This window comes from Seriola aureovittata, chromosome 23 (genome assembly GCF_021018895.1).
Source record: "Seriola aureovittata isolate HTS-2021-v1 ecotype China chromosome 23, ASM2101889v1, whole genome shotgun sequence".
In the NCBI taxonomy this organism is placed as follows: domain Eukaryota; kingdom Metazoa; phylum Chordata; class Actinopteri; order Carangiformes; family Carangidae; genus Seriola; species Seriola aureovittata.
Window position 1 is genome coordinate 16091238 of NC_079386.1, and position 261814 is coordinate 16353051.

General features: G+C 42.4%; 7 protein-coding genes across 9 annotated transcripts in view; 5 read left to right on the forward strand and 2 right to left on the reverse strand.

Moving 5' to 3' along the window:
- The window catches only part of rasl11a (RAS-like, family 11, member A), an 8501-nt gene extending 5307 nt beyond the window's left edge, over positions 1-3194 (forward strand). The window contains exons 6-8 of the mRNA XM_056368340.1: positions 1-2; positions 550-626; positions 1514-3194. The exon at positions 1-2 is cut by the window's left edge and continues 74 nt beyond it. Of these exons, the coding sequence (XP_056224315.1) occupies positions 1-2; positions 550-626; positions 1514-1660 (226 nt within the window). The 3' untranslated portion in view covers positions 1661-3194. The remainder of the gene's footprint in view (positions 3-549; positions 627-1513) is intronic.
- Positions 3195-14562: 11368 nt separating this feature from the next.
- Positions 14563-24783, forward strand: gc2 (guanylyl cyclase 2). Its single transcript, XM_056369346.1, has 24 exons — positions 14563-15818; positions 16060-16188; positions 16315-16494; positions 16642-16759; positions 16866-17167; positions 17252-17383; positions 17514-17617; positions 17700-17818; positions 18229-18313; positions 18455-18551; positions 18759-18881; positions 19002-19082; positions 19180-19356; positions 19472-19628; positions 19744-19893; positions 20209-20357; positions 20449-20612; positions 21063-21255; positions 21329-21503; positions 21872-21970; positions 22135-22229; positions 22322-22407; positions 23371-23471; positions 24712-24783. Exons 1-23 carry the CDS (start codon positions 15441-15443, stop codon positions 23468-23470), a joined length of 3393 nt encoding a protein of 1130 aa, XP_056225321.1. The 5' UTR covers positions 14563-15440; the 3' UTR covers position 23471; positions 24712-24783.
- Positions 24784-30769: 5986 nt separating this feature from the next.
- LOC130164172 (insulin receptor substrate 2-B) lies at positions 30770-57293 on the forward strand. Its single transcript, XM_056368703.1, has 3 exons — positions 30770-30919; positions 31795-36716; positions 50189-57293. Exons 2-3 carry the CDS (start codon positions 32468-32470, stop codon positions 50191-50193), a joined length of 4254 nt encoding a protein of 1417 aa, XP_056224678.1. The 5' UTR covers positions 30770-30919; positions 31795-32467; the 3' UTR covers positions 50194-57293.
- Positions 57294-67638: 10345 nt separating this feature from the next.
- col4a5 (collagen, type IV, alpha 5 (Alport syndrome)) lies at positions 67639-109984 on the reverse strand. The gene is made up of 49 exons (XM_056369536.1): positions 109672-109984; positions 89074-89130; positions 88543-88632; positions 88382-88426; positions 87969-88013; positions 87804-87866; positions 87407-87460; positions 87268-87294; positions 86888-86968; positions 86677-86739; positions 86528-86563; positions 86357-86398; positions 86104-86196; positions 85523-85576; positions 85360-85416; positions 85019-85063; positions 84835-84888; positions 84689-84730; positions 83506-83599; positions 82802-83089; positions 82531-82620; positions 82184-82254; positions 81650-81841; positions 81384-81552; positions 81074-81166; positions 80854-80958; positions 80610-80707; positions 80249-80399; positions 79983-80096; positions 78314-78481; positions 77475-77564; positions 77082-77231; positions 76831-76929; positions 76612-76701; positions 76250-76389; positions 76029-76155; positions 75733-75912; positions 75593-75643; positions 75294-75479; positions 70218-70351; positions 70010-70082; positions 69813-69884; positions 69589-69717; positions 69253-69351; positions 68907-69119; positions 68642-68819; positions 68425-68539; positions 68054-68226; positions 67639-67780 (listed from the first exon to the last, which is right to left on the reverse strand). Exons 1-49 carry the CDS (start codon positions 109759-109761, stop codon positions 67699-67701), a joined length of 5052 nt encoding a protein of 1683 aa, XP_056225511.1. The 5' UTR covers positions 109762-109984; the 3' UTR covers positions 67639-67698.
- A 2803-nt stretch (positions 109985-112787) lies between these two features.
- Positions 112788-223477, forward strand: col4a6 (collagen, type IV, alpha 6). 3 transcript variants are annotated; one of them, XM_056369253.1, is made up of 49 exons: positions 112788-112852; positions 113027-113152; positions 113320-113365; positions 177564-177641; positions 194853-194987; positions 195166-195210; positions 195359-195478; positions 195578-195640; positions 196210-196245; positions 196434-196496; positions 196995-197030; positions 197171-197212; positions 200189-200278; positions 201835-201888; positions 202082-202144; positions 202327-202371; positions 202784-202837; positions 203413-203482; positions 203593-203694; positions 203814-203978; positions 204963-205001; positions 206117-206209; positions 206434-206591; positions 206673-206855; positions 206979-207162; positions 208865-208909; positions 210843-210914; positions 211361-211468; positions 211635-211853; positions 211970-212128; positions 214139-214309; positions 214396-214539; positions 214660-214782; positions 215680-215861; positions 215951-216014; positions 216135-216209; positions 216596-216703; positions 216808-216915; positions 217027-217098; positions 217338-217457; positions 217562-217678; positions 217793-217954; positions 218074-218172; positions 218337-218489; positions 218643-218759; positions 218989-219180; positions 219305-219476; positions 219595-219709; positions 220030-223477. In XM_056369253.1, the coding sequence occupies exons 2-49, from the start codon at positions 113142-113144 to the stop codon at positions 220288-220290; spliced, it is 5133 nt and encodes a 1710-aa protein (XP_056225228.1). In that variant the 5' UTR covers positions 112788-112852; positions 113027-113141; the 3' UTR covers positions 220291-223477. The 3 variants fall into 3 exon arrangements, with proteins under 3 accessions (XP_056225228.1, XP_056225230.1, XP_056225229.1); XM_056369255.1 differs by lacking the exon at positions 208865-208909; XM_056369254.1 differs by lacking the exon at positions 204963-205001.
- Positions 223478-224188: 711 nt separating this feature from the next.
- ankrd46b (ankyrin repeat domain 46b) lies at positions 224189-232504 on the forward strand. The gene is made up of 4 exons (XM_056369780.1): positions 224189-224312; positions 226575-226917; positions 228582-228740; positions 231039-232504. The coding sequence occupies exons 2-4, from the start codon at positions 226607-226609 to the stop codon at positions 231253-231255; spliced, it is 687 nt and encodes a 228-aa protein (XP_056225755.1). The 5' UTR covers positions 224189-224312; positions 226575-226606; the 3' UTR covers positions 231256-232504.
- A 2995-nt stretch (positions 232505-235499) lies between these two features.
- Positions 235500-241411, reverse strand: LOC130164105 (polymeric immunoglobulin receptor-like). The gene is made up of 5 exons (XM_056368546.1): positions 240699-241411; positions 240477-240579; positions 236182-240036; positions 235859-235877; positions 235500-235646 (listed from the first exon to the last, which is right to left on the reverse strand). The coding sequence occupies exons 1-3, from the start codon at positions 241374-241376 to the stop codon at positions 240014-240016; spliced, it is 804 nt and encodes a 267-aa protein (XP_056224521.1). The 5' UTR covers positions 241377-241411; the 3' UTR covers positions 235500-235646; positions 235859-235877; positions 236182-240013.
- Positions 241412-261814: the final 20403 nt, after the last annotated feature.

Below are 261814 nucleotides of genomic sequence, written 5' to 3' on the forward strand. Positions count from 1 at the left end.
AGGTGGGGCGTCCTCCTCCTCCTCTTTCTGTTTCTCCTTCCTCCTCTTCTGCTAATCATATGTCATGTGATTGTACAGTCATGAACACACATTTCCTTAATTGAGAAGTGAGTGTAAACGTTAGAGTTTACATACTAAAACCTTATGAATTTGCCTTTTACATCAGGTTGAAACTTTAGGTTTTGAGTTAAATGTCTCAAAAGATGTTGTTATAGACAATCGTGGTTCCCAGAAGATGAACCCTAATGACTTTGTTTGTTCCCTGACTTGTCCTCTATCACCACCAGCAAATTTAGTCACTTCTTCAATTAAATATATCTCAACATCTATTTGGAAAATCAGTCGTGTTCCAACATCAGTGACCGATTAAATCAGAAACATGTTTTGTTGTTTTAAAGAAAGCTGATCAGAGAACTGCAGCTTACACATTTCTCTGCCTGCTCCCATGTGTCTCACCTACATCCTGCATGCCGTCTAATGAACGAGGAATGCTGAGAGTTATCTCGGAGATAAGTCCTGATCTTAAAAAAAAACTGCCTCTGCTCACAGGGGGAGTTTACTTTGAGGCCTCGGCCAGAGAGAACCACGAAGGAGTCCACGCCGCCTTCCTACATCTCTGTCAGGAGGTGGGACTTTTTTGTTGTTCTTGTTCTTGTTCATTGGTTCATTGTTCTATAGAAATTTTATAGAAAGATATCATGATGTTGTGCATTATCAGTCCGCCAAACTTAAGGGACTTTCACTTCCTGTGGGATCTCTGATGACAGGACATTTCCCACTGATGCCCCGAGTCACCAGCTAATTCAGAAATACCACATGTTTATCTCTAAAGCTAGAAAGAGCTTTACCAGCCCACAATAGACCGTTCTGTATGTTTGTTTTTCTGTTGAGGTAATGGGACATTTCGCCCAGAGGCTCATGATATTTGAGTGTGTTTAAACTGTGTTTCCTTTCTGGTATTTTTAAAGAGCAGCTTCCTGATCTCTTGTTCTGTTTAACGTCTGCATGTTTTTTACTAATGAGGTGCTTTAAAGGTGCGTTAATTTTTATTAGCTCAGCTTTTGTTGATTTATATTAACGACAGATACAATGATTGTGTGTGATGTGAAATGTATCGCTCGTAGCGACAAACGTGGAGCATTTGAGCATCTTTTAGCTCATTGTTTTGGTTTTCTGGCCCAATACTCAGCTGCTATTAGCAATTAGCATAGTGGAGCATTTAGAAGCTAAACTGCCAGATATTTTCCTCAGGAGACGATAACAACTTTTATTTTGTTCAAAAAAAGTTAAAACATAAATTACACATATTGTATCTGTATCTGTAAGTTTGTTTACATTGGATTGTTGGAGTATTTCAGAAACTAAGTTGGTACAGATTATTATTCTTACTAAAATGCCCTGACTTAACCTGATTTTGAAATTTGATTTTAAACTAATTTAAATGAGAAACTGACTTAAGCAAAGTTAACTTAGTCACATTTTTATTTTTTATTTTGTGCTCTCTCTCCTGCAGGTGATCCGAGCACTGGGAGGAGGTAACGGGGAGAAGAGGAGAGGAGGCCTCCACCTGGCCAGACCCAAATCTCCCAACATGCAGGAGCTGAAGAGGAGGTTCAGGCAGGTCCTGTCCTCCAAGGTCAAGTCATCCACGACTCTCTGATCACAGGGCGGATCAGGCAGGCGCAGGGCAAGGATAAAGAGCTTCCTTGGAAAAATAAAAGTTGTGGATTTTTCTATCATGGAAGGAAGTAGTCATCCTCGGATGAATGGATGAAGACAAAGACCAAATGGAGCTTTCTGGCAGCTGAGCTCTTCTCTGTGTTTTGGACGAGAGTCAACGCGATCAACGCGAGGATGCTGCTCAAAGCCGACACGGTCAAAGACTGCTAAACAAACAGCATGTGTTGTGTCAGGAACTTGGCATGTTTACCATGATGGATATTGAATTTGTCCGCAAACATCATTGTGAACCTCTCGACGTATTAGGAGCCCAATCCTTGAAACACTGACACCATTCATGTCTCAGTTTTCTTGAGGCTGGAAAATCACTCTCAGTGAATTTAATGCATTAAAATCAATAAAGAATTATTGATTTCACCCTGTCAGTCAAAGAAAAAGCAGATGTCACTTGTCATGTAATGTCTCTTATTTCAGGCTCAACATTTTTACTTTTTCATTTATGTTGGTTTTAATTTAGCTTTAGTCTTTTTAACTAGATGATGAGTTAAAAGATTTACAATTCAGGCTCATTCATTCATTCATTCATTCATGTGAGACCGATGCCAGATCTGAACTTCGCTGATACGAAAGAAATGAAAGGCGAGTCTCTGGCCTCTCTGTTGCAGAGTTCTAATGAAGAAAGTAGTCTGAACCAAAACAGGAAATGACCCAAAGACGTAAGGGTTCAAGGCTATACACCGAGACAAATGCTGACATTTGACAGCCGGAAATGAAGCCTGGTTTAACAGAAAAACAGAGCAGAGGGGTGGGAAGCCGATGGCTGCCGATAATAAAAATGCAATCAGACTGACATTTTATTTTCTGTTGATTTGGCATCAGACTTGGATTTATTGCATGATTTATACTGCCAAAATAAACACTAAAGTTAAACTTAATTGACAAATAGTTTTCAGTGTTATCCAGAGACTGAATCTGAATTATAATGTTTAAGCAAATTTGTAATGAAAAATAAACATAATAGCAGTCTACTAAGCCTTTTTTTGTGAAATCTGTTAAAGGCAACCATTTTGAAAATTACCATAAAAAGGGTAATTTCAAGTTTATTGTCATTAGAATTGAGCTAAAATAATTCATATTCAAATTACAGAGTACAGAGATGTCATACATCTTGGGCACACAAATGGAAAGTGACGTTCAAATTTGATTACATCATTTCATTTTAATATTGGCAGCCACAGTCTTCCATACGTTTCAGCTGTTTCATGTGTTTCAGCTGATACGAACAGCGGAGTTTGTTAATTCTTTCCTAAAGTTACGGAAACGGTCATCAGGTTTGTTTCATCTTCCCAGCTTCATCCCCGAAAATCTTTATAATCTGGCAGGATGAGAAGATGCCAAAACTCTATCCAATAAACAACATACCCGAGAATCCATGTGACTCTCATTCACGAGCCCCGGTTTGCTTGTGACCGTGACAAAGTAAGCTTTTCCACCATAACTCAGCCCCTCCAAACAGAGGGTGTTGATTGCTCCTTTTAATGGTTTGCAGTCTGGGGAATATTTCATTTCTATTGTTTTAAACAAAGATTTTATTGTTGTGTGTCGTTAGTGTTGCTCCACAGGCCTTTTCTTTCCCCGACAAGAAATCTCTGGACGAGGTTCTGTGATGAGCTTCAGGAGAGTGGGTCCAAATCCAAAACTACTAATGAAGCCACTCACTTGGCGTTTGTGTGTGTGTGTGTGTGTGTGTGTGTCCGTGTGTGTGTGTGTGTGCTTTCTGCTGTTCTCATGACCTCTCCTCTCATTGACACACACACAACATTCCCAGTAAAGACAAATTCCTCAGCATCTGGAATTTCTTTCTTGGTCACTGAACCACCACTTTAACTCTTCTACACACACACACACACACACACACACACACTGCTGAACCCCTTCTCGTGACCTTATACCCTTTGACCTTTAAAAGCAGCATGGCTCCATCAGAGTCTGGAAAAAAAAAAAAAAAAAGATGAGATAAAGCCGGTCGCCTCGCTCACTGCGTTTCGAGATGAAAATCTGATTAATGCCAATTTGATAAATGCCAAGACAAAAATAATGTGTGCATAAAAGTGTGTGTGTGTGTGTGTGTGTGCAAGAGAGACAAAAATAAGAGAAGTTCTCATCATTTACAGCTACTTTAAGTCCAATTTCCTCGTGTTTTCTTTTTAGACCCTAACTTAGCTTCCCACACACACACCGACTACTACTAACACACACACACACACTCACACACACTATGTCGCTCTTAAAGACCTCTTTCCTGTCTGCCACTGAAACAAGTGCTCCTACATTCTCAAATGAGCGATGAATTCCTCCCCCTTTTTTTTTCCCCCTTGAAGCCAGCAATCATGTAACATGCTCTAAATGTGAGTTTATTTGATAGATGAAGAGTTAATGTGACATTTATGAGGCTCGATTTAGAAAACCGAGCCTCCGCTAAATGTTCCCTTTTTCGGTAAGGACTAAAGGAAGCTGAAGTTAACTTCTGGGTTCTGCTTTAGAAAACATAAAAATCAAAAATAACATTGACATTGTTACTAAATACTAATTTCTACAACAGAATCTTGCCCAACAGTACGTCATGCACTTCACTCCATTCGTCTGGACAGGGAGGTTTTTCAGAGGATCACTGCGAGGAAGGCCAAAAACATCAAATGTTGAGTGAGCACAGCTCTGCACACTTAGGTCCATGAAGCTAATTAAAACACAGAGTTTATTATGACATTAGATAAAACGCACCTGTGCTAATTCACACGAGTACGAGTACACAGCGACTTAACTATCATTTCTTTTGATCATCTTAGAGATGTTTCTACGCCTTGATTGGATGGAACCCCACCTGCGGTAAATTCACATGATGTGGAGAGGCACACACCTGTCCATGCAAGAGCTGTGTCCCAATTCAGGGGGCCGCATCTTTCAGGCAGCTCCATTTTTAAGACCGATTACATCACAGTGACCCCTCGTGGCCCGACCTGTCCCAAGATTCATTGAGCGATTCATCCCCCGAAGACCAGACCGTCACATTTTCGGTTTTAGACGCCCACGAAAGGCCACGCATTCGTGGATCGCGTCCCCGGAAAGGATGCACTGTGCTGTTGTTGTAAACGTGTGATCATTTTACCAGCGAAACAATAAGTTTTGCCTTTAAGCTTTGGTTAAAATATCCCATAATTAGTTTAAAATTTTGAGGATCTAAATAATCAAGAACGTATACTGCGTTTGAGACAACATATCACAAGACCTTTGTTATGTTACTATGTACGGAGGATGAGAGCGGACTTTCGTGACCAGACAGATCTGAGGAAAACACTGCTGGGATTTGATCGTGTGTGTGTGCACATTTGAAAGTACTTCAAGTTTGAGTTGGCACTGTACTGGAGAGAGTATTTAAGGCAGAGTTACAATTGTTTCCACATTACTGAAGTCTATGGAAACACACACCCTGTCAGTGAACCAGTGGCATATGGAAGTCATTCATCCTTCCAGGTACGATAAAGCACATTGGAGCTTCCTTTGAGTCCCCACTGTATGTCACTAAAGAAGCACCATATGGGGAGTTTTTTTCCCCACTCCAGTCCAGTATGTCCCGCTGCCTTTACTCCCTCCGCTTCCCACAGTGTTGTTTTAAATGGCCTTCGGTGGCATTTAGTGTCGTGTTTAAAGCGTTTTAGCGGCAGCTGTTGGCACGTTGCTTCATCACAGAGGAAATGCTTGAAGCGGAGACAATGACGCATTCATCACTGTCTCTTCTTGTCGTTGCAATGTTTGGCATAATCTTTTGCATCCCAAATAATAAATCTGTCCAATATTGATGAATACAAACAAACAAGAAATGGTAAAAAAATTCCCCATCATGCTCTTTGATGTGCCAACTCCTCTGACTTGTTTAGTCTGAGTCTGTGACTCTGGACATAAACAGACAACTTTCTTTGATCTCGTTGGCACAATGAAGACACTGGTTGAATGTCCCAGACTTTAATTTAATGATGGCTGCTTAAGGCTAAAATCCAGAACATGTTTTTTGTTTACAACATATCAATTTATGTCATCTGCACAGCACATTTAAGGAACTGCAGTTTTTGGCACTTTAATGTTTTGCTCCCTTTGTCATTGCAGGAGGTGCCACCCTGGTTCTACCACATGATCAGATCTAGTTCTTGAAACCTTCCCTCTGTGGCACGGTGTAATGTTATTCTGGAAGAAGCCGTGAGATGGTAAATGCACATAGTCCACAACACTCGCGAAGGCTGCGGCACTCAAGCCATGATTGATTGGTATTACGCGGGGGGCCCAGACGTGTGATTGTTGAAACATGGTTGTTACTAACATGCTAAAGATGCAGTAGAAAGGAAACGAGTGGAAAGAGTGAAAACAGCGAAAGAGAGACCTGTCCAGACTAAGGTTAATGATGTCACGGTCAGCTTATCAGCAGCTAACCTCCCCAAGCACCCAAACACAAGTATGTGGGTGTTCTTGTTCTGGTCTCCACTATGGGAAAGCACTCCATCAGCGACAGCAGTGTGGAGGATATAAACCAGCTGTGTGTGCATGCATGCGTGTGTGTGTGTGTGTGTGTGTGTGTGTGTGTGTGTGTTAATGCCCTGTTCTGTTATCTGTCTGTGGAGGCGGCAGGAAGTTAAGGTCCCGTCTAGGATGAAGTCAAGACCCTAAATTCAGAAAAAGAGCAAGACGCAAAGGAAGGAGTGAAATGTTCCAGGAGAGTCTTAAGAAAAGAGAAGGAAAAAAATAACCAGACTAAGATAGCTGACAGAAAACTGCGAAGAGGAGGAAAGAGACAAGATAGGAGGTGTTGAAGGGAGACTAATTCAGACAGATAAAAATGAGACAGAAAGACACAGAAATGGGAACATTATCAGCTCGTTTGTCCGAACACGGAACAAACGAAGGTGTCATCTTTCAGCACAAGACAAACACACGATTATTATTATGTTCTGAGTGACAGCTAAATGTCGCTGCGAAAGGCCGCCAATGCTTTTTGATGATAAAAATCAAGACCGTCGTTGCTCACATGCAAATCAACCAGTTTTTAAAAAATAATAATATCCCAAGAAGGTGGAACAAAGAAACATTGACTTGTAGGTTGAGACGTGGACTCGACTTCCTTCAAGCTTAGCCGTCTAAAAACTCAGCTTGAGGCTTGAAGACGGAAATATTTAAGTTCACAGTCATTGATCTGCGAGTAAGGCATTACAAGACAACAACAAGGTCCACATAATTGTTGTGTGTCTGGAGCTTTTGACCAATACACAAGGTCTTCTTTGAGGCTTACGTGGAAGAGAAGTCTTAAAAGTGACTAGAATCAAAGAAAAATTTATATCATCTTTGAAAGCTAACCTCAGCTACTCAGGAAGACTGTGGGATATGGTCAAAATCTCCAGAACAAAAGAGTAAGTGGATCTTAAATCAAGATTGTTTTGTCAATTATTAGTACAGCTTTAAAGAAAATGTTCAGCCATAGTAAGTGACCATCATTCAGACTTTAACGGCTTGAAACTGGCTGAAGGACTAAACAATCTCAGCTAATGCTCCTTCTTACTCGCTTGTGCCGGAGCTATCGACCGTATCACACAGTCTTCATCGGTTTGTTTAAGTGATAAGAGAGTGTAGATGTCCAAACACTTCATTCCTCTGAGCACGTCGTCCATGTTGACTTAAAGGTTGATCTCTTCGCCCTCCACTCAAGGTCAACTTTCTCTTACTGCTTGTTTTGGAGCTTTTGACCCAAATATGTAATGCATCGTTTCCTTCCAAAACTACACAACATTTTCTGATCTGATGCCCCTCGGGACAAAATCGTTAGTCAGTGCTTTCCAAAACGACTCCTTTTTCTGATCTTCCACTGCAAAGTTTAAGCTCGGTAGGTTTTTTGCTAAAAACTACTTGGTTATGGGAAAGTTCGTAGCCATGGTAAAAAAAAGAAACCAACACTGACTGTTCGTAGGAAAAAGATATGCAAACAGTGGTCAGTCATGTCAAAGACGCGCGCTGTTGACCTAGTCATCCACCACGACCGATCCTTATGAGGTTTTGCGGAGCTATAACAACCTCACAACCTCCAGGATTAAGGTGAAACTGATCGGGAGAACACAAACGTTTGCGAACCACTAACAGACGTGGAAGAATCCACTATCATCACATGCTGCTTCCTCCTGTCTTTAACTCCAACCTTGATCTTTGTTTATGCCTTTTGGCCTCTTCCGCTCCCTCGTGTCTAAATGGCTGAAAACATAGAGTTAATGCACGAACAATATCTGAGGTCTGTTGTTTCTATTTTTGGCTCCAAGGCTCCCAGTGGGCAACTCATTTACCCTCCCATTTCCCCTCTTCCTTCTGCATTTCTCGGGACTCAGCAGGACATTTCAAACCATGGATTTACCAGACATTGCCCATGACTATTTCCCACAGTGGTTGAAGAGCAAATTCTATCCCCTATCTATTACTCATTACCTTATCTTCCCCCAACGGTTTCTTTCCCACCATGTCTCTTAATTTTGTTTCTTCTCCTTCATCTTGGCTTGCATCATGTTTTCAAGATAAGCTAATGATTTTTAAAATGCCCTGATTTATCACCACAAATCCTACGTTGTAATAACTCACTGGAGCGCTCTCAAGATAAGCAACTCCGATGTTGTTCTTGAATGCAAATTGGAGGCTGATCAATTGATGAATGGATCACATTAAATAACTGTCTGTTTTAACAATTGATTATAAAATCATTTCAAGTATATTTAGATTTCTTACATCTCAGCCAGTTGTATCCACAATCTCATTCTTTCGAGTCACTACCTTAAAGCTTGTGACCACAGGCGAGGGGTTTTGAATGATGATCAACTGGTAAATCAAGACCTTTGCCCTTTGGTTCAGTTCCCTCTTCACCACAACGGTCTGGTACAATGACCCCACTTTACGGCTGACACTGCACCGATCCGCCTGTCGATCTCCAGCTTCATCCCACCCTCATTCGTGAGCAAGACCCCAAGATACTTAAACTCCCTCACTTTGGGCAGACACTTCATCCCAACCCGAAGAGAGAAAAAGCCACAGTTTTCCAGCTGAGAACCTCCGACTTCACACTGCAAACCTTTCACATGCTGAAGATCCAGGTCACATAATCTAAAGATGGTTCTTTCCCCAATAAATCACCAGAATTTATAAAAACTTGGGTCATACCGATCTCATCTCCCGGATTATATGCTAACATGCCTGTTTCAGCGTTGGATCGTAAATATATCTTTAACTTTGTGTTCCACTTTTCTTTCAAACTTTTTTCTCTATGGAGATTATCAAAAAGAAAACTGGAAGCATCGCAGGAAATTCTTAAGCATAAACCATCTTTAGATTCTGTGATCTCCGAAGCCGGAGACGCTGTTTCTCTTCAGCACAGTCAGATCAAAAAAAGAGATCGATCAGATAACTCCGTTTAGATTATGATATATGCCGGTGCTTTGTCTATGTGTTTTCCTTGAGTAAATGTTGAATGTTTCAGCGCAGCTCTAAGCGAGGAGTGAGATTAGAGAAAAGCTTTAGAGATCCTCTAGTTGCCATAACAAATAAACAGCAACTGTGTGTGTGTGTGTGTGTGTGTGTGTGTGCGTATGCCCACCAGCCACTTATGCTAGCTGCCGTCTGGACTCTATCTGATGGAGTGATGGGCTACAGCCTCATAAGCCAAAGAAAGTCAACCATCACACACAAAGGGGAATGAAAGCTATGTGCGTTTAAGACAGAAAACACAAAGGTTCTGTGCATGCGCATGTTTTGCAGCTAGTCTGTAAGTTTACACTTTCATAAATGTGTCTTCTCCAGCGAGGCTATCAGCTCGACACGCCTCTGTCTCTCCAAGATAAACAGACAGATGGGAGGGAGAAAGGAGTCGGGGAATGAGTCATGCTTACTGATTTATCAACGCTACAAACACATCCTACAGGAAAGAGGAAATTCTTTGAGAGAGGTTTGCTGCTGGAGTTCACAAAGCTGACATGACAAAAGTCATTTTCTCTGATGAGCCTTGACTGTGTTCTGCAGGGCTTGGCCTCTGTTACTTCAAGATGTTCTTAACCCCCCTTTCCTTTTTTTCTTTTTCTTTTCTTAATAAATTAATTTGAGGCTGTGTGTGGTTGTTTCTGGGTGGCAGGGTCGTGCTTTATCCTCTCCTCATTCCTTGTTTTTTTCATTCATGTCACTGCGCTTTTCTGCATTTCTGACTTTTCATCCTTCCTCCTTTGATGTGTGGTCAAATTGCAGACCACATCAGATAAGGAAACATTTTTTTTACTCTGAGTGAGGTGGGGCCGGCAAAAGAAAAAGAGAGGCTCTGAATGGATGTTTCAACACGCGTCAATGTGGAAGTGACTGCGATTAAATATGGTATGTACTGTAAAAGAAGTAAAGAAAGTGAGGAGTGAATCCTGGTCCTGGAGCTTCGTCCACCAGCTGTTTTTAAAGTTCAAAACTAGTCCGTATCAGGGTTTATTAAATTCAGATTTATGCAAATGTGTTGCCCCACACAAAGAAGTACAACGTGATAAGTTGTTAGTAAAGATTTACACCTAACTACTACTTTTAACTGCATTAGTTAATTGTTTTAGTCACTTAAGGGCATTGCAACAAGCTCTAAACACAACACATATCACACAACATATTATTATCTGATAATGTTGATGTGGCAAACTCGTTAGCAAACAGCTGCCTTACACACTGAGCAGACATTAGCATTCACTTGGACTCCTGATGAATGTTAAATCCAATATTTATTCATCTTTTAGCTCAATTTGTGGTCTCCACCAGCTCCTGACAGAAATATCTGGTTCTTTAGCCACTAAACGCTCAGCTATAATCACCAGCTAGTTGCTAAACCTGCTTGTTTGTGAAGAAATAACATACCTCCATCAAAAACCACAAATTGTCTTCACATCACTGTTCATGTACGAATTGAACAAATATACAACATGCACATTTAGTGAGCTTTAGAGGGGTTGGAAGACGTGATTTTTATAATTTCGGAATTACGAATTAGCCAGGTTAGCTGCTTCCAGTCTTTAAGCTAAGCTAAGCTAATTACCTTGAGGCTTCAGTTACTGCACAGACATGAGAAGAACGTAGGACATAAAAGTCAAAGTGGGACTATTTATTTTAAATAATGAAATTAGTGTAAGCTATTTATATAGATAACGTATGATGCAACGCTTCATCAACAAAAGTCCTTGGAAAACTTTTATTTTGGTGGGAAATCAGAAAGCTAAAGTTGAGAGATCAACTTTAGCTTTCTGATTTCTCTCCCAAGAAAAACAACTGCATCAATCATTTCACAGACATAGCAACTTTTAGTACCTGTGTATAAATTGACTTGACAGAAGTGGTGTAGTTATATTTGGACTTCTTACAATGACCCCGGTCATTTGCTCAGTTTGACCAAGAGGTTTTTTTTTTGTGCGCATGAGAAATGACTTGTTTCATTTCCACAGCGAGTGATTCACAGGGACTGTGGTTTCTTAAATATGGTCGCCAGAGGGACTGTAATGTCACCTGAGAGCCCCGTTGCCATTGATGGAATGTGGAAACTTGTTTTGTCCTGTTCGGGGCCTCGTCAGCCCCCCCGCCCCCGCCCCCGCCCTCAGCCCCCTCCACCTCTACACGCTGCGGTGCCGGTCAGTCTTGAGAACGAGAGGCCCCTTCGTCAGTGACCGCTAAGTGGCTGTTTCATAAAGATAAGTGCCATTCAGAAAAGAAAGAGCTCGTGATCGATTCAAAGAGTTGCTTATGGCAGAGACTGTCATCACCTGGATATAAGGAGAGCGTCTGGATGGTACAGTAACCTGTGGTTGAACTCTGCTGCAGACCTGAGTCGAAATGAACTCCATGGGAGACAGCAAAAACAGAGTCTCCTGAAGTCAAACATTTAAACAGTTAAAGTGAATGAAACTCTTATAATATAACATCAAAAGATTGTAATTTTTTAACCCACATATTCTATTTTGGGTCATGCAACAGTTTTGTAAGTTAACGGGTCACATGGTTAACGCATTGGCTCCACGATGCTGATGATCAATGGCAGCGGCGTCTGACCTTTCTGCCGTGTGAACCTTGAAAGTGAAGTCAAAGGGCACATATGTTTATTTTTAGGTTAAAATCTTATACATGAGTGTAATAGTAATGTAAATCATGATTTTATAATCATTTTCTGTTTAATTCTGGTTTTGTGGTTTATTTTCTCTCTGATGTTCCAAGTCTGTAACTCAGCGTCACTGTTACCCATAGAGACAGACTAAAGTTTACGAATAAAATAAAATCAATTTATCTTTTGACCCTTGGAGACTAAAATTCAAAAGCTTTTATTGTAAAAAAGTGAAACAATATCATAATTCAGCTTAAAGTTTCATCGACTGAATGTTGTAACTAGTAGTTTGATCAAATTTAAACCAAAAGTCACGTGATGTTTTCTCAAATCTGGTATTTCATTTTTGTGCTTTGAATCATTTTATTTAGGTTTTTTTTTTCCAAACAATTCTGTCTGAATTAAAAAGAAAAAAAAAAGCAATATTAGGGTGATAAAGCAGCATGTACTTAAATGTGTGCTGAAGCGTTACAGTAATAGAGTCACGGGGTTCATCTGGCAGGATTAGGACTTCACATCTGGACTGATTTGTCTTGGTTTTGACATAATGTTGGTCGAGTCAGGTTCAGGGAGAAGAGAGAGAGAGTATGATGGAGGATATAAAACGGGATATAACTTTATCATCCAGTTTGGAAAGTTGCTTCAGTAACATAAAACACTCAGCAGTTTATTCTCATGTAGATGCTCGGAAGAAAAGAAAAAAAAAAAAAAAAAAACGCATTTTGATTTATTTACTCTCCTTGATCTTGTAACAACTTCACTTTTGGCTTTTGACATTTTGGGGGGGAAAAAATAGTTAAAGCATGTGTTTGAATGGGAGCAGAGGAGAGGGTGAGTCTGACAAAAAAAAAAAAAAAAAGGGCGAAACAGTGAGTCAGATAATCAACATTAATCCATCAGCCCCATGAAAAGGCCAGAGCGGTGACGTTCACCCTGCAGAAATGTGCAGTGTGTTCTGCCACATTGTGCAACGCCTTGTAACTTTTTATCACCTCCACAATGAAGGAGTGGGACTCTGACGCTCTGCTCTGTGAAGGCCTCATTTCACTTCAAGGAGAAACCTTTGTTGTTGTTGTTGTTGTTGTTGTTGTTGTTGTTGTTTTTCTAGAAAACCCCACCACACACCACGGGACAGTTTTCTGTACAGGACACTGAATGAAGAGGATGGGTGGCGTTTCTGGGTTGTGCTGCCCTCTAGCTTTCAGAGAAGCACTGTGCTGTTCATGAGGGAAGGAAATACAGTTTGTACTCTCTTATTATTTATACATTTTAGAAATGTGCTTTTGTCACCAAGGTTTTATTTATTTTTATAGAAGATCCGTCCAGAGACTCTAAAATCATCCTTTTACCCAAAGATGGTGAATCAGTTGTAGAGCTATTAGGATATCTACTTCCTGTGCTGAGTGAGATACCTGAGAAGATCATTTTAAATGAAATGTTAAATTATTTTGAGTAAAAAATAGATGAATTACAAAGCCACAACATGCCGCTGTGCTACAGACCAGGACGCCGCACTAGTGCTGCATTAGTGAATATCAATGATCATGATGATGTCAGTGGTTATAGTTTCGCTCTCACCTCTCCAAATAAAAATAAATAATAGATTTGAGAAAATCATATACATAATAATAAATATTATTTTAATGTTGTTGCAGTAGGGTACAACTTTTATTTAATTTATTTACTTTTACTGCAAATAAATAAACATTAATTAAATAATGCAGTAAGAGTAAAGCAATCTAAAATATGGAAGATGTAGTCTGCAAAACGTTTTTCATTTCAAGGTATTTTTTGTATAATTAAAAAGAGGAGTCCTGCATCTGTTCGCCACATTGGGGACGGATGATGAATCTACAGTTGAATACCACATGTGCGTCAGCCGTGGCCACATACTGTGTAAAATAATGTGGATTTCAGTTGGACCACATGCGTTACTGCCTCTGAGCCGCCTGGTCCGCAGGTTGGGTCGTAAAACGGAAAGTAAATCACATATCTTCTGGTGTCTGACTGGACAGAACTTCACGGTGTGTCAATGTGTCCATGACGGTTTATTAAATGAACCTGAATATATATATATTAAGTAGTTAAATGGATAAACATTTTTGAACAATTTTTAATTGTTATGTTTTGGAGTTATGGCCTCAGTATTTCTAAAATCCTGTATGTATTCTCTCCTATATGTTATTTGGCTAGAAGGCTAAATAATAAAATAATAATAAAAATATTAATGATGATAATATTAATGGTCATGATCATCATTCTCACTTCTCCATACTCAGTCGGTGTAGCTTACACCTACAATGGTCCTGATTGGATTTGATATAATCTGACAGGACAGGTCACACACTTGTTCTAGGTCATCTCAAACAGACACAGTCACACACACACACACACACACACACGTGGATGAGCTGTAAACCGTCTTGAGATGTATGTATCGTCACAACGCAGTGGCACCATGTTGGCTCCCGAATGTGAGGAAGTAATTCAGCGATTTGTTTTCTGGATGTAAAGAAAAGGGAAAGTGATGAAACTTTCGCTGTGGTGCAGAGGAAGCAAGACCTGTCCATCTCATCAATGCATGGTAGGAAACTCATAGCAATAGCGCAGAGGAAGCGAGGCAAGGACATTTTGTTTCTGTAGCATATTTAATTACAAATAAACCCAGCTTTCTTTAAATTTAAGTGCAAGGTAATAAATCATTCGAGAAAATTCCTGTATGTAACGGCAGGTCTGGCAAAGTGAGTTTTAAGAAGTCCTTTAAAAGACGACACTGACTCTTAAACTTAAGTCTTGATGGCAAAAGCAGAACTGCCGGATTCGCTCATGCTGTCGGTGTGTGACAGGATGACTTGGCTTGTTGTATCTGACAGGACTGAGCAAGACAAACATCATCATCAGATCAAATTATTAAAATTAAACAACTCTCTTTAAAGGCTCCGTAAGTGTCTCGGTTTGTTCATCCACCGGTGGATCACACAGGTTTTAATTCCACATTACAATCAGACATGTAACATCAGACATTTTAGGCCTGACCTATTTGATTTACTGAGTGTAACCATGACGAGATTTCTACACAAGGATTATGATACAGTGCAGGAATGAAAGGGTCTCATCTGATAATCCTGTTACAGCTCCCTGAGCCAGGGACAGTGCTCTTACATGATACAAAATTAGAGTGAAACTCAAACCTTTAAAGTCATTCACAATCGGCTGTAAACTATCCTTGTTCGTCTCTGAGAAAATACATCTCATTGCTGAATTGGTGGAGGTGTCTGTAGAGAGATCGTATTTGAAGCACTCGGAATCGGAAACAGTATTTCCCTCCAAATCAGAGCTGGATTTCATTTGGTCCTCGAGTGTTTTTTGAAAAGAAAATATCCTTGAATCAAGGACTGTAAACAAAATTGCTAAAAATCCACACGTAAACACACTAGAAAATTTGTCGGATGGGTGCTGAAGGTCTTTCTGGAGGTTTAGGTAAAGTGGATAAAACAAAAGTTATGGTACAATATTTCTTCTTCTTCTCACACCTTCCTCCTCCAGGTTCTTGTGAGCTCTGGAGGTCGTGAGCCTTGAGATGCGACAACAGCACCGTGCCTTCATCTCCATACCTCAAACATGGCAGCAGACACCAGACAACACTCGTTCTTCTGCCCCCGCTTTACCCCACCTTCCCCATCCTCCCTCTCCCTCACCTGATCTCTTGCCTCCTTCCCGCTCTGCTCCGCTCTATCCATCCCTCCGCGGCCTCCTGAGGTTCCTCTTGGTTCTCCTGTGCTTACTGCCCCGCCCGGCCCAGGGAGCCTGGTTCCGGGTTGGGGTGGTGGGACCGTGGGGGTGTGACCCTCTGTTTGCCAAGGCCCTTCCCAGTGTGGCGGCACAGCTCGCCGTCAACCGCATCAACAAGGACACCTCCCTGCCCTACGCCGCAACCTTCGATTACGTTGTGCTGCAGGTACGAGGCTGATCTTAACTCTCATCAGAAAGCGGAAGTGTTGCTCAGTATTTCCAGATCCTGCGCCTTCTTTGACTTTGAAGATATTTGGTTGATACGTGGATAAGTCTGAAAATCTGACGTTCTACGTGCAACCAACCTTTTCACAGGATCATAGGACAGATACAAAGGTAGTTCATGACTAGGCTAGTTGGTTCATTGATTCATTTGACTGATTGATTTATTGGAACTGCCTCTTCAGGAACCCTGTGAGACATCAAGGGCGCTGGAGGCGTTCATGGGTTTCAACACCAAGGCCTCGGGGTACATTGGACCTGCCAACCCCGGCTACTGTGATGCTGCTTCAATGTTGAGCAAAGGCTGGAACAAAGTGGGTGAAGATATGAGTGTACACGTTAAAGATGCCATGATGTAGTTGTTTCTCCTGTCTTTTCCTGCTTTGACAGGTTCATTTTGTCATTTGTTCTCTCTCTCTCTCTCTCTCTCTCTCGCCCAGGCATTGTTTCCTTGGGGTTGCGTTGGCTATGAGTTGGACGATGTTCGGAGCCACCCAACCTTCGCCCGCTCCATGGCCAGGCCCACTTGGGTGCTGCTCAGCCTCATGAACTACTTCAGGTGGGCCCACACCGCCATCATCTCTTCCTCAGAAGCCATCTGGATGGAGACGGCCACCAAGGTTTGAATTTGCTTTAGCTTTCGCATTTCTGATTCTGCAACAACAAAAAACAGTTGTTGAATGAGGAAACCACACTTTGCTGAGACATAAAGATCCTCATTGAGTTCATGGATCTCGTCTGGTGTGTGTCGTCCCTGTCCTGTTCAGGTAGCTGATTCCTTGAGAAGCCACGGTCTGCCGGTCAGACTGGTCAGTTTTATGGAGAACACACCTCACGGCATCAGACGAACTCTGGCCAAAGTTCGCAAGATGAGAGAAATTCGGGGTACGGGGACCTTTGTTGCATCATCCCTCCACTCCACCCACTCATATCACTATCACTTCTCAAGGACACAGAGTTTCAAACTCATCAATGTCATGTTTCATCCTAGTTGTGATCCTCTGCATGCACTCGGCGCTGATCGGCGGCGGAGTCCAGAAGCTCCTGTTGGAGACGGCCTACGACATGCAGATGATCGACGGCTCCTTGGTCTTTCTGCCCTATGACACCTTGCTCTACAGCCTTCCCTACCGCAACGTCTCCTACCCTGCTCTGAAGAGCAACAGCAAGCTGCTCCGGGCCTACGACGCCGTGCTGACCGTCACCATCGACTCGCCCCAGACGTCGTTCTACGAGGCCTACAGAGAGGCCGTGGAGAGGGGAGAGGTGGCGAGGACGCTGAAGCCAGAGCAGGTGATGCATGGAAGAATAATGAGTGCGTGCTGTTGAGATGCCCCTTTGATCAAGGCAGTGTGAGCTGAAATCTGTGCCCTGCAGGTGTCTCCGCTCTTCGGGACCATCTACAGCTCGGTCCTCTTCATGGCTCATGCGGTGCATCGAGTTCGGAAGTCTGGGCAGTGGATGTCTGGAGGAAACCTGGCAAGACACACCCGCAACCTGGCCTTTCAGGTACTGAGTGGTGTGAGGAAAACAGTGATCATTCAAAACAGACAGAGAAGCTCGAGAAAAAAATTGATAGGACCATAATAAAAAGGGCAGTTCCAATTATATATATATATATATCTTACTATCGTTGCAGGGCTTCAGCCACCCAATCAAAACCAACAGCTCTGGAGCAGCACTGCTGGACTACCTCATACTGGACACAGACGGACTCTCCTGGGAGCTGAAGCCAGTGTACAGGTACACATACATACTTATACTAATAGTAATATAATTTTCTTCTTCTTCTAATAATAATAATGACCACATTGACTGACGACAGGATTGACATGGAGGTTGGTATGGTGCGCTTCCTGGGTCGAGACATCCACTTCCCTCGAGGCTCCGGACCCTGGAGGGACTCGTCCTGTTGGTTTACTCCTGGAGTCCTCTGCTCAGCGGGTGAGGACACACACACACACACACACACACACACACACACACACACACACACAAATATATATACTTTACATTTATAAGCTATGTGGTGCTGTTTTGATTTAATGTTGAGACATTCAAGGACTCTGTGAATAAACATATTCCTGCACATGCATTTCCTAAAAGCTGTTTAGCATGAATTGTTTATGTCATGCATACATGCATATAAAGGAACTAAATATAGTTTGTCTAAATATTTTCTTTAGGTTTACATTATACAGATGTGCACTCATTTCACTAGAAGGCTGGATACGGTTAGTTATTCAAAGTCCTTGGAAATGCTGACTGACAAATAAAGGTTACCGTTTGTATTCTGTAATCTGTTTTTATTTTCTTCAAAAACTTCAATCAAAACTATTCCTTTTCTGTTCCAGGTGTGGATCCGTTCACGACTTTCAGCATGTTCCTTGGGGCCATCGTCTTCTGTATTTTTGGTGTAGCAGTGATTTACTGCATCAGGTACAAAGTCAGCAGGAAGTCGTGTTGTTTGAAGTGTAGAGTATCAATATAGATTAAAATTGATATTTGTAGGTGAAAAGATTCTGATCTACAGCCGTTAGTTTATCATTCATTCCTTAATCCTTCTCTCTTGTTGCCTAGGCGACGCATCAATCAGATTCGACTGGTCAAGGGTCCGAACAAGATCTTGCTGACTCTGGCAGATGTCACATTCATAAACCCGTCACTTAGCAACAAGGTCAGCCTCTCTTTGACAATTTGTATTCATTACAAAAATAAATAAAACAGGAAGTTGTATATTTTTGATGTATTGATATTGATTAAATACATTTTTATTTTTTAGTGGGTGTCTTCAACTGTTAGAATCAGACGTCATCATCAAAATTATTGGGTTTTTTTTTATGATTGAAAAATCGTCTCACATCCTGAACTTAACTCTCCACAGAAGTTGAGTCTGGACGACAGCAGAATCAGCGGCATGAGGAGCGTGTCGGACCACAGCGTTGCCTCACAAGTCTCCACCCAATCCCCGGCCACCTATGAGAACACCAATGTTGTCATTTACCAGGTGACGCGAGTCATTTTAATAACAAAATCACTCCAATTAGTTTTAGTATCTTGAAAAGACGAGAAAGAAGCCGTTTCTTAATGCGACTGCCTGCGTTTCTTTGGTGTTCCTCCTCTGCAGGGTGACTGGGCATGGCTGAAGAGACTTCCTGATGGGATGTTCAGCAGAATCAACCCCAAAACCAGCGATGTGTTTGAACTGGTGCGTGATGTTGCTGCTGTGAGACAAAGTGTGAATTTCATGTCATTTTTAGTTTGAAAAATTAAGTCACCAACCTTTTTTTTTTTTTAATCTGCAGATGAAGGACATGCGTCATGAGAACGTCAACCCCTTCCTGGGCTTCTTTCACGACTGTGGCGTGTTCGCCATCGTGACCGAGTTCTGCTCCAGAGGCAGCTTGGAGGACCTGCTGCTGAATGACGACGTCAAACTCGACTGGATGTTCAAGTCCTCTCTGCTACTGGATATGATTAAGGTTAACATACATTAAAGGGCAGTGACTTCTTGGAAGTGTTCACTGTTTTTCTCTGTAGGAATACCATCTGAGCACCCTCTGCAAAACAATCCAACCTGTTCGTTTTCTTTCTCAGGGTATGAAGTATCTTCACCACCGCGGAGTGTCGCACACTCGGCTGAAGTCCCGTAACTGTGTGGTGGATGGCCGCTTTGTCCTGAAGGTGACAGACTACGGCTACAATGAGGTTCTGGAGTCACAGAGGTTCCCTTACATCGAACCACCTGCAGACGGTGAGAGAACAGGCCAGATTATGAGCCAGGGTCACATTCGGTTTGTGCCAGTGGAGACAATTTGTCTGAGCTGCCGCTACAGAAGCAAAGTAATGTGAGTTCGCTGTTGTTCCAGAGTTGCTGTGGACGGCTCCAGAGATCCTGAGGAGCGGGCAGCCGGGACTTCACGGGACTCTGCCTGGTGACGTGTTCAGCTTCGCCATCATCATGCAGGAGGTGGTGATCAGAGGACCTCCGTTCTGCATGCTGGACCTCTCTGCTGAAGGCAAGACAATCACTTCCCAAACCTGAAAATCAAGGACAATAGAGGTGCATTGTGCTTTGTTTTTCTGTTTTCTGGTTTGGACAGTTTTCTTTTTATATATAAGTCAGAACAAACTGCAAGCAATCTGAGGCTATGCTAATGGGTAAGCAATCTAATACCAGTACTATGGTGTCGACTGAAACATCGCTGCAAATATTGGATGGATTAATGATGGAGATTTTTTCACTTTAGAGCAACGTGTTCGAGAGCAAAACTGCTAGCATGGATAAAACAACAACAGGGCGATACAATAGCAGATATTTCTCTGTGTTTTAGACATCATAGAGAAGCTCTGTAAGCCCCCTCCTCTGTGTCGGCCCGTGGTCAGTCCGGACTACGCTCCGTTCGAGTGCATCCAGCTGATGAAACAGTGCTGGAACGAACAACCGGAAAAGAGGCCCAGCTTTGAAGAGATCCATGACCAGGTAGGCTGGTTTGATTGTTAGCCGACTCAAGACGTGATTCAAGATACTTCTTATTTCGTGACCTCTGTACTTTTGCCTCCTCTCGTCTCAGTTTAAGAACATCAACAAGGGGAAGAAGACCAACATCATAGACTCCATGCTGAGGATGCTGGAGCAGTACTCGTCCAACCTGGAGGAGCTGATCAGGGAGCGAACGGAGGAGCTGGAGATCGAGAAGCAGAAGACGGAGAAGCTGCTGACACAGATGCTGCCTCCGTGAGTTAACTTGAACACGCACTCGTACAAAACAAAACTGTAGAATATGTATATGTTAATAAATCCGTTATAATGTCATAAGGGGAAGCACTTTAAGTCCAAATACTAATTACGATTTTTGATATGTAAAAGCATGGGGTTTTTTTTTGGCTCAGAAGGCAATGTTTACCATGGTCGCAATCTCAGTTTAGCACGTTAGCATGCTAACATAAACACAATGTAGAGCTGAGGATGTCCAGGAATGTCATTAGTTTTGTAGGTATTTGTCCACAAACCATATTAAAAATTTGATTGGATGATGGCGCTAGATGAAAAGTCAGAAGATCACCGAAGTTATCACACTTCATCCTGAGGGGGGCATGAATGTCTGCACCAAATTTTAAAATAGTTGTCAAGATATTTCGCTTAAAACCAAAAACGTTGAAAACCTGTTCTTCTCCTCCCCTTCAGGTCTGTGGCGGAGGCGTTGAAGGTGGGCGGCACAGTCAAACCAGAGTATTTTGACCACGTGTCGCTTTATTTCAGCGACATCGTCGGCTTCACCACCATCTCGGCCAACAGCGAACCCATCGAGGTTGTCGACCTGCTCAACGCCCTCTACACGCTCTTCGACGCCATCATAGGAAACCACGATGTCTACAAGGTGTAACCTCCACCCTCAGGCTTTAAACCTCTTCGGATCACACTGTTGCTAATTCTGTTTCGTTCTACTCCAGGTGGAGACGATCGGTGATGCTTACATGGTGGCGTCCGGGGTTCCCGTCCCTAATGGCAACCGTCATGCTGCAGAAATAGCTAACATGGCTCTCGACATCCTGAGCGCTGTGGGAACCTTCAAAATGAGACACATGCCTGATGTTCCTGTCAGGATACGCATAGGGCTGCACACAGGTGACAGATGATGGTGTTTCACTACTGTGAAGACTTTAGCTAGAATTTGTGGTGCATTGGGCGTGAAGGTACTTCTGTGGTTGCCAAGGGAGACATGGAAAGCGTATCTTGTAATTTTAAAAAACATAAACTGACAAAAAAAAAAAAAAAAATTTCATTTAAAATAACACATTTGTGTTAGAAATACATGTTATAATTGTTATAAAATGCATTATGTGGGACCACTTTTGCACATCCTGTCATCTCTCCATTATCACCTCTTTAACTAAATGCCCCCAAAGGCTATAAAAAATAATGAAGAGATATTTATTCCATCCAAACCCCTTCATTAAACTTGGTGTGTGTGTGTGTGTGTCTGTGTGTTGTAGGTCCATGTGTAGCAGGTGTGGTGGGTCTGACCATGCCTCGCTATTGTCTGTTTGGAGACACAGTGACCACCGCCTCTCGTATGGAGGCCACCGGGTTGCGTAAGTTATAGACATTAGCTGCAGTCTTATATTTAATATTAATTCTGGTGGGATCAATTAAAATTTAGTCTTGTGTTTTAGACTAAAGTCTTGCGTATTTGGTGCGAGATGCTCGTTGCTGTGAGCTGCATTATGATGCCTTTTCCTTGCTACTTCCATTGAAGCCTACAGGATCCATGTCCACGAGAGTACAGTGAAGGTCCTGCGGGACCTAAATCTCGGCTACAAGGTAGAATTAAGAGGCAGGACAGAAGTCAAGGTACGACCCTCTATCAGGGACAAGATTTATACAACAAGATCAGACAACAGCAACATGCAGTATCTTTGTATCTTTGGTTTTTTCTTTCTTAGGGGAAAGGAATAGAGGAGACCTTCTGGCTTGTAGGGAGAGATGGATTTACCAAACCTCTGCCAGTTCCTCCAGAGCTCAAGTCCGGGTAGGAACGACTGTTCTTTCTCCTCCTCATTTGTACTTGTCCTTACACAGTTTTTATTGCATGCATGAGTTTCACCTCTGTTCAAAGGACATCACACACTGATAGACCTGGGCAGGACAGATTGCATTTGTGGGTTTCTTATTCTCGCAGGGACTGACACTCAAAAAATTAACCGTAGGCTACTGTAAATGTTAGATTTAGTGTCTGCCCTTCAGAATGAGGGAGCATGTTCTTCATCCTTGAGCTGTAATAAATAAATGCATTGACAAAAAGCCAGAGGAGGCATTTCTACGCTCCAAGTAACAGAAAATAAATTCAATGTGTTTGACAGACATAACTCTGGAGCCTGTAGCTTTTACTAAACTAATGTTTCACTAACAAGGAAATGATGAATGAAATTGAACCTGAAACCATTAAAAGGAGCTAAGACATGCATGTTTTGCTAAATTGCTACATAGCTAGCGTTAGCATTAACAGCTGTTTGCTCACCAGTCTTGCCAAGAGCTTCAACCATCCGTGCGTTTCCAAGACATGAGGTTATAGTGCATCCTCTGAGCAGCACCACTTCTTAAGGGCAGACTGGACACTACAGTGACTCGGTATCAGAAAGTGACGAGATGGGCTGACCGGGCTGGGGCTAGCTGGTTAGCATGCTAACTTCAATAGACGAAAACAAGTGAGAGGAATCGAAGCTATACAAGAGGGTTGCTTTTAACCACTGGAGACAACTCTTGGCGAATATACATAATATTTCTTCTAGACTGGTAAGTAAACAGCTGTTGATGCTAACGTTAGCTCCATTTCTTGACTTCTACAGTGGCTACAACCTTCTAGCTGATCTAGCAGGTTGATTGCAGAGAGCAACCGAGTCGTTGCAGGACTACTCTGTATATATATGTGTGTGTTTGTGTGTGTGTGTGTGTGTGTGTGCTGTGTTCATACTGTTTACTTTGCTCCCAACAGGCAAATGGCCCACGGGCTGCAGATGGCCGAGATAGCCCAGTACAAGAAACGGAAAGCCGAGAAACAACAACAGGAACAACTTGCAAAGAAGAAAAACTGAGGTAATGTTATGCATTATAAAAAAATGTATAACATTACTTTCTTGGTTGGCAACATGACTCGTCCTTAGGCAAACATACTTTGGGGACTTGTTAGCATGAACTGTCTTAAGGTGTCACTGCAGTTTGTTTGCATTTAGTTGCATCTTGAACATGACTCATTCAGAGTTTAGGAGGAAATCTTGGCCACAATAAGAAACAGCTGGTACTGCTGCAGTGGCTTTATATCATTTTTATTTATTTATTTTTTTACTTTTGTTTGAAATGTTGGGGAAATAGACACATAAACATTATCTGCTTTCAAGTGATGAGTGTAGATAAATTTCAATAACTTTGGATTTTGGCAAAATGAAGGAGTTTCGGACCAGTAGCTTCTTGCTGCAGGTTTTGCACTAAAGATTTCTTTCGAAATTTTGAGTGGATCATGTTTCAAGAGTACAAGTAAATGCAAATTAAAAGAAGCGACATCTAGACACAGTTCAAGAGAGGAATGTGGGGATTTCGTCCATAAAATCATCAGAGATGGGGGGATCCATCTTGAATTGTTTGTCACTTACAAAACTCAGTTCTTCTACTTTACAAGTTTTTAAAGAAAAGATGTCATGCCATGTCGCTGCTGCCGCACGAAAACTTCAAAATTATTGTATTTTCGTAAGTAAAACTTTTCATCCAGCAGCAGCGACGTGCGCCGACACTGAGCTGAAACGTTTAAAACGTCCACTTTGATGAACTTGTGCAACACTTTCCTCTGTTGTGGCATTAAAAATGTTTGCTTACAAGGATCTCCATCAGGTGTAGAGACGACGAAAGAAACACAATAGATGCAGATACTAAAAGTTAGATGTTAGAGAGTTAGATGAGAAGATTAGTTCCAGTCTGTACAACAAAATAAAACAGCTGGAATGACTCTGTCAGAAGTTCACAAATTTTTTTATTCATCCATCCATTTGTTAGTCTTATTTTTGAACTTTGGACAGAGCCAGGCTAGCTGTTTCCCCTCGCTTCCAGTCTTTATGCTAAGCTAAGCTAATCAACTCCAGGCACTTGTTTCATCTCTTGTCAAGGAAGCAAAAGTGTTTCTCCCTAAATGTCGAGCTATTCCCTTAATGAATCCTTTCTTTTCATGTTTTAGGGGAGCACATTTCCTTTCCCGTCTTGCGTTAATATACTGTCCGTCTTTCCTCCCCTCCTCCACCCCCCCCCCCACCCCCCTGACTCTCTTACCCCCCCTCCGTCCTGTCAGCACCCTAATCAGCATCGCAACAGGCGAGTCAAAGGACATAAAGCAGGCGTTTCACAAGGCGGTGAAGAAGATCGCTCACGTCCGCGTCGTGGCTCAGCTCTACGCGACCGATGAGGAGGACAATGTCATGTTGTTGCACCACTGACTGAGCTGTGATTCACTACTGTACCTGCTCTGAATTTCCACTTCGCAGTCCTGGCTGACAGCTTTAAGACTGACATGTCACATTGGAAGAAAAGGTCTCACGAACATCAGACCAAGGTCTTAAACTCTCTGCTAGTTCAGATTAACAGCAGTCAGTGTGTGTGTGTGTGTGTGTGTTTATTAAGGGCTTGAGCTGAGGAGATGAAGTCCTGTGTGGAGTTATGTATAGAGGCTGTGAGGTGGTGACTCAGCAAAGCGGGGATCTCCAGAAACTGCCCGTCAGCAGCCGAGGAGCGCAGCTAATCTCTCGTTCAGTTCCTCCTCCTTCGCTTCCCCGTTTCTCCATCTGAGGAGAGGAAGAAGAGGAGGAGGAGGATGAGGAAGCAGGGAGGTGAGAGGGAGGAGGAAAGAAAAGATGGCCACTCTTTTGCTGTCACCACTTTCTCTTTATTCTCCATCCTGTTTGTTTGTTGCGCCACATTGTGGGAAAATGAAAAAACTATCTACACTAAACAAATAACTATCTATTTTTTATATTAATATTCACATTTAAAAATTGATTATGAAAAAAGTTGCCAATTAACTAACTTCACATTAAAAAATCATTCAGTTAAAAATGAACCCTTGGTTAAGGTAGTTTTTACTGTTGAATGCTGGGTAAATTTAACCCATTTTTTAACATTTGGTTTGGTTTAGTGTCAAACAATCACTTCAGCATTGTAAACCCTGTTGACCCATGATTATCAATGGTTCTGTGGTTTTTAAGGCAAACTGGTGACACTGGCTTCCATCGAGATTTTCCCTCCACAAAATTAAAATCTCAGCTCTCCAAAAGGCAGCACTCAGACTTCCACTGTGTTCTGGCACAGATCGTCTTCAGCTGCAGCACGGCTCCTCCGTTTGGACCAGCGAGCTGCCAGATGTGAAACTGTGCAACTGAATAAATGTCGGTGACCTTCCCCTGAGTAATTAGAAGCTAATAATAGTCCAGATACTGGGCAAATTGAGCAGGATTGCTCCCATGAGGGCGGAATTTCTTGTTATTTTTCTTTCTCGTGACCAAATCTCAGCTATTTCCAAATGTTAAATTTTGTGATGAATCTTTTTTTTTTTTTTCGTCGTCTGCAGGAAGGAAATTCTTTTTCTTTCTGTCATTTTATTGTATCATCACAAACACTCAACATACACAGATGTTTTATTGGTGCAATCTGGTCGGCCTGCTGCGGTTCTTATCTGTGCAGGCTGGAGTGATTGAGTGAGTGAGTCTGTTTTTCATGCTGTAATAATGATTCCTCTTTAATCAAGTAGTCATCTAAAACTTCTTTCTGAGCGGGAAGCTCTTCGCTGCTCTTGTGCAGATGTTTAAATTCTCGCACTTGAAGGTTTTAATGTGTCAGAGAATTGAAACCGAAACCAAAAAATGTGCGTAGTCAAATAGAAAAGATGAATGTTGTTTCAGTGAGATTGAATTGGATAATTGTCCGTGTTATTTTTACAATAAGATCTTGTGTGGTGCAGCTGTTAATCGTTAAGTGTACACGTTCACATATTGTATTATAATCTGTGCAGTAGGGCTCATCACCATTGAGCACTGTTGAACTTCAGAATCTATAATGTTCAATTTTGTCCTCATGATAGAAATTTATCCTGAATGTAGGTTAGGAATTGTCAGATTTTAGATTCAATAGCAGAATTTAGGGAGTCCACTTTATTTTTGAAACCAAACCTGCCTAATGAACATTTCAATAAAGTCTGAACTCACTGCAAAGACTTTTGTTTGACATCCTGCAGCTAAGATTGAAAACAGTCCCACAGCGCCCTCTAGTGTCCAACAGAGAATAATGTTCAAGGTACAGATGGCAACCAGGAAGCTCTGCAGGATTATCCTCACTGATCCTCACTGTGTGTGTGTGTGTGTGTGTGTGTGTTTGTGTGTGTGTGTGTGTGTGTGTGTGTATGTGTGTGTGTGTGTGTCAGTTTAAAATCCATAAACTGACAGACAGCTTACCACACTCTTTTACAGTATAGATAAATTTTCAAACTGACGAACTCTGACACACACACACACACACATACACACACACACACACACACACACACACACACACACACACACAGGTATCAGTGCATCTTAGCGCTAAGACCCTGCAGAACACTGAGCAAAAACATGGACTTGTGAAAGAAAGGCAATGTATCAGAAAGACACTAGAAAAGTTCAAAACAATCGTCTTCTGGTCTGGTCAAAACAACCAACATGATTTAAAAAATATTTTTAAAAAAACTCTCAAGCTAAACCCAGAAAAACCCTGAAAACTAAAAATAAAATTTTAAACTCAAAAAAAAAGAACAGGCACAGGAGAGTCTAAAACCAAAACATGAGTCATATTGAATTGTATGTATTTGTTTTGAATGCACAAGAACAGGGAGATAATAACAAAATGAATAACAATTTCCTTAAATGAAAAATAGATGGAAAGTGTAAATTTAGATAATTTTACTGCAAGAAAAATGCAACGTTTAATTGAGTGATGACAGCTTAACTGGTTTCTGTTTACCACCACTTTCACACAAGTGTTTCTCACTACACAAACGGTCCGCTATAATTAGTCAGTAGTAATGATACTGGCAGAGAAATATACTTGAGTGTGAAGCATGGACTATATATGAAGATTTTTATATACAGCCAGTATCACATATAGAATACAGGTCAAAGTTAGACTGTAAACTATATTTATTTGAATGCTACTGATCACAAAAACAGTGTGGCATTGAATGCTTTTGAACATGTTCAGATTTTAATAATTTGTCTTCAGTTGTATAAATAAACTGTGTGTCTGTGTCTGTTTAAACTGCAATGTCAACAGCAGCAGCAGCAGTGTTGCAACTGTGCTTGTTCTGAAATAACAGACTGAGTCTGTAACAAAGGGAAGCATGCTTTCCTTTGTGTTTCCTGTGTGTGTGTTTCAGCTTTGTTGGCTCTGCTCCTTTGTTGCAAGTACAATAGCAGCAAAGGTTTGGCTGTAATGCTGAATCCTGGCCAGCAGAGGGTGCTGTGCCACAGTAACAGCAGAGGAGACGAGACGATATAAAGACTCAAGTTTGAGTGCAAGGCCGAAGGGATGGTAAAAACACATCAACAACATAAGCAGCAAAAATAAAATCTACATAAATATGAATGTAATTTTCAACTATTTTTATTATTCCGACAATTTGCTATGAAACTGATATTTACTATTTTAAACACATTAACCAGGCAGGTCTGTGCATATGTTTTTCTGTGCTGGAAAACTGCCTGATTCTCACCTTATTGTGTGAATTTAGGGATTTGGTAATCTGTTAACCAACGGTTATTTAATTTGCTCAATTTATACCATTTAAACCAGGCTGTTTGTGCATGGAAGAATCAATCCATATTAACTCCCAGACAACTGACGTCAATCATTGTCCAAAGCACCGGTGCACATCAACCAAATGAATGATGCGAAAACACAGAGAAAAATTTGCATCATTAGGCATACACAGTGGCTACTAGTTTCTGGGACTGACGCACACACTTTAAGTCATGCAAACACACATCCTTACATGCACAGCATTTGTTCTCTCATCTTCTGTAGCTAAATGGCTGCAGACAGTGTCTGAATTCTCATGAAATTATCGGGAAGCAGCTTGTTATACTCAGAAGCTGAGTACTTGCCTTGACCACACCTATTATCTGGAAGCAACTGAGGGTTACACATGTGGTTAAGGAAAATCAACAGAATTTGATATTCTGAAGAATTTTAGTGGCAGGCTTTCAGATTTCTGCAGAATCTGAAATGCTTCTTCCATTAATACCAATAAAAAAGGGAGGAACAGGGTAAAAGTTTAAAGGTGAAATTAGTTCAGTTGTTCTCACAGAAGCAGAGTTAGCAGAAGAACAGTGCAGGGTGTGACGTTCGACCAGGGTCATGTCAGACGGAGGTTAGCAGAACCAGGCTTCCTTTGAAAAGCACCTGATACTTCCCCGGGGAAGAGTTGGGTTGCCCGTCGGCTCGACTGGTAGTCGGCCGTCACTGCGAGAGCGACTGGAGAGATTGGTATTCCAGCTGTCTCAATGCTGTATGGTTTTTCCGTAACAAGAGGTTAAAGAGGTTAAAGAGTGTGAAAGAGAAACAAGCTAATACAAGAGGGTTAAGGGCCTTTTGATTCTTTGCTAAATTCACACAAGTTTACCCTTTAATGTTAAGTAATTAGCAGAGAGGCCAATTTCGTGCCTAGATTTGGAAGATTTAAAAAGTATTCCAACATTATTTTTTACATGAAAAGATTCACCTGTTTTTCATTTCCATGTGTTTGCATAAGATAAATAAGCCAAGGACATAATTAGCTTTGCTAGCGCAGATGTAGCTAGCCTGTCAAAACAGAAAAAATATGCCTTCTACCTACTCTAAATTTGTCTTATTTACATCTTACATCTTCTAAAATGAAAAGCAACTAATTTATTTGAGATTTACCTGTGATTTCATTAGAGGTGTGAACGTGGACAAATCTGTGTTGCTCCACATTGTAAGCTAATGTAGCCTGATCATCAGACTGAATTGCCATTTCATTGAAGGTTTTTTGTTTTACTTTTCTTTTAATTAGACGGCAGTGAGTCACATTTTCATCCCGCAAATATAATTTTCATTCGACACTGGAGCTTTCGTTGTAGCAGGTAGCACTTAACTTGACGTTTTTGAAGTAGCATATAACTGCAGAGCTGTGGCAATTTAAGAGTTATTTCTATAAAATGGCTTACGCACAAAAAACTACACAGCTGTGAAGATGTTATTCACAATTGTCGATATTTTTCTGTCCGTTATTGTGTTGCTATTGGTCAAGGATGTAGCCAGCTAGCTAGCTATGTATGAAGATGAGGTCCCCACTCTTAATCCTGCATACAAAGTTGCAGTAAATACAGTGGAGTATGATATTTAACGATGAAATGTAGTGCATCAAAATGTTTAATATGTGTAAAAGATGATACAACAACATTTTGGCTGGCTGTGCCGAAGGTTTCAAACTTTGTGCTAAGATAGGCTACACAAGTCCTGGGTAATTTCTGAACAAAATGTAGAAAGATTAAACTGATTTTATGATTAAAAGTTGTCAGCCAAATTGATATTGACCTTAAAGAGTATTCCTTTAAGTCTGTATAATTGTAAGTAGTCCTAAGAATATACAGGATATATGGACAGAAATGTATTCACAATGACCGTAAATTACTTTTTAGGTCTTTCTCATTCCCGGTGACAGATTCAGAGGCACAAACAGACAGGTGGTCCTGCATAGCTCCGTGGGTAAAACTCTGCCAGAGATAAGGGTATGAGTCCCGCTGGGGCCAGCTGCACTACACATGATCCTGCTCATGATACTGAAAGGTGTTTGGGAAAAAAGGTCCAGCAAATTGTTGCATGCAAACTGTAGTAGAGGTTCGGAAAGCCGAGCGTTGCATTCTCCGCAGCGTGGAAGATCACAGATACCTCCCCAGAGCAAAGGGGGGAGTCCTCCTCGATTACTCAAGCTAGGTTCTTGTGGAAAACACAGCAGGGGCTTGAATCACTGCTGTTTGACATGCATGCTCGTTTAATAAGAGTTTAGTACCACATGTAACAAAAAAAAACAACTTAATATCACTCTCAGAGATTAGAGGGGGTGTGGTGGATGGCAGATGAAACAATCTGAATCCACCACCTGTGCCAAAGCTTTAGGCATAGAGGATGTAGGCCGTGTGAGGTCACCCCAGCTGGCTTGACCCTTGCTGACACTGTAGTTGGCCAGTGCCCAAACTCACCAGTGGGTTCTCACATGACTGGAGCAGCAATGTGTTTTAGTAAACCTCAGGCCCTGCAGGCAAGAGGTCCAGAGAGTGGGGAGCTCCCAGCATCACTTTGTATCCTCAAGGAAAAGATTTGAGGACACTTAACAGGCTTTTATCTGCAGGTGGAAATGATTTGTTAATTATCAGGGAAGAAAACAGGATATAGTGTCTGATGAAGAGCTGAGAAGAAAAAAGTGCGCATGCCCATCGACTTACAATTTTGAGGTACTTCTTGTATTTTCATTTTGCACATCATTTCAAAGAGAAATGCTGTTTTTTCTGTATTTATCTAACAAATTATGGTGTCTAGTTACTTTGCAGAACAAGATTTTACATGCACAATGTTAAGAAGATTATACAAATGATGCATTGTTGGAGAGGCCAGGAGTAGATTACATTGAAATGCTGCATTACGAGCAAAACTAATTTAAAATGTTGATGAGTAAAGTACAGCAAGAAAGTAGTTACATTAGATTTGAGAATACCTTGTTTACATGTCTAAAAAATAACTTTTTCAAATGTGCTTTTGCCTACAAACTTTTATATTTTACCAAACCTATAGTTTTATTTGTTATTGTTTGTATATTTACTGTTAACTTTATTCTTTTACTATTATTTTTTTTAAACACTTCTATTATTTGTGTCCTTTTATTTTGTTCTAATTTTTTGCATATGCCTTTTTATGTGTATCTTTAATCTTTTGAGAAGCGCATTATATTGCATCTCTTTAAATGAATTGTGCTTTACAAAAAGATTATTATATTATTAAAAAGTTACTTATAATACCCCAAATAAAAGTACTCATTAAGCAGACTGTATTGTTATTGTTATCCTTATGTATTACCGATGCATTCATGTATAAACAGCATTTAATGGAAATAGAAACCCTCATATTAAGTACAAGTGCCTCTGATTTGTACTTGAATAAATGTATTTCCACCACCGAATGAGTCATTTTGAGAGTAAAAATTACATAAGATTTGATGCCAGGGTAATGGCTCGTGTAAAAGTACCTTTGGGTTTGAATAAGGTTTAATAATAAACTCTAAAATAAAAAGCCAAAATATAAAAGTTGACCGGTGTCTTGTGTCTGCCCACAGCGACAGAGAGAAGACTCTGGGCGGCTCTTCGGCTCGTCTACAGGTCTGGGAACGGTTTTCTACGTCTAAACAGTTGCTGGAGGACCTAACGGCAGACTCCAGATATGCCCTACAAAGTCACCGCCTATTTTTAACTTCAGTAAAACTCTTTGTAGCGCGATTGGTCAGAGCTATTGACGCAAAGCACTAATATCCGCGTGTGATTGGTCCAGACACCTGTCATCGGATGTCAGTTAAAATGACAGACCAATCGGAGCCCGCGTTTGACTCTTTGTTCCTCCCGTTTGGTCGGTGACGCAGAGGGTCATGTGTTGTTTGTGCTCTGGCCCGTAGAGATGTGTACAGGCGGAGAAGCGAGCGGATTGCTAACCGAGCTAGCCGGATCCTCCCGATTATAGAAACACGGCTGAGTATGGTCATGTTGCACACGGTAGGCTTCATTTCGTGAAAAGAGCCCGCACCGGAATACCCGCCTCGCCGCTGAAAAGGCAAAGGGGCTCGTTTTTTTTTGGCGGAATAACAAAGCCGGTCTGTGAGGATTGCAAATCTGAGCCGTGCGAGTCAACGTTAGCTGGCCTAGCCGGACTCGGGAGCTCGTCTCCCAAAACAAGAATGGGGTCTAGGTCCACTCGGATTAGCTTGCTAGTAAAGTGACCTTTGATTGTACTCTCTGATGGCAAATTTCACGAATTACCAGGAAGGCAAGGCAGCGATGTTGATGGTGGAGACGCAGCAGAGGGACGTGGGGACGAAATCTGCGGCCGCCACCGCAAACGGAGACGGCTCGGTCGGGGAACCCCCTTCCCCGTTAATTAATATCGGCGGCGGCGGCGGCGGCGGAGGAGGAGGAGGAGGCGGCTCTCGTTTCCATCAACATTTACCGCCCTCCAACCACCTCCACCATCTCCACCTCAGCCACCATCACCCGCCAAAGGATCAACAGCAGCACCATCACTACCAGCTGGCTCCGCAGCAGCAACAGCAACAGCAACAGCAGCATCTTTCCGGGGAAAACATCGCAGAGTCCCCCGGCAGGAAAGCCTCCTCCTCGTCTCTCAGCCAGGTACACACGGCCGAGGACCCCGCCGCTTCCTCCTCCGCCGCTAGCAGCAGCAGCAGCAGCAGCAGCCATGTATACGCGGCTGTGAACGTCGCAAATACCTCGGATGTTGTGGACGATATACGCAAATGTGGCTATTTAAGAAAGCAAAAACACGGACACAAGAGGTTTTTCGTGCTCCGAGCGGCCAGTCACCTCGGGCCGAGCCGCCTGGAGTACTACGACAGCGAGAAGAAATTCAGGAACAGCCTGCGCTCCGCTGCCGCGGCAGTCGCCAGCGGCGGAGCGGTCGCCCCTTCTCCCCCTAAAAGGGTTATTTACCTCTACCAGTGCTTCACGGTAAACAAAAGGGCGGATTCCAAAAACAAACACCTCATTGCTCTTTATACTAAGGACGAGTACTTTGCCATTGTGGCTGAAAACGAGCAGGAGCAAGAGGACTGGTACGTAGCTGTCAGTGAGTTGATGAGTGAGGGCAAAAAAGGGCACTTGGATTCTGATGATTTAGATGATGGATACGGTACCGTCACCCCTGGTACTGTGTTTAAAGAGGTGTGGCAGGTGAATGTGAAACCTAAAGGACTGGGTCAAACTAAAAACCTCACAGGTGTTTACCGGCTATGCCTCTCTACTAAAACCATACACCTCGTAAAGTTGAACTCTGAAACCCCCTGTGTTAACCTTCAGTTGATGAATATCAGGCGCTGCGGACATTCAGAAAGCTTCTTTTTCATTGAGGTGGGTCGCTCCTCCTCCATCGGGCCCGGGGAGATATGGATGCAGGTGGATGATTCTGTCGTGGCCCAAAACATGCACGAGACCATCCTGGAGACGATGAAAGCCCTGAAAGCTTTTGCTGAGTTTCGGCCCAGGAGTAAGAGCCAATCGTCGGGCTCCAACCCCATGCCATTTATCACGACACGCCGCCACCTGGGCAACCTGCCGCCAAGTCAGACTGGGCTGCAGAGGCGGTCGAGAACGGAGTCGGTTGTTGGTACGCCGCCGTCAAGTAAGAGCTCTGGGGCAAGTGGTTATCGCTTCCGTACATCCAGTGAGGGTGAGGGAACAATGAACCGGCCGTTCCGCTCCGCCACAGGAAGTCTGGTTCACCTTAACTCAGCACGGGCCCATCATGGTCGTCAGGAGGGTGGCGGAGCCAGCAGTGGTAGTGGTGTTGCCACAGGAAACGCTGGCACTAGCACTAGCGGCGGGGGGCGCTATGTCAGAGCCATCCCGGGATCATCGTCCACCTACCACGCCCGCTCCGCCTCTCTCCCAGTCTCCCACTTCCCCTCCACCACCAGTCCCGTGAGCGTCTCCTCCAGCAGCGGCCACGGCTCCGTCTCCGACACACTCACCCGCCCATCGAGCGCCTCAATATGTGGCTCCCCGTCTGACGGCGGCTTCAACTCTTCAGATGAATATGGCTCCAGCCCCGGTGATTTCCGGTACTTCCGGGTGCGGAGTAACACACCAGACTCCCTGGGCAACACCCCACCAATCAGAGAGGAGAACTGTCTAAATGACTACATGGCCATGGGCTGGAACCGGGAGGTCTTTGGCACCAGCGGGGGGTCTGGAAACAACAGTGGAGGCGACACGCCACGGGATGAGAGCACGTCAACAACGGAGGACGAACGCTTTTCATCATCGTCGCTGAGGAGGAGGACGCATTCTTTCTCCAGACCCGCCGGGGGTGCAACCGGCGGTTCTGGAGTGGCAGTTTACCAGAAAATGACCCAGACCAACTTTTCATTGGACGAAGGGTCAGATGTGGTGTTACCATTCGGCAGTGGGCTTCTCCGTGGCGGGCCGTCCTCCTCCTCTTCCTCGCTCCGTTCCGACTACAGTTCCTGCTCCGAGCACAGCCAGCAGAGCCGTCCCTCCACGCTCTCCCGGACGGAGGCCGGTGGTGAGCGCCCTTCCCTTCCTTCCTCCTCCTCCTCTGCCAAGGAAGACAGCGGCTACATGCCCATGATGTGTGGCGTGGCTGCGTCACCGCGGGACACCCCTCCCGACTACATGCCTATGCAACCCAGCTCCTACTCCCACCACGTCTCCCATTCCCCGCAGTTTCACAGTCCAGCTTTAGGTGCCCGTTCAGCCCACCCCCACCCCCAGCCCCAGCCTCAATCCTCCACGGACTCTCACGGTTACATGATGATGCTCCCAGGGGGCAGCGGCACCTCTCCCTCCCCGGTGCAGGCCTCTCCCAGCCCCCACAGTAGCTCCAGTTTGGCAGGTGCCAGTGGGAGTGACAGTATAGCAGAGAGACCTGAGAACGGGGAATATATGGACATGTCGTACAGCAGCAGTGCGGGGCGCAAGCTCTCAAACGAAGGGAGCAGTGGGTATTATACACCTGGGACACCTGAGAGCACCCCAAAGTCTTACAGCCCATATTTCTCGCTCCCTCGCTCCTACAAAGCCCCCACCAGAGAGAGGGATGAGAAAGAGTACGGGGAGTATGTTCCTATGAGTTCTCCTGCCAAGCCAGTCTATTCATCAGTTGCCACAGCGTCCCTGTCAACACCAGAGAGGAGGGTTGGAGGAGGAAGTAGCACCTCCACCCCATCTCATCCACCCCCGCCTTATGGAGCTCATCATGCGACCGCAGCAATGGCCGACAGACGCATCGTGAGGCCGAACCGCCTCCCTTTAGGCAGAAGGAGTTTCCACGGTCCACTGCGGGTTAGTGAGCCCTCCACAGCGTCTGCAGGCACCTCAACCTCAGTCCCCGCCACTGGTAGCTCGTCTGAAGGGCCTTCCAGTCCCGGAGAATATATTAACATTGAGTTTGGAGATCACTATCCCCACCAACAGCAGCCCCCCGCCTACCCTCTCTCTGCCCAAGATGAAGCGCCTTCCCTGGGGTCCAGTGACCACCGTCACTCCCCTCCACAGCCCCAATCTCACCAGGACTATATGAGTGTGGAGGTAGAAGCAGACCAGCAGGACAGCGCTGGATGTCTGGGTAAGAACCAGTCACCAAGGCCCAGCCTTGTTGCCCCATGGAACCCGCCCAGCTACATCAGACCCCTGGCTAGCAATCCCGGGGTGCTGGCCTCCCCCGGAGTCCCTGCCGGAGGTCACTGGAGGTCGATGGGGGACGACTACACGGACATGACATTTAACCTCAGCAGAGGTGAGAGGACGCAAACGAGCCCCACAGCCATGCTGCAGCATCTCTGTGTAATCGAGGGACATTACGGCCATGTTTCCTCTGCCTCCCCCTCATCCATCTCCCCTCCCCTCCCCCCGTCGAGCCCAGGTAGGGCACCGACACAGCAGCTGGAGCCCAAGGTGGTTCGAGCTGACCCCCAAGGCAGGAGGAGACACAGCTCGGAGACATTCTCCTCCACCTCCTCCACTAATTCAACTCCCTCTGCAGGAGGACTCGGCCCCTCATCCTCAGCCGCCCACCCAACACTTACGAACACCGCAGCCCCCAACGGGTCTTACCTATCGGAGGGTCAGGCTTCCAGATGGGCCAGCTCAGCATCTTTCGACAGTGTGTGGATGTCTGTGGAGGGACTAGGGGACTCGCCGGCTCACCACGCTCCAGTCAGAGCCATGGAAATGAGCGCTGCCGCCGGGACCTCAGCATCCTCCTCCTCGGGGGCCGGGGCCGGTAGAATGTGCAGGAACATGTCGGTGGGCTACCAGAACGGACTGAACTACATTGCCTTGGAGCTGAGGGAGGACGGGAGTAATATGGGAGCCATGACGTCGGGAGCCGGTAGCAGCAATGGGAGCTTGGCGGCGGCGGCAGCAACGGTGGGGACGGTGCCTCTGCCGGAGAACGGCGCCTATGCCAGTATCGACTTCACCAAATCTGATGGAGTCACCGCAACAACCAAGGGTGAGTTGACACCAGTGTGTCTCAGTGATGCTAAGTTTTGTTTCCCTGCTCTGACAGCTGTTGTTGAAAGCCTCTGTTCTACTCTCATAATCATATTTGGCAGGAAAATCTTTTGACATCGGCAGCCAGTGTATGGAAAAACATTTTGTAGCTTTGTGTGTGTGTGTGCGTCTGTGTGTGTGTGTGTGTGTGTGTGTGTGTGTGTGTGTGTGTGTGTGTGTGTGTGCATGAGAACGAGCTTTCATGTGTGAGGAGTAGAAGCGAAAAAAAAAAGTGTGAAGGATATTTTTTCCTCACTGAAATCCAAAATAACCCTAAGTGCTGCGTGCTATTATTAGTCACATTATATCAATTTGCACCTCCTCTAGTGAATCTATTTTGGATCAAGTCTCTGTGATCTTGACAAGGCTGCGTTCAGGCGTGTTGAGCAGCCAGCCGTTGTCTTTTGAAGGCATCTGTCCAGGGAGCTGAAGTCTCAGCTATAACAGTGCTGGTACAGGAAGTGGCACCAATATGCGGTTCATCTTGAGGTCTGTGTGTGTGTGTGTGTGTGTGTGTTGTGTGTGTGTGTGTTGTGTGTGCCAGCAGACTGGTAGACGATTAGCTTGCTGAATGAACGGAGGTTTATCTGAGGTCAAGTGTGGACTGAATCACCCAAAAAAGGCCCTGACTTCCCGTCTTTGTAGCTGGTGGTGTCTCTGTGTGCCTGTCTGAGCATGTGCCGCCTGTTTTCTTTGTGTCAGCATGTACTGTAGGCAGAGTGTGCTAATGTGTGGGTGTTTGTGTGTTTAAACATCTTTTTTTTTTCTCTGTTGTGAGGCTGTCACTTGAGACACTTTTGTACACCTTTGAAAAAGAAAATACGGTTATTTATACCAAACATGGAAGAATCCGGCGCCAGCAGGAGCAGCTAGTATGATGGCAAAACACCATGAAACGCCTTACACTGCAGTAACCTGGCAGCAGTGTTCCTCTTCTTGAGGCCGTAGTTTGTAGGGCTTCCACTCATTCTTGATTGAACAGCAGATCATTTTCTCAGGTAATTCATTGGCGTGTTTAAACTTAAAAAAAAAAAAAAAAATCACTTTCCCAAACAGTCCAAAACCCAAAAAGATTTGATTTGTTGTCACATGTGATGAGCAGCAAATTGCAGATACATTTTCTTTAATATAAGAACTTAAAAATCAGTTAACAGTCCTTAAGTCAGCGTTAGTTTAGTTTGGATTGTGACCACCTGTGCTTATTTAGTTTTCCCGTTTCCCCAATTTTGTCCAATGACACATTGCAAAGTGTGTTTAATGTTTTAAGCGTCTGATGCTAGTTGATTATCAGATACATGTTAGCGCTGACACAAACATCTCTAACTTGTATTCCAGACTGAGTAGCTCACTTCTGTAGCTGCTTTGTAGTTGTGATTTACAGCAGTCGCTGCCTGAACTTGTGCAGCGTCAGTCGGAAACTTTTGGAAAGTTGTGTGGTGTTTCAAAAATCATTAGCACCTCTGTCAAACAAACGAAATCTGCATCAGCAAAAAAAAAAAAAACACTTCAAAGGAAACTTTCTTTGTAACGTTAAAAACTCTAAGTTCAAGAACTTCTACTGAGTTGAATCTGCAGCATTGTGAGGTTTTAGGTGTGTGTGTTACATCAAAGTAATTTTACTTTATCTACTTATGTTGTGCTCTGGATTCTAGAGGTTGTTAGTTCCTGCCTTAAAACTTTTCGTAGTGTTTTAAAAAAAGTCTTTGTTTATTATTATTATTTATTAAATGCATAGTGTCTAAAATATCTAAGATAATGACAAATGACCATCCATTGTTTTGGTCAACAGTCAGAACACAAAAGTTTGAGAGCTTAAACTTATTTCGTAGCTTTTTTACTTAATTAGCTAAACAATTAATCAACTATTAATTAGTCACAAAGTTTCTCTGTATATTATCGAATTGAATAATGAGCTAATTGTTTTAGCATTATATATATATATATATATATATATATCTGAACACAGTCATTTCTGTATTAATATTCACAATAAGATTCTGAGTTGATGGTTGGTTTGGTTGAAATCATTGTCACAAAATTAGATTGATTTAGAGCTGCAACAATTAGGAGATTTAAATGGTTAAACAAAACGAACGAGCTGCTGTTTTGATAATCAATTAATTGTTTCGATCAAAAAAGTGCCAAATATCTCCGGCTGCAGCTTCTGAAATATCACAAATTTCTGCTTTGCTTTTGCTAAGAAGCATAAAGACGTCACACTGGGCTCTGAGAAACTGTGAATGCCATTCAAAGAGAGTAAATGATTAAGAGAAAATCATTGGCAGATTAATCAATAATGAAAATAATCATTGCAGCCTTAAATAGATTGTTTTGCTGCAATTTATCTTTTTAAATTTTGTGTTTTAACCAACCAACCAACCAAAACTGAGTCGGACAGTTAATCTGTCATCAGCACAGTTGCATCTTCATTTTCTGTCCGTCAACCAATCGATTATTGGACCAATAATTTCACCTCCAGTGTCACTGAGACTGAACTGAACTCTGAACTTTACATGTGTAAAACATAAATTAAAACTTAGACACATTTAGCTCTGAATCATGAATTTGGACGTCGGGGAGGATCTTCATGATGTGACTGCACTTAAAGTTGACTCACAATAATATTGAGTCATCTCCCAGCACTAGCTTTAGCTCGCCATCTCTTCATCGTTCATTAACGTGCTTTACTTCCTGCAGTAATAATATAAGATAAGACGGTGTTAAAGGCAGTGATGGTGTTTGTACATGGTGATGTTGAGGCATGGGCTACAGGAAGATGTGAGTGTGTGTGTGTGCACGAGAGAAAAGGGGATATTGAGACTCGTAGCGCTGAGGTTAGGTCTGCAGTCGCTGTCGCAGACGGCGTGTGCGAGGATCAAGGGGATGAAGAGAGGATGTTTTGACTCCGTTTTCAGTCTTTCACTTCCTCTTTCATCATCTCCTTCTCCCTTTCACCCACTCGTTCTGTCTTAGATTCGCTCCTCGCCTCCCTTCCCCTCGCTTCCTCCCCGAATCGTCTCTTTTCTCGCTGCGTGTGCGTGCGTGCGTGCGTGTGTGTGTGCGTGCATGAGCATGAGTCAGGATTCTCTGCGAGCGCCGACTGACTCATTTGTTTATCGTGGCGCTGAACGGAGATGAAAGAGCTTGTGTATATGTGTGTGTGTGTGTGTGTTTTAAATCTACAGTGCTGAATCTGTGCCTGCTAGCACAGGAGATCAACTGACACTCAAAGCGCTCAAGCACATCCTATTGTGTGTGTTTGTCCGTCTGTCTGTGTGTACTTTTGTTTTCAGCCGCTGCCAGCAGGTTCATTAAGCATTTCAGTGCGTGTGTGTGTGTGTATATGTGTGTGTGAGGTTCATGCAGTTCAAGGTAACGTTCAGAAATGTTGATTCATACCTATACTCTCTCACACACACACACACACACACACACACGGACTGTGGGAGCATGATCAGCCTGTGCGTGCTCAGCGTGTGTCGCTGTGTGTTTACGGTCTTCGCTCTGCATCGAGGTGTGTAGGCGTGTGTGTGTGTCTTTGCACGCTCTGAGTCATGGCAGGCAGCCTTTGATGTGGCGCTGTAATTGCGGCGGCGGCGGTGGCTGGGCGGCATGTCAAGGCACACAGCGGGGCCGAGAGGAAACGCATCATCATCACTCAGGAATGCAACTTCCTCTCAGCTGCGGTGTTGAACTGATAGAGGCACACCTGGATCCTTGACCTGGAGGAGGGAGGGAGGTTGAGATGAGCTTTTTTCTGTCCAGCTGTCAAGGAAAGTTTGGGATGAAGCGTTGCTCTGGAAATAAATATTAAATAAAGCTTGAATTGGGTGTGTTTACATCAGCTGGCGTTCGGGAAATTACCTCACCTCCTAAAACTGGAAAAACAAGGGGAATATATGTACAAATAATATGAGCACTTGGCGAGAATCACCTTTGCATTGAGGCTGACAGTTCATTCTTCATCTTCGAAACATTAGTGTAGATTTAAGGGCTGCAGCGAATGATTGTTTTCACTATTTCTGTGATTAATCGATGAGTTTTATTGTCTATAAATGGTCATAACGTACTGAAAAATGCTTTATTGCACTTTCAAAAACCCCAAACTGGTGTATTCAGAGTCCTTGTTTTATCCGTCCAGCTGTGCAAAACCCAAATATATTCAGTTCACTCACATGAAAAGTAAGTAAAAGCAGCAAATGTTCACATTTGAAACTGAAACTGGGATTTTTGCTTAAAAATCGACTGGAATAATGAGTCAGTTATCGTCAAAGCTGCTGATTAATTTTCTTTCCATCATATTGACTAATTGTTTTAGCTCTAAAGGTTCAGCATGTTAATTAACAGTATTTATTAGTGTTGTGAATGCGATTTATTTCCTTATTTTTCTGTTCAGCTTGTGACCGCTGCTAACTGCTAACTGCTAACATTTACGCTGACCCTTAAATGTTGTATACTGATGAATTTCTTTACTGTTACGATGCAGAATTGAAGGGATTTTCATGAGTGTTTCTGTAATGAATGGCTGAAACAAATTGATTAATCGATTAGTCCATAGCAGTAATGTTTTAAAGTTAAATGATGTTTCTCCTGCTTCAGTCATCAATGTTCCATCGTTATCGTTAAAATAATATGTGCGCATTATTTGGCCTCTACATTGTTATGAGGTGGGATTTTTAAATGGGCCATGAGTTGGAAGAAGTTGAACCGTCAACAGAAAATCAGTCAATACATGTGATAAGTGATTAGACATTTAAATCATTTTAAAAAAGGAAACATGATGATCATTATTGCCTTTCCTGCTTCTCAAAATGATTTCCTTACACTCAGAACAAGCGATTGAGAGATTAAATGTAACTGACTATAACAATGTAATCGCTTGTTTCAGTCCAGCTGCGATCATTAATAGAATCAGATATTTGCAGGAACAAAGACATTCGGCTGTTTGCTGAGCTACAGGTGGTCGTTCCCTTTCACCAGGCGAATTTGGGAGGGGAAAAAGTTTTAAAAAAAAAAAAGTCTTTAATTTCGAGATTTCTCTGTTTTCACTCGTTTTGAAAGAATCCAGCTGAGAAAGTGTGAGTAACAGTTTGGAAAGGCGCCACGTCTCTATGTAGATGCACATTTATGGTGTGTGTGTGTGTAATGTCTGTCTGCAGCAGGCTTTTCTTATCATAGAGACAGTGACTAGTCAGTGACTCAGACGCTGATGTCTGCTCTGTGTTGTGTTTGTGCAGAGCTTCTTGCGTCGATGCCAGAGCACCCTCTCAGACTTTCCCTGCGCCCGCGGACATGTTTTGTGCTGAAGTGATAGAAGAGGTTTCCCGTATTGTAAACGCCTCTGACACAAACATTTGGCCACGGAGCAGAATACCACTATCTGTAGCTTTTAATGTTTCCAAACTATGGATAAAACACCTTGTTAAAGCTGCTTCTTTTTTGTATACTTGAGTTGCTCTTATACTCCTACTTGCTGAAAGGATTAGTCGTTCAAAAGAAAACTAATCATCAACAATACTGATGATCAATACATTTTTTTTTAGCCAAGATTCCATAAACTGTTTCCAGCTTTTGGAAAGTGAAGATTTGCTGTTTTTCTCTGCTTCAAATCAGTGTAAACTCAAAGAAAACAAGCAATTTGAAGATGTCACATCTACAATTTGTAGACCCAAATGATTTAATCAAGAAAGTAATTAGTAGATTTATTGATAATGAAAGTAATCGAAACAGGAGGAAGATGTTACTGTGATGTTTTCATTTTAAAACAGTGTTTGAAGACAAAAACAAGCGTTTTAGTCCATACGACTGCACCTGATAATCTCATGGCCGTTCACCTACACTGGGCAGGCATGTGCCGGCGTAAACAGGAAGCAGATCATCTACTCTGCTGTTGGTTAGCTGCGGAAAATACAACGAACAAGGACCAACAAAGGCAGCTGTAGTGTAGTGTTAAAATGCAGAATTTAACTGCACAGCAGCCGCTAGCAAAGACAGCAAGGTCAGTAGCGTTTCCAAAAGTCTCAAAAGTTTTTAGCGGATGGAAAACTTCAACAAAAGAGGTGTTTTTAGAACTAAAACGTAGTAGTGTGAACGCAGCCTAAGACTCTTCTGGTCGGGTGGATGTCACCTGGGTCAGGAGAGGAAGTTGTGGAGTTAAACTGTGCAGGAGGAAGGAGGTTTTTTTGACAGCGGTGGGAACCCCCCCCCACCCCCACCCCCACCCCCCCGGGGCCCGGCCAAGTGGATATGAGGTGGTAAAGGGTTAGGCAGAGTGTGAGGCAGGGTTATCAGGCAGAGAGTGAAGACGGTACGAGGCTGCCCATTCCTCTCTCTCGTTCCCACCTCCGTGACCAGGCCCTTCTATATTTACAGGTCTATTTCCAGACTGACATGAATTTATGGGCTGATCGGAGGCATGCGCTGCTCGTAACAGGACCCCCCTTTCTGCTCTGCGTGCGTGTGTGTGTGTGTGTGTGTGTGTGTTGCATATAGAGGTCCCTCTCTCTCTTAAATAGCCAGATATGTACGCCCACAGATGTTAGAATTATTAACCCTCGTGCATGCACACAAAGCAATTTTTGATTTTGAGCAGGCCATTCTGACCGTCACAGGAGAGTATTTGTGGCTCTCTGAAAGCCCCCAAGAGGCTGAGCTTTTGCCTGCAATGCCCATTTCAGTGTCCGTTTAGCAAATAAATAATCTTAAAATAACCCGTGCCGTTCGATGAGCGCCTTAATTCTTGCCACTGACGTGGTAAATGTGCTGTTAGCATGGGTGGCCCGCACTGAGAAGCATGGGAATCTATAAACCCCGGCAGCGTCGGTGTCCGTTGAGCTAAACAGAGAATTGAACCCCTAACCTTGGGGCGTGTTCGGCGCCGGCAAGGCTCCCATTGGTCAATGGATTCTTTGGATTATTGCAGAATTTTTAAGGAGGTATTTCCCAGAGTTTTAAATTTCAGGTTTTGAGCTCTTTGTGATCAGTTTTCAACTTTCCGAGGAAGTTTAGGGTGTTCGGTAACTTCTGTGAAGAAGGGATTAGTGGGAGTTTGTTACTGACGGTTGAGGTTGCGACCCCTGGATGGACAGAAAATTAACATCACCTGTTTTTTTTTTGCGTTTTATATCACTGTAAACTGAATGTGTTTGGGTTTTAGAGTGTTTATCAAACACATAAAGACATTTGAAGCTGTAATCTCGGACTCAGGATTCTCTAGCCCAAACAAGAAAGTGATTAATCGAGGAAGCCATTATGAACGGGCTAATCGTTAATGAAAATAATCATGAGTTGAAGAGAATAGAAAGGAGCTTTTCTTTTCTTTTTAAACAGAGAGAGATTTTGAGTCACAGGCAGTGATTGAGCTCCACGAGACCAAAGAGCTGTGCGTGTACCTTCCTGCGGTGCTTACTCAAAGGGAAACGTTGTGTCTCATCGGAAATAAATGGGCCTTAAACACAGTCAGCTATGTGGTCTCGCCGTCCCGTGGGTTTTCAGTTACTGCAAGTGTAGATTTCATAGGTGGTCCTGAGCATTACTCAATCAGTGAAGCTCCTGTTGCAGAAGCTCCCATTTCTTCTCTACGTCTCCTTCTTCTTCTTCTTCTCCTTCTTTTCCTTCTCCTTCTTCTTCTTCTTCTTCTCCTTCTTCTCCTTCTTCTTCTTCTTCTTCTTCTCCTTCTCCTTCTTCTTCTTCTTCTTCTTCTCCTTCTTCTCCTTCTTCTTTTTCTTCTTCTCCTTCTCCTTCTTCTTCTTTTATTTGTGGCTTTTTCGTCTGTGTCTCGCTGCCTCACCCTCAGACACACGGTAATGATAAAGCAGGGTTTTACTAGAGGACCCCTCGACTTACTGGAATGTGATGTGAGATAAGTTTATTAGACAAAGTCCGAATGTGTGTGTGCGCAAACATGTTTCTGAGGGCGACTGTGTGTGTGTGTCGAGCATTTTACCTTTAACACACACACACACACACACACACACACACACACACCTTTGTTCGTCTTTTCAGTTGCAGTCATCTCCGGGCTCTTGGTGACCTTTTGACATCCACAGTTTGAACAAAACAAATTGAAAACTTGACACGCTGCAGTAAATCTGGGGGTTGAGAATAAATGTCAGATGTGTCCGAGCTTTTCCCGCTAAATTGACAACTTTGAGATAATCAGATAAAGTTATGGACGTCAAATGAAGAGTTTCTTCAAAGTTTTATTTTAGCAGGAATTTTTCATTTGAGTTTTAGTCTCAACTTTTTTCAAAGTTGTCTACATCTTGAAAACCCTGAAAGTGATCACTGATATTTACAAAAAGTCTAATTGTTTTGATGAAATTTTAAGAAAATTATAAATTTCTTAAAATAGGAAAACAGTAAATGTAACTAACTTAATGGTGGTTATGCAGTAAATTAAGAAAAATATATGAATAAAAGTCTAAAATTTGATAAAACTTTTTCAAAATAAGATGAAATATATAAATGAACACAAAAATGACATTAGTGAACCTTGTAAATGTATTTAAAACGAATTAATTCAAGTTTTTTGTTCCTTTTTTATCATATTGGAACTCTTTATTTATCACTGACATTTCAAAAACTAATGACATTTAATATATTAGCCTGATAATTGACCCGTCCTGCTCTTTTCCTTCAGTATTCAGCCTCACGTCGTGTTAATGTTTGTCGTCCCATCAAAGTAATTTTCACTGACACAGATGCGAGTTAACTTTTCATTATTATTTATGCGACTCATCTTGCAACAACCTGTGTAGCTGATTCAGTCTCGTCCACGCTTGCTGCCAATTTTGTGACCATCTTTTATAGCTTTTTTTTTTTGGCTCTGACGCAGGAAGATGACTTCTTCATTCTTTATCCCGTCTATAAAGCTCTGATTGAATGTTTTTCCAACATTGGAAACATCAGAGCCGTTTGAATCACTGGAAAAAACATGAGACGAGGGCAGCGATTCAAAGGTCTGGAAAAAGAGATGAATTCGTCTTTTTATAAAAATGTTTGTTACATTTATTGTTACAGAGCGAAATGTGATGATTTGTCTCTGAGTAGATTTTCATTCCTATCTGGACCTGTCCTGATCAGGGTTCAGCTTTTCACACAAATATTTTTCCACTTTTCAGGGCGTAAAGGAAAAATACCAAAACAAGTCCCCCACCCAACTACTGCTCTAGTGAACTCAAACCTAGAATCTGTGGTTAAGAAAAAAAAAAGAAGAAGCTGAAAACTGTTTTTAAATGGCGATCCGTATCTTTGAGGAGGAAATCGAGAAGTTTTCGAGGCGCCAGATCGAATTGGAGTTCCTCGATATGCACTTAAAAGGCCGTCGCCCCAGCTGTCACACCGGCCCGTGTCAAGTCAACGCGTTACGCTCGCTGTTCACTCCCACGATGCCTTTCATCTGTTGTCCCAGCTGGGTGAATGGGGTTTAGGGAGAGAGAGAGAGAGAGAGAGAGAGAGAGAGAGAGAGAGAGAGAGAGAGAGAGAGAGAGAGAGAGAGAGAGAGGAGAGAGAGAGAGAAGAGAGAGAGAGAGAGAGAGAGAGAGAGAGAGAGAGAGAGAGAGAGAGAGAGAGAGGGGCAGCGGGTCGGGGAGGGCAGGTTGATCCAGGGAGAACGAGAGAGAGAGAGAGAGAGAGAGACGGTCACAGCTCTGAACACCTGCCTGTGTTGCAATGACACAACAAGCTGTTAGCTAATGCAGGTGTTTGGCAAATGGTGTTTTTATAACCCGATTTTGTGGCGAGTGTGTTTGTGTGTGTGTTTAACTGGGGTCAGTTCAGGTCAGTCGGGCCTGTGTCCTAAGAGCGTTGTTTTGATCAAAGTCCACGCATGGACTGCAGAGAAACCCAGAGACCTCAGACTCTCTCTCCCCCTCCCTCCCTCCACGGCTCTCTCAATCGGCCTCTCACACACACACACACACACACACACACACACACACACACACACACACACACACACACACACACACACACAAATTGAAATTCAAGTCCGTCGTTGTTGTCGTGACCATAATTAAGCACAGTTTTGCTGAAGCTTGTTGTTTACAGTGTAATGATTCAGGATGTAAGAAAAACAAAGACGACTGGTTTGAACATTCCCACAATATATATGTATATGTATATATATATATATGTGTGTATATATATATATATTTATACACTACATACACCTTGCACATGATACATCACTGCACACTATACAGACACCATGCTTTTCCAAGCCAAGATCACTTCTCATGTCCTTGTGTGTGTGTGTGTGTGTGTGTGTGTGTGTGTGTGTGTGTGTGTGTGTGTGTGTGTGTGTGTGTGTGTGTGTGTGTGTGTGTGTGTGTTGCCAATACGTATATGATCAGATGATATAAATAGTTTCTTATGTTGTTCTGCTTCTTTTCTGCTCTGACACATTTTGCTCCTTTGGCAGCAAATGTCACTTTTTCCTCAGGTAAATATTGAATTTTATGTTGGAGAGTGTGTTGATCTCTTGGTGTTTGACTTTTAGTTTGGTGAAGAACTTGGGTTTTTCTGTCTTCGTCCAGGCTGCACTGAAGCAGGAAGTAGACCTTCAACTATTAGTTGATTAGTCGAATGACAGTCGAATGAATGTCGCTGACTGACTGAGTGAGTGATCAGGTTACACCATTGGTCAAAAAGCACATTGTTGGTGTTTCCCCATTGGTCGTTGGTCTTCCACAAATGAAAATCAGGATTTTTTAGCAGCAGAACAGCAGCTTGGAAATGTCTTGGAAGTTAACGTGTAGCTTCAACGGGCCACGTTTCAGTCAATACTTCATACTTCTTCTGTTGTCTGACAACAGAAGAAGAAAAAACATGTAAATAGGAACAGCTTTATTGGGAGTTCGGCTGTATTACATTACTGTATGTGTGAGTGCAGAGAGGAGGAGAGGAGCAAACAGACAAAGATAGAAAAGAAACCAGCTGAAACACCAGGCTGAATTCAGATATGACGCTTGGTTTTGACTTGTTTAAGTTAAAATTGACAAACTTCTCAAAAGGGAGAATTTACTTTCCTCATCTTAATGTTGTAAATTTAATACATCCGAGTTTTGAATTGTTGCTCGTACAGAACAAGACATTTCATTGAGAAATAGGGATGTGTATGTTTCACTGAATTCTGATGTGTTGGAGATGAAACAGTTAATCAGTCTGGAAAACGATCAGCAGAATAATAATAACGCTTCGTTTCAGCCGTAGCGGGACGTGTTGTTCTGCCTCTGCCTCTTGTTTTTGGCAGAAATGAACCTGTTTACTCTCGGTTGCCAGGTTTTGTCTGTGTCCACCAGTGTCAACGTCCAGGTTGTGGTTTTCTCAGTCTGTAATTAGTCGATGTCTGTCTCCGTTTCTGGTCACTCACGGTGACACGTTGTTACTGTCTAACCGCCACTGAAGTTTACTTTGAGTGTCGGCGGCAGACGAGCGGTGCTTGGTGTTTTTTCTTTGGTCGGAGCAGCAGATTGTGTTTAGGCTGCGCCGAGTCCGTGCAGCGTTAACTTCTCCTCCTCGCGCGCTCCCGTCTTTCTATCAGTCCGTCCGTTCATCTATCCCTCTATCCCTGTGACAAACAGAGGAGCAGCATTCCAGCAGTGCCCCCTGTCAAAGCATCTGTATTGTGGCGTGCTGCTCACATTGTTGTGTCAGACAAAGCCTTGCTCTCAGTGGAATAACCCAGCTGGACGGCGGCCATCGCCAGGGTCATTCGGGGCCGCCGGGCCGCACCAAAACAGCCAACCTGACAGCCCAGGGCCCGGCCATGATAGCAAGGCAGGAGACAAACTTCATGTGTTGTCTGCAGGAAGCAAGCAGAATCCAAAGTTCACCGGCCACGCTCACTTATTTACCAGACAAACAGTTTTTTTTTTTTACGAGTAGTTTGAGCCAAGCCGCCCACTCGGTCAGAGATGTCTTACATCTGTGCTGCGTCTTTGAAAAGCTCTGACACAGCGAACATACCTCAGTAACTGTTGTGCAAAAGCCAAAACACGATTAGATTTCCCCGTGATTACAGGCGTTTGTTGCTGCCAGGGAACTGCAGCTCGATTCCACAACTTCACCCACTTTTCATATCATTGCTGTGTGAAATAAACCTTTAAGAAAAAAGGACTTTAGTGGCAGTTCATTTACCAGTGTAGCTGGTGGTTTCTCAGTCGACCCAAACACCGCTGTCAGGTGGGGGGAAAAAAACCTCCCTTTCCTGATTTCTGTGATGAAACAGTGGGCTTTTTATAAGGTTTCACAATCCGCTCGGCCCACGGAGGACCTTGTAACCCTTCAGACAACCCCCAGAGTTGGCTGAAGTGAGGTTTCCGCCGTGTTTGAAAGGCCGAGCCCAAAGCCAGACAGATTCCAGTCAAAATTAGTCAGCACCACTAGGCTTCAAAATGTCCAAAAACAACTAATATTGTCAGTCCAAAACCACTGTCAGCGGAGCAGCCACATTCCAGCTGCTGTGTGTGTGTGTGTGTGTGTGTGTGTGTGTGTGTGTGTGTGTGTGTGTGTGTGTGTGTGTGTGTGTGTGTGTGTGTGTGTGTGTGTGTGTGTGTGGGTCACATCAGGCAAATAGAAAACAACAGTTTTTTTTTCCATCGGCCACAGTAGCTGTCACTCCTATGAAAGCTTCCTATTTATAACAACTGTAGCTTGTGATTATTTTTCATTAACGATGAATCTGTCGATTATTCCCATGATTGTTTTATGTCCAACCTAAAGTCTCCCAAACCCCAAACACCTTTACTGTCACATAAGATGAAGAAAAAGCAGAAAAGTGCCGAAGTTTAGAAGCTAAAACTGCTGAATATTTAAATATAAAATCGTTGCTGATTAGTTTTCTGTCATTTGAGCTTTTTTATTTTACATTACCAGAGAAGAGTGGAGAAGAAAATGGAGGAATAAATGACTTGATAACATGATCCTGCTGTCGAATTATTCCTGATAAAAGAACAAACAGCAAAGACACACGTTCTGTGGGTGCCTGTAAAGCTAGGGGTGCGGCGGGCGTCGCAGCTCCTCCACCCTCAGGTGGCCGAGGTCGACTTTTTTTTTTTTGTTGCAGCACAAACACATCTGATAATATTTTAGTTTAATTCAACTCAAGTCAAGATGTGCTCCGTGTCGTGTCATCAACAGAGTCAACATTCAAAGCAGTAAATCCTCCATTTCCTGCCCAGCTGTATTTGATGTTTTTTTTGGGCATTTTATATAACTGTATTTTGGCTTTTATTATGATTATTAGTGAATTTATTGTTTGTAAGTGATTTGAATAATATGTTCAAATGATGTGCTGCCATCTTATAGTTACTCTTACTTGATCTTTATTGTTTATTTACTCACGTACAACCCCTCTCTCTCTCTCTCTCTCTCTCTCTCTCTCTCTCTCTCTCTCTCTCTCTCTCTCTCTCTCTCTCTCTCTCCCAGACTGAGCGAGGACGACAGAGGTTCCCCACCCTCCTCCTCCTCCTCCTCTTCATCATCCTCCTCCTCCTCATCTCTCTGCTCGGGGCACTTGACTCTGCCTGTGACCTTTGGCCTCCCGCGCCGGTGACCTCTGACCTTCACCCAGACTGAGAAGCCGCTCCCTTCTGGACGCAGAAAACAAACAACATCACAACAGATGACAAAAATGCTTGCAGTTTTTTGTTTTTTTTTTTAAAGTGTATTTCATCTTTTATTTTTCTTGCGTTTTATATACATATCTTGTCCTGTTTTGTTTAAAAAAAAAAAATAATAATTTCCCCCCCTTCCTCACAATCGATGCTGCCAGTGTGCGCTGCTCCCCCCACTCCCTCATGTTCAAAAGACTTATTCAGCAGACAGCGGTCAGTGGACTTTGACTGAGGGGGCGTCAACAGAACCGTAGATAGTCTTATTATCAGACTGTTCTACTTCTCCATACGGTATTAAAAAAAAAAAAAAGGGAGGCTGGAATACGAAGCAAAGGCATTATGGTACAGACTTGGAAACTTTTATGTTAAATATTAATTTTTATCTTTTTATTAATATACTTTTTTTTTTTTTTTACCCCATGCATAATCCATCCTCAATACGGTACCGTACAGTTATTACATTGTGGACAAAGTTGTGGTAGAAAATGTATATTTTTTCTTGAATGGATCCCCCCCCCCCCCCCCCCCCCCCCCCTTTAAAGTGATACAAGCTCACAGCTGGATCCATATTAGCTTCAGAGTCAACAAGCGGCATTGCACAAGTACCGTGCTTGTTCCCGTACTTCTCCGCATCAGGTACCAGCAGCCTTTTTGGATCACCGGTTTCCATGGCGTTCGCACGATCAGTGACACGATTAGCACCCATCGCCTCAGCGGGGCCAGTTCTACAACACAGCTGGGGAGCAGAGCTGCGGCACTGCGCCAGTAATAGTGTACTGATTCAATGGGGGAAAAAAAAAACCTTCAAGCATTACTCTTCCTCATATTGTGTAGCACGTGTTATTTATTTGTTGCAGTAGGTACAAATTCTCCAGCGACATTTCTTTTTGTTTGCTATCATGACACAGATGGTACTCGAGCAGGGCGGGGGAATGACGTCAGCCACCAATTGAATGCTGGAAAGTTTTGTCTGTTTTCACTTTTAATTCTGTCTCCTTTTACAAGCCACCATGCAGAAAACCAACTCGAGGTTTAAAGGAATAGTTCAGTATTTTAAGGAAATAAGTTTATTTGCCCAGTTGCCGAGAGAAGATTGATTGTATCTGTACGGTAAATATGAAGCTGCAGCCATTAGCCGGTTAGCTTAGCGTAGCACAAAAGCTAGGAGCGAGGAAATCGCCTGGCTCTGTCCAAATGTGACAACACTTTTAATCTTGTTTGTTTAATCCGTTCAAAAAATTAAATCGACAAATTTTTACAGGGAGTTATGAACGGGACTATTTCCTGAAGCCTTGTCACCACCCGTCCCTCTATAAAACTTCAGCTCCTGCACAGCAACGAATGACATATAATGTTTAATTAGTGAGCTTTGGACAGATCCAGGCCAGCTGTTATCCCCATTGCTACTCTTTATGCTAAGCTAAGCTAACCAGCTGCTGGCTGCAGACTCTGCAGAACAGCAAATAAGTGTCTCTCCTGAAATGCAGAACTATTCCTTTAAAAAAAAAAAAAAAAAGGGAAGGTTTATGAGGTTTATGAAACTCAGCTGCTGTGGCCGGTGGATAGAAGAAGTGGTTTTCCCGCCCTGCCGCCGCCGCCGCCGCTCGGTTCATCTCATTCAGTTTTTTTGCACAAGGAGCTGTTGAGTGAACCGAAGCAGGTGTTCGGTTTGTTTTACATTTTCAGTTTTACCTCATACGGTCCGTAGCACAGTTCAGGTTATAGTGGGAGAGTGGCGTCTATACACACACACACACACACACACACACACACACACACACACACACACACACACACACACACACACACACAGACACACAGAACGCTGTGAAAGGTAAAAGCACAAAGTACAGACGTTGACACTGGGATGCAAACACAAGCTAATGCACATATGAAATCTCTGCAAGTGAACCGTATACTGTACTTTGGAGGCAGTGGCATACACACACATACGCACGCACACACACATGCACACGCACGCACACATGCACACTTGTACATCATGAAGACACATGTCATAGTCATGTGGCGGCTTCCAACGCATACGCACACACGGAGTAGTCATGCAGCCTTATTTAGGCGAGGCCTGTGTCCCCGTTTCGTTCGGCTCTTAGTCAGCGGCTCTTGATGACGTCCGGGATTTTTTCGCACACACACACACACACACACACACACACACACACACACACACACACACACATATATGCATGCTGGGGTGTTCGTCATTGCCTCTGGGTGACGTAAAGACGTTTCCAGTAACCTGAGCTCCAGCCCCAGGTGCAGCGCGCTGGACATACTTGCCCTGTTACAACCTCACACACACACACACACATACACACACACACACACACACACACACACACACACACACACACACACACACACACACACACACTCACACACACACACACACAGAGACATTTGGACAGACAGCGAACACCCACATCAGTCAGTCTTAGCCGAAGCTTGCTGCCTCTTCCCTCTCACAGTTTAACAGACTGAAACGCCCATATTTAGCATTTCTACTCTCGCTACTCTCCCATGACTATTACCCACACCACTGTTCCCATAGAGAGAAATGTGCTTAACACACAGACTGACAGCTAACGTAGGCCCACAGAATTTCAATGTTTTGTTCAGTATTCACTCATCTGATGCTATCTTCACCCTGTTTCTGATTTTTTTTTTCTTTTCTTTTCTTTTTTTTAAAAATCAGCCCACTCTTTTTTTGTTGTTTTTAATTTGTTTGGACGGATAAAGGCTTGTCACTCTCGCTGCGCCTTTGTGTGGGACGCATCATTGTCGTCCTTGCAGCGTCCCGCACAGCAGGGAGGCTGAGCAGGGAGGGAGTGGAAGGATTGGAGCGGAGGTATCTTTAAATAATTGTTAAGACCTGGTTTAACCCGTTTGGAGAGCAGCACGCGCAGGCTCTCGTCGGAAGTTGGACTGGACTCCACAGATGCAGCGAAACTCCGCACATCTGGTTGAACCAAATTCTCAGTTACCGTTTCTGACCATCTAAACATTTTTGGAAGTTCGTCTTAGTGGAAGAATTGGCACTAAAATCATCACTGCTGTGTGATGCAGGTTCTCGGGCTGTAGTCGCTTTAACAAAGATAAGTGAACATAAACTCAAAACTGTCCAGACTCTGAAGACATAAAGATTCACTACTTGCAAAACTACACCTGAGTTTTTGTTGTGACTTAAAGCAGCAGTTACAAATCAGCTGTCAAAACAAAACTAAATAAAATAAAATATTTGCACAAGATTAAACAAAATCTTCCTGGACTTCAGGGGCTTCGAAAGTTTCACTTCAAATCTTGTTGAAAGATATTTTACCAGACTGCGAAACAAATATTTCACATTTAACACTCAACTTGTGTTTTTTTTATTTTATTTTGTATCTTGATATATTGTAGCATGTGAACCAAACGAAGCTATTTACAAGATGATTTCAGTGCAGCGACTTCCATTCACACGTTGGATCGATTAATCTGTTGATTATCCATACGGTTGATGAGTTAATCGTTCAACGGTGCCAGGAAGCCAACAGCGACCCACAGTCCCACCCCCAAAGATATTCAGTGTACAATGATGAACCGGCAGATTCTCACTTTGAGAAGATAAAAAAAAAAAAGGGTTTTCTGCTCGATAAACGATTAATCGATTACAATTAATTACCCGCCGATCATTTAATGGACGAATCTTGGCTCGAATCACCAGATGGTCGGAGTTTACTGTATCGGGGCGTTTCGGTTCATCCATCACCGTGACAACTGACCCATTGACCAACATGTAGCAGTTTCTCGTAATCACAGAAACCCCCTGGACAAGACAAACCTCCGCCCACGAGTAAAAGCAAATTTTCTGAAACCTCCTCACCGTCTCCCTCCATCTTATCTCCCTTTTTCTTTTAATTTATTTATTTCTAAATTCCAGTGAGGACGGAGCCAAAAAGAAAAGAGAAAGGCGCCTTCAGAAGAGGTATTCGTTGTCGGAAGGGTTAGACGGTAGTGACACAAATAGAGGAGATCAGAACTGGAGAAAAACCCCCTTTTATACCCCCCCCCCATCTCCCTTCAGATAATTAAGCTAACCCCCCCCCCCCCCCCCCAGGCAGATCCATGTTTTAAATGGTCTGATTTAAAAGTGAATATCCACAAAATGCTGTTTCAAGATTTTAAGCCTGTGACGTATGTTATGTGTACATTATGAACAATTTGAGATATTTTCATCCCCCCCCCCCCCACTCCCTCCTTCCTTTTTGAACGAACAAAGAATGAAATATAACAACGTTTAGGCTGCAGCGGCCCGAGACAAGAGAGAAACTTTTTTGTTTGTTATGTTTGGGAAATGTTTTGTGTACTTCTGCTACAGCGACGTGTTGTTTCGGGTTTTTAACGCTATAGCAAAAAAAAAAAAGAAAATTAAAAAAAAAAAAGGTAGAGCTAGATTTTGGGAGGATTTTTTGGGAAGAATCCCCCTTAATTTATTTGAAGCATAATTTAAAAAAAAAAAAAGAAGAAAAAAAAAGATATATGTCGTTCTGGATATATGTCTGATTTGCCTTCATATTGAACCTTACCCCCCCTCACCCCTCACCCCCCCCCCTTGTTTAATTCTTTGTCATATCTGAATGACTTCGCACAGAATCTGTGTTTATTTTGGCAACAATTCAACCTCAAAACTGTCCTCAATGTTACCGATTCTGATGTTGAAAATCAGCTGTTATGAGTTTTTCTTGTTAGGGGTGGAGAAACGAGAAAGAAATTAGACTTACGTAATATATATATATATATATATATATATGTGTGTATGTATGTATATATATATATATATATATATATATATATATGAAAAAATATATATAATCCTCGCAGAGAAGACTTAGGGTACTGCATCATTATGCAAACTTTTGTTTCCTTTTTCCTCTAATCTTTTGATTTATTTTGTATTCTAGTTTACAGAGGGAAAATAATCATCTTATTTTTGGTTGTTTTGTTGTATCGGGGCAAACCTTGTTTCTCTGAAAATCAAAGCGATACAAGGGTAGTATTTTTTTTAAGAGTACATAGGCATTTTGCAGTTATTTGTATAAAGAAATGGGTTACAACCTCTGCCTAATGTTTATTTTTTTGTAACTATATTACAGTTTATTTGCTGCTGTGTAGTACAGTTTAACAGTTGGAAAATGCTGTCTATGGCAAGCATAACGATGAGGATGACGATGATGTTCATTGCCCTGCTATCAGGCGCGGGTCAGATGTTTTTGTTTTTTGTTTTTTTTTTCGTTTTTTTTCCCTCCAAATCTCTCCGAAACGTCGGAGGATTTCGGCAGGAGGGCGGGAAAAGAAAAGAAAAAAAAAGAAAAGAAGAAGAAGCAAATCCCACTCTACCCTGCTACCTGTGTTCTTATTTTCCGAGTTGAATGCTGTTGTTTATTAGCTTTACAGGAAAGAGAAAGAGTTAAAAAAAAAAAAATACTGTGGAGGTGTGTATCCTTCGTATGTGCATTATTTTTCAGCGACGTACGTCCTATATACGAAAAAGAAGAAAAAAAAAGAGTTAAAAAAAAAAAAAGAAGAAAAAAAAAGATATATGTCGTTCTGGATATATGTCTGATTTGCCTTCATATTGAACCTTACCCCCCCTCACCCCTCACCCCCCCCCCTTGTTTAATTCTTTGTCATATCTGAATGACTTCGCACAGAATCTGTGTTTATTTTGGCAACAATTCAACCTCAAAACTGTCCTCAATGTTACCGATTCTGATGTTGAAAATCAGCTGTTATGAGTTTTTCTTGTTAGGGGTGGAGAAACGAGAAAGAAATTAGACTTACGTAATATATATATATATATATATATATATGTGTGTATGTATGTATATATATATATAATATATATATATATATATATGAAAAAATATATATAATCCTCGCAGAGAAGACTTAGGGTACTGCATCATTATGCAAACTTTTGTTTCCTTTTTCCTCTAATCTTTTGATTTATTTTGTATTCTAGTTTACAGAGGGAAAATAATCATCTTATTTTTGGTTGTTTTGTTGTATCGGGGCAAACCTTGTTTCTCTGAAAATCAAAGCGATACAAGGGTAGTATTTTTTTTAAGAGTACATAGGCATTTTGCAGTTATTTGTATAAAGAAATGGGTTACAACCTCTGCCTAATGTTTATTTTTTTGTAACTATATTACAGTTTATTTGCTGCTGTGTAGTACAGTTTAACAGTTGGAAAATGCTGTCTATGGCAAGCATAACGATGAGGATGACGATGATGTTCATTGCCCTGCTATCAGGCGCGGGTCAGATGTTTTTGTTTTTTGTTTTTTTTTTCGTTTTTTTTCCCTCCAAATCTCTCCGAAACGTCGGAGGATTTCGGCAGGAGGGCGGGAAAAGAAAAGAAAAAAAAAGAAAAGAAGAAGAAGCAAATCCCACTCTACCCTGCTACCTGTGTTCTTATTTTCCGAGTTGAATGCTGTTGTTTATTAGCTTTACAGGAAAGAGAAAGAGTTAAAAAAAAAAAAATACTGTGGAGGTGTGTATCCTTCGTATGTGCATTATTTTTCAGCGACGTACGTCCTATATACGAAAAAGAAGAAAAAAAAAGAGTTTAAAAAAAAAAGAAGAGAAAACTGGTGGAAATGGAAATCCTGTAAATAAGGAAAACTCAAGTTGTCGCTTTTTTCATGTTATGATCGGTGCCTCGCAAGGTGCCCCCCCCCTCCTTTTTTTGTTTTTATTTCCTTCTCTCTTTATTTCTCTCTTTTCTTTCCTTGTGGAGGGAAAGGGGGGGGTAGGAGGGGTACTCAGAGGCGATTTGAGCATCGGCATAGTGTTTATATTTATCAAAACTTTTTTGCTTTCGATAGAGCTATTGCAATAAAAATGTGTTCATGTAACCGCTGTGGTCTCAGCTGTCTTTTTCTTTTTTCCTTTTTTGGTTTAATCTGTCATCACATGAGTTTATCATGTTGATATTACACAACGGTTCAGGTTTTCGTCATGAACAAGACTTCCAGTCAGTCGGGCCTGAGAGTTTTTGACGTCATTCAAGTCGCATTGTTTAGTCACTCTGAAAGAACTCATGGTTCCTTTGCAGATTGAGAAATTCCCCAGATAACCTTTATTTTAATGAAAAAAAAACCCTTTTTCAAAACCTGCAAAGATGATTGTCCAAAAAATGTATTCAGGGTGGTTATCCTTCGATGAGGATTTCAAAATCAATGTTTGCTGGATGGTTTATGGAGCACAGATAATGCACAGCTTTTCTCTTGTGCCACCCTGAGGCCAAAATGTCAAATATGTGAACGAAATATCTCTTTTTCAATGGCGGATCGCAGTGATGTTTTTTATTTTATATATAAGTCACTGATGTCTCCAAGGTACTGGCTCTTTGTATTGGCTCATCACACCTCAGAAACATTGTATTTGAAAGCAGAAATGCCACGTTAGCCTATATTTATGCCACCGTTAGCATGCTATCATCATCGTGCATCGTTAGTGTGTTAGCAGCTATTTGAGGATAACATGCTAGCGGCTATTAGCTAACATTTAGCGTGTTGTCCTGCTCACTTTTAGCACCTCTAAAGCGATAGTTTGACATTTAAAAAAAAATACTTTATTTGCGTTCTTTCCAAAATTTAGACGAGAAGCTAATCGCCTCCTAGCTTTAGCTTAACTTAGCATTAAAAGCGGAATCAGGAAGAAGTGGCTATAAATTGAGTTGGGAGGTAGATTTAGTTTCACATAGCATCCACTTCTGAAGATGTTAAGTTCATTGTGTGTCGTTAACAACAAACAAACTGACTCTTGGTGGTACACACATCCCGTCATAATATACAATTACTCTTCAGATAAACTCCTGATTGCATTATGAATGAATGATTTAACTGAACTGATAATCATTCATGTGTTTTATTGAGTTTTGACCCTTTGGCCCTTGAAGTCTGTTAAAAAGATAGTTGTCAAGGAGAAAACAAACACTTGTTTCCTCATTCCTGAAGCTCCTTTTTTCTTTTCTTTTCTTTTTTTCTTTGCAGACAGGGGCTTTTAGGGCGATGACACACAGTGTTTATCCAGCTCAGGTGACCGGCCCAGCTATCCCAAAGTCCAACTGTCAAAACAATCCAAAGTCCACTACGGTCATGAGAGGCAGTCAGATGAGAGGAGGGTTTGATTGATTCGTTTGTCTGGTTTCTTCTTGTAAGTCAATAAATAAACAGCTTTAGTTCGACTGTTTTGTCCAGTACTGTCGAGAAAGATTTTCTTTTTACGATATACATCTTGTAATAATGGTGGACAAGATTGTACAATGTCACGATAATACCATTTTGATCAGATTTTTCCATTGAGTTTATTTTTTTAATTTACAAACTGCTCCCTTAACAGAAACAAGATGATTTCTACCTTTGCCAAGGATGTTATGTTTTCCCCCCGTCTGTCTGTCTGTCTGTCTGTCTGTCTGTTTGTTTGTTTGTCTGCAGGATTACGCAAGAAGTTCTGAACTGATTTGCACCAAACTTGCTGGAGGGATATATCATGGGCCAAGGAAGAACCCATTAAATTTTGATGCGGCAATGACTGTAAGATCCAAGGATTTTTTTATTTGTTATCACTTTCTTTAACCTGATGAGATTTGGACGTTTTTGCTCGATTACTCAGGATATAATGTTTGGATATTGATGTAAAAAAAATACGGTGTTGGGATCTTTAAGTTTGTACGATATAGGTGCAGATCCAGATAATAATCCAGATCTGACCGACATGTGTAGGATTGTTTGGGCTTGGCAGAGGTTGGCGCTCTTTTCTAGTTACCACAGGAAGTACAGTGTTTCAAGCCCAGACTGGCTCTTTTGTCGAGTACAGAGGACTCAAAAGAAACAGAATCCTCTTTGATTCCTCTCTACCTGAAAAAGGAGCCAGTTTAGGGTCGAAATGTACTTTTCCTTTAGTAGCGTTTCTTTTAAAAGGATCCTTTCACTGTGTTTTGGCGAATCCCTGAGAGGCAGAAATCACAGTGCACTTCAGTTTGAACTTGATTAAATCTGCAACAATAAAGGTTAGAGTTTGTAGAAATGTTTTAAACACTGAAGACTCATGTGATCTGCCTCATCGAGACTTTGTAGGTGTGGTTTGATCAGGTTTGATTGGCGGGTGGCAACAAAAGACGATCCCACAGCTGTTATTAGTTTTTTAATTCAGATATTCAATCCGATTCAGTTCCATATTTCAGCCTGAAGAGCTCAGACAAACATGTTTACCCAAAATTTTGTGAGCCATTAGTCATTTCTCGGGAAGTCGATTGAGAAAATTTGTTCTCAGCCCTTTTAGTTGCAAGAAAGTGTTGAAATCAAACGTTGACATTGAGTCACAAGCAATCTGACAGTTTCGTCACAGACCTTTTTTTTTTAAATCTGCAGTATCAACTATCCATCAATCATCTGGGAAAAAAACCTGTTCGATGATGATACATTCCTCCATCTTCAGGGCATTGAATCATGTTTAAGAGCAGTTACGCGGCAACGGGAAAAGTTCATGGATACATGAAAGAAACTGGCTGATTCAGTTTAAGATTGATGAAATTATAACATGTCACAGCTGTTACTGTTACAACACTGACTGTCATCGGCTGATAAAACAGAACTGGAAGTGGCTCAATGCTGTTGCAACCCAGCCGCAAATTAGGTAGTCCAGATTAAGAAGATATATACAAAACAGCCTCTCTCAGCCTTTTTAATCTGGTTGTTCACGAGAAACATCGAGACTGACCCTCATTTGCCTCTCAAAAGGTTTCAGAGACTTCTGATAGCCTGTGGGTCTGTTTTTGTTATTTGAGAACACGCTGCCAAACCAGAGCGAATTACAATTTGGCAAAAATAACAAGTTAAACGTCAATTAGTGCTGGGAATTCCCCACTGCAGTACTGGCTTTCTGTGAGCTATCGAAGGGCTGGTGTTCAGCTTCAGGGTTAATGACGCCGACCACAAAAAGTTATCAGCAATCAGATCATCCTAGATGATTCTCTCTGACTAACAAACTGTGGGTCAAATGGTGGTCGGAGTCGACTGTGTCATAGTCGATGGTCTGAAATGCCACATCTGGTCTCTGCACATATTATCAAGCATCAGTCGTTTTAGTGGAAGTTTGATTTCTTTGTTTTCTTACCTCTCTTTTGTACAACTGCCCTCTGATTGCACCAAGACAGTCATTTAACCCGCGTCACTGTGTTGGACTGACTGGGGCATCGGTATCTTTCTTTGACGACATTTACGTCAGCACGAGTGTTTTCAAGATATCGAGCCTTTCTCCTGAATTTTAAAACCCCAACTGCAGAGTAAACCTAAAAGCCACAGCATTGAGATAATAAAGTCAACCTAAAATATTTATGTTATCAAAATTTACATGGCCTAGTAGCTTTTTGTCATGTGTCTGGGATATTAAACCCCACTGTATGCTACCTGCCAGAGGTGGCTGGCAAACAAAGACAACACAAGACACTGCAGTGTTGCCTAAGCACTGGCCAATGGTACTACTTTTACATAACCTTTACCCCCCATACCTTCTAGCCTTGCAACTTTTCTCAGTGACTTTCTGGTTAAAGTCAGTCATCTCAGTCATCAGCCTCTTTTCCATTAACATTGACGGCATTGGCCAATGCATTCGGCCAGTGGAGAGTCTCTGGAAAGACTTCTTTAAGATTATTCTCCATAAACAACTGGAATAGGTCGACAACACCTTACCCAGGAGTTCACGCACTTCCTGTTTGTCTTGGTGAGTTTGCAGTTTAGAAGAGAGAACAAACTGGAGGAAGCTAACTTGTTGTGTCACACCATCCACTTCTATTCAACCTGCTCTGCTGAAGTATAATCCGCTTCTACACCAGAGGAAAATGTTATGGGACAGGAGTTTATGGTACAAATACATCTTTTGAGTGCGAACTTGTTTGCCCTGTTAGCGACCCAGCTAACTAGCTTCTCAACTCAGCTCAGATGGATGTTTTCCCCTCTTCAGTAACCTTTTATAAAAATAAAATTATGTACAATCCTGAGAATAAAAAAAAAAAGAGGGAGTAGATCATACATCATCTTCTATAACCACATATTCAGTTTACTCTCCAGTGTGACTGGGTCTTAAAACCGTAGTTGTGTACTAGTCAGGAGAATACAACTTACTCCTCTGTTATTACTGTATAGGTGGTCTTAAAAAACTTTTAATTGGACTAGTGTAACCGCGTAACAGAGTTAGTTGAAACCCCCTTGAAAACAATCTGAAGACATGACCTCAGAGTCTTCGTCAACAGCCGTGGCTCTGCACGCATTCCCAGCTTAGGTTCCCCAGTATGGCCACTTGAGAGTGAGTTACGTCACCTAATTACACGCGGCCGACATATACTCATTCATATCATTCAGTGAGTGTGCAGGAAAAGGTTTCGGAGTTGATGGAGCAGGTTTGGCTGCTGCACCGACTCAAGCTGTGACCTTTGGGTAATGGGACGTTCGCTTACATAGTCTGTAATCCTACAGATGAAGCCCTGGATGTTTCTGCCCAGTGATCCCCTCTGCAGCCTGGGGGGGGGGGGCTGCCTCCCTGCTGACTGACAGACCTCCACAGTGATGCCTGGAGGTGTGTGTGTGTGTGTGTGTGTGTGTGTGTGTGTGTGTGTGTGTGTGTGTGTGTGTGTGTGTGTGTGTGTGAGTGTGATGAGGGCCAGGCCGGTGGACCAGGCAGGGGGTATTTCAACACCAACATGTGACCCACTAGAGTTTCATTACTGATGGACGAACTGGTGAGCCCACTGGGGATGTAGACTGGTGCTAGAGTTTCAAAACAACACCCAGTGTGTGTTTGTCTGTGTGTGTGTTTGAGTGCATGTGTGTCTATGCGCATGATGTGGGCCAAAGCTTAGATTCCACTTGGCCAGTATAATGAGCAGATCTGATGTACGCGGCTTTTCAGCTATTAGTGCGGCTGCTAGCATCTTCGTCAGCGAGTGTTTTTCGGAGTCCCTGGAATCCCCCCCGGCTAACCCCTCACCCGCACACACACACACACACACACACACACACATAAACACACACACATAAACACACAGATGGTTTACCTAATGAGAGAGGGATGCGTCAGAGTTTCACCAAACCGCCTCTCATTTCAATGTCACCCAGTGGGAGGCCTGACCTCGTTGACGCTCAACAACAGCATCCGTCTTCAAGAAAGACTCCATTGACAGGAGTCTCTTCTCTTCACATCGTAGAAAGTTTCCTATTTAGGCAGCATTGAGGGCGCCTTCCCGTTATCTTCTAGACCAGATCAGATACTATAGATGTCTTATAATCAGATATGTATTGGAAGCAAAAGTGCCTGCCCCGACAAAATAACGGCTGCCATTAAGCTAACGCTTGTAAAAAGAGCTGAAGTCAACTATCAGGCTAAATAAGTATCTACCACTATTGGACAGTAACATCTGGACGGCTTCTCGGATTGACATATGGAGTGATATCATGGGTTTTAGATGTGTGTTTTGTTAACAGGAGGGTGGAGGCTGACAGCCCTCTGCCTCTACTTCATTTATAGGTAGTAAAACTGATTCATGTGTAGGTTCTGTGCTTTGGGATTTCCCACAATCCTCCACAACCACTTGCTTCCCTTTTAGAGAGATGGGAGATTTTCTTTTTGTTGGGCCTCTCAGGTAGAGTCGGGTAAATGTTGCCTACTTTTTCTATATCAGTAGTTCCCAACCTGTGGATCGGGGCCCACTGGTGATTATAAAATACAGATGCCTAAATAGTGTTTTTTAAATGTCTTAAAAACTTTCCCCCTTCAGGTATTAAGGTCTTCAAGACAACCAATGAGTCAGAAAAGGTTGTGAACCTTAACCTTTTAACTTTTAGTGTTCACAATGGTGAGAAAACGTCACACCTTTCTCGCTTGGTAAGCATACTACAATCCGAACTGGGACACCTTGGTAATTGGTGAGGTGGACATCGTAATTGGTAAGGTGGACTTAGCCCAGATGGGGGACTTAGACTAGGAGCAAAAATTGGTTCATTGTCTGAGATGATGCAGATAGAAAGGCCATGTGATGAACTCAGGATGTCGGGATCCTTAAATTGTCCTACAAGCCCCATTAAACCTCTGCTTATAACAATATTAACGTATAAATATTCATGCACATTTAGCTGATGCTCTTATCCTGAGACAGTTATAACCGAGCAGGGATTCTGCATCTTGCTTAAGGACTTGTTGGCAGGACACCTCGGCCTTTGAGCTCAGGGAACATGTAATCCGTTTTTTTGGTTAATGGGATGGGCCCTCTAAGCGCCGGGGGAGCCTCCCAGCCACCGCCAGCCGTGTGATGCAGCGCTTTTGTGTTTTTGTTGTGCGTCCCAAACTTACCTTTGTGCACAGAGCGGAAGCCGGGGGTGGTGGTTGTGGTTGTGGTGGTGGTGGGGGGGGCACACACACGCTCAGACAAAAGATCAGCATGTCTTTCCAGGAACCAGCAGGCAGTGGTGGCTCTAAACAGCTTACAGAGCTGAGACAACAGGCCTGGATACAAACGCAGACCACCTCACCTCCGATCCTCTCTTGTCTCTATTGCTCAGCCAGTACGACTCAGGAAGTAGATGAGCCAAGAAAGCCTGTAGCCTCAAACGACTTATGAAACTGAGACAAAAGCTGCAGCTACCACATGGAGAAAAAGATAAAGGGGAAGAATAAACCCTAATTTTTTTTTTGGCTCTCTGGCTTCACTTTGTATAGTTTCTTTTATTTCTTATTATAAGAACCAGTGAGTATCTTATTTTTTTGTGTTAGTGTTATTTGATACTCACCTGGTGGACAGGTGGGTGTGCAGCAGAGAGAGAAGAAAATGCAGTTGAATTTTCTTACATATTTTCAGCACGTAGTTTATTAGACAATATGAATCAGTGTCTGCTATTTTAATGTGATTCTGTGATTTCTTTTTTAACTATTGTTGCCATTTACCTCCTTTAGTTTTCTTCTTGTTTTCTGCTAATTTAACTCTATGATCATTTCTCCAAGTTTCATATTTTGAGTTTCTTTTTTTTATTTGTTTGCTCTTTGATTTTTGCCTGTTTGACATTTTTTTTTGCATCTTTACTGCGTCTTTGATATTTTTATTGAAAGGAATCTTGGCACTATTTTTTTGGCCTCGAGTTAAGCTATTTATTGGATATTTCCTGAAACAGTTGCTTCCATTGTTTCTACCTCTATTGTCTTTGTCATTAGTGCATTGAAATACTGGCCATTGTGTTAACATCAAACGATTTACTTGAAAGTTTTTATTGAAATACTAACTGACTAACTGCAGCATTTTAGACTCAAATTAGAAGCAGTAAAAGAAGTAATGTGTGCACATGGAAAACTGCCTGAAAAAATATATTATAGCTTCAACATAACGTTGTCATCAGAAAAAAATTCTTAAATTTAAAAATGGCCCTAAACTTTGATTAATGACTCAAAGTATTACCCAGAATGCCCTCCCTTAATGGTATTAATATGGTTTAATATACCGAAGCGTGCAAAAGGAGTCAAGGCATGTTAAGATACGTCCCCCTGTAGTTGGTGTTGACATTATCAGACATCCTGTTGTTGTAATTTTATCCATAACAAAGCTAAGGATTTATAAACCACCTGGGGAGGCATTACAGACAATATACAGTAAATATTAAAGTAGGATTTTAATGTGTTCATGAGGAAGAATTACACCAATATATACGCTCATATTCACTCTGAAGACATATTTTTATTTTCTTTGTTGGAAAGTGTGTGTCCTCTGACTCTGTGCTGTGATGCTGCCATCTGCTGGTCACTGGCTGCATTAGGCCTGAGGTCTTGAAATGGCAAATCAGCAGCAGACACGACACGGCAACAGCCTTTCCATCCGTAACCCCACCCATTCGTTTCACCAGAAACCTGCTGATATAAACCGGATGCACATTAAGTGCATCGTCATCCCCCGTCATGTCAGGTACTAACATAAACTGTGATGTCATCAGTTGAGCTCTTATTTTGGTAAGCCTGCCAGTGCTACTCAACAAGCTGGCAATTTGTGAACAATTTGAGGGCAATACTGCAAAATATCAGTGTCCCTGATCCACATTCGTACGCTTGTTCATTTATATTTGCAACCAGGGGCCGGTGCTTATTCAGGAAAGGCTTCATACATGCTCCACAACATGCAATTTTATATGTTTGGAGGTTTGGTTTTATTAGTATTATATGATTAGAAGAGTAAAATTAACATTTGAAATGAAGTCATGTTCACTGGAAGAGGGAAATTTTGACACTTGTAATGTGATGCTGTTTTTCCACTGTGGGAGATTCTACTATTTTCTCTTGGAGATAAACATTCATTCATTCCCGGGAGACGACACTTTGGACATAGTATTTATTTCAGTCTTAAAAGTTTATAACAACTTCTGGATAACATGACATGAAAACAAAACAAAAAAGAAAAAAAAAAAAAAAAACACAAAACAAATTTTAATCGCACCCCAGTTTGACAAAATTAGAATTCATAAAAGCAGTTTTGAAAAAATAAAAATAACAATAAAATCACAGGAAAATACCCCCCTCCCACCCCCCTCCAACCCCAAAAAAAAAAAAAAAAAACAGCTCTTGTAGACTTACAGTACATCAGGAGTCTGTACACCTGATGTGTTACACCTGATTTCAATGTTCAGACACCTGTGTGAATACTTGAACCAGTTTGGGATTCGAATTCAAGCCAGCGAAAGTGGATTTGAAGGTTTAGGGTGCAAATGGGGGGGGCCCCAGAACCTCAGGCCCTCTTTTTCTTTTTTTACAGCAAAGCCCAGCACCTGGAAATGTGTTAAAAAAAAAAAACACAGAACAAATCTCGTGGTTTTCTAATCAAGGAGCCATGATTTAATCCAAATCCTTTTTTTCTTTTCTTTTTCTCACAAATATCTGTAACATTCCCCCAATCATTAGACTACCTAAAAGCAAATCCCCTTTATTTCAGTTCAACATTTATTAATTCTACACATTGAATACAAAAGGTTTAAGCGATTGGCATCGTTAATATCATACAAGACTGTTATGTTCTAGGGAAAATGGCTCTGTCTGTGCTCAGTAGTTAGCTTTATTGTTCGGTGAAATGCATGACCTTTTTGTGGTTGAAAACAGTGAACAATCTCCCCACAGCCAAATAAAGTTTATATACCTTTTAATCCTCTTTTTTCAAATATATATTTATTATATATAAAATACTGTTTCATTCATAAAAGCCTTACTTTGTACAATGTCTGAGTTGATGTGTGTCAGTGAGCGAATGAAGTGAATGATATGATATATATGTGTGTGTTTGTGTGTGAATGCGTGAGTGTGTGGAAATTGTCTCAAACAGCTGGTACTGACTCAAGACCTAATACACTAAAAACAAAAGGTGTTTTACACAATATACACATTTTATTTCTTACAAAAAAAAAAAAAAAAAGTAAGAGAAAGAAGGTGTCGGCTGATGGTGTTAGCAGGCGGGCTATAGCAGGGTTAGTACCACCAAATGTAACGTAAATCGACAGAAAAATGACAGGAAGAGAGAGAGAGAGAGAGGGTGTGTGAATGAAGAGCTAGTAATACAAATAAAAAGGCAGTCAGTCTCACTAAGGAAAGCTCATCGTCAGTGCATCTCATCGTGGATGTCCCGAAGTCAAAGTGCCGATTTGGTAACCATCCAGTCCTCATCAATAAGGCCAAAAACGAAAAGGAAAAAAAAAAAAAAAGAGCACTTCTGTCTAGAAATGGATGAACAGAATCACATTTTTTTGTTGCACCAACGTCAAAAGTGATTTAAAAAAGAAAGAAGAAGAAAAAAAAGAGAAAGTAAAGAATGATCCTTTTGGGAAAGAAGGGAAAAGAATGAAAAAAATGCACTTTTGTTGTCACACATCCGTCATGGCACCATTTAGTGGATATTTTTCTGCTTTCATTTTGAGGTACTTCTTAGGAAAAACAAAGACTAAGTGTAAAGATATTTAAGTCAGTTTTTTTTTTTGTTTGTTTTGTTTAGTTTTTTTTTTAAGCTGTGTTGCACAGTAGCACCATTGTTTGAGTTTTAAGTTTTTTTTTTTTTTTCCGGAAGACAATGCACCATTGGAATTCCACCTCGTCGCCACGGCGACCACTGCCCCCCCCTCCCCCAACTCCCTTACTTGTCCCCCGGTCATCCAATCATCTCTTGTTATTGATTGGGCGTTTTCTCCCCCCCCCCCCCTCCCCCCCTCCCGGGGCAAAGATGGGTTTGCTCGTTGTCGTGTGCTGTTACGTCCTCTTCATGCAAACCACGCAACGGCTGACGCGTGTCCGTAGGTTACCCGCCTTGAGCGTCTCCGACTGCGGCTTCCTGTGAGGACCAAAGGTTAAAAGGTGGTTAAGATTTTTCGAAGATCCATATGGAAAAATTATATATGATATATGTAATTATATTATTTTGATATATATATGAAATCCTGTTAACCTGCAGTCGACAACAATCTTTAAGCCACATTAGAAGTTACAGAGAAGCACAATCATTCAATCATCCAATACTCTCTCTTTTCGTTCTTTAGCTGCTAAATGCTCCAATCTGTTCAGAGCTGTCTCCCTCTCTGTTTTCCGCCGTCACGTGTCTCCGTACCTGAACATCTCACTGGGTTCTACAGTGGCCAGCCAGAAGCTGTAGGAGTTGCCGTAGTAGTTGCACGTCCCCCTGCCGTGGCACTCGATGAAGGGAGCGCTGCGGAACTCCTCCAGGCAAGAGCCGGGGGAGGCCAGGGCCTGACCGGAGCCCTCTGCACCCGCACTGGTGTGCTGGGGAGGAAAGGGAGGACAGGGGGTATGTAATGCACCGCATCGACAGGAATGCGTAAATTTGCAGATATGAATAACAATGTGTGATTACAAAACATCAGATGTGATTTCAAGGCGTTAAAACAGCTGAAATGCATCGGTTTAGAAGTTCAGAAGGAGAGTACGAAGGCGTAGTCGTGTATATGTATTATGTCCCACCATCATGAAGGAGTATCCTATCCACAGAGCTTCCCAGTTTGTAGGGCACGAGGGGATCTGAATGGTCTGACTGTGGACTGCAATCACCATGGCTGGAGCTTCACACACTGCACACCTACACACACCACAGAAATGTAAAATTAAATACCACACATCCAACTCTGCTCCTGCTGTTTAGTTCTTCATCCGTCTGTCCGTCCGTCCGTCCATCACCCACCTGCTAATGAAAGGCTTGATGCTCTCTCCGGTGATGGGGGCCATGGACATGGGCATGGGCTCGGGAGTGGACAGCCAGTAGGAGTAGTCGTTGCGGGAGGCGAAGTTGCAGACGTTGTTGATGTTGCAGAACATGAAGGGCATGGTGCTGAACCTGCGCAGACAGCTGCCGGCCGTGCCTGGCAGACAGGACGGAGGAAGAGGACGGTCACATATACGGATAAAATAAGGCAGTTAAAACTTCTACAATGGAAACTGCTCCGTACCGAGGTCCTGTCCGTGTGCCCTCTCGTTGCCCTGCACGTACAGCAGGGAGTAGCCGTCGTAGATGATGTTTGTTCCCTCGGGACAGAAGGGCACTTCCTGGCCCTGGCTGTGTCGGGTGATGAGGAAGCCGTGGGCTGCAGAGGCTGTTCCTGGAAGACCAGGAGGACCCTGTGGACCGTCTGAACCAGGGGGACCAGGGTAACCACGTTGACCTGAGAGAAGAGAAGATAAGAGTCATCAGGCCACAAATTCCAACCACTAGGTGGCGGCCTCATATAAAAATGATTGCTTATGTTAATTTTTTTTTTGTCTCGTTGGTGAAAACCGCCGGGGCGCTTTACGTACCAGGCTGCCCGGCGGGTCCAGTGTCTCCCTTCCTGCCAGGTGGGCCGCTGAAGCCAGGAGGACCCTCCGTACCAGGATCCCCAGGGTTACCAGGTTGACCTGAGAACAGGGAGAGTACTCTGTTGTTAAATGAGCAAACTTGGGTTTGGAAAACTTGAAATTCCTCACGGAAAACTTTTAAAGATGCTAACAGGGTTCGCATTTATTCTCTAACTTCTTCTTTTTCTAACCCCCTTGTGTCAGCTGTCTGTTACTGCAATAACAACAGTAAAAGAAAATTATATTCTCTCAGGCCTAACTGAAACTCGTGCAACTCCCAAGTCCAGATTCACCCACCTGGGAGTCCGTCGCGTCCAGGGGAACCAGGTGATCCCGGAGAACCACGTCCGCCCGGAGGACCGGGGGGTCCTCGCTCTCCCTTCACCACGATCGGAGCCGGAGGTATACCGGGGTCACCAGGAGGGCCTAAAGGTCAAATGTTACAGAGGTAAAATAATCAACTTTAAATATGCAAAACATTTAAATTCACTGTAACTTAGAAGGCCACTGTGTTCACCCACCAGTAAGTCCTATTTCTCCAGGGTCTCCAGGAAGACCGATGCCACCAGGGATTCCTGACTCTCCCTTAGGTCCTGGCAAAAACACCAAACACAAACAAATCTCTGGGCTTTGCTTCTGATGAACACTTAAGATGAAGAGTATTTTTGTGGATGGTGGGAAGAATGAGAAAATACTGGTTACAGTATCGTGGACTAACCAGGGAATCCAGGAACGCCAGGCAGACCGATGTCTCCCTTTATACCGGGGGCACCAGGAAGACCAGAGCTACCCTGGTTAGAAAGAGCAGTTACATCTCAGAGGACGATCACATGGTTAATCCCTTTAACCCCACCCCACCCCCTCAAGAAAATGAAGATGCAAATTCTTTTAAGTTGAATTTATCAAATGTAATAAAATGATCTTACTGGGAATCCTGAAACACCAGACTCTCCCTTCTGCCCGGGGAAGCCAGGCTGGCCTGGAGCGCCGGAAATACCCTTCTCGCCTTTAACGCCGCCACTTCCTTGGGGACCACGAGGACCCTCTGGGCCGGCTGGACCTTCAGATGCAGACGGCAGAGGTTCAATAGTAAGGTACAGTGTAATAGAGAAATAACACAACAATATTGTACATACAAGTTTCAGTTCATTATAATCTGGGCTGGGATCAGTTTGATTTCATTTATCAATTAAAAAAGTGGATTTTGTTTAAGAATTGTTCAACTTTAAAACGTGTTTCCATGAATTGTATTTAGAAATGTATTAAAAGAAATTCCTTATTTTATTAACAAGGGAGAAAATCCTACGTTTGCTGCTGCTGATTGTTTAATATCTATTTGTTAAATTACATAAATATTTAATAAACTTATTTAATAATCTGTCATTTGCTGGTCATACAGTTTATATCACTACACTTTGTTTAAATAATTACACATGGCAGCAGACGGAGGATAATCTCAGTTAAACATATTAACTCATTGAGGTTAAACAGATAATATGGACAGCACGACGCCTTCATTCATGTTTCATTCCCAAATTTAGCGTCACAGGCGGAAAAAAAAAAAATTAAACTTATCCCGATAAAAGATGGTGTATTGCTCCCTCATTGATGCATTTTACATGCAATATCAATTCTAATTTTATTTTGTCAAACTTTCTCAGAGGCAGAGCTGAAGTTTCTTTTTTGTTATTCAAGTTTGCCATGTGTTAGAGCAGCTTTGCCTCTGAGAAGAAGGAGAAGGAGTAGAGAAAGAAATAAAAAAAAATCAGATGATCCTGTACAACGACTGGATTATATGTGTGTGTGTGTGCACAGGATGTCCTTTATGTGTGTTTATGTGAGACGTCCAGCGTGTCCTGTTGGGGTAAAGAGAGGGTCACAACACAACCACCAACGTGAGGTTTTAACAGTCACACAAGTCACATGAGATATCACAATATTAAACAATGTATAATGACAGAAATCAAGCGATCGGTGCCGGGATGAATTCATCTTCAAAGCATTCTATGGATGTCCCTGAAATACAATGACGCAAATACATAAGCAATAAAAGCTTTGTCACACTTCAGATTTCAGATTTTTAAAATCTGAAATTTACACCCCCCCCCCCAACAAATCCCATGGAAGAGCATGTAGCACAGCACATATCAAAACCACTGGGGTCTAACCTGGAGGACCTAGGGTTCCCACAATTCCCGGATAAAGCGGAGCCGGGTTGACGGCGTGGGGCAAAAAAAAGAAGAGGAGGTTTAGACAGAAGCAAGCATCAGTACAGAAACATGAAACAATAACTAAATACTCTCTCTTCATGGAGCCAAGAGCTATTAAACAAAAAGTCTACTGGCTTCAATAGCTTTACTGCAGATGGCTATTTATTGTAGCTTGTAGATGATTTACATTAACTTAATAGTGAGGAGCTGTTGTGACCCAACAACATAACCAAATCTCATAATGATAAGTCACATGGTAAAAAAAAAGTAGACAGATAGTAACACTACAGCTACGGAGACTCGCAGGTGTCATAAGAAATATAAACAAATCTGTGCTCATGAATTACTCTTAAATTAAGCATTTGTACACTTAAAATAATTAACATTATAATAATTATATAATATTAATATTATATTAAATGTTATACTGTAAAATACTATTAACTTTTTGCATACTTATACATACTTATACCTGTAATAATAATAATAATAATAATAACAAACACAAATTATAATTCAAGAGCTCTAATTAGTAAATGAACCTACATTTTAAAAATAATATTATTTATTATTATTATTATTATTATTATTATTATTATTATTATTATTATTATTATTTATTTATTATTTCTTTGGTTTTCTTCACATAAATTTAAACATAATTTTTAAAACATTTTTTTAACACCATGTGACCTACGAAGGCTCAGGTGAGCTTGGTTTTGTTGCTGCTGGGTCACTTTAACAAAAGAAGAGTTTTAAGCTCCAGTATGTTCTAATTATAATTATGCTCATGTACAAACTAAATTACTTGCATTTAAATAATAATACAGCAGAACTGTAATTACAGTACGTGACACATACTAAAAACAATGATGTAATGTTGCAGGTGAGGTTGTTATATGGTGTGTTTTTGTGCACAAGCTGTATAATATCATTCAGACAGTTAGATCTGTATTTAAAAGTATCTACACGTGATTCAAATAACATGCTGATTGTGCCAGAGAACTGGGGTGTGTTATTTATTTCATTGCAATATAGAAAAAATTTGTTTCAAAGGTGCTTACTTGTTAAAAGTGCATTAATCTACCATCAGTGTGCATGGAAAGTGAAAGGAGAGACAGTTAATAGAGAGAAATAAAAGAAAAAGGTCACGAAAAGAGAAAATGCAGTGATTTTTGCAAAAAGGTTTTCAGGTGTAATTTGTTCCCAGTGGATCAGAGAGTGAGATTAAACTCAGAGTCAGAGTTGCTGTAGAAGAACGTGCATTAGGAATCTGGACGCCGTTCATCTGACCTGAGGGACCTGCGACAGCCGGATGCAAGAGTCATCGCGCCAAGAGGCGGGGCCACACCACAGTGGGTGGGGCCAAGCCACAGGAAAACAGGAGTTAAAACTTTCATAGCATCAGCATTTATTACCCCCGACACTCTGAATAACACTTGAGTGTTTGTTTTTTCTAGCCGGACACAGTGCTGTTGTGTGGTCAGAACTGACATTTACTTTGAAATAGCACAGGGTGAATATTATGAATGAATATCTTACTACTAGAACCTAATGGCTTCAAGTTATGTTTTATTTCCCGTAAATATTAATTTTCATCTGGAAGACAACATTCATATCAGCTTACTTCCATTTTTGTTTTTTAATGTTGATTATTTAAAATTTATTTATTTTGTTTTTTAATCAAATATTTACTGGCTCCAACATTGAGACAAAACAGAAATCTACTGATTTCAGAATAAAAACAAGTTACATCTATCTTAATAAAAATTATTTATGCTTAAGAACATTTAAAAACACACTAAAATGCATTGTGAAAATGTTTATTTTTCTTAAAGCAGCTATAATCGACTTTCTTCATAATTAAATGCATCCAATGACCATTTAAAGATGGTGGTGGAGACCCAAATCAGAGCTAACAGCAAGTTAACATGAACTACACAGATCACACCCCTGTGCATTGCTTCTTAGCAAATAGGAAAATTACAGGGTTGTCAGGGTTGTCCACTCCTCCCAGCACTGTGTTCGGCTTGTTCTCAGTGTGTGTACGTTGACGTGTGTGTTCGTGTCGGGACAAACAGTGTCCATGCAGATGACTGATTGGTGGGACAAAACACACTCGGGACAGCAGAGCCAGACACAAACCCACAATACTCACAACTAGACTCTGAGGTTATTGTTCCTTATGGTTATAGTAGGGGGTTTGTAGAAATATCAGATATCCAGACTAGCCACACCAGTACCACCACTATTAATTCTAATCAAATGTTAAAATGTAATGTAAAGTGTAAAAATACTCACTAATGTGCATTAATCCAAAAATATATAATTTACTCCTGTTGTGTGACGTTTTCTCAGCTCAACTATTTATTAGTGAGCCACTGTCCTTTATTTATAAGATTTATGTCTTCAGTAGGAACCAGTGTGCTCAGGGTTGATTCTGGCCTTTTCATGAGGTTCGTTGACAGTAAGAAAAGATGCAGTTGAGAGTTTTAGGAGTTTGTTTCAGGCTCGGCTGTTTCACACCAACATTTCTTTCAAAATGACCTCACATGACCACAAACACCGGACGGTTACAATGGCAAGAGGAAACAACAAGCATACACACACACACACACACACATACATACATACATACACAGTACTTCAGGGCTGTGGAGAGATGAATTGATTACAGCTTCCCCCCATTAAGGGATCAGGGGGGAGGGGCAAGGGGGTGAGGAGACATGAGGACAGATGGATTTGTGGATTAAAAAACAAACAAACAAAGAAAAAAAAATGGATGGAAAACTCATGCTCTTTTTTTGGGGGCGTGGTCAAACCCCCTTTGACAAACAGTGATAGGTGCGTGAGGAGCACCCCGACATTTCCTGGTGAGAAGGGGGTGAGGGTGGGTGAGGGTGGGTGGTGGTGGAGGAGTAACACAAACTTTTATCGTCAGTGCTCAGTGTTTATTGACAATGACTGGACAGGCGTGTTGGTGCTCAAACAGTGACGGAGCTCTTACACCGGAGGTAGCGATTGGTGCAACAACGTCCCATGCAAATCAAATTGACATGGAGATGAAAGCATTCACATTTAAAAAGTGGAGTTTCTGTCATTTGCTGCCTGGTTTTCGCTGGATAGGTGAAGAAGACATCAGTACTGTCTTTTCTTAAGTTTGCATCTTTAGTAAACTGAGCTGTAAATTCAGGACTTTACCACCTACCCATTAACCACAAATGTATAGTTATGTTTTCTTTCTGAAGATTTCATTCTGAAACTGTCTTGCAATAAGTAGCCAATCACAGTGAAACTTCTCCCTTTAAGGTAACTTAAAGAACCTCATCAGGTAATATTTTGTATTAAACTCCAGCAACTGAGACTAATATTTTCCTTTCCATTGTCCATGTTTATTGTTTGTTTTCCAGCTTTGACTCTCCAGAATCACACAGCTCATGAAAGCAGTGCTGTTTTCAGCTCCAATCAGCAGCTCCTTAGTGGAAGAAGCCTCACAACAGACCCTGACTGCAACCTGCAGGTAATTATGATGTAACTTACAAAAAGGTAAAGGTAATTTCTAGTTCACTGTGACGTGATCCCTATCATAAGCAAGTACCAACTGCAGTTGCAAGTGCATTAGGACCTGACTTAAAGTTGTTACTGAAAGACTTAATGATAATTGGAATATCCTACACATTAAACCTCACAGACTGAAACAAACCCTTACTTTACCTAAGTCTGAGATCAGAAAACCAGGCAGCAGTTTCTGACAGTACATGTGGTGACAAATACAATATCCAAGTGCTTTACCTGCTCGTCCGGGTGGTCCAGGGGGACCTGGGAGTCCTTTAGGGCCCGACAGAGCTTGTCCTGGAGGCCCAGGAGGGCCAGTGTTTCCTGGAGAACCAGGGCTACCAGGGAAGCCAGCCTCTCCTTTAGTACCGGGGAAACCAGGATTGCCAGAGGGACCGGGAAGACCTGGGTCTCCCTTGGCGCCTGAACAGATAGTGAGGGATAAAGTAGAGATGGTTATATCAGCGCAGAGACAATAATCGTAAAAACACAAAAATGCTGTGCAGGTACATGCACAGTAGTAGATGGTAACTCACCTGGCAACCCTGGAAGCCCAGAAGGACCGGGGCCACCGAAACCAGGAGGGCCTGCAGAGGAAATAAATCATTAGTGAAGTGAACCAAATCAAAAATAGACAATAAATTATTTCTTCTGAGCAAAATGACGAGTAACTTACCTGGCTCTCCTTTGACTCCAGCAGGTCCTGGGATACCATCACGTCCTGCCTGACCTTTCTCTCCTGGCTGTCCTGGTGCTCCTGATCGTCCAGGCTCTCCTGGTCTACCGGGAGCTCCAGTGAGACCTGGACCACCGGGTGCACCGTCGAGACCCTTGGGACCTGGGATACCAGGAGAACCTGACAGAAGAAGATGGACAGTGCATCAGTCAGTGTCGCTTTGTTTCAGCTAACATAAACATCATATATGTACATCACGAATGTCATTGGCTTTTAAGTGTATTTTTTGAACCTACCTTGGAATCCTGGGAGGCCGGGGTCACCTTTGATGCCCGGTCCTCCAGGTAAACCTGGGAGACCGGGAGATCCTGGAGTTCCTTTGAGTCCTGAGCCTCCTGGGAACCCTGGCTGGCCTGGCTCACCCTACGAGAAACATAATAAAAAAATGAGGTGTGAACTTGCACTTGCACTTTGAAGTTTTTCTGAACTAAAAAATTTCAGGGGTTGAGTTCTGCACCTTGATTCCAGGTTGTCCAGGTGGTCCGACTCCTGCAGAACCTGGTTCACCTTTGGACCCAGGGAAACCAGGTGATCCTGGCTGTCCTGAGGATCCTGGCCGTCCCGGCTGACCTGGTAGACCCTTCTGCCCTGATGGTCCTGTAGCATGATCACAGTGCAAGAACAGCATGTTCATGACACAGAAATCAGGTGTTTAAGTCTATTAGTCTGACTAATAGGCATATTAACAACTAAAACCAAAACCTTGTTATAATGTGTGTAAAATTATTTTTGCAAGGAATATAGTAACAGCATTTAGTAACTCACTGACAACTCAATGGAAAAAAAGACTTAATAATGAACTATGAGACATTCAAACACCTGGAAATCCCATTTCTCCCATGCCGCCTTTTTGTCCTGGAGCTCCGGGACCACCTGAAGTTCCTGGGATGCCAGAATCTCCCTTAGGACCTGAACACAATGTAAGCAGCACATTAGAGAGCTATTTGCATGATTATTTGTGTGTTTATGTGTGTGTGTGTGTGTGTGTGTGTGTGTGTGTGTGTGTGTGTGTGTGTGTTATGGAAGGTAAACCTATACCTGGTGGTCCGGGGAGTCCAGGGCGACCATCTGACCCTGACAGGCCGGGGTCACCAGGGAGACCGGAGATGCCTTTCTGACCTGGAATACCTGGTACACCTGTGGAACACGCACAAGAAATATATAAAAAAATACAGTGACTAGTAATTGAATGAATATGTTTACCTACTTTACCTACTATCACTTTAAGACCTCTTAAGACAATTTTAGAATCACTTGTTAAGGGGCAGTGAATGTTTTTTCAGCTGTACCTGGTAGTCCTGGATCTCCTTTGGCTCCCTTTGCGGGTGTTGCTGGTGCCTGGCTGGCTCCTGGGGGTCCCTGGACACCAGGGTCTCCCCTCTCTCCTTTACTGCCGGGACCACCAGGTCCACCGTCTCTACCTGGGAATCCAGATTCACCTGGAGAAGAGAAGGTGAGAATCAGAGGTCGTGTGGTCTATGCTGTGGTCTCTGTCACAAATTACTTTCAAACATATTCTTTTAATTCGTCGGCTAATTCTTCCACGCCAATATTGATAATATCTGCAATGAGCTAATATCGGCTACTATAGGTGGCGTGGCCAAGTTACTGTGTGTTATACATGCTTTTTAAGGTTCATGGCAAAGTTATGAGCGAGGTAAGGTGTGGGTTTATGTGAATACCTTTAAGTCCGGGAGCACCAGGTCCTCCTGGGCCACCTGGTCCTCCAGAAGGTCCTGGAGGTCCCATGGGACCCATGTCTCCTTTCGTGCCTGCATCCAGCAAAGAGCAAAGAAAAGTTAGAGCAGCCTTAAAACACAAGAAACTATACTCAGACAACATTCAATAATCCAACAGTATAGTGCTCAGCCAGATGGTCAGCCATACAGGTAACTACACTTGATAAGCTAACTTGTTAGCCTGCAAACCAGTCAGCTAAATATTGTGATTTTGCTAGCCAGCGAGCCGGCTGCCAAGTGAGTACCACTTAAACAATCTGCCACCTAAGCAACTGGTCAATTAGCAAGTCAGCTAGGAAGCTATACTGTAGCTATCTACAGTCAGTTTGAGACGAATGAGAGCTAGCTGTTGTAGCTGGCTGGTTTCTCGCTAGTTAGCATCTGTTCTACCAGCTTTTATAGCTAATTTCTTCTTTCATTGTTCTTTATGAAACATTTTCTGTCCATATCTTCAGGTAATTGTGTATCTGTTACTAAAACTTGTGCTGGAAAGTGAAGTTTGAGCATCTACTCATTTCAGCAAAGCCAAAACACTAACTAATTTGTTAGCATTCAGCAAGCACAGCGCTCATGAGGCCTTGACGTTACAGCATATTAGCTTAACTTTTTCCCATGTTACTACATTTGTAGCAATTTGTCAGTAAGTGAAAACAGATAGGCGCAATATATATAGCTTTTAATTAGTTGTAACGATAGGATAGTGGAACAAAGGTTGTCTTAAAGGAAGCTGGACTTTCTATAACATCAGATCATTTGCCAATGATGTTAGAGATATATTTTACCCGGCAGTCCAGGCAGGCCATCCCGTCCAGGTCCTCCAGGAGGTCCTGGGGTTCCGATTGGTCCTGGGGAACCTGGGAAACCGGGACTTCCTCTGTCTCCTGGCAGACCTGGGATATCTAGACCTGGAGCACCGGGGTCTCCTTTCTCTCCGTTTGATCCAGGGAATCCTGCAACGATGTTCGGAAGATTTCAGTCTCTCCTTATGGAAACGTTAGAAAAACTCCACTTATGAATGATTTGAAGACCAATTCAGTTTTTTATTTAAAGCTACTTGGGGGTTTTATTCCCCAAAAGATCTGAAGACACATGCCCAACACAGTCAAGATGCAGGATATTATGTGTTCGAAATAGACAAAGCAGTAATCATAAAATAAAATACACACACACAAAGTAAATGGATTATTAATCTCTCGTAAAATCGTTGTCATGTGCGCTATCTTTTACCATTAAATGGCCATCAATCAGCACCAGTATTGGGTGACAATACCTTTCTCTCCTTGGCATCGGAAGGTCACAGGTAAGGGCGGAGCGTTGGATTAAGCCGAAGATGAGATAAGGAGAACAGAGTATAATGCATTAAATGCATTAGAACGTTCTATGCGAAGCCGGTTTTTGAACACTCTGAATATGCACTGAAGCTCTTTAAGACAAACTTGGTGTCACTGTGTCATCTGTGTACCAGAAACACCAGAAGCGACCAGTGCATGCTCAGAGTATTCGAACATTTTGTTGGATGGGTTAGTTTGCGGGGGGGGGGGACATTCGAAGGAAGAGCGGTGGGAGGTTAAAGTGGTGAGAGAGCAGGTTGACGCAAATACTCGTGAAGCGAAACTCTGTGAGGTTAATTTTACGATTGGTGTCCTCGCAAAGAAAGAGCATTGGGTGATGTTAATAGTGAGCTTTTCTCTGTGATACAGATGCTGTGTAATCGGTGCAACAAAGTGCGGAGGATTGTGACGCAGCCAAGAAAGAGGGCGAAGGAAGTGACATATCTGATGGGGTCTCACAAACAAAGGTGCAAGAGGTGGCACTTCAATGAAAGCTGAGACAAGATGAAGAAAGAAAGCTCCCCAGATCAAGGTAAGGTTACCATCCAGTAGTGTGACAACCACTGATATACAAATACTCATTCAGTCTGTACACACATCTCGATCACCAACACACCAAGACAGAATGGTGACTGTGCTTGTAGATGAAACAAACAAACCCTCAACACTCAGTCTGGTGCTCAGGTGCTTTGGGGTGCTCACATGGAAACTGTGCCATATATATAGTTTAAACCCCTGTACCAAAATGACATCCAGACACCCTTACAAACTACAAGTGGGTGGTCATGCACAATTCTTGGTGACTTTGAGAATCCAAACAAACATATATCAAAATTGTAAACACATTAAAACGAGCACAAATACAGTATAGGATGAAAAACAGTGTCACAAATATATCACAGTTGTTCTTTAGCAAACAAGCCTCTTCTAAATTTGATGTGCCAAGGAAATCACAAGAAAATCACTTTATCTAAATATGACTGGAGAATGTAATCAATATTAGTTATATTTAGATATATGTATCTCTTGTCACATTTTCTAGACTACTATATATTTTCCAATGTATCTGAAACCTAAAATAGTGAACAAGATGTACCCAATCCAACCTTAAACATCTTACCTGGTGGTCCCATCGGGCCTGGAGGTCCAGTGGCGCCTGGGGCCCCCAATGAGCCAATGGATGGGGATCCAGGTGGGCCACGAGCTCCAGGGATACCAGGTGAACCGGGCTCACCTGGATAGGGAGAAGAGGATGTGACTGTCAGCTTGGTGTTATGTCAGATGGCTTTTTTGTGCTTTGGTATCTTACACACACAGACACACACTCAAACATTCATGCACGTGTCCCTTCAGATAAATCACACCAGTAACAGAACTATATAATACCTTTGGATCCTGGGCCGCCATCAAATCCAGATCGTCCTGGTGAACCGGGGCCGCCAGGGAAACCAGGATCTCCCTTTGGTCCAGGGAAACCTTTACCTCCAGGCATTCCTGGTAAACCAGGTGGGCCAGGTAGTCCAAAGCCAGGCTCACCCTGTCACATGCACACACACGTAGACTGATCACCATCTTCTTGCAGAAATAAATAGCTATATTATGTGTCTGTGTTCTGTTTCTAAAATAAGACTTCAGGGTTTTTTGTTATTTTATTTCTCATCCATCGTTTCATTTAAGTTTTATTTAATGTGAATTTCCCATCAGTATTACTGTAGTGCTTTGTCTCTATGTCCATCTATCTATCTACCTTGGATCCAGGAAATCCAGGCTGGCCGGGAAGTCCATCCACTCCTGGTCTGCCTGGTCCTCCAGGAGCTCCTGGCTGGCCGGGGATACCTAGGAATCCTGGAAGAGAAAAGAGGAGAGGGTGGATGAGGGAGGACTATGATGTATTAAGAGGGTGATGTGAAAGTAAGAGGTGGGATGAGGAGGTAGAGGGACAAAGGGAAACATAGACAGGCGGCTGGAAGGAGTGACTGTCGTATGTTTACCTTTAGCTCCTGGGGGTCCAGGGAGTCCGATGCCTGGGAGTCCAGGGTCACCCTTCGCTCCTGGTAAACCAGGGAAACCAGGTTGTCCGGGCTGACCTGGGCTACCTGACAACAGAAAATTACAAAAAAAAAGACAATCAGACAACAGATATACTGTATGTTACCTTATCTATGCATGAGCACTGCATTGACAAATGTGCTTCAAGTAATGATTGTATACCTGGTCCACCAGGCAATCCAGGCTCTCCATCCTGTCCTCTCGCTCCTGGTAATCCTTTCTCTGCTACTGTCAGGCCTGGTTCACCTTTAGAACCTGTATGGTGAGAGATAAAAAGGTAAAGCTGGTTCCTGTTCTTAAACTGTGGCTTCATTAATTCAGGCTAACCTGTTGTTGCGTGCTGATCATTTGGCTAACGTTACATGAGGTGAATATTAGGTGGAAGGAAAGGAGATAGATAAAAAATAATATAGAACTTGGATTTAAGTCCCAATGGCAGAAATCAGTGAATAAAGCTAAACTGATCTCTTACCAGGTGCACCAGGACCTCCAGGTCTGCCTGAGACTCCCTGCACTCCCTTCTCTCCTGAGGGCCCTTGAGGTCCAAAGCCGGGGGAACCTGGGGGACCCCTGTCCCCTGGAAGACCAGGGGAACCTGGCTCACCGGGGAGTCCTCGTTCTCCTTTCACGAGCAGAGAGCCCTGTCAAACACAGTCGCAAACACAAATTAGTTAAGAAATGAACCACGGATGGATCGACACATCTCAATATAGGAGAGACTGAGTAAACGCCACGTACGGGAGCTCCTTTGGGCCCAGGAGATCCAGGCACTCCATCACGACCGGGGCGTCCGTCCAGACCAGGCAGACCGGGTGATCCGGGGAAACCAGTGTCACCCTTCTCCCCCCTTATACCAGTGACTGTGATGGCATCACCTGGGTCACCCTTCTCTCCGGGGAATCCTGGGGAACCTTGAGGTCCAGGGGATCCCTGGAAACAAAAGGATCGAAGGTGTAAAGAGGAAAATAATTTACTTTAAATTTTAGATTTTGATTTTTGGCTTGGCCATTTGCCATAAGAATTCAATCAAACTCTGACTCATGACCAGGGATCAAAGATAATACTGGATTTTTGAGGCAGATACCAATATCAATATTTGAGAATATGATATACGGGTCAATAGTAATTGCATCTGCAAATATCTTTTAGGATTTTGAAACTTGTTACTGTTCTCTGGTGGACAAACTATGTAACAGAGTCACTCTTTCTAAATGAACAAACATTTTCCAGGATGATATTTGCTCTTTAAAGAAGTAGAAAGTAAAAACTCACAGGCGAGCCGAGAGCTCCAGGTGTTCCTGGAAATCCTCTGTCTCCTTTGATACCCTGGCCACCAGGCGTTCCTGGTGAAGGACAGGAAAGAAATTATATAAATAAAGTGATTCTTATAGTTATATCTCATTATCTAATTTATAGTCATATCAGTTGTGCAGGAGCAAAACATCTCTGACCGATGTGGACAGATTACAGATTGGATTAAAAACACAAAAAGAACGATCCTACGATTTTCAATGAAGTACCACTGAGCAAGTCAATAATCCACTCCCTGCGCCCTGGTCATACATTGATGTGGAGTCTGTGCAAGAGAGTAATTGTGGAAATAAAATTTACGGTATTACCAGGGAATCCAGGCGATCCGGGAGGTCCTGGGGGTCCTGGGATGGGGCTGGTGCCACCAAAGCAGTTCACACAGGTGTCGCCCTTGTCACCTAAAAGAGCATCAGATCATTAACATCAGTGTTTTCTGCCTAGTGGTGCACAAGCAGGGTGGACCACCTTGTCCTTTAATGTCTTTCAATTATATTTTAGGTAGAGATGTATATTTATGCTTCATTTATGATATAGCTCAGATATTTGTGAATGAACAGCAGCATCTGTATATTCTCTCACCTTTCTGGCCTGTTTCTCCTGGGTAACCTCTCTCTCCCTGCGCGCCGGGACGCCCAGCCTCTCCAGGGATGCAGTTTTGTCCTGCACTGGAAAAGCCCGGAGGTCCAGGGGGCCCTTGCGCCCCCTGGCCACCGGGAGATCCTGGACGTCCTGGGGGACCGGGCAAAGAGATCCCTGGAGGACCAAGCTCTCCTTTCTGACCTCTTTCTCCTGGGAAACCTGGAGGTCCAGGCTGACCACTACCACCGATGGCTGGACGTCCTGGTGTTCCAGGAGGTCCTGTCAAACCTGAACAAGACAATTAAAAAAGTAGTGGTAAGTAATTGATTTTTAATTGTTTTTTCAATCAATCAGCTAAATGACGCCTCAGTGGACAGAGGCACACAATCACTTATCATTAGGTTGTTAGCATAAGTTAGCTAACCTTTTATCTTCAAAAGTAGCCTCACTATCTTACAGGTAGTAGCTACCTATTTAGCTTGCTTGCTGCCCTTCTAACATAATAAATGACACAGTCATGAGTAATTTAAGACATGAAACTTTTTATTTATAAAAACAAATATATGACAATTCATTGATGGTTGAGTGTCAAAATTAGTTTCTTTAGCCTGCTAGCATTGCATGCACTACATATTTAAAAATAAACTGAATGCAAATTATGTATTTGAATATTTTGTCTCTGTGTAAGTGTGTTTTGTGTTTACCTGCGGGTCCGCGCTCTCCTTTGATCCCAGGTGTTCCAGGGTACCCGGGCTCACCTTTAGGACCAACACGACCTGCTGTCTGCCCGCCAATCACCTGAGTAACAAAATAAATGAATTAGATTCAGAAGAAAAGAGTTACACTCAATAAACTGGTCAAAGGCTCTAAATACCTTCTCTATAATTAAATATTAATAACTTTACTGTATTGAAAAAACTCAAATAAAATCAAGGTGAGACAGAAAGACATACCACCATCTAGTGGTCAAAGAATGTAGTGCACTTGATAAACTCTGATCTTTTAATTAAGTCAAAGTGGAAACACCACACGTACAAAGGTTTTAACAACAATATACAAAATACACTTAAAGTCCCAGCAGTAAAAGTAACTATTATGCAGAATGACTCATTTGTGAATAATATACATTATATTATTGGATAATAATTATTGATGCATTAATGTATACATCATTTTAATGTCGCAGCTGGTAAAGGTGGGGGTAATTTCAATTACACCATTCTGCATTGCTGGGTAGCTTGTGAATACTCAAATCAAGTACAAGTACTTGATTTGAGTATTTCCAAATTCAGTAAATGCACTTCTACTCCACTGCTTATTATATTTTCTTTCTATTTTCCCCCCTTATTATAATAATAATAATTATAATAATTCACATGGATACCTGGGTAGATGCTAGTAGTGGTTGAAAGGCTTTAAATATTTTCAATTTATTAGGAAAGAAAAGAAAAGAAAAACTACATAGAGAGAAATGCCACCACCCAGTGGTCAGAAGAATGTAGTGCATCGAGATGTCATTTGTTATTTTAGATATGGAGCATTTTCTATAGATTTTCGTACTTTTTGCCATGTTTTTAACTTAATTTTTTGTTGTCAAGTAGAATCTTTATTTATGGCTACACATATTCCCATTTGTGGAGCTGCCTGTACATTTACAGTCTTACACTGAAACTGCCTTGCTCAAGAGAACTTGGACAGCGTCCTTAGCATCATTTACACATTTTCACTCAGGTGATTATAGATTTGCAAAACTGAGGTGTCGTGGGTACAAATCTCCAAGACAACTGAGCAAACTGAGATGAAAAGCTCGGGATGCTGCTGAAACCCCGATGCATGGACTGTGATTTAGGAGTATTTAGGAAAATGAAGAACAAGGAGAATACACACCACTCCTGGTGGGCCAGGATATCCACGATCTCCTTTTAGACCCTACAAAAAAAGAAGGAGGTGGAGTGTTATTAAAACAACAATATTACCTCATGACTTGTTGAATAATAATTTTAGGATTTATAGAAAATTTGGAGAAAACCTACTCTCTCTCCATCCCTGCCTGGAGGACCTGGCAAGCCTGACTCTCCTTTGATGCCCTGATAGTGAATAAAGACAGGAGAAAGAAAAGAAAGTTAGTCAAGTGAATAAGACATTTAAAAAACATCTTTGGCATGATTTCCCCAAAATTAAGTCTTATGAATTGTCTCGTATATTGGCAGAACTCACAGGGAAGCCTGGAGAACCAGGGTCACCGTCTTTGCCTGGTTTGCCCTGTAAATAGAAGAAAATAGTGAACAAGTGTTTGAGGGAAGTCTGAGAGAGACTTACAAGGATTGTCATATCTCGCCAATTGCTGCATACAGTGAACACGGTTGTCAGATTTTTTCTGAAAAAGTTTCAGGTTGACACAACCTTTCCCCTTATTCCGATGTCCGAAAGGAGGTTCCTGCTTGTCTTCAGTCTTGGTTATGTGTTAGGGTTAGGCACGTAGGATTATGTCAATGAAAGTCCTCACCCTAAGTATCTAAGCACAGCTGTATATTTGTTCGTGTGAGAACTGTACTTACTCGTTTGCCTGGCTCTCCTGGATCGCCCTTATCTCCTTTCTGGCCGCCTGAGGGACCCTACAATCACAGACAGAACACGTGTTAACAATATCGCTGTGAAAAGAGGTTGTTTTTATTTTTTTTTAATATGTTTTTATGATTACATATCATAATAGATACTCACAGGAGGTCCTGGATAGCCTGGATCACCTGGAGGGCCGGGAAGTCCTGGGTCACCCTTGAGAGAAAACACACAAAACAGTAAGTTCAATGTTCAAAGATTTCACTGCTGGTCATTTCTGTCATGAAAATGAAAATATATAAATTTAAACAGCTTAATGCCGCACTCTAGTGGTAAAACTCCTGCATCTGCAACTTTTTTTCTCCAAAGCTCTAGGATTAATGTGGGAATTAAACACTGGAATACACTGATATTAATCTTTAATATTAATTCATTTACACAAACATTTGTTGTAATATTTGTTGTTTCTTAAGTTCAATTTTGTGTCTGTTTACATTTTCTTACATTTGTTATGTTCGTTTTGATTGTGGCTAGTCTGTTTGATGTTAGTTTTTACTTGCATTTAATAGTTGTTGGCTGTCAGTTTAGATCCTAACTAAGTGTGCAACAGCTTAATTAGAAAAGTCTTGACCTTTTGTGAAAACAACTAAACTAAACTTGTAAAAAACTCCCTTGTTCAAGTCCAAATATGCTCGATTACTAAAGGATTGTTGACTAGGTCAGTTTCAGGATGGTTTTATTACCTTGTCTCCTCTCTGAATCTCAGTCTCTGGGGGCCGCTTCTGTTCTCCCACCTGTCCTGGAGGACCGGGAGGTCCTGGCAAACCAGGTTCACCCTGCGTTCACACCCAGAAATGCACAAAGTTAGATTCAAACATAGAAAGTATAGAAACAGACGGAAAAGACAGAGAGCTTGACAGACAGACTGAGTGTTTGTCAGTGGTTTTTTGGTGAGAAACTAGAGGAGAATAACGACAGTCAGACTTTTTACAGTACCTTCTCTCCTTTGGGTCCTTGGAAGTTCAAACCCATGTTTCCCTGAAAAGAAAAAACAGAGAGACATTGTGTCTTTGAGTCTTTGGGGAGAGTCTTTTATGGTCAAGAGGGTAAGAATGATGATGATGATGACCAAAGACATCAGATCAACTGAAACGTGTCTGAACTCACCTTTGGTCCAGGAGGACCAGGAGGACCTGGGCGACCCTGAAAAACAACACCAGAAACCAGTTACCTCAACACCTTCAATTTGATGCCGTTTGTAAAACTAAAATGGAAAAAAGACTTTGATATCATTTTTCACAGCAGCTCTCTTTTACCTCATATCCTCTGGGTCCGGGAGGCCCGAGTGCACCTGGTAAACCAGGGGGACCAGAAGTGCCCTGTTACATGAACACACAGAAAAAGTTTCACACAAATACATAGTCTTTTTCAAGTCACTTTCCTGCGATGATAAATGTATTTAAAGTGTGAAAATCAGATGTTTTGAACAAAGTTTGGCTTATTATTTTCATTTTCCAGACAACCTACAGGAACTCCCGGCAATCCGGGCAATCCCACAGCTCCTTTCTCTCCAAAACGATTTGTTGAGATCACATCGCCTGGGTCTCCCTGTAGACAAAGGACACACAATCAGTGGAAATTGTTAGACAAAAAAAAATGTACTTACTTACTTTAAGAAGCTTAGAAAATACCCAAAACTGCTCTAAGTAATGTTACTTAAATATAGTTGCACTGAAGGAGGATGGAGGTCCATTTTGACCATTTCTAATCATGTGAAACAACATCACCACAACAAGTTCATGTAGACACATACACTATATTTATAATAAAATCCATTTTACAACAACCCAATTAAACAACAGAAACTGTAGTAGTAGTTTTGTATCCAGGTAGAATATTTTACTTACCTTTGGTCCTGGAAGACCAGGTGGACCCTATAAAGGAGACAAGGAGAAGAGAAATCTTCAGGGAACAGATCAAAGTCAGAGAAGTTGTTAATTAATTTGTTAAAAACTCTAAATGAACAAACTCTCATCAGTGACTCACCGGTAGTCCTTGCTGTCCAGGGATTCCTGAACCTCCTGGAAAACCTCTGTCACCCTGAGGAGCAGAAGTTGATTCTTGAGTTTGGAAACAGTAATTTGACAAAACGATAAAAGCTCTCCTTCATGACATCACAGAGGCTTTTCAAATTTAGCAAAGCTTACTCGAAAAAAGATTCTGGGCACAAGGATAATATTGAAATCTGGTACAAATATGTTTCAATGCTAGCTCCGGATTACCCTTACGACACTTTCAGAATTCAGAGCTCATTTATCTGACAACTGACGGAGCATTCTGGGAAAGTGGAGACGGTGAGATCCTTTGAAATAATGTCAGAATAAACAAGACTTCAGAGATATTCATCTGAGTTTTGTTGTCAGACTTTCCCATCAGATAATACCTTTGTCCCGTTGCAACCTGGCACTCCTCTCGGGCCTGGAGGTCCGTCCTGCCCTGGCAGACCCTGGGAGACAGAAAGTAAACAACAGGTTACATCAAACATGCTGGCTTTGACAAAGTACAGTAAGACAGGATTAGTAGGATTTCAGACGATTGGGAAACTCACTGGAAGACCTGGTGTTCCTGGAAATCCTGGCAATCCAGGAGGCCCCTGTTAGGAGGGAAATAATAAAAGTCAGTCATTTAAAGTGTAATGCCTCAATCACGGAGAATCAAGCTTGTAGCTTCTTCATCCTCACTGTCTGTGTTTGAGATACGGAGGAATGAGGACATCTGCTGGCCAGAGGAGGGTATTACAACCCAGGATCATCCAGTGCTGAGACATCTTAGGATAATTCATGCTCATAATTTTTTAATCAACATGGAAAACAACATGCTTTTTAACTAACCCTTAGAAATATGTTAATTAAGAAAAATAAATAAATGAATAAAAAATCTAAACTTGGTAAAAGAGAAACTGCTGTTTGTAGGAGAAGAAACACCAGAAATTTATAAGAGGAACAAACGTGATTTGCTTACTCTAATTCCCTTCGGGCCACCTGGTCCTTGAGATCCATCGCTGCCCTGAGAGGGAGAACACAAAAGCAGACAGACATTATTAACTGGACGAACTAAAGTGGTATTTCCATTTGGTATCTCCAAACCCCAATTGTGTTGCTTCTGTAGAGCCCCCAACCCACCTTCTCTCCTCTGGGTCCAATCGGCCCCTCGGGTCCGGGGAACCCTGGGACTCCTGGCTGTCCGGTGAGACCTGGGAAACCCCGTTCGCCCTGCACACGATGACACAGATACAGAAACCATGTACACAGACATATACAAATACAATATCAAGTTCTTTCAATTACACACAGAAATATACAGTTTACTTTAACCTCCTTAAACACCTTAACACCTTAAAGTGGAGGCTGCAGTATAAAGAGATAATGAATGGGAATAAAGTAAAACACAGTTGTAATGATATAAGATATACCTTCAAAGGAGAAGTTATAACTGTTGACGAATACTGTACATTAATACACACTTTAAAATGTAATTATAGCTGCGTACAATGACATTACGGTGTGTTATAAACCATTTATTAACAATTTTGCGCCATCTCATCATGCAAAAGTTTTTACTGAGGAGTCTAAAGCAGCATTTGTCTGTGCGTTGCCCCGAAACTGAATATTGTACCTCATGTAATTTTGTGTGCCGTGTGTCACGTTGCCTACCTTGGCTCCTTTCACTCCACTGCAGTCACATTTGGATCCCACACATCCATGGCAAGCCTGTTGAGAAACAAGATCGAGGTATATATTAGTGTGTGTTATTTCAGCCCTGAGTGCAACAGGAGAAACTGTGACATTTTTTTTTTAAATACATAAAACGTATAAACTACATCATCAATCACAAAACAGACACCACTAGATAACTCTATGACAAGGTCAGAGTTGAACCATAAAGAAAGAATTTGCTGGCTTTAACCGTCGAGGTCTCTAGATGCAGTGGACAGTTCAGTGCAACTAAAATGCAGCTGTTTAATGTGAAACAACTTGCACCTCAACAAACTACTGCTGCCTCGTGAGGAAACTGAACGTTGCATTTTGTGTATTGCATTGCAGCTGATGCACGACACCACTAGGGGGGGCTCCGTCATTGCTCTTCCCTGCACGCTACAGGCAGCATTTTTTTCCCACAGAAAAAGGAGAAAAGTTTGTGGATTCTCTTCAGATAAGAAGACAGGTGGAAGGTCAGTGAAGACCAAACAACGGATTATTTTTTCTATCTGAAACAAAACAAATTTATCTGCCAGAATGCTTCAGTTTTTTCTCAGCAAAGATGAACAATCAACTTGTGGAAATGCTGATCCTCCGTTTCTTTAGAAGAGCAAAGAGGGTTAAAGGAAAGTGGTGAAAGGGAGGGAGGGGTGGATGGAGGGACAGAGGGAGTGGGAGTGCCAAGCTGTTGATTAACTTTTCCCATGCTTGTTGACACAGTGGATGCCAGACGGGCATCGATTGCACGCATGCCAGGCAGTCAGGTTGTGAGAGAAGACTGAGTGGCAGAGAGAGGGAGAGAGAGAGGACAGACGGGGCAGGCAAGTCAGCATTTTTCTGTGTCTGCAGAAGCTTTTGTGTGTCCATGGCTGGCGTTGATGGTTTTCGTGGTTATTTCTGTGTTTTTGGCCCGTGCACGGAAGATATTCAGTTTACAGTGACGCTGAAACACAGAAAAGCAGCAAATCCTCTCATTTTAGAGGCTGAAACCGGCAAATATTTGAGGATTACTTTTCTGTCAATTAGATAAATCATTACAGCTCAGTGAAACAGGGTAAAGGGAGCAAAAAAAAAAAAGAGGTGTGAAGGACTTAATGGGTCAGAAACCGTGGCATTAGAGGCACATGGCGGTCGTCTCAGCCCAGTGATTCAGAAAAAGTTTGAGGAGGAGGGACGTGATTTCTTTGGTGACGACGTATCAACCCCCAATCTGACTCCAAAAACAGCTTCATCAATTTACTACCAGTCCGGTCTGAGGTCATCGAAGGAAGTGACCCTTGCTCTTTGCCACAATTTTTGGCTGACAGCGTCTGTGCAACCCAAAAATAATTTTTAAAAAGTGGGTAGTTAAGTATTTTGTCAAATCTTAAATCAATGAATGCATATTGTAGATAAAAGAATATCTTTTCAGATATATGAATATCTAGTGAACAGCTGCAAAACAACTCAATTTAATAGATTTAGAGCTAAAAAACTATTAGTGGATTAATCAGTAACTAGCTAGCTACTATTTTGATTATCACTCAATTGATTGCTTCATTTGTTAATTTGGATTTTATGGTTCCAGCTTCTGAAATGTGAAGATGTGTTTTGGATTGATGTTGGAATTTTAAGACGTAAACTCAGTCTCTAGAAAAATTGTGATTTTTTTCACTTTTTCATACATTTGAAAAACTTAAAGACTAATCGGCTTATTGCAAAAAACGGTTAATGATATAATCTCCTTCAATAACAGGTGACATTGACACTTCTGTGACTTCACAGACAAGACAGTGCGAGGTAAAAAAAAACATCTGTTCACATCTGTGCCACATCGCACATCCAGCAGTGTAAATCTTTTCAGAAGCTGCTGCGTACATATGTATCAGGACTTTGACATAGAAGCCTGTGTGATCTGCAGGGACAGTCCGGTCTGTACAACATGCCTGCACACACTGGCATGTGTGTGTGTGTCTGTATTAAGTTACACTACATGTATCGGGTTCAGTGCAGGCCTCTCTGACTACATTACAACACTTCCTTTGACCCGGGAGAGTCAAAGGTCAACATCAGAGCAGACTGACAAAATCTCACTGTAAAATAACTTTGGTTCAAAATTTATAAATCATGAAAATAATTATCAGTTTAAGTCTAAATCCACTTTATTTTACAATTTCCGTAACTAGATTTATATAATCTGGTTCTTCTGCAAAGTGAAATCTGTAAACTGTTTTGATTTACCACCATGTATGGCTTGTGTTTGTATACACACACAGATGGAGAGACAGGTGTGTGCATATGTGTACATTACATTTGTCACATTCCTGTGTGTGTGTGTACAGGAAGTGTCCACAGTTATAAACAAGGTGTTAACCACAGGCTGTATGTGCTCCATGCAGTGGCTCGTCCGACTTCCTGTGCGGCTCGGAGGCTAAAGCGAGACACCGGGTTGAGGGTTTGATTCCCACGTCAAAGAAGACAACATGTCACTGTCAGGAGTTCTGGATTAAAGGATCCACAGGCCGTCGCATGTTGGTAGTAAACATAAAACATGGGTAAACTGCTATCTGGACCAGAGGCTAGAGGGGTTATCCACACACACACACACACACACACACACACACACGCCTGAATACATCTACATGGGTAGTCAAGGTTGTGTGTGTGTGTGTGTGTGTCTGTGTGTGTGTGTGCGTGTGTGTGTGTGGAGCTGTTTTTACAAGCCCTGGATCTCCAGATTAGTCTCTGGTCTGGTTCAGCTCAATGCCGTCTGCTCTCCCACGCCCAGGCCTGCAGCTCACGCTCTTTTTCTCCTCCATCTCTTTCTCTCTCTTTCACTTTCTCGTCATCCACCTGCCTCCCCGTCCTCTCTCTCCCCTCATCCCTCTTTCCCCCCCGCTTGACGTGCATTTATCCAGAAGAGCATGACAAGGCTCATTTGAGCTTACAAGGCTCTGAAACGTTCACGGATGCTCAGCACCAAGTTAAAACCCCCTGTGCAGTGAGAGGGGTTTACTGCCTTGCTCAAGGGCACACGGGGCAGTTGTGATTAAAGGAGTCGGGGTCTGATTGTAGCAGCTTGTGGACACCACCAGACTTTTACGCCTTTTAAACTCAGCTACAGTCATTTCCTGCTTTCTTTCCACTTCTGTATGAGAAGATTATTGATTTGTAGTGAAATGAAAATAGCAAAACAGCAGAACAAAATGAATCAGTGAGATTAGTTAAAACCATCCTCAGCAGATGTCGTTATCTGCTCTACATCATCTCGTGACCCTTCATATATATCCCATGATCCCTTGTGGGGGTCAAGACCCCCATGTTGGGAACCATTGCCTTATGAAACTCAGAAAATAGCCTATTAAATGTGATAATGATTTCCACCGCATCACCCACCTCTACCTGTCATAAACCTGTCAAAAATAAAATGATCACTCCATCAGGTGGGTGTGAAGATGCAATAATAATACTGACTAATGATATTACATCATTCAGCTACTGTATCAAATATTATAAATGCTTTACCGTCTCTGTGATATAATTAGTGGTTAATGTGATCACAGTGTATGATCCCACTCCACAGTCACCACAGCTTTCTACATGTTCGGTTGGTTTGAAACACTCGTATGTGTTTAGCTACAACATTATCTTGATGCTATAAAACATGTTAAGACGACCGGGTGCAGCTGCAGGTGGAGGCGCTGCACTGAGATTTACTGCAAATCTGTTGCCCCCGTCTGGGGTAAAAGAAGCCGAAACGAACTGAAACGAAAAATTCTGCCTAAATACAGCGTTAAAAAGTATATCTCTCCATGCTGTTTGCTCCCTCTCTGCACCCCCTCCTCGCTCACCCCTCCCCACCCACCCCCCAGCACTGACGGGGCATGTAATCCACTTAGAGAGGTCAGTGAGCTGCAGATATTTGCTCCACTCCCTCAGTCTGTATGGCTCTCTCCCGCTCTCTTTTAACTCTCTCTATCATTTCCCTCACTCTCTCTCTCTCTCTCTCTCTCTCTCTCTCTCTCTCTCTCCTCAACAGCGTCCCACTTTTTCCATCAACCTTACAATCAGGCCTGAGGGGAGGAACAGCCGGGCTCGCACTCTGAGGGCTGCCAGCCTGAGCCGACAAGCCCCGGCTGGCCGGCCTCAGCGCCGCTGGAGGTCCGTAGAGGACAGGTAATAACAGTCACGACTGCAGAGGTTCATGTCTGACACTGGGGGGCGGGCGTTCAACAAACTGAGGTCAAAATGAGACAGTTAATGACCCATAAGTATCCTAAATTCATTCATGAAATCACGCTGATCTTAGTGGCAAAGGTGTCTTAGATTTAAAGTCACCGTGAAATAAAAATGTTTTAATCTTTTGCTCATGTGTCAGCTGTTCATTTATTTCTTGTTACATGAGTCAAAAGTGATTTTTTTTTTATGTGTATATATCTTCCTTCTCTTAATAACTTTGATGAATTAACCAAACAAGCTAGCTAACTGAGCAGCTAGCTGCTATTGCTGCAGCTAAAACGCTCTAACTTGTGTCTCATGGTGATTGTAAAGACAGAGAAAAAAAAAAAAGTTTCCCAACATTTAATCCTGTGCCAATCTGTTAGTTGGTCATTTTGTTACATGCTAAACACATGCTAACGTCAACTGAGGAGCATGTGCACACAGTAAATGTCTCCAATCAGCTAACAAAGCAGTATTATAGAAGGAGGTGTGGGTTTGTTCTGTTCTGCTCATTATTTTTTATAATTGCCACAAAGCATGATGGGATGTTAACTGATGAACTGTACCATGCAGTGCACCTGGGTTTTTCCAGTGTAACTACTGGAGTGAATCTGTGGGGTTGAATAAAAGACAATAACAGTGTTTTCTTTTTCCAGGTCTGGGTTCAAAAACATACTGAAACAAAACATTTTTTTAAAAAATAAGCAAAAAGGAGAGACGTGTGTGCAGAGTGATGGGGAAGTGAGCCAGGTGAGGATGGATGAGGTGAGGAGGGGGAGGAGGAGGCGGAGGCGGTGGAGGAGGAGGGGGAGCGAGCGGAAGGCATGCACCCGGGGATTAGACTGGCGAGACTGGAATTCCCCTGCTCATCACAGACTGATGATTAGACACCTATACACACTGCCCTGCCCTGGTAACACACACACACACACACACACACACACACACACACACACACACACACACACACACACACAAAACCATGCATATATACGCATTGAAGCAGCATAGAAACACATATTGTGTAGATACACAAATTCTCTCATAAACAGTACACACAGCTGCAAGGACAGACAAACTAACAGTGTATCTCCCTCTCTTGAAAATCATTAATTCACACTATCACACACACACAATCACACAAACACAAACACACACACACACACACACACCAATGCACAGATTTGTAAAATCCCTGATTTGACCACAGCACCACAACTAATAACTTCTGTTTTGCAACACTGATCGCAGCTCAGCAGTCAGCGACCGCAATCTGAAACGAGAGCCAACATGTTTGCATCAGCCTACACACACACACACACACACACACACACACACACACACACACACACACACAAGAAATACTTGTAACTCTGTTGCATCTCCTGCTAAGTGTCATAGTGAGACGTTAACACCATTTACAATAAGTGGCAGAGAATAAATTGGTTATCTGAGTAACTCATGACATATCTGACCTTTCACTTTTTCAATCGGGTCTTTTTACTTGGAATATATATATATATAAATAAAAAAGAACATGGTGCAGCCTGGTGGTGGAGGAGTTTAAAGCGTCGTCCATGTGTTTGATTAATTGATCAATTGCAGCTCTAGATTTCTCTATCCCCATTTCCCATCAGCTCCTTTTCACTCTCTCATAAAAAAGTCATGAAATTACCACAAAAATATTAAAGAATAAATCTGGAAGTAACCAGAGCAAAGATTTCAATGTGACAAACAAAGAGGATTACGTTGTTGTAATGGTATCGTTTCATTGCTCAGCATCTGTGTGCATGTGTCCTACTTCATGTGTTAAATATCTGTGTGTCTAAGTGTGTGTGTGTGTGTGTGTGTGTGTGTGTGTGTGTGTGTGTGTGTTTATCCAGTTCTGGAGAGTGGCACTCCAGGCTCCGAGCCGCTGCGTCAAACTGCTGATCCCTTTCATCGCGGCTGGACTTTAACTGCTTCAAGGCGCTGACGCCCCGCGAGCCACGACCAAACCAAATGTTTTCACGCCGACAAAAAAATGTGTGTTTTGACTCACCAGCTCTTTGGAAGAGGAAGAACCCCCCCACACACCACCACCACCACCACCACCAACCCCCACCCGTTCAACTGATGAAACCCCCCAAAGTAACACACACACACACACACACACACGCGATCCGGCCACAGCGCCGGTCCAGGAATTCCATTGATATTCCCGGGAATTCTCTTTCTTCTCAACGCAATTTTCTCTCCTCTCTTTTCTTTTCATTCGGCTCTGATGAACGTTGACCCCTGTGACCTCCCACTGAGAGATACCTGCAGGGAGAGCACTCACAGATTTTGAGGCACCAGCTCTGCACAGCCTCCAAACCTGGCTCAGATCGTATGTATTCTTTACCTCCACTCACAGATGAAATGTGACTCAGATTTGATGTTTTCCAATGTAAAAAGCAGAAAAGATGCAAAAGGAGCAAATAATAATAGGCCAGTCAGCAACAGAACCGACTGGGAATTTCTCCTTTTTCTACCAGAATCATTTTAAAGCTCCAATAATCACATAAAAACCCTAAACATAGTGGCTTTAATCTGAAGCCAAGTCAGTGTCAGGAGACAAGGAAACTAAACTATGAATTGATTAGTCAGGCTGTTTTGTTAATTGCTTAGTCAGTTCAGTCACACAATAAGTTTCTTTGACATTTTACACATTAAACAATTTAGTGCTTAATGAAGAAAATAATCAGCGGACTAATCGTTAATAATAATTGTTAGCTGCAGCTTTAAAACAATGATGCGGGTATTCAGTTACATATCAGAAAGTGTGAATTAACTAGTTTTTATCTGAAGGATCACTAAGGTCAACTACTGAAGCGTTTAATAAGTAATAAATGTTTTTAAAGCCACTTCAGTCGCTGTGTGAGAGTATTTCGCGACAACACGCGTTCGAGCTAAAACTACATCAACAGCCGCCTGCAGAGATCACTCGGCTCCCGATGAAGCATTGATGATACACAAAGACACGCTCGCCCTCTGTTTCCATGCATCTGTAAAAACACACCTCGCCCTCTTATCTCATTGCACTTTCCGTCGACTTGTACTGAACCACAGACAGAACGAGCAGCTAGTTTTCTGTGTGAAACGAGAGAACAGATGGAGGGTCTTGGTCTCGCTCAGCGGGACGCGTGGCCGCCCCTGCTGGCCATTCAACGGCGCTGCAGTTCGGCTGATGTTACTGATGTCAAAGTGACCGAAGGCGACGTTTATGCCTCTCTTACAAAAAATACAAACTGTTTAGGGAGTGTTGGGGAATTCCTAAAACTTGGCCATCCAGATGGGACTTTATCTAAACAGATCCAGAGAGGGAGAGGTAAACACACACACACACACACACACACACTGTGCATTTGAGTCCCTAACTGTTCTGCACATGTACAGGAAACAGGATTCAGCATCATTTTAATCTCCACCGCCAGTTTTCAGAACACAAACACAAGTCTGATTTGTTGAATGTTCAGTCTGCTTAATCTAACTCTCCTGTCAGTTCGTGTGTGAAACACGTCTGAAGAGCAGTAAACATGAGAAAAATGTTGACTCCTCCTTTGGCAAATTGCTGCAGGGAAGGTGAAGCTAACCTTTAATTAATATCTATTAAAGTTATGAGCGATCATAAGATCTCTGAGAACTTGTTCAGGGATATAATCATCAGTGTGTAAATATTAGCACCTTTCAGTCACTATATGACTCAAACTGTTGCTACTTGTTGCAAAAGATAATTTCCAGTTTCCTTTAAAGCTCCTGTTGCAGGTTTGCATGTTTATAGGAAGGATGCACTGTCAACTGTTCTACCTGTTGGTGTTTGTTCCAGAAAATGTCCTAAAGGTGGATCTTCTAAGCAGGAGGGGGTTGAATTGCTTCCCCTAGCCCAACCCAGCCCAGCCCAGCCCTGCCCGTCCCGGCCCGGCCCAGCCCAGCCTGGACCCACCTGACCCGGCCCTGCCTAGCACAGGTTGAAACACATCCTGCTAGCTCCCTCTGCAACACTCCATATACATCACCACTTGGCACGCATGTAGCTTTAGCTACAGGCAACAAGAAATTAGAGAGGGGAGCGGCAGCTTGCCAGCTGAATACCTGCATGTGTGTAGCCTGGGGAGAGACTGAGAAGAGGCGGGGAGGAGAGGGAGGAGGGAGAAAATGGGTGAAGTAAGTAAAATGTTAAGAAGTATGAGAGCAGACAAAGAAAGAAAGACAGAGGAGGGATGAAAGAGGTAAAGTTTACCAACTTCACTTTCTAAATATGCTTTAAAATCGAGATAAGATCAGGCCTGTGGGATTTAATCTGTCTGGTTGTTGTTGAAGATTTATGGACGTGTTCAGGTCCACGGAGCAGAAACTAAAACTGCAATAAACAGAAGAAAATGCGAAGAAGTCCGAATTCACCGTAGTTCCACCTCTGAACAAAAAGCACAAGGGTGTGACCGTTTGCATCACACAACTGTGAACTTCTCCAGCAGCCGTGACACGAGGCGCAACCGCGCTGGAACAAATGAATCCTTTTCTTTTATGCTTTTCTACTTGCATGGTGTAGCTCAACAAGTTCCCTGTGAGGATTTGTCTCAATCTGCATCTGCTCAAGGTGTAACTAGAACCTATGTCACGTTGTATATCTGAATCACTGCTCTTATTCACAACCACCTCCCCTTGTAGGAGACTCATCGGCTGTCGAGTCTCCGCAAAAAAAAAAACAAAACCAAAACACATCAGTCCAAACAAATCACAAGTAAAAAAACAAAACAAAAAAAAACTTAATTCCAAACATATCAGACTTTGCCATCTGTATAAACCTTCATGCAAACAGCAAACAGTTCAACGCTTCCATAAACCAAACATCACAACCTGCATGCTGGAGGTGTATCACTGTTTGGATGAGCACCAGTTTAACCTTAATATTTACACAGGCGGTAAACAAAACAAGATAGCACTGGACGTCCCGATGACGTATGTGTGTGATAGTGGGACGCAGAGGAGGGAAAACTCAGCTGATATGACAGTGTATTTATGGTGCAAAGTGGGAAATAACTTATAATGTGGGAAAGGCTTTCTGCAACATGGGATTTGCTCCCATTCAGCCACAGGAGCATTAGTGATGTCGGCTTTTCTTTCCAACTGTTTGTGCATGTCCATTTTCAATATCTCTCACTTCAGGATCAATTGTTGTTTGAGCTTCTAGTATATTAATGATAATGCTTGTTGTAATGTCAATAAAGATAAAAATGAAACATGTCAACAGGTGCGTCCACATACTTTTGGCCATATAGTCATGCGCACAAACGATGCTTCTGCTTGTCCACCTGTAATCCCACGTCTTCACCACATGGGGGTGGTAACAGGAGTGGAAACTATGCAGGTAAAGTGTGAGAAGCACAGTGTTTGACTTCATGCTGTAAAACTATAGGCGGATATAATCATGATGACGAGTTTATTTAGTCAGATGCGTCATAAAGGACAAAATTACTGAACATAACTTGGTTTATGAAGGAGTTACATTTTACATTTTAGTTACTGACTGTGTATTCTTTTTGGGTTTTTTTTAATCTGCAGCTTGATTCTTGATCCTTGCAGCCGAACATGCTCTCTCATGCTCTCTCATGCTTTTCCAGCCCCTTCAGTGTCTGATCAGATCTCAGGAAGAGGCAGGTCGCAGCAGGCTCCGGCCCTGCCGACACCTCTCCTGCATATTATTCTCGCTTTAAAAAAACAGCACTCAAAAAAAAAAATTTTTAAAAAGTGGGAAGATTTACAGAGGAAACATGAATGACCTCAGTCTGAAAACGCCAGACAAAACATTTGCCGTCTGTGCTCAACAAAACCACAACACTCCAGATTAACTTCCAGCGAGCATGTAGCATTTAACATTTGAGGTGATGCAGTTCTCAGATCATTTAAATTGAGCGTTTCATCCTCCATTTTTGAAAAGTGCAACAAATTTCTCCCAGTTTCTAAATAAATATAGAAAAATATCTTTTGCTTTTGTTAAATGATGGGACATGAGGGGTCCTCGATGCTCCACAGCTGTCCAGATGTTTGCCTTTAATATTCTTCTGATCAGAAACACAGAGCGTTTTCTCGTCCTCCTTTTCCACTTCATATTCCTTCGTTTCACAGTACAGCAGCTTCATCTCTCTGTCATGTCTCATTACTCTGTCTCAAAATTGTCTCACTTATCTTTCTCTCTTTACACCCGCCCCCCCCCCCAACCGCCTCTTCCCTCTTCTTCTTCTTCTTCTCCCTGACAGATGTCTGATATTTCCCTTTGTTATGACCAGCGGGGGTCTGTTTGTCTAGAGGAGATGAGGAATGCCACGCATTCACTGTTGACATGCACACACACACACACACACACACACCGAACACACCGAACACACACACACACACACACACAGACACACACTTATAAACTCAAAATAACACATCAGCCAAAAAAAATTTAAAAATGAAGGTATGTCTTGTTCTCATTCTTCAAATTTCATTCTGAATTGTCCCGTGGTGACAATAAAGATGGAAAAACACAAGGACAAGAAAACACAAGGAGTCATCTCTATGCACACACACACACACACACACACACACACACACACACATACACACACAGAGCACACATGTCTGAGGACACGATCTGAAAGAGAAAACAAAATGTCGCCTTCCAAAAACAGTAGGTGGCCTCCCCAGAAACGTAGAGACAGACAGCTGGTGAGTATCTCCTCTCGCATCATCAAATGTACGTAATCACCAAATTTTATTTTACCTCCGATGACGAGGTTGTGTTTTCGCCCACGTCTGTTCATCTGTGGGCAGGAGGAAGTAACTGAACTGATTTGTGCTGAACTTGATGGAGTGATGGCTCCTGTCTCAGGGAAGATCCGATTAAAATTTGGGGCAGATCTGGATCATTCACTAAGAATTTGAATTTTTTTTCCTCTAAAGTCTGGTGTCTGTTTTTCACCAGTGGCCTTGACGGAGGTCTGGAGTTTTCCTTTTTCTTTACCAGCCGTGTATAAATCCTACTGAATCAAATTAAACAAAGAAAGAGAGAAAATGTGGAAAATACATTTTCAATTTTTAGAAAAAGCCCTTTTATTATCACTAAACACGGGCGGCAAACGAAAGGAAACACCTGAATAAATGAGTGGAGAAACTCATTTAAACACTTCACTTTGATGGGTATGAAAATAATGGGAATCATCTATGGGAGAAGGATGTTCATCCCTCCAGTAGAGTTCACAGACTCTACACCAAGGAGCTTTATTAAAGCTGTCGCATCTATGTCTCTACACCTATGAAGAGAAAGAAGACAGGGCTGAACGGAGCAAAGTGCTGTCCCCATAAATATGTCCCTAACATGTGACTGGCGGCAAAAAGCGCTGAAGCGAGAGACAGAGGACAAACAACTGAATAAATGTATAAACAAGTGGTTTAAACAAGTTGCTTCCCTATGTGTCACTCAGCAATGTGAAAAATGCTCTAACAGGCACTTCAACCTAACACACACACACACACACACACACACACACACCTTGCTCAGTGCTGCTGAACATTATCCTCCGACTGCATGCTAAAGGCTTAGCCGCATACCAGCCGGCACATTGACCTGGGATTAACTAAGACCAGGCTTCACCTGAGGAATACACACACACACACACACACACACACACACACACACACTGAGACGCAGCAGTGTACAGCTTAGTGTACGGTGTAAACACTATTTGTGACTACTGTACGTACAGTACAAGATAGCAGGATTTGTCCAGATTCTGATCTGAGGGAAAGGACAAGGAGGAAAGAAAGGAAGGAGGAGAGGAGGATGGAGATAAAGAGAGAAGGAAACTAGAGGAATGAGAAAGTGAAAGAAGGAAAGATAAAAAAGGTAAATAAAACTGAGGAGAAAAGATTAGAAGGTTAGAAGGAAAAGACAGAACAACAACTTTGCTCCACCGTATTAAACGAACATAAATCACAGAATGATGGTTTAGGTTCAAAGCTGCACTAATTAATAAATTAGCAATGGCTAAAACCGGACACAGTTAGCAACTAGCTGGTGAACATAGCGAAGCGTTTAGCAGCTAAAGAGCCAGATAGTTTTCCTCGGAGTTGGAGGTGGAGACCAAAAATCTGACAAAAACACGACTTTAAATGAACGTTAATGCTGCTCCTCGGCTGTCGGATGTGTAGATAAGCAACTGTTTAGCTCACAGCTTTGCCCCTTAAAGCTTTAAAATATAATATGTCACATGTTTTACTTCTGCCTTTTTCTCCACAGAGAGAAGAGTCATAAGTCTCACGGCCACAAGATGTCGCTGTCAGGGAAATGTAAACAGTCTTACGTGAGTAACGAGGGAGGGGATCAAATAATTTGCTATAGCCTGTCTTTTACTTTGAAAGAACTCCATCTGGACAAGTATATAAAAAGTAATGTGGTAACTCTGTACTCTGAAATATGTAAAGAAACAGAAGTCTCTCTCTCTCTCTCTCTCATTCTCTCTCACACACACACATTTAATGTTGGCTGACCCTTTTTCCCAAGTGGTTGTTGGGGAAGCCCTGTTTCCTCCTCTGAAGTGTGATGAAGGAAACAGGTGCCCATAATGGAAGAGAGAGCATTAAAAGTAGTGAGGGAACAAGAGAGAGAGAGAGAGAGAAAGAGAGGAGACAAGGAGGGGGGAAACAAGTGAAGAAGAGAGAACCAGACGCCCTCCCACGCGATTCAGCGACAGCGCGGCCTATTTAACTTCCTTTAGCTTTTGTCTGTCTGTGTGTGTGTGTGTGTGTGTGTGTGTGTGTGTGTGTGTGTGTGTGTGTGTGTGTGTGTGTGTGTGCATGCTATCGCTCCTCGCCATCCGTCTCTCTCGGGCAAACATGGGATTGAACGTGAGATGAACAGATAGGGAGGAGTGGGAGGGCTGAGAGGCGAGAGGAAAGTAGAACAGTAACTTTATTTCTTTACACATGTTCCTGCAGCTGTTTACATTAAGTTTACGGGCAAATCGATCGGCGGATCTCGCTGTCAATCAACATATCGGTAGTCCTGTTCCTTATGAGTTATCTTTCATCGTTGTCATGGCGTTGTTATGGCGATACAAGCAACAGGTCTGCTTGTGTCAATCCCTCCTGAAACTCTGTTCTATCTTTTCTCATTAAATTGTATTGATAGTTTGAATAAAGGTTTGTTCACCGGTGCTAACTGATTATGATTAAGTCACTTACTCCAAAAACCTTCACAAATGTCATTGATTAATTAGATTACAATACTGTGAAGCTTCGGTATTCTTTTTAACTTTATGTTTCTCTGCAAATCTAAATTCTTCATGTAGAAAATCCATTAAAACTGTGTTAATTGGTGTCCTGGAAAAGGAAATGGACCCTACGTCATGGGTTTGTTCACTGTTTTCGGATACTGTAGGTGTAGTGTTGTGTTCTTTGATGGCTTTGTAGCAAACTGTGCACACAATCAACTTATATGAGGTTTGTAGGTGGACTAAAAAAGCCCAAAGAGAAGTTCTTGATACTAGACAGAAAAGGTGGGGAAGTAACAGAAGACGGGGAGTGGGAGCAGGACAGATAGTAATAAAAAGGCGTTGAGCGACGTAAAGACGGCACGAGTCAGCTCAGGTCAGACAGTAGTCACAAATTCTTCTTCATAAGTTCACCTCATTCTGCCGTCCAGGAAGCTGTAAAACACACAACTGTAAACTCAGTGTGTAGTTTATGCAGGTAAGAGGGCAAAGAGAAGAAGACATCTGTAGATCAAGGTCATTCGCTGATCTCAGACAGATTAAAAACCCTCTCCCTCTCTCGCCTCCCTCCCTTCATCTCCTCAGAGAGAAAGAATGCAAAACAATATATGTTCCAGCCTAGAGGGAAATTTAAGTCTTGTATTCCTCCTATTCTTTATTTCATTGCTCTTCACTGCTGTTATTTTTCAATAACTGTATATATAAATGCTCCACGTCTGTTTCTTTCACAGATTTTTCTCCTGTTTCAACACATCTTATTTCACTTTGTCCCTGAGCAGTGCTCCTGTGTTTCCTCTGGGCTGTAAATTTCCTTTAAAAAAAAATGGAAGTGTAACGAAGAAAAAAAAGACAAAAACTGCATGATGTGCTTTCAGAAAAGGAGGTCAGGAAACCAGAGGAAGAAAGGAAAGGTGGGCGATAAGGAGGACGGCATGTCTTGTGACCGGTCTGTGTAGGTGGAGCTGTCAGGTAGCCCACTGGACGGCAGCCACACACACACACACACACACACACACACACACACACACACACACACACACAGACGACAACACAATTCAGATGAAGTTTCTAGTAGGAAAAAAAAAACAAAACATTCAGGAGCCGATGTTTGACCACTACTTCAAGCTCAAGTAGCACTTCAATAAAGGCTTTGAAAAAAAGTGGTTCTCGAAATAAAACACGCTCAGTCAAAACCTGCATCAAAAAAAATGTCTGCTGTTTCTAGATGTCTGACTCTCCCATCGGCACCTGAACGCAACGTAATAATTGAGCAAAAACTACAAAAACACTACATGGATATCTGGTTATGGCCATCAAACAATATGAGTCCAATATACCATTGGCGAACTGTTGCTTTAAAGACATGATTTAGTTTGTTAAATTCAAAGAGTCCAACCGAGTCTTGCTAACCTTAATCTGTATCCTAATTCAGCCAAAACCCGCAGAGAGCTCCACTTTAATCTGAATAGTCTCGCTGGTCTTCAAAGACAAGCTGCTCAAACCTTTAAGTGACCGCACTTTAACCCCCCAGATCAGGGATTTCTGACTTTTATAACCCTGAAGAGATTTCAAGAAACTTTTTAAGTCTCTCACATGAAGCGCAGTCACTGCTGTTGTCATGTGGGGAGCCGTGAATAACATGACTGTGAGCTGCTTTTTGGAGGTCGTAACCAAGTAAAAATAGGTCCAGACTGCTTGGTGGTCTGGTTAGTAGTGAGAGATAAAGAGAAAGAGGAAATGTAATAAGAAAGACATATAGAGGAGGAAGACAGACGGGAAAAGACGTGGTTGACCTTTAAAGCCTCAGAGCAAACAGCGAGGGATGGAGTAAATAAAGAAGTCTCTAATAAACACGCTGTTGTTTACCCTCCTGTTAGCGCTGAATGGAGGCGGGTGAGGGAGGGAGGCAGAGGGGGTGACAATGGGGTTTAAGTGTAAGTGACAGGAAGAGATACCCTGTGCAAAGAGAAGGTTAGCGGGGAGAGATTAAATGAGAGAATGAATATTGATCTATTGATCAGTAATAAGTTATACCTAAATAACAACTGCCTTTATGTGCAATCCACTGCTAGTGCTAAAGTACTGCTAGTGCTGCTAAACTACTACTGAGACTAATGCTATTATTTCCATGGCTACTACTACAAGTTGTACTGACACAACTACTACTTCACCACTGCTGCTGCTGCCAATGAGACTACTACTTCAACTAATGCTAGTTCTACTGCTACCTGTACTACTACTACAGCTACTGGTAATGCTAGCACTACTGTTGCTGCTAGTACTTCTAATGCTACTACTACTTTAGCCACTGCTAGTCGTCCTCCTACCACCACAACTACTCCAAGTTTGCCCTGCCCCAATTGTTACTCATTCTACTACTGCAATACCTACTTCTGTGTTTACTACTACTAGTACTACTACTACTACTACTACTACTACTACTACTACTAAAGCTACTGCTAATGTTAGCACTACTGTTGCTGCTAGCACTACTAATGCTACCACTACTTTAGCCACTGCTAGCCCTCCTTCTACCACAACTACTACAGCTTGACTCTGCTGTAACGCATACTTCTGTCAGGACAAATACTACTACTGCTACTACTACTACTACTTCTACTACTACGTAATGTAAACTATGTAAAGGTACTACTGTTGCCTCTGAAACTATTAATCCTCCTCCTGCTACGACTAAAACCTTTGCTAACTCTTCTTACTCATGTCACTACTACATACTACTACATCGTGTACTTCTAATGGGCTACTACTGCTACAACTCCCATTACTACTACTCAGTGCAACTTCTACAACTGTAACTTCTACTGCTGGTTGTACTTCCTACTATAACTCATTCATTCATCTTTTACTACATCTGTACTCTACTTCAGCTCAGATAGCAGTTGTGCTTCTTCCAGCTGCAATCAGACAGAATGAGGGTGAATGAAGAGGAGGAGGAGGAGGAGGAGGAGGAGGAGGAGGAGGGGGCAGTGTATGTACTGGATCGGGGTAATTAGCTATCTAAACATTTGGTTGTAGCTCTCATTGACTTTTGTCCACCTGTTAAGCCAAACGGCATCTTCAGCTCATTGACACCGCACTGTGAGTTCTACCAGGAAACGCACACAGACACACACACACACACACACACACACACACACACACACACGTTTGTGCACATAAAGTACAGATACCTTCCTTTATCATGTGTACATGCAATGGAGGCAAACATGATGTACATGTTTGGGTTTATTTTCTGAGAGATAAAGATGGAATTTACCTTTGAACACAGATTCAAAGGGAGAGGAGGGAGATACAGATATAGAGGTACACCGAGGTAAATGTCAGTAAAAGCTTGAAAAATGTGAAATGACTCATCGTTCAGTTTTTATCAGAATATCCAGATGTTTTTTGTTTTTGTTGTGATCGCTTTTGGGCAAAAATGGCCGAATTTAACAGATGAATAGATGTTTTTGTTTCATTTTAAGATACATTACTGTAATAAAAGATAATTCTTTTATTAGAATTTAGTCTTTAAGGCAACCATCATGTTTGTTCACTTTAAACTGGGGAAGTTTGGCCCGAGTCCGAGACCTGGGCATTGTTGTGGGGAAACTAAGGTCTCTCACAAGGGACTTACAGATTACAGATTACATTATTTTTTGGCTCATGAAAATGGAGCTAAACTGGATTATGTTTACATGGAAAACTCCAATGATTGGTAAAACTTTAATTCATTCATTTTCTCAGCTTTTCTGCAGAACATTTGAAAACATTTTTCTCAATATCTCATAGATACTCCGAAAACTTGTTGAATTAGCGCTCGCAAGCATTTCCAGACGGAATTCTTCTTCTTCTTCTGTGTTTGTCTACACACATGAAAAAAGAACAAGAGTAGAAGAAATAGAAAAAAGAAGAGGTAGCTATGCAGTGTTCGTTAACATCTCAGATTTATCTCAGCAATCTGAGGATGTTATGGCTAAAACCTCTGTCTCACACACACATAGACACACACACACACACACACACACATACACACACACACACACATACACAAAGAGAGCAGACAGATTCCCCACCACAAACTCCACCTGGGCTGTGGGTCACATGAAAGGTTAGGGAACCCGTGAACCCATGTGGGTGGTTGTGCAATCACGCGTGTGTATATGTCTGTCTATGTGTGTGTGTGTGTGTGTGTGTGTGTGTGTGTGTGTGTGTATGTGCGTGTGTGTGTGTGTGTGGGCGCGTGCACAGGAAAGCATGCATCAAATTAAGTGCATGTTTGTGGTCGTGCGGCATTACGGGTTCAAAGGAAAACCTCCAGGTATACATTACCGCTGAACTCCCTCACCTGGCTGAGTGGAGATTCATATCTGGGTGAGGATTAATACTACACACACACACACACACACACACACACACACACACACACACACACACACTAACAAACAGCTATGAAACAGTGATGTATGAGTTAATGATTGACAACTAAATGTGCATGTGCGTGTCATTCAGTGTTTATTTTGTATTGTTGTTGTACACATTCAGATCTGTTATCCTTGTTCTCACTGTCCTGTGAAAACCATGTATCTCCCAAATGTCAACTTTATAGAAACCAGAAGAAAAAAAAAAACAGCAATGTTTGAACCTTAAAGGAGTTCATTAGAGTTTTACACACCAATGGCATAGACGAGCATTAGATGCTAAAACTTATATGTATTAGTAATATTAAGTCATATACATGGAGATACGTGGTTTTCAGTGGAGAGGGATGTTAAAGGCAGGTTGAATTCCTGGAGACAGGTTTGTGCAATGCACACTTCTTCCACTGGGGGGCCTCAGTGAGAACATTATGAGGGGGAAGTGTGTGTGTGTGAGAGAGAGAGAGAGAGAGAGAGAGAGAGAGAGAGAGAGACAAAGAGAGAGACAAAGAGAGAGACAACCTCCTGCACCATCCTTTTATCAGCGTCTCCTCTTTCTTTCACAAAATAATCTCAACTCAAACTCCACTTACTCATTTTTTTCAACTATAGCCCACAGCCTGAGCTAACCCTCCACTCACTGATGAAGGCCATGGGAAGTGGCTGAAAACTAGTAAGTGGATCAAACTTCTCTTCTCTGCTCCAAGGTCAAGAAATGGACTTTCCCTCTCTTTCTTCAAACCCCCCCTCCCTCTCCCTCTTCATCCTCACATCCCTTCACCTTCACCCTTGACTTTACATCTCCATGGCAACAACATTAACAGCCAGTCTGACCACCAAAAACCAAACATACCTTTAGCAGACTCTTTAACCTCCTCATTTTTTACTTTAACAATATTTCAGACTGTCTCCTATTCGTATCTTTACATATTTTGCCGCTCCTGAAACAGATGTTCAGCCCTCTACAACCACATCTGTCCGTCTGATTATGTCCGTGCCTTTATCAACGTTTCCAGCTCTCTGCAAACGGAAGATATGATGGAGTTTATGCTGCAGGAACGTCAGCAGAAAGGTCTCTCAGGTTCACATGTTCAGTTGTCTACATTCTGGGCAAGATGCATAAACTCAGAGGGAGGTTGTTTGGTCTATGTGTACATTTTCTTTCCTCTATAAACAGGAATGGAGTCACCTTCCTCTTGAAGACTGGATCAGAGCTAACAGAGGGTGGAGATATAGAAAAGTCTGGAAGATTTAAAAAAAAAAAAAAAAAAAAAAAAAAGTCCTAACACACTCACAGGCTCTTTCTCATATCATAAACCTGATGAACTGAGTGTGTGCAGGCTTGATTGGACACGCCTCGTGTGTGGGCGGGATCAAGTCAATCAGCATGCAACTAGTCCTCATGCATTATTAATGAATCGTGAATATTCAGCGTGAACCGTAGAGCCTGTTGGAATATTACATGAGAGGCCAGACTGAGACACACACGCACACACACACACACACACACACACACAAAGCAGACTCACTCTTTACAGAGATGTCAAAGATGGATAGTTGGAGAGCTGCAGCTGAGGGTGAGGAGGCAGTCACTTAAACAAATGCAGAGTGAAGAGAGGCAAAGTATGCACAAACACAAACAAACACAAACACACACACACACACACACACACACACACACACACACCTCCTGGAGTGCATCTTCAGTGCAAAGGCACTTTCACTTTGAATCCCTACTAGAGCCACTAGAGTCCTGCTCCTGCCGCAGCCCAAACCCACAGGGTGTCAGGAGCAAGATCAACCAACACACATGGGTTTTTTATTCACATACACACTTCAATACGCGTCAATAACCAGCTGCTGTCAACATGAAACACACCTGCAAGGGAGAGAAACACCTGAGAAAAAAAATCACAGTCTCTCACTTCATGAACAACAGCATGTCTTATAAGTCAGGTAGCAGCCTGTGAGCGCGCTGACAGAGCGAGGGATGTTATGGCTGATGTTTTAATTTGAAGGCAAGCGGGCTGCCAGCGCGCCGCCGCCGCCGCGTTCCCCCACAGACTTTTACATACTTTAGGGGTCTGATATCAAGGATAAAAGACAGATGCAAGCTGGGAGAAGTCATGTTGCTACAGGACGCCTGCCTGTTGCGTGGAACAGGAGTAGAAGGAGAAACGTGATGCGCAGGCAACGGGACAGAAACACCGTCCGATCTTTGCATGCAACTACAAAGCAGAGCTCGTGAAGGTGCCCGTCGTAAAAAAAAAAAAAAAAAAAAAAAGAAAGAAAAAAAAAGTGCCATAAAGACTCAGCATAATAATTACATGGTTATAATTCTACTGCAACTGAACGGCAGCAGTAACAGGATGATTATGGTTAATATTATAATAAGAGCAGGAGGATAGGCGCGTGTTATAAAGCAGCTTCTCTATTTATAAACTTTAGTTGAGCTTGGAGGGGGAGCCGGTGCTGGTGTCCCGGCGCCGGCTGAGTGAGAGCGGCAGGTCTCTCGGCTTCTTCCCGCTGGGTATCTTTTCGTTAACAGGCTCTAAATCTCTACAAATACACACACACACACACACACACACACACACACACACATACAAAAAAAGGAAAACAAACAAACAAACAAACAAACAAACAGGAAACGCACTTACCGCAGAGTCGGATCGCTGCACCGCGACGCACAGGGCGAGGAAGAGCAGAGGCACGGTGAGCTGTCGCAGGCTCTTCAAGTCTTTACTCATCTTGAGGGGGGAATAAAACAAGGATCCGCCTGCGTTAACACTGACAAACTCTGCGGTTCTCTACTCGCATGTCATAGCCCTGCTCGCCCCCCGCCCCCCGGTGCACACTGGCTCTCAGTGGAATAGAAATAGTCAGAAAAACACTTGTTCTCGGCTGTGCTGCCTGTTGTTGCGCTGGCTTGCAGAGGCTTCTGCTGGTCTTGGCTCTGGCACCCGTGCGCCTCTGTAGTCCCCCCTCTCTAACTTTTCCTCCTCTCGACTTGCAAACCTGCCTAGCCGGAACTACTTCCCACACCCAGGGCGCACTGATATCTGCCCCCGTGCACCTACACCACGGCAGACAATTAATCTAAAATAAAGTTTCAGGATAATTTGCGCGTAAAAACGCGGCTCCAAACAGACGATGAACGCTTGTAACTTCAGTCCTGTGGGCGATTTGTTTCAGTTGTTTTAAATTTCCTCTTCCATTTAAAGAGAAGTGAATAATGTTAGGACCTCCGCAAGGGCGGATGGATATGGCCTTCCTCCTGCGTGCCTATCCAATCCTACCCAGCGCCTGAGGCTGCACAAAAAAGGTTTGGCATTAAACCTTTATTTGACATTTTCTATACGCCCGAACACGTTGCATTCCTGGCAGATTATTAAAGGTCAAATAGTCACTTTTGACTCCTGACAGAGGGATGCTGCTGGCAGAATGGAAGAGAGTGAAATTAACTCTTTTTTTTTTCTTTGTAAATGAAGTGCATCATCTTCTCCTTCTCATTTTACTGTTGCACTCTTTTAAACGGGGTGAACTTACTCACAGCTGCTGATATGGAGTCAAGAGACAGTCAGTGACTAATCAACCAACAGTTTATGGATGAGATCATCAAAACCTCCTCAAACACAAATGAAAGTGATATAAAGACACTTCAGGTGCAGATTTTCTTCTTGCAATGAAACTAAAACTTCATTATGAAACTTTTAATGTGAAGTATTATCTAAAAATTCGATTACATCCTGGTTTCTGATCATGGATCATGTCTATTGGATGTAGACGCTTGTTTTATTGCATTCACAGCCAGTTACAGACCATATATTAAAACCTCAGGTGGCAGTGTTAGACCCAGTAACATCACAGGTTGGGGGAACTCAAGTGATGCCAACTTGTGCATGGGTATCTGTTAGTTTTAGTCTCTGTGGTACCAGGAACTGCAATAAGTTGCTTTTGTATATTAAAAGTACTTAACCAGTAAAGTAAAAATAAAAGGTCAAACAGTGGCCTAACCAAAATCATGAGAGCGTACACTTACCATGCAAACGAAACTGTAACTGTCCATAATACTTAAAAACTTTTTGGGATGTTTGACTGTGATTTTATTGGTGATATAAGTATTTATTAACACAATAAATACTTATATTATCACCAATAAAATTAGTTTTGCTTTGCTGATGGTACGATGTTGCTCAGTCGTCTCGACGATTGCATCATGAAATCTTTAAATCAAGAAGTACAATGGAAATAAGAATCAGGCTTCATTGTCTTCTCCTTCACATTTTTGTTTGTGTGTGAATATTGATCGAATGTGACACATGCACATCTCCGTTTGTCACTGACGCTAGCAGGGTTAACGGTTCCATTCCCACTGATAAGGCAGGGATGTGACAACACAGGATTATGGCTGATAGGATTCATTGTGTTCTCCTTCACATTTTTGTATTTTGTGTGATTATTGATCAAACGGGACACATGCACATCTCCGTTTGTCACGTCTTAACTGTGGAGACCAAGCTTTGCATATTACTTTTCTTCCACCTTATGAGTTGAGAAAATGTTGTATCTGTCTGATACTTTCATGCAGCTCATGCTGTTTGTGAGTCACCCTGAGGAGTCATTGTTGGCTTAGTTTGAGGAAAGTTTTGAGACATTTCTACGAGGCGTTGAGTTTAGGGTCAGGGTAAGAACTGGGAGTATAGCTATTTAGGCAGCAATGAAAATAAACAATGTGTCTGCAAATTATACAACGCCTGATTGAGCCTGATGAAGGTCTTTGGCCGAAATGTTGCAATAAATCGCTTGCTGCAAGTTAGACAGTGTGCAGTATTTTTTTGATTGCCACTTTGGATCCACTCAACCTCTTCCTACGCACCTGAGTCACTAAGTAGATGTGCAAAGTTTTCTCCTGTTTTGCAAATTATATGACAAGGTGCGAAACTAAAGAGGCCCCAGGTAGGATCCTTGGAAACGAGCTACGGGGAGATGACAGTTTGCCTTCGTCTAAGAATCCACATGCAGCTGGAGCAGCAACATGAGCGTCATTTTAGCTAAAATCTCTCATCAGAAGAATGAACCTGTTGTGATTAACAGCGGTGAAGCCTCACTCTGGTCGTGTTGAACTAAAATAGAACATTAACGAGCTAAAAGAGGCCTGTTTGCAACTTGAGTAACTCAGTGTCTGCGCCATGTTCAGAGTGGAGATCAGGACAGAGTATAGTTCAGGCAAAGCTTTTTAATTTTATTTACTTAAAATAGACATGACCCCCACAACACAAAGCCAAGATGACTTGCAGTAGCCATGTTTGTGACCTCAGAGGAAAAACTTTCATTGTAAACTCATGACATCCCACATAAATATCATGCAGATTAAATAAAAGTTATTGTTTAGTCTCTATAGAGATTGGCAGGATTCATTTATTGATTATATTGGTGCTAATGTTGCACAAAATTTCTTTACATTCACTTTTTATTGATTTTATATTGATTTCACATGAAAATCAGTAAAGGAAGTGTATCATAATTGAGTATTATGAACATAAAGTTATTTACAGTGAATAATTTCTTTATTTATTTATTTTTACTTTTCATGGATGAAAACTGGGATTGGAGACTCAACACTGCTCGGGACTGCATGTGTCTCCTCTGCAGGAACCGAGCAGTGAGCAGAGGTTCTGGTGTCTGTGTGCATGGCTAAAAACCTGCTGCTGTATAGCCAAAGGTACGGAGGCATGAATGACATGTGTTGGCCCCTCCTCCCCTTCTGCTGTGTTGCGCTGCTGAGTTGAAGCGCAACAGCCCGGAGAGCGCAGCAGCGACTTCACCGCTGCAACTTTGGTGAGTTGGATAAGCTCTCATATTATGAAAAGAAAATCACCCAGAAAGCGAAGGGGTTGTGTTTTAATACTCGGAGGTGTGTGTGTGTGTGTGTGTGTTGACAGTGGAGGTTTGTGTGTGTGTGGCGGTGGGACTACTTTATCTCCTTCTTTCCCTGTGTGTGTCTCCGGGTAGATGACGGGGTTTTTTTTTGGAGCTGTCGATGTGCGCGTTTGAAGTGCTTTGCTGGTGAAGACAAGGGGGATCGAGTCTCGACCTACGGTTCCCTCTCTGCCAGTCGGATCAAAAAATGAAATTCCTGTAAGCATTCCCCCCCCCCCTCCTCTTAAAAATCTGATTTCTCCAAAGTTTAATTTTCGGGTTCGGGAAGCTCCCGCTGCGGCTCTGGGCTGCATATGAGGCCAAATCCGGCGCAGTTTACCTGCTGGAGAAAAACACACTAACGAAAATGTTTATTTTCTTGGCAGGATTTGTGTCGTAGCAGTCGCCTTGGCGGTGGGATCTGCGCACGGAGTAAGTCCCATTTGTTTACTATTACCCTCCTTCAGGTGAAGTGCACGGCTCTTCACTCGGTTTATTTATAGCGTGGATGCAAACTACCAAGCTGAAAGTTTTTTTTTTTTTTTTTTTTAAATGTGTTGTTATGCATTGTGACCGTCTAATTGCTGGAGAAGACACTTTTCATGCACGTAAATGGTTCATGTGAATCAGCAGCTTGGTCTAATACGAGTAAATGGGGAGCTCACTGTGCCTGAAAGCCACTCAGTTTGAAACAGCAGCAGCCTCTTGTTGCTTAAATTACATGCTGATGTGTCTGCAAAGCGACTTTCATTCCCATGATGTCCAGAGCAGACACCCTGCACCCTGCACCGGTCTTTTTCATGGGTTTAACTCCTCCATGCGTCACGTTGTGGGTGTCTGCAGCCTGCCGCATGAGGAGACACACAACTCTGAATTATTTTTTTTTGTCACTGTACAAAACTTTAAGGACACTCCAGTCAGATGTTTCCCTCCATTTTGATCGGAAATTAAAATTCCAGATGTCTTCTAACTATCCGGATAATGTTTTTTTGTTTTTCTTCTAAAGCTTTGGCTGATATGTCTGTATTTATGTGTGGCCTGAGGGAGTGAAAAGGCAGCTCATATTTGAGTGGGCCCGCTCAGTCATTTGCACTCCAAACCCCGCCCTGCTGAATATTTAGGATATGGAGATTTATTAGGGCAAGAAGCCACACCTATACAAGTATTCCTCAGCTGAGGGACACATGTACTGCAGTGCTAGTTCAATACATTTGCAGATTTCACTCTTTAAACCTTTTTTATTTTATATTATTCCTCAGTATATTATGGTTATTTGAAAGTTTACCCACAAGCGTTTAAAAACCAATTGGATTATGGGGGAAAAAAGAGGCTGAAAACAGGACCGTGTTTCCTGCAGCAGCACATGAAAAGTTAGCATTTTAGAGATACATGGTTTTCACATGACATTGATGACTGAATGAACAAGAAAGCAAGGAGCAATATGGCACAGAAGTGTAAAAAACAAGAAGCATGCAGCAGCAGCTAAATGTACAACAGAAGAAGAGAAGAGTTACTACAGTGCAGTTGATGGTGTGACGGTGCAGGATATTTGTTGGATGCAATTTTTCAAGCACAAAATCAACTGTAATCCTTCCAAAAGCCTTAGCAGAGGGAATTGAACCATTAACCCTGCCAGCGTCAGTGCCTTGCTTCACCAGCTGAGTGACAGGAAATGCTAGTGAGGTCGTCATCAGCTGTGACAGAGATGCTGACTGGGAACATTAAAGCGAATTGGCATCAAAAAGCTTCCTGCGTCTCAATGGGACTCAGCTGATGGAGCTGCATTGACTTTGAATTGACTCCTCCACCCACTTCCCCACCTCCCCGTTGTCCTGTGTTGTGCGCGTGTGGGTGGCTGAGTGGATGGATATGCGTGTTTGGTTGAGTGCGTGACAGATGAGTTCATTGGGTGGTCGGGGTCGTTGTAACCTTGGTAACCGTGTCTTTGGTTGTCACCGTGGTGCGGCAGCGGCCCAGCCCAGAGTTAGTGTGTGTTTTCGGGCCGGACCAGATTATAAAGTTCATTACCTTTCTGTGCTGCTGTACACTGACACCAGACGAATAGTTTTATTTATCAGTATCGGCAGATGAGACTAAACACAGACCCACTTGGTTATCTCTCACTGGAAATAGCGTAGCATCCTAGATGAAACAGTGATGGCTTTGCAGGAAGCATAACGTGCAACCAAATCAAAATAAAAGTTTGCTTATGACTCTTTCTTTTATAAACCTTTATACAGACACCATTTTAAAGTGTCATAGGCCTCTATCTTCATAAGTGCTGTAGAAATCGTCTATTATAATATGTTTAGTATTTCGACAGACAGATTGTATATTCTAATGAGTTTCCATTTTAGCATGAGGGGATAGCGTAAGGAAAACAAGTACAAAAACAAGGAGCGGCGTTAGCATTAGCAGCTGTTTACTTAACCAGCCTTACCAAGAGCTTCAGCCATTGCTGCATTCACAATATAAGATGTTAACGTATTATAACCTTTTGTATCTGAGCAGCTCTACTTCTTCAGGGTAGACTGAACACTACAGTGACTCTGTGTTGGAAAGTGACAAGAGGGACAGGGGTTAGCTGGATAGCATGCTAACTTTAGTAGAAGAAAATGAATGGTAGAAATAGAGGCAAAACAAGAGTCAACTTTCCACCACTGGAGGCAGCTCTTGGTGAGTAAAGAGATTAAGTATTATTCTTCTAGACTGGTAAGTAAACAGTTGTTGATGCTAACGTTAGCTATGTAGCAATAGCTAAACTTACAAATAGCTCCTTAATGTTTCTTTCAAAAATGTTCTTCTCCAAATCTATAACACAGCCTTGGCCGCTGAAATGGAAAGATGTGGTTTTGCCATTTTGGACAAAAATTGTTTAGTTTTGTGTTCAGCTTGTTAGCTAGCTAACCACAGTATGTGTTAGCTACTGTTTACCGTCTGCTTAGCATGTCTAGAAGAAGCTAACGTTGGTTTTGGGTAGGAGTCAGTGTGTTAGCATTAGTTTAGTTTGCTAGTTTGCTGGCTAGTCATGATGCTAAAGCCAGCAGTGTTAGCTACAAGCTAAAGAGCTAAAGACACAAATGTGTATCGAGCCACATTAAACTACAGTAAACTTGGAAATGTGCATCTTTATGGATTACTCAGCCTTATTTATATCTCTAGTACTCAACCACAAACCCGTACCACCACAATTCTTTTAGGTATCCCTGTCTTTTTAGCCTGATTCCAGATTTGTGATGCTGCAATGTCATTTTTGAGAAAAATGCTTCAGTGAACATACAGAAAGAGCATCTGTAGGAGCTTACCCAGAGTTACTGTAAGGGCTGACACAGCTGTTGGCACAGGGAAAACATCACACTCAGGTGAGGAGGAATGGTGAGGAGAGGGGAGGAGGCGTGACGGGAAGGAGAGGAGGGAGTCAGAAGTTGGACCAAATGATTCTGTACAACCTGGGCAGTTTTTACATTACATTACACTCTTTACATTTTCTAGTAAGAAAACTTTGAAGAGGTTTGGCCTCTCGGATATGTTGCAGGAATGGATCTATTTGCAAATTTAAGTTTGATTATTCAAACCTTAAAGGACCACAACAAGTTTATTTTGCAAGTTTAAGCCATTGTTGAATGGTGTAATACAGTTTTAGATGTTTGGGTGTGTTTTTCTTACTGTTCCACACATTTATTGTTTTGACAATATGATCAATAGCTGGCCCCCAGAACTCATTTGAGAAGTCTAAACCTCAAATGAGTCCACATTAATTTGTGTCAGTTGTTGTGATGTAAAGTAGAGGCTAGAGGTTAAACTGATTGAATCCTTTTGGTTACAACAGTCAGAGCACAGTGGAAAGTTATCATTACAATTTCCCATAGCCCAAAGTGAAGTATCATGTATAACATTAAAAAAAGCATCAAATCATCAGATTTCATTTTTGACATTTATGCTTGAAAAATTACAGAAGCTATTGATTGACTGTCAAACTAGTCATTGGTGGATTTTCTGTTCAGTTGATTAACTAATTGTTTCAACTGTAATTTGTAGTAATTTGGACTAAAAGATGCCACTGGTACCGTCGTTTAATGCAACTTCATTGTATCTGTGGACACAAACCATGAATCGAGGCGATATTACTCCCCCCCCCACCCCCCCCGTTGAATTCCTCCACAGCTTGGCAGGACTTGTCGGACTATCTCCCACTCCCCGCAGGTGCTATAGGCTGAAACATTCCAGAAACGCTAAGTGAGGCGACTTGATCACTGCTTGATTTGTGGTTACATTATTCCCCCCTCACAACCCTCTTTCCTATCACTTTTTGCCCCCGCTGCTTCCACAAGTCAGACAATTCATTACAGGCTGATTTATGGTGTGATTTGTGAGCAGTCGTCCCCACAACCTCTCCAGCCTCCATGTGGTGTCACAGCCCATTCCTTTCTGTCTTTCTTGCTCTTAGTATTTCTTTAGATGCAGCGAAGGAGCTGAGAGGATTGGTCGATTAATCAAACTGACCATTAATTGCAAAATAGTTTAATAACCCATTATTCATTTTAATCAATTTTAAAACAAAAATACAAACATTAACTTCTCCTGCCTGTCCGTATGTGAAGATTTACTGCTTTTCTTTGTCACATAATTGAATTTGTTTAGGTTTTTGATGGTTGTTTGGATAAAACAAGCAATTTGTGGAATAGTGCTTTGGGCTAAGATAATTATTTACATATTTTTCTTGACATTTTATATCCAAAATGGAACAGATTCATCAAGAACATGTTTGGCAGATTAATTCATAATAAAAGTAATTGTTAGTTGATGTTGTATTTAGGTGCTTCTGATTCATGCCGTGCATATTCCGCATCTGCTAAAAGTTTCACCTTTTCTTAGCTGCTGGATTTTCTTCATTTTCTTCATTTCTGTAACTCCCCCTGTTGCACAGCGGAGAGTTGGTTAAAAAATGTTCCCTTCAGGGCAGAAATAACGTCAGTTTAGTTTTGTCACACTTCATGTAACCATAAAAATGCAGGTTTTTAGAGCTCCTGTTAGCTAACTTGTTCTAACATGATCATAAAGCCCAGAAAAGACAACAAATGAACAATAACAAGACTTAGAAAATAAAGTTTCAGAAAACACAATTAAGCGTTACTCTTTCAATTTTTGCCCTGAGAGAAAAAAAAAAAAGAAGGTGACAAGCAAAAAAAAATAAATTGACCACATGATTGTAGCGCAGAGAAAGCTGTCAAGCCTAATTAAACATGATTTATGACTGAACTGTCAGGTAATAAATATTTCAGGGGTGTTGGTTTAAATATCAGCATGTTCCTGGATGTTAAGCGATGGCAGCAACTGAACGGTGGTTCACATTCCCCGAAGGCTTTTGCCTGAAATCAAGAGTCATCGCTGATGATCTGGGTCAGGAGGAGATTAGTCGAGTTTATGAAAAGGTTCTGAAGTAGTTTTGAAATGTGATAGATAAAAGGCCGCTACCGTTCATTCAATTTCGTCCCTGCTTACTCTCATGCTTTTTTTCCCCCCTCCAGTTTGACCCGACTTTTACCGACCAAGGAAGGCTGAAATACTTTGTCAGTAAAGTGCATTAGGAAACCTGTAAACCACACATACTAGGTTTAACATACCGTTGAAAAGCCCCTGCTGTTCCACTCCCACGCCCACACTTAAAGCTCTGCTACCTGTGTGGTGCTCGCATGCACCGATGCATGTTTCCGCATCCCCATAAAAACCTATGTCGCTCTTGTGTTTGTGTACGTTAGCAGTGCAGGTGGGATGAAAGACAACTTGAGCTTGGTTTTCCTTGGGGAAATACCCTCGCCGAGCTATGTGAGAGGGCACACTGGCTTTGGGGCTATTTATTGCCACAGCAGTGTAGACTAAAGAAAGCTAAGACAGGGGACTCCCATGTGTGCAACCAAATATCAGTTATGCAGAAAGAGACGTTCAGGGTAAATGCACTGCAGTTAAATACACCTGGAAGACTTGAACGCACCACAGGGAGTCCGAAAGTAGCTGTAGGGAGACTTCTTTCAGATTCTCTAACTGTGACTCTCTAGAAGCAGCCACCCATTTGGACGAGGCTTCAACAGATTTGCATGCCTTTCAGCATCTTATTAGGACTGCAGCTAATGATTGATTTGCTTCTCAATTACTTTAATCAATTGCTTAATTTATTTATTTATTATTTAAACCATGAGAAAATGATGAAAAATGCCCATCCCAATTTCCTTCAGCTCGAAGTCACACCTTTAAATTGCTTGGTGTCCAAACCAAGAGTCCAATCCCCAAAGATGGCAGTGGCAAAATCTGACATTTGCTGATTTAGGTTGAGATACTTTTAGATGTATTATATGTTGGAAAGTTTACCGCAGTATATCAGCTTATAATCAAACATTCATCGCACCTCATTCTTCCATGTTTCCTTGTTTGTTGGTTGAGGAATTACACATTTAGTACCTCAGTCTGTTACAGTAGCATTATGAGCTTTCCATCTTAAAACAAAGCCGTCCTCATGAATGACACTTACCTTCATGATAATTAGTCGGGTGCCTTGCACAGGCCTGTCTGGGGCTCTGGCTCTGAGGAATGTTACGCAATCTTTGTAATGCTTGAGAACAATTAGACGTTTGTGAACGCATCCAAAAACAATAGAGTGACAGAGGAGGGTTGGCGTAACATCTGTTGACAGATGCTGCTTTCTGCCCTTCCTTTCACTTCTTCTTATCTGGATGTTGGACTCTGATTGATAACAGTGTTTCCATCCATTCATCCATCCATCCATTCATCCATCCATCCATCCATCCATCCATCCAAGGGTTGTAGTGATTGTGTTACCGATAGACATTTGATAATATGGTGGTGGCAGATGTTAGGCTGTGTGGATCTTTTGTTTATCACCTCATCTGGTTGCCTTTTCTCTGTCCTTTAGGTGTAACTGATCTTTCTGTTCGTTTTTGTACAGTCAGGGTCACAGACTCTCTCTCTTCTGGTTGTGATAATCATGTAGTGAAAATCTGATATTGTGACAGCTCCAGTTAAAAGGCATGAAAAGTCTTATGTTCGGTGTAGCATCTCGTGCGGAAGGATTGATACGACCCCGTGTATCGATCGTCTGATGAAGTGATTTAGCTTCTAAAGATGATTGACTTGTCATCTGCTTTTCCTCTTTATTTGACTCTCTCGTATTGTTTTCCTCAGTGACTTTGAGGGTCTTGTATCAGACCTGTGATTGAGATCTGTGTGAGTCTTGGCAGCTGTTTAGAGACTCTTAGCCGTCTCGCCACATGTCACCACATCATCAGCTTCCATCTGCCGAGCCTTGGCACGGCCACTTTCACACATCAGACCCCCACCTTCTCTTCGGACGAACCGCACGCTGTCAGTTTGTCCCCCGATTGGTCGCGGTGAACTCCAGAGGTCAGAGGTCGCCCGAGCACAAAGGCAGCGGGGGTTCGTGACTGCGCCGACGGCTTCGCATTCCATCGCCCCGCTCTCCAGATTTGTCCGTCGCACTTTTTGTGTTTTGCTTTTTCGGCCACTCGCGAAAACACAGAAGATTTAGAGGGAGAAGGACATGAGAAGAGAGGGAACGGAGGGGGGGTTATTCTATATCTGCAGGCCTTTGGGGGGGGGGGGGGGGGGGGGGGGGGGGACGGTGTGCTTATGAAGGTCTTTAGGTTTGTCAGAGAGGAGCTGAGGTGGGGAAGTGTTTGGCTGGTTGGATGCTCGGTGGGAGTGCTGTCTTAGCTTGTTCGACGTGCCCGGTCCCTTCTCCTTAATGCCATCGCTCCCCTCAGGGCTGTTTGCACTTCAGAGGGATTAGACCTCCAATCTACTTCTCCTCATTTGTTGGGTTTTCTCCTCTGGCTTTCATTTTTCTGTCCTTTTTCTTTCTTCATTTTGTGTATTTTGTCCCTTTCAAACTCCCCACTTGTTGTGACACCTCAATGTTGCCCCTTCCACTCCTAAAAGCCCCTCATGTCTGTGTTAAATTTGGACAAATTTGGCAACATTTGGCAGCTAAAGAGAGACAGATATATGCCTCCGGAGTTGGTGGAGACCAAAATTGAGCTATAAAGAGTGTGAATATCGAGTTTAATTCTTGAGGTGGACAGATATGAAATGAATACTAATGTTGTTACCAAAAAAAATCTATTAGTGCTTCTATGAGTCAAAGTTTTGAGGTGAAATAATTGTACATTGTACCTCAGTGGTTATAAAAATGCTATGTTAGCATTGTTAGCTCATCTACAAACTGCAAATACAACAGTTGGGTATATAAATTGCTTTGAGAAAACTACTTTAAACAACTGCATGATTATAATAGTTTCAGATTCTTTCTGTTTCTGGCAATCATCCAGTTTCCGTCAGTTGACTAATCAATTCATCCACTATTTTTCGTGTTTATTAGTTACCTGTGATTCCCACTAATCAGCGTCCAAGGTTTCAGTTTTTTTGTGTCATTTCTTTGAGCCAGGTTCATTGTGATTTTCCAACCACAGAAACCTTGATGCCAATTTTAAAACAAACCATGGCAACTTAACCCCTCTGAGGACTTTCCATTTGTTTTGAAGTCAGGAAGCCTGACAGGTTCAATTCCTGCTTTCCTTTGATGCTCCACTTTTCCCCTCTGCAACATCATTACTTTGGCATTAGACGCCGACATCAGCCCTTTAAGTCAAACATTTTGCCTCTTCACTGCAATTATCATATGCATGCCTGTGCAGAGGGGAACACATCTTCTTTTGTTTGTCAGTTTACTGTGTGGTGTTGGTCTGAACAGCCGACCCTGTTGGGACAAGGTGTGCGTGTATGTGGCTGAGTGGTTTTCTAATTATCATCAATGTTCTTTAATCGAGACGTTAATTACATACCCGAGTCCCCATTAATGTCATTGTTGTGGGTAGGAAAGGCGCAGGTGAAGATATTTGCCCACTTTGTGGCAGCTTGATGTATCTGCCCTGCAGCTAATGTAAACCAAACCAAAACAAATGTGTGCACTGCAGTTTTTATATCCTGTTTAACTTTACCTTTAGCAAGGCAGTGTTAACTTAAACTCTGCTTGGCGAAAGCTCTGTTTGTCTAATCCTACAGAGGCACTGAAGTATGTTTTGTCTTTCTTTGCTTTCCTTTCACTTGCTAGCTTAGAAAAAGAGTTAGCAAGCTAGCTAGTTAGCTAGTTAGCTAGTTAGCTTTTGAGACATATAATGGCATCACTTTTTTGTACTTTTGCAGTCGTGACATCAAAACTAGAACAGCAACGAAATGTTAGCTTTTGATGTTAGCAGATTTTTAAGAATAGAAGACAAACTATGGCGGCCATGTTTGTGGAAGAAACAAATGACATCACTGGCTTCAAAATGAGTGAAATCAACCATTTTTTATTGTCTTAAAAATTAGATTTTCTAGATCCTAGCACCCTGTTGCTATGACTATACTGTAGTCATCAGCTGTGTGACTTTGCATTTTTAGCTACTCCAGTGAAATTTAAATTCTTTTTGTTTTTCATCGTCACCACATTTGTGAGATACATGGTTTTTCATTCAAGGGTGGGGACAATGTGGTGAACTACCTTCATTTTTCGCAGGAGTACTTTTGGAAAACAAAATTTTTCACGTTTTATTTTTTGCTCATTTTTTTCGTAGTTGACATCAGGGCGAGTTTCCCGCCTCCCCGGGCCCGTATCCATGGTTACGGTATCCGTGCCGAGGTAACCCCAGGCTGCAGCCTAATGTCCCGCTGTGATAGGAACACTATCATTGGCACATCAGATGTGTCAGTTATTGTGTGCTATTACCGCCTCACTGTGTCTCTGCCTGTCCCTGTAATTACGGATACCTCCGCTCTGTTTTTCCACCTCTTTGTCTCACACTCATCCTTCACTCCCTCGTCTGTGCCAGCCAGGTAATCCAGGCAGCGAGGTAACTCCCTATCTCCCTCCCTGAATTTCTTATAAATGACATAACTTGGGCACATCGGGTTCCTTCTTTATTGGATTTCTTGCCCGTGATGCCAGCTTGTTTGTGTTTGTCTCGCTTCCTCCTTTTTTAGTCATAACTTCAGTGAAGCAGCTGCCAAAGTTAATGATGCCAGAGCTCTGAGGAAAACACAGCCTGCGGCTATGGAAGTGCCACAGCTTATTGCTGTATGAGCAGACACATCTATGAAGGCAATAACTTGTAGATTTAATACCTTAAAACACATTTTTATACAGCTGGCTTCTTGTCTGACCACAAGATAAGTTGCTACTTGCAAAATACTGTTCCGCCATGTTGCCATCAAATGTTTTTATATCTCGTTAGTGCATGTTATTTTACTGGAAAGCAATTTCTTGTGGAAAGATGGAGTCAAATGCAATAGGGTGGACAGAGAGGGGTGGAAAAGAAAAGCTATTGAGTGAAATTGTGAAACTTTCTAGTTTCTCCTGCAGGTTTGCAGATATTAGAAGCAAATACACAGGTGTTCGGTGTGTTGTGTCATGTTTGGTGTTTCTCATATTTTAGCGTCACATAAACAGACACCCTCTGTGGATTTACAGCGACCCACAAAGATCCTATCGGGGTGGTCAAGCCGAAGAGTTGTTTTTCTTCACTCAGCACAGAGTAACCTTTGTCAATCAGCGTGGTCTTGCGAATGGTCATAAATCAGAAGGACTTCCCAATTTGTCTTCTAGGCCTGTCCAGAGGGAAAAATACCACATCAGTCAGGTGTAATTTACTCTGCTTTGTAGCCGAGTGTGAAGCAATCACCCACTCCCTGTAGTTGAACCCCCACCAGCACCATTCATCATCTGTGACGGCGCTGATGAGCAGCAGTCAGTCTTTTAGATTCTAACTCCAGCACCAGCTTTTTCATCTTGTCAGTATTTCATCAATAAAAGTCTCAAATCTTGGTCTCTGGTCCTGTAGCTTCAGTGAACATGTGCATCCCTCTTCAAGGTATTCCTTGAGCGGATCTCCCACAGCGATGCAGAATCTTGTTTACGAGGGAGTAGTGGCCGCTGGTAAAGGCCTCGGAGGGGATATTTTCAGGGACTGGGTCGCTCTGTCCTCTGGCACGCGCCCATAAAACAACCTTAGCTCGCTGCCTTCACCCGCTCCTGCTCTTCCTCGCAAACCCTGGCCCAGTTTCTCCTGCGCTAACTCATACCTCATACTTGGCTGAGAGACCGTAAGCAAGCGTAAGGCAACTTTTGGCAGGTGTACCAATACCGTCACATGTAACAAAGGGCTCTTTTTATCTGTTTCTGTGCCCAGTCTCCTCAAAGCACTGTCTGATTAACCTGTTCAAAGAGCTGAAGAAGGTCAGCAAAGCTTGACAGTAGCTTTTATTAGCTTTTCACAGTGTAAGAAATATTTTTTTAAAATATAATTAGGAGTGAAAAATGTATATATTGCAGCTTTTAAACACAGAGGCAATTAAAAGCGCCAATGTCAGGTATAGAAATGCATTTAAATAACATTTAAAAGTACATTTATGTGTAAAATATGAAAGTTTTGCAGTAAAATGTTTGAAATTTGATAAATTCATATGCTTTTGTTGAAAATGAGATAAAAAATAGGCAGAATTTGACCAAAAATAGGATTTAAAAATGACTTTCTGTACAAAGAATGAATAGGCAAAGAATACAGTTTAAGTACAGTAATAAATAGTCAGAAATGAAACTCAGAAATGAACCTCAGAAAACTGCTGTCGTTTTGTAACCTCGAAAACATAACCAGTTAACAGAGGTCGGCCATCTTCACTCTGCGGCGTAGTATTCATTGTAGCGCCGCTGACTGAAGAGCCCTGCAGCTTAGCACCACCTGGCACCGTTCCCTTCAACTTCACCCTGAGCCCTGTGCACTTAGCTTTAACTCTATTCATTATGGAGTGAAGGGCCTCAGCTAGTGCTCTGGCTCCGTTCCCTGTTGCCCACCGTGGCCCCAAATGGCCACTAATGAGGGGGGACAGATGATCATTGTGCCAACTGCGTTTTTTAAAATCTCACATTTAGTCTTATCGCATTAATCTGCAGTAGAAACAACTGCTAATACCTCTCCTCGTTCCGAAGTAGCTCTCAGTGCTGTAGGAACTTCATCTTTTTGTGCTCTAAGCTGTAGGTGTCACGTAACTGGGGTCAGTGTGTTTGTCAACAGAGTGCAGTTGCCCCCCCCCTCCCTCACATATTTATTTAGCCGGCTCCTCTTGTTCCTAAAATAGCTCACTCACTCACTCACTCACTCACTAGCTGGCCAGAGAGCAGCTTCAGCCGTGTGTGTGTGTGTGTGTGTGTGTGTGTGTGTGTGTGTGTGTGTGTGTGTGTGTGTGTGTGTGTGTGTGTGTGAGCCAAGTGGAAGAGGATGAGGCGAGGTTTCATTATTTCTGTGAATGGTCAGTGTGCGAGAGTGTGAGTGTGTGAATGTGTGGGACAGAAAAAAGTACAAACACACTACTTATGAGAAGTCTTTTTTTTTTTTTTCTCATGACTTCACTATCATTTACACCTTTCTGCCGTGTTTGCATTAGATAATATTCATTTGAGCAAAGTTACATCACTCGCAGTAAAAGTTATTGATTCGCTGATTAGCTTTCCAACCATCATTCCTTGTATTGTTCGACCAAAAGTCAAAAATCCAAAGAGATTCAGTTTAAAATCATATAAAAGAGAGAAAAGCTTGAATTTACTTACACATAAAGAAGATCATTCCAGGGAATATTTGGAATTTTTTGCTTGAAAAGTGACTTTAATTATTAATTGTTAAACATAGTTGCTAGTTCTTTATCTGTTGACTGACTAAACCATCAATTGAGTGATTGTTTCAGCTCCAATTTGGTTAATTTTCACACATTTTAGACCATTTGTACTTTGTACAAGTCTGACCCAGAATTCTTTAATACCTTGGCCAATGTAATTTCACACTCTGTAAAGTTATGATATCAAATATCAGACTGAAACTCAGCTCCAAAAGTAGGTCAGGAAGTGAAGAGACTGACTTCAAATGCTCCAGAAAAAGTACAATCAAACTAAAAAAGATACGAATGAGTTATTTCCACTGAAAGTTAAGAGATGATGAACTGAGCTGAGGATGGGACGGTGAGAACAAACATACCAAAGAGAGCGTTTTCTCTTACCTGATTAGGTTAACAGAGAAGACATTTATTGCCCCTCTGGCGATGTACCGTATATCTTGTCAGCTTGTTGCAGTTGGCAAGCCCTCACAGCGGCCCATAGGTATGCGCACCTCAAGCAGTGACACGATGCCATACTTTGCTCAGCAGGTCGCCGTGTACACGGCTCTCAGCTGAACGTGTGATTGACGGTGAGCGATTCGACATTTCGACATATCTTCATTTGACATTTACTGTAGCAAATGGACGACTGGATCACTTCCATTACAGTTGCATGGCATGAAGTACGGTGTGTTTTTTAATTTCACAGCGCTTTGCATGCCTCATGTCACGTCTCCCTTTATCTCATATGACTGGGTTGCTTCACTGAACGGAAACTGTCGCAAATCTTTTTAAACCTTATTAGCTATTTGACATCACTTGAAGATTAATGGCTTGGGGGTGGGGGGGCTTGCTGTTTGAACACACACACACACACACACACACACACACACACACACACAGTCGATAAGCCCAACCTAAAGGGATTGAAACCTGCAGGGCCAAACAAACTGAAAGACATGGTGTTGCTCGTCGTTTCTGCAGGGGAGAAGATGAGGTGATACCGAGTTTGAGTGGCAGGAGTGTTTTAGCACTTGTGTGTACTGTGAGAGAGGTTTCATAGTGCCAACATTTTTCACTCACACTCCCTCTGCAAGGACAAGTTTTCCTGCCCCCAAGTGTAACTTTCACTCCTTTTGTACACTTGAGGTCAACTGGAGGTTTACAAATCCTTTTTTTTTTTTTTTTTTTTTTGCCAACTTCATATTTGTCTTTGTCACGCCTGAAACACCTTTTAAACAATGACGTCAGGGAGGGGTGATAACTTCTACATGCAGCACATTTACCCCTTTCAGCCTGTGTAATGGAACGAACAGGTATTTGCAATATTTTGTACACAGCATAAGCTTATTAACTGCATATTTCAAAACAACCTCTGCTCCTATAGTAAAGAAAATCTCTTCATGGCGATGTTGACCTTCAGACAGAGCCTCGAAACCTTCTGCAGCTTAGTTAAGATAGAAGTGATGTCAACCGCGTAAAAGCTGCAACGATTGGTCGATGAATCTGCAACTATTTTGATAATAAATCGATCATTTTAAATGATGTTTTTCGGCAGATCCAGCTTCTCAAATGGTATCGGACAAAACAGGACATTTGATGAAGCTTTTCATGCCCCTATGGACGAAGCACATACATGAGTGAAGGAACAAATAGTAGGTGAAATCCATGCAGAAAATAATCAACACTGGGGGTGTCCATCAGGGTTTATGTAACTAACCTAACCTGGCCCAACCTTTTGCTGTCAATTAGACTATTTTTCATTGAAAAAGTCTGTTTATGGACCTCAGAGTAAAGATCTATTTGCCACAGTACGGAAACCACCAGAGTCATTGGTTGGAAAAATCAGATTCTGTCCTGTTCGGTTTTGAGTCATTCAGGTACGACATATTTTTAAAAGTTGGCAATTGGATTAGTTTAAATTAGTCTGTTTTTGACTTGACGAAGTGAAGTGTTACTGAGAAGCTGCTGACATTTCAGCACCTCGAGGTTCCTTTTCCTCGAACGACGGGCGTGCGAGCGCCGCAGCTCTTCCTTCAGGAATGTTCAGGCATTCCCGATCCCACCGGCATTCCCGATGACATTTAGGATCCATTGGAATCCGTGACAGACAGCAGGGGGACAGGTCTGGGCCTAGGACCCATCAGCCTGTGAGAGCTAATAGCTAATGAACCGTTGCCAGGGGCGACATGAACATTCCATGTCATCGCCATAGCTACTACACTCCCCGCCCCTCCTCCCTCGACCACCACCTCCTCCTCCTCCTCCCCCCCCCGCTGCCCTCCAGCTCCTTGAAGAGGTCGCACACCTGTCTGCACCTCTCTTTCCTCTCCACACCCCCCGTTCTTTCCCTCTCTTCCTCTTCGCCATCACCCTCCCGCCACCCTCTCCCGTATTCTCACTTGAACTCAGTGAAGCAGCTATTGGTGATTCAAGCTGAAAACACAGTTGTATTTTTTGTCTATTTTTTAATGTCTCACTACTTTTAGTGAGTAAGAGGCCACTGGAGTTGGTGTTTAGTCTCAAAGATGTTTTGTGTACTCTGGAGTATATTCTCACATGAGTCACGAAGCATCACTTGACACTTCACCGTCTAGTTATTTGTGACCTACAACTAGTTATCCCGCAATGTGGATCACTGAAACCCCTCGTAGACACTTCACAGCGTCTCTTTCCCTCTACTTCATTTTGCTTTTCCCCAAAACAAACGGTCGCTTGTTTAGTAGATGAATTGAATATTTTTAAATGACTACAATACCCACAAATCCCTCTGTGTGGGAACCTAATTCCCAGGGTCACTGAAAAAAAGCTGTCAGGGGTCAGAGTCGGAGCCGGAGGTCAGAGGTGACATAGCGACAGCAGGTTAGGCTGCGTGGTTTGTAACTAATGTTGCACACAAGGGTCGCTGTTAAAAGGGCAGGACTTAAATTACATAACGTTACGTGTTACCTTCAGGAATTTGTCAGAGAGACAAGAGCACACATGCGTTCGCGGATTTGAATCGTACACACGGCACGTCATAAAGGCAAATAGCCTGTCGGGACATTTACTGACCTTATCAGAGGTCCTCCTGTCATCTGTTTATTGACTTGGAAGTGTGGTTTTTTTTTTTTTTTTTTCTTTGGGTTGTAGCTGATAAGAGGAGAGACGGCTGATGCAGGTGCTGGAGTCACCTCTGGGTTTATGGGAGCGCACTGGGAAGTGACCATGGACTCACCTTTTGACCAGTCAGATAAGAGGGAGTAAATCTTGTGGCGGAAGCATCAAGAAATATGGATTTTTCTTTGAGCTGAAATCCCAAAATGAGCTGGAGTCCAGCAGCTGGAAAATGACACCTACCTTTAGACAGTTATTGAAAGTGACAGTCTCTGGCTGTTTAAAGGGCTATTATTTTGTGAACAAAAGACCTAAATTAGCCAGCATTCTTTCAAAAGCACCGTAATTTGTTTAAGCACCGTGAATTTTTCAGCTGTCAGTCTTGGGTTCTCTCTGAAGAAGAGGAACTCTTGTCCAGACTTGATCCACAGCCACGGATCTAGAAAGGATAAAGAAAAAAAAAAAAATAGGTGGACAGGTGAAGCTAATGCAAGGTAAGGGTCGCTTCAGCTGGCTGAAGTGACCGTGGACGACCTTAAGATAGAAAGGTAAAACTGAGGCCAAGACATGTCGCTGCGAAGAGGGTACTGTCGAGGTCAAACACCTGGAGGACGTCTGACCTCTCTACAGACCTAGAGAAACGGTCGTGGACTGACCTTTTTCGTTGGAGGTCTGCAGATAGCATCGGTCGAAGATGACAATTATGAGTCTCTGGAAATGATTTAAGGCGTTATGACTCTCAAGGCTGACCGAGGGTCGCCTTGAGAGTTGGATGTAGAGGTCACAACAAAACAGGTTCCATGGCCCGTTCTGTCGAGACGGAGTTTAAAGAAATGTTCTGGCGTCCGTCCGTCTCACAAGATGTTCCACGGCAAAAGTGGACTGAGAAAACCTGAAAGAAAATAGAGAGGTAGATGTTGAGAAGTAAAGAAATGCCAATATATTGCAATAAAAGAGTAGCATGCTGTTTGTAAACCCTCATTCTTTCAGCACCATAACCTTGTCAATAGAAAGAACACAAAAAGAAAGTGAAAATGGGGCCGCCCCCCCCCCCCCCCCCCCCGTAACTCAACCCGCTATTTACGACCAAATTAAACCAATGCTCTGCCTTCCTTCTTCTTAACAGACTTTCCCATGACGCTCTCTCTCACATCCTAAGGTCATTGTTTACGCCTCGACACTCACTATAAGAATCCAAGATGGCCAGCAGTCCTGCTTCCTGTCCTTGACGTGAATCACTGCTCTTGGTTTTAACTCGTTACCCCTCGGTGTAGCCTTTCAGTGTCGTTGGGTTCGTCCCACACTCGTTTTGGCAGCTTCATCCCACAGTTTAACATATTGAACGTTTGGAACAGAAGACTCCTGTGTTTATTATTGAATATAAATGTTAGCTTTGACAGGTTTATGCAGTTTTAACATCTGTTAGTCAGTTAATGGTCAGTGTAGGTGGTCAGTTTTACCTTTTAAAGAAAACCAACAGTGTTTTAATCCCAGATTTAAAGGATACGGTCGTAACTTTAAAGTCTTGTGTCTGTATGTGGAAACAGGTTTTGCTTGCGGTATTACATGAACTTTTCCTAATGTGCTTTTAATGAAAGTAATGGGGGACATTATACTCCAACAATGCAATGCACAAAGGAAATGGAGGAGCTGCTCACAGCTAGAGAATCAGAGCTTAATCGATTAGCAGATCGACAGAAAAACAATCAGCAACTATATTGATAGGTGATCATGTGTTTTCAGTTCAGTTTCAGTGACTGTTGTTGAAACGTATCCTTCGGTGGAGCAGGTTAATGTGCGGTAGCGACCTAGTTGTGCATTTACTCGGCTGGCCCCTCGCTCTCTCTCCCTATACTGACCTAATGTTGAACGTCCACTGAGCATTCCATTCCTTCCACTTGTCCCAACCTCTCCACAGATAAGGTCAAAGGTCAGCTAGAAGAAGAGAGGGAGAGGGGCGGGGGGTGTTGGTAGGTGGTTGGCAGGGAGTGTCCTTTATTTTCCCTGTGTGTTGTGTTAGTTCGCAGGTTCCTCTGTGCGTCCTTGTGTTAGTTTTGTCTTCAAAGGCCAGTCGTTTTTCACGGAGCGAGGGAGGGAGAAGGAGAAGGAGAGAGGGGAGAAAGGGGTGGGGGGCGGCGGCGGCGGCGGGGGAAGGAGGATGTTTTTCTTTTTCTGAACTCCCTGGTCATGTGAGTGCACTGACATGCAGCGCTTCATGAGTAGTTCACCCAAGCAGGTGCGTTACTGATTGGCTCACGGGAAAGAGTTTTGCAGCAGTTCCTTGGAAACTCAGTGTTATTAGGTAACCTAGTTAAAACGAACCTTTTAGCCTCAGCTCGGATTTCAGTTTCAAAATGCGAGAAACATGAATCACTTTAGTGTCATCTGCAGCACATCCTGTGCACATGTAGTTTCATTTACATTTACATTTCGAGCTGCAACTCACAATTGATGTAAAAGGTCAGAAAATGATGAAAAATACCCCTCAGAGTTTCCCAGAGTCCAAGATGACGTCTTCAGATATCTTGTCCAAAAGGTCCTTAAGCAGAATAGTTGATTATTTCTGTCGGCCGACTAATCGACCTTTAGCTCCAAACTAACAACACTTCCTGCTTCACATTCCTGTCTGCAATTCCTCCATATGTGCAGAACTGTGAAGACTATTTGGAGTTAGTACGATTGCGTATGAGATTCAGTTATCGTACATGACAACACAAAAAAACAAACACGGATCTGCATCGCTGGTCTTGACAGTTTACTATTGCGTGACCGTGACGCTTGATGGGCTGATAGCATGTTGAGTCTGTTGACTCTGTGTTTTTACATTATAAACCTCTTCTTGTGTTTGAGCAGTCAGTTACTGTATATGAAATAAAGAGAAGTCTTCAGGCGATTGGAAAGCACTACCTCTAGAACAGGGATACGGCTTAGGAACTGTATGTAGACCTGGTTTCCTCTGGTCTAAATGCAGGTAAAAGTTCCCGCCTCATGATGATGATATGACCATAGGTTGTAAACCCCGAGCTCCTAACACCCAAGTAGAACAAAGTGAAGCATTAACGTGTTTGATCCTCTTACTGTGCCGAGCAGACCGAGATCAAACGGCTTCCTATATCTCCACCTTGCCCCCCTGCCTGTCTTGTGAATGAAGCACTTAACCCTCCGTGCCGCTTCTCAAAACAGTCGTCCCGTTATTTCAATACGGCCGAACCCAAAACGTCTCCTGACCGGGACGTCAAACTCGTACCGGCCGTGTCACTGTAAATCGCCTCTCGATGTGGCCGCGGCCTGTAAATATTATCTCAGTCATGAACGATATTGTTTCAGCGTCTGTCTGACTATTCGTCATCTGTAAGTGGCTCTGTACCTCGCTGTGATGATGGGTGAGTTGTAATGCCTCCCCAGCGGGACACTTAACCCCCGAGTCGACCTGTATTATTTCAGTTTCAGTTTGATCCAAAATGGTTCCTCCTATGGGATTCGTCACTTCTGAGGCCCCCTACCACCCCCCACACCCCCCCCTCCTCCTCGTGCGCCACGGCGGAGTGGTGGTTTCCTGTGGTGAAGAGGGAGTCGAGGGGCTGACAGCAGGCGGCTTGTCCAGGCAGGACTCCTGTGGTGTGTGAAACCGCGATGCCTGCCAGCTGTGTAAAGCTCAGCTAAGTCCCTGCATTTCTTTAAAAAAAAAAAAAAAAAAAACAGAATGCTCTCATTGCACAATGCAAACGATGTCCATCATCTGCACATCCCCGTGTTTTCACTGCAGTTTCACTTGTTTCAAAACTTTTCTTTAAAGCGAGTGATGATGTTTTGTTGTTAAAGCAGAGACCCCTCCACTGAAGCCACTGATTGAGTAAAGGAATCCTAAAGAAACAGTATTTATAAGGAAGAATCAGGTTTTAAAAACATCTGGTCTTAACTCATTCCTGCAGGGTTTGTCAGGGGTCATCCGTCGTGCCGTACCTGACACAGATCGGACGAAAACACTACGCCAAACTGTTATGGCGTGGCTGCAGTCATGCTAAAGTGGTTAGCAGCAGATGAGATGGTTCCCCCCTCCGACCAGCCCGTATCAGGAAAATCATGTCTTCAGCTGATACCATGTGCTCATGCCTGCAGGACTGACAAAAATCAGCATGGTTGAAATCCTGCAACACAAAAACTACAAGGAAAATCAGTATCACGATAGATTTGTGTTGTTGTTGTAAATATGTGCCCGTACGTCTCTGATGTTAACAACGCGTTTACACATAAACCTTTACGCGGCGGCTGCTAGTCTTCCAGTATACACGCTGTCACTTCCTACATCTGTGCTTCCAGAAACGGCTTTTAAAACCTCGTGGCTTCAGTAAACTCTGCCGCCTTGTGTACGTGCACCTGTTTATCAAACGCCGCCACCCATAGTGCAGTGCACATGCAGTTCAGCCATGCTTTTAACATGTCTTGTGCGCAGAGGGAGGGAGCTGAGGTGTGATTGAGTGTCTTTGAGCAAGTTGAAATGTCTTTCTAGCTGAAGGGGTTTGCTGGTTTGCGGTTGAAGACAAATGAACCCCCCCCACAACGAGGGTTGCACAAGTAAAAAGCTTTTAGAGTGCTCCTTAAATCTTCTTGTTGTTCTCGGAGTCCAAAGTAGAAACTACCTTCACGTATCGCCAAAAACGTGCTGAGATCTTTGTCGATCCAGGACTTCAGTATCTTATTATGCTACAAATTGCTCTGCTCGTCTGTCATCAATCATCTTCCGCTTGATGTGTTGTTTGTGGCTCAAACTGTTCAGCTCAGATTGATCGTGACAAATGGGTGAATCATTAATTTTTTTTATCATTTTGGTTTCTGGATTACGTCCATGTCAGAACGCTTCAAACTATATCACTCGTCACTTCATCGATGTTAAATGTGATATAATCCCACCTGAGTCATTCTCTGTGCATGTTTAACTCATTTCTAATCACCTGTCATCTTGTACTGTACCCACATCACGCCACCTCACGCTCTACATCATATTTTACCCCATCTGAACTCCGCTCTGCGTTCCCTCACTCGCTCACATTTTAAATAGTAACCGAGTGCGTCTTTAAACCCACATGACGCGACCAGACGGGTGGATTTTAATACACTGAGTATAAAGTTTGGACGGGAGTTTGCACATAAGTCCGAGTTAATTTCTTACTACAAAGTTAATTTTCAACACTGGCGTGCAGCCGCCCATGTCTAAATGTTCCCAGCGATCACTTGGCGGTCGCGGCGTTCATGTATCAGAGCAGTAGATTGGATTGAAGTGTTACTCAGGCTGGCGGCGCTCCATCTAATGAGTAAGATTTTCTCCAAAATCAGCAGGAGAGGATGACTTTTTTTTCCTGGAGCTAGGATAGGAACGCTCACTCTCGCACATGTGCGTTAGCGATTAAGCCGTCAGAATGAGAACAGAGAGAGACGGGAGCTGTCAGTGCTCCACGGCTTATCTCACATCTCTCAGTGTTGTTACTCGTACGGTTTCTGTGCTACAGTATCGCTTCGTGTCATGTAGAAGTTCGTCTTCTGTCCCTTCTCTCGTCCTATTGGCTGTCGTCTTCCGGCCGCCCTCACACCCGCCCTCATGCCGTAAATGACACAGTGTTCTGTGTTTAACTCACGGAGACAAATGAGAAAAATCTCTGTGGATTAAACGGATCATAGCACAGGGCGCTCCTGCATGGCTGATCTACTATTTGTGTGTGTGTGTGTGTGTGTGTGTGTGTGTGTGTGTGTTGTGTGTGTGTGTGTGTGAGGGACAAAAAACTTGTATGTGCTCCTGTATTATCTGTCTGATTCTCTACTTATTCTCCTGTTTAATACCTGTTGCTCCTGGAGGCCTTTTCCGCATACTTACCTGATGGCTTCTTGGCACAGTGTGTGTGTGTGTGTGTGTGTGTGTGTGTGTGTGTGTGTGCGTGTGCGTCTGCGTGTGTGTGTATGTATGTGTGTGTAAAAGTGGACCATGTGTATCATGTGCACAGGTTTGAACAAAAAGGGATTTGTTTGTTGAGTAGGGTGTTACACTGAACTGTTCCTGCTCTGTTCAGTTTAACCGTTCGTCTGCTGAGTCTCTATGTACACGGTTGCCATGCCAACCGCTGCCCATCACAAGGCGAACAAGCGGAGCTGACGTTTTTGAGAGATTCTCACCAGCTGTCTGCTGTGCACGCACGTACGCACACCCACACACACACACACACACACACACACACACACACACACACACACTGTACCGCATGCATACAGTCAGTGAAACACACCGACCCTCCGTTCTGTGTCAGTGTCTCTCTGTCACTCGGTCGTCCCCTTCCTTGACGAGCTGCTGTGACATTGCTGTGGCTTTTCATGTCCAGCCTTCGCACCGCCCAGCAAACTTCCACAGCACATAACTCAGCGAGTGTGTGTGTGTGTGTGTGTGTGTCAGTAAGATGACTAAGGAACCATGGGAGTAAACGACTGCTATTTTTAACCTTCCCCAGGTGCAGAGTTTTAACTTTTAGCAATAAAGCAAAATGACATGACAAAAGTTCCTTTTAAAAGTGCAACATTTTTCAGTTTTTTCTTTATTTTAGTTAATATTTTATTGTTGTACTGTTTTTAATGTGCAGCTGACCGTAAAGAGGCAGATTTAATCATTAAAAAAGAGTTTATGTTTCTCACCCAAACCTCTTTCATCCACGTTAACTCCTTAGATGTGATCCTGAAGCACCGTTTACACCACAATGCTTCCGACACTTATCTGAAAAGTGCGGCGAAAAGACGTGTATACGTGCGCAATCACATACGTATAAACACAGACATGGTTTTGTTTTCGTGTCGGATGACTCGCTGCGAGTGGCTCATGTTGGTGGTCCCGTCTTCAGTTTAGATGTATTTTGCTTTATGTTGCTGTTGAGGAAGTTTCCAGGAAAAACAAGTGCTGCTGTCACAGAGAGACGATTAAGGATTACACAAACCAGAGAGAGAGGGAGGGGAGGGGGGTTTGTATATACTGTAAGTTTACCTGAGGTTTGCAGTGTTGTGGAGCTTTAGGTCTGTGGAATGCCATTATGTTATATGGTGACGGATGGCTGTGTAAACAGAGGTGTACAAATAAAGTCGGACTGAAGGTGGAGGGCTGAGCGAGGACACGGAGTCTTTGAAAATGACATAATTTCACTTTGCTGCATCGTTGATTTCAAACTTAAAGCATTTATGAGCTATAAGCCTGTGAATGGAGTGAATTTTATTTATTTATTTTTTATTTTTTTGCAGCATTTTGGCTTTGGGAGTGTAAATAAAAAACCTCAGCGTGAACCCGAAACCATCTGATAAAACAACTGGAAAGATGCTTACCATCAGATATCTCAACCAACTCTAAATATCACTTCCCTAGCGCTAGGGGCCACTATAAAAATGCCAACTACTAAATTCATTGCTGCCACATATACTTGAACAGCAGCATTCTGATGCTCGGCCTACGAGTTCAGTCATGTGGCGTTCCATAGATTTATTTGCATATAAATTTGATGACAAGATTGTACTGTTTGTATCACCTGGGTGGTTTTATGGGTGTAAATTTTTGTAGTAATGGTTTTAAATAATTCCCAGGATCCAAATGAGGCTAAAAGCCTGTTGCATGCTGCGTGTTGTTTATAAATGAAAGGAAATTGCTAACCTTGTTTCTACATGATGAGTTTATATCCAGCTGTTTTGCTCTGCCAAACATGTTTTCTTGGAAATGTAGTTTCTCACCAGAGACATGTTTACACACTCTGGCAATATTTCTTCTAGTCCAGGAAGTGTGACATCCTCACACTGCACAGAAGGCATATAAAAGAAGCCGAGGTCGCCCGTGACGGACTTTGATATTGCTACTATCGCTACATAACCAACATTAACATCAACAGTTGTTTACTTACCAGTCTCGCCGAGAGCTTCAACCAACACTGTGTTTACAAGACAACATCCTCTGAGCAGCGCTACTTATACTTCAGCGACTCGGTATCGGAAAGTGACGAGACGGTCCAGCTGGACCATGGCTAGCTGGTTAGCACGCTAACTTCAGTAGAAGAAAAGTAGTGATAGAGAAAGAAGGAAAACAAGAGGCAGCTGTTGGTCAGTAAAAGGGATGAAGTTTTCATGCCGTTTCTTCTAGACTTTGTTTTAGTTCTTTATCTTTGATCTCACAACATCATCCTTCATTTGTTTCTTCTTATCTCTCTTACACTGAGGCCTAGGCCTCTTCATTCATCAGAGTAGGACAGAGGTGTAGGGATTGGGGGGGGGGGGGGGGTGGAGGAGAAAGGGAAGGATAGCTAGTGTTTTCATCCCGGTCCTCGCCCCGGGGGCTGTGAACTGACAGCTGTACCCGGCTCGTGATGGGAGGAATGTGAGGAGGACAAAAGGCAAGAGGGGAGAGTCTTAGGAGGAGATGGGGGAGGGAGGGAGTTCAGGTAGAGAAAAGAGGCAAACACTTCTCCTCCTCCTTCCTATGTCTTCCATCTCTTTCTCCTAATCTTTGTACGTCTCACACTGTATTCCTCACTTTTGTATTTTTTTTTTTCCCTCCCTCGTTTCTCCCACTGTCCTTTCCCTCTCATCCCTCCTTTCGCTTCCTCCCTTCATTCATCCCAGCTTGTCATTTTTAACCAGAGAACAAGTCGTGGATTGATGTGCCCTATAGACTACAAACACACACATTCCTCAGCGTTTCAAACACACATGTCCGCTCCTCCATGTCCTAACCTGGTGATTGTCAGCGTACGCTCCCTCGAGCGTAGCCTCGCCTTTTTACTGTCAACAAAAGATGTTTAATGAATTTCACCCCTTTTCGGAGGTAAACACGCTGCTTTTACAGTTCCTTGTAACTGCAGTCAAAGGCTGCAAACGACCCGAGACAGGAATTCTTCAGGAGGAGCGTGGAGGAGGAGTAAGAGGAGGGAGGGTTGAAAAGAAGGGCAAGGAGTTAAATGAGGGAGTAGAGGCGGATGAAGAGAAAAGAGGAGGAAAGGATCATGAGGAGGAGGAATTGGATGGTGTCGGGCAGGTGAAAACAAGGGATGAGGAGTTAAAGTCAAGGATTTTATTTAAGGAGGAGAAAGAGAAGTGGAAAGCTAAGGAAAGGAGGCAAGGAGAGGAGGAAGAGAAAGAGGAAATAAGTGGAGAGGGGGGGATAACAAATGAAGAGTGGGCAGAAGGTGAAGGCTTGTTTATCACGAACAAACGTTTCACCTGACAGAGTTCACCTGTAAAAACGTGTCCGTCGTCTTGTCTTACACAGGAACCTGTGCGCTGTCTCGGCCTGAAGAATGAGTTCTCCTCCGAACCTCAGACACATGAGCCACAGAGTCTTTAGTTTCAGCCGAGCAGACGCACTTTAACTTTAACCACGGCGGGCGCTCTTACCGACCCAGGGCTGTTTTATATGCTGTGCACAGCGTCGGTGATGATGCTGCTCTTTGCTTTCTTTTTAAATTATATATAAGCTCATGTTACTTATGCCTAATGGTTCCTGGCCTGTTGCAACAAATTCATCATTAAACTCAAGTGTCGTTATGTTTGTCTGGTCTTTGCCAACCAAAGATAATACAGACAGATGTTCAGGTTCAAGGTTCAGCCTCTAGCATGCAAATACATACTCTTAAATTAGTGAGATAATTCGTGAATACATTGTGCAGCTTGCATAAAGACATCTGTCGCTATGAAAAGGTGCGTGCATGTAACACAGTCTACGCTCGTGTCTTCGGATACTTTGGTTTCAAAAATAATAAGAATCAGAGATTACAACTAAAACCATAAAGAGATGACGTCTCCGTGTTGATGGGTCAGTTTGTATTTCCAGCTTCTCCGGTGTGAGGGTTTGCAGCTTTTGGCTGTTTAAAAACAATTCAACATGAATCATTTAATTTAAATTAATCCTTAATTTAATCTGTGACGTTTCACAGACTAAACCGCGTTATCGTGTCTAAAATAGCAAACACTCACTCGGCCAAAAGTGAAAGGAACAGGGTGGAGACACCACCACTTTGACCCTTGACCCTCGTCTGATTTTAGATCATGAACGCTTCTTCACGGACGCGCCCGTGGGAAGGAGCAGTACCACTTCCACCCACTTAGACTTATGCATCCAAACACATAAACCCTGTGGCTGCAGTGGACATTCCTGCTCCTTCAGGGACGTATTAGGCTACAGCTTCACTCTCCTCTCTCTGTGTAGATAATAGTCCTCCTGGCTGCATCCCAGACTCATTAAAACGTATTTTGATAATCTTGTCATGCAGGATCTCGGGCATGAAGTAGCCTCATGACTCTGCTTTCGGCTGCCAGACTCGAGTTTAAGGAAGGGGCCTCTCCGCCCTTTCGCTGTTCCTCGAGCACCGTCCTTTGCAGGAAGAGTTTGAAATCACAGAATGTCAGACGCGGGAGTTTATTTCATCGCGCGAGGCGGATTTTTTTTAATCCCTTGCAATGACATCTATTTCTGTCTGCAACTGTGCATCAACAGAAGCACACAAGATAAATATATTCCCTTTAATTTATATTTCAGGCGCCCACTCCCCCCCCCCCCCCCCCCCCCCCCACTATCTCTGGATGACTCGGATAGACAGACCGAGAATCCGACACTCCTCTCTCTCCCTGGAGCCGACCATCACTCCATCTCTCGGTTATTTTAAACCCAGAGCGGCAATTACAGCGAGTGGGGTCGTCACCGTCGTTAAAATAGTGCTTCCTCGACAGTGTGTGTGTGTGTGTGTGTGTGTGTGTGTGTGCAAGTGTGTATGTTTATCGGATTTATGTAATCCGCACCCCAATCAGCGCCTGTCACCTCCCGTCCCCCAACCCCACCCTGCGTGGTTTGAGAGCAGGGTGGGGTTTAACTTTTATTGTTGTTGTTGTTGTCGTCCACAGCTGTTTGAAAGTGTGTGAAACCACTGTACTGCACGTATAGTAAGATAGTGTTGGACACCATGGGACAAAATAAAATGTCAGTCATATTTTGCTAATAATAATGAGGTAGCAAACCTTTGAGTGCGTCTTGGGGTTATTAGGCCAGTCGTTTCCTGGCGGTTCCTAAGTGGCGGCAAGATGAATCTAAGACTTCACTAAATGATTATACGTATAGGGAATGAGAAAAATCTAAATTCACTGTTTCTAATCTTTCATTGGTGCTGTTTCTTATCAAATATTTGACAAAGTTTTACATGTTTAGGCCTCTGGAAATAAACCTGACAGATGAATCAATTTGCATCAATTGCATCAATAAATAATTGAATACCTGAGATTTTTGTTCAGGTATCGGAAAATGCACTGCATCATGATACAGACATGAATATCATGATATAGAATTACATATTCCACATTAGATTGTATCTATTATTGCCCTCCCTGAGGCCGAGGCTGAAACCAGGCTCCCGTCTTTCAGTCATGACGTTTGCTGAGCTGCTTTAAAGTGTTTGAAAGCATCAAAATGGAGCATAAGGACAGATACAGATGGACAGCTGAATGGCATTAATTACCTCACATCCTGAGGGGATCCACAGAAAATATGAAGAATGGGTTACTAAATTGCCAGTCATTACACTGGATAGGACACACACACACACACACACACACACACACACACAGTTGAGTGTATACACTAAGGGGCTAATTTGATAATTGCCTGCGCAGCATGCCTGTGCAGTGTCTTGCATAGCTCTCTGTTGGTATCTCGCGCACACAAAGACACACACACACATGCCAGTGCCAGTAAAACACTTATCATCCCATTAATCTCGCCGATTGCATCGACTCTTGTCAATTTCATCACAGTTGCGCTGACAAGCTTCACTGGATGTTGAACTTTTTGCATTTGCACTTGGCACCTGTCGACACCTTTCGGGTTCTTTAAGTTCAGTCGACAACACGGACAGAAGAGAGACATTAAAAACAATCTCTTGAGTTGTTTTGTGGCTAAAACAGTCTAAAATAAAACATGTATTTTTATCCCAAAAGTTTTATACAATCGTATTTTCCGTATTTCAAGTTAGCTGAAAATGCAGAATTATGGAAGCCAGCAGTCCTGTGTTGGGACTTGCCCCATCATTAAATGAGTAATTTCCCTCCCCAACACCTTAACCTACAGGTAGAGCTTTTACTGTGCATTGAAAAGGCGAGTCAGTAGTTTGAAAGTTTTCGCAACCATTGGCAACAACTCTCAAAATACGGACACATTAGCTTATGCCGTTAAATTACGGCTCTAGTAACATTAAAACAAGTTCACTGCAGAGCTCGACTTTTCGCAGCAAAACTGGATGGAAAAACTGCGAGACAGCCGAACGAAACGTCATATTTCTGCCAGAAATCCACCCAAGCTTGTCGAATTGTAACCTGAATCACGTGACCCCCCCCTCATGTTCGTTGTCTTCAAAGCTGTTGTTACTTTCCACATCCTCCTGTCACCCACATGCAGCGAAGGAAGTTTGGGTTTAGATTCAGTATTTGGTTTCTCGTCTTTTTTTTTTTTCCTTTTTTTTAATCCTCGTCTTACACTTGACGTACAACCACAGGAAGTCAGTGCGCCGGTTGGTCACAGACAGCGCATACCTGCATGTGCGCGTGTGTGTGTGTGTGTGTGTGACTGTATTTGCATGTGTCCGTCTGTGTGTGTTTTTTAGACGGGGGGGTGTTTGTGTCCCAGCTTGCATCCCTCGGCCAGCTGTAGGGATTACATTACAGCGTGTTTGGAAAAGCACCGGAGGGTTTCTGCAGTTCACATGCCTGACGGGAAGAAAGAAAAGAAGAAATGTCTTCACTATCTTCATCCCTTTGGGACAAAGCTGAGCTCGTATTGTCTTCTCTTTGTGGTGAACTGGAAGAGGACAGAGAAGGTGGATCCGTCCTGTTGTAGGATTGGATCCAGAAGAGGGAGATTTAGTCCGAAATGTAACACGATTAAGGAAGCCACCGCTCAGAGGTGTGTTCATCCATCAGATGATACAGACACACGCTGATCCCCATTCAGAGCTGCCACTTGTCAGTCAGCGTTTGTTTAAATACCCACAATCCCCTCGGGGGGGGCGCGATCGACCCCACCTCCGGGGGCCGCTTTCGATAGACTGCGATTGACAGGTTTGAACTTACTACCCGCGACTGTTTGTGAAGCAGAAACGACGTGAAGCTGAGTGACGGGCAATGATCGCAGGGTTTTTTGGGGTTGTCGAATTCCTCATGTGAGAGGAGATGGAAACGGTGGTGGTTGCGGGGGAGGAGGGGGGGGGGGGTGATGGGTGATGGGGCGGGCCGGCGCTGCACTTTCAAAACGAGCAGCTGCCGTGACGATGGAGGCCGGTAAACAAACGTCCCTCACACTGTCCATCCATCTTCTTTCACTCTCCTCCTCCTTTTTAAAAGCACTCCTCTCTCTCTCTCTCTCTGTCTTTCTTCCACTTGATCGCCCCTCCACTCTTACTGTTCATGCTACATGCTAATGCAGATGCCTGTCAGTCAGAACAACTTGATGTTCCAGCTTCTTAAATGTGAGAATTTGTAGCTTTTCTTAGTTCAACGTCATAATAAACTGAATATCTTCTTGTTTTTTTGGATTGTCGGTGCGACAAAAGTTTAGAGTTGAGACATTTCTCCATTTCCACCTTCTCTCCTCTCTCTCTTTCTTCCTCCCTTAATTCCTCGAAACCCCAGATTTTGTGATGATAACCCCCCCACCGCACCCCACCCCACCCCACCCCACCCCAGGCTCTATTTTGAGGAGGATTAGCCTCCAGATACATAATGACCGGACTCGACAGGAATTTCTGTACGTTGTGTAGCTGCTAGCTACACTTTGACATGTGTAACACACACACACACACACACACACACACACACACCTATATGGGGTTTTTAACCTGTCAATACATCGGCGGGGCCCCCTTGCACTGTCGACCGCAGGTTTATACAAGCCCTACAACACCACAAACATAAGTAAAGAGAGATTAAAATCCATCTTTTATCTCCCTTAGTTATCTTTTTCTCTTTACGATCCTTATCTCTCTCCTAGCATGCTCTTCCCTCTCACCTTCTCTCCTTTCTTTTCTGCGTTTTTGTTGCACATTACAGTGATTGTTCCAAGCCTCTAATGTTTTCTGTCATGTTTTATTGCTGGTTTTGACTCAAGCGGCTCTGATTTACGCTCAGGACTGTAACAGCGCGCAGCGGAGCTTCATTAGGTACAATGTGTGATTTAGGAACATGTCAGCAAAAGAAGAGCGGGTAACGTGTCGCAGCAGGTCTGTGGTGTGTGTTTGTGTGTGTGTTTGTGTGTGTGTGTGTGTGTGCTCGTACGTGTGCGTGCATCGCATTAAATATCAGAGCTTCGCGATAATCTCGTACAAAAAACCCCCCCAAAGATATTATTTTTACAGTCATGCAAAAACAAAGAAACAAAAACAGGAAATCACATTTAAATAGGTAAAACCAGCAAATGAACGTTATTGTGAAATGTTCATTTGCATTTTAAGTCAGACACTGAAGAGTCTAAACTTAATACTTGCAGCTATTTCTGTTTCTCTGAGAGATTTATAAGGTGTGTGTGCGTGTGTGTGTGTGTGTGTGTGTGTGTGTGTATATGCCTTATGGTTGTGAAATACTGTATGTGTTTGTTTCTCTAAGAGAGACTTTGATTTTATAAAAAGATAGATGACATATTTCACCAGTAGAAAGTTTGTCTCGTGTCCAAATAAAATAAATCTGTCATCAGTTATTGACCTCTGACATCTTTTCTTGTAGGATTATTTTCCAGGGAGAAAAAAATAATTTTTTCGCGGCAGTGTTAAGGTGACTGATTTATACAAGTAGCCCACAATCTGTTCCGGATGACCCATCTTGCGTGGGTGGCACTTCTCACACACCGTCGAGGAAAGCTGTGAGAAAACGAGCAGTGTGTGTGTGTGTGTGTGTGTGTGTGTGTGTTTCTAATGCCCTCATCAGTATTTTATTTAAAGAATATGTGAAAGTGTGTGTAGCTTCATTTTGGAAACTCCTCACATCATCCTTTGTGAAATCTATCTAGCTCCAGATGTGCAGAAATATTCACTGATACATGGATGGAAAGTTTCCCTGGCAGGTTTATGCCTGACTTATTAAAAATTAAAGTGATAACCCAGCAGGGAAGAATATTTACCTGGCAAGAGAGACTCATCCCTCTCCAGAATTCGATCACTCAACTGATTTATTACCAATTTTACCTGGCGGTGGCACAGGTACTTGGTAGCAATTTCCTAATTTTAGCCCCACACTTAATAATATGATGCATCTGCTGCTTCTCTGGAATTTAAAATACCAGCAGCAAATAGTAAGGCAGATGTTAAAACACAACCTTTTCCAGGTTTGGAAAGTAGCAAAAGGACTTTGAACATCTGCACGCATTCGTCGGTACACACTGTTGAATTGTCATGCTAGAGCAATCCATCAGTATGTGACCTGCACTGGCTTGTCTCTGCAGAGATTTACTGGCTCTGATTAAATTATATGAATCTATGTACGCTGCTGCCAAGTCGAGTCAAGTCGATTTTATTTATATAGCGCCAAATAGAAATTATCTCAGGGCACTTTTCATATACAGCCGGGTTAGACCGAACTCTTTGCAGTATTGTCTACAGAGACCCAACAGTCCCCCAACGAGCAAGCACTTGGCTCGAGACGAAACCTGGAGCAGAACCTGGGTCCTGGATGGGCGATGGTCTGCCTCGGCCGGTTGGGTTGAGGGAGAAACAGAGGGGAGAGAGAAAGTGAGGGAGAACATAGCACCCCAATCAAGTTCCAAGTAGTAAGTGCACACAGATAATTTTCGTCTGAGCTTAATTAGAAACAACTTGAGATTGGTATGTTTCTCCACATGCATCCAAAATACTGGGAGGGGACTCATATTTGACTCCCTTACAACAGCCTGTTTACATTCCTTTTCCTTCTGTGTTGCTGTGTCTTTGGATTGATCAGCCTGCTGGTGGCGCTAAAGGAAAAGTTATGGGATTGTCAAACTCAGTCAGAATCGTTGTCTGGGAACCATGAACGTCTGTGCAAAATTTCAAGACAGTCGATCAAATAGTTGTTGGGATATTTCAGTCTGGACCAAAGTGGTGGACCAATCAATGTCCATAATGTGACTAAAAAGAAAGCTAACCATTACAGTGGATAGATCATACAGTAGTAGTTTTCTCAGATGAACACAAAAGCACCTTCCTAGAAGAAGAGTAAGCTGCCTGGTGGAGGCGTTTACTGTTGCCACAGGTTTGCAATGAGGTTTCTCGTCTTTGAAGAGCCAGTGGATCAATTACACCGATGCTGATTATATAACTGTCAATGTCAAACTTTGTTTTGCATAGCAATTAATGTGATGTAGTTCCCCTTTTGCCCTATGATCTACTCTCCTCTGTGATGAAGGCCTTTGTGGGGTGAAACAATTGCTGGTAGGAAGCGCTGCCATGACTGATCTTATAGACTGATCCCTCGGTATGTGACTGGCATCAGCTCCTCTTGATGAAAGGAAGAAGAAGAGCAGGAAAGGGGGAAGGGGAAACGTGGGGAATTGCGTGGAGAAAAAAAAAAAAAAAGCTGGGTTGGTGGTAATATGCTGATTTGGGTTGTTTCTCCTCCGACATGGTCGTACGTCCCGCTGCCATCCTCTGACTGACCTCCAGGAAAAAAGACACGATCACACGCAAGCCTCTTTGCATGTGATGAATCCATCATGCATCCCTCCTCCGCCGCCTCTTTTTCTCACTTGCTGTGCCCCAGATCTGCGATGTCCGTTAGTGACCCCATTCCCCCCCATTCATGCAGAGAGAGCATATACACACAAACATGCAAAACTCACACAGAAAGACTTCACGCCAGCTCTTTCTTTCTCACATGTGAACACCCCCCCCCCCCCTGCATTTCCTTAGATCCACCATGTCCAACTCTATTAGGTGTCGGTAGTTCATTAAACACAATGTCAAATGACAAGACTGTTCATAACTTTGGTTTGGACTCAAACTACCCCATAGATTTATCACGGGACCCCTCATGGGTTGTTCCGACCACTCGTGTAGAGCATGGGGAAACTTTGCTTGTGTGGCTTAATACTTAAAGGCGCCCATATTGGAGTATCAGGCTTCTAAACTTTAGGATTTATTGGCAAATAATATATAAACAAATATAGATTTTGTGGCGAATTCATTTAAACGCACCTTTTTTTGAAGCTGAGTTGGGGTCTTTACACAGACTGTCAATGTGAGCTGTTAAAAAGATGCTGGTGTTGACCATGACCTAAACGTTGGGTAGCCAGAGGAGAGGGGGCAGGCTGGACCTTTTATATCCCGCGGAAGAGCGCACGATTCTGGCCTTAGAATCTTCGATCACCTGGTTCCTCTCTGGAAGTCTGGAGCTAACGAGAACCAAGTTTGTGGTTTGCATTTACCTTTCAGTCAAAGCCAAATACTATTTTTCAGATACTGTACATTCATAGTTTTGTGGGCTGGTAAAGGAAAGATGTGTGTGTGTGTGTTTGTGTCAAGGTTGGGGGGTTGGGGGGGTGGGGGGTGGGGTCGCGGCGTCGCACATGTTAAGGCGAGACAAATGTTCGCGGTTTAGCGATGACATAGCGAGGAACAAGCTGTATGACTGCAACGAAAGATTTCTTTATTACCACGATAAATGATTTATAGATACATTTCCAGCCTCATTCTCCACACACTCAAGTCTTCTCCCTCACACACACACACACACACACACTTACACATACAAACACACACAAATCTGGCATGACTCCTCCTTCCACCTGGGTGGCCTCGGCGTACCCACCTACACCAGGGGAGCTTAGCTGTTAAGGCATCAAACGTATACACATGTTCACACTCTCAGACACGCACCTTTACTCTCACGCTGCTTGTAAATCACTCAAAGTACCAATTTATTTCATCCCTGCATGGTAGGTGTATTCTTCATTTACTCTTAACCTAAACCAAACGAGCATTGGCAAATCCCGCTAACAAAAACATTGAACAGAGTCAATTTAGTTGTTTTATAGCTTTTAAAGAGGAATTTTTTTTTCAATTTGGTGTTTATCGTTAAGGTTTTAAATTACTTGGCGCCTTTAAAGTTAAATGAGAATTGTTTTCCTTGCTTTGGACTGGGATATAGACAGCATGTAAATCCTCTTATTGTGTTTTTTTTCCTTCAACAAATCTATGGGGCCAGCCTCACAAAGCTCTTTAAACGTAGCCCGGATTAAAAAAAAAATGCAAAGATTTAAAGCAACCTGACACCTACTGGGTCATAGGTAGCATGCTTTGTGAAAAAAGGAGCCAATTAACTATTTTCTGCCTTATTCACTAAGTCCCTCATAATGCCCAAGGCTCTTTTATGTCTACAATACCGCCATTCACGCAGCTACCTACCCGAAGTTAAGCTAACATATAGGCCTACCTGTAACCCAACCTTTACTGCTAATGCTAAATGCTGATCTTTTAAGCTAACCAAAAAGCTGTTACTCACCTGCAACTTGAGCTCAGTTTGTCTGCTTAACTGCGAACACATGAGCTGGGAAGATTTGGGGATAGGGAAGAACAAGAAATCCGCAGTGGAAGAAATCAAATTAGTTTGACAATAGGAAGTTGACTTGCTTGTCCTAGCTTGGTTTTGATAGCACAAACAAACTCTGCTTCCTTTTTAAAAGTGGTTTGCTCAGACACAAGTAAGACTGGGCAACATTACCACGTGCACTTTCAAGTTTATTAGCTGCACCTAGCTAGAACGAATGCTGGCTAATACAACAGTATAGCATCAAATGCTAACAAACCTAGCAGTTTGCAGTTCTGTTAAATTTAACTGTTTCTAATATTTTGCCGTCTACATACTGTGTAAATCACTGACAGTAGATTTAGTGGTTTGACTGAGGTTCGTTTGTTTTGCTAGTTTAGCCGAAATCAGATATTCCCATCCCCCCATCCTGTCTTGATCTGATCCACCCACGTACCTAGATTAATATCTGCCCCGTGTTTTGTTTTCACTATATTCCTTTTAAACAAAAAAAAAAAAGACGTGCTTGTTTAATTGGAGTAGTGTGCTCACTCTCCAGCCACCAACAGGTCTCTGACCTCCAAAGTCACCAGGTTTGAACTGTTCCCCAGGGGCCCCTTAAGCTCCTCGCATGGAGCAAAGTGGTGTCTGGGGACTGTTCTGTTTAAAGCCTCAAAGGGTACCACTGTCCACGTGTGTGTGTGTGTGTGTGTGTGTGTGTGTGTGTGAGAAAGACAATGTGTTTGGGTGTGTGTGTGTGTGTGTGTGTGTGTGTGTGTGTGTGTGGCCTGTGGTCCAGTAAAAACCTGCAACAGGTTCCAATCCATCTCACTTTTTTTGTGTCGACATGCTTTTGCTCCTTTGGCTGGAAACCCATCCGTCCATCCCCTTTGTGAGTGTGTGTGTGAGTGTGTGTGTGAGTGTGTGTGTGTGTGTGAGAGAGAGAGAGAGACCCCCTGTTGAGTAAACTGTGGTGGAGAAGATGAGCAGTGCATTGTGATGTGGTGTTTTTACCGTAGCTAAGGAGAGAATAGCATTACCATTCAAAAGGCCTGCTGTCGCGGTCGGGGAGGGGGGTTGACAGTGGTCTCTGCTCCTCTCTTACGAGCCGAGTCTCAGCTGCTTTCACACACTACGGCGTGTGTGTGTTGCTTCATACAGATTTTAAGCAAACGCAAATATATAAAATCAAAATGTAACTGAAAAGGTTTGACTGGGGACAAACATGGATCTCTATGATATCTGTTTACGTCGCCTAAAGAGGGCTGCAACTCAATTAATTAATCATTTAATCTGTTGATCATCTGCTCTAAGTAACATCCAAAAACACCCAGAATGGTCCATTACAGTTCTAGAGCCCAGGGTGATGCAATCAAGTGTTCAGCTTTGTCCAGCCAACAGTTTTAAACTAAAAACCTTGTATTTAATTTAATGTTAAGATGATGAAAAAACAGCAAATTTTCACATTTGAGAAGCTGAAACGAGGATTTTTGGTTTGTTTTGTTTAATAAAAACACTTGAAGAGAGAGAGAGAGAGAGAGAGAGAGAGAGAGAGATACTGTAGAGGTTGTGTGCATGTGTCCGGAGCACAGCTGCCCATTTTGGTCAAAGGCCATCTTCAGCTCCTGCAAGGCCTTCTTCATCCAGTGACCTATCTTTGTCTGCCTCTCTTTCACACACGCACACACACACACACACACACACACACACACACACACACAACACACACACACACACTCTCTCTCACACACACACACACACACACACACACACACACACAGAGAAACTCCCTGTTCTTTGCGACGGCGCCTTGATTAGATAAAGAAAGGACTTGATAGAAAAAGGAATGACAAATAAAAACAAAAGGAGAAGGAAACAGTTAGAAAATGACAGAGAGAGACGATCGACGACAGGAGAGGAAGGTAAAGTGGAGCAGAGGAACAGGAAGTAGAGGCTGAAGCGATGGGAGAGTCAGGAATAGAAAGAGTGACAGACGGAGAGAGGAGAGTTATTGTGAGTGCAGAGACAAAAAAAGATATAAAGACGCTGCCGTATATCTGTCAGTGTTGTGTCAAGGGCTGTTCGGGGTCTTTATCTGCAAAGGTCATGGACTGATTCACACACACACACACACACACACACACACACACACACACACACACGAGGAGGGGATGACCTCAGTGTGCTGAGCAACTTTTATTAGTCTTCAAAAGGCTGCTGAAGTCACGGCTGCAAATCAAATGTTTTTCTATTTGTGAATTTAGATTGTGTGTGTGTGTGTGTGTGTGTGTGTGTGTGTGTGTGTGTCATGGGCGAGCGACTCAATAGCCTCACATCAACTCAATTTATTGACTTTTTTGCATCACTATGAAAAGCCGTAAATTACCGGGGCGATGCTGATCAGCCCCCCCCCCCCCCCCGCGCCGTCTGTCTGTGTGTCTTTTCCCTCTATCTCTCTCTCTCTCTCTCTCTCCCCGTTGTCTCACCCTCTTTCTTTCTTCATCCGTCTGTGTCGAGGCTCATTCGGAGGGCACTGGGGCAGAGGGCTCTGACAGCAGGATGAAAGGGGGCAAAATTAAAGTGAGGAAGAAGTGAGGGGAGGGAGGGAGGGAGGGAGGGAGGGGGGGTAATGAGGCCGCGGAGGAATGTCACATCAGAAAGTAATGGGAGGTATTTGTCTGAAGTGTAAATTTGCTGGTCACTGGTTCAGTGTGATTGTAATGCAGATGTTTGGCCAGCTGCGGCTGACTGACACGAGATTCATCTGGAAGTTTTCAACCAAAAACGCCAAAACATTCCCGTTTTCCAGCTGCTGAAATGTTTCTGTTTCTTTGTTTAAACACGTTGTGTCAGAAGTCACCGTGACCTTTTTCAGTATTAAACCAGATTTTCTCTCACCTTAACCAACCTGGAGACAGAGCCATAAGATAATGCTGTTGCTGTTGCAGGTGAGTCGTTTAGAAACAGAAGCTTTAGGGAGACGGGGGCTGACCTCAGGCCGTGCAGACGTACTGACGTGTTAAACACCTTTCATCTAAAAACACTGAACTGATCTGATCTGGTCACAGTGTGTGAGTGTGAGTGTGTGTGTGTGTGTGTGTTCACAGACCTGCACATCACCTATCACCTGCTCCAGGTAATTAAGATCATTTCAACAGATGTCCCCCATTGGAGTGAGAGAGCGTAATTACGGAGGTATTTAGGTGTAAGGAGAGAGAGAGAGAGAGAGAGAGAGAGTGTGTGTGTGTGTGTGTGTGTGTGTGTGTGTGTGTGTGTGTGTGTGTGTGAGTGAGTGAGTGTGAGAGACACACACTCATAAGGCTGGAGTGATTGACAGTAGTTGAGTAGACAGTCAGAACTGTTGTTCATGTTAATTCCTGTGGGAAGTTCTACAGAACATTGGTCCTGTTTACAAAGCCTTGGGTAAAAATACCAACACTGCACACACACACACACACACACACACACTCACACACACACAGGTATGCACATGGTCACACACTCTAAATACCTCAGTGATTACGCTCTCTCATTACCAGATGGATATTTGTTGATGCACATGCTGCTATTTACCATCCGATTTTTGCACAAAAAAAAGTTTAATTTCATTTGGAGACAATTCAAATGAAGTTTGATTTTTAAAATGATTAGAGTGTTATCATGATGAAATGAAATGAAATGTGTGTGCATGGACTTGAAGACATTTACAGAAGTTGTTCTTGCGGCAGCTGGTAATCCTGCTCATGACTCACCGTCTTTTAGACATGATGAAATTGCATTATTTAAATAAGCTGTTCTGACTGTCATATTCATACAATAACTGCTGCATCACACAATAAGAAAACACCCTCTCTCTTAAAGAGTCAAACGTTGCACTTGAGGTTCAAAACTTCGACGAACTGTTGAGGTTTTGTCTCCGGGGTCGTGGTCGTGCGTTCCAAACAGCTTTGGATGCAAAATGAAGCATCCGTTTCCCTGCACTGTCCCACACGCTCTAGTTCTACTCCATCACAATGCCCTTGATTGTTGACGTGTTAGGTTTTCACTCCTGCAAAACATGCGGAGAAAAAAATGAAAATAAAAGCAGAACCTGTGACGATCGTCACACGCTATGGTGCGGTTCATTACCGAGCTTTTCCCATGTCCTCAGGATATTTGTGGCAACTGTGTGCTTGTGTCTTGTGTTTATTTCCCTCTGTGTACATAGATTGTGCATTCGCACACGTGCACGTTCTGGTTTAAACCCATGCGCACGCCCGCGTGTGACATTAATGAATTGCAGTGGCGCAGAACTGTAAATGCAGGGTACGGACAAACAGCCGACTGCTTGGCTGAACGTAGGCATGTCCCTGCAGCGCTCCTTCAGCGATGCTTGGAGACGATGTGCACGGTTCAACCATTCAACACCTTGTGTTTGTTTTGACCTGCCCGGAGCCCCAGATGGTCGCCAGGGCGATTCAGATACTGTAGGTGGAGTTGTCAATGACGCCGCAATGCACCTCTGATTGTGTGATTACTCCTGGTGCTTGTGCCGCCCCATGTGGCCCCAACCTTAGATAAAAGGAAACTTAAAAAGGTATTTTGCAGATGCTGTCTGACCCAGGTCTGGCATGCGCACGTGTAAACCGTCATGGAACGACGCTCACACGCACGAAGGCTGCAAAGCAAGACATACGGAAAGACGTACACATAATGGGTTTGAGACACACCGGAAATTTTAAACACAAATGCATCACATTCCCACTTTGATAGGACGGAGCACGAGACATACGCAGATGCACAGGGAGGAAATTGACTGTATGTTTTCTACATTCCCCGTTTTTATACGTGTAAGTCCAAAACAAACACACAGGTAAAGAAATGTCCAGGTGAACATGCAGACAGGATATGACCTGCCGCCTGTCATCTCCCTCTCCCTCTCTCCGCTATATGCTTCTCCTTTGCTTCACATTAATCTGTAATCATTGGCATGTATAAGGAATTTAAGCCAGACTTCTCCTACTAATAAGATCCTGTCATCTTTGTTTTCACTCACTTTCTGATGCAATGCTTCTTGGTGCCAAAGCACACAGCAGCAGGTTTCAGAGGGAATATAAATTATTGGCTGGTTAAAAGGTCACATTGCGCTTCGCATGTTCTTGAACGTTGTGCAACTCGACTCAGTGTCAGTGTCACAACTAACAATTATTTATGGTTATTTATGGTTATTTATGGTCATTTGTTTGATGCTGATCACAGGTTTGCAGAGACTGAGAGAAAACTCTCCCTCTGAGTTGCTTGTTTGATCCGACCAACAGTCCAAAATCTGTGCAACAGTAAAATAATATAATATTTAACAGACAAAAGCAGCAAATTTTCATGTTTGATAAACTGGAACCATTTATTTATTTTTTCTTATATAGAGCAGAAAACAAGATAAAACTGTTAAATGATGTAAATCCATTTCTTAGGTAAATAAACCATCTTTGAAACACTTACACTTTATAGTTTTACATAGGAAGGAAAATAGTGTTAATTGCCAAAAACTTACACAGTCTCCTTCAAAACACCTCAAACAGATTTTTGTTTTATCTTGTAGGAACATTATAACGACCTGTTTGCACAAGATCGTATCAAATTTTGAGACTTCAGAGCGTCTTAATGTTTGATTGATTGATAAATAGATTAAAGGGGAAATCTTGGTTTAAATTCCACTTGATTATTCATCATATGACTTTGGGTTAGCGGCGCCTCTCTCCTGCAGCATCCCAGGAATCCTTCGGTCTCCCCAGCTCCTTTTTTCAGACAACAGCCCTCCTTCACTGTCCCTTTGCAAATTCCTCAGATTCCCAGATTTGGAAATGTTGAGTTCCTTATATGAAGTCTCTGCAGACCACTGAGCTCAGTGATCCTGACCCCCTGCAGCCGGCAACACCACATTCCTGACCTCGCCGATACACTCCGATCCACTCCGCTGGAAGCCCACTTCTCCCCGCTCTCACTCCTCCCTTCCTCCCGAGGACCTTCCTCTGCGTCAGGGTCAGGGAGTTGGAGGAAAGGATGGAAGATGAGGGAGAGACCAGGAGGAGGAGGAGGAGGGAGATGAAGACGGATACCAGACTTTTTTGACTGGTACCTCAAAGGATGAAACAAACTAAAGAAACTTCAACATTTCTTGACCTTGAAAAAATATTCTCACTGCGAGGACCTGGAGCTTTCGATCATATCGCAAAGTCTTCCTCTGCACATGAAGTTGCCTACACATCCTTGAATTGTTAATGTTCAAATGTCCTTATTTTTCCATATTCACGTGTTTTATATCATATTATTCTGAGGACGTCTGGTCCATGTTGGACTTTAAAGGTTTTTCTTGACCTTGGAAATTTATCAAGTAAACATCTACTTTTTAAAGTGTTTCTTCGTTTTAAATTGGACACCTTCCAGTTTTTGGACTGTTGGACTGTTTGAAGACATTCGATTAATCAGGTCATCAGTGATGTCACCAATTTGTCTTCATCAGGTACAGACGCACGCTTCTGAAAAATATCCAGTTCCAGCCGGAGACGGAAAGAGAGAGCAGGAGATGGAGGGAGTGAGTGAGGGAAGGAAGAGAAAGTAATAATCTAGTTCGTCTCAAAGGGAAAGTGGGTCAGGAAAAGCAGCTGTGTGTTTGGGTCTAGATGCTCCCCTGCTGACAGACGAACACACACACACACACAACACACACACACACACACACACACAAGCCTGCACACACTCCTTCCATACACTTAGACAGTGGTGAGGGACAGCTATGTCCTTCTCTTGTCCGGTTGTGTTGCTGTGGAGGAGATAGAGAAGACATGCAAGATAGAGGAATGTATCTTACACACACACACACACACACACACACACTGTACTTGGCAGCAGGTGAGGTGATGATTACTCTGCATGTATAGCTTGTTGCCTTGAGTTTGAGGGCCTGTTCTATATGACACAGTTCTATGTATTTAACAGGATATAAAAAGTTGTCGTGTAAAACTTTGTGACACACTGTTTTATCAGCTGTTTTATCATCTGGTCGACGTCTCGTTCAGTCGCTGTGTCTCCCTCACACTCTGAACTCTTGTAAACTCTCAGGACTTCCACGTGGTTTTTCGGTTCCGTCACTGTCCAGAGCTGCTAATGCCGGGGCTGAGAGACACAATGGTGAAATGAAACGGCAGGAAGACGAATGTGTCTGGGCACTCGCGGTTCAACCGTTTAGATCAGTCATTTTAAACACAGTGTAGGAGAGGCGGAGTACCCGAGGGGTGCAGGCTAACACACCTGGTTTGGAGCTGCCCTTCACTTCCTGGGTCCCATCATCCATTTGTTTCAGTGCTTACGGGCATCTTCCGTCCTCTAACCTTTGGACGCCTCACAGGGAGGGAACATCTGGTTGCTTCTGACCCATGTGATTGATTTCATCTTCGGGGGGTTTTTGTCAGCTAACCGCTACGAAAGGTTAGCCTTCATACCGAACACCAATGATTTCTGACGTAGCGACCGACGTATCTGTCCCGTCAAAAAAGCTTCATGAGTTGACACAGTTAGCAATAGCTTAGTGACTTAAGTTAGCATTTATCACCAGTTTCAATGACATATGTCAATTTAAAAGTTATTCACAACCTGCTGCCTCAATCTGATTATTGTGGATTTTTTTGCAGGATGTTGACTGTCCAATCGGCTCGTTTGTTTTTCCAACCAGAGGCTAAGGAGTAGAAGCTAGCTTAGCTTTGTCAGAGCAAAGCTTTTTATTTTTTATGCACTGCAATTTGTGTAAGTTGTGGAAATATAAATCTAAACATCATGGTTTAATAGGTGATTCTTAGATTAACGTGCTTGCTTGCTAAAGATAACTTTTGAGCTGTTTGAAATGCATCAGTTTTTCTTTTGGCGGACGCTAATTTGTTTCCTGTTTTCTGCTTCAGTTGTTTGCCAAACACACCCTGGACCTATTTGTCTAATAAGATGAATTTCCACCCTCTTGTTTGAAACAGGCAAATTCCCTAAAATGTTCGACTCTTTTCAAGCGACGGCTTCATCTGCACTTTTTCTGTGTTCACCCAACATTTCCTCGGTTCACACTCTTTCCCACACTGCTGCACAGGTGCTTCATGTGATTTCACCCTGGCTCAGCCTCGTCCAGACTCAACAAATCTGAAGTATCATCAGTCTTAGTTAAAGGAAGTCGAACTTGTGCAACGGCTTAGTCACATTTTACTCTGTAATCTAAAGTTGTCTTCTGTCTGAATGACCTGTGAACATTTTCTCTCTAAGAAAAAGAAATGAAAGAACCGGCAGGCTCTTGTTTTGATCATTCTGGTGATTGAGAATCAAAGTAAATGTGATAGCACATCGGAGAAAGAGATTTCCCTGAGTGAGTGAGGGCGCCGTATCTTGATCAAAGATACACAAACAAAAACAATCACGAGGGACACTTCCTAGCTGGAGATTCAGGCCCTTTGCAGTTTACTAGACCTCTGGGGATTATTTATGATTATCGAGGATTATATGATGAGAAACCAAGAGTTCCTCATCATCTGAAGATGTTAGCTCATAAATCAGCATGTTTCTTTGCTTGTGTTTCACATTTGGACTCTAATATGTGCAACTGCACATCGTTCGATCTTTTACTAAATCTTCTGGAACTAGATTAAAGGACCAAACATGATTTAGCCCAGATATTTGGCCTGTTTATAGTAATTTGTTTGGTGAAAATGTGTGTTGTGTTAAATAAGTGATAAAGGCCTCTATCAACAGACCAAAATATATGAGCAGGCTTCAACCTTCAAGGCTCAGGTAAAGAAAATATGTGACAGGTGAGGTTGTCAGTATCAGCATCTTGAAAAGAGATTGCACCATCATGTGCGACCTGTCGTCACGTCAGATAGGCGTTGTTTGTCTGGTCGCCGGGGCAACTTCTCTTGTTGCAAGGTTCGTCCGGTAACATCCTGCTCGTCTTATATTCCAGATCACTCAGAACCGAGTTAATGCGACTCGGTTCAGAGATAATGCGACAGAATGATGCATTTTCTACCCTGAGTAACAGCAATACTCCCTCTCTTTTACCTCTGTTTTTGGTCTCTACCAACACCTGAGAGTCACCTGGTTCTTTAGCTGTTGAACATAGTGGAGTGGAGTTGCAAGTTTAGCTTATAAATCTCTATACATAAGTACTGGCAACTAAAAGTGTACTTGTAATGTAGAGTGGGCCCTGTCAGTGTTATATTACTGGATGATTATACTCTTGGATAGTTAAATCTGCAATAACGCATCACATCTTATAAACTGATCATGTGTTTTGTTTGTAAAATCGTCACCTACAAAGCTGCTGGTAACTACAGCTGTAGAATATAATATAAAAAGTAAAATATTTCCCTTTTTGAATGTGTAACTGAAACTAAAGTAAAGCACAGGTCTGTCGACGTCCTGCTGATGTATTTATATTTTCAGTTAAAAAGATAAAATACAAATAGATAAAAGAAAATTGGACCCGAAAACAACAAGAGACAACAATGAATCTCCTGAAATGTCAAATCTTGTTGCTTCATCTAATCTTTCATCGGCAAAACCACATTAATCCTGAGCGAGAAACCCATCTCTGTAATTACAAAAATTACATCCACAAATCTGTTGTCAACATCTCATTACAGCTCCTGGAAACATTTCACTTGTGTACTGCGTTTTTCGTAACAACTTTAGGTGTGTCAACATGTGTACGTCGAGCTCTCTGTGGCAGCGTGTATATGTGTTTTCCCACAGGAAATCAGCCTTCTCACGTATCCAGCGATGCAGCCGTCACATGTAAAAGGAGCTCATTTGGTTTCCAAGAGAAAAGCAATGGTTCCTTTTTTTGTTAAACATCCTTAATATCCCTTAGCACATGCCTGTGCTCCTGACATGGATACTGCAGACCGAGACGCGGTATGTGGTGGGGCGTTTAGTGCGATATACGGCCCTAGACTGGCTCCGTGCGCATGGTATATGTGAAAGAAATGCTTGGATTCAGCTCGCATTGCGGTGCACCTAGATACGAGAAGGGGGCAATGGTAAATCCTGGTTGTATAAAGGAAGACCTGACAGCTGAAAGTCACTCTGTGGAAGCACATTCATCCGTCACTGGCATGGAGGTGACTTTTTCTTTACCTATACATTAGCATCAGCGGGCATCTAGACGAGGAGGAGGAGGAAGAAGCGTGTAAGAATCTGTTCTGGTGCAGAGACGCATCATACATGCAAGAATACACACATTGTATAGGACAAAATAGAATAAAAAAAGTCAAATATAATAACCCTCTTTGTGTTCACGTTGCGTGCAAGGATGCATCGTTTTTGTCTGCCCGTATGAGAAGATATTGTCAAACACTCATTTTGCTTCAACACGCCAAACCTCCCAACCTTTTCCAGATGGAAAAAAAAAAAGAAAAAGATTCAGCCTCGGAGTCTAAACTCTGCTGTGATTCTTATTATTGTGAACGTTGCTGCAGGCGAGCCGTTGTCTGCGGCATCCAGATTGATGTTATTTTAATAATAAAAGTATGTCAACACAGTCTAGCCTCCAGGTACCAGCGACATTTTCCCCACCACTTCTATCTCATGTTTGTGTTAGATACTGCGGGGGGTTACTCTGTTGTAGCATGCTAAAATATGCACGCAAACTGTGGTGTGCATGGATTAGATTAAAGGCATGCATCTGACTTTCTTTAAGCTCAAGAGTTTTTTTTTAATAAAAAATTTTAATGTACCTCGGACATACGGAGATACGCAGTGCAAACGCGACCAGCAGCTAAAGCTGTATTTATTTATTCAAGCAAGTGATGCATCCAATCACGTGTGTCTGGGTTTGTTTTTAGAGCCAGAAACTCCAAAGTGCATTTTACTTCCTGTCTAAAGACAAAATAAGATGCACAAGGGTGACTTTTACTTTGAAATAAGACACACAGAGGAGGGTTTTGTGATGAAATAAGATGCGAAAAACTGAATGAACTTTGAAATAAGGTGCATAAAGCAGATTCATTGCAAAAGTAACACGTCTATAAGAATGTTTTTTGCTCTGAAGTCAGAATTTAAAGCTATTTAATTCTTAAATAATTCAGTTTTGTTGTGAGTTGAGATGCTCAAAAAGAGTTTCATGCAAACAGTGAAAACACAGCACGTCTGAACTATTGGAGTTAGAAGCTCTCAGTATCGTGAGGCTCCATCAGCAGCATATCTGGCCCTGGTCGAACCTTTAACCCGCCGTAACCATCCAGCTGCAAACCCCCGACATGACAGATGTTCAGGCAAAACAGATTGCAGCGTTTGTTTAAGGCAGCTTTTCTTTGCGTTACTTCTTTTAATCCGTGACTTCCTTTCCCATTGTCTGTCCCGCCACCTTAAAGTAAAGTCAGCGAGCCACAGGAAGGAGCCTTAAACGTTGTCACCTACAGAGCTTTACTTTCATCCTCGTTAACCACAACCACAGCATCCGCTTAGCTTCACCTGAAGAGCTGCTTCTTCACACACACACATGCACACACACACACACACACACACACACACATCGCCTCAGGACCCCCGACACTAAAGACAGACATTTTGCGACGCCCCTTTCTCGTTAATTTTGTGTCTGTATATGTGTGTGTGTGTGTGTGTGTGTGTGTATGTGTGTCTCTGTCTTCACATCCACCACTCGCTCAGGTAGGGGTCAACAGGTTTGTGATTGAGAAGTGTTATTAAAATAAATAAAAGCGGGGTCTTTCCTCTGCTCGTCCTCGGGCGCTCCGTCATGTAACAGATCACCTTCTGCCTTTTGTCCGACGTATACATTTCTCCTGTGTTTAGTTTTCCTTTCTCTTCTTTTCAGACACAACCTGAGGGCAAACAGTAGATGAGATGCTGGTTTTTGACCATTTTGTTCCCGTTCTTTACCCAATCTACTTCATGTAGGAGAACTGAAATGTGACGCCGTGTAGCTGCTGTTTACGGCTACAGGATTACATCAGAGTGAAATATGCATCTCAGATATCTCCAAAACTTCAACCTGGAATTACAATATCCTTGAAACTTTGGGATTTTTTATTGAATATAAAATGATGGAGAGCGCAGAAAATGTGAAAGAAATTATTTTAACGTGCAAGAATCAAGAAAATGAGAAAATAGTTTGATACGATCTATAAAAATTTGAAAGTTAAAGAGCAACTCGGCCCCAAGATGTTAAAAGACAAACATAAAACGTGTAAAATAAAGTTGAAGAAGTTGAAAGTTGAATCTTAAAAACAAAAAGAACATCAGTACAAACTAAACCTGAAAAATAAATCCATCTAAATTCAACAGAAACTTTAATAAAATGCCACTTTAGTCTGTAATACGGAGATTAAACTGGTCAGATAACCTTTTAGTCACATTTGAGCTTCCATGTTTCTTCTCTGCAAAAGATAACTTTAAAAAATAAAGAAGCTTTTATCTCTTTTATCTTTGTCTTATATTGATTATTCGTCCGTAAAGTGACTGAATTGATTGATTAGTGAATTTGGAGCTTCTAAAAGTGCATGTCCTGATGTATGAACATCTGCAAATAATTGAGTTCCCCCTCTTTCTGGTCTGTCCTTGAACGTCACAGAAAAATTCCCTTTCTCCCTCTCACTCCTTTCTGTTCGTCCCATTCACAGCTTCACGCTGTATTTTACTGGTTCCCATCAAAGTCTAATGGTCTGTAGGTAACTCTGTTGTTCTCCCACCAGCTCCGGCCTCTCCTCTGTCTCTCTCTCCCACACACACACACACACACACACACACACACGATTTCACACAAGTGCATCCACATAGACATATGCAGACACACACACACACACACACATGCAGCGTGCATGTGTGTGTATTTAGGAGGGAGAGAAAGAGTTGGATCAGATCACAAAAGAAGGAGCGTCGGGGTGATATTTTAACCTCACCATGCTGCTTTAAGAGCTGCTGAAAAGCTGATTGACTGGAGGGGGGGTGGGGGGGGGGGGGCGGGGGGGGGGGGGGGGGTCTATAGCATAGCTGGGAGTTTTTTTCTGCCCGCGGGTCACTTATATGTCGACATTCTCCAACCCTGGTTACACGTGTTTTGTTTTTGTTTTTTTATGTCTCTGCATTTGTTTGAGTGTTTTTTTTTTTTTCCCACACATACAATGTTACATTGAATGTAAAATATGGGTTTCCTGTTGTAGCTCAGTTGTATATAAACACCGTTGCTTGGAGACATGGTCGGAAAACATGGGGAGAATTCTTGGGTACCGCCGTTGTGCCGGTTTCGGTCCTGGACCTGCGTCAGGTGCCTTTTAATTGTAAAAGTTTACCAGCTAATACTTCTGCGTTTCCCTTCGTAACCGTTGGCAACCACAACGGCCAAATGGATTAATTTGTCACCGCATCGCACAAAGTTTCATAAGACATTGAAGCTGATGCTCATTTCTGTCTTTCCAATAATGAGAGGAGAAGATCAATATCAGGCTCTTGTTTCACTGTCGGAAAAAAAAAGAGAAAGAAAATGTCACAAAATGAATGTGAAATGAGACTTTAACCCGTCATTCATTCGTTCGGTTTCACTATCTTTACTTTATTTTTGTTTAAAGTTGTCGAAGTTGATACGGAAGCTGAGAGAAGCCAATATTTATTAATAATTATTCTGTAATTTTGAGAAAACAAAGCTCCGTTATCCAGTATGTCCTTCCTCTGCTTCCGTAGTTTTAAACTTTTATCAAAACATGACATTTTAACATTGAAAACTCAGTGTTAACATCGAATCCCTCTTTAAATGCTTTTAATCCGCTGCTTCCTTTTAATGTTTATTGCCAACTTGATCAACAGAATAAAAGAAAACATTTTACTCGTCCTCGTCCTCCACTTTTCTTTTTCTTTTCGATTGCAGTCTATCTCACTTAGAGCTTCTTTGCTTGAGTAATGTGATGCACTTCTAACAGCCATGCAACATCTTCTATCTGTTTGAACGGGACCGGCCTGTTGGAGACGCTTCGCTAAAATATTTAGATTGTATTCCTCCTTGAAATGACTCTTCAGGAGTGACTCTGAGACTCAGGGTAATTACTGAAGATGAAAGTGGAATGAGAAGTGCCACCAAGAAGGAAGAGACGAGCTTCACAGAAACAAGTGTGTCCCATCCTGAGGAGTCTCAGGGTCTCTGTCAAGGTCTCTTTTTATTTTCTTTTTTTTTTTTGACAGTTGAAGCTGTACAGCTGTATCTCTCCATTTAAGGAGATTTCACTGCTGCTTCCAGACGACCTTGAAACACGTCGGGCCGAGACGATTCAGTCGGAGCTCCGCAGACCCTTTTTCATGCGTCTCTACTCGTTTAATGCAGATGTGAATTTTCTGAGGGAGTAAAATTGTCAGAATTAGTTCAAACTTCCAACACACGTCTTGTCCATTTAAGGACATCCGCCTGTGTCTCGCAGTGCGGGAACATCACAGCTCCCGTCATGTCAGAGGAGCCTTTATAGGAGAGTTAAGCTCAAATTAGTACAAAATATGTGGAAGTAGTTGTTGCTTTAGTTAAAGATATTACTTATTATGACTGATCTACAGGATCCAAATTCAACCCGGTGTTCAGAGAGCGTCCGTGCTGCTGAAGTATCTTTAAGGCAGGAAACTGAATCTCTTCCAGCTGCAAAGGTGCTGGATCATCAATTTTTTTTTTTATTCATCTGACATATTTTATGTGATTCACACTGTCCCCACCCGTCTGGTCCTCCAAGCAGGTTAAAACAAACACAGAGGATTATTCGAAACACTCCTTGACCCATGTCTGGCTTTAACAGACATTTCCACACTGCAGCCAAGTTAGTTAGTCACCATAATAAGTGGGATTTAATAGACTAGAAGCTGCTGCTGCTGTTAGTAAGTCAGGAGGATAAAAGTGAAATTTAATGGACTGACAATTCCTGCGGTCTTGTTGTAGTGCCGCAGGCTCTCCCAGGTGTGAGTGTGTGTTTGGGGTCAGCGAGAGGAATTTCCCCTGTGTTTGTGATCAGACGAGGGGGGGGGGGGGGGGGGGGGCGATGCACTTGTCTGCCCGTCTCTCATCTCCACGTCGCCCCCTGTGGCCCGAACGGGGGAGTGAAAGGTCGGGGTCGGCAAGAAGATCCTGATCCCGGAGCTGGCAAAGGGTTCAGTGATTTCAGACGCACGCCCAGATTCCTCGTCCTCGGTGAATCAGAGCTCTTTATTTAACCTGTGTGGTTTAGATATCTGTCTGAGGGACTTACAGAATCAACAGTAGCCACATCAGCCAGACTGCGGTGACAGTGAAATGCACGCTCTGTTATTTATGTGGGCCGAAGTGTTTGCACAGGCAGTTTGACTTCAATCAGCAAAAAGCAAGACGACGCTGGAAGTACACACAGCTGATGGGGAATGAGTCAAACTTTGTCTGCGAGCTGCGTTGTCTCATCAAAAAAAATCACATTGAATGAAAGGTTTAAAGGCAGGGGAAGAGTTTTTGATGGTGGTTGGAGACAGATAATAAACTTGAGCCACAACTGAAGGTAGATCAGGTTTGCGGTTGGTGCTGCTTTGCCAGCGTGACCTGACTCACTGAGGAATTAAAGAGGGTGAGGTCGGAGGAAGTGAAGGGATAAATGGAGGGATGAGATGGAAAGATAAAGAGGGAAAGCCAGAGTTCAAATATATGGAAGATAGAGAGGTTATGATTTATGAAACTTCAGCTTTAAACTTAGCTTTTTGCTTCACCATATTATTTTACGTTATTTAAATAGTGTCCATGTACAAACCCTCTCTGGGCCTCTTGTCTCTCTTCTCTCTTCATACTTGATTTTTGTCGTTAGATAAAGTGAATATTCGAATGGAAAGGGCTGAAAATAAAAGTCTTGTTTGTGTTTTCATCCAGACACGAGGTTGAAATTAAAGATTAGTGGTGAAATATCTTCAAGGAATATTTAGAAAGTTCAGAAGTCACTGCTCCCAAAGAAATGAACCGGCATTCAAAGCTGTTTTGTGCAGATTAATCATTTATTACTGAGCTTTAGATGTGCTGGTGGGGTTAGCATTAAGGCTAGCTGTTTCCCTCTGTTTCCATTCTTTATGCTAAGCTAACCATCTAACAGAGAAACGAGCGTGGCATCAAGCTTCTCCTCTGACTCTTGGCAGGAAAGCAAAAATGTTGAACTATTCCTTTAAAAGTACGACAATTACAGCCCGGCACATCGTTTCAATCCGCCTTAAATACGAGTCAGAACATCTGAGGGTTAAGTGATTAAACTTCAGAGGGAGGAGTGAAGGAGAGAAGAGGGAAAAAGTGATGATGATGATGATGATAGAGAGACAGAACATGTGTCTGTGGCTCCATGTGCCAGAGCTGTGTTTACTTTCAGCCTGCAGGTGTGGAATTCAGCAGTGTGCACACATGGGAGGCAACACACACACACACACACACACACACACACACACACACACACACACACGTACACACTCTTAAATTATAAGTATACAGTAGATGCTCTTTAAATACATGAATATAAAACTAGGGACACAAACCTGCTACCTGCCATGCTCTTGTGTACACACACACACACACACACACACACACACACACACACACACACACACACACACACTCGAGTGGAATTTGTGTCCAGATTAGCAGCGACCCTCTACTCACACCACCTCGACAAGGAAAGAAGAAAAAAAAAGGTGAAGGAGTGAAGTCGCACCTCCGCTGGTGAAACTTCCGTTGCTAAAAATAGGTCCGTGTTGGCAGCAGGAGACGCGGAGCGAGGTGCTGTTTGGCACGGCGGCGGGATACGGCGAGGTAACCTGAGGTTGGCTCAGCACACGGCTCTGAGCTTTTTTAGAGAGTTTTGTCGTCTGTGCGTGTCGGCTGTCGGTGCTTTCTGACACTTTCCGTTACTACGGCGACATGAGGTCACTTAAAACCGAAAGATGACGTGGATCTATTTGTTCCTTTCTCCCCTCTGGGAATAACTGGACGCACCCAAACGACACACTGTGATGCAATAGGAACGACGTGAACATGTGACGTTGGTCCGTGCGACTCGTCACCGTGGAAACGAACATTAAGTGAATAAGATAGATTTTAAAAAACGTATCTCCGATTTGTTTTGATCGACAGATAATGAAGTGGTAGAAAAGGTTTTGTGATGATTATGATTCATAGCTTCAGCTGCTGCTGCCGTGTCGTGTGTTTCCTCCCTGGTTTGCGTCTCCCAGGTGTTAAATTGCAGGATTGTCGCATGTTTAACAGTTCAAAGAGAAGTTAATCTGCCCTGTGGGCCTGAACTGATACCATCACCCAACTGTGCTGGACACCAGGATCGCCCTCACTCATCCTGACAACTGTAGCCCACAGACACCGACTGTCTCTCTCTCTCTCTCTCTCTCTCTCTCTCTCTCTGTCTCTCTCTGTCTCTCTCTCTCTCTGTCTCTCTCTCTCTGTCTCTCTCTCTCTGTCTCTCTCTTTCTCTCTCTCTCTTTCTCTCTCTCTCTGTCTCTCTCTCTCTGTCTCTCTCTTTCTCTCTCTCTGTCTCTCTCTCTCTGTCTCTCTCTCTCTGTCTCTCTCTCTCTGTCTCTCTCTCTCTGTCTGTCTCTATCTATCTCTCTCTTTCTGTCTGTCTCTCTCTCTCTGTCTGTCTCTCTCTCTGTCTCTCTCTCTCTCTGTCTCTATCTATCTCTCTCTTTCTCTATCTCTCTCTTTCTCTATCTCTCTCTCTCTGTCTCTCTCTCTCTCTGTCTGTCTGTCTCTGTCTGTCTCTCTCTGTCTTTCTTTATTTCTTTCTCTCTCTCTCTTTCTTTCTCTCTCTTTCTTTCTTTCTCTCCATTCTTATTTTCTTTCTGTCTTTCTTTCTTTCTTTCTTTGTCTGTCTTTCTTTCGTTCTTTCTTCCTGTCTGTCTGACTGCCTCCCTCCCTCCCTTCCTTCCTTCCTTCCTTCCTTCTTCCCTCCCTCCCTTCCTTCCTTCCTTCCTTCTTCCCTCCCTCCCTTCCTTCCTTCCCTCTACACACACTGCAGTGTTAGGGGGCATTTATCCTTTCAGTTTGATCCAGAGGGACCCACTGATCAGTTTACACTTGTTGTTCGGACGAAATCCTAACCTGCTGTAGCTCTTTGTGAGTGAGTGTGTGTGTGTGTGTGTGTGTGTGTGTGTGTGTGTGTGTGTGTGTGTGTGTGTGCGTGTGCGTGTGTCTGTGTGTGTGCAGGCCTCTGGGTAAGGACCGAGCTCTGTGACAGCACATTAGCTGTATCTCAGATTTCTGCCCTCTAATATAGGAGCTGTAATTGCTCTTCTATTGTGGTGTACTCAGACTAAACACACACACACACACACACACATATGGACACACACATATTCTCCACACACATGTACACACATCGCTCTGAGGCATGAAACCTAAATCACGCAGGTGAAAGCGGCTCCTGTTTCTGGGTATTTCTCTCATTCATGTGCTCCTCCACTTCTCCTCCTCCTCTATCTCTCTATCCTCCCTCCTCCCTCCATTCCCTCGCTTCTCTCCAGACGATTATTTTCACAGCGTCCGTCCCGTCCGTCCGCCATCACTGCCTCTTTCCATCCCCGCTCCTGCCTGTCGGAGGCCGTTACGTCACTCATTCCTCCGACTGTTGCTCGTTCCATTTAATTTACTCCTCCTCCGTCCCTCCATCTCTCCTTTCACCTCCCCTTCCCTCTTCAAAAACACCCCGTTCACCCCCCCCCTCTCCAGGCTGGGGGCATTTAGTGCACATCAAAGGGGTGATTATCAGAGCACTTATCAAGAGGGGTGGCCACTGTCACTTCATGTGTGTGAGTCCTTACACGTCCTCACATTGTTTACTGCTGATCTGATCAGATCAGTGTTTTACATTAAAAATGATTTTGTTACTTCACGAATAAAAATATTTGGCAGCCATTTTTTTTTTAATGCAGGATTCATCAACTTATTTCAGGTCTCAAAATTAGAGAGTTGTTGGGTGATAAATACTGATAAATAAAACCATATCAATCAAATGTAAATATATATTGTGTAAGACAGTTTTTATGCATCAAAAATACTTTTTTTTTTTGCTCAGCTGCAGGTAACAAAACAACATGAAAATGAAAGTTTCATTATTATTATTATTTCATTATCATCCGGATCAGAGATATTCAGATATACGACGCTGAGCCGACGCTGAGCCGACGCTGAGCCGACGTTCCCACGTGCAGCATTTAATGAAACTGCAGCAGGTTGTGTTTGACGTTGAGCCATTTATAAAGAGGCCAAGTGTCACAGCTAAAGTGCTGAAGAATATCGTTGAAGTCGGTTTCAGAACAAAACTCTGATGACGTTGGGTTTGTTGGGAGTTGATGCCCGTTCTTCCTGTTTGGAGCATTTCATGTAAAAAACAAAAAAAATATCTTGACAAGTTAATTCCATGTTAACTGCACTGCAGTTTGTCTCCTGCACTTCTCTGCTCTGTCCTCACTCACCAGCTAATGTCAACATTATGCTCCGTTAATGGATCCTCCGGGATCACAATCTGAATGTGCGTTGTAAATATTATCTTTAACGTCATGTGTCTTTGCTTCGCTGACTGAAATCAAATCATAAATATCCCTTTGTGGTCTGATACGACTTCGCTGTCTTTACGGCGTAACGTTTCCCCCCGTCGCCGACAATTTGTCAAACACTCTAAACATTTTGTGGTCAGATGTAAAAGTGATTTATCAGAGTTTCAGGACGTAACCAAACCCAGATGCTCAAACAGAGATGGGAAACTTCAGATCCACCTGTTTGACGCAGCAGCTCAGTGTTTTTATGTGTCGACCTTCAAGATGAAACGAGCCAATGAAAGAAGATGATTGATGATTGATCAATTTCAGCCTGTTCTTTTTCATTTATCTTCATAGATTTTTTTATCATATTATAAAGGAGTAGAAGGAGAATGAAGCTGGAATTTGCTTTGTTACTAACTTGCAACTTCCTGTCAGAACTTTTCAGAATAAACGCTCACAATAGCTTAAAAAAACTACTTTTCTTCCACTTTTATTTTGTAGGTAAATCCCTAAAGAGGAAGTGATTCTTTGCGTTACTGTTGCTGCCAGTTTGATTTGTGAAGGTGAAAATTCATGTTTCCCAGTTTTTGTCTTTTCAGGAACGTTTTTGTTTTCACTTTGTTGGGTGTAAATTTTTCGTGGTTATCCACCTTCCTGCGTCAAAAACATGGCCGTCACCAAAACCTGAGCGACCACTGCTCTTTCCTCGCCGTCTCTTTGTGCCGGTTCTTCCCTGCCCCGGCTCACGTCGGCTTCCCGGCATGTGACTTATGACTGATTTACACCTAAACACACACTTCATCTGCTCCATCGATCACACCGCGCCCCCCTTTGTCTGCGCTCCTGTCCGGACAGCGGCGTGCAGTTTGTTTTGGCTCCGACCCGAGTCTCCTTCTTTGTCTCGCTCTGTGTTGGCTGCAGATTTTTTTGCCGCATGCAACGTCTCGGAGCCTCTGTTTTATTTTTCTTTTCTCTTTATTGCATGTCGGGTGACATCATAAAAGCTGGCGTGAAGCTGCCTGTTCCTGGTTTGTTTGTGCCAGTTTCGCCAGTGGGCGCACGGCCACCTTTTGTCGGCACACTGAGAGTTAAATGGCGTGCATCTGTGTCTGTGCTGAAAGGTGCGAGATGTACAGATAAATTTAGACTTCAACTGGTGTCTGTATTTTGTGATGATAAATCATGTCCACTGGCAATGGAGGAGGTGATTGAGACAATGGAAAAAAGCTAGGGGGAATCCCAATTCTTACTGTTGCACAGGTGACTGAAAGAATTATGTGATCATCATTTTTCCACACCTGATGTTTGTTGGTTTCCTTTGAGGAAAGATTTATAACCAGTTCAATGAGGGTTTAAAATGAAACTGCTCCTTTTTCTCAAGACTCCTGTGATACTCAACAGACCGCTGTGCTGGTTGTTGACCCTGCATGAACTTTAAAACTGATACACTGTTCTATACTTGGCGGCCCGGGTCTATTTCCGTGCACCGTTTTGCTAACAGAGAGGATTTATAGCCCGACTGGACAGCAGGCAGGAGAGAAACCGAACCCAGACCGGAAGCTCATATTCCGACGATGTGGGCTGTCGGACAGGGTCTTGGCCGGAGATCTGAATACTGTTGCGGGAGGGAGTCAGTGTGGGAGTCTAAACTTGGAACGTTAATGGAAGTAAGGAGGAGATCATGTGACCCCTCCGGTGATCCCCCCCCTCCCCTGTGAGATCACCAACACTGGTGCCGGTTGTCAGGGCAGCAGTATTTCTGTCCTCATAGGAGGTGAAGTCATCCGATTGGGTTGTTACGAGGGGTTACTTTGCTGCGACACAATCTGTAAATAAGTCACAGCGTTCGTGTCGGGATGTTTCAGTTAACTCCAGGAGAAGAAAATGATTAAACCTTAAACCTGTCTCATGAGGTTTTTCATATTATATTTTCCTCTTAATTTTTCATACTTCACCCGTAAATAAGCAAGTCTTCCAAAAAAAAGAAAAGTTCTGCAGCAGACGTTCAGAAAATCAGACAACATGGAAACAGATTCATTCATGTCTGTTTTGGGACTTCTGAACATAAAAGAGAAAGAGTGAACCCATGATTGGGTCCGCACCCATTAATCACCTATCACAGATGTTTCAGAACGTTCTGGCATCGCAGATCAATCTCCCTCTCACTGACTTACATTCTTCTGTGAGATATGTTCGTGTAACGTCAGGGATCTGAGCAGGGTCGCAGTACGAGGCACGAGACCCGAGGGCACACGACGTAAACCCGTACTGGCGGTATTAGCAACAACATGTAGCCTAGCTCGCGCTCTGCCTGCGTGCCCGTTCTCGCCCTGGTTCATTTTGTTCATGATAAAATTGCTAAATTCCCATCCCCTTAAGTCTCTAATTATGTCGATGAAGGAAAGAAAAAAGAGACAGAGGCAGAGAGAGAGAGAGAGAGAGAGAGAGAGAGAGCCAACAAGGCGAGGCAGGTAGAGTCCTAATCCTGTCTAATAGCAATGTTTCTGTTCCATCATGACTGCAGAATCTTTAGCCAGAGGAAAGAGAAAGAGGGATCTGTGTGTGTGTGTGTGTGTGTGTGTGTGTGTGTGTGTGTGTGTGTGTGTACAGGTTTTTGCATGTGTGCAAGCAAGTAGAGATTTAAAGGTTTATCGCTGATGGAAAAGTAACTAAATACATTTACTCAAGTACAGTTGTACTGAAATGTTGTACTTGTTACTTCACTACATTTATTTTGACGGCAACAGACAGACACACACACTCTCTTTAAATCTTAAAAATACCTTTATGTTGTATCTCAGAAGTCACTGAGTCGTGTGCGTTCATGTTTCGTGTTGGTATCAGAAGTCGTTTGAGTTCTACCTGACCTTTTCCTGGATAATGTAAAGATCTGATTGGCTGCGTGGAATTTGCATTTTACATTTTAAGTGAGCAAGTTTGGACAGAAGATAACTTCATAGAAAATGTTGTTTTTTGGAAAGTTTTCAAACACACAGACAGAGACATGATGAGAAAAGATCACAGAACACACATCTGTGTGTGTGTGTGTGTGTGTGTGTGTGTATGTGTTAATGCGTTCACACATGCAGTGCACAGTGATTGACGATATATACTATAATATGTTTTGGCAGGTGGTTTCTGTGCACCTTACACAACTCGTCAGCCAGTTGGGATTTGATTGAAAACCTCGTGCAGCTGCGATGTACAAACTTTGATTTGAAGATATTTCCCTGCAGACATCACATTTCTACGTCTCATGAATTCAGATAAAAGAGTTGCATCTTCATGTTCTCTCTGTTGTGTCACTGAGGTGATTGTAGCATCAGGGATTTTTTTCTTCATAGTAACTTTTGTTTTCCGGGTGATTCATGACCTGCTCTGGTGTTTGTTTGTTTTTGATAATTCGGTGAGTGGGAGAGAAAGCAGGAGCTTAGCTCTGTAAATCTGAGTTTACTTTGACTCTGCCAGGAAAGCGCCACACAATGCAACACGTTTATATTTAAAGACTTTGACATTAAGTCGTTTCACAACGTTAACACAGTCTTAACAGGATTAGAGACTGGGAAATGTAAGGGGGTGTAAAGTTTCTTTTACATTGTTTGCTATCTGCTAACATGAGGTCACACAATGAGAAAGACCAGCTGCTCTGTTTAAAGGACCATTGATTCAAGTCATGTGTATTTTACAGTTGTGTTTGTTCAATATGATATATATATGATCGATCACTTTGTATTGAGTTTTATGTCATTTCACAGCACGGCAGCAGGGAAGATGAGGGATGTAATTGGTGTTTGTGATTATTTGTAATATTTACGAGACAAATCTTTTAAAAAACATCTGTGAAATTAAAGCGAGCATTTCTGAAAAATCCCCTTTTTCTGCAGTATTTATGCTTTTTCTCTGCCATCAACAGCGGCTTACTCTGTTTACGTTCGCAGCCGTCGGCCATGTCAGCTGGGTGTGTGCGACGTCCTGTTTGGGTCCCTGTTAGCGTCACAAATTTCCGCTGTCTGGCCAAGTTATAGGTGACCTGGCTCCAGCTGGGTGGCCCTGTCAAGTGACTGCACGTGAGCTTGTGTAATAGTACAGAAAGCAGTGCACGTGAGCTTTTACACACATGCAGAAATACGTGAATGGATAAATCTAAAATGGTACGTTTATGCCCTGGACATGCACACAGAGTGTCTTCAACTGTCGCCTGTACACATACTCCACCATGCATGTGTGCTTATATGCAGTCCATACTGCTCACACACGTACACACACATGTACACACACATGTACACACACATGTACACACACACACACACACTCAAACACCCAGCGTGGAATAAACAGAAGTAAACGAGGAACGCTGCAGGCCCAAACACAGCTGGTTAGTCTCCTGTGGTGTATGTCGGGGTCACAGATGGACCAGAGAGAGAGGAAGAGGAAGGAAGGATATGATGAAGGGGAGTAAGGAGACGGGGGGAGACGGAAGGGAGGAAGAAGAGAGGACAAATATAGAGAGATATTATGATTGTAAAAATGGGAAGGAGGAAAGTTTTAGGAGGAGGACACTAGAGGGAGGAAAGAGTAATTTTCTCTCTCCTCTTATCTCCATCTTGTCTTTCTTTATTTGCATAAGCAGTCGCACCCCCCCCCCCCCCCCACCCCCCTTCTCTCGTTCCTCAACGTCAAGTTCAGGCAAAGGTGAAATGTAAAGAGGTCCTTCAGGGTCAAACACTATTTCCAAATACATTTTTCATCATTCTCACTGTCACTCTGTGGATCTCAGTCTGGGTTTGTTGTTAAGAACAGACACCTGCTTCTCCTATTTAAGTAATCAGCGTGTTCACTGGTTTGTATTATGCACTGACAGTTTGACTGACAGGTGTTGGCGTGAACTCTGCTCTCCCATTGGTTGTTACCGTGTGATGACATGCAGATTGACAGGCTGTGGATTAAACAGATCCCCCCATGCAGCACTTTGTAGGGGAAAGCATTTTTTAGGTTTTAAGGCGGTTCAGGTCTTTTTCAAAATTGCTCGTGCAACATTTACAGTTTAACACTGCTGCGGTTTTTCTGCACTTCAAGTCCCAGAATTCACTTGTCAGTCAAACTGTATGAGTGTGACCATGGGACCCAGAAACCCATCACTTCCTGTGAAGCAGGAGGATTGTCCACGTTAGTACCTACAATATAAGTGTTTGATTATTCAATATAAAGTGAATTCATTTGGCAGCTGCTTTACATTAAGCCATTTAACAAACAAAAATGTGTATACTATATACTTTCAAAAATCAACACAACTTTCATTTCAGCATGGTAAACATGCAAGTTAGCTTAGCTTAGCTTAGCTTATCTTAACAGACTCTTCAGACTCTCTGACCTCCACGTAAACCGCCACCACCATGTTTAACTATACGGTATATCTGTCCATCATGCTGTATCTGTGTATCTATAACATACGATGCACGCAAGGCTTTATCACTTTTTTTTTTTTAAAGAAACGGGCTGTCCTGTCTCATCATGCATGTTGTCTCCGCCATATAGTGTATATTGTATTCTGGGTAACCTTAGACTCAACCGTCATCCAGATAACATCAGCAGGCCCTATAGGAATGAACGGGCAAGTCCAGACGTCGGCCGTTGCCCACGAGCTGCCACTCTCAGCTGTACGGACTGCAGGAGGTTTTTTAGTAGACAGGTATTACACCCTGCTTTTTAAAAGTCTCGAGTTAGACGAACAAGCATGAAAGTGTTTGGACAGTAAAGTATGAGCAAACAGGCGGGATTGATCGGGAAACATTAGCTCAGGCTGAAAGACGCATAGCTGGGTAATGCCACGGTGACAGAGTGGAAGAAAGGATTGATGTGTGCAAACACGTTGTTGGATTCATCCAGACAATTGGGAGCGTGCCTGTTCTATCACGTTATATCCGTGAATGTATGCTAATTATGAGCATACATTCTCACAACCTTCAACAGTATGTCTAAACCTGCGTGCAATGCATTTCTGCTGCTGAAAGTATTACGAAATAACCTTTGTAATTTGGCAGTTTTCATCTGGATTTCTTTGGGGAAATATTTCTAATGGAATGTAAAACTGTTCTGTGGACTGTATTTCATTCAGCTTCATTGCATTGGGGCAGAGGAGACGGCAGGTACATCCATCTCTGTGCTCGACCTCCCCCCTTTTAAATTCTGTGAAGTACCTTGTAGCTCTGGTTTTGAAAAAGCATTATAGAAGTAAAATTCACTCACTTAATTATTCTGTAGGTGTGTTTGCTTATATATCTTTGTGAGGACCGGTGTCAGATCTTACAAGTGAGGACGTTGTTGGATTGTGAGGACATTTTATGTATTTTCCACTTTTTTGAAGGTTTTTACTGAGGATTAGGGGTTAAATTTAAAATTAGGTTAAAGGTTAAAAAGGGTGTTCACAAGTCTAGTCCATCGTGCGTCATCATTACTTGTGTCTACACATCCAAATACAGTCACGTGCCCTCCTCCACGTGTTTCTGTTGACCTCTAATAACTCTGTATTGTGTGCATGTGTTCATGTTTTACTCATTGTTCTTCCTCCTTTGGTATTTTTTTAACACCACATCACACGTCCTCCGCTCTCAGGTTGAATGTTCTCCCTAGGGCGCTGGCTTAGCATCTGTTTGCCCATATCATCCTTCACTTTTAACTCTTGGGTGTGGACGGTGCGAATTGAGCGAGGATCAGCCCCCGAGCAGGTGGAAAGCTGGATTATATCTCAGAACAATGGATCTCACGGGGCAATAGCAATCTGAATCGGCCTGCTCTGATTGGATGGTACCTGGGGAAGTATTCATGCCTTAACAAAAGGGGGATAAAATATCAAAATAATAAGGGTAACATGATACAGAGATGGGAGCTAAGAGAGCGCAAGACCTTAAGCATTATTTTTTGTCTTTCTTTTGTCATTATCTGTTCCCTTTTTTCTTATTTAAACAATCTTTTTGCTTGAACTTGTTTTTTGTTCTTTTTCAGCTTAATTTGAGATACATTAATGCCCCAAAGCACTTGTTTTGCTTCTATTTTTAGCTTCTTGTCTCTTCAGCCTCTTTGCCAAAAGTTTAATTTGAGCTTCTCCCTCCTTTTTTCTCCGTTTGTTTCAACCTTTTTCCTTCGCTCTCCCTCTCTCTTTTTTTTCCCCTTTTCTCCGTCATCCATCCCAAATTTCACTGTTTCCCGGCTTCACTTTCTCCCTCTCCTTTGCCCTCCTTCTGTCACTGTGATTACAAGAGTTGAGGAGATCAGAGGGAAGAAAGCAGGACCAGCACCACTGACCTTTCCCCTCCTTCCCTCTCTCTCTCTCTCTCTCTCTCTCTCTCTCTCTCTCTCTGCTCTGTGCCAAGCTTGTTTCTTCCTTGTTGTGTGTTTTCCTCTCCTTTTCTTTCTCCACCACATTCAAGTTCGTGTTTCATTGTCTGCAGCTTTTTGAGGTTGTAGCTGACTCGGTTGTCTCGTCTCGGCCAGGTGGTGGTAATAGTTGTAGTAGTAGCAGCTGAGAGTTGTTACCAGTTTTCTTAAAATAATGATTATCTTTCGACTGTAGGTTTGAAGACGTCACATTGGGTTTTAAGAAATTTTATTTTCCAGCATTTTTCTCGATTGAATCGAATCAATTAATCAAGAAATGTATCAGCAGATTAATCAATAATGAATATAAATGTTAGTTGCAGCCGTAATGTAGTAGAAAATACAGTACTATATTAGTTTCTACTATAATCTAAGAGTTTTATTAAACTTAACTTAAATATTGATTTTATTTTATTTTGTTGTAAAATTGGTCGCATAAAGTTGCTGAAAGTTACATCGAATAAGTCATGAGTTACTATATGTTTGCATGATCTGTAAATAACTACTGCTGTAATAGGTTAAGTAAAAGCATAGACTTGATCATGTGATGAGGAAGCCACACCGTGCACCGCTTTATGTTGCGACTGAACTCAACCAGTAAATTGATCTAGACGTGTTTGGTGTACGCTGAAGTTTTTGTGCTGAAATTTCTGAATACATTTGACAAGAGATCTGATTTTGCAGATTCAAAATTGGAGACATGCAACTCAATAGCAGAGAATGAGGAGCATCTTCAGTTGTGAAAAATTCACCATATATAAATATAATAATGCGACATTAATTAAACCAGCTCAGATCCATCCTGTGCAGAGTCGTCTATTAATGTCGTCATCTTGTCGACCCTTGTTAAATAAAAATTTCTCAGACGCCTTCACATGGGATATGCACAGTCTTTCCCAGGCTCTTATTATATTCGACTTGAGACCCAGACCAGCCCAGCTGATGAGTACTAACAGGGGTCCTGGAGGGTCCTTGACCTCGATTGTTGTGGATATGAACACTCGCGGACTATGCTCATATGAACTAATACACCCCGCACTCTTCATCACATTTCAGCTTTGACCTGCACACTTGCTCCTCCGTCCACTCCTGTCCCCTTAATCTCCATCAGACCCCCAGTCAACACCCTTTTTGTCCCTCATCCTCTCCCGTCCTCCCTCCTGTCCCTCTCTCCTCCACGTCTCGCCACTCCGCCATCACCCTTTCATCCGCTAATCACGTTGAAACGCCAGCCATGACCTTTGAGTTTAACCCCAAAGGAGACCCCCAAATCACAGACTTGTACGAGACATTTGCTCATGTATTCACACAAAGGACTCGAGCATGCTAATTAATTACCGCGCACATATTATGCGCGCCATATTTTACACACGGTTTAGATGCAACACGTATAAACACGCAGATACATACAAGACAAATAAGAAAAACACACATATTTCCGCTCACCATGTGGTCCATCGGCTCCCACCCAGAGACCCGACATGTGAATAGATGGCATTCGGTGTTGTGAAGTTTTAAGGACCTCTCGTATATGAGCTTATGCCACTCATACGTCAGCTTATAAAGGCTCGAAAAGCACTGCGTGATGTTTTCGCAGGTATGTCAGGAATGCCACCCAGTGAACTGAAGGTTAATCTGCAGTCCAGTTGGAGTTTATGCGTCACAAATGGTGCGTGGTGACACTCAGTTTGTTTATTGGGCATAGGACGGGAAGTAAGAGCGGCAAAATGTGGCAAAAAAATCAAAGAGAAGGGAACAGCTTATAGAAAGCTATTGTCCACAACGCTGCCATGTATGCATATAACGCCACCCGTGGGCCGCTTCGACCTTGGCGGCGCAACTTTACGTGTGTTTTGGTTTGTACAGCGCTCAGTCTTCAGACGACCATGACAAATTATACATTGTTTGAAAGCTGTAAATCTCCTGATTCTGTCCGTGGAAACACTTTTAGGATCCTCATGTCACCGCAGCAGCTGTTCTTCATTTTGTAGTACAATCGTTCTTGGAGGCAGACACGTGTCCAAGCACTAAAAAACCTCACACTAAGGTTTAGTCCAACAAATGTGTTGTCGTGGAGGAAAAGTTGCTTGATTGACTGATTGATTGATAGATTGAGACCAGGGTTATGACTGTGAGGTCCCTCGAAATTATATTACAACTTCCTTAATGTGATTTAGTTCTCTTTGGAAGAGTATGTTGTGGTGTTTCATTCTCAGAATTTATATCTTATCTTATAATCCCTAATTTTCACAGTCGTCTTTAAACACAACCTTAGCAGCATCACACAGCTGCAGTTCATATTGATTAACCTTTGATTCCCAGTGGAGCATCAGATCACCATTGAAAATGTGCAACTTTGCAGAAAGTTTTCACGCCCCAATCCCACTGGATCTTTAAGAACAGATTAATATTTCTTTGCTCATCAATCATCGGTTCTCAAGAACAAAGCTCCATAAACAACTTCTGTGTAAACAGCATCTGTCTTCTGTCCTCACATTTTGTAATGGCCTGATAAACCCTTTTTTGCATACGGTAAAAGTGGATTAGTTTAGTCTTTATGTAACACTCAAATGTGTGATTTTTTTTTTTTTTTTCTTTCACGCCAGCTCACTCCTGTTTGCCCTGGCTGAGAAAACAAGCATCCCGCAGGTCACAGTAGCGTTACAAAAGAAGTCACGGGGGAATTTAAAGCTTCCCCCGGGGCTCCTGTTGGTATCACTGGCTCTATTCTTTCGGTTAGAGGTTTGACTCTGGTTGTAGTTAAGGTTGCGTTTCTGTTACTAATCAATGGGCACGTAAGAGCGCTGGAGGTGAACGGTGAACGGTCACACATCCAGTCAGGACGCAATGCAAAGGGAACACTTCATTGTATTATAACTCAAAGAACCTGATGCTACATGTTATGTTTGGATACATAATTAAATCTGCTCTTTAAAAAAAAAAAAAAAAAAGTCATGTTCTTTATCTTTCAACACCTGGAATGAACATTGACTGGATCTGATCCTCCTTAAAATCCGGTTTAAATCCTTTTGCTTTTTTCAGGTTTGCTGTACATCTGGCTGATGCAGCTGTTAGGATTCCTCTTATGCACGTGACTTTAGATGTCTCTCTACTGCAGTGCTCTTTGTTTGATTGTTTTCTTTTATTCACGCGGGGATTTGAACAAAGACTCCTCCACTTATACATTAGGCCTCGACGTGAAGCGCCTTGCACAAAAGACGGGAAACGTGTGACTTATTTTGCTTTTGCTAACCACAATTTTCCAACATGAAAAGGAGAACAAACACTGAAAAATGTCTGGTCTTGAACAGAAATACATTTCCTAAGCAGTTGCTGTAATATCCTTTTCTCTCTGTCTGTTCTGCAGGGTGCAAAGTTTGACGAGCCGTGTGGAGGCCTGGACTGTAGCGGAGGATGTAGGTGCAACCCAGAGAAAGGCAGCAGGGTGAGTCACGTCTTATCTGCATGATGCTGTCTTCTTTTGATCTGTGTTAAAATCTATTTTATCTCTTTACTTTGAACCTAAAAATCATATTTATCAAAATGTAGACATGCATAGTTGCAGCGTTTTGTCACAATAAACCACAAAAGGGCAGCGAACCATAGGAACCTTTATGTGATTCCGTGATTGCTTTCTTTAAATTAGATTAGTGCAATTTTCAGCCTGGTATTTAGTTAACACCCTTATTTTATGTTGCAGTGTACAAACACAAGACAAGACACGCATGTAAATGTAAATAAAGACGAACAGGACAGAGCTCGTTATGCGATTGGATTTATTGCATTAAGCAGACTGATCATCTCTTGGCTGTGAGGTGAGCAAACTAAACTGGGTTGATTGTGATATTTGGCCACTCCCACAAAACAATGTTTAGTTTGTTAACTATTTATTTCAGCTGAGGTTTCGATTTAAAAAGCTGTTCTGATCGTTTAATTTGCAGAAACAAGTAAATTACCTTTGGTTTGTCAAGAGACTGTGACCTCAGGGCTCCCATTTAAATTTTTAAAAATCTTTTTCCACACATCAACGCCCACAAACATTATTACTGTTTGACATATATCAAAGTGAGCTCAGTGTCGGCCAACTGCCCGTGTCTATAAGACTGAACTGTGATTTCTCCAGGCGAGGAATCAAACTCAGACTCGTAAACACAAAGCAGATCATGTCTCCAGGCGACGAACTTGTTTTCTTGGCTTTGCTTCCATGACATTAATGTGAAGGAAATCTTTCCCTCCTGCAGGTCAGCGTTAGACAGTGTTTCTATAGGTCTCTCAAAAGCAATAGTTGAACGTCTGTCTCAAGGACGACTGTGAAGACACTGCTAGCAAACAGAGGTCGTGATGATATGACGCTCTGAACAGTCATAACACAGGGACACTGCCTTCCCTTGGAAAAGTAGTGCATGAAATATACAACATAAGTTCAGGTCGACGTGGTTCATCAGACATAGCATTTATCAGACATAGTATATACAGATATATTCACATGGTTTCCACCTGTCAGCTGTTCACACTTTAGCAGCAACAGACAAAGCAGCTCGGCTGTTTGAATTACGGCTGTAACGCAGGGTGGCAGTTAACGGGAACGCTCTGTGGGTGTTTTATATGTCAGTATATGAACCTGCTGGCTTCATAAAAATTCCTATACATTGACAGGCTCCTGTAAATGCTTCAGCATCACCGGGTTCAGAGAGGTGACGGCTGTAAATATATATATACAAGTGGAAGTGCAGCTTCAGAATATGTTTTAAAGTGTGGTTTTAATGCTGTCTTTGAAGCTCGGACACTGCAGGGACTTTAATTAAGATGCAGACACGCTACACTGACATGGAATATTTGTAATTCTGAGGCGTTTTATGGTCGAATTTCAATATAAGACGAGCATGATTGCAAAAGCCAGACCGGCAGCAGCGTAAATCCAAAGGGTTTGTCTTTGTTCAGTCAAACTTTACAACCCCACAAAACTGCAGTCGGCGGTGGGATGTCATTTATTTACATGCATTTATATTAATGTTACAAACAGTACAAGATATCGTTCTTTAATGGAAGGTAATGGTAGATTCCTGTCGGCCCCATCAGGCTCCACCAATCAGAACGTCAGGTCGGCCTCTGTGTGGCCTGAGAGACGAAACCCAGGGTGAAGAAAAGTCTTTCCAGTGAAGCTCAGCAGTGCTGTTGTTGATAATTGAAGCTGAACGTTATGTAACAGCGTTTCTATTCCAGGGCTTTTCCCTTTGATTTAACTTTCACCTTCAGTCATCCCAGCGCACCCACAGGAGAAGAAGCAAGTCATTTGCAGACTGTATTTTGCCCTGGGTTTCGCCTCTCAGGCTATATGTACATATACAATGCTGCAACTTCCTGTGCAAGTTTTTAGAGTGAAACAAGAATTGAATCTGTTGTAGCTAAAGCTAAAAAGATAGATGCTAGAATTGAACATCGATAGAATATTAAATATATGACGAGGCAGAACTGGACAGGTGTCTTCATTCATTTTCAGCTTTTTAAATAAAAACCTTAAAAAATCAGTGGCACTTTTTATCGCCATGTTGTGTATGCGCGTGTGTGTGTGTGTGTGTGTGCGTGTGTGTGTGTGCGTGTGTGTGTGTGTTCACCTCTGGCTAAAACCAGACTAACTGCAAGCTTCACACTGTAGCTCGGCCTCTTTCAGCCTGTATCCAAACAACAATTACTGTCTGACACAGAAGCCTACACTTACTGCCTGCTGCCTACTGTACGCCACTTTAGGTAAATGATATAGTGACGAGCGCCACATTACAGCCAGGTACCTGTAGGTAAATGATATAGCTCAGGTAATACCACCTACCTCTGTACGGGCCTCCTGCTCGGCCTAAATGACACAGCCAGCGGCTCTATTACCTTCTGTAACTGTTATTGTTGTGAGCCGTTCAGGTGGTAAGGTGCTTATTTGTCTCTTTTCAGTTTTACTTTTGTACTTACAAGTCGGTGACGCGACGCGTGTTCTCGATCATAGCCGTTAACCGCCCTGAAGTTCACAGGTGGAAAGTAGTCGAGTGCAGAGTCTGGGAGTCCGGGCTCGATCCTCGATGGTTTCCCCGTCATGACTGGAGGTCTGTGATGCGTTAATAAGTCTATATGAGCCAAAGACTCACTTTAGTTAACTTTATAGTAAATTCACCTCCACCAAGTTCGGTGCAAATTGGTTCAGTAACTATTGTGTTTAATCTGCTGACTAACAAGCAGATACAGGTGAAAACATCAGTAATAATCAATCAATAAAATGTGACGGAGACAGAGTTTTGTCCAAATGTCTAAACTAAAAATACTCAATTTAATATTATATAAAACAGAAAAAGCGCAGTGAATACGGCAAATGTTAACTGATAAGACAATTATTTAGTTAGTTAAACATTCTCAGTATAAATATGCAACTATTTAACTTGATGTTTAAATTTAAAGTAACAACCAACAACAATTTAGATCAAGTTGTTAAAATCTTTTTCTTTCTAGTTCCAGTTGAGTGAAAGTTCGCTGTGTCTTAATGTGCCGCGTGTCTTCATCCCAGCCGTTCTCTATCTGACTGGCTCTGGACCAGAATCAAACAGTTTTCCCTTTCTCCTGCATGATTTGTGCAATCTGTTCCTCGTATCATGCAGGAGCTGTGCCCGCAACAAACTTTGGCACCTTCTACTTAAAAAAACAAACACAATTTTTTATTTTCTTTTTTAGCTGATGCCTACTGATGCTAACTGACAGAGAGTAGATGTTGTCACGTATGACTTTGGCGATGCTCTGTTGATCCCTGAGGGTGAACCTCTCTGTGCCGCTTCTGTGTGTGTGTGTGTTTGTGTGTGTGTGTGTGTGTGTGTGTGTGTTTATATAAAGAAGCAAAAGCAAGAAACTGAATTTGAAATGTACTCATATTTCCAGCAGGTTACAGTCACGTTTAAGTTCCCATCATGCATCAGGTGTTGATTCTAAATGCAGTTTGACACTAATAAACAAATGATAAGCCTGAAAATACGCACAATATCAACATCAGTCTGTCACCTTCTGATCAAACAAAATGTTCCTCGTACTTCCATGTTATTCGTGCCGTTTGCCGTCTGCACATGCTTTGGCTCATATGTACCAACGACAGTGCCAACAGCTCTGGAGGGCGCTGGAACGGCGTGCTGCTTATAGAGGAAGAGGAGGAGGGCAGGACTGGCGTGCAAAACATAGATATATGACCTGAAGATGTTTCCTGCAGCCAATAATTGCAGCTTTACAACAAACATCTGGTAATAGTGGGAGGGACAAACACACCTCTTGTCAGCGTTGTGTGCTTTAAAAAAAAAGAATAAAGAGGCTTTTAGTAAATGTAGAAGCTTCTGTAGCTCGTTTATCATCCGTGGCTCTTAAATCCATTGCTAATGCCTGAGTAAGACCCCCCGCTCCTCTGGGTGATATAATGTCTGACCCCCGACACAAACGCACCAGAGACACAATCCAGACGGTGTGTGTTGGTTTTCATTATTATTAGCCAAAGGGCTTCAGTTTTACTTCGACTTAAAGTCCTCAGAGTCTTTACTTTAGTCTTTCCTGGCTTTAATATCTGTGTCATATTGGATCCATTAAGTCCAATAACATCCGCTCCCATTGGGTAAACCCCGAGGGTCAGAGGTCAGGATGACAGGATGGTGTGTGTGTGTGTGTGTGTGTGTTCAAGCGATGGTTAGGTCAACACACTGGAGCTTTTCAAGTTGCTGAGCAGTCAGGAAGTAGGTGCTTTATTTAATTTTGTCGGACCGCCGTCTGTGTCGATCAGAACCACATTTCGACGAGTCGCCAGAGGGGTCGGCTCAACGTTTTCTGTGTCCCGCTGGAGCCGAGTTCCTCCTCTAATCAGGGGGTTTCTGCAGCGATTAAATTCTCAAACCGGGGATCTGGTGTTTTCAGTGACGTTGTTCTCAATCATATAATCGAGCCCTATTGGTTATAAAACATCCCCCGACACACTGAGGAGACAGTCAGCCTCCAGGCAACACCGCTAGTTTTTCACCACTGTCGGCTCTAGTCGGCGTTTGTCACCGGCCAATCAGCTGATTGAACATGTTGAATTAATGGAAGTCATTAAGAACGATAAAGGACGATAATTTAATGAGTAATTTTCCCAGTTTTCCACTAAAACTGTGAGGAAACTGAAAGATAATGCTCTTCTCTCTCTGCCACGTTTTATTATGAAAGTAAAAACAGAAGGCCATGTTCTGCACCATGATCTTACTCTCCTCTTCAGTGTTTGACTGTGTCGATGTAAATAAAGCTCTGACACAGAGACAGCATCATGTCAAGCCACAGAAACATTTAGCTGGTAGTCGATAACTGTTGTATTTATTTATAACGTGTTTCCCAATAAACAGAGCAAGATTTCAGCTTCAGGACAGACCAGGTCCTAAAACAACAAACAAACAAATGTGAAACTCAAACTACAATAATGGTTAATCTCAATAACTAACATAAACAGGAGAAACCTTGGTCGAAAGAAACGGCAGACAAACCGCTAAAGTCGTCCTAAGCCTGGCAAAATCTGCAGGGATAAAAACGAAGGTGTGGCCGGTCGGGACGGGGAGGGGGATGAGTCTTGCCGACTGTCAGGCCGAAGAGGGAATAACATTTATGTAAAAACAACAGGTTATAGTAAAATGCACCTTTCTGATCTGTGATGCACATGAACGTCGTCTCTCATAATGTGGTCGTTTTAAAAAGTTCATAAAATGGAAGAAAAAAAGAGCAACAGCAGTTTCCCATTAGCCAAGATCATATCTTTAAATTATCTTATCTTATCTGAGCAACGGTCCAAATTCACTAATATAATATCATAAATATAAAACAGTGAAAACATATGAGAAGCCGAGAATAGAAAAGTGATCGACCCGTTTTTATTATGACTCGCTAAATAAGAATGAATCGATTACCAAAATAAGAAGAAACACTGTGATTAGCTGAGAGAGGTGCCTGTGATATCACATGATGGTGGCATGAAGAAGTATGTAAGTGTGTGAGAGAGAGAGAGAGAGAGAGAGAGAGACATTCTCTCTCACACGCCCAGACAACAAAGGAATGAAGGATGAATAGAGAGGAAAAGAGAGAGTGCAGCGTCCGACCCCTTTCAAAATAAGATGAGGGTAAAGTGATAGTGGATGTGTGTCTCGGTGGGATGGGAAGATAAGAAAGAGCAGGGACGAAACCCCTCTGCGGGGCCTCCCGATGAAAGACTGTGTCTCTCCATCCCCTGAATTCCTTTACTTTAATCCTGAAGCAGGTAGAGAGGAGAAAAAAAAAGAAAGAGAAGAAACAGTTGAAGAAGAGGAATGGAAAGAATAAGAGAGAGAGAGAGAGAGACGGGTGAGCAGAATTCCTTTTATGTCAAACCAGACGAGAGAGAAATGAGGAGAGACACATTTTCAAGATTAAATCCGTAAACAAAAAGAGACGGAGACAGGAAAGAAAACTGTCAGGAAAAAGGCAAGAAATAAATGACGGATTTAACTTCGAGCTTAAAGAGGAAGTCGAGAAAGAGACATGCAGTGAGAAAATATAGACAGATACTGGCATGGATGGATTAGCTACTGAGCGGGGGCCTACTGGGCACAGGTCCAGGGGCCCTTAGACCAGGAGTCAATCAAACAACTACAAAGGGACACAAAACAAGCAGTAGTTGACACAAAATAACTAAAAAGAGACAGAAAACAAGTAAAAATAGATGCAAAAGTGACAGAAAAGATATCAAATGAGTGAAAATAGATACAAAACAACTACGGAGAGACAGAAATTGAGCATGACTTGACAGAAAATGACCACAAAGACGTGCAAAATGACTGAAAAGAGACAAAAAGTCAAGTAAAAAAGATGCAAAACACCCACAAAGAGCCACAAAATGACTCACGTTAGAAGGAAAGAACTAGAACTTGAAGACCAGCACAGTCTCTGGACTTCAACCTCATGAAGGCGGTTTGTTATGAACTGGCCAGAAGGTGAAATCAAAACACTCTCTAAGTGCAACAGAGTTGGGACCAACTTTCTGAACGATGATTTCCATGTTATTCCATTAATTTCAGAGACATTAAACTTTAATTTCAGAGACGTTAAAGTGTGTAAACTTCAGCGTCATGTGGAGAGACGGAGGTGAGTTTAAAACACAGGCTCAGATCAGATAATCGATGCTGGCAGCAGCGTGACCCTGAGACAAGCATGAGCCATGACTTTGATCTGTGTCTCTCTCTCCTCTGTCCTTCCTTATCTCTCTCTCTCTCTCTCTCTCTCTCTCTCTCTCTCTCTCTCTCTCTCTCTCTCTCATGCGTTCTCTAATGTGTTGTGTTTGTGATTATTAAGCTTGTCTGGGTTTCGCTGAGTGAGCAGTGTGTGTGCATGCGTGCGTGTGTGTGTGTGTGTGTGTGTATGTGTGTATGTGTGTGTGTGTGTGTGTGTGTGTGTGTGTGTCTGTGCGACATGTGATGATGTACCTACAGACCAGACTAATGTACAGGACAGTCTTATCAGGAGTGTCCTGTCATTCAGACATTTCTCTCCACACACACACACACACACCTACACACACACACACACACACCTACACCTACACACACACACACACACACACACACACACACACACACACACACACACACACACACACACATACACCTACACACACACACACAACACACACACACACACACACACACACACACACACACACACACACACACGTTCTCTCTCCTGGGCCCCTGTATGGTATTTTATCAGGCTCTCCCTCCTTTTGAGGCCACCAGTCTAAAAATGGTGGTGGGCTTTGTTTAGGCTTCATCTTCACACACACACACACACACACACACACACACACACACACGTACATACATATAAAATGGCGGTAGAGCAGCCATCTTGCCTCCCTAGTCCAAAATGGCTCAAAAAAAAAAGAAAAGTCCCCTGAAATAATGTCAGGATGCAATTTAGCTTTGAACTTTGTCTCTCACACACACACACACACACACACACACACACACACACACACACCTGACACTCATAGCTGGCTCTGGCTCAGCCCCTCACCCAACACAAAGTCTAGGAAAGGTTAAAGGTCACAGCCAACACAAAAGCCAGGGTAGACCAGAAGGTCAGGGGCAGCAGGATCACAGGCTCAGACATAGACAGGGCCAAGTGTGTGTGTGTTTGTGTGTGTGTGTGTGTGTTTGTGTGTGTGTTACACTCTTCTGTCTGTCTCTCGTTTCTCATCGTTCTCAGGTTCATTGATTTGATCTCAGGTGTTTGAGGTGAAACTACAACAAACAGAGCGTAGAGGAAACTCATAATAACGACCTGTTCTCTCACACACACACACACACACACACACACACACACACACACACACACATAAATATATAGCTATATCTACCTGACACTGTTTGCCCTCTCATTTTTGAGTGGGAAAGTGAAGTCCACTGTATGATCATCAGAGACCTGTTGCTGCATCATCAGTTTGCAGTGCGCTCTACTGCCCTCACATGGCTCCTGCAGGTACCACATGTACCACACGAGGGTTCCTCAGCAGACAGTGTGACGTAAGACTGTGTGCACGTCCATCCCTGTGTTTCATTTAGATGCGTTTAGTTCAGCTTCTGTTGAACGATGCCACTGCCTGGCACAAATAAGCAGATTTCACGTTGTATCAATGGAAAAAAAAACCAAAACATCTGTAGTTCATTGATTTGTGTCAGTCTGGTCAGTTAATGCAGCAGGTGGAGCGATGAAGAAACATTATTCTTTATCAGAATCATTGTATATGATCAGTAACTCTTGGAACATTTACATAATTAATCATAATCTCACTGAAATCTTACATTGTTCAACACCAAGATGTTCGTTCTGAACCTGAGCTTTTATTATGAAGTGCAATAAAATGTGGTTTAACTGTTCACAGGTGCCGTTTTACTACTAAACTTTATATGCTAGGACGATTTACATAAAGATTTGAATTATTAGTACAAAACTATTTAAAAAAACATTTTAAGGTGGAGTTGAGGTATTTTACTTTGAAATGTGGCAGAATCGTATCGTCTTATCCACACAGCTAAAACAAAAATGGAGGAATAAATTTAGAAAATAAAAGTAGATGAAGAATGAAATGAAATGGAAAAATGCTACAGGGAATGTCTCGCCAGTTTCGACACTGTGCTGTGTCTTCTGCACAGAGCAGGAATTACACACCTTGTTTAACACACACACACACACACACACACACACTTATACACACACTCATACAAAGGGCAAACACGTGCAGGAATGTACAAAACTGCTTATTACTGATTTTATAGGCTCTTGTGATTTGATGTGATGATGACGGCACAGTTATTTATGACATTTCCACACACACACACACACACACACACACACACACAGTTAACACAAACTATCATTTATTGCATTTTTTCTTTTCAGCACAGTTGCCCTGCCCTGCTTGTTACTGAAGCTTAAACTCAGTGAGATGCAGTGAAACATGTAGATGCTCATCGCCTCTAAACAGGACCAAAATACTTCAGGATGTGTATGTGTGTGGTATGTCTTAAATCTTGCAGCCTGTCCAAACACAATTAAACTGAAGGAAGATGTCACTTGTGCTGCTTTTGATCTGGACCGTATTGTCAGTGGCCTCGGCTGCAGGTTGGGTGGGCGTCAGATGGTATCTGGAGGGAGTGAAAGGGCGAAGGATGGGAAAAAAAAACTTTGCTATCTGCTGCATTGTCTATCTCTGGACTCTTGTTTTGAAGGAGATGAGTAAAGGAGGATCCCACGCTGCTGATGCAGACACTCACACTGATACAAAAAATATGCACATTAGCAGAGTGTTAACAGACTCTGCAGGAATCTCAATCCCCTACCTAACTAAACACAGCTGGATGGAGCTCGTCTTCACACACATTTTCCCTTTTCTTTTGTCATGCAGCGCGGGATAACGTGACCACATCGTTCTTACCTCTTATAAACAAAGAGAGGTGAATCTGAAGGAGAACCAGGAGGTCCATACCTCCAAACCACATATTTTTACACCCCTGACTGATCAAATCGGAAACAAGTACTTGTTGCTTTTGTTTGTCACATTCTTGGCGGTCTCTGTTGTCAACAGACCTCAGTGCTGTGTGTAAACACGGGTTTGACCCAGATGGGATTTTGACGACTGATATCTTTGTGGGTTAAGTTTGATCAGCAGTCGGGATTTTATTCTGATGGTCGCGGGTTTAACATTTAAATATTCTAACATTTAGTATCAATCCAATCCCATTGACTGACATTGGAGCAGGGTGGGTTTCGCCCTACAGGCAATTTAGAGCCACTAATTAACTGCATGTTTTAGGATTTTGTATTGGACAGGTTCGAACCCAGGACCTTCTTGTTGTGCAACCAACAATTAAGAAAATATCTTCTGAGACTCCTGTAGGAGCATCACAGAGCGATGAAACCCCAGACTAGTTTAAAAAAGACACTCACTGTAATGTGTGTTCTGTTTAGACGCACAATAATTGCTTATAAAGTCGGTGGAAAGATGCAAGTGGACACATATGAACTCTCTGCAATGTGAATTGAGGAAAAGACTTGCACCTTCTCCTTCTGCAGATGTTTAACAGCACACAACAGAAGACTTGGCGCCACCAGCTGTTTATCTTGATGAACCAACATATAAACAAAGCAACAATAGAAGGAAACACTCATTCATTTGCGTTATCTTTTAACGTTTTTTTTTTTTTGGGTGGATTTCGTTCAAAAGTTCCACTAAACTTGGACGGAAACTAATTCATGAGAATTATTAGGTAACGTTAGCTTTGCTTGCGTCCTGAACGCACCCTTAAAGGGTGTGAGGTTACCTGCAATTTAACAAATCAGAAAACACTAATAATTTAGCAATAACAATAATAATAATAAGACCCAGAGGTACTAATGAAAATGTAACTAAATAAAAGTGCAAAAGATTACCTTTTATGGCCTTTTTTTTTTTTTTAAAGATATGTTTTTTGGGCTTTTGCGCCTTTATTGGACAGGATAGTGGAGAGAGACAGGAAATGAGGAGGCAGAGAGAGGGGGAATGACATGCAGTAAAGGCCGTCCGATGCGGGACTCGAACCGGGGCCAACTGCAGCGAGGACTGTAGCCTCTACACATGGGGCGCCTGCTTAGACCACTACGCCACACGACGCCCCTTATGGCCTTTTTTAACTCGTAGCTTTGTAGCTGTCTTCATATCTTTACCACTCAACATCATATTGTTCGTTGTGATGTTCATGATATAATCTTTTCGGCGCATGTGGGACGCTTCTTTCACCGCTCTCTATCTCTTAACTCCCCTGCTGCTCCCGCTCTTTTTTTTAGATGTTATTCTTTAACTGATGCCATGACTCGACCTTGGTGATTCCTTCCCAAAACAAGCTGTATCAAGGTAAAAAAAAAACAAAAAACTGAAACTTTGAAGCTTGAAATCAAGATGGTATCTCAAGCACGGGGTGTAACTGATAAGTCCGGTTCCCTCAACAGAGGACTATTCTTCTTAGCTACAGTTGTATTAGTCACAGCGTCACCCAACGGACAAAGAATTTTCTTTAACAGGATTTTACTACAACCCGTAATTAATTTTTGAGCCAACATCTTTATCTGCATTACCTGAACAGTCACATCTGCACATTACGCGCCATACGCGCCAATTACGTCTGTTGTTTGCCCTCAGACTGTCGTCACCTCAGGCTAATTTTTAAAGTGGACACATCGTTTTAGTCCCAATTACACCAGGACTGTGGAGTAAAAATCCTCCTCTGTATTATGTTTATGGCTTTCCTAACAGGTCATCTTGAGTATCGTTTGGTTCTGGTTGGTATTTTCGTCTCGCTTCTCAAGGCTCCTAATATCAAGCATTCAAATAAGAAAAAGACAGACTTTAAAGTATTATAGCTTCAATTTGACCTCTATCTTCCGCCGGGTCTGACAGCTGAGAAAACAACACAACTTTATGACATCATCACCGTGGGACAGCGGGACCCACTGACCGCTAATGGGGTTTTTATTGGAGGGGAAAGCACCTGGATGAAAAGAGAGAACAGGTTGTTTGTTTAATGGCGGCCATCACCACAAACAGATGAGTCAGAGGTGCAGAGGAGGGGTGGGAATCGTTCAGAGGGAGCATGCAGGCAGGCAAAACATACAGTCTGTGGAGGGGAGAGAGAGAGAGAGAGAGAGAGAGAGAGAGAGAGAGAGAGAGAGAGAAAAGAAGAAAAGACAGTGCTGCTGGGATACCCAGCTGTGAATGTAGTGATTGTCTCTCTTTAGATTGATTTGCCTTTAATGGTAGTTTGACCAACTCCAGAAAAGCAGCACTTGTGTCACAGTTAGTGCTGCAACTACAGATTATTTTCATTATCTCCAAATGTATATATGAGGCTTATTTTCTTGATTTTAATTGCGAAAAACTTTTAACTTCCCCCCCCCCAAGAGCCAAAGGTGATATGTATGGAAGTATGGAGCATTAGCATGTTTTTAGAGTTGCAAACCTTAAATACTAAAATCCAAAGTGCTTATAGACCATAATGGGATTAAAAAACATGCAAGAGTTGAAGGGTTAGTGCCTTCCTCTAAATGCCGAGCCACCCAGGAAAAGAAGGGTGACTCTGAAAGTGTTTTCAGTGTTTAGACAGGGTCGAGTCCGGGAATTACAATAATCTGATAGAAGTTAAAACAAAATGAGAAACCTTGAACTCAGCTCTTTTTTCTTGTGTGTTAAATGAAGTGAACATCAGAAAAAAGTAAAGACAAAGGTCATCATGATCTTACACAATAATCTCACAGAAACAAGCTGATTTTTCATCCATTTGTCTTTTATTACTTCTGCCAAGGAGGTTATGTTTTCACCCGCCCGTTTGTTGGTTTGTTGGTTTGTCAGCAGGATTATGCAAAAAGTACTGAACCGATTTGCAGCAAACGTGACAGAGGGATCGGGCGCAGGACAGGGAAGAACCCGATCCAGTTAAAGGGACAGATCCTAGATTTTACCACTTTCATTAACATTGCAAGTTAGGACATTTTTCTACATTTTCGGTCAATTTCTCAGGAGATAATGTTTGGATCTTGATGTAAAAAAAATCAAACATGTTAATGGTGTTGAGATCTATGTGTTTGTGCAATTTGGTGCAGATCTGGTGGAGGAAAATGGTTGGTAGGGCTCGGTAGAGGTATGCGCTCTACTGAGTGCCATTCAAGTTTACAAAGGAAAGGAGAAAAAAAAAAGACTCAAAATGAAATACAGGTGGGAGCATGTCTGTAGCACTGAGGATGTGTTCTTAGTTTTACGTTATTCTCTTTACATTCCAAGTATCTAAGAGGACGTGTGTTCTTTTCATAGATAGTATCCAAGAAAATGTGTTTTCTTAGATACCATCCAAGTATCTAAGAGAACCTATGTCCCATCTTAGATCCCCATATAGGTGATAGTGAAGCTCCCTTTTCTCTTTTCTCTGTGTGTCCGCCCTGTTTTTGGTATCATCACTCAGCCCGAGCAGGACAAACATGTCTGAGATAAACAAAAGTGTTTGGGTTCGCCGTCTGATCACTGGAGGAAGAAAAGTCGACACAACCTAAACATTCCCATCTAGAGAGGATATCCCTCTCTCTCTCTGTCTCTCTCTCTCTCTCTCTCTCTCTTGTCTGTGCATGTGTAGACGGGCTGTGGGAGCTGCTATCATTTCGCGGAGTGTTCTCAGCTGTTTCATCTTTTACAGCATCAAAAGTTCCGTTCACCTCTTGTAGCCAGTCGATCGGCCTTTTTGTTGAGGGATGTTTGAGGTTCTGCCGATTCATGTGGGTGTTTGCATGCGGCTCAAACTGTAATTGGGTTATCAGACTGCCCCGCTGATTAAACTTGCACCCAGAGACCAAACATTTGCCAACCCCTCCCTCCACTTTGCTCCCATCACTGTCCCCCAGTGAGCATGCGGTGTGACAGCTCAAATCTTCCCCCTAGCACGCCCAGCCCTAAGAACAATACGTCCCGATAAACCCTCGGAGAGCCTGAGGGTGTGTTGCGCGTCCGTGCTTGTGCGCGCGTTCGCTCACGAACAACGCACAGCACGCCGGTTTTTCACACGCATGGCGGCTAGAATCTGTCTGTCCAAGCACTCTCCTCTATCAGGAAGTGAGGTAGGCCCGATGGGAGCAGTAAGTCCAGAGAGCTTAGTGGCCCAGAATAGGATCCATTGTGTCCTTTGTGCTGGAGGGGATTTGGGCCTACAAACTGACCAGTCTGCTGGAAGGTGATGAGGATGGAAGGTCTGGAAGAGCCGGGCGGAGACCCGCTGGGCTGGCATGAAAACAGACGGGGATGCCAACTGGCAAGGGTGTGACAGTGTTGAGACACTGGCATGGGGGATAGACTGATCACTGATAAAATTTGTCTCCATGTGTATGAAAAGCAAAGTACATTATTTATAAATTGCGTGCCAACTATAGATGTTGACGATGTAGCTAGTTTTAGAGCATTTAGAAACTTGCGAGCTGCGGTGAATAAATGGATTTCCACTTATCAGGTCATGGTGATGCTATTGTTGTGCAATGCAACAGTTAGCCGTTAGCTTTAGCAACATTATAAGAGCATGTCAGGGCTGTGCATCTGTCAGGATGTTTTTGAGGTCTTCCGCTCCCTAGCGGTAGAAAATAATTAACACAGCCTTAAAGGAATTGTTCAACATTTTGGGAAAGAGGCTAATTTGTTAGAAGTCTAAAACCCCTCTCATGCCTGCATGATACACATGAAGCAACCCCTAAATTGTGATTTAATAGTGCTCTTTTTTTTTTTTGTCTTTAATTGCTTGTTCTGCTGAGTTTTGTTCCCTTTCATCCTTTCCCTTTTATCTCTCCCTCTGTGATCTTCTGCAGACTGCATTTTTGATTCCATGCCATGTTAGGGAATAAACATGGGAAGGTTTAAACCCCCGGAAACTCACCTCACTTCCTCCTTCACACGCTCAAAGGCGCTGACTTCCAGCTGACCATCAAAGAGATTCGATTTTACTCGCCACGTTTATTACCTTTGTTCAAGTAGGAAAAGTCCCCTGTTTAACAATGCTTCCACTGGTTGGCTATGGTTACCAAACCATCATTTCACCTCGCACTTTTTACATAACACCAGACAGACAGGGAACCCAGTCGAGTCTTTGAAAGTGACCTGTGTGACCTGAAAATAGATACTAGAAAGACATGGGAGCCTTTTGAGGAGATGACCCCACGACCTTTGAGGTATGTCTTCTTCTGGAGGTGTTGCATAAACACAGTAAGACCTGAGCAGGCTGCAGGATGACTGTTTAGCTATCTGTAGGTGACTGGTAATGTGTGCTGTGATTATTGCTGGGACGACAGCAGGTTAGAGGTGGATGGAAGGAAGTGGGAGGCAGACATAAGACTCAAGAAAGTGGAGGAAGAGCAACGAGTGGAGGTGTGCAGTCAAAGTAACGCTGTGATGGAGGATGAGATGGATGGAAGGCGAGGCGTGAGAGAAAGTGGCTCCCTGTGGGACCCCTTGCATATTTTCCCTGGGCGAAACCAGGTGTGAGCTGCGAGGCAGACAGCTCCGGCAGGCTGCCTTTACCTGGCGCAGCCCTGTCATTACTGTTACCTGGCTGCCCCCGAGGCCACGTGGGCTGGAAGAGGAGCTGCTGCAGAGCTCAACAGGACACACAGCGTGGTCAAGGCTAATCCAGGATCATTGTCACTTTAAAAGCCAAGGGCAGTAAATGAACAGGAACTCAGTGACATCACTGCAGTCAGAAATATGAAGTTCAGTTCACCTGTACTTGCTGAACTCCCTGATCCGTGGATGTAAAGCAGCTCCCTTTTTTGGGCAACTTCATGTCAAGTCAAGCTTATTTATGCATCACAAAATTACAAGTTTATCCCTGAGTGCTTTACAGTCTGTGTTATAATTCTTGATTGAGTGCCATGTTTTTATGTTGATGTTTAAGAGACCCTCGGATAAATCATTACGTTTAAGGTTAATATGAACCAAGCAGCAATGTTTCCTTACCGTGAAGGATAAAACATGAAATTTAGACACTTGCAAGAAGGCGTTTAAGAGTCAGCGTCGTGTACTTTTGCATGAATTTATCTAAATGGTCCGGATGCTGTAAACTCCGGCGGTCTGGTAGTCGCTGCAGGCTAAAACAAACGCTAAAGCTTGTTTATAACTGGTGTTTGACCTTCCTCATGATGTGAGATTTGTTATTTCAGAGTTCGACAGTATCTCCTTTAGTTAAATGGTTTTGTGTCTGCAGGCAGGGCGGTTATATATTAATGGGACCAGGTGTGGGGGGGAGAAAATTACCTTCCTTTTTGTTACTTGTGCATGTGTGAATGGACCTAACAGAGGGGTGTGTAAACCTTTACTTTGTGTATAATGAAGGGTGTGTGCATATACTGTATGTGTGTGTCATTGACTTTAATGTATAGTCTTTTAGGGACTTCACCACTTTCATACTCCTTGAACCTTGTGATTTAAGTGTGTAGCTAAATTTGTTGTGTCAGTACATCTTCAGGAATATCCAGTCACACACGTGCATGCATGCAAGCGTTTACATGCATCTCTGCTCTTTAAATATGTCTGTAAATGTCTCGTAAGTGTTAAATATACATCTGCAACACTGGTTTACACTCCTGGTTGACTTTATTGAGGGGGGGGGCATCATTCTTGGAGCGTTTCATATCAGAGTTTGGTAATATTCAAATTTGATATGACAAGTATTTTCCCTAAAGACAAAATACCTGTTGCATGTATTTGCATGTTAATGAAGCAAGACGATGTCGAGGCCTTGAATCTGAGTCGCTGAAAACAGGTAAATAAAAAGAAGTAGATTTCAGATAAGCTTGTCGGAGCTCTGAAATCAAATCCTCTGACTTTCCTTTGACCCAAACTAAGACATCTGTCCCCCTCTCCGCCCTCTCCTCCCTCCCTCCATCCGTCTGCTCTCTCTCCTTACCCTGTTATCCTGCCTTAAAGATGAGCTAATGGCAGGTTGTCAGTAGTTGAAGCTACTGTGTGTGTGTGTGTGTGTGTGTGTGTGTGTGTGTGTGTGTGTGTGTGTGTGTGTGTTCGTCTTAACAAACCCAGCCTCTTCAGTGAAGGATTCCTCTGCACATCCATCCAGCTCTAAATCAGCACAAACCACCTGTTGATGCTGGTTCTTTGTTTTTCTACTGCCCTCAGGTGGTGGACATTGGGTAGTGCAGAAAATAAAGGTTTTATAATAGATTTTAGGCTCTAGTTGACAAAAAAAGCATAAATTTAGGTCCATTTATTTGTACCGGAGCTTTCAGTTTTTTCACAGCAGTTAGGGGTTGTTGTTCAAATTCCCATTTTTCTGAACAAATAAAGGTTTCCATGTCTTCACGCTTAGAAAAATGGAAATAACATTTCCATCTCCATCACAACTGGAGAAACTCTTGCTGAGGAAATGGAGGACGGTCGGGGACTTAGGGTCGGGGGATTAGATGATTTGTGTTTAATTAAATGTTTTTCTGATCATTTTGTTGTGTGATTTCAGCATCATTGAAGCCTCATTTGTCCTCATGCTAACAAACTGAGGTTGTTTGCTCCTCTCTCTTCTCTCAGGGTCGTCCTGGGCCTCTCGGTGAAGTTGGACAGAGCGGACCGGAGGGGCCCCGTGGCAGCGTGGGGCCTTCAGGGCCTAAAGGAGAGAAGGGCCACGTCGGACTGAAAGGACCATCTGGCCCCAAAGGAGACAAAGTGGGTGCTGTAGATCTTATTGGACAGTGAAGCAATAATATGGCAAGATAAAAAATAAAGTTTCATCCCAACAGACACAAACTTGTCTGCAGCAGCTAAGCAGTGACATGTTTTCTCCACCAGGTGTTGCTGTTTAACCTGATCATATATGAACATAATTGATTATTTACTTATGCAGGGACCGATGGGAGTTCCCGGGTTCCAGGGAACTGATGGCGTACCTGTAAGTAAACCAGATGTGCAGCTACACACAATATGCATTCTTACAGATGTGTCTCAGATAAATTCAGATTATCAATTCTGAAAAAGAAATCCCCCCTGTGCTGCGATCAGTGCTTAAAGGGTCCGACCTCCTCCCCCTCTCTCTGTAGGGTCACCCTGGTGCTGAGGGCGGCAGAGGATCACCAGGACTGGACGGTTGTAACGGGACCAGAGGTGAGCCGGGAGACCCTGGATACGGGACAGGAGCGCCTGGATACCCTGGAACTGCTGTGAGGATAAACTTTTATTATATCTTTATTTAAGATGTTTGAATCCCGTTACTTAGAGAATATAGAGTTTATTACTGATGGCGTCCTTTCCTTCAACAGGGGCCTAGTGGGCCAAAGGGTCAGAAAGGAGAGCCTCGATACATCTCGGATAACGGCATCACGGTAAAGGCTCACATTCATATTCATTTTTTCCACTCAGTTCACTTGTATCTGGTTCCTCTGACTCTTCCTTCCTCCCTTATTTTATTAACTCTTCATATGTTTGTAAAGGTGGAGTAGAAGTAAAACAACAGAAAAATGAAATAGCATAAGTAAGAAAATGTACTCAGTTACTTGCTTATGATATGGGTAGCACCGCTACGTGGACCTTGATAATACTTCAAGGATTTCAAGACCCTAATACAGTTTGAATAATCGGCACCAAATTTGGTAAATAACATATTTAGATGAGCACAAAAAAGTATTGCATTTTATATTTCTCATTATTATTTTTCACATTCAAAAAATAATTTAAGTTAAAATTTGTTGTGCAACTGCAACCAAACTAATGCACATATCAGCTCTGAGCCAGCCAGTTCAATCTTCTGGCCAGTAGGTGGTGCTACAGTACAATGGACATAGTGGCCACAGTAAAATTTAACTTGAATGTCACCAGTGTAGAAAGGGTTTAGAGGTTAAGAGGTGTTTATTGATTAATCTGTTTTTCTTTTTTTTTCTTTTTCCTCATTTAGAGTTATCCAGGTGTACAGGGACCGGACGGTGCACCTGTAAGATTTTTAAACTTTTTTCTGCTCTATATGCAACAATATTCTGATGAACTCTCTTTAATAACCGTGCTCTGTAAAATACTGTGCTTTATATGCAAAATATGTAAGTACAGATGGAAAGTTAGATCAGGGTAAAATATATTTGTTTGGACAATTTGTGTTCTGACCCGGTTGTTTAATCTCTGCAGGGTATCAGAGGTCCTGATGGTCCGTCTGGTTTTCCTGGTCCGAGAGGGCCTGAGGGATACACTGTATGTAAACTCGTTCATCTCCCTGCATCTTAATATGACACACAGCTACATGTTTATTTTAATTTTCTGATACAAAATTTCAAGTAAATGAGTAAAAAATGCCACAAAAAGCTGTTTAATAAACCACTTAATCATTATTAATGTTAATTAATTAATTTAGGTTTTAATTGATTTTTTGTTACCATCAATTTCTATAAAAAATTATTTTTTAAAAACTCAAAATATCAGACATAACTATCTAATTTAATAATCCTTTTATTGCTGATATTCTATTATAAAGTAAAACTATTATTTTACTCCTACATCTTTTGTTTTTGGGTAATTTATTAATTTTTTTATTTTAAGTCATCACAATAAATAGCAGTCACTAATCTGTTTGTACATCTAAGAATATTTTGTTTTATTGTGTTTTTTTTAATTTATTATTATTTCTGAATTTTTTATTTTTGTGCTAATTTTATCTGTGAAACTGAGTCGGACTCTGTCGTCTGTCTTTAGGGCCCGCCTGGTCCTCCCGGTCCCCCAGGGCTGATGGTAAGTGAAATAATAGAATATAATGATTCATTATATTCTATTATAGGGCAAATAAACAGTGGCTGTGCAGGAGCGTTCGCCTCAGTTTTACCATTTTGGAGTCTTTGTTCTTGTCTCGTGTTAACGCATGTTGTTTTCAGGGGAGCCGCAGTGACGGATATCAAGGAGAAAAAGGAGACAAGGTATGAACTGTTAGCTGAGGAGCTCATGTAGACTTTTTTGTCTGTCGAGATTAATTCACACACACGTACAGTATAAGGCCTGTTGATGCTGGTAATGAGTTTATCCGGTAGGAAAATAACATCTACAAGTCCTTTGTTTACTGTTACAGTTTCTTTTATATAATGAACATATATATTATTGTGAGGACAGGAAAATAACTTGCATAAAATGATCTGGACACAGTCATTATAAGACCAACCAAAGGCGTTTGAACAAAAACAAAACAGATTCTTTATGGTCTTTTTCATCTCAGGTGCTAGCTTGACATGGATTCAAATACCAGAGAGCGAGCGTGAAACCCACAATGCTAAACTTCAAAAATAACATTTGGGGCGTGCAGTCAGGATGCGTTAGCCTAGCTTAGCACAAAGGCAGGAAGCAGGAAGTCTTGCTCCATGAAGAAAAAACCCACAACAAAAACTGTGTTTTTCCTGTTTTCAATACATAGCATGAAATTTATGGGTTGCATTGTTAAAAAGATGCTTTTTAGCTTGTTGTTTAGCCTGTTATCAAGCTAGCTAATTTTACCTCCTTGTAGTCTTTGTGCTAGGCTAACAAGTTCCAGATGTACCGCTGCACTGGATGCTCAAAAGATAAAGTCTCTCCGTCACCAAATCTTTAAGAGACTCTGGATTAACTTTATTGTGTTTTTGGAGTAAAATGTTGTGGATTTTTCGCTCAGCTACAGATTAGCTACAGATTAGCTGCAGTTTAGCGCGTCATAACAGCAGGTTTAAAGTGCTCTAGCTGGGTCCTCGGTGTGTGTATGACTGTGTATGTGCCTTTATGTGTGCATGCACGCCTGCTTGAATGTGTTGGGTGGAGATACGGTAACACTGTGCATGTTGACATTTTTTGGTGGTGGCTTGACGATCTACACTTCTTCCGTCCAACACACATTAATTTACCCTACATCCCTCCATCCTCCTCCATCCTCCTCCTCCTCTCTCCATCCCCAGATTGACACAACTACTGAACTGTTTGTTACATCTGTTTCCTGTATGATAAAAAGATCACATGAACCTCTAATTGATTCAGTCTGGTTTGTTCTTTCAGATGATCCGTACCGCCACTGAGACAAGTCACAAATGCACCGATTCTGATTGAATCCTGTTCAAATCCAAATTCAGACTCTTAAAGGACTGATTGTTCCACTATTTCCCATTCAGACTGATATAAATTTGTAGTTCTCGGCTTTAAAGATTTCTTCAAATATTGTTTGTTAGTTGTCCAGTGGCGTCACGCACTTATTTCTCTTTTTGTTGGATGACAGTTCAGAGATTTTACAGGATGAAGTTTAATTTCCAAATTAAAAAAAAAACTGAAATCAAGTGAAATTCACCAAATTTAGCATTTTAATGGCACTAGATATAAAAAAAAAAAATTTGATCAAATCAAGAAAATAAATCTACTTTTATTAAAACTTTATGAAAATTTCTGAGCTGTCACGCCAGAGGACGATCTGTGGACTGTAACTGGTTGCTGGAATCACTCGCTCCTACTTCCTGCGTTGCACTATTCTCCCCCCTCCCCTCCCCCCCTCCCCTTATTCACATTTGGGCATCTGGTGGTGAACTCTGGGATCTGTAGTTCGTTTTTTTTTTTTGCCTGCTCCTTGTACTCCTCACCTCCCATCCACTCACCAAAACAACCCACCCATCTCATTTGAACAATCGCACACGGGTACTAACAGTCATCTTCATCCTCACACACTGCATGCACGTTGTGCTCGACACCGAACCCTCACACACTGAGCTCAGGCAGAGTCAGGGTCGAACTGAGCATGGGAACAGCTGGATTGACTGTTAGCCTGTTGAAATACTTTTTTATTTAGGATCCAATTAAAAATGTGCAGCATTAATTTTACTTTTTTAGCTCAGGGAAAAATGGGGGCTCGAAAGTAGTCCTCACCTTTTTTTTCTTCTTCTCTCTCTGTTGCTCTTTCTCTTTCTGTTTATCTCCCGTTATATTTTTCATCTCTGGATTCATTCACTGATCTTTTCTCATTATTGATTTTATTTTTAATCTTCTGTTTCTTGTCTTATTTTGAATTTTGAGAAAGCTCTTTGGCGAATAGAAAATAACTGAACTCAAAGTCCCATAATGAGGCTTCTTTTCCAGAGCTTTCAACAGCATCTGATGGTCTTTATCGGTGGAGGGTGTTGGCCCAGTTCTCCATTCACTATTACTGACAGTAAAAGCCATGATATGTGGTTGAAAGCTCCAGAAAAAACAATTAAGTTGACTTTAGTTAAGATTTTTTTGTCAGACTTTTTTGTTTCTATCTATCTATCCATCTATCTATCTATCTTTTCAACATGGCCAAAAGTATGTGGACACATTTGGCGGTTGTTCATGTTTTGGACAGAAACCCGGCCCACATGCTTGTTTTTTTTCTGGCCTATTATACACCCAGTTCCTCGGCCCAAATCTGGCCCATATGCGGCATGATTGTCAGATGCTACTTCGACATCTGGACCAATTCTGGCGCACACAGAAAATCTTCCGGCTGTCAGTCAATACCGGAGGATAACAGCGGGACTCAGCCCAGATGTGGAAGTACATGGGCCAGACTCGGGCCGAGGACCCAGTGCTTATGTTGGGCCAGAAGTTTCATTGTGCGGCCTGGGTAGTGTCACATAACGATTTACCCGGTTATTTACCTTACTTAGTTATGGACTGAGATGCTCAACAATCGTGTGTCCGCATACTTTTGGCCATGTAGTTTATTTCTCTCTCTCAGCTCTTTGCTAATTATTTCTTTTCGATCCATATACATTTTCTTCATCTTTTGCTGCTCTTTTGTCATTTCCTCCTCCTTCTCCTCCTTACTTCCCATTCTGCCCTCCTTCCTCTCCCTGTTTCTCCTCCTCCACCTCCTCCCCCTGCCCTCTCCTGATTGGCTAACGGTGTGTTGTATGTATTTCGGACTTCAGGGCGACGTGGGTCTTCCCGGACCCAGTGGTACTCCCGGCGACGGGTCGCTAAGAAGCGAACAAACTCTCACTATCTACAAAGGAGATAAGGTAACACAGCAAGAGAGGGTAGGAGCTGAGGTTGTAGCGCTTCCACACACACACACACACACACACGGATGCGGTGGGGTTAAATTATAAAAAGGGTAAAAAGGTCAGTAACACAGGAGGAAGCAGGACGGCGCAGACTAAAGGTTAAAAGAGGAAGAGGAGCAGTGATTGCTGCAAACTTTACAGTCACGGAGGGGAGGACGTGCTGGCTATAGGTATCTGAGGAGTTGGAGGAGGAGGAGGAGGAAGCTTGAGGAGTGATGGAGGAGAGGTTGGTCCTGACTCTCAAAACCAGAAGGGGAGAATCAGTCCATTAGATAGTCCATTAAATGTTCAGTAATCCTAGGTAAGTTTGTAACTGAACCAAAACTGTAACCAAAAACTTTATACTAACGACAAAGCCTCTCATCATCACCCTGAAAACTCTCTCACTCCCCTCCTCACCCTGCGACTACGACCTCCTCAGTTTCTTCATGCACAGCCATCCTCCAGCCAACAGTCCCTCCCGTCTTCCCTTAAATGCCCCCAAAACTCTGCCGCTGTCTCCGATACCCCACCCCCCACCCCTCCTCGTTCCGCCTCCACCAACCGGCCCGCCGTTGCCGTTTAAACAGCTCTCTCTTCCTTGGTTACGGCATCCAGGGCGACGTGGGCTTGCCCGGTGACCCCGGCCAGCCAATGATCAATGGCGTTGTGGAGTTTGTGGGTTTTCCCAAAGGAGACAAAGGAATGCAGGTTTGTTGGAAAACACAGCTCTTCTCACGTAGTCGACGTTTCTAATGTCAAGCAGAGCGGCCGACGTCAGCCATGTGTCCCTGAACTGCCCACAGAGTTTCTCTTTGTTATAAAGTCATAATAAAAAGTAAGTGAAATGTACTTTGTACTTGTGTCTGCCAGGGTCACTGTCTCCTGTATGGCAAATTAAGTGTTGACCTACTGTATATGTTCTTGTGGTTTCTTAAGGATCATATTGATGGTTTTACAAGTTTTCATCCATCAACTGCAAAAGGTTTCTACTTGCTATTAGTACTAACTATTTGTAAAGGATGCCAGTGACTTCCCACCTTTCAAGCAGCCATTGTTTTCAACTTTTTTGACTGTATTTGGAATTTAACTTGCAGAGAAACTGTTTAGTTTTTAATTTGTCTTTATTTGTAAAACTTAATGTGTTATCTTTTTTTTTTACATTTTTAGCAGGAAATATTTTTGATAAATTCAGGTGGAGGACGATTTAATGTCCAAGATTCGAGCATTTCTTTTTGAATTCAAGAAGAAACTGATTGAAACTTTGATTACATCCATGATGATTGATTAAACTTTGGATGCCAAAGCATCCTTGAATATACTCACTTAAAATAATTAATTCCTATATCAATGGGCCAGTTTTCATTGTTCTCTCATCTTTCTTTTAAGTGAGCTTGTGCATGCAAAGGTAAGTTTTAATATCAAGAACATGTAAATAAAGCAAGAACACTGTCAAACCAAGAAATGATACTGTCATATAGCTCATAATTTAATATTTGCACATCTTTTTTCTCTCTGTGTCTCTGTCTCAGGGAGAACCCGGACCAAAGGGAATCAGAGGATTCTCCGGCAACCCTGGCCGACCTGTAAGTATTTTTGTCCTTTTTCCTTGCTACAAATATTAATTTTCAGTGTCATTTCCGTACAAGCAATTAGAAATATGAATATAATATCAAAGGTAAAAAAAAAGATTCAGAAACCAAGTTGAAACAGCTGAGAGATCAAGTTGGTAAAATCTGGCTTAAGAAACACTGAACAATTTCTTTCACTTAATTCCAGGGACCTTTCGGTTATCGTGGTGAATATGGAGAAAAGGGCATTCCTGGATACCCCGGGGCAAGAGTAAGAGCTAATGGTTGACTGTATTACAGTAATTTCATACTTCAGAGAAGAAGAAGAAAGACGGAAGAAGTGGAAATGTGCTTTTTTGTTGTATGAATCCTCCTCTAACCCCTAAACCTGTCTCTGATTGGTCCTTTTCTTCTTCTTCTGTGGTGGATGTCGTCTGTGATTCCACCGAACAGGGTCCTCCAGGTTTTAACGGCCCCCCTGGTGCTACAGGACAACAGGTAGGCTTTGTAGTACTGCCACTACAAGTGTTCAGACACTAATGTCAATATCACAATGTAAAAGTCCTGCATTTAATATTTAACGTAACCAGAAGTATCAATACATTCAAGTATAAGCAGCATTTATTGTAATATATAGTATTATTTTATACTTTTACACAGATTAACCAAAGGTAATACTTCATGTCATCTGAATTCATATAAAAAATACTCCAAAAATACCCAAGTTAAGTACAATTACAATAAAATTGTACCTTGGTACAGTAATTAGCTGATGTACTGTACATTGTTACTTTCCTCTGATGTCCTGATATAGGAAATAATGGATTGCACTGTAGTCATGACAACCTCAGTCATTTGTACATTAAATTCAAACTAAATGTGTGGGTTTTTTTTTTTTTTCCTGACACAGGGATACAGCGGTAACCCAGGTTTCCCCGGGCAACCAGGATACATAGGACCGAAGGTAAACGGAGAGTGTTTGCTTGTGTTTTGAATACAATATTTACTATGTAACTGTATTTGCAGTTGGTATACAAGAAATCAACCTTATCAGCTGTTTTATGCTTAGAGCAAATGTTATAGTACTTGTAATACATTGACTTATATCACAATATCACGGCTTATTAAACTTAACAAAGACGCAGTTAAATGTTTTTCTAAATTAAATCTTTAGTTTGTTTGCTGTCCCTCGAGCTGTTTCACCTTCTTCTCAATTTCCTTCTCAACATGCTCAAAAACAGACTCAAAATCATCTTGGAATTAGACTGTAGCATCAATTTGAGGTTTTCTTGCAATACCAGCGTTTGACCAGCAGATGGTGCCAGAGTTTCTTCTTCTTCTTCTTCTGTTTTTTCCTCAGGGAAACTGATGTAGAAAGTTTCACTTAACTGTTGGGATATTTAGAGGGATAATGACTTAATACTGTGTTTATATGTGGTGCAAATAAATTTAAAGGAAGTAGTATGAAGTGGGGGAAAATGCTTATTAATATTTTTTTATTTATAACATGTTTGTTTTTTTGGATGTGTTTTCTATTAGGGAGACCAGGGAGAACCCGGACTGCCAGGACCTCCCGCTTACTCTAATGGGTTGAGCACCTCTGTTCAAGGTAATACACCGATTTATTGGTGATCTCATAAACTAATTAGATTTGACTGTGACCTATCTTTTAATGTGTTTGTTTCCTGTGTTAACCGTCTTCTCTGTGATTGGCTGCAGGACTCCCGGGTGATCCAGGTCTCGGCGGCTTGCCCGGTTCCCCAGGTGACCAGGGAGCGCCAGGGTTCCCAGGAGCACCGGGCCCACCAGGACAACAGTTGGGCAAGTTACTTGAACATTATCATCAATTACACTCATCGGTTAACCGCACAGATTGATTTACTGTTACATTTAGAATATTAATTCAACGCATCTGTCAATCATCAATCATCAATCATCAGATCCCACATATGGAAGTCGTCCAGGCACCCCAGGTTTCCCCGGGACCCCAGGCCCAAAGGGAGAGAAGGGTAACCAGGGCATACCAGGCTACGGCACTGAAGGAATCCCAGGCTCCCCAGGACTCCCCGGACCCGTCGGGCTTCCTGGACTTCCGGGCCCCTCTAGTATGTTCACGCAGAATCGACTAATGAAAGCTCTCTGGTCCCTCACAGGCGGTCATGATAAGGACTGACGTGGCTTATTTGAGAGATGGGAACTGAAGCGTTTTGATAGCAATTAATAAAAGTTATAACGACAGTATTATTTTAAACTTTTAAACTCTTTCTCCTTTAGATGTGTTTTGTTGTTTAAGTTGTCTTCCATTTTAGTTGTATGAAGGAGTTTATCATTATTTCGGTCTAACTTTATTTTATGGTAGAATTTTCTTCTAATGAGCAACGAATGATCGGTAAGAAAGTGAAACGATGTTAGATAAATTACAAAATATATACGCCTGATATAATATGGCATTACATCTGTTTAATTACAGCTGTCTAATGAGGCGATCATAGGTCCTTGATGGAAGTATTCGATGTGATGTATTACAGCATCATTTGTAGAACAGCATCTTAACTGTAGCATATTTTGGATCTGATATGACATTGCATTTTATTTCTCATTAGACTATGATCCTGTAAAATGGCGGCTAATAGTAGATATTAGGGTTTCCTATTAGGTTTCTAATTAGGGTATAATTTGGTGTAATGGTGTCTAAGTATTGTTTACTTGGGATCTAATAGGTAATTATTGGCGGAGTAATTTAGGTGTAGCCTAAAGTGTGTAACTATGCTTGTTTACTGTCTAAGAAACAAAATAGTATGAATAGTTTTGTCTAATTTGATACAAAGTACGGCTTGTTATTAGCTTAGTGTAAAATAAGTGCGACCATCATTTTTATAGATAAAATTATGCAACAATAATCAACTTCAAGATGGCGATACAGCATCATTCTGGCACTGAGCTGCGGTTGGCATCACTTACTTTGCAATAGGAAAATGGGTGTTGTAATGTTGCAGCCGTAGAGGACAGGTCATCGGTAAGACTACAGGACAAGGTAGGAGCAGACTTAAAAAACATAACGGTTGACTGACTTTATACTGTCCTCCAAGGGTCGACCGATCCCTGCGTCATCTATCCACCGTACCCAGGTCAGTCAAATACGGGTATAGGCAGCCATAACGCTATGACCGCCGTGACTTATGTTCAGGCTGCCAAAGCGAAACTCAGAACAACAACTTTCAAGCAGGCAGTGCCTGACTGCCACCGTGCTTTGTTTTTCCCACGCTGTACTCTGTGCAGGGTGCTGTGGTAAGTACAGCTGAGGAGAGCGCAGGCTCTTCGCTGGCTTCAGACTTGGATGGGAGGGTCTCTCTGCTCCAAGCTGCTTCTCTCAATCTTTGGCCACAAAGTGTCGCCCGCTCTCAACAAGGATTCACTGATTTTACATGGACGTTAATGCTTGGCAGAGTTTGCAACAGGGATTTGTTTTGGTTTTTATTGTATTTTTTCTTTCTTTTTAAATTTGGTTGGCACAAACACATAAAAAAAAAAAAAAGGAATAGAAAGAATGGAGACACAAACTGAAAGAAAGTAACATTAACAACGATAATAACTACGATAATTATCACGCTAACGCTTTCTTTCAGTTTGTTGGGAACATTTAAGATATTTCATCTCATCACATTAATTAATTGGCTGAAACAAACAAACCTCTTACACGTGTTTGGTTGAGAACCTCCAGGCTGATGATACTTCCTCTTCCTCTGTGTGTGTGTGTAGGTGCCAAACTGCAACAAGGCTATGCATGCTGCTTGTGGCAAGTAGCTCTTAGCCATTATAGTCCATGTAAAATCACTGAATTCATGCTAAATACAATGCTGTTTTATATTTTACTATGATATAAACCTTTTATTGCTCTGTCATCTTGCAGCAGCAGCAGCTCAAATCTTCATGACCAAACAGAGCAAACTAACCCTGATTTCACACTGTGACACCAAGCTGCGCTTCCAATCTGCTGGTTTCAGTCATTCCTGTTTTTATTATATGAACATTTAGGTGAGAGTGAAAAAAGTAAGTTCTAAGACAGGAAATCCATCTGGTTCACATCTTACATCGATCAGCTGGAGATGAAACAGTGTGAAATCTGAAAATCACAGAATTGATACGTGGTTTGAAGCCGCTTTGTGACTAATTTACCAATAATTGATCTAACTTAATGTGTGTGTGTTTGTGTGTGTGTGTGTTTGTGTTTGTGTACTTGCAGTTACCCCCGGTGTCCCCACCAGCTACCCTGGACCGCCTGGGACGCCTGGCCCAAGAGGACCGCCAGGGAACACAGGATACAAAGGCTTCAGAGGTACACACACACACACACACACACACACACACACACCATCACATTTCCATCACAGACATTGACGTACTACATTTTTTTATTTACATTTTGTACATTTTCCAGTTTAAAATTGCTTCGACTGTCCTGCAAAAACGGCTCCATGATCATCTCCATTAATATCTTTCTTTTCTACGTCTTCTTTCCTTTCCCTCCTTCTGCCGTCTTTGTTGTCCTGTTTCCTCCAGGGGATCCTGGCGACTGTGCCTGCCTGGGAGGCGGCTCCTCGGCGTTGCCCGGCCTACCCGGAGCCCCCGGAACCAACGGCAGCCCCGGCTTCCCTGGACGTAAGGGTGAGCCTGGTGATAGCGGTTCACCCGGCTTTAATGGCGTCCAAGGACCTCCTGTGAGTAAGATATTGACTCTGTTGTTTCCCCAGTGTCAGAGGGGGGGTTGTGAAGTAATGCACGTCTCTGTCCTCGTCCAGGGTCGAAGCGGTGAAACGGGTTTCTTTGGCCGTAAGGGAGAGAAGGGGGCACCTTACTACCCCAACCAGGGTTTGGGGGTGAAAGGAGAGCTCGGAGCTACCGGGCCCAGAGGACCTACAGGTGAAACTGGAAAACCTGGCAGAGACGGACTGCCTGGCTTCCCTGGAGCCCCCGGGCCCCCAGTGAGTACTAAGAGGATTCATATTAATCTGAAGGACTTGAGCAAGTTCTTAAGAGAACGAATGAGGATAAGGATTTTAATACTTCCTTTTCTTTCCTTTCCTTTCCCTTCCTCTCCTCTCCAGGGTGACGCTGGCTACGGCACAGTTGGAGAGAAAGGTTTCCCAGGGTTCCCGGGGTCTAAGGGTCGTCCCGGCGGCGCTGGCGAGCCCGGCATTGGCTACGTCGGAACCCCAGGCTTTCGCGGAGAGCCTGGAGAGCCCGGTATTTCTGGGTTGCCAGGGCAACCAGGTTTACCTGGACCGAGAGGTAAGTGATGACAGGGAGGAACGACAGACGCGGAAGAAGGGAGAGGAAGTGTTTGGTGTTGGTGTGCGTTTTGTGTTGAGTGTCGGAGTGGGTGTGTGTGTGTGTGTGTGTGTGTGTGTGTGTGTGTGTTGTGTGTGTGTGTGTGTGTGTGTGTGTGTGTGTGTGCGTGCGTATGCATGGATGTCATGCCGTATTCCTCCCGCAGGGTGAAACCCTGACCATACATCCATCTCATCACCCATCACTGCCCATCCTCCATGTACTGTAGTTACCATAGCAACCTCATCCTAACACCCTAAACCATTAGAAGACACTTCTAGGGGACAGACAGTTCCTGGTTCATCTGCCTTGCTGAAGCAGTCCAGCTCTCCAGGACCTGAAGCGACAACGTGGCTCTTGTTAGATTTTCTCTGCCACAGCAGCTTCCTGCCCTTCATGCCTCAGCTGCAGCAGCACACTGTTAACTACATGATTAATGGTCTCCATTAATGTGCTTATACACCTCTTCTGCAGCCAATAATCTATAATCCATAAACTGCTTTGTTAGTCGACTGACTGACGCACAATGATGAGATTTTAATGCTGATTGTGCAACAGCTACTGTGCTTGTTTAGTCTCAGAGGAGGTGAGAAGATTTCATCTGGAAACATCAGGCGAAATTATGATTCACGGTTCGCGGTGAATTATTCTAAAAGGTTTGGTTTGGTGTTTTTTTTTAGATCGCCACACTTCTTCATATCAGTCCTACTGATGCCTGAGCACATCCTCTCAGGCACTGGTCACTATTACCAAGAAACACCCTTCAAAATAAGACACTGCGATCCCCTGTTATGGGTAATGGCATCAATGTGGCCATAATCAAAAACAGATTTTACCTTCTTGATTGTTTATTTAAAGCAGCGGTTCCCTGAATTTACGGACTGAATTATAGTGGAAATAAATGATTCCCCTTTTTGTCGGGGACTTTGAGAACCACTGATTTAAAGGATTTCTAGAGATCTGAAGATGTAAACAGATTTTCAGTGACACAATAATGGACATGATGATATAAAATACAATAAAACATCTGGATCCATCTAAAGTCAAGTTTATAAACCACGCACGAATCAAACGTTCTTCCTCCCTGAGACTAAATGACACAAAGTCTTCAGCAGCAGCTGGCCACTCATCTTCAGTGTGACTGTGTGCTCTCATACCGTGATGCTAATGCTAAACAACTGATTCATTTTGCTTTTAATATGAAGGTTATTGTCGCTCACGGGAGCTGAGAGAGAGAGAGAGAGAGAGAGAGAGAGAGAGAGAGAGCACGAGGACAGAGTCCGTTTGGTAAACTCTGGAAACATTTGAAGTCGCTCCTCCTCTCTCTCTCTCCCTCTCTCTCTCTCTCTCTCTCTCCTGTTGAGGGGAATAATCTGTCTTTAAGCACTTTTACATTGAAGCATTTTAATATGCCTTTGCCTTAACTGAATGAGCCTTGAATAATTGAATGGAACTGATTGCTGATTTGCTGATATCTGTTTGATGAAAAACAATTTAATTGCTTTATTGGCGCATGCAAATGACCCTGACTGGCTTTGTATGCTGCCATCTTCTCTCTCTCTCTCCCTCTCTCTCTCTCTCTCTGTCTCTGTCTCTCTCTCTCTCTCTTCTTTATCCATCCCTCCTTCTCTCTGACCTTCCTTGTGCATGTGTATCTATCCAGGTGAAAACAGCTGTGGAGGGGTTAATGACGTCGGAGAGGGAACGGGTGGGTAACTAACTTTTTCATCCACCAGCCAGAGTAAAGAGCCTGGGACAGAATCTGTAGCTTGAGTTTCAGGCAGCCCAGCCACTGGTGGATCCGTAAACTATCCCCTGAGTAGAGCCGATCGCTTACAGAAGCAGTGGAGAGGAAAGACTTACTCATGAGTCACATGCTGGGTAGAGCGGGGAGTGACTTAAAGAGACACCGTTAGATGGAAACGAACAGGGTTTGACCACATCTTTGCAGTTTATCGCTGCAGACTTCCCCAGAAATGTGTTCACAATGTAAATGGGCTGCTATGTTCTATATGTGACTATAATGATGCAATGGCCATTTGAAGATGCACAGTTAAAATATTGTTTCTTCCAATAATAATAATAATAATAATAATTTTAAGCATATATTTTTTTCTTTAAGTTGTTATTTCAGAACATAAAGGTCTACATGTTGAAGTGTCCTTAAAATAAAATTCTAGTGGATAAATATTGTATCTTTAATTATTTTTTATCACTTTTTTATTTTGTTGGCCTCAAGGGAATCCCTTAGCTGTATTCTGATTGGTCAATTTGTAACTGTATTCTGATTGGTTAATAGGTTTGTTTCTCTATCCTGATTCATCGATTTGTAACTTAATTCTAATTGGTCAATTTGTAGCTGTATTCTCATTGGTTAATTGGTTTGTAGCTGTATTCTGATTGGTTGATTGACTGATTTGGCACAAAGGGGGATTTGAACTCAAGGAGGAACTGATTATATTTTGGTGGTCAAAGGTCGAAGGTCACACAAAACCGCTTTTACCCATAATTCAAGACTTCAGTCGATAGAATTTCACACAAATGATTAATATCCATGAAAGTAAAGGAGCCTCCAGATCTGTTTGCATTGTGAACACAAGGGGAGGGGTCAAGACTTTTGTTCCACTGTCACCTTCTGTTACTTAACGGTTTGATTGATCGCTTGAAAGCCATTAATCACAACCTTGGGGTCCTGTTCTGTAATAGCTTACAATTACCTCATCAGAGCAAGTACTTCTGGGAAATGTGGTCTTTTGCATTCTGAAACAGGCCGGCCCACTGTCAATCATTTGTTCATGGCGGAGCGGATGGAAGCTTCTCGCTCCCTGCGTCTCAGGGATTCCATTCGGGCGGAGTCAGTCGATGATTGACGGGCGAGTTTCAGGTTTTTAAAATCCGGATGTGTGGCGCTTCAGAGCAAACACCGCCTTCTCGAAACATGCAACACATTCCAGTCCAGTCCACTGGACACGCTCTCCTCTTCCTCCAATCAAAGCTGCTGAAACCTGGCGCATGTTTTCAAGCCCTGCCTCTGCTAAGTGCTTTTAACCAGTGAGGGAGGGAGGGAGGGAGGAGGGGAGGGGGGGGGCCAATGGAAATAATAAACCTGATCCCCAAACACAAAACCCCCCTCTGAATTTATAACTTTCTAATGTTTTAGCATCACCTTCTAATTTTTGAACTGCCCTTTTAATATGATGAATTTGCAACTAACGACATTCAACCCACAACACACAATAATTCTCATGATCAAACTCAGATTAACCTGAACAGAAAGCTTTTATTTTGATAAACGGTAGTGGCGTGAATGGAGGCGACCGACAATCAACAATTGCGAAAACACATTTACAAAATGTATTTCACTACAGAAGTTTTGTGTTGAATGTAGCAAACATGTAGCAGCCGTGGCGTTATCACTAGATATATGCTAACACTACTTATTTATTATTATTTGTCTTTATTGTACTCATGTTTCAGAGATTTTTTTTAAACATCTCATCTATTTAAAGTGTTTGTAAATTTAATTTGAGCCAGGTTTAGAAATATTTACATATAAGTGGTTAATGTTACAATTGTGTGTCGTTATATGTGTATTAAAGTGTATGAAGTGTGATTGCTAACCTGTGTATGACTGCTACCAGGCCAAGTGCTACCTTGCACCATACCTGGTGAGGATGGAGACCCCGGTTACCCCGGTTTACCTGGACGGCCAGGTAAAAATCAGCAGAGGTTTTGATAGTTTATACTTTAAATCTGATTTAATACATGTCTTAAACATATTTTCTTACATCATATTTGGTTCTTTTTTGACTCAAATGCAACGTCTCAGCTTTCAGTTGTGTTGTCAGTGGTAGAAGTTGCCTTTGGGATATTACATCATAGCACATACACAAATATAATATAGTTAAAATGTTGAAAATGAATAAGAGAGTAGTTACTAATGGATTTATTTGTGTCAACGTTTGTTTTGACCATTGGAAACATATCGCAGCTGTTTACTGACACTGATTGATTGATTTTTTCTATGTGTCAGGCTTTTTATCGTTTGCTCAGGTCGTCACTTCTCAAAAATAAAACTTCCTGTGCATCAGATACTGTCATTACAGCAGAATGAAGGATACTTAATACAATTAAAGTCGTACCTGTGTGCACCTGTCAGGCCCTAAAGGTCAGCCAGGTTTTCCAGGAGATTCAGGACGTCCAGGGTTTGACGGTGCCAAAGGAGAGAGAGGAGACCCAGGTTCTGGAGGCCGACCTGGACCTCAAGGTAAACCTGTGTGTTTCTGTATTTGTTATCGAGAGTACAACCCGGGCCGAGGTTCCCTGCGATGGCTGTAGATCTGTTCTCAACCGTCCGTACATTACATACACTAAACCTGGCAGACATCTTATTCATCTCCTGCACCTGTTTCCTTCACCCTGTCTACCTGCAGGTTTCCCTGGACCCAGAGGGGATTCTGGAGCTCCCGGTATCCCAGGACAGGGCTTTGATGGAGGCAGGGGGAAGGATGGTCTTCCAGGGCGTCCTGGAGCCAAAGGCCAGCCCGGAGAGGTTCTGGGAGCCACACCTGGTGCTCCAGGACAGGACGGCTTACCAGGAATAACTGGAGACAAAGGCCAGCCAGGGACACCTGGAGGACCTGGCTCACCTGGTGGGTCTGAGACAGAGACACTCACGTTGTTACATTCTTCAATCAGGTGTTTCTATCATTCTGTCCATCCTATTCCAGTTTATAAGAGTTTCTTTTTTCCTTCCTTCCTCTGTCAGGTTTTGACGGACGCTCCGGTGTCCCCGGACTAAAGGGAGAGCGCGGCGTTGACGGTCTTCCCGGTTTCCCCGGCCTTCCTGGACTTCCAGGTGAGCCGACCGGCGGCATTCCCGGTCGGCCCGGAGCTCCTGGCAGCAAGGGACTGAGCGGATCACCAGGTGAGGGAAAAGATTCATCACCTGTGTCCGTGACGTTTTACCACGTCTAAACAGACTGCTCTTTCATTTTGTAGGATTTTAGAAAGTTTAGACTCCCATGTTCCATATCTGAGAGATCGTGTGTTTGTCCACATAGAGTTATCTGTAGCTTTATTTATAATAGAAGAAGAAGAAATATAATTTAGTTCAGTGTCTTTCTCCACTCATCCCTTCACTTTTACCAGAGTTGGTTCATCCCTGTCTTTTTTCTTTGTATTTCTCTCCTTCTCATCCTGTTTTGTATTTCTCCTCGTCCTGTTTTTTCCTCCTCCTCCTTTCCTCCCCTCCTTTCAACACACCACCATCATCCCCTCCATCCATCCTCTCATCCCTCCATCCTTCTTGTTCTTGGTGTTGGGTCATTCGTTATAGGCTGCCAAGGTGAGACACTCTCTCCCACCATCCATCCATCCATCCATCACCCATCCATTCCTCCATTTCGCTTCATCCTTTGCTTCCATCCCTCCATCCTCCTGCTATTCGTGCATAAGACCAAACGCTTTAACTGCTACCTCCCTGAAAGTGTCTGCCTACTCTTCATCCGTGCAGCAAAACAAATGTCCATCTCCGTAATTCAATCAATGGTGGAGTCGACGCTGGGGTGTGAAACAAGTGATTTTCCCAGAATCAAATAATCAAATGATTATCTTGAAACAAGGTCTGAACACTTCCAGAAAAGTTTTTATTTCTAACGTTCTTTAGAGGTGAAACGCAATGAAACGTTCAACCAGAGAGGATGCTTTATAATCAAACAACACATGGACATCTACCTTTTATATTATATGGGATATTTAACAATAGTCCCTCCTTGCAACTGCATTACAATACGACAAATCATATTTTTTTTAATGTGTTTTTGTTTCGTGATCACACAAAGTCACGGATCTCCCGTCTTTAAGTCACGATGCTGCATCATATCATCGTGTGATTCAGGATTAAGCTGCAGAAAAATTCCTAAAAGGCACAAAACCGTGGTGCCGGAAGGAAACTAAAGTTCTCACACCCCACTCAAAGACTCATTCAGCTGTTTGTTTTTGGTCAAAGTGTTTTCTTCAGATGGACATTTTAGTTGTGAGAGACTCAGAAACAAAACATTTTCTTAAGAAATGTGACTACCAGTGTTTGGTTTGGTTTTTGCAGCCAGAACTAACCCTTGTAGTTCAGTTACATACTTGCATCTAATCTGTGCCAGATGTGTATATTGTATTGATTACAATAGGTTTGTGTGACAGCATAAGTTTTAACATTGTTGCAGCTGCATCGAGACTAGAAGCTTTTTCTACACTCTTAAAAGGGCTTTTAATTTTCAGCACATCCCTGCATTGTCCTGGATTCGTGACAAATTAGTGAAGTGATGAAAACAGATGTGTTGAAAATGGGGTTTTCTTTTTAAGAATGTAAACCAGTAGTGGTACGCTATCCCATAGGACAAACAAACTTTAGGCGGTAGATCGTCACTAATTCAGCCTGGAATTGCACTTGAGTTTCTTACATATCTTTAATGAAATTGAATATAATTACAGGTTTGATCCAGCAAACGTTTAAACATTTAAAATCCCTGCTGGTAATGAATCTGAAATCAGTCACATCATGCTTGTTCATGTTCAATAAGATCCCCAATCTCAGTGCAATTGCAGGTTGTCTGCTTTTTGCTGTTGTGCGTAATAAGAATAGAAATAATTGTGAAAATGATTTTTGTTTAATATGTATTAATAAACTTATTGGAGGTAAGTAAATTGATTATTAAAAAAAAGGTAAGTTTGTTTTTGTTACCCAATATTTACATTCTGTGTATCAGAATAATGACATTTATATTCATATTATTGTATTTTAATGTTTACACTGTTTTTTAAATAAATATGTAGATGTCTGTTTCCATTTAAAATATAGATCATGACCAGTGCCTCATTAAATTTCTCTCCGTCTTTCTTCCATCCATCATCTGTCCCGTCACCATCCGTCCACCAACAGGTTTCCCCGGTCGGAAGGGAGACAGAGGAGATCCAGGATTCCCAGGCCCTGCTGGGATGAAGGGAACCCCAGGACAGCCTGGCACCCCTGGGTCACCAGGGGCAAGGGGACCCCCCGGACCTCCAGGACCAGGAACTAGAGAGGGGATCCCAGGAATACCAGGAACAAAGGGTAGGCTGGAGCTCAATGGTTTTCTAACTTCTCTGAATAATAACTCCCTACAGCGTCTCATGTGGAGTCTCTGTGTCTTTCCACAGGTGAAAGAGGTTTCCCAGGTCTGATGGGTTTCCCTGGACTCCCAGGGCGTCCTGGTACTCCAGGATTTACTGGAGGAAAAGGACTGCCTGGGGGGCCTGGAAGAAACGGACTTCCCGGTGGATCTGGATACCCCGGACTGAAAGGTAAAGTATCCAGAGCAGGGAATAAGTGCAATCACTTGGATGGCAGAGGCACGAGGATACACACAGGCCAGTACCGGCCGAGGAGGCTGTGAGTCACACTAACATCCATGTGTTTTACAGGTGACAGAGGATACCCCGGCCCTCCTGGCTTGCCCGCGACTCCTAGTCCATCACTGTTTGTGGAGAAAGGAGACCCCGGAAACCCTGGAGGCAACGGCCTTCCTGGCTTCCCCGGACCCAGAGGTAACACTACTTCCTGCTGCGTTTTACTGTTTTATTATCATTTGACAGCTCATAATTAATCATTCCCTCAGAGTATCACAGGACGGCCTACAACTTTATTATAGATCAGCAGTTTTACTGTGAACTTGAAAAAGTAGAGCCATCTTTTACTTAAAGGAGCTATTTGTAAGTTTTGCTAATGCTATGTAGCCAGCGTTAGCATTAACAGCTGTTTACTTAACAGTGTAGAAGAAGCATTGTGAGTTCAGCATCAAACTTCATTCCTTTACTCGCCAACATCTGTCTACAGAGACGGAAAGAAACACCAATATTAACTCTTGTCTCTAACACGTCCTTTCTTCTACTAAAGTTAGCACGCTAACCAGTTAGCCGCGGCACATGTTGTCATTTTCCGATAGCGACTCACTGTAGCCTCCAATCTGCGCTGAAGACGCAGCGCTGGTCAGAGGACGTATTATAACCTTCTCGTATTTATAAAGACAGCAATGGCCGAAGCTCTTGTTAAGTAACCCGCCCCTTTGAAGGAGCTATTTCTAGCTAATGTTAGCATTAACAAAAGTTCAAGTTTGCACCATACTATGAAAATATTCCATTTCAAGTCCTGCATTTTCGTTAAGTAAAAGTACATCAATTATGTAAAATTGCACAATTCAGAGTGTTATTTTGTATCATGTATGTCATTGGATTATTATTACTGTTGCATTAATGTGTATGCAGTGTTTTACTGTTGTCAATGTGGTCAAATAAAAGTACCTTACAATTTTACCTTAGTACAGTCTTGAGTCACTTTCCACCACCTCTGTGAACTGTCAAAGTTTGTCATGTGCTTGTGTAATCGAGCCTTTAATTTCCCTCCACGTTGCACCTCTAACCCCCCCACTCTGAATCTGGTTTCAGGTGACAAGGGTTTCCCAGGTCTGCCTGGTCGTCAGGGTCTGCCTGGACTTCCTGGTTTTGCTGAGCAGAGTAAAGGACAGCCGGGACAGCCTGGTTATCCCGGGACGCCAGGACCTCCGGGCTTCCCCGGACCAAAGGGAGAGGCTGGAATCATGGGATTCCCCGGCATATCTGGAGCAAGGGTAAGAAAACACACACACACACACACACATAGAAATAAAACAGTATAAAGTTCAGACGGTGAGCTTCAACTTCTGATGGCTTCTTTCAGGGTGATGACGGTTCACCTGGTTACCCTGGTAATCCTGGAGAATCCGGGCGACCTGGTTCCAGGGGTGAGTGAAAAACCAACATCCTTCAACACATCTGATCATTCAACCTCACATCTGTTTATGAATAACTAAATACTATATAATATTACATCCATCCACTGACTCCCATGTTTTGTTCTTCAGGTATACCTGGAGATAGCTTTGGTTATCCTGGAGGCCCAGGAGCTAAAGGCCAGCAAGGAGATTCAGGTTTCCCAGGTGAGACTTTCAATGCTTGGATAAAGTAAAACCAACCACCCCTTTACCTAGATTTTTTTTTTTGCCTGTAGGTGAATGAATGAAAAAGAAAAGGCAGTTTAAGTCCACATTTCAGCTGCCCCCATACTGTGGTGACATGGATCTGGTTTTTATTCCCCCCTTATTACAGTGGATACCTTTAACACACTTTAATACGTCCCCTGCTCTACCAGACCTTCAGTTTGTTTCTGTTTTACCAGGTTTATAAGCAGTAAATATTCAGTATCAAGTGACGGTTTATGTTTCTTATGATTTTGTTTTGGCAAAGAGATGATCTCCAGACTCCAGTTATAAAACATCTGGTAGATCAGAATCTGTTACCTATGAGATTGATTATCTCTCCTCAGGTGGTCCTGGTAGGGACGGCGCCCGTGGTGACAACGGCTTTCCAGGAAGTCCAGGTTTCCCTGGAGGAAAGGGAGCTCCTGGTGAAGCAGGACGGCCTGGATTAATGGGTGAGAGACACCGATCCTCAGACTTTCAACAAAATTAACCTCACAGTTGCCACATTAGGTCTCCACAGTCGGATATTAACATTTATCTCACCCCCTTTTTGCAGGCTCCCCTGGTTTCCCCGGTCCAAAGGGTCAGTCCGGCTACCCAGGTAGAAGAGGAGGAGATGGCACTCCTGGTTTCCCTGGAGGTCCTGGAGGACCTGGAGCTAAAGGTGAAAGAGAAAACCACACATGCAATTTGACTTTCTCTTTTCAAATAAGACGGTAGCAAAGAAAATGAGCAGAGGTTGCAGACGAACACTCACTCTGTTGTGTTTGTGCAGGTTTGCCTGGATCTCCTGGTTTGGATGGACTCAATGGCCTTGGTGGACCTAAAGGTCTCCCTGGAACCCCAGGCAAGGATATGATATGATATGAGTCCTTTTTTAATAATTTTAAGATGAGATATTTACATACTTTAACCACTTAACACCCACTCCTCTTTGAGAAACAGTATTTTGTAGGTTTCTCTTATATTCTCAGCCATGTTTTGTACCTGGATTATTTTTTGAAATAACCACAATTATTTAAAAAAAAAAAGAAAAATAAGAAAGATGAACTGCTGTTGAAAATTTTTTGTTGTATTTGTGTCCAGGTGGAAGTATAGGAGGTCGCTCAGGTGCCCCTGGAATTCCAGGGTTGAAGGGAGAGAGAGGCGTCTCCTACCCAGGATCTCCAGGCTACCCCGGCCCGAAGGGAGAGAGAGGACAGCCAGGTTAGATAGACTTAAAGGAAGTTAAAAGTGGTGGTTTGAATGTGGATTAAAAAATATATAATATCAAAATCATGGCTGCTGATTTGTATTTGCGTGTATGTCAGGTGGTCCTGGACTCACAGGGTTCCCTGGTCTGCCCGGACCTCGTGGTGAGTCTGTGGGGTCAGATGTTCCTGGACCTCTGGGAGACCCCGGCCTCCCTGGACTGGATGGAGAGTATGGTAAATACATTTCCTCAGTCCAGTTTTCCTTTCCTTTCCTTTCCTTTCCTTCCCTCAACCCAGTTTCCTTTCTCCTCTCCTCTTCTTCTAACCCTTATCGACCTTCCCCTCCAGGTTTCCAAGGTCCTCCAGGTCCACCCGGGCCGCCCGGTCCAGGCACGGCCCAGGGAGACAGAGGTGACCCTGGGCTCCCGGGCTTCCCTGGCTCCCCTGGGAGGAAAGGAGATTCAGGAGGCTCCGGAGGCCCGGGAAGCCCCGGCTATCCCGGTGCCAAAGGTGAAGTGGAGTTCAAAAATATGACGGGAACCAAAAAAAAAAAAAAAAAACAGCCTGTGTTTCTTTTTGTTTCTTGTATAATATATAATGAAGTAAAACATTGTGTTTTTGCTTTTCAGGAGCACGAGGTGAGACTGGTTTCAGCGGAGGTCCTGGTCTGAAGGGTTTCTCAGGTGACCCTGGTTACTATGGATTCAAGGGAGCCAAGGGATTACAAGGTAGGAGAACTTTGGTGTTGCTACAAGTACAATTTCATAAGTGGATTGAGACGGAGCAGGAAATTAGTTACGTTTACTCCTGTGTGAACCTCCTCTGCACACACTGTCCCTCCACATTTCACCCGTCCTCCATCCTTGTCCGTCTCCGACCCCCTCCTCTCCAGGGCGTCCCGGTCGTAAGGGTTTCCCTGGAATCACGCTGCCTACACCACCGGGAAACATCACGCGATTCTTCGGAGAAGTGGGTTTCCCCGGTGCAAACGGAGCCACTGGCGTTATCGGAGAATCCGGTCAGCCTGGAGGCCCAGGACGTCCAGGTGAGTGGTGAATAAGTCCAGTGAATTAAGTGCAGTTAATCTAGTGTGCTTCGCCATGCAGAGAGAAAGGAATATAACAATGAGGAATAGAAAAATAGAAAATGAAAGGAAATGCCTGTGCATGCTCCTGTGTTAAATACTCCTCTGCTACAGGTGCTAAAGGTCGTCCTGGCGCTGTGGGTAAACTGGGCAGGACTGGATCTCCTGGTCTGGTTGGATCTGTTGGTGACTCTGGACCCCCTGGTTTCCCTGGACCTACTGGAGAGCAAGGTATGTAGTGTGTGTGCTTGTCCTCACTCTGTCTTTATCAAAAACGAGGCTTATATCCAACTTTTAAAATTAAAAAATGTATTAAATTATAGCCTCACATTATTATTATTATTATTATTATTATTATATATTCACTTGTCAGTAATGCTTCATAAAGGCCAATATTTATATTTTATATTTATAATGATGACTTTCTCTTGATTCTTACATCTTGTTTCCTCTTCCCCAGGTCTTCCGGGTACGGTCGGTCGTCCCGGCATTCCCGGCGGCGTCGGGCGCAGTCACAGCATCGGTTACACCCTGGTGAAGCACAGCCAGAACACCCAGGTTCCCATGTGTCCTCAGGGCATGGCCAAACTGTGGGACGGATACAGCCTGCTGTACGTGGAGGGACAGGAGAAGGCACACAACCAGGATCTTGGTACGGAAAACTAATTTTCTTTCGATAATGTGTTTGTCTGTGAAGTTGCAGATGTGATGTTGCAGGAACCAAATTTATTTTCACATTGGAGACAAAAGAAAAAAATGTCAAAATATCACTCCAGGTCAGCCGGGGTCATGCCTCCCGAGGTTCAGCACCATCCCCTTCCTCTACTGCTCCCCCAACGAGGTCTGCTACTACGCCAGCCGCAACGACAAGTCCTACTGGCTCTCCACAACCGCACCCATACCCATGATGCCTGTGGCCGAGCAGCAGATACAATCTTATATCAGCAGGTAGCGTACCATGAATCTGTGACGTCTGGGGTTCAGTTATATACAGCTTCACCCATCTGGTCCCGTCTGTTTTTTTTTCTCAGTATTTGTAAAAGCGTTTGCTTCCTGTCCGATCCAGGTGTTCGGTTTGTGAGGCTCCATCTCAGGCCGTGGCGGTCCACAGTCAGGACATGACCATCCCCACCTGCCCCCCCGGCTGGAGGAGTCTCTGGATAGGATACTCCTTCCTGATGGTACGTCAAAAAAACTGGTGCTTCAAAAAAACATTTCCTAAAGATTAGGTCAGGAAACAGTTACTAATTTAGCATCGCTGTTATTCTTTCAATTAATCATTTCATCTGAAAAATAATAAATAAATAAATAAACCACCCACCAACAACCTCAACTGTCCACAACCCAAAGATATACGGCGGTTAATTCAACAAAATTAGGTGGTCAACTTTAAGGCGGTCCCAGACAAAGGACGACCAACGTGAAGAAACTTTGGTCCTGAACATAAGAAGGAAACTATATTTTGAGTGTTACATTTACATCCCCTTTTTCACCACCACAGCACACGGCGGCCGGCGCTGAGGGCGGCGGTCAGTCCCTGGTGTCCCCCGGCTCCTGCCTGGAGGATTTCCGCGCGACGCCGTTCATCGAGTGCAACGGGGCCAAGGGCTCCTGCCACTACTTTGCCAACAAGTACAGCTTCTGGCTCACCACCGTGGACCCCGGCCTGGAGTTCGTCTACTCGCCGACGCAGGAGACCCTGAAGGGAGGCCAGGAGCGCTCCAAAGTCAGCCGCTGCCAAGTCTGCAGCAAGCTCTTGTAGTAGGAGGAGGCGAAGGATGGAGGAGCGGAGGGATGGCGGGAGGGAAACATCAGGAGGTGACACACTAACACTTCAGAGGGAGGTGTTGAGAGGTGTTGATGATGGAGGATGAGATGGTTTTAAAAAGCAAGAACATGTGACTGACTGAAAATGAGCTCCTCTCCTGCTTCACTGATGGTTTCACAGCCGAGTCGAGCAACCTCGCCCCGTTTTCAGAGTGTTTTATTTTTTATCCCATTTAGGAATCAATTGCTTATCAAAAAAATAAATAAAGAAGTGTTGGAGATAGGAAATGGAAAGAGAAGGGTTCTTCTCTCGATTATCACTGACAATGGTGCTATTGTTCTATGTGTCGATTATTTTGTGTCTGTTTTCTCGTTACGGTTTTTGGCGAGAATCATTCTCGGCTACCTCGGAGAGTGCCACACCCTTGGGGTAGCACTGCCCCGCCGCGCACACGTCAGGGTCGACATCTGCTCCAGATAAGTCAGGTCAGAGAGTGAAGTCAGATATTGGTGTGACTCAAAGTTGGTTGAATCTAAGATCTTAACAGTGGGTGTTTAACGTTCTTTTCTGAGCTGGTTTAACTGAAGTAGATGGTACAAACACACACACACATGCACACGCACACACACAAACATTATTTCTTTTTTTTGTGAAATGGCCACCGTAAAACTTTGCTTCTTTTGTATTTACTGCCGGCTTCAACCAGTGTAACTGCAGTTATTTTACAGATTATGTTATGTTAGTCACCACAGTCGTATCCTCTGTACTGACGACTTTTGTATGTTTTGCTTGAATAGCAACAGTGTATGGGTTGTCATTCATTTCACCGTGGGTGTGAAAATCAAGTTGCAGAGACTCGAGACTTGCTTGAGGTAAAGAAAAGCATTACAGTCGACATATACTGCACTGTATTATTGTCATTTAAAGGAGCAAGTTTAGCTATTGCTACATAGCTAACGTTAGCATTAACAGCTGTTTACTTACCAGTCTTACCGAGAGCTTCAGCCATCGTTGCATTTACCAGAGGTTCTTCAGGGCAGACCAGACGCTATGGTGACTCGGTATTGGAAAATGCTCATTGTTTTGTTTTGTTTTTTTAGGGTTAGCTGGTTAGCATGCGAACTTCAGTAGAAGAAAAGAAGGTGATAGAATAGAAGCAAAAGAAAAGGAGTTGCTTTCCACTGCTGGAGACAGCTCTGGAATGAAGTTTGTTACTGAACTCACAACGTTTCTTCTAGACCGGCAACAGCTGTTAATGCTAACGTTAGCTATGTAGCTATGTAACATTTTCAGGTGTCTGCCATAAAATCCTAGATATTATTGTCGTTTTTAAAACAAGTCCTTCTTCTAACTTCAACATAACTGATGAAAAATGGCAACTGAATGTTCACTTTAAAGGATTTTTATTATTTCAAGCCAGTTACAATTCTCCATGAATTGATTTTCATAGCTGCGGGAAAATGACTGCAAACCGATGGCTGTCTGGAATTTAGGAAATGAGCAGAAAAGTTCATTCTCAACATTGGAAATGGTATTATGATGAAATAATCTGCACTCAAGGACCACTTACTCACTTTTTCTAGAGCTTTTGTTATGGGTTCTACCACCTGCTATTGAAGACTAAGCTATAAGTACATTTTGGAAAATGCTCAGCAACAGTATGATCTATGCATGATTCAGTTTTTGTGCAAAAAAAAAACAAAACATGCAGGACAACCAGTACAATCCTTTAAATCTACTATGCATTTTTCAGGTTTCACATACCTGTGATCTTTGCACAGTTCACAGTGTGACTCTGGTGCTAAAAAAACCCTGACAGTCGACTTGAAAGGCAACATTTCAGAACGCGTTCTCATTAAACGTCTTGCAATAAAAAGCCAAGCCAGCACTTTTCCTCAAAACAGAACCTCTGCAACCGCTAACACCAGTAACACATGACTTGAATGAGACCACCCATTCATATATATATTGCACTGATGTGAACTCATATGGGTTAGAACAATAAACAAGTCAAATAAAAAGGGGCGTTTTTACCGTTATATCTCCACTTTCACAGGCTTTTCATTGTTATGTTGTGACCAAACTAGTGTTGTTGTTTTTTTTTAATCACAGTAAACCCTTTATTCACATTAAATTTGCAACAGGAAACCAAACACACACTCTGATAGATTGTTAATTATTGCTGTACATAGTGCTTCCTGTATTTCCCAGCAAAGTATGTTAGAGCAAAGGTCTATAATGCTGTTAGCTCCTTATTTTATTTTCAATTTTTTTCAGTCTCTGTGTCTTTTCACTGTCCTCGGATGATAAATAGGAAGAAATTACTTATTTTCTTGTTTCTTTCCATTGAATTTGGTTTTGCATTGTAGATTGAAAGTCTCACATCAGTCTACTCTCCTCTTGCGGTATTATCCCTGGACAGTGAAGGCTACTGCGTGACTTGTAACCACTATGACCACTGCGTCACATAGCTCTGTCTCTCTGCTGGTAGCCCTGATTTTATTCCTATGTCACATTTTATTTTTGTTTTATTTTCCTCTTTTTTTTTTTTTGTCTGCATTTGTTGTTTTGTAATCTAGATTTGTAATTATTTTACTTATACTATCCCCTGGTATTATTTACTGAGATGGGAGGGAATGGGAAGATAATGATGTGTACATTAAATATTATGGACAAAAAAATGCCTTTAGGATGTTTTTATATGGAAAGTATATTCAAAGCTGATGATTTAACAGACATAACAACAGATTGTATTGTCTGATTGCTCTTTACCCCATGTTAAAAGCCAAGAGATAAAGCAACTTACTGTAAGTGGCTGGAGTGACAGAAAAGAAATGCAGTTTTTCCTCAAAGAGGATCTATAACAAAAAATGGTAATAAACATTGTCTGTTACTGTCATGTGTTTCTGTGCTCACACACTTTGAAATAAAGTTTCAAAACTAACAGAGAAATGCAGAATTATTATTCGTACGTCTCAGCCCTGTGTGGGGAACATCATGAAGATTTACTTGAGGGAATAAATAAGGTAAAATCAGTATTTTCAAGTGTTTCTAATGTTTGTTTTTACATGTAACCTCCACTGAGGAGGTTTTGTTGTGCTTTAGTCAGTGTATAGATAATGTTTGGGATCAAATTGCTGTGTGTCTGGCAAATCCAAATTAAAAACATTAACACCTTTTAGTTTATTTTCATCTTCTTGTTATACAACCAAGCAGCTGTCATTATTGTCTTTATTACTGGGCTCTACAGGGAAATGGATGCATGTCACCTTTAATATTTAATATCACTAGTCATGCTAGCCTTACTGAGAATAATACAGTTTATACATGATGCACAACCGCTGACTTAAATCAAAAAAGATATTTTATTAACGCCCTTAGGGGAAATTTAAATTGTCCAGTAACTCATATGTATATATAGTTTATATTTATAGTCTATTAATCTTGTGATGCTAAATTCATATTTCTTGAAAGCATTAGAAATTTGGACTTTCTCAACACATCTGATAAGTCAAGATTAGTACTTCTTTCAAGTCAAAATTATGAAATAAGTCAACATTTATTATTAAAGTAAATTTCTAAGTCAAAATAATTTGATTGTTAGTAGAAGTTTGAGGCTTTAAATCAAAATTAACATAAAAAAAACAACCTTTTGACACCATTAGTATGTTAATTTCTCACATTTCATCCCCTTTTTTCTGCATGTAATAACTATAATATACAGGGACCAAGACCATAAACAAAGATTAGTAATAGTGTTAGCTTATTTAGTGGATTTAAGGATATTTTTGGAGTTTGTTGTTATTTTTTTTGTTTGGACTTTTTCACACAGTAGGTGGAGGTAGACTTACAGGGCATCATACTCCCGAACGGTAGATGGCGACAATTCCCGTTTCTTTTTAAACGTTGCTCTGAAGAAACAGAAGAAGCTAGCACAACAACAACACTGCTAGTAACGTTAGCTCGAAGGAAAGCGAAGTGTGTTTTTTTCTTCTAAATTTGGAACAAATAAACAGGTGGGTACCGTAACAGACAGCCAACAATGCGTCTAAATTGACGTTTAATCAACGTGTGTGTGTTGCTAAAGTTGTTAAATCACGTATTAATCAGTTTCACCCGTGTGGAAAACCTTATCTTGCAAGCTAGCATTAGCTCCGCTAGCTTCTTAGCCGTTATCCTCATCGCCTGCAATATAATGTTTTACTTTGGCACAATCTGTTGATGTGGTCGTCAGGTAACCCGTGCAGGTAAATGTTTAAATCATGATTTGCTGCCGTGTTCATGTTAGCAAGTGTGTTAATGCTGTAGGTAGCCGCTGCGGCTAATGATAGCTAACTACTGCTCGTGCACAAATATATATATATATATATATATATATACACGAATATAACGTGAAGTAAAGTAGCTTGAAACGAGTTTGCAACTTTGTCTGGAAATAAATAAGGTGTTCCGGTTTTGCCTGCAGGGTTCAGACGCTTAAAGTTGTGTAATGTTTGCTGTGAATAATGTAACATGTTCAGGTGAAATCAGTTAGCGGTGTCTTTCTGATATATGCAAATAGTAGAAGTTAGAAATTTTAATGGTAGAAATTGTTTTGTGAAATGTGAAACACCATATACAGTATGTCATTGTCATTTGCGCTGTAAATAATGGTGCACTATGATTAAAAGACTGCACAGACCAAGAAGGGTGATTTTAAGTTTGTTATCGTACAGGTGCAACTATTAATCGACTAATTGACTGACAAATAAATTAATCAGCAACTATTTTGGTCATCATTTTACGTTTTTACTTTATTTTTGTTGTCATCAGCTTCTCAAATGTCTGGATTTTTACAATATCCTTTGTTATATTTAACTGAACATGTTTGGATTTTGGACTCTATTGAAATGAGCTGTTTTTAATGGGCCCTTTACACTATTTAATGACGTTTTATCATTTCACCAGCCCATTTGTTTTAATAGGGCTTCAACAACAGATTATTTTTTACTATCAGTTACTTAGTGCGTTGTTTTCTTGGTTAATGTGTTGATCATTTTGTCTATAAAATGTCATAAAATAGACAAAATGATTGACAGATTGCTAATTTCCCAAAGCCCAAGATGGTTTATTCAAATATAATATTTAACAGCAGTTTTACTACAATTTTTAGGAATACTTTTTACCTCTTGATTTAATGGAGGTCCGCTGTCCTTGCTGTGTCATGAAAACCAATGCAAACAAATGCATTATGTGTATGTAAATAAATATATTTTGGGCAACTGGTGGAAAGTTTTTTTTAATTTATATTTTAGTGTACTTTTGGCCTGAGGTAATTTTGTATGGTTTAGGGCTGTAACAAAGGATTGGTTTCATTAATGATTAATCTTCATCTTATTTCCTTGATTAACTGATAGGTCTTTAAAATGTCATTAAGTAATGAAGAATGTACGTCACAGTGTCTTACAGACTAAAACCTTTTGTGTCTTAATCTTGAATATCATTCCAGTTGTATATTATATGTATATATCTTACTCTAATTCACTGTCAATACATATGCAGTTTATATAAATATACTCATGGTAGAATCTTGTCATGAGCTGTTTTTCTATTCAGATTTATTTTAGTTTCTTGGAGCCTTTAGGAAAAGTGGGAATCAGCTTTAGCCTTGACTTCTTCTTTCTACCAAAATGTATATTAATATGAAAAAGAAAGGCTCAGATCGCAGGCTGCAATGCTGTTTTAAACTACCACTTGGCCACTTAGACTTGACTACAGTCGACCATGATTGGTTCTTGTTATTTTTGTGTTAACTCTGTTTATCTTTGTGCAGTTACAGACAATACTAAACAATTTATAGTTTTCTAGTTGTATTGCCTCATATCCTCTAAAACCCATGATTACAGTGTCTGTGCTGATGTAAATTTGTAATAACCAACAACGGCCACTAGAGGGTGCACATTGTCCATTTACCTCCACTTGTCTCAGCAGAGATGCTGCTCATTAATCTGCCAATTACTCTCTTGATTAGACAGTTTGTTGTTTGGTTTATGAATTATCAGTAAATGCTGAAAAGATAAATTAAAAAAGAGCAATCACAGTTTCCCAGAGCTCAAGGGAATGTCTTGTCTTTTTTTGTCTCATCAATTGCCCCAAAGCGGAAAATATTCAGTGTGGAAGGAAATAAAAGAGGAAATGCTCACATTGTCTACTGATCTTTCCTGATAAAAACCTCTCAGTCTTGTCATATGTTCATGACACTGAATCTCATCTCTTTTCCTCTTTGTCCCTCTTTGCAGGTACGCTGGAATTTTCTGACACCCACTCGGACATGTCCTATGTCTTCATCAACGACTCGTCGCAGACCAACGTGCCTCTGCTGCAGGCCTGCATCGATGGAGACCTGCCCTTCGCCAAGAGGCTCCTCGAGACGGGATGCGACCCCAACATCCGTGACAACCGGGGCCGCACGGGCCTGCACTTAGCCGCAGCCCGAGGTAACGTGGACATATGCCGCCTGCTGCACAAGTTCGGGGCCGATCTGTTGGCGACGGATTATCAAGGAAATACTGCGCTGCATCTGTGTGGGCATGTGGATACTATACAGTTCCTGGTGTCCAACGGGCTGAAGATTGATATCTGGTAAGAGACGTAATGATATCCGTTTAAGATTAAACTTATATGGTTGTTTTTGGGTTTGACCATTCAGTCTTTGCAGTTATATGTTCTCCTTCTATTTATTTAATCTCGTGTTGGCGGCCCTGCCCTCAATCGTATTCATTTGCATATATTTACCACAGTACAGTGCAGTTGTGGTATTGGCTGTGCATTTGCAAGTTGGTTAATAATGATAAAACATTTTGGTACCACTTTACAATGAAACTACCTTTTACAAAGGATTTATAAATGCGTTATAATTAGGTTTTATTGGGTTGTTGACGCTTTATTAATTGTAAACCAAGATTTAACACATTTTTTCATACATTGATGCAGGCTCACTATTTGGCAAGATCAAGTTAATGCTAATTACTCATTAATCTTACAATGACTTACTACCATTTATAACTGGTAAAAGGGAGCCTTGCTAACAAAGACTGTTTATCGATTATAAATGTAGTTGCTACTCTGTTGATTAATCATTGCAGCTCTAATAAAACCCATTCTAAATCTTGACTGCAGCTATTCACACCACATGAACCTGCATTTTTAAATATCCTTGGTTATTCTGGAGAAGAGCTTATGCAGTACATCCATGTGTGAAGCTACTGGGAGACTTTGAAAGCACTTAAGTGGATGTTGGAGAAGAAAGTCATATTTTCCTGGGACTGACAGTTATCTGACTCTACACATAGTTTAATGAGCTGAGGTGGTTATTGTTTGCTCACCAAACCCAGTGTACATAATGGTCTGATCAGCGTAAACACCTGTTTCACAGTCTGTTAATGTGTGTGTGTGGTAGCACATACCTGCCACGCACACATTAAAAGACTGTGACATCCCTTCCTGTCAATGTTAACCAAACAAAGAACAATGTTGGTAATTTTGTGGAATCTTATGAGCAGTCAGCCAGGTGAGCTGAATGTGTGGCACGCTGCATTCCCTAGGGAGTGGCCTGTCCAGAGAGGGTTGTCACAAAGCAACTTAGACAGCAGTAGGGCTGTCGCATGTGACCGTGACAAACAGGAAGTTCAGGAACGTCCTCATCACAGCACATGGCAAAAGTATTTTCATATAACCCTCTTGGGACCACTCCAAGGGCCTTTTCTATTCTCACCTTGATGTCCCTGTGTCACCCCTCCCTCACCAGATAAGGCTGTGTATGTGAAATCTTACACAAATATGGGTCAACTTGGTGCCGGAGGTGCTATTTACATTATGTTGAGACCTGTTTTTCTTAGCAAACATGTCCAGCTCAGGGTGGGTAATAACACTGCTATCTTTATTTAAAACACACAAGTAAATATGTCACCATTAAAGGCATAACTAATCTAAACTATTGGCTGACTGCTATCACCTCAGTTGAGCTTCCTTTGATCCAACCTATACCAACATTACACCAACGTTACAGTGAGCCTCATCAAAGTAAAGCTTCCACTTTGGTCACAGCAGCAGAGGAGAGGGAAGACGAGAAGGACGTGCATAAATGTGAGGTGGCAGGATGTCAACTTGGCCGCTGAAATTACAGATGTAAAATATGGTTTCCTTTGACGACATTCACTTGAATAGACGTGTCAAATACACTGCCTAATGTTTCCGTACCTGAGCAGTCTAACAGTGCCATGTCTGTTGCTTGTCCTGCATGACAGTAACCACAATGGGTCGACTCCCCTGGTGCTGGCGAAGAGACGCGGCGTCAACAAGGACGCCATCCGTCTGCTGGAGGGACTGGAGGAGCAGGAAGTGAAGGGCTTCAACAGAGGACCCCACTCCAAACTGGAGACCATGCAGATGGCCGACAGCGAGAGGTAAGCACGGATGAAAAGACTGAGGTATGTCGGGCTGGATGTAGCGGGGGGGGCAGGCCTTGTGGGTAAATCAGGTGTGTAAGAGGGATGCGGGTGGTGGCATGTCATGCTGATATCTCTTTTCAGCTACCTGCCCTTTGTTTTTGTGTGAGGGCAGTGATCAGCTCCCTCTTCATCCGCCCCCGTCTGCCACTTCTGAAACCGGTTCGTCACTGTAACACTCTCTCTCTTCCTTTTGCTTCGTGTGTGAATTTGAATTTGAAGAGGAAGTGGAAGTGTTTTCACGATTCATGTGGTTACAATGTGGTTATGTGAACTTTCAGGGGAAGGTGTTCGAGTGTGTTTCAGAAAATCTAAATCAAGAGCTGGCACCAGATGCAAAGTCCAGATGTGTCATTTGTGTTTAAAGAATAGGTTCATGTTTTTCTAAAACTATTTTAATTCATTAAAAGACTTATTGGTCTCTGTGGTTGTCCGTCCTGTCCATGTCTGCTGTGAAGACGTCCCTTTCTAAAACATTACTGGTGTAACTGAATAACAAGTTGTCAACACAACACTGATATATCATCACCTTGTAGCCGTGCTAAACTTGTCGGCATCAGTTGTGTATTTACACAGTAAAGTAAGTTAGGGGCGAGATTATGATTCATTTGGAGTCATGTTTCTGGTCTCCAGCCAATATCTGACTCTTGAGCTACTAGATGCTCCATTGTGTTTACCTTCGGCAGTTTGCTGCTGAGCAGGTGGTGCACAGTGTTTTCTCATGAGAGCCCTGACACTGAACAGAAACAGTTCGGTTGCAGGTGGGACTGATTTTAAATCCGAATTTAATGTGGAAAATGAATAAAGTCTTGTGTGTATATGATTGTAATCAACAAGTGACTAGAGAGTGTCGCTTGTTCACTTTGTCTAACTCTATCTCACTTAATTTCTCTGCTAATTAGGGCATTGATACACCAGCTATATTGGTTAGCGAGGCTAAGGTGAATAAGATGCATACTGAATTGAATAATAAGCTTCATTAAGCTGTTTGACTTTGCACTACCACAAGTGACTCATGGTGTCATTGGTAACCTGAGATAGATGTTCAGGAAAGGGAGGGTTTCTGTGTGACAGAAAAAACACTTTTAATTTCCAGATTAATAAACCTGGTATAATACACCAGAGTGCATTTTCATGATTCACACAAATGAACAGAACTTGATTCCTCAGCAGATATCCCAGCAGCTCTCTACCCCATGTTTGCTTTCTGAGCCTCAGTAAAAAGCATTTGCAACATAAAAAAGGTGATATGGATATTTAGTGTTTTGGGTGGTAATCCTGCTCTCAGTTTCATAATACCTTCAGTGTTTTGGGACGTGCAAACAGGAAGTGTAATGTCACCAATGCTACAACTTGAGGACCAATTATTTTACCATTCAGATGCAAATTGGCACCATTAAAAGTGCTGATTTAGCCATCAGCTGTTCCTGTTTGCGGTGGATATACAGACGACTATCACCCTTTATGTGTGACTTCTTTTGATTGATATCAGAGCAGAAAGTGAAACTCACACAAAACTGTAAATGTCTGATTTTAGATTTGACTGAGTTGTGACTCAGAAAAGGAGTAATGATCTTTGTCACAGGTTGCTGTAGTCCTGAGTCACAATGAGAAAATGTGATGTGTGTTTTGTTGCTTGAATCCTTCGGCAGCGAAGTACACAGGTGGATTTTGTCACTGTGCAAACAGCTGCTGACGCCCGTGAGTCCAACTGTGCAGTCACCTTTTCTATGTTGTACTTAAGCTGGAAGGAAGTGTCATAGTGCTGGTTATATTTCCACAAACATCCAGCGTGGTGCAGATTGTTTCACAAGACTTTTCATGGGACTGTATTCATGATTAATATTGAAGCCAAATCCATGAGAGGATGGGAAATAAGTGAGAGGAAGAGGGGAGCGAAGAACAGGGAAGAGACAGGCCACATGTTTTCATTAGGTTATTATCTGATGTGTGCGGATATAAGCCTATTAAATTATTAAATAAAATGAACAGAAACTTGGGTTTTATTCATAATTGACAGTGTTTATTATCAAAACATGAGTGTTAGTTTTTATACAAAACAATGCAAGTTTCTGTAAATACTTGAAAATGAAACATAATGTTGCATTATACCAAATAATTTCCATTTCTGTGTATTTTGTTAAATTACCACACCCCTGCCGCCTGTCACCTGTTTTTGTTCTGAGTTTACTCTACTGTTATATATAGGCCAAATTAACAAGCGCCCCCCCCCCCCCCCCCCCGTGTCTGTCCCAGTGCGATGGAGAGCCACTCCTTACTCAACCCCAACCTGCAGAGCAGTGAGGGCGTCCTGTCCAGCTTCAGGACGACCTGGCAGGAGTTTGTGGAGGACCTGGGCTTCTGGAGGGTCCTGCTGCTGCTTGTGGTCATCGCCCTCCTCTCCCTGGGCATCGCCTACTACGTCAGCGGGGTCCTGCCTTTCTCCACCAGCCAGCTGGAGCTGGTGCACTGAGGGAAAGGCAAGGACGAGGGTAGTGATGAACAAGCATGGGGTAGGCAGGTAGTAAAAAATAATGAAGTGAAGTTTTGCTTTCGGCTGTGTTTGTACACAACAGAAACTCGGATTTTTGTTTATTTGCAGCCCAGATCTTTTTTTTTTGTCTAAAAAGGGGAACATCATATTATATTGTTAGTAACGTGTCTTTTTAAAAAGCAGTGATCCAAAAGTCACTTTCAATTTTAAAAAAAAGCTACTTAAACAAGCAACTTGCAAGTTTAATAGCTTGTGAGATGATTAACAGAAAGAGCCAGGACCTAGACTGAGAACACATGTTGGTCTTGTTATGATATTGTGCAACACCTCCCCTTTAAAAGTCACACTGCACAGTTTAATTTCCTAAAGTAGAGAAAAGTGAGAGGGTTTGGTTTCACTTTTTCAATTAAAAAAAACAAAAAAAACAAAACTTGAGATGTACGTAACATTTCTGTCTTTTACTTTGACGATTTCATAGAAAGCTCCAGGCAGTAGCTTCTTCTGACTCGTAACCCACAGCAACTCTGTGAAACGTGTCCCCGACAGTTCACCCTGCTTTTGAAAATGTATTGACTCGCAGCGAGAGGATATGATGCTTGTTTTCAGTCATACAATGACATTTCCTTGTTTCCTTTCCCTGTTACAAACTGTATATTGCCAATGTTTTCTATCTTTTATTTTGATAGTTTTCTTGTTTGTCCAATCTCTCAGTTGTGTTATTTATCAAATATATTCCCCATTAATGTCCTTTCATATTGTATGTTTTGTTACAGTACTGCACCCTCCCCTCGCTGTCTTTAAAACTCTTGAAAAACCCGCATTTATCATTTAATGAATATCTAATTCTGCCTGGAAGCAGTCTGGATGTGATAAGTGACGGCTGATTCACTGACTCTGTGCGGGAACGCTCTGTCGTCTGCTTGCATACAGACTAGAGAAGCACCTTGACTGTGTGCCTTTTGAGAGAAAGCTCCATGTCTCACAACAGTTCATTGACATTCCTGCCTGAAGCACGCAGCCTTGTTGTAAACATCACAGAGGCACAATACTTATGATTATGGCAGCAGATTAACGGTTATTACTCGTTTTGTTGTATATCCATTAATGTCCTTGGAAAACCATGTAGATTTTATTTGTTGTAGCTTTTCCACTCTTGATTTTCTGTGAACAGTAACCTTTAAATGCTAATTTAATGTGGGAAATAAATAAAATCATGTGTATGAATGATTCTAATCTCCATTTAACGTCACTTGTTCAGTTCAGTTCAGTAGCCCGCTTCCCTTGAGCCCTCAGTGAAGTAATAACGTGAACTAGAGTTACCGCCTCCGCATACAGCTGCGAAATTATTAACCATTTGCGTGAAATTTTGTCAGAATTGCTGCGTGTTTTGTGAGGTCACTGTGACTGTCCGTGACTTTGTCCTTGAGTCCAGGTGGACATTTATGCCAATTTTGAAGACGTTCCTTCGAGGCGTTACCGAGATCTCTCACAAGGCCAAAGCTGTGTTTCGTAAGGTCACCACACCCTCGATCTTTGACCTTCAACCCCCAAAATCTAATCAGTTCAATCTTGATTTCTAGTGAATGTTTGTGCCAAATTTGAAGAAGTTCCATCAGGGCTTGACTGAGATATGTTTTCCACTACAATGGGACGGACGGACAATGCTGGAGGTCCCGTCAGAAGTCTATGAAAGGCCACAAAGGGCCTCAGTGTTCCCCTCGAGTTTCTCCGAGCGTCGGCGTGGGTTTACTCCGGATGTTCCGGTTTCCTCCCACGCTTTTCCATTTGTAACAATCACACACCAACGGAAAATGTTATTCTTAATATGTCCGAACCTAAGTACAATTTTCAAAATATTGAGAAATATTGTGTGTGCCCAGCTCCCCTTTATTTGATTGCCTATGAAACTGTGTGAGCTCGGATGAGGTTCCACTCTTCTCTCCTCTTTCTCCTGCTGTTCTTACTCAGTTTTACAGTTAGTGTCACCTTCAATCCTCCAGGTCATAATTACAGCCTAATAACATCTAGAAACATAGAAAAGGCCAACAAAAGGTTCTAGTACTCTAAGAATCACACACGCTGAGTCAGAGCTGAGTTTCAGTATTTATGACATAAAACATTTCTACATATTTACACACAGTCTGTAAAAGCCTAAGAGAAAAACCAGTTATGCCACCAAGACAGGGTTGTGTGTGTTTGTTAGTGTGTGGGGGGCTCAGGCGTGTCAGCTCAGGCGTGTCAGCTCACCCAGAATGCCCGATCACTTCAGCAGCATCATACCGCTGCACCCACAAAGAGGAAACAGAAATTCAGTTCAAGTAAGACTCCGTGAGACACTGTAGTTTTACACAGGGGCAGACTGGGGATGGTTGTTACATTTCTGTCTGTATCTTCTGTGTGTGTGTGTGTGTGTACAAAATTCATAAACATCATTGATGGAGAAACAAGATGAGATTATCTCATGTTTAACAGTTCACCTCAAAAACTTTGAGGTGAACTATGGTTTGTTAGTTTCACCTGTTTCACCTGTGAGAGCCTGGCCTTCCTCTGTTCTCTCGGTCTCCTCTGTAGAGGCTGAAGCCTTTTTGTTCTTTTTGCAACATGTACGATCCCAGCGTCTCCTGTACGATTCCAGCATCTCCTGTACGATTCCAGCATCTCCTGTACGATTCCAGCATCTCCTGTACGATCCCAGCGTCTCCTGTACGATCCCAGCTTCTCCTGTACGATTCCAGCATCTCCTGTACGATCCCAGCGTCTCCTGTACGATCCCAGCTTCTCCTGTACGATTCCAAAAGAAAATTCCAGTTAAAAAAATCCATTTGATTTTGGAACCAATAGGCGACTTTAATGTGATTTTTAAAAACAATGAGCGCATCCAATTGGCTTGAAGTCATCTCTGTTTTTTACTCTTGGAAATATGAACCACATGAATGAAATTACTTTAGAAAAATCACATTAATCTTGTATATAGTCACTGTTTCCCCCAGAGACATAAAAAATTTCGGTGACTTGAACTATAAGAGTAAAATATCAATTTTGCAAGAAAGTCATTATATGAGAACAAAGTTCTAATTTTATGAGAAAAAATTGTATGAGAATAATGTCATAATTTTAAAAAGAGTGAAGTTAGTGAAAAAGTGATCTTTTTCTCTCAAAGTTTTACAGTTTTAATTCTCACTTGAACATTGTTTATTGTGATAAACTTATTATTAATAAATTTAATTCTCACCTAAACATTGTTTATTAAAATAATTATAATAATATAATTAAACAATGTTCAGGTGAGAATTAATAACTTGAACTGCTACTGCGATTGAGTTTACTCAACTGCAAAATAAAGCAAAGGGCCCCACACAGTAGGAACGCCAAAACGCCTGTTGAGGCTTGGTATACCGCACATCCCGTCGCTGAGAGCTGGAGACGGAGAGAGGGAGAGGACAAGAAGGAAAATAGAGGCATTCAGACTCAGTGAGACACTAACAACTGTCACATACTGTGGTGTGGATCTGATCCGGACTTACCTCGTTCACAGTCAGTCTCGTAGCTGCAGGGATCCCCCTCTCTTTCTTTCCATCAACCTGGACATAGCAGCGGTAAACACCTCCATCCTCCTGCCGAACCTGCCGGACAGTCACCGAGAAGTTTCCACGTTTGAGGGCTTCATCTGCTAGAGACACTCTCCCCTCAAACCCGGCCTCAGGTTTGATTTCACAGGAGCTGAAATTAGTCCCAAACACACGTTTCCCGTCTTTCTCCCACCACGCACACTCCACTGTTTTATTTGTTGTGACGTGGTGACACTGCAGCGTGACTGTTTGTCCCTCAGCAGCCTGCACTACATGGAAAGGTACAACATCCAGCTCGGTCGCTGTCTCATTGCAGGTAAGCTCATACAGCCCGCTGTCGTTGATGTTCGTGTTATTCAAGGTCACCGTGTCGCCCTGATCCACCCTGTTTTTGTAATCCGGTTCCGGGCTCCACGCACCGTCCTGATAACGTGCCACCGGCCGAGTGCATTTATCGCAGCTCCGGTGAATCAGTTCAGCGTTTTCTTTGCTGCAGTTTCTAGTTGCTGGAAACGTAGCGCTCTCTCCCAGAAGAACCTGGATACGATCTGCAGACACAGCGGAGAGGAGGAGGGTGAACACAAGCAACAGGCAAAGCCTCGCTGTCTTCCTCAGTAGAAAGTCCATTGTGTGTGAAGTGCTTCAACAAACTGACAGAGGTCTGAGTGTGTGTGGGTGTCTGCTCTCTCTCTCTCTCCCTTTCTCTCTCTCTCTGCTTTTCTTTTGTGACAGTGGACACAGGTGTGACAGTGGACACAGGTGTGACAGTGTTTCTGCCGAGCTCCCATTGTGTTTGATTGCCTATGAAAATGAAGCTTGTGAACGATCAAAGTAAACACCACCTTGAGAGAGTGAAAATCATCTCAAACTTCAAGCACACTCCAAAAACAATGATTCACACTCAGATCAATTTTCTTCCCTTTCTCATAAAATATAATAATATCTTTAATTTCTGTTAATTAATAACATACTAATAATAATAATAACACACGGAACCCAAAATTATCACTTACCTTTTTCCTCAGTGCTATTCTGTGGGTGTGGGGGTGGGTGGGGGGGGGGCAAAGAGGAAACAGAAATTCAGTTCAAGTAAGACACCGTGGGACTGTAATTTTACACAGGGGCAGACGGGATGGTTGTTGCATTTCTGTCTGTATCTTCTCTGTGTCTGTGTGTGTGTGTGTAGCAATACACCTCATATCCTACTATTTTGTAAATGTTTGTAAATAGATATTTTATATATGATATTATTATCTATTATTTATCTTTCTAAGTATTTCTGTTTCATGTGAGTATATAGAGAACAGTGGACACACTCACAGCTGCAGATACCAACCTGCGGACTGACTCTCACAACAGCGGGATTTTCCATCTCTCTGTTCCCGCTCTCATATCCTACGAAGCAGGAGTAGAGGCGTCCATCCTCAGGGCCGGTGCGCATCACCGTCAGCGACAGGTTCCCGTGTGACCGCCACTCTGACGACAGAGACACCCGTCCCTCTAATCCAGTCCCGTATGTGGTCCTCCCGGAGGAGACGTTCATCTCTAACACCCGCTCTGCGCCTCTCTGCCACCGTATAAACTTCACTGGTTCATCATTAGTGGAGGAATGACACGGGAGAGTCACTGCTTCCCCCACAGACATAGAAACTTCAGTGATTTGAACAACCTTCACCGAGATGAGAAAGCTGCTGCTGCCGTTGCACGTGAACTCATACCAGCCCATATCATTGAAGTTGACGTGTTTCAGGAGGATACCCGCCGATGAGTCGTTTTCAACCCGACCCTTGTAACTTTCCGCCGGGAGCCAGACGCCGTGAACGCGCCGTGCCACCTCCATGGGTTGGTCATCTTTCAGCCGGCGATCCAGCTTCAACTCCCCGTCTGAGCAGTTTTGATCCGACTGTAACTTCACGGAGTTTCCCAGAGGAACGAATTCTCCAGATGTGCGCACGGCGGGAAGGAGAAGGACGAGGAAGACAGAGCACACGTGTGACTGAGCCATGGTGCGTCCGGGGGAGTGCGGCCAGAGAGGGAGCGACCCGGTTTAATACGGCAGAGGTAAAGGAGGCGTTGCTCTCACACACCTCAGCTACGTCCTGGTGCTGATGCGTGCAGACCGCATGTTTGATCAGCTGATAAACAGCGACATGTTGTGGACATACTGCGACAAACATGAAAACCACTCAAGTGCAGGTTGAGGAGTGGCTAAATAGACCTTTTACTTGCTGAAGAGTTCCAGGTTTGATCCCCAACTGATGGAAATGTTTGCGCAGCTGCAGCGTCCCCAGTTATTTCTGAGGTATTCTAATTACGAGGCTTTAAACACAAGTAGCCTGTTATTCTGTTAGGTACACAGCCTTCATCTCAAAAAATGTCCCACACAGTAGCGGCGCCAGGATTTTGTGAATGGGTGGGCCTACAGAAAAATGGATGGGCCAATAAAAAAAGGAAAAACAAAGCACCGCGCTGCAACCTGCAACCTGCAACAGCATCCGTGACTCTGCACCTGAGTGGCTCCTGTGTCGCTGCCCTCAGCTCAGTGCTGAACTGGACAAAGACCTATAACTCAGCAGACTTCATTTCGAGAGAGAGGGAGATGGAAATGGCGTTTGGGACATGTCTCTGGGTCGGGAAACTTGCGACGTGCTATAGGCTGCTGCTGAACCCTGCCTCCTATAACACATAACGCCATCATGTTCCCTTTGTCTGCTGCTGCCAATACTGTTCCCCCCAGAAAACGTGCAGACAGAGACACTGCCGTTAACTTTACTTGCCTTTCTTTTTCACTAGCTGACATGACTGTGAGGGGATGGATGAAGGAGGAGGAGGAAGAGGAGGATTAGCGTTGCTTTGGGAGCGGGGCCGGACGGCTGAACTGGCCTTTAAACTACCACTCGCATTTAAATCAAGTGGAGTTTCCTCCTGCTCAACACGGCGTCTTTTGTTTAAAAAAAAAACCAAGTAAGCTGCTCTGTTTCGCCATCTTAAACTCCGTCTCTCTTTTTTCTCTTTACCTGTAACGTTACACATTTCTTTCTTTCTGACTGTTTGCGCACAAACTAACTCATTCATTTCATTGGGTCACATGCTGATGACGCAGCCTGGGGGCGGGAACTCACGTATGATAGAAAGCTGCTGATTGACTGAGAAGTTAGCTTCACATGAGCTCAGCTAAAACTGGCAATTAGATGAACATTTTAATCCCCAAAACATATTCTTCTGATTGGCTTGAATGGGTGGGCCCGGGCCCATTGCTGGCGCCGCCTATGGTCCCACAACTGTTCTTTGATAAATAAATGATACTAGAATATTATTGTCAAACAATGCATATTTTCAGGACATTGTGCTAATTGAACCAAAAAGCAAACAGTTAATTGGTGAAATTGAATGTATTTTTAATATGCTGCAATCGTCCCTGATCCATAAGTGACCCTAAACCTGGGGACAGTTGCATCATCTACCATTCAAATAATTATTGTGAATGATATGTCATATTTAATCATCTTTAAATGTGGGTAATTAGCAGACAGATGTAAGTTTAATATATAAAAGTTTGGTTGGTCTAGTCCAAATAGTCTCTGAGTAACTGAGAGAAAGGCCCAGTCTCTATTAGAACCCAGCGGTACCTCAGATTATAGGCCTACATGTCATTTTTATAAAGAATAAATAATTTACCTTAAAAATGAATTAATCATGTCAATAGTGAATTTTAGAAAATTACTTTTCTTTCATATTTTGACAGCACTTTATGTTTCATGTTCCTGCTCACTCACACAATACAGACAAAGAGCGCCCCCTTGTGTTTGTGCATCTTTTTTTTTTTATCACTTTAGTGCAGGTAAGAGCGTCCCCTTGTGTATACGTTGCCATGGATACAGTAAATTAAGCTGCACGTGAGGTTCAACTTGAGTCCCGTTTTGGTTTTAGCCCATGTTTGTTTATATCTTGGTAAGCAGATTTTTGGAGGTTTATTTTCTAATGATGTCTGTGTGTTCATGTTTCACCTTTGTCAAGAAGTCCTGTACGATTCCCAAAGAAAATTAAAAATAAAAAAAAAATCCATTTGATTTTGGAACCAATAGGCTACTTTAGGACAAAATCTTAAAAGATAAAATCCTAAAACCTTATATATTATACTAGAAAATTCCAGGGAAATTTTGAGTGCCACGGGGGCTATTGCCGGGATGAGTACATGATTTTAAAAATATGTCCAAAAAGACACTTTCTTGCAGAAATCCATACCTTCAGCTGTAACAGCCAAAATGATCAGCAAATCAAAAAAGAAAAGTGAAGAAAATGTCCAAAAAAGGACAGAGGGACCCCTGAGGGTTCATAAATCCCATGAACCACTATTTAAATTACCACTATTATGTTTTTTTCTGTGCTAATTTAACATTACTGGGGAGGAGAGCAACGCGACTAGAAGTGACAGCGAGAGAGGGCTAGTAGCTTCTCCTCTCCTCTGTCTCAGCGGAGACCGTCACAACTTCATTCACTCTTTTAACAAAACAAAAAGAAAAGCAACGAAGGAAGCAGTAAATGGACTTACATATTTAAGACCTAACTAAATGTAATTTAAGACCTAACATGCGGCTAATGTAAAGCTAGCAGAGCTTGGAGAGTTGGTTATCTGGTTGCTAGGCGCACGCACGCACGCGCACAGGTCAGGAGCTGCCATTGCCATGGCAATGGGAAAATCTGCCCAGAATAAAAACCAATAAAAATCTAAATAACTCTGGTCATCATTGTAAATAACCTACATTAAAAGGCCAGTGCTCATCACCAAAAAAAAAAAAAACGAAATTAAAACACATTTGTAATCGCAGTGCAATTTGACAAACTCAGAATTCATAAAATTTGTTTTTAAAAATATAAAAATAACAATGAAATCACAAGGATTTAATCTGGAAATGCTCTCTCTCTCTCACACACACACAAAACAAGTTAGTTTTCTAATAACAAAAAACACACAAGCACAAAACTAATGTTGTGGCTTTATTTAGAACAAACAACATAAGAAAACATGAAAGAAATGTATATTTTATACAATATACATTTCAACATACATATTGGATCTCGTCCACTTTCCTTTTCGTAAAGGAAGCTCCAGTGTTTCCGATGCCGAAGGAGATAAGACAGGAATCATTGAAGCTCCTCCTGATCAATTAGAGAATCCGATCTGGGGTCACTTTCAGAAAGACAGAGTCATTTTTGATTTAATTATCATCCTTCATTTTTAAGTGCACAGTAGAAATATTGTGTGTGCGGGCTCTTTACTATAACGAAGTATTAGGGCCACATTGAGGGAAAAGAAAAAAAGCATAATATTAGAGAATAAAGTTGTAATTTTACAGGAAAAAGGTCATACGAGAATAAAACCATAGCCTAATAACTCAAGGAGAAAATTCATATCAACATGAGAGTAAAATAACAATTTTGCAAGAAAGAAAGTCATTATATGAGAATAAAGTTCTAATTTTACGAGAAAAAATTGTATGAGAATAATGTCATAATTTTAAAAAGAAAAGTGTGAAGTTTGTGAAAAAGTGATCTTTTTTTCAAAGTTTTACATTTTTAATTCTTATTGTAATAAACTTATTATTTATAAATTTCATTTTTAAGACGTACCACGGCGGTAGCAAATAAAGCAAAGGGCCACACACAGCAGTAGTAGGACCGCCACCAAAAAGCCTGTTGAGACTTTGTAGCCCGCACATCCCGCCGCTGTGAGCTGGAGACGGAGAGAGGGAGAGGACAAGAAGGAAAATAGAGGCATTCAAGGCTTCATTCAGACTCAGTGAGACACTAACAACTGTCACATACTGTGGTGTGGATCTGATCCGGACTTACCTTGTTCACAGTCAGTCTCGTAGCTGCAGGGATCCTCCTCTCTGTCTCTTTCTTTCGATCAACCTGGACATAGCAGATGTAATCACCTCCATCCTCCTGCCGAAACTGCTGGACAGTCGCCGAGAAGTTTCCAAGATCGAGGGGTTTATCTGCTAGAGACACTCTCCCCTTAAAGCTGGGATCAAGTTTGATTTCACCGGAGGTGAAATTAGTCCCAAACACAAGTTTCCCGTCTTTCTCCCACCACGCACACTCCACCTTCTTATTTGTTGTGACGTAGTGACACTGCAGCGTGACCGGTTGTCCCACAACAACCTGCACTACATGGAAAGGTAAAACATCCAGCTCGGTCGCTGTCTCAAAGCAGGGTAGCTCGTACAGCCCGTTGTCGTTGATGTTCGTGTTATTCAAGGTCACCGTTTTGCCCTGATCCACCCTGTCTTCGTAGCCCGACGCTGCGCTCCACTTGCCGCCCTGATAACGTGCCACCGTCCGATTGCTGTTATCCCTGCGCCGGTGAATCAGTTCAGCGTTTTCTTTGCTGCAGTTTCTAGTTGTTGGAAACGTAGCGCTCTCTCCCAGAAGAACCTGGATACAATCTGCAGACACAGCGGAGAGGAGGAGGGTGAACACAAGCAACAGGCAAAGCCTCGCTGTCTTCCTCAGTAGAAAGTCCATTGTGTGTGAAGTGCTTCAACAAACTGACAGACAGGTCTTTATAACCCCAAATCCCAGACAAGCCGTCCATGAGAAAGTTCTTATGAAACCGGTCCGTGGTGATTAAAGGTGGCAAGTACAGACCGCTACAGACAATATCACGATGTGGAATCTTGCGCCAAGTGAGATTATATGTGACTGGAAGAAGCGTAGCCTCGACCACACAGCAGTTTCATATATATATGTATATGAGAGACCTCAGACAAAATAGAGTCTGTATATACGGAGTATTAGGGGCCACTTTGAGGAGAAAAAAAATCTTAAATGTCGAGAATAACCTCTTAATTTAACTAGAATTAAAAATGTAAAATTTCAAGAGATTAAACATAATTTTTAGGAATATTACTAGCAACCAATAATTATTGTGAAATTCTGCTTTAGCAAGTCTCTAATTAAAGCTTTCTGCCAGTCCAATCATTTCAAATCCTTTTTGAATGAATAAAAAACAACAATTCTTTATGATAAAGAACCAGTAACAGTATGAGCTGGATCAATAAGGATATGGATCAGATAAAGATAAAACACTAACGATACCCATCCAAATCAATTCAGATCCCTTCAGTCTTGTTCAGTGTTATTTTGTGAATATTATTATCAGTCACAGACATGAAGGATTACGTCATTTGTCAAAGACATAAAGTTGTCTGCTGCTGCTGCCGCCGCTGCTGCTGCTGCTGCCCGAGAATTTACACTGAATAAGTGTCTGATCAGATGTTTAGGATCTGGGCCAGTGTCAATAATCATGAGGGAAGTCATCGACTTATTTCTGCTCTTTGTGCAGAATGGAGGTTGTTGCAGTGAGGTAGGAAATAACCTGGAGTCTCAGACAAACCGTCCATGAGAAAGTTCTTATGAAACCGGTCCGTGGTGATTAAAGGTGGCAAGTACAGACCGCTACAGACAATATCACGATGTGGAATCTTGCGCCAAGTAAGTTTATATGTGACTGGAAGAAGCGTAGCCTCGACCACACAGCAGTTTCATATATATATATATATATATATGAGAGACCTGTGTGTGTGTGTGTGTGTGTGTGTGTGTGTGTGTGTGTGTGTGTGTGTGTGTGTGCGCGCGCGCTCCGAGCTCGGATGATGTTCCACTCTTCTCTCCTCTTTCTCCTGCTGTTCTTACTCACTTTTACAGTTAGTGTCACCTTCAATCCTCCAGGTCATAATTACAGCCTAATAACATCTAGAAACATAGAAAAGGCCAACAAAAGGTTCTAGTACTCTAAGAATCACACACGCTGAGTCAGAGCTGAGTTTCAGTATTTATGACATAAAACATTCCTACATATTTACACACAGTCTGTAAAAGCCTAAGAGAAAAACCAGTTATGCCACCAAGACAGGGTTGTGTGCATTTTTTAGGGTGTGGGGTGGCTCAGGCATGTCAGCTCACCCTGAATGCCCGATCACTTCAGCAGCGTCATACCGCTGCACCCACAAAGAGGAAACAGAAATTCAGTTCAAGTAAGACTCCGTGAGACACTGTAGTTTTACACAGGGGCAGACTGGGGATGGTTGTTACATTTCTTTCTGTATCTTCTGTGTGTGTGTGTGTGTGTGTGTGTGTGTGTGTGTGTGTGTGTGTGTGTGTGTGTGTGTGTGTGTGTGTGTGTGTGTGTGTGAACAAAATTCATAAACATCATTGATGGAGAAACAAGATGAGATTATCTCATGTTTAACAGTTCACCTCAAAAATTTCTATGGTTTGTTAAGTTCCACCTGTGAGAGCCTGGCCTTCCTCTTTGCTCTTGGTCTTCTCTGTTCTCTTAGTCTCTTCTGTAGAGGCTGAAGCCTTTTTGTTCTCTTTGCAACATGTACGATCCCAGCTTCTCCTGTACGATTCCAGCATCTCCTGTACGATCCCAGCGTCTCCTGTACGATCCCAGCTTCTCCTGTACGATTCCAAAAGAAAATTCCAGTTAAAAAAATCCATTTGATTTTGGAACCAATAGGCGACTTTAATGTGATTTTTAAAAACAATGAGCGCATCCAATTGGCTTGAAGTCATCTCTGTTTTTTACTCTTGGAAATATGAACCACATGAATGAGATTACTTTAGAAAAATCACATTAATCTTGTATATAGTCACTGTTTCCCCCAGAGACATAAAAAATTTCGGTGACTTGAACTATAAGAGTAAAATATCAATTTTGCAAGAAAGTCATTATATGAGAACAAAGTTCTAATTTTATGAGAAAAAATTGTATGAGAATAATGTCATAATTTTAAAAAGAGTGAAGTTAGTGAAAAAGTGATCTTTTTCTCTCAAAGTTTTACAGTTTTAATTCTCACTTGAACATTGTTTATTGTGATAAACTTATTATTAATAAATTTAATTCTCACCTAAACATTGTTTATTAAAATAATTATAATAATATAATTAAACAATGTTCAGGTGAGAATTAATAACTTGAACTGCTACTGCGATTGAGTTTACTCAACTGCAAAATAAAGCAAAGGGCCAAACACAGTAGGACCGCCGCCAAAACGCCTGTTGCGACTTGGTAGCCCACACATCCCGTCGCTGAGAGCTGGAGACGGAGAGAGGGAGAGGACAAGAAGGAAAATAGAGGCATTCAAGGCTTCATTCAGACTCAGTGAGACACTAACAACTGTCACATACTGTGGTGTGGATCTGATCCGGACTTACCTCGTTCACAGTCAGTCTCGTAGCTGCAGGGATCCCCCTCTCTTTCTTTCCATCAACCTGGACATAGCAGCGGTAAACACCTCCATCCTCCTGCCGAACCTGCTGGAGAGTCGCCGAGAAGTTTCCACGTTCGAGGGCTTCATCTGCTAGAGACACTCTCCCCTCAAACCCGGCCTCAGGTTTGATTTCACAGGAGCTGAAATTAGTCCCAAACACACGTTTCCCGTCTTTCTCCCACCACGCACACTCCACCTTCTTATTTGTTGTGACGTGGTGACACTGCAGCGTGACTGTTTGTCCCTCAGCAGCCTTCTCTTCATGGAAAGGTACAACATCCAGCTCGGTCGCTGTCTCATAGCAGGGTAGCTCATACAGCAAAGAGGAAACAGAAATTCAGTTCAAGTAAGACACCGTGGGACTGTAATTTTACACAGGGGCAGACGGGATGGTTGTTACATTTCTGTCTGTATCTTCTCTGTGTCTGTGTGTGTGTGTGTAGCAATACACCTCATATCCTACTATTTTGTAAATGTTTGTAAATAGATATTTTATATATGATATTATTATCTATTATTTATCTTTCTAAGTATTTCTGTTTCATGTGAGTATATAGAGAACAGTGGACACACTCACAGCTGCAGATACCAACCTGCGGACTGACTCTCACAACAGCGGGATTTTCCATCTCTCTGTTCCCGCTCTCATATCCTACGAAGCAGGAGTAGAGGCGTCCATCCTCAGGGCCGGTGCGCATCACCGTCAGCGACAAGTTCCCGTGTGACCACCACTGTGACGACAGAGACACCCGTCCCTCTAATCCAGTCCCGTATGTGGTCCTCCCGGAGGAGACGTTCATCTCTAACACCCGCTCTGCGCCTCTCTGCCACCGTATAAACTTCACTGGTTCATCATTAGTGGAGGAATGACACGGGAGAGTCACTGCTTCCCCCACAGACATAGAAACTTCAGTGATTTGAACAACCTTCACCGAGATGAGAAAGCTGCTGCTGCCGCCGCACGTGAACTCATACCAGCCCATATCATTGAAGTTGACGTGTTTCAGGAGGATACCCGCCGATGAGTCGTTTTCAACCCGACCCTTGTAACTTTCCGCCGGGAGCCAGACGCCGTGAACGCGCCGTGCCACCTCCATGGGTTGGTCATCTTTCAGCCGGCGATCCAGCTTCAACTCCGCGTCTGAGCAGTTTTGATCCGACTGTAACTTCACGGAGTTTCCCAGAATAACGAATTCTCCAGATGTGCGCACGGCGGGAAGGAGAAGGACGAAGCCAGAGCACATCTGTGACCAAGCCATGGTGCGTCCGGGGGAGTGCGGCCAGAGAGGGAGCGACCCGGTTTAATACGGCAGAGGTAAAGGAGGCGTTGGTCTCACACACCTCAGCTACGTCCTGGTGGTGATGCGTGCAGACCACATGTTTGATCAGCTGATAAACAGCGACATATATAGACAAACATGAAAACCACTGAGCACATTATTAAAGTGCAGGTTGAGGAGTGGCTAAATAGACCTTTTAGTTGCTGAGTAGTTCCAGTCTGTGCGCAGCTGCAGCGTCCCCAGTTATTTCTGAGGTATTCTAATTAAGAGGCTATTAGAAAAATAGAAATTAAACACAAGTAGCCTGTTATTCTGTTAGGCTTTCCCAAAAGAGCAGCTGCAGCTGCAGCGAAGAGGAGGGGGAAGAACACAGGTTTCACTGACTTTATCATCGTTGTGGGTGTGTCACTGAGTATGAATGAAGCCTGGAATGCCTCTATTTTTTTTATTTGGGTGTCCTCTGTCCTCCTGGTCAATGCCAGTAGAAGTGCTGGTACACCGCGACTGGGAGTATATAACCGAGTGGTTATGTGGGCGGGCGTAGGCCTATATAAGCGAGTAGTGGTGTGCACACCGCCCACTCGGTTATTCGGAGATTCTTTTTGTTTGGATATTGTTGAGAGGATGATGATCTCACTCTCTGACCTGTTGTCCTGGCTCTCTCTTGCCGTAGCTTTATATATATAATATATATAATCTTGGTCCTGATTGTAGTGTGTGCGTGTGCGCGCGTGTGCGTGTGTGTGTGTGTGTGTGTTTGTGTGTGTGTGTTTGTGTGTGTGTGTGAGCTCACACCCTGAATGCGCGTCACCTGATCTTCGGCAGCATCATACCACTCTCGCCACCCTTAAGGTTATTATCGGGCATTCTGTGCGGCGTGTTAATGCAATGACAATAAATTATCTATCTATCTATCTATCAAACAAATTTCAATATCAAGTTTTTCTCTTAATCCTTATGTCATAATGTTAACTTTTGTGTGCAGAGGTATGACAGAAATGTCCGACCCTTTACTTACTGTAAAAATCACAAACACTGAGTCACAATTGATTTTTAAGTATTTATTACTATTACATATTTACACACACACACACACACACACACACACCCACACACACACACCGGCTCTTCGTGTTGGTTTAGGCTGCCTTCATTCCTCTGATGACCAAGAGGACTCTGGGTAATAAGTGCCAGGTATGTGTGTGTGTGTGTGAGAGAGAGAGAAGGAGAAACCTATAGGCCACACAGTAACTGACAGACTATAAATAGCAATACACCTCATATGCTACTATTTTGTAAATGTTTGTAAATAGCTATTTTATATATTATATTATTATCTATTATTTATCTTTCTAAGTAATCCGCTGAAGCCCACGGTCATCTCTTTTGCTGGTGCATCTTCTCCTGCCACATTTTGCCCTTCCACTAGACTTTCCATTGATATGCTTGGACACAGCACTCTGTGAACAGCCAGCTGTGTGACACTCAGTTTAAATCATTCATTCCCTGCAAAATTTGGGCTGATTTCTTCACAGTATTTTAATTTTTTGAATTCCTGTTTTCATGGGTTTTATGATCTGGAAGCCCAAATTATGTAAAAATAAACAAATAAATACTTGAAATCGTTTAAATTGTGGGCCCTGAATCTATAATCTATGAAAGTTTAACTTTTTGAATGGAATTATGGAAATTAAACAACTTTTCCATGATATTCTAATTTTGGGAAAGGGTCTGTATTTCTGTTTCATGTGAGTATATAGAGAACAAAGGCCACACTCACAGCTGCAGATACCAACCTCCAGCTGCAGCTGCTTTTCTCTCACTGACTCTCACAACAGCTGGATTTTCCAGCTCATCCAACCCACTGTGCCCACTGTGCCCATCAGTGTCAAGAGTGTCAGAATTGTGTGCACAGCGGTGACAGTAGAGTCCATTGTGTGTCAATGTGTCGACAGCTGGAAACGCTTGAATATTGCTGTTGAAAGGAGGATGATCTCCCTCTCTGACCTGTCGTCCTGGCTCCTCTTGCCGTAGCATGTTGTGGATGTGGGAACACTGGTCTAGGAGCTGTTTCTCTGTCAGCCTGGATGTTGGCTTTCAGATCATCCATATATCCCACATCATGTAGCTTCTCTCTGGGGTTACCTATGTTTTGTTCCAGTAGCTCATTTCTCAACCGGTTCCCCAACACCCGACTCAGAGCTTATTAACCTGGGCAACGTCTGAGCCCTTTGTGTTCTCACTCGTCCTGAGGAAGGTCAGTAGCACCAAGTGCCTTGCTTAAGGGTTCATATATCCACATACAGGTGAAACTCAAAAAATTAGAATATTGTTCAAAAGTTCATTCAAGTCAGCAATTCAACTTCAAATGTGAAACTAACACGTGATATAAACTCAGTACATGCAAAGTGAGATATGTCAAGGCTTTATTTGTTATAATCTTGATGATCATGGCTTACAGTTTTTGAAAACCCCAAATTCCAAATCTCAGAAAATTAGAATATTTGGAAAAGGTTCAATACTATAGGCTCAAAGTGTCACACGCTCATCAGCTAATTAATTCAAAACACCTGTGAAGGGTTCCTGAGTCTTTAAATGGTCTCTCAGTCTGGTTCAGTAGAATTCACAATCATGGGGAAGACTGCTGACCTGACAGTTGTGCAGAAAACCATCATTGACACCCTCCACAAGGAGGGAAAGCCTCAAAAGGTAATTGCAAAAGAAGTTGGATGTTCTCAAAGTGCTGTATCAAAGCACATTAATAGAAAGTTAGCTGGAAGGGAAAAGTGTGGAAGAAAAAGGTGCACAAGCCGCAGGGATGACTGGAGTCTGGAGAGGATTGTCAGGAAAAGGCCATTCAAAAGTGTGGGGGAACTTCACAAGGAGTGGACCGAGGCTGGAGTTAGTGCATCAAGAGCCACCACACACAGACGGATCCTGCAAATGGGCTTCAAATGTCGTATTCCTCTTATCAAGCCGCTCCTGAACAACAAACAACGTCAGAAGCGTCTTACCTGGGCTAAAGACAAAAAGAACTGGTCTGTTGCTCAGTGGTCCAAAGTCCTCTTTTCCGATGAGAGCAAATTTTGCATCTCATTTGGAAACCAAGGTCCCAGAGTCTGGAGGAAGAATGGAGATGCACACAATCCAAGATGCATGAAGTCCAGTGTGAAGTTTCCTCAGTCTGTGTTGGTTTGGGGAGCCATGTCATCTACTGGTGTTGGTCCACTGTGCTTTGAGTCCAGAGTCAACGCAGCTGTCTATCAGGAGATTTTAGAACACTTCATGGTTCCTTCAGCAGACAAGCTTTATGGAGATGCTGACTTCATTTTCCAACAGGACTTGGCACCTGCCCACACTGCCAAAAGTACCAAAACCTGGTTAAATAACCATCAGATAACGGTGCTTGATTGGCCAGCAAACTCGCCAGACCTGAACCCCATAGAGAATTTATGGGGCATTGCCAAGAGAAAGATGAGAGACATGAGACCGAACAATGCAGCAGAGCTGAAGGCCGCTATCAAAGCATCCTGGTCTTCCATAACACCTGAGCAGTGCCACAGGCTGATAGCATCCATGCCATGCCGCATTGAGGCAGTAATTCATGCAAAAGGGGCCCAAACCAAGTACTAAGTACATATGCAAGATTAAACCTTTCAGAGGGCCAATATTTCTCTGTTTAAAATCCCCTTTCTATTAATTGTATGTGATATTCTAATTTTTTGAGATTTTCAATTTGAGGTTTTCATAAGTTGTAAGCCATAATCATCAAAATTATATCAAATGAAGGCTTGAAATATCTTGAGTTGCATGTTATGAACCTATGTTATACATTAGTTTCACCTTGTAAATCTAATTGCTGGAATAAATGAACCTTTGCACGATATTCTAATTTTTTGAGTTTCACCTGTATATCCTGATTGTGTGTGTGTGTGTGTGTGTGTGTGTGTGTGTGCTCTGAGCTCTTCTCTCCTCTTTCTCCTGCTGTTCTTACTCAGTTTTATCTGCTGATTATTGTGAAAATGAAGATGAAACAGCAGGTGATGAAAGAGTTGTAGATTAAATTAACAGTAAACAGTTAGTGTCACCTTCAATCCTACAGGCTATAATTACAGCCTAATAACATCTAGAAACATAGAAAAGGCCAACAAAAGGTTCTGGTATTCTAAGAATTACACACACTGAGTCAGAGCTGAGTTTGAGTATTTATGACATTAAATATTCCTACATATTTACACTGTGTCAGCTCACACCCTGAATGCGCGTCACCTGATCTTCGGCAACATCTACCACTCTCGCCACCCTTAAGGTTATTATCGGGCATCTATCTATCTATCTATCGAAAAACTCATAATCCTTGTCATAATGTTACATTTTGTGTGCAGAGGTATGACAGAAATGTCTGCCCCTTTACTTACTGTAAAAATCACAAAACACTGAGTCACAAGTTATTTTTAAGTATTTATTACTATTACATATTTACACACACACACACACACACACACACACACACACAAACACACACACACACACACACACACCGGCTCTTCCTGTTGGTTTAGGCTGCCTTCATTCCTCTGAGGACCAAGAGGACTCTGGGTAATAAGTACCGTCTGTCTCAGGTTTTTCATCGGTAGTCCCAGATGAGGCATTTCCTCTGCGACACAATCACTGGTGTCCCCAAGGCTGTTAAACCGATGCTCCAAGGTCCCAGTCCTTTTTCCTCAGTGCTGTTCTGTGTGGGGTACGGAGGGTTATTTATCAAATATATTCCCCATTAATGTCCTTTCATATTGTATGTTTTGTTACAGTACTGCACCCTCCCCTCGCTGTCTTTAAAACTCTTGAAAAACCCGCATTTATCATTTAATGAATATCTAATTCTGCCTGGAAGCAGTCTGGATGTGATAAGTGACGGCTGATTCACTGACTCTGTGCGGGAACGCTCTGTCGTCTGCTTGCATACAGACTAGAGAAGCACCTTGACTGTGTGCCTTTTGAGAGAAAGCTCCATGTCTCACAACAGTTCATTGACATTCCTGCCTGAAGCACGCAGCCTTGTTGTAAACATCACAGAGGCACAATACTTATGATTATGGCAGCAGATTAACGGTTATTACTCGTTTTGTTGTATATCCATTAATGTCCTTGGAAAACCATGTAGATTTTATTTGTTGTAGCTTTTCCACTCTTGATTTTCTGTGAACAGTAACCTTTAAATGCTAATTTAATGTGGGAAATAAATAAAATCATGTGTATGAATGATTCTAATCTCCATTTAACGTCACTTGTTCAGTTCAGTTCAGTAGCCCGCTTCCCTTGAGCCCTCAGTGAAGTAATACCGTGAACTAGAGTTGCCTCCGCCACTCAGACTCCTTTCAGGTCACATCGCTGTTCATCCAGTCATATAAAATATTAACCATTTACGTGAAATTTTGTCAGAATTGCTGCGTGTTTTGTGAGGTCACTGTGACTTTGTCCTTGAGTCCAGGTGGACATTTGTCCACCTGGAGGCCAAAGCTGTGATTCGTCAGGTCACCACGCCCTCGATCTTTGACCTTCAACCCCCAAAATCTAATCAGTTCAATCTTAATTTCTAGTGAATGTTTGTTGCAAATTTGAAGACGTTCCGTCTTGACTGAGATATGTTTTCCACTACAATGGGACGGACGGACAATGCTGGAGGTCCCGTCAGAAGTCTATGAAAGGCCACAAAGGGCCTCAGTGTCCCCTCGAGTTTCTCCGAGCGTCGGCGTGGGTTTACTCCGGATGTTCCGGTTTCCTCCCACGCTTTTCCATTTGTAACAGTCACACACCAACGGAAAATGTTATTCTTAATATGTCCGAACCTAAGTACAATTTTCAAAATATTGAGAAATATTGTGTGTGCCCAGCTCCCCTTTATTTGATTGCCTATGAAACTGTGTGAGCTCGGATGAGGTTCCACTCTTCTCTCCTCTTTTTCCTGCTGTTCTTACTCAGTTTTACAGTTAGTGTCACCTTCAATCCTCCAGGCTATAATTACAGCCTAATAACATCTAGAAACATAGAAAAGGCCAACAAAAGGTTCTAGTACTCTAAGAATCACACACGCTGAGTCAGAGCTGAGTTTCAGTATTTATGACATAAAACATTCCTACATATTTACACACAGTCTGTAAAAGCCTAAGAGAAAAACCAGTTATGCCACCAAGACAGGGTTGTGTGCATTTTTTAGGGTGTGGGGGGCTCAGGCGTGTCAGCTCAGGCATGTCAGCTCACCCTGAATGCCCGATCACTTCAGCAGCATCATACCGCTGCACCCACAAAGAGGAAACAGAAATTCAGTTCAAGTAAGACTCCGTGAGACACTGTAGTTTTACACAGGGGCAGACTGGGGATGGTTGTTACATTTCTTTCTGTATCTTCTGTGTGTGTGTGTTGTGTGTGTGTGTGGTTGTGTGTGTGTGTGTGGTTGTGTGTGTGTGTGTGTGTGTGTTGTGTGTGTGTGAACAAAATTCATAAACATCATTGATGGAGAAACAAGATGAGATTATCTCATGTTTAACAGTTCACCTCAAAAATTTCTATGGTTTGTTAAGTTCCACCTGTGAGAGCCTGGCCTTCCTCTTTGCTCTTGGTCTTCTCTGTAGAGGCTGAAGCCTTTTTGTTCTCTTTGCAACATGTACGATCCCAGCTTCTCCTGTACGATTCCAGCATCTCCTGTACGATCCCAGCGTCTCCTGTACGATCCCAGCTTCTCCTGTACGATTCCAAAAGAAAATTCCAGTTAAAAAAATCCATTTGATTTTGGAACCAATAGGCGACTTTAATGTGATTTTTAAAAACAATGAGCGCATCCAATTGGCTTGAAGTCATCTCTGTTTTTTACTCTTGGAAATATGAACCACATGAATGAGATTACTTAGAAAAATCACATTAATCTTGTATAATAGTCACTGTTTCCCCAGAGACATAAAAAATTTCGGTGACTTGAACTATAAGAGTAAAATATCAATTTTGCAAGAAAGTCATTATATGAGAACAAAGTTCTAATTTTATGAGAAAAAATTGTATGAGAATAATGTCATAATTTTAAAAAGAGTGAAGTTAGTGAAAAAGTGATCTTTTTCTCTCAAAGTTTTACAGTTTTAATTCTCACTTGAACATTGTTTATTGTGATAAACTTATTATTAATAAATTTAATTCTCACCTAAACATTGTTTATTAAAATAATTATAATAATATAATTAAACAATGTTCAGGTGAGAATTAATAACTTGAACTGCTACTGCGATTGAGTTTACTCAACTGCAAAATAAAGCCAAGGGCCCCACACAGTAGGACCGCCGCCAAAACGCCTGTTGAGGCTTGGTATACCACACATCCCGTCGCTGTGAGCTGGAGACGGAGAGAGGGAGAGGACAAGAAGGAAAATAGAGGCATTCAGACTCAGTGAGACACTAACAACTGTCACATACTGTGGTGTGGATCTGATCCGGACTTACCTCGTTCACAGTCAGTCTCGTAGCTGCAGGGATCCCCCTCTTTTTCTCTCCACCAACCTGGACATAGCAGCGGTAAACACCTCCATCCTCCTGCCGAACCTGCCGGACAGTCACCGAGAAGTTTCCACGTTTGAGGGCTTCATCTGCTAGAGACACATTCCCCTCAAACCCGGCCTCAGGTTTGATTTCACCGGGGGGGAAATTAGTCCCAAACACACGTTTCCCGTCTTTCTCCCACCACGCACACTTCACCTTCTTATTTGTTGTGACGTAGTGACACTGCAGCGTGACCGGTTGTCCCTCAGCAGCCTGCACTACATGGAAAGGTACAACATCCAGCTGGGTCCTCGGTGTCTCATTGCACTTACTGCCGGTTAGCTCGTACAGCCCGTTGTCGTTGATGTTCGTGTTATTCAAGGTGACCGTGTCGTTGACATTACACACCCTGTCTTTGTAATCCGGTCCCGGGCTCCACTCGCCGGACTGATAACTGGCCACCGGCCGATCATCTCTGCTCTGGTGAGTCAGTTTAGCGTTTTCTCTGCTGCACTTTCTAGTTGCTGTAAACATAACGCTCTCTCCCAGAAGAGCGTCGATACGATCTGCAGACACAGCGGAGAGGAGGAGGGAGAACACAAGCAACAGGCAAAGCCTCGCTGTCTTCCTCAGTAGAAGGTCCATTGTGTGTGAAGTGCTTCAACAAACTGACAGAGAGGTGTGAGTGTGTGTGGGTGTCTGCTCTCTCTCTCTCTCTCTCTCTCTCTCTCTCTCTCTCTCTCTCCCCCCACTCTCATGCAAATGCAATGCAAATTTTTCTTTTTACAGATGTATTCAGCCAGAAACATGTACTACAGAGCTTGTTTAGATTGTTCAGATTATGACAAGATTGAACATATTTTACAGATATTACTGCACTTTGACTTTAGGAGTTTCTGAAGATCGGGGCGGTAAATAAACATGATTAATTTTTTCGAAGAAAACTTCTCTCAAATCTTTATATTTGTCAAATAGGAAGTGAGATTCCGTCTCTGCTTCTCTTTTATGGCGGTGGACAGAGTAAAGACGGGGGGGGGGGGGGGGGTATACGCCCATGGAGCACAAGAAAACCACCACCATCTTTCCTTATAATAGAATAAACTGTCAATCAATGAAGTATTAAAACATATTATAAAGTAAACCTTTTGTTTTGGAAGACAAAGTAAAAATACTGTGTAAAACAGATTAAATTAGATCATCTCAAACTTCAAGCACACTAAAAACAATAGGCCTATTTAATGATTCAGACTCAGATCAATTTTCTTTAATTTCTCATAAAGTATAATATATTTTATTTCTGTTAATTCCCCTCTAAAACACGGAACCCAAAATTACCACTTTATTTAAAATTATGACTTTATTCTTATAGAATTATGATTTTATCTTTAAATATTATGATGATCATGATTTAATTCTCAAAATTACAACTTTATTCTCGTAATTTAATTATTTTTAACCCTCAAAGTGGCTCCTAATACTCCGCCATACCATAACAAGTAAAAGGCCAATAAGAACTTTATCAAACCACGTTCAACAAGCAACAATCGGGAATGTGAGACACAAAGAGAGAATCTGTTCTGTTTTGTCTGAAGTCTTTCGGTGTCTTTTACAGGTGATTAAGCAAACAGTGAACTGTGATGAAAAACTATGCGCGTGCGTGTGCGCGCGCGCGTGCTCTGAGCTCGAATGAGGTTCCACTCTTCTCTCCTCTTTCTCCTGCTGTTCCAGATTTATCTGCTGTTTATTGTGAAAATGAAGATGTACATGAAACAGCAGGTGATGAAAGAGTTGTAGATTAAATTAACAGGAAACAGTTAGTGTCACCTTCAATCCTCCAGGCTATAATTACAGCCTAATAACATCTAGAAACATAGAAAAGGCCAACAAAAGGTTCTAGTACACGCTGAGTCAGAGCTGAGTTTCAGTATATAACAATCCTACATAATTGACTCAGTCTGTAAAAACTTAAGAGAAAAACCAGTTATGCCACCAAGACAGGGTTGTCGGGTGGGGGCAGCTTGTCTGAATGCGCGTCACCTGATCTTCGGCAGCATCATACCACTCTCGCCACCCTTAAGGTTATTATCGGGCATTCTGTGCGGCGTGTTAATGCAATGACAATAAAGAATCTATCTATCTATCTATCTATCTATCTATCTATCTATCTATCTATCTATCTATCTATCTATCTATCTATCTATCTATCTATCTATCTATCTATCTATCTATCTATCTATCTATCGAAAAACTCATAATCCTTGTCATAATGTTAAATTTTTTGTGCAAAGGTATGACAGAAATGTCTGTCCCTTTACTTACTGTAAAACTCACAAACACTGAGTCACAATTGATTTTTTTTAAGTATGTAACCACTACTTGTTATGAACTGGGCTGAGTGCCAAATAAATAACTACACCAACATCTTACGTATAGGCCCTTTAAGGAGGATGATAAGTAAAACACAAGTTCAGTTTAATGAAAATAGAAAGATAGAATTTATTCCACACAAGGATAAAATATAAACCAAAACATACCCCTTATAAATAAAACAACAGACCAATTTAAATGTATCCCTCTCTGTTCAGCGCTCTTCAAATATTAAACAAAAAAACAAAAAATTAAATAAATTAAATTAAATTGTCCACCCTTCAGTCCTTTTGTTAATACCTGGGTAGTATCACATTCGGTTCCATATAATTTTATAGTGCTTCTTTGTGTCCTTTCTCTTGCGCATCGCTACTGACAACAGCTCATTCTGCAGGCGCTTACCGCCACCCTCTGGACTTTTAGCCAAACTACAACAATAACTCTAGCAAAAATATGAATAGAAGTAATTTGACTGAATATGTATTAAATGTAGGTAAGTGAGGATTACATATGAATCAATATGTATACAAAAATAAATGAAGATTTAACTGTAACCTTCTTATGCCACTATAAACTATAAACAAGTGGAGTTAAACAGTGGGGGGGGGGGAGGGGGGTTACAAGTGTAGTGCCCTGCTACATTTGGTTACATTTTGTTTCTTTAAATATGTGTTTCACTTGATAAATATGCAGCATATGTTGAAATATTGTCTGTTAAATTACTGCTGGTGTGAAATAAGTTTGCATTAATATGGACGAATTTATATTTGATATTTTATTTGGGAAGGTTCTGAAATGTCCTCTGTTCTGAATAGTCCTTGAACATCTCATGTGTTTTTTTCTTTGTTTATTTGGGTAACCAGGTGTCAATCTGTTATTAGCGAATCAGCGCCAGTCAGAGATGAGCGTCATCTACCTTCCGGATTCTGAGAGGGGGCGGGGCTTAAAGAGACGCTCGGGCGGGAAACGTGAGAAAACCGGGAAAAATACAGAGACGGCAAGAGCTAGTTGTAAGCCAGTTAAAGTGTTTTAAATTTGCTGTTGTTAATGTAAGTAAAACCCGGACATTTTATATGTGTATTAACTATTATAAAACAGAAGAGTGACGCGTGTTTAGAGCCGTTTCAGCCGGTAATTCAACCTAAATTTCGGCGACGCCATCGTCTGCTGTGAACTAGTTAGCTAGTTAGCCTCGCCCTCGCTAGCTGTGAGGAGAAGAAGACTGAGTGTGTGTGGGAGACATATTTTGCGCCAAGTTTCTGAGGTGCCTCATGCCTACATGCCTACAGAGGAACGAATTCTCCAAATGTGCTTACGGCAGTAAGGAGAAGGACGAAGACAGAGCACATGTGTGACTGAGCCATGGTGTGTCCGGGGAGTGCGGCCAGAGAGGGAGCGACCCGGTTTATACGATGTAAAGGAAGCGTTGGTCTTTAGTTCCGTCAGGGCTTGACTGAGATATGTTTTCCACTAGAATTGGACGGACGGACAACCCGAATAAAAATATGGCGCCGGCGCAGAGGCATAAAAATGTGGATGTAATAGCGAGAAAAGGATGTTATGGAAATGTAAGGTCTCGTGATAATGAATATTTTTCGGCAATACACTTCCTCGTGTTTGAGACAGGATCCGATCTGAGATCTTTTGCCTCATTTGGAACCGTGTGTGTGTGTGTGTGTGTGTGTGTGTGTGTGTGTGTGTGTGTGTGTGTGTGTGTGTGTGTGTGTGTGTGTGTGTGTGTAATGCATTTGCTGCGTCAGCCATTTTTTATCCGGCACAGCAAAGGCACATAGTTCCCAAAGTCCAGCGTTATTGTAGGGCTACCCCGTCACAGACTGGACATTTATCTTAGAACAAACACGAAGCAGAACGTGCCAATGCCGAATGTAGCAGAAGACACGTTGGAGTGAAGAATCCCACTGAAGAAATGACTCTAAAAGTTCTCATGTCAGAGAAGAACACGCAGTCTGCTGATTCTCCTGTCACTGGCTCTGACAGGTTTTGTGGCTGCAGGCGAGATAAACAGAAACATGCAGCTGCTTGAATTTTTTGTTACCTTGGTGACTTTGCAAACCCACATCAGGAAGTTCACTGCTCCTACAAAGTGCACCAGGATCTTATATTATTTCTTGGAACTGGCCACTTTAACTTGCGTTGATTGTCTTTGCAGTCCACTCTATTTTCTTTTAATCAGGTCTAATTATTTAAGCTTAATTCTTTAATAGACCTCTGACAGGCGACGCAGCAATGCTGGAGGTCCCGTCAGAAGTCTATGAAAGGTGAAAGTGTTCCCTTCGAGTTTCTCGGTGCGTCGGCGTGGGTTTACTTCGGGTGTTCCAGTTTCCTCCCGCACTTTTCAATTTGTAACAATCACACACCAACGGAAAATATTATTCTTAATATGTCCAAACCTAAGTACAATTTTCAAAATATTGAGAAAACGAAAAACCTTGAAGGCCTAATAAAAACCAATAAAAATCTAAATAACTCTAGTTATCATTGTAAATAACCTACATTAAAAGGCCAGTGCTTATCACCAAAAGAAAAAACGAAATTAAAATATATTTGTAATCACAGTGCAATTTGACAAAATCAGAATTCATAAAATCCGTTTTGAAAAATATAAAAATAACAGTGAAATCACAAGGATTTAATCTGGAAATGCTCACACACACACACACACACACACACACACACACACAAAACAAGTTAGTTTTCTAAAAAAAAAAAAAAAACACACACACACAAAACTAATGTTGTGGCTTTATTTAGAACAAACAACATAAGAAAACATGAAAGAAATTTATATTTTTATACAATATACATTTCAACATACATATTGGATCTCAAGCTCCAGTGTTTCTGATGCCGAAGGAGATAAGACAGGAATCATTGAAGCTCCTCCTGATCAATTAGAGAATTCGATCTTGAGTCACTTTCACAAAAACAGAGTCTGACTGTGGCTTAGACATAACAAATAATCAGACTTCAGGTAGACCAAGAATGAAGGCTGGACCAACACAGAGCAGTCTGAAACATCGCATGATAATATAAAAATGCAAATAAAATATGTAATAAATCGAAGTCAGACCGTTTCCCAAAAATAAATAATTTTAAGCCAAATAATTTGACACCTTACCCCCAGGCTAACTCAGGCCTAAGACCAATTACTGTGGCAGCCTGAACAATTTAGTGGCTGATATATCTTCAGAATGATTAGTTTCTGTTATTATTGCAGTTCCCCCATCATTACTTTTCTGGCTTATATTCTATTTTGCAAGAAAGAAAGTCATTATATGAGAATAAAGTTCTAATTTTACGAGAAAAAATTGTATGAGAATAATGTCATAATTTTAAAAAGAAAAGTGTGAAGTTTGTGAAAAAGCGATCTTTTTCTCTCAAAGTTTTACATTTTAATTCTTATTGTAATAAACTTATTATTTATAAATTTACATTAACATTGTACAATGTTCAGTTTAGAGCTCTTGGCTAGGGTCCCCAGGGGGTCTTTAATTGCCCCTGGACCTGAGTCTGTTATAGCGGTAGCAAATAATGCCAAAGGCCACACACAGCAGTAGTAGGACCGCCACCAAAACACCTGTTGAGGCTTGGTATACCGCACATCCCGTCGCTGTGAGCTGGAGACGGAGAGAGGGAGAGGACAAGAAGGAAAATAGAGGCATTCAGACTCAGTGAGACACTAACAACTGTCACATACTCTGGTGTGGATCTGATCCGGACTTACCTCGTCCACAGCCAGTCTCGTAGCTGCAGGGATCCCCATCTTTTTCTTTCCACCATCCAGGTAATAGCAGCGGTAATTACCTCCATCCTCCTGCCGAACCTGCTGGACAGTCGCCGAGAAGTCTCCAAGTGCGAGGTCTTTATCTGGTAGAGACACTCTCCCCTCAAACCTGGCCTCAAGTTTGATTTCAGTCCCAAACACACGTTTCCCGTCTTTCTCCCACCACGCACACTCCACCTTTTTATTTGTTGTTGTTACGTAGTGACACTGCAGCGTGACCGTTTGTCCCTCAGCAGCGTGCACTACATGGAAAGGTACAACATACAGATCGGTCACTGTCTCATCGCACTTACTGCCGGTAAGCTCGTACAGCCCTTCGTCGTTGATGTTCGTGATCCTCAAGGTCACCGTGTCGCCCTGATCCACCCTGTCTCCGTAGCCCGACACCGGGCTCCACTTGCCGTGCTGATAACGTGCCACCGTCCGATTGTTGTCATCCCTGCTCCGGTGAATCAGTTCAGCGTTTTCTCTGCTGCAGTTTCTAGTTGCTGTAAACATAACGCTCTCTCCCAGAAGAGCGTCGATACGATCTGCAGACACAGCGGAGAGGAGGAGGGTGAACACAAGCAACAGGCAAATCATCGTTGTCTTCCTCAGTAGAAAGTCCATTGTGTGTGAAGTGCTTCAACAAACTGACAGAGAGGTGTGAGTCTCCTTCCTCTATATGTGTGTAGGTGTGTCCCCCCCACCCCCACCCCGCTCTGTGCGTCTCAAATTCAAATGCAAGAAAATTGTAAACATTGATTATACAATTATATGCAAATATCAACAATAATATTAAATACAACATAACAAAGCATTTTTTGTACAGATGTATTTACACAGAAACATGTACTACAGAGCTTGTTTCTCTGAGATTATGACAAGATTGAACATCTTTTACAGATATTACTGCACTTTGACTTGAGGAGTTTCTGAAGATCACGGCGGTGGATAAACATGATTTATTTTTTCGACGAAAACTTCTCTCATATCTTTATATTTGTCAAATAGAAAGTGAGATTCCGTCTCTGCTTTTCTTTTGTGACGGTGAACAGAGTAAAGACCGGTGTGTCAGTGTTTCTGCCCAGCTCCCCTTTTGTTTGATTGCCTATGAAAGTGAAGCTGGAGAATGATCAAAATAAACAACACTGAGAGAGAATGAGTAAAAATACTGTGTAAAACAGATTAAAATCATCTCAAACTTCAAGCACACTAAAAACAATAGGCCTATTTAATGATTCAGACTCAGATCAATTTTCTTCCATTTCTCATAAAATATAATATATCTTATTTCTGTTAATTCCCCTCTAAAACACGGAACCCAAAATTACCACTTTATTTAAAATGATAACTTTATTCTTGTAGAATTATGACTTTTTTCTTTAAATATTATGATGATCATGATTTAATTCTCAAAATTACAACTTTATTCTCGTAATTTAATTCTTTTTAACCCTCAGAGTGGCTCCTAATACTCTGTCATACAATAACAAGTTAAAGGCCAATAAGAACTTTATCAAACCACGTTCAACAAGCAACAATCAGGAAAGAAAGAATCTGTTTTGTTTTGTCTGAAGTCTCTCGGTGTCTTTTACAGGTGATTAAGCAAACAGTGAACTGTGGGGAAAAACTAAAAGGAAAGCTTTCTGCCACTCCAATCATTTCAAATCCTTATTGATCCTGAGAATTTACACTGAATAAGTGTCTGATCAGATGTTTAGGATCTGGGCCAGTGTCAATAATCATGAGGGAAGTCATCGACTTATTTCTGCTCTTTGTGCAGAATGGAGGTTGTTGTAGTGAGGTAGGAAATAACCCCAAATCTCAGACAAGCCGTCCATGAGAAAGTTCTTATGAAACCGGTCCGTGGTGATTAAAGGTGGTAAGTACAGACCGCTACAGACAATAAGACGATTTGGACTCGTGCGCCAAGTGAGATTATATGTGACTGGAAGAAGCGTAGCCTCGACCACACAGCAGTTTCATGCATGTTTCTTTTAACTCATTTGAGTCTTTTATGCATATATGTATAAATACATATATTTATGAATTTATATATATATATATGTATAAATACATATATTTATACATATATATGTACATATATGTTTGTGTGTCTATTCATACATATATGTATAAATATACATATATATTTATACATATATATATGTATAAATATATATGTATTTAAACATATATATATATTTATTTAAATATATATATATATATATATATATATAGCGTCGTTGTGTAAAGACCCCGAGAGACTTCAGACAAAATAGAGCAGTATCTCTCTTTTCTGTTTGTTTTTTGTTGAACGTGGTTTGATGAAGTTCTTATCGGCCTTTTACTTTTTATTATAGGACGGAGTATTAGGGGCCACTTTGAGGAGAAAAAAAATCTTAAATTTTGAGAATAATGTCTTAATTTAACGAGAATTAAAAATGTAAAATTTCAAGAGATTAAACATCGTTTTTAGGAATATTACAAGCAACCAATAATTATTGTGAAATTCTGCTTTAGCAGGTTTCACAATGATTATGGCTTGGCTTCAGGACCTTGGCTCCACGTTCCTCATCTTTCCCCTCTTTTTCTTTTTCTTGTAAAACTATGACTTTTTTCTTTAAATATTATGATTATCATGATACAACTTTTTTCTCGTAATTTCATTTTTTCCCCTCAAAGTGGCCAAAGAGAGATTTTGTTCTGTATTGTCTGAAGTCTCTAA

Bases quoted from the DNA above. Each gene is read 5' to 3' on its own strand.
- gc2 (XM_056369346.1), top strand. From the start codon at position 15,441: ATGCGACAACAGCACCGTGCCTTCATCTCCATACCTCAAACATGGCAG. The intron at 18,552-18,758 runs GTCAGCCTCTCT...AACTCTCCACAG, and splicing joins ACCCGTCACTTAGCAACAAG to AAGTTGAGTCTGGACGACAG. The intron at 20,613-21,062 runs GTGAGTTAACTT...CCTCCCCTTCAG, and splicing joins CTGACACAGATGCTGCCTCC to GTCTGTGGCGGAGGCGTTGA.
- LOC130164172 (XM_056368703.1), top strand. From the start codon at position 32,468: ATGGCAAATTTCACGAATTACCAGGAAGGCAAGGCAGCGATGTTGATG.
- col4a5 (XM_056369536.1), bottom strand. From the start codon at position 109,761: ATGAGTAAAGACTTGAAGAGCCTGCGACAGCTCACCGTGCCTCTGCTC. The intron at 87,461-87,803 runs GTATTATCTGAT...TCTGCTCCTCAG, and splicing joins CAGGTTGCAACGGGACAAAG to GGTGACAGAGGTTTTCCAGG. The intron at 69,352-69,588 runs GTGGGTGAATCT...CCCTGTTCTCAG, and splicing joins TGGACGCGACGGACTCCCAG to GTCAACCTGGTAACCCTGGG.
- col4a6 (XM_056369253.1), top strand. The intron at 202,838-203,412 runs GTAAACGGAGAG...GTTTTCTATTAG, and splicing joins CAGGATACATAGGACCGAAG to GGAGACCAGGGAGAACCCGG. The intron at 208,910-210,842 runs GTGGGTAACTAA...GACTGCTACCAG, and splicing joins TGACGTCGGAGAGGGAACGG to GCCAAGTGCTACCTTGCACC.
- ankrd46b (XM_056369780.1), top strand. From the start codon at position 226,607: ATGTCCTATGTCTTCATCAACGACTCGTCGCAGACCAACGTGCCTCTG. The intron at 226,918-228,581 runs GTAAGAGACGTA...CCTGCATGACAG, and splicing joins GGGCTGAAGATTGATATCTG to TAACCACAATGGGTCGACTC. The intron at 228,741-231,038 runs GTAAGCACGGAT...TGTCTGTCCCAG, and splicing joins CAGATGGCCGACAGCGAGAG to TGCGATGGAGAGCCACTCCT.
- LOC130164105 (XM_056368546.1), bottom strand. From the start codon at position 241,376: ATGGACTTTCTACTGAGGAAGACAGCGAGGCTTTGCCTGTTGCTTGTG. The intron at 240,580-240,698 runs GTAAGTCCGGAT...CTCCGTCTCCAG, and splicing joins CGAGACTGACTGTGAACAAG to CTCACAGCGGCGGGATGTGC. The intron at 240,037-240,476 runs GTACGTCTTAAA...TCTTTCTGAAAG, and splicing joins CTTTATTTGCTACCGCCGTG to TGACCCCAGATCGGATTCTC.